Source organism: Condylostylus longicornis, unplaced genomic scaffold (assembly GCF_029603195.1).
Source record: "Condylostylus longicornis isolate FDR11 unplaced genomic scaffold, ASM2960319v2 ptg000101l, whole genome shotgun sequence".
Classification (NCBI taxonomy): domain Eukaryota; kingdom Metazoa; phylum Arthropoda; class Insecta; order Diptera; family Dolichopodidae; genus Condylostylus; species Condylostylus longicornis.
The window spans coordinates 827022-1110736 of NW_026578069.1; the positions used below are offsets into that span (position 1 = coordinate 827022).

Sequence of the window (283715 nt, forward strand, 5' to 3'; positions counted from 1 at the left end):
GAGTATAATGTAATATAAAAAAATATAATATGTAATATATTAGATATGAAAAGTTTTAAATTGTAATATTAAATAAGGATAAATAGAAAAAAAAATCTTAAAATATATATATATATATATACATGCATAAAAAAAAATAAAGAAAAAAACAAAAATAAAATATTCGTTTACAAAAAAAAATTACTTAAATTAATCAAGTACAAATTTACTTTGATAATTTTTTTTTACTTAAACTTTTAAAATAAATTGCAGTTAAATATTTTTTTTAAAGCAATTACATATACATATAATTATATTAAAATATAAACGTTGTACAACTTTCATTTTAATTAGCTTAATCTTAAAAAATAATTTCAATTATTTAAATACATATATTTTACATACTGAAAATTATTCCAAATAATTTATGTGAAATTTATGTACTAATTTTATCGTTTGAAAATGTTTCTCTTTAGTATTCCAATAATTGACAAAACAGTAAAAATTCTGCTAATAAATTCTGCCAAAAATATTTGATTTATCTTAAAATTTTGTTCCAATAATATGCTACAAAAGAAAAGACATGATTAGTTTTATGTAATAATGTATATTGTCAATAGAATTTATTTTGTATATAATTATATTAAGATGAGTTTATTTTCTTTACGATTTAACATTGATTTCTAAATTTTAATTTACATTTACGTATTATAAAATATAACTATTGTTATGTTAATAGTGAAGTATGGACATAAATGGACAGAACATAAGTATTGAAATATACATGATTTATGATTTTTAGTAAACTCAAAGAATATTTTAATATTTATTTTGCACAAATTAGATTATAAAACAAATATCTAAAATCCAAATCTATGAAATAGAATTACGAGTAATAAATATTATATTAAATTAATGTGATCATCAAAAGTAAAAAAAAAATTCTTTTTCATTTTCTCTCTCATTTTCAATCTATACAGTATTTGTAGGCATACTACAAAAAAAAAAAAAACTGATTTGATAAATAAAATACAATAAAATTATTTAATACATTAGTCGAAACTTTAACATAATTTCTTCTTAAAACACGAAAATCTAATATCAATTCTGAAAAATCAAATTTAACTTCACTTCACTTTTATATTCTTTAACAATATATTATAATTTTGTTAAAATAAATAAATTGATTATAAATTTTTAATTATTTTTTTTCTTTTGCACAGCAAATTTTCATATAAAATAAAAAAATTGATTTTAATAAATTATAAATGAAAATAATTTTCTATCATTACAATTTATTAATAATAAAAATGAAAAAAAAAAAAACAACTATACCAATTCATACTTAAGACAATGTATAAATTAATATTTTATAAATTACATAATATAGGTATAAAATTCATCTAAATGTTTATATTTAATTAAAAATAATATGTAACAATAATACATACAAATAAAAAATTAATAAAACATGCAAGAAAAACAAAAAATAATATAAATTATTATAAATTACTTCTTAATTCAAAATTAGGTGCATTTTATTTTAAAATTTGAAACAAGAGCATAAATAATGAAAAAAAAAATAATCTAGATATTATAAATTTTAACAATTAAGTAAAAAAAAATTTGTGTATTTAAAAATTAATAAAATGAAAAAAAAACCAATCAAATATTAATAAACCAAACAATGGAAAAACATTTTTAAATCAAAAAAAATTTATTTTATTAAAAAAAAAAAATAAAGAAGATAATATTAATATAACGAAAATATTAATTAATTTCAAAATTGATATTATCAGTTTTTAATAATTGATTTTATAGTTAATTAATATATTTTAAATAATAATTATTTTAGAAAATTATTTAATTAATTAAAATTCATTTATATTTTGATGAAAATATTTTTATTTTATTTAAATTCAAGAAATTAATTAATTATTTTTTTCTTTTTTATTAATTTGTATATAATATATAGACAGAAATGTATATTATTCAAAAATAGGGACAAATTTATAATTTTTATAAATAAATTATAAATCAATGAACAGATTTAGAACATTATATTTACAATGAAAATTCATATTTAAATTAATTATTTGATAAAGTTATAAAATAAATAAAATTTAGTATATATTTACATATTATATTTATTTTGTTTTTAATTAAATCTGTAGTTATATAAAAATATACTATTCTTATATATAAATAAAATTAAAACATTATTTATAAAAATATTTATAAATTTTATAGAATTGATTTAGCTGATAAATTATCAATGAATTTTTTTTAAATTTGTAGTTTCTTTTTATTTCAAAATTTCATTATTTCAAACAAAAATGTGACAATGAAAACTGAAAATGTGACAAAATTAAAAGATTATTTCAAAAATAAAAAAAAATTTAAACAATTTATCTAATTCCAGTGACAAGAAAATGTTTATATAGAATTTAGCATAATTCAGATCTAATAATGTTTTATGGAAATTTAAGATGGTTTTTAAAAATTATAAAAGTGCAAAATATCTACAATATTATTTGAATAGGATGCATTGTTATAAATTAATATTTATATTATTAAATTTCCATATTGGTTATATGTATATTGAAAGATTGTCGCTTTACATATAGCAATGTAGAGATTTAAATTTATTTTGAATTAATTATTTTTAAAGATATTTTAACATATTTTAAATTAAATACAAAAACTAATTAATAAATGAATATAATTGTTATGTAGTATTACTTTATTTTAAAATTGCGAAAAAAAAAATTATGCATTCAGCTAAATTTAAAAAATTTTATCAGCTAAATTTATATAATATTATTTGATTTTTTTATTAAGTAAATTATGTAAACGTGTTTTTTATTTGAATAAAATAAAAATTATATAAATTATGTATAAAATATTGTATAACAAAAATTTTATAAATTATGTAAATATTTGAAGAACTATTAGTTAAATATTTTTAATTATTATTCAAAATTCTTATTTGTATTAAATACACCTTATTTTTTTTTTAAATAAATCAAGTTCAAAAAAAAAATCAATTCTAAAACCAAAAAAAAAAAAAATGAAGAAAAAAATAAAAAATAAACAACATTTCTAGAATAACACTTTTAATAACAAAAAAAAAAAAAAACAAAATATGTGAAATTTTGGAAATTTAATAGTAAATTTTAAATCAAAAATTTTAATACATGTTATATAATTTATAAATACTAATATTATCAAAAACTCTTGTAAAAAGAATTAAATTGAATGCAAAAGAAAAATGAAAAAAAAAATATTACTAAAATTTAAAATAAAAGAGGAAACAAACAAAATCAACGTGAAAATCTATAGTCTAAAAATATAATAATTAGTACATAATTTATAAATATTAAAATTATTGATTAAATTAATATAAATTTAAATTTAATATAAAGAGAAACAAAACACAAAAACTACAATTTTATGTAAGAATAAAGTAAAAGTAAAATATTTAATAAAAATTATAATTTAAACTGAGAAAAACAAAGGTTTTTAGTAATTATGTGTAAAGTAGATTATAATTATAAAAATATATAATAATAAAAACAATAATAATATTAATAATAACAATTATTTACTTATATTTTAATTATTATTTGTCTTATTTATACTAAATTATATAATATTAACAACAAAACAGAAACAAATTATTAAATATTTATATTATATTATATTTATATATAGATGTAAAATAATTGAAGAAAAAAAAAAGCATTTGTAACTATTATTGTTATAATTTATTTAAATGTTTTAAATGGTTTATATTTTTAATTTATTCTTTTTTAACATTAATTAATTTAATATATATATAATTCATTTTTATTTAAATTTAAACGTTTCTCTTTTTTGCAAAATTAATGTAATTTAATATTTAAAATTAATAATGATGATTAATAATAGAATTTGAAATTAGATTTATAATATAATTGTGTTTCATATTAAATAATAATTTAAAGAAAAAAAAAAAAACAAATTGTATGCATATGTGTAATAAAGTTATAATATGTAATATACATACGTGTAATATACGTATATATAAATTTGTATACATATATATATCTGTGGCAAATAAAAAACCAAATATTTTCCCAAAATTGATTTCGAGCAAAATCAAAATAAATGAATATCTAAGGTCTATATAATCTAGCAAAATTTATTTCAATTTTAATTATTGCAAGGTGGTCAAATTAAAAGAAGAAAAAAACTGCTCAAAAAATTTAACAACTATAAAATAATTTTTTTCGAAAAAGTTTCTATACTAGCTTGTTTTCCAGAAATAACATAAGAATACTTAAACTTCATTTTGCAGTTTTCATTTCTTACCGCAGATATTTATATATAATTAATTTTCTAAATTTATAATTAATTTTCTAAAATTACAATTACAATTAAATTAACAATAAAGTTTTTCGAAAAAAATGTAATTAATTATAATTAAATTTTATAATTAAACTAATGGCTACCAAAAAGAAAACTCAGGTTATTAAAATTATTTATTTGTTAATTTTTTCTTTATTTTTAAGTTTCTATTAATGAGAATCGAAACAATTAAAAACTAAAAGAATTGAAATATAAAAAATAATGAAAAAATAAATAACTGGTACACAAAAAGGGCATTCTTGTGGACACCTAAATTTTTATTGGTCTTTAATTTAATATTATTTTTTATGGAAAACTGCATCCCTTTTGTATATCTTGCTAATTATAAAATTTATTTCCACAAGATATTTAAATCAAATTAATAGCTCTTGTAGTGAAAAAGTGGTTCCAGACAAAAGCTTCATATTTTGTGACATTATCCAATTAAAATTTTATATATTTTTGACATTTTTGAACATTTCGTATAAAAAAAGATTATTTTATAGAATATAATTCAGCTAACATTTTTTTTTTATCCTAGGTGAAAAATCCCCGAAATATTGAAATTCTTGTTCGGATTTTTAGGCAACTAAGTCATACAAGATTTGAATTGTTTAAAAATATGCTCTTAATAAGGGATGCAAAATTCTACGTGCCTACCACCTTCATAATACAAGTAAATAAGTGAATAATATAATGTAGAGAAATTAAAATGTTCATTGCAATATATTTAAGGCTCCACTTATATCGCAGAACTAGAAGTCCAAGAAAGTTTTTATTTTTCTTTTTTTTTTTTATTACATAAATTTAACTTTTAATATTTTCTTTTTGCTAGATTACAATTGAAATATTCAATCTTTCAAAATAGTAAAATAATTTAATTCAAAAAAATTTCAAAAATTTTAAGTAATTATATTTTAGATTTTAGAAGAGCCCGACAAGAATTAAGCAAAATAGTACACTTAAATTATATTTTCATACTCTTAAAATATATATGTATAATATTATAAAAACAAAAACATAATGTATAAAATAATTAGTAATTGCTTTTACATTCTTCTTTTTTCAACAAATTGTATTAGAAAAAAAAAGTGGCAAAAAAATTTTATTTGATTTTGTAGTTTTCTAATTAAATATTTATTTTTTACAAATTATCATTTAACAAAAAAAAAATTATATTTTTATACGTATATATCTTATTTTTGCTATTACATACTAAGGAAATAAAACAAGAAAAAAAATAGATAATTCAAAATCTTTGAAAACTTACTTTCATATTCAATATTAATAAAGAAAAAATAAAATAATTAAATGTATAAATGAAGAACGAAAAAAAAAGAAAACAAATTAAAAAAAAATTAAATTATAATTAAAATTTCTTTAAAAATAAAAATAATAGTAAAATATATGTTGATGTTCGTTTTTAACAGAAAAAATAAAATTAAAAAAAAAAATACAAAATAAAATGAAAATTTTGAAAAAATAAAAAAAATGCAATATATATATTTAATTGTAATACTTATAAATATATATATATATATAAATATGTATATTATACACAAACAAATAAATATATTTACATATGTATAAAAATAATAATAATTATTTAATAGATAAAAAAAAAAACAGAAAACTATACTATAGTAGAATTCAAAAAAAAGTAAGAAAAAGAAAAAACAGTAATACAAAATAAAAAAATAAAATCATGTAATGCTAATTTAAAAAATTAAAGAATAAAAAATTAATTCTTATATAAAAATTAATATAAAATAACAAAAATAAAAAAAAAAAAACAAAAGTATAACTATATTTAAAAATGATGTTGTTTCTATAAAACATAAGAATAAAAATTAAAAAAAAAAAACTATCAAAAATATAAATAAAATGATGCTACCTATATAGAAAAAAAGAAAAAAAAAATGTGAGTTTTAATTTTTTTAAATAAAAATATCTAAAATTTCCCTTCAACGCATTTGATCAATAATGATTTTTTGTAGTGATTTAATTGCAATAGAAACGAAAGTAGATACCTATTTAAAATTAATTTAAGAAAAATTCTTTTTTAATAATTAATTCTGTCCATTTCAGTAATGTATAAAATAAACAGAAGTAAACAATAAGTAGAGTTACTAACTTGCTATATAATTGATTTTATAATTTTAATGATATAAAAAAACTGTTATCTTTCCGGATGTTGTTTAAACTTTTTGTTACTTTGATCTTTCCGGAATTTTGATAAAATCTTAAATATCAAAAAATCAATTACAAAAATTTGTTTTAATTTTATTTTCAATTTTTTTTATCAATTAAACATCTTTAAAATCATATAATTCCTATTTTACAGTACACCATGATATTACATATAGCATAATTAGTTTAGCTTACATTTTAATTAAAAAATATTTATGATATTATTATTAAAATTTGAAATTCGAAATATAAGTATACCCGGTTACCTATTAATAATGAAATTTTACAAAATACTTAAAATGAAGTTAGGTAGGTTCGTTCGTGAAACTAAAAATTCACTTCTACGAGTAGTAAATATATACGTATCTACCTATGCATAAATCTAATTCATATAAAATATAACCCAAACTTACATAAGTATAAATCTATTTGTATTTTACAAGCAATACAAAAGAATCTGCATAAACTGTATTTGATTGTTTTGTTAAACATTATGTTTTGGTAGCCGAAAATATATTACAAAATAATGTAGGTATACATACATGTCCATGCATAGTTCGAAATTTTTTGGTTTTGTTTTTAAAATATGGCAATATAATCTCTTCTTCTGAAAGAATTCTCCTTTTTAACAGAATCAATTTTCCAATTGGAAAGTTCAAATTTAAATATTTACTTACTTAAATCCAATCTTTTTTATTGCCATGATTTTCTTCCCTATTCTCTTATTCCGGTAAGATTATATCACTCTAAAAAAAAAAAACAATTTCAATGAAAAATATTTTCAAAAAAATTTTAAGTTAAATTGTGCATAACTACTGCAAATCTACAATGCGCAAACTATCATATTATGTAGTTAGTCGGGAATTATTTCTTAACAGAATCTGTTAATAAATCATCGCAAGCTCGAAATCAAGTTTTTAGAAAAGTAGTTCAGAATCAGCTACAATATTGCATCTTAACTGGATTGCTGTTCTTCGTTGATTTTTGCAAAATGGTTTGCAGACAAATTTTCATTCAAAAATATACGGCTTTTATTTAAAACTGTTGTTTTATTTTCAGTAATGTTATTATCCATGCCGAAGCAATAAGTTAAATTCTAGTTAACATCATAATTTTTCATTTGACTCACAAGATATTTGACTTTGTATGGAAATGTTTTTTATGGTTTCCACAACTTCAGAAACAGCTTCAGAAATGCACGAAAAATGTAGACTTAAGACTTGCATTTTTTCGCAAAAATTTTTTGCTTGCTGTGATTACTTTGCCATAATCTTCAAAATGAACATCACAACATTTTAACAGAATTTTTTATTGCAAATGAAGTCTGAATAGATAAAATGTTTAATTCACACATTTCTCCTGTATTCAAAGACAATATCAAAAAAATGCAAGTTTACAATTATACGATATCCATTATCGTAATCTTTTTATGAACAAGCTACTTCAAACGTAACAGTAAAGTCAAAATTTCTAAATAACCATTCGAAATTTTTAGTTAATCTTCATATTATATTATGAAAAATAGAAAATCAGTTTCTCTAGGATTAATTAAAATTTCTAAATAAATTTTAAATATTTTAATATGTTTTTTTTTTGATACTTCGTTTGTTATTTATTTTGTTATTGTTTATTTAAATTGTCAGGGTGTTGAATTTCTTTCAACTGATTGTTTCGAATTCCGAATTTAAATTTAAATCCGCAGCTGCCAAATTATAAAAATGTCAGAATTGACAGCTGCAAAAAATTTTGGACTTTATGCGTTCATTATCAAAGAATTTAACAAAGGACATTGAACACGTTAACGAAAAATAACATTTTATAGTCTTCAAAAATTTATGTCTAAGAAGATATTAAGAATGCGGATAATTCTCAATTAAAATGGAGTGTGGATAGAAGCAATTAATTTACTTTTATAGAGGTATAATAAAAATTTCGCATAAAAAAATGTGTTTTTGGCTGTCAAAATTTTCGCATTTCTCGTATGGCATTCCGAAATTGAAATCCGCCAGAGTATTAATTTCTTCAAAAATAAAGAAAATAATCTTTCAGTTCTAATATCCAACGCAAGAAAATGCCTTACCAAATATCTATACTAAATGCTAGCGTCTGCAGGGATATCTTAAAAAACAATTTAATTTGATAACTTGAAGTTTCTCAATAACGCCATTAGGGGGATTATTTAAAAAATATACTCGCTCCCAATAAACAAATAAATATGCTACTAATGTCAACTAAGCATTTTTGCTTATTTATTTATATTGTACTTTGACGGCATGTGCCAGGATGTTATTCAAATTACTATTCAATACTTTTCGTGTTTAGTGTTTGTTGTTTTTTTTTTCAATAACTTAATTTTATGGTTAATTAATGTAGAACAAAAGTTATTCAAATGATGTATTTGAATTAGCTATGCATTTACTTTTATTAAATTTTAAAAATGAAAAGCTTTTAAAGGAAAAAAAGCAATTATGCAAGGCAGTTTATCTTTAAAATCTTTTTTAATATATGGATTAATTTTATGCTTTACGATATCTTTAATCTTTGGAATATTTTCCTTCACTACAGGTAACACGTCTAAAAAACACGCTAAGATTGTAATAGCTAATTTTAAGTTTCTTTTTAGAATGTAACTGTGATAATACTCAAACGTATATTACAAATGATAATAATAATAATGAAAGAATGAAATCTGCGGCACTTCCTCAAGCTTATAATAGTAAATCAAAAAAACTATCAAGTGCCTCAGACTTTTCATTGTCATCCTCAAATATAAAAAAGAATGTAAATAATAAATATAAACTAGCTATATTAGTGCCATTTCGTGACAGATTTGAAGAACTATTGCAATTTGTTCCACATATGACAAAATTTTTAAAGAAGCAATCAATACAACACCATATTTTTATATTAAATCAAATAGATCGTTTACGTTTTAATCGTGCTTCTTTGATAAATATTGGTTTTTTATATACAAAATATGAGTATGATTATATTGCCATGCATGATGTTGATTTATTACCATTAAATGACAATTTACTTTACGAATACCCCGAACACGGACCATTGCATATTGCCTCACCAGATTTTCATCCAAAGTATCACTATCCAAATTTCGTAGGTGGAATTTTATTAATTAAAAAGGAACATTTTGAATTGTTAAATGGAATGTCAAATAAATATTGGGGTTGGGGTTTAGAAGATGATGAATTTTTTGTGAGAATAAAAAATGCTGGTTTAATTGTTACAAGACCTAAAAATATTACAACTGGACCAAATAATACATTCAAGTAAATAAAAAAAATCAAATACTATTATTCATTAATATATGTATAATAAAAAATTTTACCATATATTTTAGCCACATTCATGATCGTAATCATCGTAAACGAGATACTGAAAAATGTTTTAATCAAAGAGAAATTACAAGAAGAAGAGATCGTGAAACTGGATTAAATACAACGAAATATCAAATTGAAAATATTCAGAATTTAACTATTGATGAAGCACCATTAACTGTTTTAAGTATAAAATTAAGTTGTGACCGAAACATTACACCATGGTGTGATTGTAGTGGAAATAAAGAGTAGAACAATTTACTAATTTTTTTTTTATATCTACAATGAAGATTTTTGAATAATTTTTTAATAGAATCAAAATTTTTTTTTAAAGGCTAAAATTTATTTTCAATTCCATACATATTTATTTTGCATCAAAATAGATTTGTGTTTTTAATACAATAGGTAAATATTCAAATATATTTTATGGGTATTTAAGACAAATATACAAAATAATCAAATTTTAATTTGGTATTTGATAGATATGTAATATATTGTTTCCAAGGAATGCCTGGTGATCCATTGTTACTACTAAAGAAACGTTATTTGAAGTTGATTCCACTCCTTCTGTCGAGGTTTGGTTTTCGATATTGATTTCTTGGGGTAAATCAAGAATTGAAATATTTTCATTAATTTGATTTACAGTTATTTCTTTAAGTTTCTCGTCAACAAAAGGAACTGGAATTGAAGTATCTACTAAAGGCACTGAATTTCTCATATTGTCATACATATTTGCAAAATTTTTATTATTATATCCAATATTATTTGTATTCACAGCGATTTTATTTTCAGATTCGTTAAATGTATCATTAAATATAAATTCCTTTAATTCATCTGAAATGGATTTGTTTTCCATCAATATTGTTTCCCGCTGTTCCGAATTTTCCAACTCTTCTTTAATTTCGGTATATACCATATCAACATTTTTTCCTATGTTTATTTTCTTATTTTTTTTTGAATTTTTTCTTTTAGTAGATAAGTCTTTTTTTTTTACTTTTAATTTTCCATTTGCATGGCTTTTCATGTGACTTGTTAAATTATAATTCATAGCAAAACCTTTACCACATATCGTACACAAATGATCTTTTACTCCTGAATGGATTTTCAAATGTGCTTGCAATGTTTTTTGTCTAGCAAATTTAGCGTCACAGTTATTAAATGTGCATTTAAAAGGCTTTTCATCTGAGTGCGATACATAATGACGATTTAATTGTTTTTTATCATAGAAACTTTTGCCGCAGTTTTCATATTCGCATTTATAAGGTCTAATATTCAAATGTCGTTTTTTGTGTTCTTTCAGCAACTGATTTGAATAAAAATGCTGTCCGCATAATTCGCATTGGCAAGGTTTTTCTTTGGTATGAACCATTCGAACATGAATTTTTAATATGGCACCATTTATAAATTTTTTCTCACAATGTTCGCAACTATATCTTTTATCACCAATATGAGAGCGAACATGAGATGTTAGTCCCCACTTTCGGGCAAATGTCATAGGGCATAAATGACATTTATAAGGACGAACTCCAGAATGAACATTCATGTGTTCACGTAAATTTACAGATGATTTTAATCCTTTACCACAAATTTCGCATGTAAAAGTAAATAAATGTGCTTGTTCGTGTTTTTTAAGGCTATTCTTTTTTTCATATCCTTTATCACAAATTCTACAATGCCATAGACCATCTTCCCCAATAATTAAATTTGTTTCAGTTCCTATACTTTCTTCTAAAGTCCTACATGGTTTTGAAACACTTTTTTTCTTAGATCCATTATCCTTTGGGCTGCAAACATGATTTAAAAAATCTGGGACATCTGGAAATGTACATTTACACCCAACACAACTTAATACAAATAAATTATCCTTAATGACGAAATATAGTTTTGCTTTTTTTGATATATTTTTTGTTGAATTTTTTTCCTTATCCTGATCTTCAGTTTTTTGGTCGTCAGTTGCAGTAATAGGAATTGGGTCATTTAAATTTTTTTTATCAGAATTACATTCAACAATCTTTTCAGAGTCAACGATATTTTGTGAATTATCGCTATCGCTTTTCAATTTAGATCTTGTTTTCATAGTTTTTTTTTTATTAGAAATTTTCAATTGTACATCAATACATTTTAAATTTAGTTTTTGTTTAGGTTTATTTGCACCCGGTATCTTGGCATTTTCTTTTAATGACTTATATCATATGATATTTCTGATCTGTCAAACTAAATAAAACCGTTAAGGAGTGAGTAAGTTAATTTGCGATGCATAATGGGAACACGTAAATATTATTTATTGTGCAAATTAATATTTACGATATAAATTTTTAAGAAAGTATGAAAGTTGTCAAATTATCATCTTCATCATTTAGTGATTCCCTCGTAAGAACTTCTGAATTTTAATATTTCTGTATATTTGTTGTTGTTTTTCGAAGTACATCACGTACCATTGAATGCTCAAAATTTGTAAAGATATATATAAACCTCAGAACGTACAATACCATTAATCTTCGTTATAATATGGACTATCAAATCGTGAGTGAAGAAAAAATGTATGTGATAAAATATTACTAAAATTTATGTACGTAGGCCATTACGTAGACCATTAGGTCCGGTTAGATAATTGTATGTATATTGTACAATTTTATTTTTCTAATAAAAAATTCTATCCATAATTTAGTAATAAAATTTTTTAATTTAGTACAATTAGAAATTCATTATTGGCTCTTTTGTTATATCTTGTTGTATACAATGCTTTCTTGCCACTTCAAAATAATATATTCTTACTTAAAAGTAATTGTGAAAATATTTTTAGAACGTAACAAATAACGAATCAAAATGTCAATTATTTAAAGTGTTATGTGTCATTTGTCATAATTCAAATAATCGATTATTTCATAAAATAAAAGCTTTAAAACTTTCTGCAAATAAAGCTTTATATTCAAAAAAAAAAATTCTTTTAATTTTGAAAACTTCAAAAACACAATCGTCAAATGTCGTCTACAACACTACGATACTATAGCGTGTAAGTGTTTCGCAAAGTAATATAAGAAAAAAGGGAATTTTTTTTTTTTACATGTATCTTTTAAGTTTTTCATTTTATTAAAAAAAAAAGAACAACAATTCGAAAATATATTTAAATTATAGATACAAGATATAAATTTAATTTTCAAAAGTTAAAAGAAATTATAGTTTTCAATTTTAAGAAAAATGAGTGCAAACAGTTAGTTTTACTTATAAAAGTTAGAAAAAAAGCCAAAACAAGAAAAAGAGAAAAAAAAAATTGGCGTGCGTCTGCTTTTCTGTATGCTTTGTGTTACCTAGAAAAAAATTGAATATATCGGAATTTCTATTTAATAAAAAAAAAATAAAAATTCTTGCAGAATTAAATTTTTGCAAGTATGCTAAATAATTTAATTAAAACAAAAATTAATTTTTAATATTTTAGTGAAAATATGATTTTGAAACATAAAAGTTCAATTAGACAACACAAACTTTCTATTCAATTTTACATATAATAAAAAAAAATACCTACTATACCTACAGTATTTACATAAGTATATACATACATACATGTGTAATTCGCCAGTTTAGTTCTTCATAGAAAGGTACCGAAACGCCCATATGTACATATGCTAAGAATCTAGGTCTTGAATAGATAAAAGGAAAAAAAGTAAAAAAAAATCTATTTTTTTAATTTAATTTTATATAAAATGTATAAGTACTTTATTTGTAAAAGTGAAAACAAAGCAAGCGTTGGATATATAAAAATCAAATTATATTTTATAAAATATTTGGAAAATTTTCATATAATATTCTAATTTAAAATAGAAAAGAAGAATGCTGTACGAATAAAAGTCTACTAAAAAAAATAAATTAAGAGAACAAATCCAACATTTCAATATTTTAATATTAAACATAAAATTTATTTAGTTTTAAATACTAAGTGCATATAAAATATTCGATCATTCGATTTCATAAGGAAATATACATACATACATACCATATGTATGTAAGCATAAATATTGGATTACAAGAGAAAACTAAAATGGATATAACGAAGATAGAATATAATACTTAAGCAAAAAAGAAATAGAAGAAACAGGAAGCAGAAAAAAAAATAATCATTACAAGGATTAAAATGATGCAACCAATATAATTATACATCACCAAATCACACCAACTAAGTTAATAAATTTTTACTACACATTATTATAAAAATTAAGAAGAAGCAAATTGGAATATATATGTACATACCTGTCTACATTATATACCTATAAATTTTAAACTAATATAACATTATTTATAATATATAGTATAGTAGTAGCTAATTATATAAAAGTTATATTCAACGTACATACATACCTATCTATATAATATAACCAGGACTACATAAAAAAAAATTGCACATACTTAATATATACACTATTCACTTGGATACATATGAAAGTTAAGAAGAAAAAAGATAATTCGGTACATATATACAGCGTATATTTTACATTCATAGGTAATTTTAGTTAACGTGTCTAAAGATTAAAAATATTTTTCAAAAGAAAATTTATATTAAGACTTAATATTATGATATTAAGTAGGTATGTACCTACCTACCTATACTTACATTACTTTACTTATACATATTATATCTATACTTACTTATTTTAAAAACTATTAATTTTAAAAAGGAAACTTATATCTTATGGTACCTACTTAGTTATTAAGAATAATTTTTGGTGCGGCCAACAAATCGATCGATATAATTTACATGCAATTTTTTGTTTTATAAACTGCAAGGAATACAAGGAATCAGGAAATACAATAAAGCAAATTTAAAAGTCAAGGAATAATTAAGAAAAGCAAAACTAAAAAATTTTATGCAAAAATGAATTTTTTTACACTTTTTTATGGATTATCAATTGTTTTTGGATTATGCGGAGCTCTACCAATACCATCATTGGAAATTGGTAAGTTTTCTTTTTTTTAATTTTTATTTTTTAAGAATTTTCATTTTAAATTGGACATAACATTTTTTTTTTTTACTTTTTTTTACAATTAAATCTCTATTCAATTTCACTACTTCATATTTTTTAGGTTGGAATTCTTTTTAATAAAATGTGTTTAAATTGTATAAGGGCTATTTAATACTAATACTAGTAAAGTGAAAATGTACAAAAGCAAAATATTTTGTCTTATAAGAATTAAAAATTATGTAGTTATGCTAGTCTAAATGGAATCTTACGTCGGAATAAAAAAGAAATCAATAACTTTATTTTATAACAAGCATTAACTAAGTAGATATATTGTATATATTTTGGTATACCTAATGTATATTTCTAATGTAGATATCTAAATATAGTTTGCTTTCTCTTTGACATTTAAGGTATCGTAACTACTTTTATAAATTCAATTTATTTATAATATTGCTGGTATATAGTTTGTTGGATGTATAAACATAAACTGTATGTACTAAATATAAAAGTACATATATAACATATAATGTACGTATATAGAGTGATATTTAATCATGCAAAGGTATTATTTAACTACCTATTTTTATTACAATAAAGTATAATAGCTATTATTTTTCTATTTTAGCAAAAATAATTTTTCATAATAACTATTTAGCTTTCGAAAATAGATGCAAGATTTAAATAAATAATTCTTTGTTTATTATTATTATTATTATTCGCAATATATTTATCTTACGTAACTTCAAATAGAAATCTTGATTAAAAAAACCGGCTTTTTTAATTTAAATACTTACCTACAACAGTTTGGGTAGTATGTATGTATTCATATATAATTTTTTATATTATTTTTTATATTAATCAATTTATTGTTGGTTTTAATTTAAAATTTTACTTTTATTTTAGAAATAAAAGACCGGCTGTATAAGGGGTTTAGTGATTTATATCGGAAAATTAACATTTTATAAATCATTCAAATTTTTTAGATTGGTTAGGTACTGATGTACCTAGATATTTTAGTAATAAGTTATAGAAAACTAGCAGTTTAATCAAGATTCAAAACAAATATTAATTGAAAATTTTGAATTTTGTCAGCGCAACCCGATTGTTATTTTTTGTTGTCTGTACATGTGTTAATGCACATAGATAGGTAGATTTATTGTGATATCTAGCATTGATGTTGAAAAATTGTAGAAATATTTAGGAGGTAAACGATTGCTTCATAATGCTCATTTAAATCTCAACTGTATTTAACGAAGATTGAAACTATTTCATAGCTATAATTATATGAATTATGATCCGCTTAAAATTAAATGAAACAAGAAGATTTACATTATTCATCAAAATATTGGAAAAAAGAAACAAACTAATTTTTTTCATAATTTCCCTTCATTTGAGACCAATTAAGTTAAAAAAAAGAAGAAGCAAAGAATAAATGAAAATAAAAATATAAAACTGCCATAAAGAATAACTAATTGGCGTTCTTAATATTTTATTTAGTTGCACTTATTTAACACCTAGAGCTATTATAATAGTTGTCAGAGCTATTAGAGTAGTTGTCAGAGCTATTAGAGTAGTCAGTATAAACTGAAAGTTTACTTTATGATAATAACTTAAAAAAGTAATTAAAATTCTTGTTGATCACATACTGAAAATTTTATATTTACTTTTAATGCATATACTGTAAGTATATATTTTATTTTAATTTCGAAATAATTGTATTACGTACTCAATTCAACAATTTGTTTCGGCATAATGATAGGTAGTGATTTAAATTAGGTAAATTTAATGATAGGTAAATTTAGTCGTTGGCTAATTTTTCAATTGAAAACTTTTCGAATAAAATACATAAATAATTTTTCTAAAGTTCATAGGTACTCTCATGACACGATGCACCCTAATGAATTAGTGATACTTTTATTTACTTGGAAGTTTTTATATGAAGAACTACTAAAATTTTTTATACAATTTTATATAGCATACACATGCCTACTATAATATTATATGTTCTAAGTATTTGATAAGAAACTGAAATAATTACTTAGTTTTATTTTAATTATTAATTTAAAATTCATTTTATTTATGTGTAAGTAGGTGTTATGTGTAGATTTCATTTTTCTTCTATAATGTGCACCTATTGTGTACAAAAATAAGACTAACTGTAGTTTTTTATTAATTATGCTTGCATAACAATATTTTTTATAAATTCTATAACTAATTTCAAATCAGTTAGTATGGCTTTAAAATACTTAGATTCTGGTGGTACACAAGATTTTGAAATCTTATTCAGCTTTGAAATAAAACTTTCCGTTTAATGTAACTTATTCTTTTATTTCTAAGGTACAATTAAAAACGTGTAAACTCTTATATAACGTCAATCAAGTATAAAATTTTAAATGTAGTGCCAAAAAAAAATCATAGGTTCAGATTTAATATTTTTCAATAAAATTTTATTGTTGGTTTTTTTTATTAACCAGACTATTTAAATAAGCTTCTTTTTTTTAACTCTTATGTAGAACTGAGAAATTAAGGGCAACCGAAAATTTCTTAATTTTACTTAAGTTAATGATAATTTCTCTTAATAATTTAAGTTGATAACCAATAAATTTTTATAATTTACCTTTTCCCAAAAATGTAGACTAATAATGGTCTTATATTTGTATAGATTTTCGTTTTCTTTTTTCTTTTTTATATTCTACCAAATTTTCAATAAATTGTGTAATATTCCTGAAATACTAATAAATTCTAATATATAAGTAACTTAAATAATTTCCTTGCTATTTTTATTTTTAGTTCAACATGTGTTATACCTGCTTTATAGTTTATAACTTTATATTATCATTATTAAGTATTGATATTCGTAACTGCTGTCTATGCTTTTATATTTAAACTATCAAAAACCAATAAATTCACTTGTTTGTTTAATTTTTTTTTTTTCATCATATAACAAGAAACCGAATTTTATAGTTATTCCACTCAACTATCTGTACAATATATCACTCGTGTTGTTAGCATAATTAAATTTCAAATTTAAATTTAAATAATTAGATTTTAATGACACAAAACGTTATGTATGTATTTTGTACTTCAAAATTACTTATTTAAACTGAATGGCATGTTACTAGATTTAAGTAGGTCTAAATCCTACCTAATTCATGACAATGATAGTTACTAAAAATTATTTGTAAAACTTTCATGTACCGATAACTATAGGTCTAACCGTCTACTTTATTAAATAATTCCGTTTGCATTTTCCCTCTAACATTTATTTTAAATTTGCTTTACAGACTAAAAAAAAAACTTAACATTCGTAATTCAATTCGTTATTTTGACATTTTGATGTTATGTAAAATGGTATTGCCAGTATGACATTCGATTCTTTTTAATATTGTGAATGAATTGTGAATAGTATTACAGATGGAAAAATTTTTTTGAAACAACAATAAGTACATAATTAATAACAACAATAAGTACTAATACGAATATGCTCAAGGAAAATATAGTATAATCGAATAATGTATGCATACTGTATACATACTGTATTAGTTAGAAAACATAACTTAAGTATTACAGTTATTTATAACTTGTTTTAATATGCTTATAAATTTAATTCTATTATAACCTGTAACCATTATATTTTTACATAAATGATAGGAAAACAAAAAAAATTGATTTCCTGAAGGAGAATTTTTTACTTAAATACTTATTTACTTATTATAAAAACAAAATTTATGATAGCGTTTCTTTTGGTAATAAAATAAGTAAGGGTCTGAAATGCATATTATATATGTACATAAATTTGAACGAATTTACTTCATTTTTATATTCTATAACTTTACGGAATAATCCCTACAAAAACAGATTTTTCCCCCGGATCGACAACATTTGTGCTTTGTTGTTTTTTTATATACTTATTTATTGATATGAGATACCTATTATTGACCTATATTTATCGATATGAGACTACAAAAATATATTCATAATGTCTAAATATTCAATTTAGTTGCTTTTTATACTACTAATTATAATAGTTTAAGGGAAAAATTTATTTTTTACTTTATGTAAATTATTGAATTTTATTCGTAAAAGAAATATTTTTAGCAATTTATATAAATACAGTTGAACCTGGATATTGGGAATTTTTCCGCCTTGGAAAATAATATACACTTAATTAGAGAGTTGAATTTACAGAATTGATTGTACTTAGAAAGAAATTCATAAACAGAATACTGCAAAACAATTATGTGATTCATACGCAATATATTTTGTAAACAGTTGTATAAAAACTTTTGCTATTATGAATTTGCAGTATTGCGTTAATGAACAAACAATGTCATTAACAAAAACAATTTATTTATTTTTGAGAAAACAAAAAAAGAAAACTAAAAGAAAAAAAAATTTTGTTATTTTTAAGTACAACAATTAACAGACGAATTCCTAAAAAAACTGCAAAAACTAGTAATAAAAATACAGCTGTTATAACTGCGCTAGCCATGATAATTTAAATATTTTTTTTATAGGTTAGCAATGTTTATGAACAAACCTAATTAGCGACATTTGTTTATAAACACTAATATAAAACAGTTCTCGTAATATATCGCGATATAGTGCGTTAATGAAAAGGCCTATAATTAGAAGGTACAATTTTATAAATTTCAATGACCGAAAAAATAATTTTATTTACAGAGTCTTGGAGGGAAGGCTCTCAGATACTTCTTATCTAGGTTCAACTGTATATTTTTATTTCTCCATAGAAAAACAGTTTAATTTTTTTTTTTTTTTTATAATTTTTAATAAAAAAGTTAATTTATTTTCATAATGATTTCAATAAAATAAATTTAGTAGTTATTAAACTTTATGTTCTTCATATAAAATATTTATGTAATACAGGATTTCTTTATTAAAATTATATTAAAAGGGGCTGTAAGAAATGTAGATATTTTAATTTTTTTATAATATTAAATTAAATATGGATTTTTGACAGTATGTTAGTGAATGCTTTTAAAAATGAAGTAATATACTTCTAATATAATTTATATTCCAATATGTCTAATATGCATGTACATAATGTGCTTTCAACCCAGAACTAGTTAAGAAATTAGAATTAGTTAAGAATTAGAATATGTATGTATTTGCGTTTGTATAGTAATTGCAAACCAAAATTCCCGCAATACACTTATTCAAAAATTTTCTCAACAATAAAAAATTTGGCTTAAATCAACTCTGCAAATTGTTAACCTCAATAATATTTAAAAATTAGGAAATTAGTTTTATTGCGGACATAAGTTTTAATTGTCATGTATAGAAAGTATGACAGTAGTTTTTCAACATATTGAGCAATAAACTCCAAACAAGTTGGTTAATTTTAGAAATCATTTCTTTTTCATCTAGGTATAAGTATGTCACTTAATGAAATCATGACTCGAGAATAATTTGAACGTTATATTTAGTTGAATTAATTTTTAAAATTAAATTGTATCATAACTTTTAATAATATTTTCAATTAAAATTAAAGTTAAAAAGCAAGTATAAGATAAAATTAAGTACTTATTGTTCAAGAGAAGAAAAAAAAAATTATTTTCTGTTTGAATAAGCTATTAAATTTCTGGAATATTTTTTTTTGTTTTTCAATTTATTACCCTCTTTTGTGAAAACATGAAAAACGTGTAAGATCTGTAAAAAGGAAATCTCTATCGTAAATGTTTTGATAAAAAAAGAATTGAACTTAAAAATGAAAATTTTCTCAATTCTATAATTTGTATATGTATGTGTATAAATAGGTCACCATAAGTGAGTAAAAAAAAATCTCTACAAAAATACTTACACACTTAAATGTAAGTGAAAAATTGAAGTTAGAAAATTCAGTTTAAGTGCTCTATTTGTAGTATGTACCTACTTATTTTCTTTTTCAAACTTCAATAATATATAATATAATATGTATGTATGTATATATACATTTAAATCTTCGGAGGGTTTAGAAAAATTATTATATTTTTCATAATATTATAGTTTTTGTCACTAGGGGGGAAAAAAATCGGTGAAAATCAATTATTCGTATAATGAAATTTTCAAGTAAGATGTTTTCCGTATCATATGTCTAGCTTTTTTTAGATATTTTGTTCTAGAATGAGAATTTATGAGAAACATGAGAAGAAACTCATATGAAAAATGACAAATTTTTGTGGAAGAATGACAATGACAAATCGAATTAAAAAAATGAGAATTCTGATTGAATATTTTCTTCTCAGCTGGTGACTTGAAAATATGAAATACAGTTTTTAATATTTGAAACTGTTGTAATATTATTATTAATAAAATAAATATAAAATAATTATTAATAAATGGATCCTCATAAGGAATCCTCATAAAGAAAGGAAAAATAAGAAAATTATTTATTTCATTTAATTATTTACTTAATTTATGTAAATAATTAAATATATACAATTTGTGTTAAAATTAAATTTTTCCATTAATAATCCTATTAGTTTTGAATATATAGATATATATTTATATACATAATGTAGATATACTTATAAAGTATACGTCACTACGTAAAATTATTATTAATGTTATACTTACATTTGTATACCATAAATGTACATCTATTTTTCTTTTATTCACTCTCATTTCTTTTATTATTTCTCTTATATAAAGTAAAGTACAATTAACTTCGAACTTGAACTGTTTAAATATTTATGAATCAGAATACATACATATATACATATTTGTATAAATACTATTTGTATGGTATTATATTACCGTTTTAATAAATTAAGTAGTTAAGCGTCAAGTTAACATAAAGCGCCATTTATAAAAATTAAAAATTCATTTAAAAAAAAAAAAGGAAAACAAATAAGTAAATGAGTCAAATTAATCGAAATTTTATAAAAGAAAAATTATCTGAAAACGTGTAAAATAAATAAAGAACAAAACACATGAACAGAAGAGAAAAAAAATAATAAAAGAAAAAACAAAAAAAAAATATTAATAAAAAAACACTATTATGAGTCATTTAAGATCGGCTTAAACTAGTTATTATTATATTCTTAGCTTTTTCTTACATCTTATACGAGGTACATGCTGAGTAAGATGAAATACACATACATTGAATTGTAATGTATAATACATGGACTGCGAGTTTAAATACTGATTAACTGTCTAATATGTAAAACAAATGGGCTCAAATCAAATAAGTTCCTTAAATAAAATTAAATTTTTTTACTTCATATTGTATTTTAAAATAGAAATAAGAAGAGAAATTTAATTATTTGGTCGTTAAAGCTTTGTCGTGATTGAAATTTGAGTATACAACAATAATTCTTGAGTCAATTTTTGACAAACGTTTCATTCACGGATGTAACAGGTACTCCTGGTTAATAAAATTTATTAAATTTTTTTATTAAATGTGAACATATAAGTTTTTTTGGCACAATATTAAAAAATAATAAAATAAAATAAAAAAAAAAAAGTGACTTCAAATTGAATAGATTTTTTAGTTGCATGCAATTCTTTATCTAAATACAAATTAAGTAATTTCTCTTTTATTGCATAATTCTCTCTTTTAAATTAATTTCCAAATATTTTGTTTCGAAATTTCTATTATTTTGATCTCATCATAACAGTAAAATTTTACTTTTATAATAATTATATTTTCAAAATAATAAAAACAGAATTGAATCACTTCTGAATACTTACTTTCATAATATTATCGATTTATTGCGTTAAAATTATATCACAAAGGTTACCCAATAAATATTATTTTTTACTTACTTAATTCTTTTAATATACGATATAGCATTAAAACTTTGTTGTTTTCATTAAATTTTCATTTTTAAAAAAAAAGTATTCTTTTAATAATATTTCTTCTTTGTTTTCGTATAAAAGAAATATTATTTCATTTTCATCTTTAGATCAAAGAAAAAAGAAACAATAAATAAGAGTATAGTAGATTAATAGAAGAATACTTAAAAATTGTAGTCGATATGTCTATTACAAAACTATTATATATACGCAAGCAAATTATACACATACATCTAAACATATATTCATATACATATTTAATAAAATGTAAACGTATATAAATTCGTTCAAAAACAGAATTGCAAGATAATAATAATGATTTCTCTTTTATTTTCCTTATTTTTATATTGTAATTTGTACCTATAGAGACTAGAAAGTATTTACTATAGTATATGTGTGTATATAAATTATTTACAAGTCATTTTTACAATATATTAAATTTTATACATCCAATACATACATATGTACTTATATTATATGCAAGCGCATATTCATTACACTGTATATGAATTATGAATATTAAAATATAATCATGTATACGGTGTAAGTGTGTAATCAAATTATAAATTTAAAAAAAAAGATTTCAATTTTATTTGAATAAGAGAACAGAAAGAAAAAAAAAATTATCTAAGTAGGAAATGCATTTTTAATCATTTTATCTCACAGTTTGTATGCTTTTAATTATTGCATAATTTTTTCATAATTTATTAGGAATGAAATTTTAATTTTTTATTCTTAATTAATTAAGTTTCAATGTTATATTTTTTTTAATTTTCTTCATTAATTACATAATACACTCTTAAGTGAATTTTATGTGCATACACATTATACTTTAATATTATGTTCATTTGAATATTTTTAGGTACATCAATATGTTTTACATCAAATTACAGAATAAATTATAATGAGTGCAAATTAAGTAGTCATATTAAATTAAATCATCAATTTAAGAGTTGAAGTTAATTATGTTTAAAATGTACACATATACATATATAAGTACATATACAATTAATATTAAAGAGTAAATAATATTGTTTCAATAAACATCTAGGCAGCATCCATACATAAATAGTTTTCCCATAAGATATAATAAAAGACCTGTAATCAGGCTTTTTCGTTCATTAAACAAACTTAGGGTTTCTCATTTTGAATAATGTTAAAATTGCATTTTAAGTTAAAGTTGAACTTTAATGAGACTGCCCAACAGTTATATGGATTGCTAAGTAATTAAACCAAAAATTTGTTCTGGTTCATGGCCAGCCCTTGCAAATTTGACCAAAATTTTTCGAAAAAAAAAAAAAATGTTCTCATCGTACATGAAAATAAGAAATTCAAAATCAAGAAATGTTTCTGGTTCTTCAAAACATTAGAGTCACGAATAATTTGAAATATTTTATTACTTGTAATCATTATTTCAAATTTTTCCTTCCATGGCGAAAAAAAAAAATTTATAAAACCTTTAAAAGAAGAAAAAAACAAATATTGTGAAAATTCTCCAAAATATATGTATACCAATGTACACATGTACTCCAGTAGTATAACAGAAATATTTGATTTACAAAAATTTAAGTAGATGTTGAAAATGTTCCATAATTTTCGTTTATGCATTTTAATAAACCCAATAAAAATGTAAGCATGTCTATCAATGCAATATTCTACTTTAATTTTCAACTATAAGTAGTTTTTACAACAATAAATTTGAACAATTTGTAAAATCTTTATTGTATTTTTTAGATTTCATTTTTTTATAATCGCAAATAAAGTATAGAATAAAATTGAAAGAGGAAAACAATATTATAAACATTAATTTCTTGCTTACATATTTAGTACACATTTATTTTGTATTTATATAAATGTAGATATAATGTTTGTATGTATTCAATATACTGTTATACAAACATGCTAAAATCCATAATATTTCTATTATTTATTAATTTTTTTTTTTTGCTTTGTTTTTTATTTACATTTTATATTTTTCTATTATTATTTCATGTAAATATGTAAGTATAAAAACATAATAAATAATATTGTGAATCTATGAAAAATATGTTCAATATAATTCCAATTGCAGCAATTTTACTGCAATTTTTAAGTGATAAACACTTGTAAGCATATCCTACTTAATCTAATTGTTATATAACAAGTTATAAAATGAATTCTATATTTATCAGTTTAACATTATTCAAGTCCTAAATTTCTTATTTTAATAAATTAGCCATATATAATTGGTGGAATTCTATAAGATTTAGATTCAGATAATTTATAATTAGTTTCACTATTACTATGATAAAGCATCGGGTTCAAAAAAGTATATTTTAATTTTTGAAATTCTAGATTTATCGCAGAAATTGTGAATGAGAAACAGTAAAACTTAACACATAAATTAAATATGAAAAAATTTTTTACACACAAAAGAAAAAGATTGAGCGTCATATAGTACACGTGATTGTTTGTAACTAACATAAGAGGAAACTATTGGATACTAGTACTTATATTATCATGTGATAAAATGAATTCAATATTTCTACTACTAAAATTTTTCGGATTAAAACGACAGCACTTTTTTTTAATATGACTTTTTTAACCCTTTCATTTATTTTCTTTCTCTTTTTGTTTTTTTTTTTTATGTAAAACAATTTTAATATTGAAAATAATATTCTCAAACTGAATCATCAGCATTTTTTTTTTGTTTGTATAAGCATTAACCGTATCAACTAGAAAAGAAAGTCATTCAAATCAATGAATGGCATTTTAAATTTGCATTTGTCACACATTCCAATATTTTTTTTTCTTGTATTGTGGCGCAATTTTAATTTTCAATTTTTTGCTTTTTTTTGCAATTTCTAATTCTGTGTTTTTATTAAAAAAAATTTTTTTTATTCAATTGGATAACAAAAACCACTTGTACAAACGAAGTAGTAAAGAAATTTTTTTCTCTTGTGTTTAATGTAATAAAAATTAATTTAAGTAAATATTTAGTTAGACTTGTGAAATTAAAAATTAAATTGTTAAAAAATTGTTATTATCTATTTATAAACTTTTGTATATTATGTAAAACAAATCTGTATTTAAAATTTAATTAATTATTAAAAGAAAAAATTGAGTAAAATCAGGAGGGAAACGACAGTATATGGTTAAATAACAGGAAGAGGAATAAAATTAATGTTTGATGAAGAGGTCAATGACAATTCAAAATTAATTAAAAACTACAAATTTTAAATGACGTTTTTTTTTTAAATTTGTTTGTTTCTCAATTTTCTCTGTATGATTGTATGTGTGTATAAGTATATATGCAATTTAATTTGAGAGCGTTTATCTAATGATTTATTTGAATTTTATATGAATGTCTAAATTTTATGTTTTATCATTAATTTTGCTTTAGCTTCTTGTTTTTTTTTTTAACCATAATTAATTAAATCATGTATCGTTTTGTCATATTTTATTATTCTGAATTAATTTTTGTGGAAAAATGTGGTTAAAAATTGTAAAAATTTTTATTAATTGAAATTATATTAAGTAATACATTTTACATCGTATTGAAAATATGTATAGATGTTGTTAAAAATGAATTTATTTTTATTTAATATTTTAATTAAAAATTTAATTTTGAATACATTTTAAACACAAAACAATAAGAGATTTACTCTGTACACTTTATATTTTGTAGTCCATACAGGCAATATAAATTATCTAAGAGTTGAATGATTACTTTTTAGGCTTTACAGAGAGAACTCAATAATTTTTCACTAGAAAAATGTGAGTAGTAAATCATACTCATTTTTTGTAGTACAGATTATTATGTTTTTACAAAAAATCTAGTAAATTACATAACACAAATCCAGTAAAATAAGAATTTTTAAATTTATTTATTAATTCACCAATTACTTATTAAGTAATCAAATGTGTAATTTTCTCAGTTATAAGTATTTTAAAAAATTTTTTAAATTAAAATTTATTTTAAAACTTTTTATATTCCTCAATAACTTGCTTACTTTCCTTGTAAATATAAATTTCGTATTAAACATTTCGTATAGATATTAATTAAATGCAATGCAAATTCAAATTTAAATTTACTTTAACAAAAATTAAGAAAAATAAATAAGTATCAGGTAGTTATATTTATGTATACATACATATATACTTATATCAAGATTATCAAAGTATACAAGAAAAATGAAAATGCTATATAAGCTTTTGTAATCTTAAATTACTTAATATTTACATACATATATCACGTAACATATGCCTATACAATAATATCTTTTTATAATATGATTTGATAAATAATACCCAGAATAGTTATCATTTAGTAAAAACTTGCATTGTAACTGTTATAAATTATTAAGTTATATTATTTAGTATAAGTAGCAGAGTACTTTCTATACAATTGAAAAATGAACTACAATATTACTTATAACAAAAATTTTTGGCAACTAATTTCAATTAGGTAAGTATAATTATTAAATATCGAATTCTTTCCTTTGACGCAAGACACTAAAATGTCAAAAAAACAAAAAAATAATAATGAATAGTAACATTGATCATATTATATTTAAAACTTCTGTTAGGCTATAACTCAAAAAATTTCTACTATATACGTCATGCTAATATTACATAACATGTTTACGTATGTAAAGTTATATGTATCTGTTTATACTTTATACTCACAATTTATTTAACAACATTTTGTAGTGAATGATAGTGAATTGAACATTATCGAAATATGATTCATTTTTATGTATTTACCTAATAATTATGTCTTTACCTTAAGTCAAATAAAACTTATTTGCAGAAATTTGTATAAACTTAATTATAATGTTAAACATAAAAATAATATAACATAATAAAAAAAAAACTATAAAAATTAGACAGATTGTCTGTAATTACATTACATTGTCTTTATGTTCTCTTCACTTCACTGTTACTCTCCCATTCTGTCATGGACAAAGAGGAAAAGTCTGTTATATTGTTTGACTTGATAATTGACGTAAACAATTTTCTCTTTATTTAATTTTTTTTTTTTATTTTTTCTGTATTTATCGAAAATTACTTATACATTATGTAAATTTTCATTTAATATCTAACTTTTTTTTTTGCCATAAGAAAAAAAAGTATAATTAATTATTGTTTTAATTACAAGTGTAACACAAATTGTTTTTTTTTTCTATATACAATCAATTATTTAAATGAATATCATGAAATTCAAAATTAACATGAAAATTATAATAATTAAAAAAATTTTTACTTGAGACTTAAATAAATTAATAACACATGTTGCTTAATATAGACTATGTGTAAGCGTTTTAATAATTTTTACATGATTAATACAAACATTTTCTTGTTTTAAATGTCTTACGCCTACAAACATGTTAGTAAAATCAAACATATTATATACATATAGTATTTAACACATGAATATCAGTCTGAAGGCATGCATATTCTTATCTAGTTATTAAAAATAAATAAATTATTATTAAAACTTAATAAAATGAGCTTTTTAAAGTAGCTGCTTATTAAATTTATTACTTTGACAATAATTAGTGTTATTTAATGTTAAAACTATCATAATAGTACACTCGTAATTTTAATTTGTGAGAGAATTTTACAGAATTAATTAAGAGAATTGAGTAGTATTCAGTTTATATTACAAAAATTTTAATGTATTTAATGAAGAAATTATTGGCATGGCATCAGAATCTTGATATTACCTCGATGGATTCATTAATTAACAATGCTTTGTTAATTTATTATTAGTATTAACAATGATTAACAATTTATACAGTGTTTGATAAACTAATAAAAATAAAAATATTTAAGAAAATAATAAAACGCAAAATTTATTAATAAATCTTAAAAGTTCTAAGTGATAATACCAGTTGTTAAGTGGAAATTACAACGAAAATCCTATAAGCATGTTGAAAATCTTAAAGAATCTATAGTGAAAAATAGAAAAAACAATTTAATTTTAATTCTATTCTGTCATGATTTAAAAGCAGGAGGTCAATCTATTTAAAATTTGAATTGGTTAGTTTTTTTTTATTAATTGTGTAATTAAATTAAATTGTATTTCCATTGAAATATGTGCAATTTTCATAAAATATTCTATAAAATTTTTTTTAAATGATATTTTAATTTTTCTAAAAATTTCCATTTTCGTTCCAATAAATTTGATTAATTTGTAAATTCAAAAAGAAAAAAAAATTTAATCTATAAGTATAGACAAAAATATTACAAATATTTTTATTTATTTTTATGACGTTTCAAAGTTAAATTGCTTTTTTTAAAGATTTCAAAAACATATAAAGACTGAATCATACGACATTTTCATTCAAATATTCATAAATAAATCGTAAATATTGTTAGAAAGTTATGTAACAACAATAATACCGATTTCATGTGTATGTTTTGAAATAAGAAAAGAAAAGCAAGAAAACAAAAACAAAAAATAACAAAATTAAATTGTTATTTAGTCGCAAAAAAATTAATACTTAATATTCATAATGTTTAAATAATATTTTTATAAGTACGACATAACATGTGTTCATATACTTACGTATAATTATATGTATACGGGTATATGCTTGTTTTTTGTGTACTTGAAATTTTTCTAAATGCGTAAAAGCTTCAAATGTTTGTAAATAACTTAAACTAAGAGTTTATAAAGAAAAATAACAACGATTTGTAGAAAGCTCAGTACTTCTAGTTTATATACTCACTTGATTATGTTGCCTAATGATTACGTATTTTATTACGATTAGTAAAATGTTTTCTTTTTTTGAGCTGTTTATTTTCATTACTTGTATATTATAAGCATGTGCAGATTTGCCCTCTTTTCGTCATAATTTTTAAATCTAGGTAAAAATTTTTCTATCTATTGCTTCAACATAATTTGGATAATAAAGGTTTATTATATTTTTATAAGATAATATAATAGACCCTTATCACATTATGATTAAATTGGTTTATAAAATCATTATTAAAATTATTTCTTAATAGATTTATAAGTACTTTAGCAAATAAATATTATAAATTTTAAGCTTATACTCGTATACTTAAGTGCCGTAAATTTTTTTTTAATGTCAATTATAAAATGTAAATATGTACTGAAAAACGAATAATGTAATAATTAAGTATTTGGTTAAGTAAATATTTTTATGATTAGAATTTTATTTACAATTTTGAACAAAAAAAAAAAAACATAGTTGCCGTGAATAACCACTTAGCATAGGTTACAAAACAAAACTAAAAATTTGTTATCAAATTATTATTTTATGAAGGTATTTAAAGTGCAGTAATGAAATACTTGAATACTTATAACTTTAATGTAGTTCAAAATGAGGTCAAATATAGAAGGTTTATATCAGTGATCGGTGAACGCTTTTGCCCATGGGTCAGAAACGATTTGAAATAAGATTATTGAAGAAAGGTTCGGGTCCGAGATATAAAATTTACATACATTTTGTTTTCTTTTTTGTAAAAATTAGGTTTTATATATTTGTTTTGTAGATTGTTGATTTACACATTCATGTTGTTCATGTAATTATAATTGTAATTTAACAACATGTAGAAAAACAGTGTTGTAAATATCATTATATGTGCCAATTATAGGTAGAATTGTTAAAATTTTATTATTTCTGACAATTACTGCATGGATCTTTATTATTCCGTTGAAATTCATATTAGTTGCCTCTTTTTCATAATAATGAATTTGTTTTGGAAAATTAATTAATGTAATCAAATTGATTGTGTACACTGGGCTCCAGAATTGAATAAAGTAGTTGTAATATTAATTTTAAAAAATTATATTTAAAAAAAAATACTGAAGGAATAATCCTAGTTTAATTGCTCAAAATTTAATATTACTTAAGGATTTAGATTAATTTAGATTAATTGTAAGTTTGATCTGTTATTTGTACTGTATTGCGGATTCACCTTCGCCTGTCATAATAAAGTATCATAAGCCCCTATACTTACGCAAATGTACTTAGCAATTTTCGATCGTAATAAAAAACTCCTTCTGAAATTTTAAATTTAATTAAATGATTTCTAATTATTCTCTGTATATACCTTTAATTTTTTATTATATTTATGTGAATGTATATCTGTTTTATATGCTTTTTTAGTAATTACGTTAAAAGCCTTAAATTGTAATTAAAATAATTAAAATGTTTTTATTTTATTATTTCTTTCAGGTAAGTCAAATTAAATGGCAAAGATTATCATTTAAAAAAAAAAGTATTTAATATTAAAACATAAATGCATTATACGTAAATAGGAATAACACGTTTAATCTAACTATATGTATGTAAGTAATTATCATTATTCATCTTTAAAATTAAAAAAAATAAAAATAAAATATATTAACATTTACCATATGTCCATATGCGGTAAACGAACGTACTGAATTTCAAATTTTCTCCTAGTTTTTTATATTTATATTTAAAGTTGAAAACCACGCTACGTAATCGACCACTTTTTTTTTTCTCCATAAAATTTTAAGTTTTATGTTCTTAAAATGAAAATTTTTTTTTTCTCATTAGGATTTTTTTAATGTTAGTTGCAATAAAATGCACATTATGTGTATATATGTTTGAGCCAATCTGCTTGTAAAATAACAGTTTCAATCGAAATCATAGGACATGACTAGATTTCAAAATATAATTTGCTCATATGTTATAAATAAATTTTGTAAATAAAAAGATTAATGAATAGAAGATTCACATGGTTAAATTTTCGCTTATTTGATTTCGTCGAAACTTCAGGAAGTACGTATTTTTCCCGATGTGTAAAGAGAAATGTTACTTAACACATTCAATGTCACTTTATTTTTTGAACCCTTCAAAACATAAAAAAAAATGCAATTAAGCGACAACTCACTCTATACCATAAGATTTTACAATTCAAAAATTTTTGTTATAGAACTGTCAATAATTCGATTATTCTAACAGAATTCAGTTAAAAAAATTTTATTTATTTAATAGAGAAGCTCTCGTCTTTAAAATTATCAAATGTTATTCCGATGATTTTTCAAGATTATGAGAGGAATTTTCATTAATTTTTTTAAATATAATCATAAGCGATGGGAAATCTTCCTCTTGATTGACAAGAAAATAATTTTTGTTTTTTGTGTTATTTACCGTATAATATTTATTAAACGCACTCTAATGTCTGTTTATGTAGTTAATACAAAAGATTAGTATCATATCAAATGTTGTTGATATAAAATGTTCTTAATAAAGTATTTACTGTCTTGATATTAATCAAAACAGAGTTATCGCAAGCGTTTTCAATTATAGAATAAAATCAGAAATAGGGCGAGAAATAACTGTATGAGTAGTGAGAAATTAAAAAATAATATGATAAAGTTAATGAAAATATTCTGAATGAGATATGAATTGGTATTAAATGTTCAATTTTTTATTACTGTACAAAATATTTTATCCTATACTGTAATTCTAATGTACATATTGTGTATATACATACATAGGTATACAGATATTATATTATTAGAATCTAAGCCATATAAACAGAAAATAAAAATTGCTGCAAATCAACAACAAAAAAAAAAAACAAAAACAAAATTAATACGAAAATGAATACGAATTTCAGTTTTTGTGCTTTCTTTTCTAATGACTCTATAATAATTACTTAAACTAACCTACCTTTTTAAATATTTGTACATGCACTGCATATAAAAATGTATTTATGTATGTATGTGCTTTTAAACGTGATCTTTTTACTCAATTATATTTTCTATATTTTTCACAAAAATATAGAAAAAAAAAGGTGTTAATTTTATTTCATCATTTTCTTTAAAAAAAAAATAGAATTCCACCATAAGTTTGAAGTCTTGAAAGATTCCGTTGATATTCCCGTTCTAAAAGAAAATTCTTAAAACTTAAATCACGATTTTCTAGCGTTTTTTTTTTTATTTTTTTAAGTTTCAACTTTTTCCGATTATGTAAGCAGAAAAAAAAAGGCAAATATAAAAATGCAATTTTAGATCACCAACTATATTTTTTTTTTTATTTCTTATAGTTCTATACAATTTTATATTGTACGTGTTTTAATTTTTAACGATTTTAAAATTAAAACATATTCCAATTTATTGTCTTTTTTTTGTTTAAATGTGCGTTATTATATATATGTATATAGTATTCTAAAATCGTGTCACATTAAATTGAATTCAATTCAATTAAAAATTAGTTCACATGTTGTAAATATTACATTAGAATCTTATTTTTTTTTTAAATGTAAATTTCCGTAAAATTTGGCCAGAAAAAATAGTGTCTGAAACGGATTTAATTTAATATATGAAATGTTACAACTCTTATTTGCGAATATTTTAGCTCTTACTAGTTAATCTAATAATTCAACCGTCCGAATATTAAATTTATACAACTATAATGAATATCGTAACATATTTTCATAATATAATGAATATCGTAACGTATTCTCATATAATGAATATCGTAATATAAACGTTACACTAAATTCTCAATTTAATTTTGCCAGTTTCAATAAAATTTTTAGTAAAGTTACGTTTTTTGTTGATTCGATTATGCTCGAATTTAATTTTTTTTCAAGATTTTTCCAGTTGAAGAAAAACTTCTTTTAGAAATTTAAATAAATTAATTTAAATTAAAAAATTTTATTTTGATTCAAAATAAATTAGAATAAATTCATTAACCAAATTTAATTATGCTTTAATAAAATTTTTAAGCATAAATTCTAATTAATCTTGTCAAGATTATATTCAAAGTACTTCATTTTTATAAGATTTTCAACGAATAATTTGAATTAATATAATTGTATTTTTACAATTAAATAAATTAACTTCAATTGTTTTAATTAAAAATTAATTAAGAAAATATTTTTGTTATTCTTTTCAATTGAATTTATTTGATTTATAAAAAGAGTAAATATTTATATACAAACTTATATGTAAAGATGTATTATTTATATATTTGAATATTGCAAACACTTGTAAAATAATTGGATTTTAAATAAGAAGATTTTAATATGAACATTTAATAAGTATTTATAAATATTTGTAGAATGTTGCAATTTTCAATTTATTTTCAATTTATTGAAATATTCTGAAATGGTTATGCCATTGAGTTCGATACATATTGCAAGGTTTACTATATTATTTATTAGAGCTATATGAATATTATACATGCGCTGTTAGCAAAATATTTTGATTAACTAAATTATTATTAATTTAAATAAAATTCATTTATTAAACGTAAAAGAGAATTTTGGAGGAATTAAAAGACTTGCGACAAATTGCACGAACGATTAACGCTCCACAATCAATAACATATCGTTGTATACACTTTCAAATATTTAGAGCTTGAACCTGAAAATATGAACTTTTCAGAAAACAAACAAAAAGTTTATAGAAGAAGGTTTTCAGACAACTACACCAACAACAAATTGCTTTATCGTAAATCAAATATAAAATATCACATTAAAGTTTACAATTCTGAATTTTGAGCTTTACGATTATTTTTTTCAAATTTTGTTTGAAAATTTATTCAATTTTGTTATTCATTATCAAATTTAAAAGTTTACAAAGTATTCGAATACATACTTGTATTTATTTAGTAGAAAAGAGCATGATGAACTTATTTGTCATCAAAAAATATAAGGCAAAACAATATAAAATATTTGCCTTAAAATTATTTTTTGATGTCTATTCGATTATTGAATATAATCGAATTTAAACGTTTAAAAATTTGATTTTATCCTTACAATAAATGACGAAAAAAAAAAAAAAAACAAAAAATTATTTTTTTTTTTAACTTCGAATAATATTTTATTCTTTAGAATTTCCGTTTAATACTTTACGTGCACTAAATAATGTTTTACGGCCAACATGTGTTCGTATACTTATACAAATACTGTATTGATATATGCACACATGTTAAGAATAAAAGCAACACACTGAATTTATTTATTTTTTATTTTTATAAATTTTTTTCTTGTTATTGACTTTTCTTTGCAACATACTGTTGTCGATTAATTTTTTTTTTTTTTTTGCACTTCACGTTTACTTAATGAAAAATAATGCAAAAGAAAAAAAATTTATTGTTTTACTTGAACAGCCACCAACCACGCTTTTTAGAAAATTCTACTTGCATGCCATATAATGAAGCCTTGATAATGATTTGTTCATACTTTTTGGTTTAATCTTTATATAAAAAAAAAGTATTTAATTACTTGCATTTTTTCTTAACTCTGTATACATGTATATAAGTATGTATATACTGACATATTATTTACACGATATCAAGTATATGTAGGTAAGATATAATAATGTAATAAACATGTGACCGATCGATTCTTATAATAAAAAAAAAAACTTTTTTAAGTAGGAAAATTTCTAATAATTGCCGCATATTACTAGAAAGTAGATTGTGTCCGTCCAGATTTGTATTGTGTTTTAAATGCATTATTTTATAGGAGATTTTAATCGTTTCATTTTATAAAATTTTATTCTTAAATAGCGCTGTTGTAACAATGTTGATAAAAAAAGTGTAAACTCTAGAGAAAAATGTCTAGAGAATAACGGTAATAATAATAAATCCAATAAAAAATTTCCATACGAGTATAATTTTGTAACAGTGGCGAGATTTTTTTGATATTAAAAATGTAGATGTTATGTTAGAAAGATGTTTGGAAATTTATTTCTATATTATGTACATACTATAGTTGATCTAGTGCCTGTACTCAATGGATTATTCTCTCCTCAGCTTATGGTTTGGATATGACTTGAGAACTCTGTTAATAGTTGAGTTTTCAAATTTTGTTGCTCATCGGAGTAAAACTTAATTTTTAAGAATAGAAAATGTAATTTACCTTTACGTCATATGCTCTCTCTGAAAATTACTCTTTATGTAAAAATAATTAACACATGTTGAAATATAGGATTTTTTCACCTTTCTCATATTTAAAACTATAATTTATAATTTTATAAATTAGTAATCCTTATATAATATTAGACTACCATTTTTTATCCTCAAAAACAGTGTGTATTTATATTAATTTTTACATACCTACTTTTATTCAGTCTTAATTTAAATATGCTCAGTTTCAGTGTCAAAAATATCTGCTTACATAATTAAAAATTTGAAAATAAATATTTTTGAATAATTTTGACTGATTTGTCATTTTATAATCAAAAAAATTTTTTAAAGTACATAGGAACACATGTATGTACATACGTAGTTTATAAATTCTTGAGGTTATGTATGATAAAATAATTTTTGCATAAGAATTTAGAACTGAAAGTGAGATGACATTGAGGTTATTAGTGACATTAAATTTTTGCATAAAACAAAAACAAAAATCATGACAAAGAAATCCACTACAGGTGACTTGAATTACGGTATCAAAACCTAAGTATTTCAATTTTTTTTTTTTATTTTCATTTTATGCAAGGTAATCGAGATTCCCTTAAAAAGAATGTGTTATACATATATTAAGAAAAAAAGAAAATAAAATTAAAACAAACCTGAGCAAGAACGCCTCTGAGTAGACCAACAAAGAGAGAATAAAAAAAAAAAATTAGTGGTTTTTGTAAATCTGGTCTGGTTCATTTGATTTTTCAATGTAAAAATTATGAACTAAAAATATAATTATTTTTAATTTTGTGTAGGTTACTAACTAGTTTTGAGATTATAGACAAAACAAAATAATAATTTTTTTTTTTGTAAATTTAATCAAGTGAATACTTTATAATAATATCTGGACAGATTGGCTGCATTCATGCTATGCGTCGTTTATTGTTAGTTAAATTTTGTTGCTATTTACATACAATACATTTTATATTCATAACATTCGAAAAACAACAATTTTAATTTTGTGCCATTTTTTTTTTTTATTATTGAATACAATGTCAAAAAACTGCATTGCAATGCAGGTTTAAATATAAAAATAATTATTATAAGTAGATCCATATGTGTAAAATGTTGTTTTTTTTATTCATGATTCATACGTGCATACGATATACATACTTGCATTTTTCATGTATATAAACACAAATGTGGTTTGTCATTTTGTGTTTATATTGAAAACTATACTATGTATAACAATACAATATTGAAATAAAGAAAATAAATATCATCATACATACATACTTGCGTATACATTATTTTTTAAGAAAATTCGAAAACATATGCGAGTTTTACTCTCTTTTTTTCGTATTACGATTTATTTTTATGTAAATATTCGAATCTGTAATAATATTATTGTAACATTGTCATAATTAATGAATTACATATATTTGTTATAATTATATGCTAAAAATATGAATTCATAATGTTAATTATGACCTTGCCTTTAATGCATTTTACATTAACCCATAAATAAAAAAAAAATATTTTAGAAAAAATTTTTTATTTTACAAAATAAATTTTAAGAAAAAACAGTGCTTTTGAATTTAAAGAGGTTTCCAATTGGAATTATTTGATTTTTAAATTTTGTAATTAATATTGAATTGCAATATTGGAAATTACATTTTTTTTTCGTTATAAAGAGTGAACATTAAAATTTATCGTAAAACTGTTCAATTTTCAACTTCAACAGCTTTAATTTTTATATTAACTATGAGTTTAAAAAATGTTAAAATTAGTTTTTGAAACATTTCAGAATGAAATTTAAATAAATATCCTGATTTAAAATTCTGGGAACCGACATACTACTAGTATTATATATATTTACTTTGCAAAGAAATTGCATTATTTAATAGACGAATAATTTTCAAAATATTAAAATTCTGCAGCGTAATTCTATTGCAAGGTATAGAAGAATGCTAAAGAAATTATTCTATCTCATACAAGAATTCCCTTTTCGTCAAAAGATGGAAGAATCCTCTCTTCGTAATTGTATAAAAGAACAGTAAAGTTTCTGGTATAAAACATAATTCCAATGCTTCCATAATTTTTTAAAAAAACGTTTCTGCAGCAAATGCTCGGAAAACTCTTTTCATTCTTGTTTGTTTTTTTTTTTCCAAACAATCTGATTTAAATACAAATAAACAAAATTTTTAACATTAATTTTAATTTTTTGAAAAAAAAAAATAAATTTTATATAAAATTGAAATCCATTTAATAACATTCAAATTTTATTATTTGTCAATATTTCAATCATTATGACATTTACTCGTGAATTATACATGCAAACATAAGTAAACTGATTTCCCGGTGAGAAATTTGTAATCTTCAAATTCATTTGTAAGACATTGATAAAAGTTATTGTAAATATTTATAATAAAATGTTAAAATTGTAAAAAAAAAAAAAAATAGAAAGACTAAAAAAAGAGAAAAAAATATTTATTAAAATTTTGTATTTGAAGGTTTATTTTTTTTCAGACATTAATCAATTTAATTTTTGTATTTTATTTATTAATGGCGAAATAAATTTTATTTTATATTAATGCGTAAAATTTTAAAGTTTAAATTTCATTTTACATAGGTAGAACTTTTCTTTTAAAAATTTTGATTTTTATGATTATTCGAAAAAGAGGAGGAAATTTATTTCATTTGGTATTTAAGACGACCGCCACTGTCATATGACATATTTTCGAATTGGAAATCTAAATTTATTATTAATTAATCGAAAAAATAAACTTATCGTTGTTTATTTATAGTTTAGTAATAAGCTGAAAATTTTAGAGAAAATTTTAATATGAAAGTAGAATTTGAAACTAAAATTTTTTAATTTCTGGAGCTTACAACGTATCTGACCATTGGTGCAGTGGTTATGGCACCGGTCCTTTAACCGAAGGGTCTCGGGTTCAAGCCCCGGTCAGGTCACTATAAAAATTATATTCAATATTATTATAACTTAATATACAATACTAATAAAAATATTATACAAGTAATTTTCAAATATTCCTAATATTCGATATTAAAAAAAAAAAAAACTAAGAAAAATAAAAAGTAAAATATTAATAACCTCAAATAATTAATATATAAATAAAAAAAAAAAACTACGGCAGGCTAGTCACCTACCTAGTTAAACCCTATGACGCTTTGAAACTAGTGCATGAGAAATCATGCACTAGCCCTATGCTCCTTCTAGGAGTGAACAAAGGAAAAAAAAAAACAACGTATTAGATTTTCGAATTTACTTATTTAAGGTCAATTTGCTTATTTAGGCTCACTTATCACAAGATTCTTCGGTATTGAAATCTGATTGATCTCAATTCCAAACCAAATTTGATCCCAATTTTCACCATTTTACGATATGTTACGTAAGACACTGGGTTTAAAAGCATGTTTATAAATTTTCTTTTATAAAAATAAACATTCCTTACGCAATATCTTTTAAAATATTCGTTCTTAATTTTATACAAATCGATAATTTTCGTTTTTGTTTTTTAAAATAAACTTTTTTTTGTTGTTGATTTTTTTGCATTAATCAAAGGATTTTCATACAAAATGTATATTTAGTTGTGTTTATATATATGTACATGTATAACGTAAATATTCATATAAAATATTTTGCTCTACTTTGTTTTTTTTTTCACACTAATTAATTCAATAGCTTTGAAAATGTTCTTTTAAGCAAATTTAAGACACAACAAAAAAAAAGAGAAAAATAAGTGCGGCAATTAATTAAGGTATATAGGCTTAGCAAAATAAATGAGTACATAGTTGAATCCTTGCACATACACATACATACACGTGCATCTACACAAATATATAATTTTAATTATCATTCAATTTCATTTTACCTTTTTTACCTCAATTAAATATTTTTTTTTAAAAGAAAAGTTAAAATGTTTTAATATTTTAAATTTTTTAAATATTTTAATTAAATTAAAAAAAAAAATTTTCTTTGCCTGAAAAATTTCGTTTTTCTAATTTAATTTATTCAATTTTGTTCAAACATTTTAAATTATTCACATATACATACATACGTATGTAGGTGCTGGTAATAAATATACATACATACTTATGTACAGCATGTTATATTTTAAATGTTATCCTTTACAGTTTAAGTAAATACAGTTATTTTTCCTTTTTAAATAATTTTCTAAACGGATTATTTTACGATTATGGTGAAATAAATTAAAACAAAAAGGAAGGTTTATTAAAATTTCAGCAAATTTCTCAATTAATTTACAAAACAATTTTTGTTTTTATAAATTATTCTAAAAATAGGGGACGAAAGAATAAAGAAGAAAACAAAAAAAAAAGAGCAAATATTTTTAAATTTAAGAAAATTTTCTTTGTTTTCTTAACATAAAAGACAAAAAAAAAATTTTTTTGCTTCTTTTTTCCCTATTTAAAGTTTTCTTATGCTTTAATATTAAAAATGTTTTGAGGGGGAAATTAAGAAAAAAAAAATAAGTTGCATAAATAAGGATACTTTTATTTATAAAAAAGTTATATAAAAAGGAACAGTCAAAGTTTTTTAAGTTGAGGGTTTATAGAATTCGAATTAACAATTTAGTTTTTTTTTGTGTATTTGAGGGTGATTAAATAAATGTGTCTGTCGTGCATATACAAATATATTTAATTTTGACATGTTATAGTAAATTTTCAGATTTACGGAAAAATTAAATAAAAGTTCCCCGGTTATTTCTTTAAGGTTCTTAAGATATAAATGGAAATAACGGGTTACAAAAACAAAACATATTTTCACTTATTCGACAAATAATATTTTCACTTATTCGTTCTAAAAGTGCTATACGTAAGAATTTTTTGGAAAACGAAAAAATATTTCGAAAATTTAAAAATTATTATATTTTAATATACTTATATTAATAAAGTATTAATTCAGCTGCAGAATGAAGAGCAATAATTGTAAGAAATTAAACACGAAATCAGCTAAGAACTTAAAAATTTGACATGTAACAAATATTTCGACATTTAGGATTGACACATCTGACAAAATGCGATGACTATTCAGCTTCAATTTTTTTTTTTTAGCTTTGAGAATTTTAAAAGTTAATTTTCAAGACGGATTTTGTCAATTAGCAGGATATTCCTACTTTTCTCCATTTTAAACAATTCGAAAATTTTCCATTTGTAATGTTCCGGGAATCTACAATCTACTTAATAAAATTTTCATAGGTATTTCATAAAAAACTTTGTAAAAAAATATTTATTAATATAAATATATTTAAGTAATGTATACGTACAAAAAAAAATTAGGGCACTTCCAGTTTTACTCAAATTGTTATTCAAATTATTACTAAGTATTTTCAATAGAAACAGTCAAGTTCATAAATTCGGCTTTAAAATTTAATTCAGAAATTCTTGTAACACAATATTTTTTTGTTCTTCCTGCTGTTTTGTTTCAGGTTAATCGAAAATATTGCACAACTGTTTAAAATATTTTTCAAAATATTTTTTCATTTAAGAATAAAAATTTTATTAACACATAATTTCCAACATCCATTTCTACTAATAATATTTTGTTTTAGAGGTGAGAATAAATAAAATTGCAAATATTTAAAAAAAAAAAAAAATGAAATGAAAATAGGAAAAACACGTTTTTTGCCCCCCCTTAAAAATTATTGTTTTATTAAATTTAAAATTGTTTGGCAAATAATCAAAAAAAAAAACAAAGAATGTTGTTTTGCTTGTAGTTAATTTTGTATACTTATATTTAATTTTAATTTGAAATACATACATACAATTTTTTTTACCTTAAATTCCAATTATTTTGTTAATTTTATTTATTTTAATTTTTATTTAATTTAATTTCATATATGTACTGTACATATACATATGTATGTACATAGGCACAATATGTCTATCTTCTTTTCCAACATGCTGTATCGCCATATTTAAAATAATTTACCATATAAAAGCATTAATTTTAGTGTTCAAAGCTCAATTAACAAAAAAAAAATGGAAAAATAATTGGAGAAACATACTTTTATACGTATGTGTATATGTATATATACATAAAATAAAAATTGTGTGTATGAAATAATTACAAGTGATGTACATATATATATAATATGTTTTTAAATAAGATGAACATAAAGTTAAAAATAATTTATCACAAAATTATAATGTTAATTTAGAGAAAAATAGTTAGATTATTATAAAAAATCAGGTATATATATACATATATATTAATGGAGTATTAAATTTTAGGTAAGCAAACGAATAACTTGAACACCACATATAGGTAAAATTCCTATAAATTTTATAAATATGTATTTATTATACATACGTTACTTATTTAATAAGGTTGCCATTAATAAATTTTTTTCTGGGTGTATTTCTACTAAATTACTTCCATCTGTACAAAATTATTGTTGTGCGGCACTTATCGGATTTTATTCTGATTTTTTGCATTTGATACCTATTTGAAAACGATTTTAAAAACAATTCTACTGCTTAAAATAATCATTTACCAATGACACAACAACTTTTCAAGACAGATGTCAAGCAGTTTTTTATATTTTTTTATTTATTTTATAAATTCACATATTTTTGTAATTTTGAATTTATTTTATTTTTGATACAAAAATTTTGTAATAATTTTTGTAAATTTTTAAAATTGCCATTAACTCTTTGTTTTTTCTTATATACATATATAATTGAATTGTTTTCGTGTAAACAGTTAAGGGTTAATTTTACATAATATGTAAAACTATGTTATATTTAATGGAGGTTTTTTTTTTAATGAATTAACCATTTTGTAAGTTAATTTGTTTTCATGTTTTGCGTCCTAAAAATAAAGTAGCAAACACGTTTTTAGCACGTGATATTTTTTTTTTATATAAAACAGCGATAAAATTAGTGTTGTAAAAACGGATGACAACCTTAATTTTGACGTTCATAACTGCTATCCATGTACATGTGCTTGTATTAATATTGTAAATGTCACATCCCATGATATATATTTTAGTAAATATGAAGCCTAAACCATATGTTAATATGACGTATGTTGCTAAGATAAGCATGTACATAGATAGAAAACAAAATACAGAGAAAACGAAAATAAAAACTTAAAGTTCAAGGTTTTTTTTTTCTTACATTTTTAACATTCGCGCAAAAATCTATTATTTTTTTTTTTCTTTTACATTTCGTTTTAATTTTGTTTTTTATTTCATTAAATTTATTACCCAATTTGGTAAATTATTTTGTACTGAATTTTTTTTTTTTAATATTTTTGTTTTCTTTTGTTTCTTAACTACATATTTATTTCTTAATGATTAAAAAATTAATCAAATCTAACTCATAAAAGCAAAGATAAGTCACCTTTAAAAAAAAAAAAAAAGCAGTTTTAAAAATAATTTAAAAATTTTTTTTTTTGGTTATGTTTTTGTTAAATTTTTTAATGCAATTAACATGTCTGCTCACTAATTATGCTCGTTTTTACCCTGCAGTGTTATTTTGTTAATTTTTTTTTTCTGTGATTAAGTAAACTTGAAAAAATATTTTTCTTGTACAATAGGATATACATTCGTCTATTCAAGTATAAATAATTTGCTGTTAATAACAATTCTCGAAATTCAAATTTTTTTTTTTTGTATTTGTGTTAATTTTGTCATATCAAGTTTTAAATACAAATCTTCTGATACTTTTGAAAATGTATGAATTTTGGGAAAATATTAAAAAGTTGGAATCTTTGCTCGTAATTTTAAATATACATACGTTTAATATTAGTGTTCTGTTGCTATAAGCAACCTTTTTAATCGAACTTTTTAATTGAGCTTGGTATTTTTCTAAATTTTATTATTAGTTAAAATTCAATTTTTATTATGTCAAAATTTGATCAGTTTACCTTTATAAATTCTGAATTTGGAAGAAACGTAAAAAGTTATAAAATTGTATTAAATAAAAAATTGATTCCAAACTTTGAATTTTGTAAAACCGACCTTACTAGATTTTGTTAAATGATTTTCGGCAAAAATTGAGTTTTTGCGGAAGTTTTGAACAGATTTTTAATTATAATTTTCATAGCAAAATTCTTAAATTTTAATACAGAGCCTGATATGTAAAAAGTCATGAGATTTTATCGTAGACTAAATCATAGATTTTGTTGTATATACAAACAATACCTTAGAGTTGTTTAGAGTAATTGAAATTAAAAGAAATAAAATAAAAATGAAAATATTTTAATTTTAGTGTACGTACATATACATGTATGTACATGTGTTGTGTTTCTTAATTTTTCTCCTATTGTAATTATGTGTTAATAAAAAAAGGTCTTTAAGTCAGTATTTCAATTTTTACATTGAAATCAGGTAATAATTACGTAATTTACAAAATTCAATCTAATTAATTTATTTTTAATGTACCATAGACTTACTTTTTTTTTTTTTTTAATTTTTAAAATTTAACCACGAATTAGCGGGACAGAAAAATTTTTGATAAGTTTATTATGAATGTATGTATTTATGTATGTGCGTGCACTTAACTTTTGTGTCATGGTTCTGTTAAATGAATTGTCAAAAAAAAATTTTTTTTTGTAATTTAGCCCATTTTTTCTTATTTGATTTATTTATACTTAAATTTTGTTATTAGTTCAGGTTATAAGTGTATCAAATTGTGAAATAAAAGCCTAAATAAGTAAAGTTAAAATTTTCCAAAGGAAATTCAAATAATTTTTTATGTTTATTATTTTAACAATATAAAGCTTTAGCTATTCAATAATTTATTTTTTAAGTTAAAACTTTTCAAATTGGGAATTAAGTATGTGTATCGTATACATATATACATATATATTTATACACATCGATTAAGTACTGAAATTTTTGATATATACAAATTTAAAAGGGTACAAATAATTTATTTTATTTATTAATATAAAATTTGTATTATGATTCGGGAAATTATGACTGATACAATTCCAATACTTTTTCATGTTAAAAACCCTAAAATTTTTCAATCCTAAATTTTTTCACTTTCACAGTTTCTGATTTGCTTAATTTTATAATTGGCACAACAATATTGATATACACATATACATAATTTGCCTCCCCATTTTGGGATTTCTCTAAATTAAATGGTACCATACCAATAGATTAAGAAAACAAAAAAAAATTATTTTAGAAATTTTGTAAGCAATTAAATACCAATAAAATAATAAAGCAGTGCCCATATTTTTTTTGGATAAAAATAAAAAATAAGTAAAAATAAAAAGAAGAAATTTTGTAACCTTCTCTTTTATTGATTATTTTTGGATCATAAATTATCACCAAATTCTTTTTTATTACTTAACTTTTAAGTTTTCAGTAATTCATTTATTACTCTTTAATTAAGCACTAATTTTTTTTTCTCTTATTCTTAGAACGAAATGACCGCCTTATTACGAGTATTTTTATATTTACTTGATGATATTTCTGTGTTTATTAATAATTGTATATAGTTTTTCGTTTACATTCCTACATATTACGTAAAGTGTTACATAGAAAATCATTGAATATATAAAAATTTAATTCCAAATTTACTTAAATTGGCAAAAAAGAAAACATTGAAATGTTTGTTTCTATGCAATATAGAAAAAATTTTTCTTAAATGTGTTCATAAATCAATTAAATAATATACAAATAGAAAAAGAGGAAAAACAATAACAGAGAATATGAGAGAACAATAATGAAATTTCCATTGTCAGAATATTTTTCCGCGTGTTAGTGTTTTTAAATTCGCGCACACACACACAGCCATGGAAACGAGCATTTTCATTAATGTTATTTTTTTTGTATTCACTTGTTTTATTGTTTCAATAAATACTTTTTTCTTAAATAGCAAATGGAAAATATAATAGCAAATTAAAAGGTACAAATTGAAAAAACATTTCAATTATTCGCTAGTTTTGTCACTTAAACAATAATTTTTTTTTCTATTACATAGATAAGTATCTATTAACATCTTATTTTAGGTGTCGTTGTAGATATGTGGCAGTTGTACCTGCCTACTTATATACTTTACGAATATAATTCATATCAAAGTCATGTACAACACAAAATTTTAGTGTTTTATTAAATTTCTAATTAAGATCATTTCAATTTTTATAAATTGTATTTAAATTAATTTTTATTATAATTAAATTAAATTATTTAAACTAAAACATCGATAAAAGCTTAAGTATTATTGCCATATAAAATTATAATTAAATAACATCAAATATACTAAGCTCACTTAGAAAGAAAATTAATAATGCTTTTGAGAATTGAGAGGGAAAGATTTATGACCTCGTTTTATCAAATTTAATATAAACAAGTAAATATAAATCCCCATACCAGTGGATATTTTTCAAGAAATTTCGAAATAAAACAACTATGATATAGATTCGGATACCAAATCAAAAACAGAAATCATCTTTTCCGAATATTTTGTAGGATTTTATTAAAAAAAAAATTGAACTTACTACATTCGGTTTTGTAACTTTGTACGGAATATAAAATGTAATTGTTTATTTTGTATTTTCTATCATTAATAATCTGGTGATAATTTGGAAATGTAAATTAATTTAAAATATGTGTATATAAGTACTTGGTTTATAATTATTACTCGTATCAATAGAATTATAAGTCCAATATAAAAAAAGAATACAAAATTAAAAGTAGTATTGCACTCTCACACATTCCATTTTAGAATGTAATGAACCAAAGTGTCAATAAGTTTAAAATTTTTTAATGATTACGCGATAAATTTATATTCAGAGAGGGGCATGTTAAAAGCATTCCCTACTCTATTTGAACCTGATAATTTTTTTTGTTGAATTGCTAGAATTTTTATTTAAATATTTTGTTTCTAAGTTCAGTATTTCATATAATTTTTTTTTCCAAATATTTATGAATATGTTTTGTTTTATTTTAATTAAAAATCTATGAAAAATAAAAACCTTGAATATTTACTTTTATTATTATTTGTTTTTAATCATTATTAATTTTAAATATCAATATTTGCTATTAGTGTTATTATTAAGTATTTTTTTATAAGTATATTTTATTTTTAATTTTTCAATGTGTATAGGGTGTTCATGTTTATTTTAAATTCGAAAATAATATATGAGAAGTTTTCTACTAACGAGAAGTAACCAATTTTGTTACTTTATAAATTTATAAATTAAATGAAGAAATTTAATATGGTGAAGATACTGGAATTAAATCTTGTATACGTATCTCTAAATTATCTTTAAACTTAAAACGGAATTTATAGAAAATTAAGTGGTAGTGTTACATTTTATAAGAAAAGTTTTAATAACAATAAATATTTAATCCTTAAAATATCAAAAATATTGCCTTCATAATTTTCGAAAATTTAAGAGTAAATCTATGTCTGCTGTACATTATGTAAGTAATTGTATATTTATTTTTTTCTTCATTAAATTTTAATACTTTACAAAAATTAAATTTTATTAAAAAATTTAAAAAGCAGATTTTGTCCAGTTTCAATTTTCTTAAATTTGTGTTGTAAGAGATATTAATTACTTAATTTGAATCCAAATTCTTTTAGAAATTCAATTAAAATTGTTTGATTTCAATATTATAAAAGACTTACACCATATGTTTCCTATGTTCAAAACTGCACCAACATTAAATTGGGTAACAGAAAATATAAAAAGAAAATATTTTTCTTCTTAATTCAGTAATATTTTTTTATAATATGAGCAAATCATCAATCAATTCATATATAAATTCAAATTCAATCAATTCGCCTCTTAAAAAAAAATAACATTATTTTGTATCAATTTGAATCTTATTAAAAATATTGATTTCATAAATAAATTCTAGAAAATAATGAAAATAAATTTATTAATAGATAAAATACAAATATATTAGTATTGAATTGTTCATATTGATTAATTTCAGTTCATGGTTTAATTGAAAATTGAAACTTAAAAATTTCTTAAAGAATAAATGATGAAAGAATTAGAAAAAAATTGACAGATAAAGAGAAAAATTTACAATTACTTAAAAAGTCATTCATTGTTATTGGAAAAAAAAGAATGCATGTAAAAGCGGTCAAAGCGCCGCCGCCTCATAAAAAAAATATGAAATTTTTTAAATCAAAATGTCATTTTTCTTCTTATGCTCAATTTGTCATGTATAGTTAAAATAATTACTAATGGAACATTTTTGAATTTATATGTAGAACTAAATAGCTATTATAAAAATTAAAGTCTTTGTTGGTAAACAAATATTAATTAAAATTTATATTTGCATGCATTCATCAATTATGAAATTAAAAATCTCGTTGTTTTTTAATTTTGAATGAAATTTTCACTTAAATTGTACGTTTTTTTTTTTTTTTTCATTTTTTTAACGTATTAAAAATATTTTGTTAAATGTTAAATAAAGCATTATAATATGTGTTAAATATTGTAAATGTGTTAAATGTTAATTACTGAATTATGGTTGTATTGTGTAAATTTTAAAAAATTAAATTTAATTAAGTTTTTACTCGAAAATCTGTTGTCACCTTCATTCATTTGCATGATCAAGTGATTTATTTTTTAGTTCGAAATTAAGCAGTGTATTATAGGCAGTTTACAAATTAATTAACACTAACAGCGAACAAATATCGTTTATTGAGATCGAATTTTTTAAAAATTTGTATATTTCAATTTATTTCCTCTGTTTGTTTTTTATAACAACTTTGTATTCCAATTTCAACATTGAGATTAGGAAATTTGTATAATTAATGATAGCAATACATCTATACTACATAACACTCTTAAAAAGTTCTTTCAATATCGAATTATTACAAGTACTTACACACACTCAAATCATATGCTTTAATATTACCAAACCTATAAAATATAAAAAAAAATTAATTTTTGTTTAAATTATTTCTTATTTCCCAGTTATATCTACTTCGATATAATTAAATACTTTTGAGTTTAATTCTATACATTGCAAGTTTCTTTCATTAACATTTGTATTGTTATAAACCAGAAAAGAAAATTCGATATTATAACATTAATTGCATATAAAAGCAATTATAAAAGGTCAATAATTTTATATTGGAACAAATTTTATTATTCAAAAATTAAATTTACCATATTTTATTTTGATTTATTTTACTCACTATACATTTTGAAATCTGTAAATCACATTTTAGTTATTTAACAATAACATTGTATTTAATAAATATTAAATTTGTTACTTGTTCAAATTTAATTTAAACTCCTCAATTTATTACAATTGGGGGTTTTAAGATAGTGGAATCGTACAAGCAAGTTTAAAATCATTTCAAAGATTTAATTGTAGAATTTATATTGTAATTTTATATTTAATTAAAAAGAAACATAGATTTATTGAAGTATAATGTTGTTCCAATTGTGGTTATAGTAGGGAGTAATTCTAATTTTTCATTTTATGATTTTAAAAAGAAAATTTCGAAAGAAACAATTAAAGTTCTGTGACTAATTAAATACAATTTTGCATACATATATTTTCTATTTTAAGTTGTGTGGTTATAAGTATAATCTAGGAAAAACTAGTTTTAATTGGGCTTTAAAATTGATTGATTCATAAAATAATTTTTATTTTCGTTCATTTGGTTTTCTTTTAATACCAAGAAAATCAAAATAAAAGAATAGTTACTTAATTTTTTCATGCGGAATAGAAGTAAAAACCATTTATTTTTCCCAGTGATTGTACAATAGATAAAAAATCATTTTTTTATACCTATAATAGTGAATTAGGAGAATAATCAAACAGCTTAAGTAAAATAATGCAGTGAAAAAAATAATATACAAAATTGAAATACGTTTCATATTGAAACACAAATCATTTAACCATTTTAATATTAAATGCTACTGCGACCAATTCAATAGATCCATAGATCATGCATATGCGTAAGTGAACGAATTAATTGAATAGTCAACTATAGCTAGACAATTGAATAAACATTCTAGGTAATATACTTATGTCGAAATTATTCTTGCAACATATTTTACTTTAAAATATCCATGAGTCTGGAAACTATAATAACCTTACAGCTTTTCGTATATTTTTCCTTTCCTTTTTTTTTTGTTCTAATGTATTTGTAAGAGTTATTTATAAACAAGATTTATTTTTATTCAAAATACACTAACATTAAGAATAATGTCTATTACTAATGTTATGTCGGACCTGTGATGGCGATCGCCTAGAATTTTATACCTCTATACTATTGCAATTTGATTTAGTACTGACATTTTTTTTTTTGTAAATACTAACATAATTGTTCGAAATATTTTAAACTGTTCTCACGGTATTGTTCTAAGAATTACAATATTTGTTATTGCGTTAAAATTTAAAATCATCCTATAACAGATTTAATTTGCAAAAGTTCGATTCTCATGGGGTTTCTAACATAATAATGATTATAGTTTTTGCAATATGCAAAAATTATTAAAAATAGAAATTGTGTTAATAACTATTAAATTCACTCTAAATAATTTCCTATGTAAAATGCACGTTTATTTCCTTTTTTTTTCAATTATAATATAAACTTCTATTTTGAATAATAATTATTATTCGAATTCATAATCTATACACATTTATATTATGTACTCGTATTATTATCACAAATTTGAACACCTGAATGTTAATTTTGTGAAATGACAATCGAATAAAGTTGTAAAATATAAGAGAACTAAGCACATGAAAGGAAATGCTTTTCTTTTACATGTGAAAGGTAACTTATAAGTACCTAACTAGCTACCTACCTACCCATATATATATATATATATATATATATATATATATATATATATATATATATATATATATATATATATATATATATATATATATGTATATATATATATATAACATTATTTTTTTCAAACATATATATATATATATATATATATATATATATATACATTAATGCTTAAAAAGATTTTCTTTCGCTTTATTACACATGAAACCTTTCAAGTTTTTTATTTTTAGCACTTTTCCAAAAAATTTTTGAAAAAAAAGTGCTTATTAGTTTCACTCTGTCCGTCCGTCCGTCCGTGTGTCTGTTTACAAAACTTCTACACCCTTGAAGATAGAAAGCTGAAATTTTGTACGTACATAGATTTTTACTAGAAACTTATTTTCGTGGAACAAAATTTTTACCTATCTCCCCCCCTTTAGAAGTTATACCCCCCCAAAACCCTAAAAATGCCATTCTTTAACTATTTAGTGCAATGAAACCATAAGGATTTTTCAAATTTTGCAAACGCAGAAAGGCAGTGGCTTACTTCCCCTAGCGGGGTATACTAAAGGTTAACTTTAGAAAAACAAAATGGCCGCTCAAATTTACCGTTATCTAAAGTCCGTTTTTTTCAAATTTTTGATGTCGTTTATTTTCTAGACCCCAGCCTGTAGAAGCTTGAAATTTTATGGGCTTTTAGACATTAACAAATAGTTCATTTCGTTAGAAGAAAATTTTTTTCCATCTCCTTCCCCTCTCAAGTTATGGCCTCTTGAAATTTGTAAAATTTGAATTTTTGACACCTTATATTTCCGAAACCGCAAGCTTTTTCAAATTTCTATAAACATAAAAAGCTAACGGTAAATTCCATGAAATTAAAAAATATAATTATTTTTCTTAACTCACATAATTAAACCTTAAAATCGAGCATTATGTTAACCCCTTTTTATATTAATTTTTGCTTTATTTCAAACACTGCATATATGCGTCATCCTAAATATATGCAATTCTAGAAATAGTTTTGTATATGAATGAAAATAATTTTAATAGTTTGATAGGTATACATAGACTGTATTTAAAAGCAGAATTTTCACTTGCTGAAGGGAAAAGTGCTACAATACAAACCATTGGTTTGACCCAACTTTATTACTTTTACATTGAAATTTATAAAAAATTGTTGAAAAAAAAAACCAAAAACTCAATTGAAAAAAAAAAATGCATGACATTATAGGGAAGGTAAAATTAGTTTTTACTTAATTAATCATAAATATGATATTATAATTGTGTTTTAAAATGTGTAAAAATAAATTTAAAGAGAAAAAAATTTTTTTTTTAAATTTATGGCAATTTTTTATTGTCTTGAAAGTATGGTAATGTATGATGTATGTACTTATCGCTTCATAAGACTTACAAAAAAAATTTTTTTCAAACATTATACTAGCAAAATACTAGATTTCCGATTACATTATATAGAACACACTTACACAAAATATGGCAAATTATATAGTTCAATGTAATTCAATATACTTAGTAAGGAAAATTAGGCTGTACATAATTAAAACAAAATAAAAAGCCGCGGTAAGCTTAGAACGAAAACCTTTTAAAAAATTTGCGCTATTTTGTACCTCAAAATGCTGAATTGAGTTGAAATTTTTTTAAGTTATTAGATATGAAAACATTATTCTTTTAGTTTCTAAACCTCATATATTTTATTTTTAGTTTACTTTTGAAAATCAATATCAGCTGCTCTTAAAAACTCTAGTTTTAATACTGTACACATGTACAGGAGGGTGGCTTAATATTAACATTATGGTTTGTGTTTTTGATAAAGTTTTGATTCACAAGTTTTCATTTACATATTAAAATCTGAATATAGTAACTGTAAGATAATTTTTTTATTGTTATTAAATTGATCATAAAGTATAGGAAAATTTGTAATGAATGTTCATGTCGAATCTTTTAGAATATCGACCATAACCGGAATCGGATTGAATTTGAAATTTATTAAATTCATAAATAATTATTAAAGAATGTTTTTCAAAATCTGGAAAGTAGCATGAAACTAATATTTTAACTTAGTTTTTTTTTAATTGCTTACTTCAATATTTTAAAATTGGAACCCACTTTCCAATAAACTTTGCAGATTAAAGAATTGTAAATTTTTTTTGGAAAATGTTCTTCTCTTTAAAATTAAACAATTAAATTATTAAAAAAACTTTTTGATTTTTAAAAAATTTTTAAGTATTTAATTTTGTTATTGTTTAAAACAAATTAAATTTAAAATACAATCTAGATTCCTGGAGTCTCTGCAAGTTGTTTTTTTTTTTGTTAAAATTTTCCATTATTTCCCGTTCGTTGTTTTTAATATTTGTTCTTCTTTCATTTTGTTTATTTTTCCTCATTTTCTTTTCCTAATTATTGTGTTTACTAAATTGTTTGCAAAAAAAAAAATTAAATAAAAATCTAGTAGTTTTGCGTGTTTTTCTCCTTTATTCACTCATAATAAATATAAAATACAGTTGTTTTGTATTCTCTTTTACAAGAAAAATCATTTAAACTTCTGAAAATCTAAAAATAATAATATTTTCTCATAAAAATATTAAATACATAGTTAAAGTATTGTCAAGGTATTCATGAAAATTATTAACAAAACAAAGACAAATTAAGATTCAAGTACGATTTGCAAAAATAATAATAATATTGAAAAAATCATAATAAAAAAAAAATTTCTATTTTTGTTTTTTTTTATTAATTTTGTTAAGAATATTTCCTAAATAATATAAAAGAACTTTAATATTGTATTGTCTTGCACAAAAATAACATAGTAACAATTCAAGGCTAAAGTGTCATGATTAATCAAAACACTTCGATCAAAAATAAATTTCTATGTGCGCAACATAATATACATGGATATATACATACTTATGTATAAATGTCATATTCAACAATAGAAAAAAAAATTATTAAAGCAATGATTTGCAAAGTAGCACATTTCCAAATAAAAACACTGAACATGATAAACCGATGTTCCATAATTTATTTGTTTGTCATAATGAATTACCAATTATAATTACATACCATTAGAATTTTTATACTTTTAGAATAGTCCGCAAATTTTGAAGTAATTTAGGAGAAAGTTAAGATGGGACAAATATTTTATTGTGTCGATAAGAAAATACCACACATGCGACAAATATGAAGAAAGAAAAAAACGATATAACGGTTGATTTTAACGTCAAATTTGACAATACGTTTGTGGAATCTTTCAAATGTCCGTCTGTGGGATATAGCTTTTAGAAGGGAGGAGTAAGATCAAATCTTTCTCCCGTGAAAGTTTCTATACAAAATTAATAAATATAAAAAAAGTTGTAAAATTCTATAAACTGATTCTTGAGCAGACAGACCAAAGTTTATATTTTAGGTCTAATTTTATAAAAGAACAATAAGTTAACCGGAAAATTAAATATATGTATGTGTATAAATTAAAACTAACAATTTGTGAATATGTGCAATAAGTAAACTACAATAGTTGAATACAATTCACATGCTTATTCAAATATAATAAAATGAATAATAATAACAATAATGTTATGTACTTAGATAAGAATATTGTATTCTAAAAATGGAAGAAAATGCAAAACAAAATGTTATTAAAAGATGAATGAAAAAAGATTTTTAGATCTAGATAGATATTAATCTTTATGATGAAATTACATTCTTATATTATACAGTATAACACTTGCTTATATAAACACACAGATTTTATATTATTCGAATAACAACTAAGTCGACGCTTACACATCAAACATTGTTTATGAATTTTGTTTGACAAGAATTAGATGGCCTTCCATTTTTTTCATGAATTTTAGCAGTTATAATTGTTGTGAAATCTCAAACCTTATCACATTTCTACTAAACCGAAGAGTGTTATTAATATATTGTTATTGACAGAAATTCTAACAATAGTCATAAAATTCTAATCACTATGTTAATGTTACTTTTAATTTTTGTTTCCCTAAAAGTATGCAATAAAGGTATAGGGTAATGTTATGAGAATAGTGTAAGGAATATGTAGTATTCGTAACAGTTTTGTAAATAATGTAAAGCAAAATTTTCTACTTTATAAATTATTATAGTTTTATTAATTAACATTTAACTTTAATGGTTTTATGAAAATTTGAAATTATAAACAATTGAGAGCTAGTTCACAAACTAAGCTGTTATGCAGTTATGTGAATATTCTAACAATATTTAAAATAATTTTATGAAATAATACTGTGTAAAATTATTTAATAAAAGTAATTTTTTTTCTTAATTCAACTGTATTCAATATAGTTGAATGTTTTTAACTGAATAAGAAACGTCAATGCTATTGTTTTGTTTTCGAATAAATATAACGTGTAGTGGTATTCATACATATGTAATTCACCAACTCTGTCTCCGTTCGTATACATACATAATTATTAAACATTGTAAATTTGATTGTAAATATAACCTATAAAAAGTAATTTAACCTTTTAATAACTTTTATGTTTTCTTTTAAAATTTTTTTTTTTTTGATTTCTCTAAAATTACAAATTTTATACAATAAGCAATTTAAAATGTTATAATTATATAGATAGTAGGTACTTATGTATATTTAATAAAATTATGTCATTATACTGTAACTAAAGAACAGACAAATTATGAACTTAATAAATCTTAATAAATTTTCTATTTTCCTATACAACAAAAAAAGTTCAAATATTTGAAGAACTGATTGAAATAGCTGGCTCTTAACAAGTAAACTTAAATAGATCTTAGAACATAATGGTAAGACTCAATATACATGAATGATTGAATTTAAATTAATTCAATTTTCATTAAACAACAAAAGTACAGACACAGTACAGAAGTATTTACAATGAAATACAAAAATTAACATTCTCATTGTTTAAACTCGATTCGAATATTCTGGAATTCGGTAATTTTCAGTCTCGAATTGAAGTTTCACACATAATAATTATAAAACGAATTCCGTACTTTTAATATTAATGTATAAATTTTTATTACAAATTTACACTTACATATGTCAAAAGATGTCGCAATGAGAAAAAAATATTGTTATTTATGTTGTCAATGCTCATTTTACATTTAAATTTTACTCATTAGAACAACAAAATTTGTATGTACGAATAAATATGTACATATGTATTTTTTATAAACACCATTATTTAATAATTACTATAAGTTATTACCAAAACGAAAAGATTTATTAATTTTATTATAATAAAACCGCAAATATATTCGTGATCTGACCGCTCTTTCGTTAAAAAGAAAAATCAAAATAAAATTAATTACACGCTACTATAAGAGATAAATTACGTAATCAAGTATGAACGTGTGTAAATAATTAAAAAATAAAACAAAAATATTTATTTAATCATAATAAAAAAAATTCTCATAAACGAAAATATTAATATTTTCACATATTCTGACATTTTCTTATACACGAATATTCCACAAAAAGAGACACGAAATGATGAAGATTATTAAGAGTCAAAGTTGAATTGGTGCGGTGCTTTAAAAAAATTGTTATTTTATTTTGCCTCTCATTTCATGTTTTTATTGTGCCTACTTGATGTATAAAAATTACGGTAATGAAAAAAAAAAAGATAAAAAAATTACAATAAGCACGATGACTTTAGACAATTTGCAGTAGCAGTAAATAAATATTTATTTTTCTGTATACATGCATATGTATGCATGCACAGTTATATGTACATATACATAAGTATGTACTTCACAAGAAAGATGGAAGTGAACTGATAATTAAATTAAAAATAATTTTATAAAAATCACAATAAACTATTCTTTTGAAGGATGTTAAAAATTTTCTAACCCAGTTTTTGAACTAATATGTACATATGTATGTACTTACATATGTATGTATGTAACTATTTTTAAAAATGTACATATACATACATATTTAATTTACTTTATGTACATATGTATACTACAAGGTTTGTCATGTTCGGCGAACCGAATGACCCATTTTGTTCTGTGATTTACAAATTCGCCAAAATTTCAAACGAATGAGTTGTCGAAACTAGTATGAGACAAGTGTAACAGGCAAGTAAGGTGCTCAAATTTGAAATATTAGTGAATTCACCAAGTTCATTCGATTCAGTTGAATTGAGTTAATGTTTGCAATTTTTATTTTAAGAATATTGACATTGTTTCTTTTGTAATTTTTTAAGTTTAGATATATGTACATACTTAAGTAAGTGCATAAGTAGCCGGTTTATTGTTTGTTTTAGTTTTTATCACAGTGTAGTTCTAAGTATAAATTAAACACAAATTATTAACTTAATTATCTCCATCAAGTTATAATACAAAATTAAGATTGTGTTAAATCATCTATTAATCAGATCAGCTGAAAAAGGAATTATGTACCTTTATTTTATCGCCTAGCGCCCAGACAATCCTTTTATTTTAACGTTGTATGCAACTAATATTTATTTAAAGAGTATTAATTGAAATCGGGTAGTCATGCATACCATCCGAGTATGCATGACCATTCAAGTGTGACGTATGTAGGTACTTGTTAGATAAGTTTTCTTACATAAATATTTTGATTTCATTTATTTTCAATTCAATATCGTTAAAATCAAAATTCTTTTATCATTATTAGTCGTGATTATATGCAATTTTTCTTGTTTTCTTCTACTCTTAAAATTTTGTCTTCTTCCATTTTAAACCAAAAAAAAAAAAAACAAGTAAAAACGTTTCAGTCGGTATAAACCGATTGAATAATACCCTGCACCTTTCGTTATTGTATAGCAATTACTCGAACCTGTGAAGTCATTCTGTAGAAACTTCACGGATATGTCTGACCTATAATTGGACATCCGACTGCCAAGTTTCATGAATCTGACTTTATAATTTTTCCAAATATTTAAAATTAGCTTTTGGAGTTGTATGGCAAGTACCTGAACCTGTCAAACAATTCCATCAAAACTTCACAAATATATCTGATCTACAATCGGACACACAACTGCCAAGTATCATGAATCTGACTTTATTATTTTTCCAAATATTTAAAATATGCTTTTGGAGTTGTTTGGCAAGTCCCCGAATCTGTCAAGCAATTCCACTAAAACTTCACAAATATATATGATCTATAATCGGACACACAACTGCCAAGTTTCATGGATCTGACTTTATTATTTTTCCAAATATTAAGAATAAGCTTTAAGACTTGTATGTGAGCTACTCGAACCTGTCAAGCAATCCCATTAAAACTTTAGAAATATGTCTGACCTATAATTGGACACACAACTGCCAAGTTTCATCAATCTGACTTTATTATTTTTCCAAATATTTAAAATTAGCTTCTGGAGTTGTATGGCAAGTACCCGAACCTGTCAAGCAATTCCTCTAAAACTTCACAAATATATCTGATCTATAATCGGACATCCAACTGCCAAGTTTCATGAATCTGACTTTATTATTTTTCCAAATATTTAAAATTAGCTTCTGGAGTTGTATGGCAGGTACCCGAACCTGTAAAGCAATTCCTCTAAAACTTCAGAAGTATATTTGACCTATAATTGGACACATGACTGCCAAGTTTCATGAATCTGACTTTATTATTTTGCCGAATATAAAAAATTTGCTGTTGGAGTTGTATGGCAGCCACCCGAACCGGTGCAGCTATCCCATTATAATTTTTAGAGCATGTGTAGAATATAATTGGACACATGTATACAAAGTTTTATATTTATAGCTTTATTAGTTTTTGAAATATTTAAAATAAACTCTTTGAGTTGTATGGCAGCTACCCGAACCCGTTGTCCGAATTAGTCCAATAACAATAGGGCTCGTCCTTGGCACAAAAGAAAAAACTTGTGAAAGTTTGGTGTCGATTGCATTATTCGTTTTTGAGTTATCGTGCGAACGGACGGACGGACGGACGGACGGACGGACGGACGGACGGACGGACGGACGGACATGTCTAAATCGACGCAGAATTTTACGCTGAGCAAGAATATATATATATGTCCATACCGCAGATGACTCCTTCAAGTAGTTACAAACTCCATACCAAAGTTAATATACCCTTCACGAAGTGCAGGGTATAAAAATAAAGGCAGAATAGACGTCAAGCAATCGATAGTGGTGGTTAATTGACCTTGAAAAAAATTATTCATTTTGTTACCTTAAAAAGTAAGAAGCTCTTCAATTTATTTTTACTAGATATGGGAGTTTCATGTCAAATAATACTTAAAATGTCAAACAAGAAAAAAAAAATTAAAATAAAAAAAAGACAAAATATTTTTACTAACTTGGCTTTTGTATTTGGTTTTCTTCAAATTGCGCCGTATTCGGTTTTTTTTTTTTTATACATGCATATACATAAATATATGTATGTGTGTATGCCTGAATTTAACTATTTTTTATCTCTTCTTACTTTTTAAAACATTCTCTTAGTCTCTTTCTGACACAAAATTTCTGACCTAATTTCAGTTTTATTTCTGCCTTGTTTTTAGTGATTTTTTCTCAGTCCTCTTTAAATTTTTTAGTTTTTACTTTGGTTTTCAAATTCTTTTTTTTATAATCTTGTGAAAACGGTGGACAAATGAAAATTTATTTTTATTTGTTGACTTTTTTTTACTGGTTTAAGTGTTCTTTTCTTGCCATTTTTTTTTTTTTTTTTTTGGCATAAAAGAATTAATTTTAGTTAAGCGACAAATGAACGGTTCATGTCATTTGATATTTTGTTTTTTTTTCCTATTTAATATGAATATATACACATTCATACATACTTATTGTATGTATTAGGAATATTTATAATAATATGTATATATACAAATTTTATTTCGGATGATTTTTAATCAAATTTATGACTTTCGTGTTCATGGTGCCGTTTTTTTTTTTGTTATTTTGTATTACCATCTTATGTTATAGCCTCTTTCCTTATTTGTATATGCGGTTCTTCTATATGAGCACCATATCATATTATACCAGATATAAGCAAATATCATATTATAAAGCTATAAGCATTTATAATGGCATGCATACATATGTACATACAAACTCATGTATAAATCTACATGCGAATGTGTGTACGTATATGTATGTATATTGAAACTGTGGCATATATAATACGTATAAGTACCTATAAGTAATCGAGATGATTTTATTTCCTTAATCAGAGTTTTTCCCATATATTAAAGAGAGTTAAATTTCATTTCGTTTTTGTTTTTTTTTTTTTTTTATATTTAATAATAATTTATGTAGGTTAAAAATGATTATGATAATATTGATTGCGGTTAGTTCTGATGATAATATTGATTGTTATAATGATTATTTTATAAGATTATTAAGCTCATACATATGCTTGTACATTATTATGTATGAATATGTATGCATTGAATAGTTTTGGGTTTGAATCTACATATACATATAGTAAGTGTAGAAATTGGCAATATCTTTAAAATTGCCTTAGAAAAGAATCTTAAAAAGAAACAAGTTATTAAGATTTTGAAGAACTTATTTTGTGTCAGCATATGGGTTCAAATAAGTTATGAGAAGAAATATAAATGTACAGTTTTAGTTTACATACATATGTACATGTGTACATACTCACATACTTCCATTCATGTTTTTTTTTTTTTTTGGGTAAAAGAAAGGAATTATTTTAATTTACATTTGTTTGTTTTATGTGTGTATCTAAATTTGAGGAATTATATTGTGTTATTAAGTTATTATATGAGCATATATTACATAAGTAAATACATACATACATATGTACATATTATGTATTTTCATAAGAAAAAGAATATTGTAGAGCAGATTTATTTTAAACATAGACAGGGTGTCTGAAAAATTACCTTCATATGCTGTTTAAATGGATATATGTATGTTGCTTCTAAACAATTTGCTGAAAGTCAAAGACGGCATCATATCACCAAAATGACTCTTATTCAGGGTTAATTTTATATTTTAATGACAATTGTAAAAAAGTCAATATTCTTCTTTTTCTTGTAAAATTATTTTACAATTATTTTTACAATAAACCTATACTTAGAATCTTGTCTCTGAATATTATGTAACGCATTTAACCATACGCTACCTTAAAAAGTTATTAATTGGAAAATGAATTCTTTTTAAAATTTAAAGAAAATATATTAAGAGATATGTATGTTCCCCTTAATATGCATAGTTGGACATAATTTTGAAGTCTACATTTATGTTAAAAAAAAATGTCATAGCAATTATTTTAATAAATATTATTTACTCGTTACACCATGTACAATTACTGGCTATGCCTATAATATTTTCCACATTTAAAAATGTTTCATTCTTCTACTTTAACTTCCGGTCTTTTACTATTTCATTTTTCATCAAAATGGTGGATCATTAAGTATAGAGAAAAAGAAAGAAAAAACTTGGGAAAATGACAAAATTAAAGTTAATGAATGGATGAATGCAAAATCTTTTTGATATTTTCTATGAACAATTATTATTGTGTAACCAAGAAAGTAACCAGGAAAATATAGAGAGAATATAGATGAACTGATTTCAAATAGATAACTCTTTGTTTTCTCGTTTTTCCTTTTTGGTTTTTTTTTATTTTGTAGAATTTCTCTTATTAACAACGGCAATAACCTAGATTCCGAATTTTTTTTTAGATTTTTTAACAATATAAAAATGAATCATAATAATGATAAGGGACGAAAGAGATTTTATATTAAATAATTATGAAAAAATATTTTTAAATAAAAATGAAATATTTAAAATTTTTATACAATTTTCATGCAATTTCATACAATTTTAAAATTTATTTGTTCTATAAATAAAAAAATAATTAATATTTAAATTTTATAATCATTAATAAATTTTTAAAACAAAAAATATTAACTTTCATAATAGCATAGGTTTTTAAATTCAAAATTCGTTTGTTAAGTTTTCAGGACTAGACGTTTAGATATTTTTGTAGTTACGAATTTAAAATACTGCGTTAAGTAAAGAAATTGGAAAACAATATTTTTCCTTTCGTTAAAAATCCCATCCCATTTCAGATTTCATTAATTTCGTTTTCATTCTATTTTATTTATTCAATTTTTTAATAAAAATTTACGAGGTTTTTCCATTTAAAATCGAATTCATTATTTTCGAATTGGTATTTTTTCATACGAAATAATTTTATTTCGTCCAATTTTATCTTCTAATATGAATTAAGAATTTGCCGTAAAACTATTCAAAATATGCCAATTACACGTGCTGAAAAATTTAATTTTACGGCATTTTCTATGATCTTATAACCTTTTCAACGTTTAAAAGCAAGAATTTTCTTGTTTTTTAAATTTTTTTTTGACAAAAAAGTTCTCATATACTAAAATTGTTTGAAATTTTTATCCTCTTTAACTTTTTCAATTCTAAAAATTCACATAAAAAATATTAAATTTAAATTTTTTCAAATGTATACACTTCAGTACACATAAATAAATAACAACTTAAAAAAAAATTTCAGTTTGATACAAAAATATGAAGATTGTGAACTTGTGATATTTTCAATATCACAAGTACCACCACCCCCACCACACCAACAAATTGTTAATTAATTAAAGAAAAAGGAAAAAAATCTTTAAGAATAAATGAAAATTGTTTATTAAAATCAAACTAAATAAAATTAATTAAAATTCAAGATTAAAGCGGTAATATTGCTTATAATACAATATTACAGAAAAAAAAATATTCAGAGAGAGAGAGAGAGAGAGAGAGAGAGAGAAGAAAAAAAGAGGAAAAATTAATTTAAACCTAAAATAACTTTTCTATTTTCTTTAAGTTTCTAAGTACATAAGACATAAAAAATCGAATTCCATATGAATTTTAATTTTTTCTCTTTTTTCAACAAAAGAAAATATTTTTTTTTAAATTAAAAAGTTTTTACTCAGAATTTTTGTTTTGTTTTTATTTCTAGTTTTTCTTTCTTTTTTTTGTTTTCGCAAAATGTCCTTCAGAAAATTTTCTTTACCTAGGAATTCAATGCATATAATATATGTACATAATATATAAGTAAGTGTGAATATATTTTAATTATTCGTATATGCTATACCTAAATGTATTCACATGTGCGTACATGTATATGTATGCGTATGTATATATGTATATCTTGTACTTCATACAAAATTTTCTTTTCAATTATTTTGTATGTTTCTACTTACTTATATTTTAAGGTAAACACGATTTTCTTCTTCTTATATTTTTCTAAAAGATTTTTATCAGATTTTCTCAATTTTTAAAAAGAAAAATGTTTCAGTTAATTTGCGAATTTCTAAATAAAATTAAAACAAAAGTTGTAATGTAGGTTGGTTGTTCTTTACTAACATATCTTGATAAATAATTATAAAGAAAATTATAGACTTCTTCTATACAATTGAATTTTTGTAGTGTTAAATACCAATTTAAATTCTAATTTTAATTTTGATTTACCGAAAATAAGTTGATGAATGAATTCCAATTTGTAGCACGTATTCCAATTTTTTTACACTTTAAGCATTTTGGTATTGTATAGGAACTAAGAATTTTAGGTTTTTTTGGTCAATTTAATAATATAAGTCGTTTTTGTCATTTTTGGGACAGAAAATTTACGACTTACTTAATTGACGATAAGAGAAAAATAATTTGAAACTCTTTGAAAATAGGCCATATACATATAGAAATATGAAGCACAATTTTGTAGCTTTAATTTGATTATTGTACATTATATAGATCTTCACCCATATCAAAATTGGAAATTTTTTTGCAGACATATTTTTGATGTTGATATTGTTTAAATTTTAAATTGGATATGCTACTAGTTTGTGGTGTCCTCCATTCTTTACAGTTCTGATTTCTTCGTATAAAATGGTCAGACTAATACATTACTTTTTGAATGTAACTGAGAGTCAAAGATTTCATTGAATATTCGTATAATAAAATTGTACTTGTAATATTGCCTCACTTAATTAGAGTAAAACATTTTAGAATTGAAAAAATTTTAATATTTCGGGCATATTAATTTAAGTATCGCCCGCTATTTTTTTTTTTTTTTTTTTTTTTGATATTTAATTCAGTCTTTAAATAAATACTCGTAATTTCGAATTAAAAAATTGAAAATCAAAGAAAAAACTCGTGTGCATTTAATTTTTTTTTTTTATTTTCAACCTCATTTGTAACATTATAATTTTTTATTTCAACCAAATAACATTTTTCTAAAAATATATTTTGCAAAATAATTTTTATACTTACGTACAGCAACATTGTTTACATCCTAAAAATTTTGTATTTTAATTTTCTTTCTATTTGCGAACAAAAGGATAATAACACTTCACTTCTTATTCACTTCGTGTACATACTTATATTCTTTATTACACGAGATTAAAAATTCTTTCTTAAAGAATACAAGTAACAAGGGGGAAAAAAATAATAAGAAAACAAATTTATTTATAGAAAATAATGCGAAAGAAATGCTGCTTTTTCTATATTATGACCTCAAGAGACAATTAATGTACAAAAATATGAAAAAAAAAATCATGTCAGCTCATTTGTTCATTTTTCTCCCTTTCCTGGCTTTGAACTGCTTTTGATATTTCGGTGATAAAAATTAGAATAAGTGAGGAGAATATTTTTATTGGAAAATATTGTTGTGCTATAGAAAATTTGCACCTACATACGTGTGTGCATATACATATATACATTTATGTATGTAGAATAGATTTTGTGATTTTAATAGTTTGCTCTATAAGACTTTTAAATTAAAAAAAAATATATTTAATTTCTTTCCCATTATATCGATGTGTTCTAATGAAATAAAATTAATTAGGCAACTATAGGTTTCTATAGCTGTTTCTATTCTATATACATAATAAATATGATCTGTTTATTTTCTGGGAAATGTGCTTATCAAAAAAAAAATAAAAAATGTGGCCATTTCTGCGCTCATTGGAGTAAGGTTTGTGTGATTTGAATGTTTACAGTGCTATAAACTCTTTGGCTTTGAAAACTTAATGTTGCGACGCAATTTAGAATATCATTTGCCTTGAACAGAATTACTTGCGCATATAGTTATAGATAATTCGTTTAATTGCGCATATAGATGGCAGGCAATGCTGAATATTTTTTCATCTCCTAATAACGTCAGTTGTACTCATTCATATAAGTATGAACGAATTTCAAAGAAGCAAAAAGTCAAAATAAAATTTGTTATCGTTACAACAAAAAATCAAATAAAATTTAAAATTATTTTTAGTTTTTTTTTTCTCTTTTTTAATTATTTTCCGTTTAGAGACACAGGTTTATTATTTTTCTCTTTCGCAATATGCTCTGGCTGGCGCTTATTTTACTTTTCTAATTTAAATTTATTTAGAAAGAATTTTTAGAATCGTTTTTATTTTTAACAACTAGTCACACTTAGAACACCTTCAGTGGTCGTGATTTTTTCTTTTCTTTCGTCATTTTGTTTTATTTATTTAATTTTTTTTTTTTTTACAATTTTTTACATGCCTACATGGTTTTTATTTTTTTTTCTTTTTTGTATATTTTTATTTTAAAATGACCTTACCTTAAGTAATAATTGTTAACATTAACAATAATTTTGTCACTCTTCATTATAATACTTTTCACATTTACAAAAAAAAAACTTTTTGAACTCATGACATAAACATAACAAGAAAAGTTTTGAGTCACATTACTCATTAGCAAGACTCTTGTTGTAGTCTTGTACTGAACAAAAAAGTAAACACAAGTTATTTTCGACATTTTGAAAAAAATTATTAAAGAGAAAAAAACAGCTTTCAATACAAAAAACATTGAACCCCTTGACATTGTAAATTGTAATTAGAGCGTACACAAAGAAAAAAATAACAAAACTAAAAATCGCTTTACTTATGCTTAAAAAAAATTCTTTAATATTTTTAAATATGTATGTAGGAAAATTTCAATTTTAAATTTATTGATGCAAAATGAAAATACAATAAAATATAAATAAAAAAATTGTCATAATATTCTATTTTAAATGATTTTTTAAATAAATTATGATGTTTAAAGTAGCGTTTTATTTATTGAATTTATTGTTTTGGCATTTATTCAATATTTAAAATGTAGCGTAGTGTAAAATAAATTGGATATACATATGTATGTATGTATGTATTGAATATAAAATAAAAATTGGGACATAGCCAATTTTAACAGTGACGATATAACCTAATGTAATTTACAATAATATAACAATAAATTTTATTTTCTATTATGTAAACTAGATAATTACATAATAAAGTACGAACAGGTGATATGTTTTTATATAAGTTTCTGCATTATATACCATAGGTGAATACTTCAGAGGTTAATAATAATATTAAATTTTTAATGTCGCATTGATGTATTTTTTTTTTTTATTTAGAGAGAAGTTTCTATTTGTTACCTCATTTTTAAGCCAATTAAATGATACCACGTCAAATGTATGTTAATATTTCTTAATTTTTTTCTTTCATTTTGTTCAATTTCAAATATTAAATTTTAAAATTCCAAACTGCTCCGACTTTTGGGCAAGTTTAATTGGAGGAGGATTTGTTTTTAACTGTTATATTTCAAAGTTTTACTGTTATATTTCAAAATTTCAAAGTTTGGAAACGGGAGATTTTCCAAAGGGGGGAAGCTTATTTTTCTAACAAATTTTTCATTTAATTTGTGTTGTGTATACAAAAATTGCTTTTGTAAAAATAATTTTATTTTTATGGAAAATTTATTTTAATTAAGTTGAATAGTCAACAATGTCAATTTATTATATTTAGTATCGCAATAAATTTACATTTATTTAATCCTAACTCAATACTCAATATTCTTATTATTCATCATTCATGGTATTCTACTAAAATTTTAAAATTCCAATGTTGCTGTTATTTATTAATAATATAAATATTGTTTAAAATACACAAAAAAAAAATTGTGTGTAGGTTTATAATACGAAAAATTATGAAAGTAAACAAGAATTTGTTTGTACGTACATACATACATAAATAAGTATGTACATATATGCAAATTATTTATAAAATTTTTATTGTGAAATGTCTATATCAAGAGTCTAGACATTCTCATTTATTATTTTTTAGTAATAAAATTCAAATATACTTACTGTTTTATATATGCATGTTTTAATATTTAAATAAGTTTACTAGATATCAAATGTATGGATTGTAAATAAGTATGTACATGTTATATATATATATATATATATATATATATATATAAATATGTAAATATATTGATATATATACATATATATATGTATATATATATAATATATAAATAATAATTACATATAAATATATAATAAAATATATAGTAAATATATATATATATATATATATAAACATATATTAGTATATACATATATATTATTAGTATATAAATTTTATATATTATATAAAATAATTATATAAAACTAATTATATATATATATAATTAGTTTTATATAAATATGTATATATATATATATATATATATTTTTTTTTTTAAATAATTATACCTATATATAATTATTTTCGTTATTGTCCTTCCAATAATAGGACTTTTATTTTTAAAAGTTTTAGTAATTTAAATTTATTTAAAGAAAATTATATTTAAATATATTTATTTTTAAAAATCAATTTTTAACAAATATTAAATATTTTTTCGCTTGATTTTTCAAAATAATCTCAAAATAGAAAACAAAAAAAACGCTTTCAATAACTATTTATTTCTTTTTTTTAAATTAATTTTTAGTTTATTTTGAAAAATTGATTTCATGTAAAAAATTTCAAATAATTTTTTGATTAGCAGATTTTCATGTGCAAAAATAACATAAGTACTCATGAACTTATAATTTTGTAATTAATTTTAGAATTTTAAAAAAATCTTCCAATTTTTTGTATTATTTAATGTCCATTCAACCTTTTACATATCATTGTACTCATGTATATCCGACAGATGTATAAAATATATAAGTGATGTAATAAAATTATTCCGACTGATTGTCTATCACGGATACCATCCGTATACATGTACGACAAGATTAGGAATTTATTACGTTAATTTTCATTTCTTTTTTGTTTTATTTTGATTTTTTATTGATTTTTTTTTTTATACTGAAAGATTATTTAATCAAGAGAAATGTTGCCAAGTATTCTAGTTACAATCTATATGTATTATGTAGTTATATCTTTGTATAGTTATTGATTTTAAATAAAATTTTTTTACCATTATTCATTATTTCTTACAACACAATTTAAATATTTGTATTTTGTAATATTTAATTAAAAAATATTTAAAATATGAAATTATATTTATAGATTTCTATTCACGATTTATTTCTTACATGTGAAGCAATCAGTGCATTAGCGGCTTACTTGCAAAAATCAAATTTCGAGTAAATTCGATTAAAATGATAAATATTTAGTTTTTAAAAAAAAATTTTAAAAGGTAAAAACAAACTATGTACTGTCAAAATAGATTGAAAAGAGTAGTAAACTAATTGAGTTTTTCATAAATTTTGATTTCTCTTGTTGACAACACTGTATTAGTCATTTATTAATTTTTTTTTAGCAATAATACCCCAGTAAAATCTTATCAAAAATTATTATCTGTCAGTAGCGGTTAAACTTTAATAAATTTTTATTTATTTTTTTCATTAAACGTACGTTATTGTATAAATTTAAGTGTTTAGGTTATGTATAAATTTCACTGGACGAAATGTTTGAGGGGTATATGATGTGGAAACACTGTGTGCCTACAGTACGTTATTTTTGGTAGTAACTAAGAGTGAACAAAATGTAGATTCTCTTTTTTGAATCAAAAAGGTATTAAGAGAATATGACCGAAATTTCATACTCTTCATATTTTCATTTAATTTTGATAAAAACTCTTATGCAATGTTGTTAATTGAGAATTTAGAGATATTTAATTTTATTTTTTGCTCTCTCTTATTTACAAAACGGTTCTTCTTTTCTTTTCTACTGAAAACATACGTAGTTAAATTGAGGGGTTTGCAAAAAGCACATTTCAATTTTAAAGCATTTTGTTGAAAACGTCGTTTATATTGTTGAAATTAATTTATTAAATGAAATTGGTTCTGTATTATCCACAATATTAATTTCAAAATTTTTTGAATTAAATAATTTGCTGAAAATGAAATAGAAAAACACAAGTGTTGAAATTTTCAATTTTACGTAAATATCATATATTATTTTAGCATTTTTGGTAAACTGTCAATAAATATTAATATTTTTATTGAAACTTGGGTCATAAGATTAAAATTAGGTTTTAATAAAGTATTTATACTTTTAGAATTGCAATCTTAAATATGGATTTTTCCTGTTTTGTTATATTGTAATATGTGTAAATCAGTGTAGAAAATTTTAAGGTAAAACCCATTGGAATAGATGTACGGGCTTCCTGAAACTAATCAGCAAATTATTTTTTTCATAATTTCCTAAATCTGATTATAATAGATAATTTGTATTTTAAACTTATAAAGTCCCATTGTTGATACATACTTACTTAACAAATATTTATAACAAAATAAAATATTTTTTATGATGTGAAAATGAAATAATCTATTTACATATATATTAATAAACAAAATATTTTTCCTGCACATTATGCGTAGAAATTTATAAATACATTAGCATATTATGCTCAATATGAAAATATACCCTGCATATCTACATAGTTACAATATTATATTTGTAGATATATATTTACTCCATATACGTATAATTTAATTTAGTTTGCTTTCATCTATTATGAAAATTCATAATAAATAAATACGCTAAAAAATTTTCACCAATTTAATTTGCTGTTTTTTTCTGTGTTCAGTTTTTATTAAATTATAAAGGATTTAATGTTTTTATTTATTAATAATATTAAAAAGCATATTTACGGTATATTGCAGTAGAGCGTATCATCGTTCGTTCACTTTAGTTTTTTAGTTAATAAGTTTTATTTGTATGCTAATAAAATAAGAAAGGAAATAAGAAGCAAAATTTTTATAATATAAAAATTTTATTTGTATGTCTGACTTTTTGTCATTTTTTTTTCTTTTCATTTATTTTTATATATGTATGTATAAGTTAAGTAGATATAGCTCATACATATGGTAATTTACATATTTATTTTTGTTGTCTTTTATAAGCAATCATTGAAGTATATACATATATTCAAATAATTCTATTGTTTTTTATAATTTTCATGTTTTGGTTGCGGTTATATGATTTTACAATTATAATTGAAAAAATATACCAGAAATATAAATCAAAATTTAGATTTGTTATTGTATACATATAATGTGCATATGTAATGTTTATAGGCTTGTTGGTTAATTATGAATTATGATATAATGTTCAGGAAAAAAATATAATTTAAATAAGGAAAAGTTTAAATAGAAAATGTTATTTATTTAGTCCTATTGCAAAATAGATTTAAAATTTAAAACTTTATTTTAATTAAATGAAAATTTATGTTTGTATTTTACTGAGAATTTCGTTTTATAATTTTTTTTAAACTAGAGTTATGCATCCCTATATAGGGCCCTTATATAAGAATTTTTAAATATATTATATATAAAGCTTATTATATAAAGTGCACTTATAAAATCAAAAATCAATAGTAAATTTTTCTCAGTGCGAATTCAGCTAAATTTACCAAGTTTCTTTTCCACAAGTTCGTTATTGAATTACATTATTTTAATCTGTAAATAAAATTATTCATAACATATATATGTACTAATATTGTACATACATAATACATATAATATATGAATCACTCCCTTACGTATAGATAATACGCTTAAAACGCAATTAAAATATTAACAAAAGAGTGCGATGCCAAACACAATGTCCAATATCGGAATTTTTTTCCGTATATTCTTAACTATATTCTAAATAAGCTATAATATGTAATTAATTCAAAAAAAAAAAAAAAATGCTGATAAGAAATTCATTGAGACAATAAAAAACCGTTTTGGCCAAGAGTCTCTCAATTTTTCTCTCAATTTCTTTTAACATTTCCTCTATTTTGTTTTTTAACGTTGGCGTAAACTTTAGAATTTGTTCTATAAATACTCACATAATTACGTCGTGTTATGTATATGTAGGTGATTCTACATTGTTTGATAATCACTATTTTTTGTATAAAAAATGAGAAAAAAGTAAATAAACAAGATTTCGACGGTTAACTCAAATTTCGATTTAATTTTATTACTCTCGCCTTTTTGTCCATCTATATGTTTTTTACTTTTTTTCTTTTTTTGTTGTCAATTAAATTTAGTATGTCTCTGGAGTAGAAAATGCTTATTAACGAAAATTTTGCATTTTATTTTTTCCTCAGTACATTTTTCAATTTTAATGTGAACTCTTTGAAATATTTCCGTATATCGCACGAATTTATTATAACGTTTGAATTATTATGAAACACAAGAAATAATAAAAAATGTGGAATTTTTTTTTTTTTGGGTTTTTTAATATTTTAAAATTTACTTAAAATTTTAAATTTTAAATTTTTTTTTTTTACTCAATATTTTGAGTTTTTTATATATTAGCCATGTAGAATAATTTTTGATTTATAAAATTTATAAATTTGAAAATTTCATTTTATTATATACATATGTACATATGTACATACAAGGAAAAAATTAACCATTTCGTTAAAATTATAATATTTTATTGCCTTATTCGACAAATATTTAATTTCTGAAAATATTTTATTAAAAAAGAAAACAGAGAGAGTTGTTTTAAAAAAAATGTATTCGAATTTAATTTTGAAAATTTTAATTAAATAACTATTTTTGGTATCTATAAGTGGATATGGCAAAATTAGTTTATAAATTTGAAAATTTTATAATTAAATGAAGGAAAGAAAAAAAAATGATTTATATCTTATCTTAATTGATTCAATCATTAAAATTTGATAATTATAACGAAATAAAAAAAGAGTTGTTTTTGCTAACTGACAGTACCTGATAAAATCTGGTAACACCTCATATAGTGTTCTTATAGAAATATTTGATACTTATTTTTCAGTTCTTACTAAATTATTGTGAAATAAATAAAATTGAGCAAATATGATTGTCATTCGAACTGCAAGTGGTAAGTTGTTCTTAAATACTTACAAATTCAATTGTATTCTTTATGCGTTTGATTATTAGAATTCTTATTTTTTATGATTGAGTTAAATTGATATATTAATTCACATAAAATAATGCTAATACATATGTAAAATATGTAAAACAAGAAACTTATAAGTGATTTCTGGTTGAGAAGAATTCACGGCCAATATAATTTATTTTTATTTAATTGAATTTTTTCGGCCAACATAATTAACTTTTACATATCAAAGAACCGAATTTTAAAAAATTAGGCCTATCAAAATTCAAGTCTAGATTTTGCATAAAAGACATTTACATCTGTATATAAGTAAATGAAAGTATTTCACATAAAACATACAATTTTTGGAAGCAAAGTAAAAAGTATTTCCTATACTAGTCATAAGTTTTGCTTGTACTTTAATAAAATTATAAATTCTAATTTCAAGCTTTATTATAATAATTTAATAAAAAAAAAATCCAATATCTTATTATTTATGATCGAGATTATATAATATTAACCACGTTGCCGTTAAGCAAAATAATTATTTTAACAATGCTTTTAGTTATCGTGAAATTTCAATTATTAAAATATTTTATGCAATTTTGTAGTCAAGTCAATTCATTTCTAACAAAAAAAAAAATACTTTTTGTATTGTTATAAAATCACGAATTTTTTATGAATTTCTGTGAAAATTGGATAACATATCATGTTATCAGGGAAACCCGGAATAAAAAAGCTCTTTCTTCAGTAGACAAGCATATATGCAATCAACTTATTATGCGAATATTAAATTTTATTAATAAAAACGATAGGGAAAAAAATTCAAAATTCATAAAAAAAATTTTATATTAATATTAGGAATATTACGAGTATATTGTTTTCAAAACAAAAAAAATTGAAAAATTTAATTTTTCTTTTTATGAAAAAAATTTCCTCAAAAATGAACAAATGAAAATGACTGAATTTTAAAATATGTCAATGAGTTAAAATTTTACACCATCGAATTATTTAATAAGAATTTTAAGGAAATAATCATAGTTACGGTAACAATTATTGTATAAAATATGTTAATTTACTTATTCATTTGTAATTTGTTTTGCAAAGAGTCCAAAACTCAACTTTGACAGAATAATAATATATGCAAAATTAGTTTGTTTTCTAAACCAAGCAATCTTAATTTATGAGAAGAGAATTGTGTTAAATTCCTAAATTTATCACAATTTTATATGAATGTGGAAGCTGAACTTCATTTGATTTTATAATATGTTGGGAATCTTTTCAATAAACACAAATAAAAATATCATAAGTATTGCCATATGTCAATACATATTTACTTTTTTAAATTTTATGTTTGCATATTGTTTCGAATTTAAATTAAAATTAAATAAACTGAATCGCGCAAAAAAAAAAAAACTTTCAACTATAAATATACACACACATTAGAGGTGAAAAGAAAATTTCCTTGACATCATTGTGACGTTTCAATTGAATTGACATTTTACATCTGTTTCAATTAGCATAATATAAATTTATCACCTGTGATATTAATTAAATGCAATAGATCATTAAACATTAAAAATTCTAAAATTATAGTGCTAAAATTAGAATTTTACTTTTGCGCTTTTTTTTTCATAAATAAAATGTTTTGATCATTTCAAAATTTTTCTGAGTGTAAATCAAATTTTCCTTCTGTTATATGGTCATATTTAATTATTAGAATTTAATTAAACAACTAATTTGACTGATTTTAAATCATTCTAATTTTGTAATTATCACTAAAATTATTATTTAAAACTTCTATTGTTTTTATTATAACATGATTAAATTAGGCGTTTGTTTTTGTTTTTAATTAATTTAATTTATTATTTTAAATTCCATATTGTACTTAAGGTAATAAGGTCCCTATTACTGACATATTTCGCAATAAATTCAACTTTGGCGTGAGATATTTTATATGTGGGACACAATAAATGATCGTCTTTCCAATTTTTTGAATAATTTAGAAAATTGGGAATAATGTTTTTTATAAAATTATTTATTACATATATGTCAGTATTACCGCCACTGTCAGTATTAGCTACACTTACCTTAATTAGTAATAGGTAATTAAAAAACATTAATCTTAAATTAATGTTTTTGTATTCCAAATATGAAGTTTTTGATTATAAAATTAAAAAAATACTAAAAATTCAATAAGAAATTTTTAAAAAATTTTTTTACTACATACATACATATGTAAGTTTATAAATTTAGTTAATGGTTGTAGGTAAATTTTAAACTACTAATTTTAACTTTACTAAACAAATTTGACCCCTACGGTATGGAAATTTGTTTTTTGTTTTTTTATTTTAAAGGAAATTTTAAACTTTATATCTTATGTATTCCGAGAATATTTTTTTTGTTGGATATTTTCTTCATTTAAACTGTCTATTGTTTTACTTTTTTGTTAATAATTATTACTGAAACTAAAGATTCTAGTGATTAGCGTATATATGAATGAAAAGTTTATAATTGTGTTCATTGTAATTTTAATTTTGGTCATATATGGAATTTTCTCTAAAATAATATCCGGTAGTGAAATAAAATTTTGTTAAATTGTAAGATCTCTTTGAATATCTTTATATAAATATCTTTACTTGTATATACTCGTAAAATGTTTATGAATATTTTGAGAAAGCATTAGTCGTTATTTATTGTAATGGTATAAGCGTTTATGTTATGCATATTTGTATACAAAATTAGGAAAACAAAAAATTGGATACGATTTGATCATTTTATCGTTTAAAAACTCGTACATACATTGTTGTTTTTTTTTAATTCAATTAAAAACCATTGAAAATTTGGAAGATTATAATACATACATATGTATATAATTTGATTTTTTGAATTTTAAAAATTTTTGTTAAGGAAATGAAATAATTTGTAATCGCAGCTAGAATAACAATCATTTCGCAACGGGAAATATCCGAATACAGTTAATTAGGGAAGCATTTCATTTTAAAAATTTTGTATTGGAAGTTCAATTTAAAATTTTCGTTCTTATTCCTGATTGTAATTTACATCAAAATTATAAGTGTCGTTTTTAAGGTTAGTGGAACATTTTTTTTCTTTTCTTGCCCAAGTATTTGAAGTTATACAAATATAATTGATGAGTTAAAATAGCGCTAGAATCATTTTGCCGAAACAAATTAATTAATTCAAACCTTCTGAAAAAATATTATTATAAAATCAATTTATAGACAGTTTAGATAAATATGTTTTAAATTCAAATCATATGTAATGTTTTTGATTTGGTATGCATTAGTGGGCCATCAATTCTGTATGCATATATTATGATGCATTACATTTGATAGTCGAAATTTGAATAAAATTTTAGACTATATTGGAATATTTTTTGATTCGTTCCGATTTACACAACGACAATATAAAAGTTTCCTTGATTAAATATATTTTAAGAATACGTTCCTCTAAATAACAAATTACCTAAAATATAAAAAATATTTATTTTATTTACAAACCATAAATTTATTTTACTAATTTTTAATTTTTTTTTTCTTTTCAGGTAAGTTTGACAATTTATATTATTAAAAATTATTTACGTGTTTAACAATGGCATTCATATATTGACGTTAATCGGGCAGGACTTTTTATATTTAATTAATATTAGTGTAAGTATGTATGTAAATTTTTTTTTTGACTTTTATTAGCATTATTTCGATAATAAGCGCTTATTTTGCAGTAAGCATGTAGGTAAAATTCTTTTAATACATTTGATTTACAATGTAATACTTACGAATTTTTTCGTTCTTTTGTCCAAAATTCTTGTATGAAAATATGAAAATAATGTGCCTTTATGATAACTTAGTTTTGATTCTAAATTTTTATTTCAGTCTCATATATCAGTTTGAACAATTTTTTAATCAGACATTGATGTTACTAACCTCTTAAAATAATATGTATATCTTACACAAATTTCCTTATAGAGAACATAAAAAATAATTTTTCCATATAGAAATTTATACGAAAGAATAACTGTACATAAAATTGACAACATCAATAATATTTAAATATATTTCTTACCTATTTAACTCACATTTTATTAGATTAAATAGAAAGGTTGAAAAAACTTTTTTTTTTTATATTTTTTTAAAGAATAGCTTAATTAATCTTTTACCTGATTTAGTTTTATTAAATTTTATGATTATAGCCTCAATTCATATCCATGCATTATTAATGTGTACGACAAAAAAATAAAAATGTAAATAAAAAACCGATTAATCTCGTCTTAAATTTCGTATTCGATTATTCGTATTCAAACTATTAGAGGAAGAAGAATTATCGGATAAAAATGTCATATCTCATTTATAAATTCACAGTAATTTCTCAATTTTGGCAACACTTTTTGTTCTTTGTTGATTTTTTATTATACATACATACATGTACATGTTTTGGGTCTTATGAAAATAATTTTTATTACTATTTTTTTTATAATACATAAAAAAAAATTGTATAAAGTGGTTTTGATTTCAAATTCCAAAATATTTTTAATAAACACTTAAGAAAAATAAAAAAAATTGCAATAAAATTTTCACTTAATTATAAAATATTTATAAAGTAGCCGAAATGGCTACATTTTTTTCAATAAAAAACAAAAAAATACGGACAAAATTTTGAAATAAAATAAACTGGCAAACAAACAGATGGCGATATTCATTCAACCTACAAAAATTTTTTTTTGTTTTATAATTTAACAAAAAACAAAAATGTACAATATTTCGAATAGAAATTAAATATTTATAAATAAAAAGAAATTTAATATAAGTATGAATAGTAGGTATATGCAAAAAAAAATTTATAAAAATGTTTTTGCCGAATTTTATAGAGTAAAATAAATTTATAAAAATTATAATAAAAGAAGTGTTAGAGAAATCAATTTGCATATTTACATTATAAATTTTTTATGATTAATTTGAAAGTGGTAAATTATGTTAAATTAATTTATTGGAAAATATTATATGATTGCATTGTAAAAACATTCATAATTTGAAATACATACATACATACATATATATGACTGAGTAACTAATTTGAAATTTACATATATAGGAAAAATTCCATATGTCGTTCAGTTTGTAAAGTTTACTGTCAATCAGCATGTGAATTGATCTAATTGATTTGTAACTTGTAAATTTTAGAATCAGGTTTTCTGCAATTTTATGAACTATATTTGGAATTATGCCGCGGATTTTCCAACACGATAACACCCAATCCACAGATTAATTTTTCGATATGTTTTATTATCATAGACTTTTTATTTTTCATGATCATTATTTTTATATTTTGCAAAAATTTAGTGAACTAAACAAGCTGTAATCCTACATGAAAAAAAAAATATTGTTACCGTTACAATAATGGAATAATAACAACTTTTCTTCATAAAAATTGGAAGATGATGATTGGAAGTGTATACGTACATCTACCAAATTTTATATTCATTCATATACGATACACACATATGCACATATGTAAATATAATTTTGTGTGGGGTAATTCTTATATAATATTATCTAAAATTGATGACATTTTTTTTTTATTGCGCAGTATTTTCATCCGCTACCGCTATATGATAAAAATATTTTAATTAGAAAATTTATTTCTTGCGTGATCTATTATTACTTCATTTTTATTATGATTTATTTATTTTAATATTCATTTGTATTTATGCATAATATTTTTATAAGATTTTGTACGTATTTTTGTGAAAATATGAATGAGTCATCACTAAAATTAAAATCATATGAAAGAGAAGGAAAACATTGTTTTCTTATTTTTTTTTCTGTCACTGAATTTTTAAGAAGTAATTAATTAATAAAAAATAAGAGATTTTTTTTTTTTTGAAAATATTCTTTTGATTCTTCAATTTTAATATTTTTTTCCAGTAAAAATGTTTTTTTTTTTTCAAAGATTGAATATCAGAGTTAAAAAATAAAAAATATTTATTTTTAATTTTAGCCTACAATTTTTTAAATTTATATTTTTAAAATATTTTCAATAAAAAAAAACTAAACAATTAAAATCACATTTTTAAAAATAACAATGACCGTAATACTGTGGTAACGCGGCAAAGTCACTTAAATTGAAATAGAAATGTTACAATATTTAAATTTTTCGTACTTCAAATCTATTGATTCAATTCAAATAATTCTAACTTAATCAAATTAAAGTAAGAAAAACTAAGCCCATTAAAAATTATATTAAATATTTTCTTTGAGTTCTCAAACTATGAAAATAAAAAAAATGGAATTGTTAAATGAAAAGACCTTTCTTAAACGCAGTGATTATAATATTGAGCATAGTATAAACAGTGCTTTATATCATTGAGTATAGTATAAACTATGCTCAATGTTACTTACATAGTTTGTTCATAAACATTGATAAATTTTCGTAATATGGCTTAATTAGTAGGAGTAGCACAGTTAAATCATAATACGAATTGTTTTGATTTTATAGAATAATTAAAAATGAATTGCATAGTCGTCACCTTATGTTTTTGCAGTATGGTCGTTTCGCAGTTATTGTTTTGCAGTATTGTGTTTATGAACATCTATAAAATGTTAATCTATAATATTATATATCCCAGAAACTCATTGACAGTATTGCAGTATACTTGAAAATTCCAATTTTTCTTAATTTTCAAAAATTACTTTGATTTTTTTTAAATATATTTCACGAAATTATTAATTCTGATGTAGACAGCTTTTTTTTACTTGCTACAGTGCATATATTTTCGTTTTTTTATTTGTACATACATATATGTACATATGTATATCTTTATATTTACACATAGCAGAAGTTATCAACTAAAAATCAGTAACCATAATACAAATCGGTTAAAATTTTGTGCATGCATGAAACTATTCCAATATAATTGAAAACATGTTCGATTTAATAGATTTTACTCATGTTATATAACCGGTAGTTTTTTGTTTTTATTAATAGTTTATTATTTTTTATATAAAATTATTAACTTTTTAATAAATTTTCACGATTCACTTAGTAAATTTTTGATAGATTAAACATACATAATATGTATGTACATACGTACACATACATATGCGTTATATGTACACACATGTATTAAAGAAGCTCAAATATTTTTTTTTTAAATTAAACTCTTTAAACGATTATTTTTAAAAATCAAAATGAAAAATAAAAAAAAAAAAATTGTTTTTTATGCAATTTTTTTAGTTAGATTTTGCATATTATTATGTACATATACATACATATAAGAGAAACAAAAAATAAAATGGGTGAATTTCCAAATGAATAAATCTGTAAAATGGCATGCACACTCGAGTACATTTATAATATTTTTTTTTATATTATATTTTATATACTAGCCTATTTTGAAAATAAATCGCCTACTTATGTATGAATAAGTATGTAAAAATTTAATTTTAATAAAAGTAATCAAAGAAATTGTAAGGATGTGGTACATATAGTATGTGTGAATTTACTAAAAAATTTTTCACTTTGATATTATAAATTCTACACGAGTACGAGTACTCAGAAAATAGTAAAGCTTATTTAACTACTTGAATATTAAAAAAAAAATGTGTTAAGAAACTAATTGATTGCCTCAAATTACTTACAATTCATTAATTCTTTTAAATGTGAAGTACATACGATATAAATACATATGTCATATATCTATGTATGAATATGTTTAAAACAACCTTAGTGAGAAACCTTAGAAATTCCCATGCAATTTATAAAAATTATCATTATGCTATTGAATATAAAGAAATTTTTTTTTATTTTTAGTGTACGAGTTCGAAAATCGATTCTATAATGTTGCATATATTAAGCAGCTGTTATAACTTCTTAAATCTGTTAATTAATTATTTTGTAAATTAATTTGTAGTACCTATAAGGCTCCTCCCAATAATTAGAAATAATTTTATTTTGTAATGTAGGTTGTACACAAGCATAATTTAATATAATTTAGGTAGGTTCCAATGCTATGCGCGTACCTTATATACTTACATATGTACATATGTATAATTTACTTTACTTTTTATGCTATTTATTATTATTTGTTTAGGTCTGAGACAGAAGAGTATAACTAGTATATGTCTAAACCATAAGGCTATACCCCTAACATTCTTAATTTTTTTTTTTAGCACTTTTCCAAAAAATTTTTTGAAAAAAGTGCTTATTAGTTTCACTCTGTCCGTCCGTCCGTCCGTCCGTCCGTGGACACTTTTTTTGTTTACAAAACTTCTACACCCTTGAAGATAGAAAGCTGAAATTTTATATGTACATAGATCTTTACTAGAAACTTACTTCCGTAGAACAAAATTTTTACCTATCTCCCCCCCTCTAGAAGTTATACCCCCCCAAAACCTTAAAAATGGCCTTTTTTAACTTTTTGTTGCAATGAAACCATAAGCATTTTTGAAATTTTGCAAACGCAGAAAGGCAGTGGCTTGCTTCCCCTAGCGCGGTATGCTATAGTCAAAATTTAGAAAAACAAAATGGCCGTTCAAATTTACCGTTATCTAAAGTCCTTTTTTTCCAAATTTTTGATGTCATTTTTCTTCTAGACCCCAGACTGCAGAAGCTTGAAATTTTAGGAGCTTTTAGACATTAACAAATAGTTCATTTCGTTAGAAGAAAATTTTTTTCCATCTCCACCCCCTCTCAAGTTATCATCTCTTGAAATTCGTAAAATTTGAATTTTTGACACCTTATATTTCCGAAATCGTACGTTTTTTCAAATTTCTATAAACGCAAAAAGCTAACGGTAAATTCCATGACATTAAAAAATATAATTATTTTCCTTAACTCACACAATTAACCCTTAAAATCGAGCAATATGTTAACCCCTTTTTATATTAATTTTTGCTTTATTTCAAAGACTGCATATATGCGTCATCCTGAATATATGCAATCCTAGAAATAGTTTTGTATATGAATGAAAATAATTTTAATAGTGTGATAGCTATACATAGACTGTATTTAAAAGCAGAATTTTCACTTGTTGAAGGGAAAAGTGCTACAATACAAACCATTGGTTTGACCCAACTTTATTTATTTTTGTGATAAAGTTTTTGGGATCTGCATCATAATTTAAAATTTATATTTAGTCCCCAATTGATTTAAGACATCGTTAGTACGGTTAGAGGGTAATATAAAATTTGCGTATATATTTTAATGGAATATTGTTCGCAAAATTTAAATTTATTGTTGAGTTTGATCAAAATTCGAGTATTAGTATTCAATATGTATGTATGTATGTGCTTAAATAAGATTAATCAGCTTTTACACTAAAGTCAAAGCTAATTAATAAATTTAACGTTTAAAAATTTTTTCAACCGTATATAAAAGGTTTCTGATCCTTTCAATAACAAACGGGGCTTGTTCATTTTAATTTAAACGATTTGCAATAAAAAAATAATAAAGTGCACTCACAGAAGAGCACAATAATTGAAAAAAAATTGCTGAACAAGAACCAAAAAAAACAAAAACAAAAAACAGAAACCCGTTAAAAAATTTATAGAAACAAACCGTTTAGTTTTTTTTGTCGTTTTTTTTTTTTGTAATTCTCCTTTGGTTGTCTTCCTCCATTACATAACCGGTCCGATTTTAACTGATAATCTAAAAAATAAAAAAAAAAAACAAAAAAAAAACTTGAAAAACCAAAACGCATGTAAAAAGTTGAAATAAAAATAAAATTACGGTAGGTCGTCGATTCAGTGTTACCGCAATGAAGTTTTGTTATTTTTTCTTTCTTTTTTTTTGTTAAATTAAAACGTGCGCAAATTTTAGGGGCCAAATATGATTACAGTTATAAGTTATAGCTTAATTTTTGGTCATTATTTTCAACCTTTTTTTTTTGTTGTTATTTTTTTTCTCTTTTTTTTTAATTCAATTGATTTGTGCATTAAACGGTAGGTTTAAAGTAAATTTTTTTCTTCTGTAAAGTCGTAGAAATGCTTTTAAAATTATAAAGGTGTTTTGAAATTTTATTTCTTTACATTTACGTGTTCTCATTGTTTTGGCTTTTTTTATTTTTGTTTTGGTTTTTGAGCAGGTGTAATGATGAACATCAATTTAATGGATTAAGTTTTTACCTTTTTTTTTTCTTTTATTTTTTTTATCGAATTTTATTACTGAAATTAGAAGCTATGAGATTTTTGAATTTTCGCCTTTTTGTTTCCCTTGTGTACCGGTTAATACATTTTATATAGTGGGTTGAAAAGTGCACCTTAATTTTATTTTACAAAAACAGAAAATGGCAAAAGCAATAAATTTTTTTTTTTTGTAAATTGTTAGTTTGTATATTTTTGTATATAAATGTGTGTATATTTGCTTATTTTATGTAGTACTTACAAGTGCTTATTTCATTCTACGCTTTGTATATTTTTATGTAACACAATTTTAATTAAACGTCATTTTCAAGGATAATTTAATGGGCGTTAATTTTAGCATCAAAGCCATTTGTTTTGTGTTTTATTTTTTCACTAAAAAAAATTACTCACAATAAAACTTTAAAAAGCGAAAAATTTCTTAATATTAACTTATGTTCAGAAAAAACAAGAAAAAACTTTGAAAAGTTTTGTTTTTGAGTTTTCAAAGGAAACTAAACACAAAAAAAAAATGTCACGGAAACATAAGTCAATCAGTTAGCAAAAATATCAAAAACAATTTTTCTTTTTAAAGAAAATTTTTAAAATAAAAGTTAATTTAAGTTTTTTATTTAAAAGGTTAACAGAAATTGTTTTGAATTAAATTAGTTTATGTAACAATTATTAAGGTAATATTACAAATATTACGGGGTGCATTCGGGAAGGTGCGATTATTCTCAAAATTATTGATAAATTGTAAAGTAATTTTAGTTGTAAAGTAAACGAAAAAAATATAGCATTACTATTAGAAAAGTATTATTTATGAACAATGAAATATTAATAGAATGTTTTAACATACTCAGAAAACTCTTTTAACATACTCAGTAATTTCATGAGCTTAATTTTATTTTTAAAATAAGTGCTTGCGTAGAAGAAAAACGGATTATTTCATTGAAAAACTGTTGTTCATTCTGTTTTTTACACGCCATTTTATTTTATAGAAAGCTTCTTTTAAACAGAATTAGTTAAATATTTAAAAACAAAATTTTAAATATCTAATTTTGTGTGTGATTGGCCTATATTGTCGGCCTCACAGAGAGTACAAGCAATAAATTGCCACTCTGACAGCTATACCACGAGAGAACAAATTAACAACTTCATATTCATTGTTCTGTATGTTTGGGAAATACATTTGATCAAAGGTAATCCAGTTGGTAAGAGAAAACGTGGATGCCCTAGAAAAAGATGGCTTGACTCCGTGGAAGAGAATCCTGCTCACAGCAGGTCCGATTGGCATTGTATTTCGGAGAATTGCATTGGCCCATTCCCGCCTTTTTTTTGCTGTAAAAGAAGGCTTCGTTTTAGAAAGTATAATAATATGAGGAAATATGTGTCTCAAGAATGCCCATTCTAAAAAATTGAATTTATGGATGGAATTATATTTCACCTATTTCTCTATATCTATACCAACATGTTGTTATATAATACCTATTGATTCAATATCTATTTATAATTAAAAATTAAATTAATATGTCAATATCCGACAATTTGCGAATAAATATTTTCATTAAATTTATACGTAATTTATACATTTTATCGCTTTATTAATATTTATTTCATATTATATTGTATAATAAGAAAAAGAAATAAAACGAATAACGAAAAAGAAATAAAATTATTGGGTTGACATTAATATGGATGAAATAAATAAGTATGTCACAAAAAATATAAAAACGCAATAAATCAAAATTTCTAATTAATAATTTTTTTTTTTCGTAATAAAACTCTTAAATCAAAATATATTTTCAATTATATTTATGGAAATGTAATTTCATTTAGAAAATTATTTACATAACTTTTTTTTTTAAAAATTATTGTATAACAAAACTCTTGTTTTTTTCTAATATCTATTACTATGAACTACTTGTAATTGAAAAATATAAATTTATTCAATACATACTTATTGCTTATAATAATTTTTTAAACCATAAACGACGATATTATAAAATAATGTGTGTATATGTATTCATTAAATTAAAATTTCTATTTTGTTTTCATATAGCATTAATTATTATTAATTTTTATATGATTTATTTAAATAATATAAAAATAAAGAAGGAATAAATGTACACACACATACAATCACATAACATGTTTTTTCTATTTGACATCACTACCTATTAATTTTATATTTTAATTTTTTCATGTCTTCAAGTTCATGCCACTTTAAATTATTATGAATGTCATTTAAAATCTTAAAACAAAAAAAAAATAAACAAAATATTCTTAGAAAGTTGAGAATTTATTTACTTTCATTTAGTAGTTTTCGAACTGAAAATTGGAAAAAAGCTCTTACTAGTTTCAACATATCTCACTATTCCGTGCCTCTATTTACAAAACTTCAACATTTTTTGAGATAGAAAGCCCAACATTTCTTTCCTGGAACCTTTCTTTCCTAGAAGAAAATTTTTCATCTGGCTCCCTTCTTTTAAAGTTATGTCATCTTTAACTCCTAAAAATACAATTACAAATACAATTTTTTTCACAATTTATCACATAAAGATAAAAACCATAATATTTTATAAAATTCCGCAAACGCAGAAAAATATTGCAAAACAAAATGGCCGAAAATTGGAAAACGGCTTTTAAATCAACCAAATCTCAAGTCTAAATTTTTTATCTCAAACTCAAGCCGTTATCTCAAGTCCGCATTTTTCTCAAATTTTAAGATAATAACAGTTTGTAGAAATTATTAATCATTATTAAATTTTAATGAAATTATTGATAAAATTAAATAATTTTATTATAATTTAAATTTTTCAAAAGTGCTACTTTATACACCTGAGTTTGATCCAAATTTTTTTTTTTTTTATTTTGAATTGAAAATTATTCAACTGCATTGCATGATTATAGGTGCATGTCATACAATATGATTTTAACTTGATATAAAATGTATATATATAAATATATTACGAGTAATAAGTTTGTTTGGCATTATATAAAAATAAAAATTTTACTATTTAATGGAAATTTGCATTAAATTATTACATGGGAAATTTTAATTTCCTTCCTTCTTTCAATATTTTTTTAAGATACGTTATAGTTTTTTTTTAATTAAAATATAATTTTTTTTTTTTATACCCACATTTTCTACATGTTATATTTTAAAACCACAGTCATAAAATTGTAAAATTTTTAATTTAAATATTTGTTATAAAATATAAATATAAAAAAAAAATAACATTATGTTATGTGATTGACGTTTTAAATATCCGGGAAATTTATTAGATCGTTTTTCAATTTAAAGAAAATGAAGAATATTAGAATATAACATATAATTTTATGTCATATAGGTTAAATGTCAAATGCAAATTATATTTCATATTAATTTAATATGTACTATACATACATATAACTAATAACTGTAAGGAAAGAATATTTGAAAATTTTCTTGAAAACTATTGAATGTTAGAGGATAAAGTTATACTGTGAAATTTATGGTAAAAATTGTAAAATCAAATAATAATATTGTCAATAGTGTAAAAATATAATATTCGTAACAGCAATAAAAAACTCTAGTTTGTAAAATTTAATTGTATTTAATTATTAATTCATTTTGAGCACATATATATGTAGGTAGTATCTTTATTAACCCGAGAATGATATTTAGATTTTTACACCATTCGAGTAATAGTATCCTTTAAATGTAATTTCAAAAAATTTTCAACTTAAATATGTGTATTTCCGCTAATGGTTTGATGATGAAGTTCAACCTCTGTTAGAAATGTTAGCAAAAATACCAGTGTTTTTTTTACCCCAGTTTGTGTGGGGAAAAATTATTATTTTTTTTTGTTTAAAAACCTTTCTTCCCTTATCAATTTTGGTTTACTATATTTTTTTTTTAGCTTATTTTTGTATTAAGTACTCGTATAACACTTTATTATGTGAGAGAATTTTTTTTTCTATTCGCAAATGACAGAAAACAATCATATAAGAATTGAGTAATGATTGTTTTAAAATTTTCTAAACACTAATGTACTAATTTATTCTCAGAGTGTAAAAATATTCGACTCTTTATTAAATAACTCTTTACATTAAAATTCTAATACAATATTATCAAAATGTACTACCTTCATGCCAATTAATTCAAATATTACACAATTACAATAATTATGAGAGCTAAAATTAAAAATATTTTTACGATTTCAAAAATCACTAAATTAATTTTATAATGAAGAAGACGAATACGAATAACTTTTTATATAAATTATTATCATCTTACGAAATATTGGCATAATTCAAATTTATTAATAAATTTGAGGTTAAATTTAATTAATGTCAAAGCAAAGAAAAAATATAAAAACTATTATTACAAATAAATTCATTTCCTTTCTTTTTATTTTTAAAATATAAGAAAAAAAAACCAAAAAAAAAAAATTTTTTTTTTTTGTTGGCTTATAAAAGAAAATTTTATTTTCTCACAGAATAATTAAGATATTTGAAATAATTAAATTTTTACTTCTTTTATAAAAATCTATTGTTTTTCAATGAACATTAAAGTTAATTTAAGAAGAAGGCATAAGAAAAACAGAATATTTTATATGCATGCATAAAGTAAGAAGAAATAGAAGAAAAAAAAATCCCATTTACCCAGTTATAAATTTATTTCATGTCAATTTAAATTAATTGAATTTTATGAAATCGCGTATAACAAAAGTAAAATAAATGTTGCCTTTTAATTCTTCCCTTAACACCCCTTGTCTATACTATACCATTTTATAGTCAACTCCTTTTATTTTATCTATTCCCTCTCTCTTATGTTTTTTTCTCTATTTCGATTTTTTTTTACAAAATCAATGGCTTTATGCTTTTCTACATTCAAAGAAAATAAATTTATTACATTTTATTATTTTATGTTGAAGAGATATTATAAAGAAACAACAATAATAATTCTCTTTGCATTTGCATAATGTGTACATGTATGTGTATTACAACAATTATAACCCACTCAAAATATGATGACAATGACAACAGCAATCAACCTAACAAACTAACCAACAACAATAATAATTATTATTGTTATTATTATTATTATTATTATTATTATCTTATACATAAAAATAATAGAAGATATTGAAGAGAAATAAAGAAAAAAAAAAACGGAAACGGTGGTTATAATATGGTGTTGTGTGCCACTTTATTATTATAACAGTAATGCAATGCAATAAACAATCATATAAAATTTTTTCTAATGATGCAATTTTCATGCAACCAACCAAATCTACAATGCCTACTTACTTAATAAAAAAAATAATAATTTTTTTTTTTGTTTTTTTTTTTAAGATTTTCAATTTTTCTTTAATTTATAATTTTTACAACATCATAAAACAGAGTGTTTGAAAAATATCAGAAACTAATTTGAAAGCTTGTTTTAGCTCAATATTTTGAATCTAAAATTTTCTTGATATAATATCAGTGTTTTCTTTTAGAAAAGATGAAATTTATTCAACCTCTTAATAATATGAACCTATTCGTAATAGCTTATACTTACTCTCTTGATAATATTAACCTACATGTATAACTACCTCCACCCAAACATTTTTTTTTGTCGATGCTATTCATAATTGTCACATTAAAAGTTGGTAAGCCGCACAAATTGGTAGATAATGGAAAATTTGTGATCTTCCATGAATTATATTGAAAATTTAGTTAATTATACAATAGATTGGCTATTCTGTTTTTTTTCCCAGTTATGATATCAAAAAATGATTTTATAGTCATTCAAATGTACCTAGCTTATTTCAAAAGTTTTCTTGAGTAAAATTGTTAATTACTGTTCTTTATTCAATTCACAATCATTTATAAAGTATAATCGCTTATTTTTAGTTCATTCACAATGATTTATACAGTGTTTTATTCAATTTTTTTTTTACAGAATTTTTCATTAATATTAAAAATTTTAATTATAGTATAATTCTCAACATTCTTCTAAAAATTTTCTAAAGAAGATCTTTTTTGGATCATAATGAGTCACGAACGGCTTACTAGTATTTAAATGTTATGAAAATGAAAGTATCAAATTCAATTGAATTGTATTTTTTTTATAAGATTAACGACACTCTGTATGAACAAGTTTTAGATTATTCGGCATATTATTCACATGTACAAAATAAAAATAAAATAAAAATAAGAAAATGCATAAAATACAAAAAAAAACTATCGTCACACCGGTGTGGTACATATCACGCGCTGAGTTACCGTTATTATCATAAATTATATTGCCAATAATTTTTTTTTTCTTTCTATTGTTTTTATTTCTTTTTATTTATTTGTTCACCTACCTTTTTTATTTTTGCTTTTTTTTTAAATGTGAGTATTTTTCACAGTTTAGGTTAATTAGAATCGGTATTGCACACATGTAAATATGTATGTATATGTACATGTGTGTATATATAACTAATAATAAATTTTCTTAATGAATTTAATTTGATTTTAAATTATAAATATTTTTCTTATACTTATACATTTATTTTTTAATTCTAATATTTCTAATACTAAAATATGTTTTAGAATCAAACCAATGTGATTTATACGTTCATTTTATCCTTTGATCAATGTTGAATATTGTGTTTTAGTGTAGAAATTTTTCATATAAGTATGTACATAAATGATGTAGAAATGATCGATTTTCTATAAGTGATATAATTTCTTATATAAATGTAAATTGTCACTTAAAAAATATCATTGAGAAATATGAAAATTTATAATGCAACAAAGAGAATTTAATTATTTTGTAAATCAAGGTGAATGAGTATTACTTAATATTTGAGTACATACGAGTGTACTAAAGAGAATACCATATTTAGTGTACTCGGATGGAAAGAAAAAATTATGTAGTCTTATGCATATAAAAAAATTGGAAGAGGTTTTAACAGTCAAACCAATTAGAGAATTCGGTACAAACTGTACTATTGAAATTAGTTTGCGTTTTAATAGGAGTTTAACAAGGGCTTTAATTAGAGCTTTTTTGTTTACTTTTCATACTGAATATTAAAATAGAATTATTCTTTTATAGTTTGGTGCGGCAGTGTCTTTCAAATTTAGAAAATAACATTCAAAATTTTTAAAATTACACTTAAAAAACTTAAGTTGATCTATACAACTTCGCTTTTTGTAAATTACGAGTATCATTCGAAATTCAAGTTTTAAAATTTACATGATATCAAAAGTTGTAAATAAAAAAATATCTACTGTAAATATTTTTTTAATGAACAAACTTGGTACAGGATGTTTATGAGTCACATTTTTTTTATTAAAGCTACGAGTATTAAAATACGTGTTCATCAAAATTCTGCTTTAAACATTCACATTTTTTTTTTTTTCAAATTTATTAACCTTTACTGTGATTTAAAGCCAAACTGTTAATAAATATCTCTAAGGGATTTTTGTTTTTTCGTTTTTAATTTTTATTTTTTACTTACCTTGTTATTTATTTACCTTGAATCATAATAATAATAACAATAATTGTATTTTGTATAAAAAATATATGTATATGAAATGTTTATAGATATTGTTTACAAATGTATTATTAAATTGTATAACCGTAGGAATATAACACATATAGATGTACATATGTATGTATGTATGAGTATGTAAGGCCTTTCAATGTATGTCCCTTTTAGAATTTTTTCAATAAATCAAGAAAATGAAGATGTGATTTGTAGATTTTTTTAGTTTATTCAACGATTTGAAAATTTTTTATATTTTAGCAAAATACTTTAAGGTTTAATAATAAGACTTAATATCCTCCAAAAATTGCAATTTGTCAAGTTTGAACATATTAAAATATTCCAAAGGAATAAATTTTCTTTTTTCATCTTTATAGTAGCCAATATTTTCAATGTTTTTTGAAAGCTTCATGAAAATGAGCCTTTGATTTTGATTCAAATAATCTAAATTAATTATGATTTTATTCAAATATATTGTTACTTGTACACTATGCTCGAAGTTGCCTAAATTTTTTTAAATTCGTTCGAAAATTTAATTTGCAATTACTGGTAACGCAATATTCACTTTTGAAACAACGCAAAATTTTCTTTGCATATTTTACACTTTACAAATTAACATCGTATAACATGCAAAAGTAGCAAGTTTTCATAAAATTCATAAGTACCACTGATTTATTGACATTTCAAATTTTAAGTACTTAATTTTTTTTTTCAAATTTTGAATGCAAAACTTTTAAATACTCTTGCTTTACATCAAAGAGAAAAGTGCTTTTTTAAAAAATAATTATTTTATTTCAAACTTGTTTTATGTAATATTGTTCTTAATTTCTGAGAACGTTCACTCACTCAGAAAAAATTTTAGTTGCTTTTATTCTCATGTTATTATTATTATTATTTTTTTTTTTTGCAGATTATTTACAGCATCTGAGTATTTACAATCAGATACTAAGTCACTCAATTTTCCCTTGAGCCTTATTTTTTTTTTTGTTTTATAAACTTTTCATTCATCATAAAAATGTGAAAAAAACATTTATAAAGAAGAATTTCAACTTTTTAAATGCCTTAATAATAATATAAAGGTGTATGAAAACATAAATTCTTTGTCTCTTCTGTTAATAATGGTGATTTAATAAAATATTTTTATATGTTTATGAAGAATATTTAATGTACGTATATATGCACAAGGATATGTACGTGAAACAGAAGGGGAGTGGGGGCATACAAACAGTTAATATTTTTTTTTAATATAAAAAAAAATGTTAAAAATAGAAAAGTTTAAAGATTAAAAGTAAATATTATAAAAGTGTGTTCACATATTTACACATTTTTACAATTTTAAAAGTCTATATATTATTGCGAACACATACATATATGTACATAGACATATATGTGTGTAAAAACTTACTTTTTATGATATTTTAGATCTTTGTCATCATTGTTTACAGATGCTTTCTTCAATATAATAATATAAAAGACGAATTATTTTCACTTAAAAGCCTTCAATGTTATTTTTTTTTTTTTATTGTTATATGTATAAAAAAAAAACAGGAAAAAATAAACAGGAAAAATAAAACAGGAAAAAATTTGAAAATTACAAAAAAAAAATTGGTTTTTTAGCTTGAAAATGAGATATTAATTTTTATTTTCTATAATATTAAAAAAAAAATGTGCAAAATATTTATTAAAATATTTTTAAACATTTTGGCCCATTATAAGATTATTAGTTGAACATGCGAATTGGCGAAACTCATACTCCAATAAAAAAAAATTAAATTTAGCCCCAATATTCAAAAATCGAATTATTTCCAGAAGAAAGCCGCATACTCTTGCATGTGAGTTGTTTCAATCGTTCAGATTGTTGTTACATTTTCACCAGAATTTTTATTTATTTAAATATTTTACTCCCACACTATTTCTGAGATTTTCAAGTCTGAATTTCAGATTATTAGATTGTTGGCAATAGGCTAGATTGTTGTATGGATATCTTAAAACAAATGCATACTTATATAATGTGATTTTAATATGAAATGCATACTTATTTAATCGAATTTGATTTTACTATCTTCATTTAATTAATATTTTGTTCTAAATTTGAACAAGATGATTTTGTAATAGCTGTTTAAAATCTCAACCAACGCTATACTTAATCTGATTAAAAAATATTAAATTTTTCTTTATTTTTAAAATAGCGTAGCAAAACTTTACTGTTTTTTTTTTTTTCGTTATCATCCTCATTTTGAAAATGTTACTGACCGTATTACATACAATAAGGCAGGTATTGTAATAGAACCAAATTTCATATGTCGAATTTTTAAAAAAAAATTACATATCTCCGTGTTAGAGAAATTTATATATATCTATACTTTACTTAATTAATTTTACTGAAAGCAGATTTTTCTATCTACATACGTACTCGTGTTATACATAAATTTCGACAAGACCAATTTTACTGAAAATTCATAATCGAGGTTTATTTATTTGAAAATGTGATCAATTAATCAATTTTATTTCTATGCGGTTTAATATTTTTAATATTTTTTGAAGAGAATAATTATTTTCATAAACCGTTATTGTCATAAATTTTAAATTAGATCTTTCTCATAGTTCAAATTCAGATTTTTGTTTATTTATAGAGAAATAATGAGGGTAGCAGAGGGAGAGTTTCAATGGCATCGCAATGTGCCTAATTTGCTATAATAATTAACACAACTTTTAACATTCTAATATATAAGTTTTCTTTTGGGTAACAAAACCAACCAAAAAGCTTTTTCAACAAGAAAATGGTTCCAGAAAGTGATCCCTTACTGATACTAGATTCACATTTTTGTTGGTAAATTACTTGTAAATATAATATTTCTCCTTAGATTTGAAACTTTTCGTAATCTTGTATCTTGTTAATTTTCGTAGCATAGTTTTTTTTGGAATTTTTAAATATTATTCCAATGTAATACTGCGTTGCGGCCGTTGTGTATGTGCTGATCGGGCCAAGTTAAATTTTTTGTTTCACATTTGGAAACCCCAGAAGCTTTTAAAAAAAAATCTCATACTGATTTAAAAAATCTATTTAAAAAAATAGCAAGGATCCAACAGTTTTATTATTTCAATTTTTTTTTTATTTATTTTTAAAGACATGAAAATTTTTTTGTTGCGACATTTGTGCTCAAATTAAATTTTTTTTTTGTGTTATTTCGTTTTGTGATAATTTACACGTTATATTTATAATGAAATCCTAAATATCAAAAAGTGATTTTTTTTTTTGGCTGTTGTTATTGCCCTCCTAGAGCCTATCCACACGCCACACTATACAAAGTTAAGCACATTATTATGAATTTGATTGTATTTTAGGCAATTTTTGCTTTTTGATTTTTATTTTTTTTTTTTATTTTAGGAGCGAAACGATTTAATTGCTTTCTCTCTTTTTCATTTCGATGACAAAAAATAACACGAGAAAAATAAAAATATTTCATTGTTTTGTTAGCTTTGAAGGCTTCAAAAGCATAAAAAAAAAAAATATTAGCAATAAAATTAAAGAAAAAAAAACCTGAAAAAAGAAGAAAAAAGTTTTGATTTTTATTTTTAAATTTTACAAGAACTTTTCTTTTTAGGAAAATTTAATAGAAAATTTAAAAATTTTCATATGTAAATGTCATGTGTAATATAATTTTTTCAATAAAGATTTAAAGAAAGCTCTTCTCAAAAGTTAATTTTATGATGGCTCAGTGATTTCAACAAGTGAATGATTTTAAAATATTTTTACACATATTTAAACTCTATAGTACCCTCTGCAAATACTATACATTTTAAAAAGTTCTATATAAAGTCATATGCCTAAATTATAGTATTTTATTTGCTGAATATATTTTGTGTACATATGAGTACTTGACATACTCACTCTAAGAATCTTGATATACTCACTTTTAAGCTTTGTTTTTTAATAAAATAAAGTGCTATTAGATCGTTTAATTGTATAATAATATGTTTAAAACTGATAGAAAAGACAATAGCTGGGATTCTAGCGATTTGATTAAGCTGAACTTACGTTTTGACGCTTTTGGAGAAATTCAAACATATTCCAGTTATGGAAGGGGAAGAGACGAAAATGTTTGTCAAAATGTGAAAAATTTTTATATGATGGTGCAAAAACTTGTGAATATAATTTCTAAAGCCGAAGAGGACGAAATTTTTCAATTCGCAATTCTACCTAAAGTGTTGTGAGTAGTTGCTAATAACTTTATTGCTGCGGTTTGTTTTATGTATTTCTCACATTTGTCATTTTTCTTTTGTTTTTTCTTTTTTATTGTATAAACCTTCCCGTATGGTTTTTTCATCAATTAATCATATTAATTTCCATATAGATAATTTAATATTGAATTCTACGCAAATATTTCAATTAAAAATATTTACAATGTAAATAAAAATTTAAATTGTAACTTTTACAACATTAATATTCAGTCAAATAATTGTTTTATATTCGAATTCAATATTTACAAATATGTACAATAATTGTAAAAATATACATGTACATATATGTGTATGTCTGTAAATCTGTTTGGTTCCGATATTTTTAAATTAACAACGTAATCAATAAATAATCAAAGATCATAATATATTCAATTTTCCGTAGGTTCTACATTAATATTATTGTTATTGTGTAAATCTGAGAAAAAACTTCATACATTGTTAATAATAGACACTTATAATAAAATCAGTGTTTTAAAACCTTGAAAAGTTCAATGAACACACCTAATTGTTTACTAATAAAAATGTATTTAGTACAATAAGAAGAGAAAAAAAAAATGATATTATTGCAATTTGTTAAATGGGGATAAATAAATTTGCAGTTGAGATACAAAATTTTAAATCCATCCACAAGGTATTTTCGTTGCTATTGTTGTCAGTTTTTTTTTTTTATTTTTAACTCATTTTCAGTTTCCTCTACAACAAAAATGTTTTTTTTTTTTCTGTTCATTTTATTCTTAATTATTTTAAAAGCTAAGGGTGCGCCATACATTTTTTTTTTTTACATTTTCTATATTGTTAGAAGCCACGCAATTTTCACTATATGTTTTTAAGGTTTTCAATTCATTTTTTTTTTTTTCTGAAATTTTTGTATTTTTCTATTCATACATTTTTCATTTTGTCTTTATTTCTACCTTTGTTAGTTAATATAATTATTATTATTATTATAATTTTTTTTCTTTTTGATGAATGAAAATTTATTAAACGAGTTATGATGATAGAGGCGACAACACAATATATAGAAATTAAATTCATCACGCATGTTACATTTTTTTTAAAGTATAAAGGCGAAGAGATGATAATGATGGGTAAATATGACGGAATAAAAATGCTCTAAAGTTTTAAATTTAAAATAATTGGGGAGCACTTTTATTATACGAATTTATATTTTTATTTGTGTATGAAAATTACTATACATACATATATATATACAAAGTAACTTTAATGAGCTCATTCCCACTACCATTGCTACTTATTACCGGTATATTAAAATTAGAAAAGTGTTGAAATCTAAAAATGTTTTTTTTTTGCCTTTACTCTTTTTATTTTCTTCATTTGCTTTAAATAAAATAGGTGAAAGATGGCAAAAAATTAGTATAATTTTTTTTAAGAAAATGGCTGTTATACATATTTGATGTATAGTTAATTTGAATTTAATTAAATTATTTTTATAAGTACAATGTAGTCACATGGAGGTATCAAGTGTCTGACGCAGAAAAAAAATTAGGTTTATATTTAAATAAATAAAAAAACAATAGTACACTAGTCTTCAAATTATTTTAAACTAAAATCGAGGAATATGACGTATGGTTTATTATCAATAAAATATTTAATTGAAACGTATACGAGTATTCGCAAATTGTTCTGGTTTTGTTCTCTGATCAATTTCCAACAAAAAATTGTATGGGTAACGGTGCAGATATAGTCGTTTCCGAACTAAAGTCTGTTGAGAAAAAAAGTTACCAGATTTTTCCTACATATAAATGCCGATAACCTCAGAACCATTAGACATAGAGTAACCATCGGAAGTTTGTTTTACATGTAATTGATTGCTCTTTATTTTTCTTACATTCAGTTAGATTTGAAACATAGTTTTCGAGATAAAGCTCGTCATGTTATAAGCAAAATTTTTAAAAACTCAAAATTTTAGTTAGTACAATTTTAGAAAGAAAATTTATTGTATACCCATTTTATACGAGAATTAAATAAATTACAATTAATTAATTTCATATAAGTAAATGGAAAATATCATAATTGAAATTTAATAATTGATTTGTAAATAAATAATTAAATAAAATATTGTACTGTACAGTATTTAAAATACAATTATCTTAAAAATAAAATATAACAAATATACATAAATTTGTTCTAAAATGCTTAAATTCAGTGAGGCTATTACATAAATATTTAATTATATTTGCGAAAACAGACGCAACACAAATTTGTGATTCTTAATCAATTATTAAAATTCTAATTTTATTCATAAAAATTCATAAAACTAATAAAAATGTTTGTATTTAATTAAAATGTTAATCAAATTTTAATAAAATGATCTAGAATATTAAATATGAGGGATTTAAGATAATCATATTTATTTGATTTTAAATATAAGTATTAAGTATCAATTAATTTAGTAAATTTTTAATTAAATTTAATAAAATTAATTTGTACATGTTATTTATTCTTTATAATAATTTTTAAGACATACACAAGTATACATGTATTTTTATATTATACGCTACTGAAATAAATAAAAAAGCTATTATACTGACGGGTTAACATGAAATTAAATACTTAATTCCAATATATGTACATACGTACATTTAAACTATTGGTAATTCTGTACGTGTTATTAAGAGTGCTAATTAATTTAAATGCACATGTCTAAAGTGTCAAATACATGTGTGTTCAGTATTTACGTGTCAGTATATCTAGATTGGAATTAATAAATAATTTTAATTTTTTTTTTATAAAATGAATATAAAACTGTTTATTGTTTTTAAAATCACTTGTATCTTTACATTCAATTTAATCTTCATTTATATTAATTAAATAGAATTTAAGACTATATAATAAGAATTTTATCTTTACTGGGAGCGATTTATTCTGAAAACATTTATTCAGGATCTAGATATATATACAATAATTTGCTATTCAAATGCATCACCTTATTTATTATTTGCATATAAAAATGCTTTTTTTTATGTATGAACGCATTATGCAGATATTAAACGTTGTTATATTCAAAATAAATGCAAAAAAATACCGTGAAATTGTGTTCTAGTAAATTTTATATAATAGTAAATTTTTTATAATGGAGTGTTAAGTGATATGTTATTTATTTATTTTTGTATTATGTATAAGTATTTATATTGAAGATGCAGTAAAATAGATTTTTTATTATCATGTAATTTTTAAATTTTAAATTCTTGTTTTTGTAATTTTAGTGTTTATACACCTATCTTATATATTATAAACGCTCTGATTACTAATACTTTCAAAATGCATTAGCAAAATTATTATTACTTAAAACATGTTCGTATTGAAATTGTTAGTTTCAAACTTTCATATCAAACATGTTCAATCAGATTATTATGTTGTAGCATTTTGTATTGTTGCGTTCGATTACTTTTAAAATAAGTGACTCAATGAATGAAATAATGTTTAAGAAAATAATTTTATTAAATACATTCATACCTTATGTTATATGACACTCTTGAATTAATTCCAATACGTACATCTACATACATACTTAGTTTGATTCCATTTTCCTATCATACATTTATTATTTCTTAATTCTACAAAAGAGCATGTATTTTTCCACAAAAATTATTTTACTCAAATTCAAATTCGTCTACATACTTATTATTTTTCCTACATACATTATTAGTATGTACGTTATATAAAAGAAGCTGATACCTTCTACACTTGTATGTTCAATATTCATAATTAGTAGGTGTTTAATTTTACTTTTTTTATTATATAACGGAGGAAGAAATAAATTGCGAAAAACAAAAATATAAAATAAAATTACGCAATTTTAAATATTATGTGTGTGTATTAGTTACACATGGCGAATATTATAATTTATAATTAGAAATTAACAAAATAAAAAAAAAAATCGATAAATTTTTACAGTTAAAAATTATTTAATTACTCAAACAAAATAACTCTCATTATTATTTTTTTCAATAAGGTTTTCGTTTTCTTACATGACACTTTCTAAAATAATATTTCGGATAAATTTTGTTTTGGATAAAAATTTTTTTTTACATTTAATTTAAACAATGTAATTAAAAGTTGTAATACAAAAATTTACTGGATAATAATTATTTAATATTCTTAAAATAATTTAAAATATTTATGATATAATAAAATCGTATATTGATTATTAATAAAATGTTGTGTTTAATTAAAAATAATTTAATAAAGAAAGTTATAAAATTATTAAATAAATAGGAACTTATTGGGAAATAGTTAATTATGATTTTAATAGAATTTATTAAGATTTATTATTTTTATTATCACATAATAAATTTTGCAGTAAATTAAATAAGTGTATATTAAAATAAATGATTAAAGACCATAATTAAAACCTAATAAAAATAATAAAGTTTTAAGTAAATCAAAAAAAAATATATTTATGCAAATTTCTCGAACTGAAATGAAGAATGAAAATTTTTTGCTAAAAATATAACAAGACCAAAAAAAATAAGTTGAATAATATTCTTTTAACCCTATAGTGGGGATATAAATGAAACTAGTCTAGACATAAAATGATTTTCCTGATTAATTAAGAAATTAAAATTTAATCTTTGCCTGATTTTAATAATGGTATAATTTTGTATGCACACGTACATTATGTACCTACCTATTTTCTAAATTATTTTGACCACACACACGGATGCTAAAAATACTTTTAAACTAAAGTCAAATTAAATAAATAGGTATGTAGATTTTATTTTTGTTTTTCACAATATTCAGGGTATTAAAAAAGTAATCAAAAATTTTCATGTGTTATAAAAAATATAAAAAAATTTGAATGAAAAATTTGCGAATGAATTCTCTATTCAATCACTTAAATTTAAAAAACACTAATTAAATTTTTAAATAATGTAAATTGTAATGCAAAGAAAAGATTTCTATTATATTAAAATTTTTGAAAATTTTCAAGGAAATCTTTTTGCCAATTAACAAAAAATAAAATTTAATATTATTTGTTAATATATTTTAATATAAATAAATTTAATATATTAAACTTAATTAACTCATTTTCTCATATACAGATACAAATATAAATTCGAAAGTAATTACTTTTCAAAAACGAAACGATATAAAAAATTGAGAAATAAAATTCGATTATTGTAGTTTTCACACATTGCAAATTTACGATTCGCTTGCCAAATTGATTACTTTTTTGACAACTGGCAAAAATACGGAACATAGATGAAGTTAATTATGGACTCCCTACTGGAGACCCACATATTATTTTTATACCCGTACGAACGTATGTTCGAAGGGTATACTAAATTTGCCTTACCGTTTGTAACGCTAAGAAATAACGGTGTTAGATATAGACTCAAGTGTATGTTTTTGATCAGCGTCAAATTCTGAGTTGATTTAGCTTTGTCTATCCGTCCGTCCGTCCGTCCGTCCGTCCCAACGATAACTCAAAAACTAATAGAGCTAAGTTCACCAAATTTTCACAAATGATTTATTGTAGTAAGTGCCAGAACCCTATTTAAATTGGACATGATCGGGGTACCGGTTCGGGTAGCTGCCATACAACTTCAAAATTTATTTGGCTATATCTCAGAAACTATAAAAGTTGTGGTATTGAAATTTTACACAAACGAATATATTAGTAGGGCCAATGTGTCTCATAAAAGTCGTTGAAATTACTTGGCTCCTTCTGGTACCTGCCATATAACTTCAAAAGTTATTTGACTATATTTCAGAAACTATTAAAACTATGGTATTGAAATTTCACACAAACGAATATATTAGTAGGGCCAACGTGTTTCATAAAAGTTGTTGAAATTACTTGGCTCCTTCTGGTACCTGCCATACAACTTCAAAAGTTATTTGGCTATATCTTAGAAACTATAAAAGCTGTGATATTGAGATTTCACACAAGTGAATATATTAGTAGGGCCGATGTGCTTGATAAAATTCGCTAAAATTCCTTGGCTCTTTCTGGCAGCTGCCATACAACTTCAATAGTAGTTTGGCACAACCAATATTTTGAAAAACACATAGTACTGAAATTTTGCATAAATTAATATAGTAATACGGCAACTTAAAGTCATAGTCTGCCCTATAGTTAGTTAAGGCACATTAATTATTCGCACATAGGATAACAAATTCGTACGGGTATCACAGAGTTGACAAGGTCAACTCTATTTTTTTTCTCGTTTAATAATAAATTCTTTTAAGAAACTTTTATAAATAGCACCAAATTTAATTATTTGTTTTTCCCAAGCGAAATATGAAAGAGAATAGAATGAAAAAGAATTTTTCGTTAATAACGTAAACCGTGTTCAAAAAATCTAATCTAATTTAAGTTTTTTAACCTAAAAGTGTAAAATTTTTTTAGAATTTTAAGAATTTTTATGCGTCTCTTATCATTTGCATGTCTACCTATCTACGTTCTTTGTTTGAGTATATGTATATAAGTATATGTTTTTACTTTTGATCATATAGTTAATTATTAACGGTCCCATGAGGGCGTATAATAATAATGTAAATTTTATGTTTTAATATAAGCAAAATATTTAAGGATGTTCGCAATTTTTTTTTTTTAATATAACGTATCTACATTAAAACTACGCATTGGAAAATTTTTATAAAAAAAAAAAAAATATTTTAGTTTTCAATATGCAAATTCACTCCTTAGTTTATTTTTTTTTTTTCTTATTTTCCTTTTAATTTTTAATTTGCGGTAAAATTAATTTTTGTATGAAGGACACATACATATACTTACTTAAAATTCTTAATTTTTGTTTTTTAATATAAAAGGACTAAAGTTAAGGTTTTATGGAAAAAAATTATAATTTCATTAAAAGAATGTGAAGTAATTAATTTACTTCACACAATAAAAAAAAATTAATTGTGAAAAAGTGCAAAATTTTTTGTATTTAAGAGAAATGATGAGGTGTGAGTTCCTTAAGTACGAATCAGTAACGTGTTTGATCAAAATTCTACTATTGTGTGACTCGAAATTATAAAATGATCATGATGCAATATTTCTGCATTTTCCTGGAACGAATAGTTAGCTTTTCTTTATGGAAAAAAACTAATTATAATTTAAGAGTTAAATTATTAGAAATATTTCATTAAGATTCTTTTCTGCCTTTAACTCGTTCCTTTGATTACATCATCCATCTGTTTTGCAGTTGTATGAAGAAAATTTCCATTAAGTTAAGATTAAGATAAACTATTTTCACTACACAAATTCTATATATTATTACGAAATTGGAACTAACCAAAAATCTTTTTGCCCAATACGGTATTCCAAAACTTAATTATCAAAATTCATTTTTCATTTTGAAATTATTAAATATTTTATTTCAGTGACCAATTTGAAAAAGGGGTCAAAATGGTATACATTAAAAGTATTTCAATCTTATGCCGTTTCATATTCGGAATAGTAAATTAGTTCCCGAAATCTTTATAATAAAATTTATAATATAAACATAATTTATGCTATTTTTTTTTTTATTAACTTTTTATGTTCGAATTCAATAAAAAATGATTATTTTGTAAAATTTTCCAATTAATTAATTTGAAATCTTAAAATAATAAATTTTTTCTATATTTAAATATGAGTTTAACATTGAGGAAGAGAAGAAAACAGAAAAAAAATTTTTTTTTGTATGTACTTCTTTTCATAATGCTTCAATCGTAATGAAAATCTAATGCCGGAAATTGAATTTTTTAAGTTAATAAAATTGAAATAATAAATTTTAAGTTTTTTATTTTCATATTATAAGTTTTTTTTTTGTGTTTTTTCCATCTTAAAATGAAATTAATTACAAAAAAAAATTTTTTTTTTTTTGAGTATCTAATAAAATAGTAATTTTTTTTTGCCTAATTGTTTACACTTTAGTGTACATATTATGTACAATATACCCCCATCCCATTTTCATTCTAATGAAGTACATTTATTGGAATATAGTGTAAGAAATTTTTTTATTTCGTTAATATTAAAAGTGTATTAAAAATATTCGATTGGATTTAGAATATAAAAAACGATTATTTGTTCGAGAAATTTAAAGAATTTTTTGTAGTTGTAAAATGAGAACTTATTTCGTCAATTTTTAGACCATAACAGTTTTTTAACCAATGTTTTATATTACGCAGATTAAATGTTACTGCCTCTGTTTATATAAAAATTTACATATAGACTCCAGCAAGAAGAGTTTTTAATACTTTCTACAGATTTCTATAATTCTGTTGTATGGGAAAACTAAAATTGAAACCTAAAAAATGGTAGGGAGCTATGGTTTGAATCCATTTTTCGAAAATATTTTTTTTTAGTTTTTTTGATTTGAGGTTTATTTCACTTTCTGCACCAAAAATCGTTTTTCTACAGATGTAAAATAGGTAATTATAAATTTTTATAAATAATTTGGTAATTATAGCATTAGTCTGAAATTTTTTTCTAGTATTATTGTAAGTTGTAAACAAGATAATCCACATTTCATAATGAAGACTATTTTCACACATCTCCTTAAAATTACTTAAGACATGGAGCCAATATATATTATGTAATAATCCACTAAAATTGAACTAAGAATTGTACTCTTAAAAAAAAATAGAATTTCTTAATGAAACTTTATAAATAAGTTAAAATCTACGTGATTATCTAATAAAATTGTTTTATGAATTTTTTATTCTCTGTAGGCTGAATTTCATCAATACCATTTTTGCACTTTAATTGTGTACGCATACTGCTCTATTTTAAAGACAAACAAATTTTTTCATTTTTATTTTGTTCACGTATCTTAAAGTTTATTTTAATCCAACTTTTCTCTTGTATTATTTTGTAATATTTAAAAGAAAAAAATTGTTTTTATTTCTATTTTTTTTTTAATATGTTTTTTTGCCATTTTAAATTTCAAGGATTCCTTTAAAAACTCAAACTATGAACTTTAAAAATAAAATCTTCTTTGAACTTTTTCTACAAATTTTTATTGTGACGCTAATTTTTTTTTTTTACTACAGCATGTTTTCTGTCAGAAATCATCATAAATTGTATAAATTGTATGGTGTGCGGTACTTAATAATTTTGATTTTTTATTTTAAAAATTATTTTTGTTGATATTTGAGTTCAATGACATTTCATACAGATATGCTTAAGTATTGTGAATTTTCATTACTGCGCGAAAAATAATAAATTAAAATGTTAAAATTTTATAGAAGGTTTAACAAGTTATTGAGTTTAAAAAGTTAGGGACAATTTATAAGTACATAATTATAATGTAAAAAAAAATATGTAAAATTGTTTATTTTTGGGTTTTTGTGAAAAATCAAGAAAGAAGACTTAAAATAATTATTGTGTTTATTAAAATTTTGAATAAGTAGGCAAGTTATAAAATGGTTTTTTCTTTAAGTCTTCTAACATTTTACCCTTGTAAATGAAAGAGGTTAAAGAAAATTATGATTTGAAAAAATATTAAAACCAAATTATAAAATGAAAAATTACTAGTTATGGTTAAACACAAATTTAAATTATAGTTTTTATACACAGTTACCTAATGTCGACAAGAAAATTGAGTTTTTTATATTTTAAACATGATGAAAATTGAAATGGCAATTTCAATAGTTAAAATCACTTTTTCTTGACATTAAAGAAAACAAAGTTAATCTAATTGCTTAGTGTGTAAGATTTAAAAATTTTTTATGTGCCGTTCTGTGTATATTTATGTGCCGAACGAACAACACAGAAGGAATGAAAAATTTTTGTCTGCACTTACTTTTAGAAAAACTTACAAACTTAGAGCTTTTGTTCCAAAAAATCAAAGAAAACAGATAGCTGGAAACAGATAGATCCGATATAATTTTAAAAACATTTTCATCAATGAACTTCCTTTTAAACACAAGGACATGCAGAACATGAAAACTTTTTTTTCAATGCCAAAAATCGTAATTAAAATTGTTAATTAAATTTTAATGTTAAAAGCAAAATCCACTGAAATTTTACGTAATATAGTGAAGCTGAAACTAATACACCTAAACATAGCGATTCCATATAGTATAAAGGGTTAACTTTAATTTTTGGAATAACATTCATGTGGTAGTTAGTGGTGATAATGTTTTAATCTTATTATATTTTTTATTGCCGATCGCATAGCATACAGCAAGGGAGGCTATGTGATAGCATTAAATTTCACATGTCGAGTTTTTGCCGGAAATGCGTTTCTCCGTGATAGGCAAGCGTAAGTAATTTAATTTTAGACAGACAGGAATATCCGATTTTAAATTTATGACCATATCTTAACAATTAACTGACGTAATTTCTTGAAATTTAATATTTGAGTCTCGGGTTGTTAAAATTGAAAAAAATTAAAATGAAATTTAAATTCTGATTAAAAACAACCCCTAAGAAATTTACACTTTTCTGTCTTTCATATAGAATTTAAAAAGAAATGTTAAAATGAAATTTTCAAAATCTGATGAAAACATTTTAACATTACGGTCGGTTTTGTGTTGCTCACATCAGGGTTTTTCCTTATTATTTTTACGCAAATAGCGAAAATTATGAATTTTTCTTTTTTCTGTAAAATATTTTTCTAGTCCAATTCTAGTTGTACAAATGGGAAAACTGTTTCTTTTTTTTTTAATATAGTTTTATCAAAGCACACACATATCTTTGTACATTTTACGTACTTTACATTTATGACAATATCATTTAATATACATAAATAATAATGACCTAATTAAACCCATGTTACTTAAATTAACCTTGAATATTACGGCATAGTACAAAATTAATTGCTTTTTCCAATACATTTAACATTTATACACTCTATTTTATATTTAAATTAAAGTGTCAAGAGTTTTTATTTGATTCCGCAAGGATTTAATAAACAAAAAATAGAATGAAAACTTTTTAAAATTTGGAAAAAAATTGGAATGAATATGAAGTGTAAAGGAATTAAATTAAGTATTCTAAAGAGGATTTTTTTTAAAATTTCTAAAAATCGTATGTATTTGCTCTTTAAAATGCCTGAGTTCCTTTTAAATAAACTTTAGTTAGAACAATTTATGCCATTTAAATTTAAAAGAATATGTGAATGGCATTTATTAGGTACGAATTAAATTTTTTTCTGTTTTTGCTTTCTTTTCTCTTTTCAAATAAATTCTATATTTTTTCTCATTTTTTTCATTTCAAAGCGGAAATATCAAAGAATTACTCAAAGAACCTTTGATGTTTCTCTTAAGTATTAGTAATTTTTTTTTTTAAGTATAAAATGACTTTGAATGAAACTGACATATTGTTTTCTTTACAAAAACAAATTATACACTTATTCTACTTTATCAACAACTAAATTAGAAGATTGTAAAGTGTTTTTTATTTAATCAATATTATTATATGCAGTTGTATAATTTTATAATGAGAATTTTAGGATAAGTATCTGTTTTGTAATATAGAATCTAAAACGTTTAATAAAATAACTTGTGTTCAAAAAGAAAAAAATTTGAGAGATTTTGTATTTCAAATCGATATTGAATCGGTTTGCTAATAAAATATAATAATCGGTTTGCTAATTTATTTTGGAATAGCAAATTATTTTAATTATTACAATTTCTTATTTTGGTTTGAAAATCTTCTATACAATCGAAGTATAAGAGATCTAATAAATAATTCGCAATAAATTTTCACTTTGAAATGATTCTGAAACAACTCTTAATAAAAAAAAAAGTATACATTCCGAATAAACGCAAAATTTGCTTTTCTATTTCCATTATAATATAATTACAATTTCGATCATTCACAATAATAAGTTTGATAAGAATACAAAAGTAAATTTAGAAACAATCAAACACAAATTATTTCAATTTTAAGACAATTTAATATAATATAATCTAAATCGAATAGAATTGAAGGGCAATGCAGTGAGAATATAGTTATGCATGTAAGTATGAATTTTGATCTTACGATTTCTCATATAATCTCATTTATTATCTATAATTTCTCATTTATAAAATTTTCTGAGCTTAATAACAACTCCTTAAATTAATAGAAATATATATGCGTGTATATGTATATGTAAGTAAGAAATTTTAAACTACATAGATATTTTTTGTGAAGACAAAACGTAATTAACAAAATTGAATGAGATAAACAAATATTAAGCACTTTCTTAAATCCGAAGCACATCATAATGCCCAACACCTTTGGTGAAATATGAATTAGCTTTCTAAATTTAGAATAAAATATTTCTTTAATAGGTACATATATATAACAACATTACTATTTTCAAGTTTCATATTATGATATCTATATTATCGGAAATACATTTTAATATGAAACCAATTACATAATATTTTCAATTTAAAAATCTAAAAATTTTATTGAATTTAAATAGTATTGTTAGCATTTTCTAATAATATTACATGTATATATATCTAATGCCTGCATATAATGCATACATATATATATATTATATGAATATAAATATGTATGTTTATTTATATAATAATATTGTATACAAGATATTCTTAGATTACAATTGATTTATTTAAGATTTAAGAAACACTTAAAATCAAAATTATTCTTCAGAATAATAATAATGTAATACTATAGTGAAATTTTTATTTTTTTTAATTGACAATTTTCACCATGATATCATAAAAAATTAAATTCGATACACTCCAGAAATCACCTATATACATACATTCATACAGACATATGTACATATTAATTTTTTGCTTTAAAAACGCACTTGAAAATCTCCCAAAAAAAATTTTGATAATTTAAATATATTTTATGTACGCATGTATATATGTATGTATTATGTATAATATATAGAAAAGATAGATCATTTCCCTACAAAACGAAAACAATAAAAATCACAAAACAAAAATGAATTCAATTAAAATGAAAATTTTGAAATTGTTTTTTTTTTTTGTTGTTTATATTGCTGTTTCTCTCTAACTACATACACAATATTTTTCATAAGGTTTTCAAGTGAAAGTACGAATATAAACAAGTTTTTTTTTCGGTATAGCTTTGCGGATTTCATGAAGCGTTAAAAATAGAATTTTAATATTAAAAAACAAAATTGTTGTTTTTTTTTAAATATAATTTCTTTATTATGGTCGATTTAATTCTATTCCCATTTGAAATTATAGAAAGAGAAAAAAAATACCATATATGAAAATTGAGATTAAAATTGTATAATGATATTAGAAGCCTTGAATAATTTTTTTTTTTTATATTTTTTAAATTTTTTAATAAAATTTAATTTGATAATCTGTACATTTTTCTTTTTTATTTCAAGTTCCTTAAATAGACTTGTAAAAATTATTATTATTTTTTTCTTTTTATAATTTTATGTAATTTGAGACCACTATCATTAATATCATTTAAAAATTAAGTATATTTTTTGTTTTTAATATAAAAATATTCTATATTTATTGTGTAAATCAATATTTGACTTAATTAATTTTTATATTTTTAAAAGCAAGTTTGGAGGAAAAAAAATGGTTTGTGTAGAAGCACATTTCATTATACCAATTTTCTTTTTGTATTTTTTTTACAATATAATATCGGGTTAGTGGTAAATAATTTTTAATTCTATCTTATTTTGACACATAAGTTATATAAAGAGTTGAACAAATGAAATGTCATATAATTAAATCACTATTATATAAAAAGAAAAAGTTCTATTAAAATTGGAAATATGTCTAGTATTGAATGAATCTGTTTCAATTGTGAGAAAATCAACGTTTTCTTAAATGTTTTGAAGTAATTTGAATAACGTTTCTGTTTTCATTCTTAATATTAAAATATGTTTAAAATTGTATAACACGATCTGGTTTTTAGGTATATTTTGGTAATCATAGTTGCGAATATTAATATAATTTAAGTCTTTCGTTTTTTTTATTTTTAATGAACAAATTATGAGTCTGATCGTGTATCTCGCTATTTTACTCATCAATGAGAAGAATATGAGTAACTATCATATATTTGTATAAACTAATTTCTGAGTAAGAAGAAATTACTCCTTATTGCGAATTTCATTTTATCTAAAATGTATATACAAAATGTATTCACTTGTTTCTTGATAATAAAACGTTTAGATTATTTGAGAAAAAATGCAAAAATTCAATTGAAAAAATACATAATTTTATTGGAAAATTTAAGTGTTTATTAGAAATGTGGAGAATCTTGATTTAAAAATGAATAAAAAGTGAGATGGAAAAGTGAAATACACGATTAGGCTGTAAAAATCACATAAAAGATGAGGAAAAAAAAGAAAATCTAATTGGAAAAGTGACAAATTTAGTTGAGATAATGAGAATTCCAATTTGAAAAAGAACTCTGAAAATATTTGTTATTTTTAACGCAAACAAACTAAATCAAATATTTCAGTACATTAGAATAGGTAAAATTTTCGATTAATCTGTGTATATTTATTGTAAACTTAACACATACTTGTTACAAAAAACAAAAAGAAAAAAGCTAAAAGAAAAATAGCACTATGTAATTTGAGACACTTTATTTATGTACAAGTTTATTTATTAATTATTACATTTTTTGTAAATAAAACACAAAATACATAAGCAATATAAAAGATAAGCAATGTGCAAATTAAATAATACAAAGATCTTCATTTATAAAGAATTATAAGAAAAATATATAAGCAATCGAACATTCCATATGCACTTATAAAATTCTATAAGCATTGTGCATTTCAATAAAATCAAATAATGATATCATCAAGAAAAAAAAAAATTACATCACATAAAATTGTTCTACTGAATTGTTACTATAATAAAAAAATTCAGAGGTCAACGAGAAACAGATATTTCCAATTTTTAATTTCAATTAATTACTTCAAAAATTGGAGAACATATTTAAAAACAAATTGTTTATCCAAATTTTACTAGAAATTTTTTATAAACGTTTCTTACATAATATTTATAAATATTAATTTTTACTTAATTGGAATTCATTTGAATGAATGGATTATTTATCCCCATAATATTTAGCATCTTCTAAATAATAAACTTTAGTGATTTTAATATTAAGTATGCATTTATAATAATTGAACTTATATGCAAACAATCAACAATTTATTATACAATCTTATTTCGTATAAAATTGAATATTTTTCTTTTTTGAAGCATTTTTGATTCAAATAAATTTTTAATTAAACACAAAACAAAAAAGCAAAATTAATATTCCTAGAATCTATCAGTAATATTTTTGCAGTCGACATTAATATAATTAACATTAAATTTAATTGAATAAAGTTTTCGATTATTTTGATTAAAATGTCGCCGCCATACCTTGTAATAAAAAAAAAAAAAAAGTTATTTTAAATTTATATGTCAACATCATAATAAATACAATAAAAAATTTAATGTTTTAGTAAAAGAAAAAAAAAATTTTTTTTATAATAAAATTGTAAACAGTAAAGTTTCTATAAATTGACCAAATACTGAATATTATATTTTGTGTGTAATGACCACAGAGTAAAAATATTAATTGGAGATCATAGTTTTACGATATTTATGCCGTATATACTAAAAATTATAATGTTTGCAAAAATTATGGCTGTTTTTGATTTATGAAAATTTCGACCCTGAAAAACGATCTTATTCTCTTATGTCAAATCAAGTAATTTCAGGTATTCTTAAATATCAAATTATAGTTATTAGTTTACATATAGAGAAAATAAAAGTTTTTATTCTTTTTTTGAATTTTGATTTCTTTAAAAGATTTACTCTAGAGCGTAATTTTCTGTATAATCTGTACACTCCTCTCTTAATAGCAGTAGCCGTCATTTACACTTTTTCGTCCAAGTTTAATAGGAGTACTAACAGTTTATTTTAAAAATTTTCACTGTAATAAATTCTTCAAAATCTTCATCAAATTGTATTACAGAAGCACAATAAATGAAATATACAAAAAACAAAGTGAAAAAACAATTTTTCATGTCACACCTCTAAAAAGAACAAAGAATAAAACACAAATTTGTTTTTCGAGACACAAATGAAATTTAAAAAGGAAAAAAAAAAGAAAATTCAAGGAAAATTTAAAAATCAATAATATTTTTTTTTTTTCGGGAAAAAAATAAAAAGAGAAAAATATACCTATGTAAGAATAACAATGTTTTTTAATCTTTTCTCTTTCGCACAATCAATGTCAAGATTTATCTGTTAAAAAAAAGAAGCACAGGTCTTAAGTACATTTTATAAGATTTTTATTTTGAAAAATTTTTTTTTATTGCCTTCACAAGTCATAGCCTTAAAACATAAAGTCTTATAATTTTTTATCCTCAAGTTGGCTATGAATGAGTTCAAGGACATTTTTTTTTTTATTTCTTTCTTTGATTTTGTGTACTTATAATTTTTTTTCTTAATGATAAAAATTATTTTTCTTAAATTGTATTTACACTGAAAAAACGTTTTATTTAGGTACAATCGATAATCTTTACTTGTTTTTTTTTATTTATTCAATGTTATATTTATTTCATTTCAATTGTGATGCAAAGTAACAAGGATTTTTTGAAAAAAATTAAGGAGGTTCAATTCAATGTTAATATTTTAACTGAAAGTAGTCATAATTTTGGAATTTAGCCAAAATTTAATATTTAAATGGTAGAAAAAAAAATTATGTTATGGAACAATTTCATAACACACAATGCAATAGTAGCATTATAATAAAAGAAGTCCAATTGGTATTTAAAAAATTAGGTTACAAAATTTACATTTGTGGATTTTTTAATTTTTTTTTTTTAATTTTTTACTTCCATATTGTGATAGTTTCCAAGTATAGTAAATATTTCACATAAATTGATAAATTTTTTGGGAAATACTTTTACATTATGTAATTTTTCTCCATTTTTTTTCAAAAAGAAAAATTTTTTTAAGTTTCAACTTCCTGTCCCACTATGTTCTTCGCGCAACGAAATGTAGATTTTAACTTTTGAATTCACATTGGTTTCTGTAATAAAATGTTTGTTATTCATCTAGGCACCATATATTACTATTACTTCGGTAGGCTCGTCACCTACATAGTAAACTCAATGACGTAAGAAATTGGTGTTCATGGTTACTTACAATATCGTTTAATAGCCCCATGCTATTTGTCAACTTTTGTGTTAAAAATCATCAAAAGATGACATTAGTATTTAAGATAATAATGTTTATAAGCCATTGGATTAAGCATCCAATTCAAAAATGATATTCAATCCAAATTCTCTTCTGAAGCACTTTTACAATATGAAATTAAATAAATATTGAAAACAGAATTGAGGAAATTTTAAAAATTGTTCAATGACTATAATTGTCCTATATACTTTGTAGTTTCCAAATTGTTCCATTTATTTTTTCATGCAATTTTCTATTATCAATTTAATATTTATAATACAAAAATATTATATTTTATCTTTTTCAGGTATAGCGGAACGCAATATGTTTTTAATTGGTGCAGTAGCATTTTTAAGTTTTGGAGCAGTTCTAGCCGGATGTGTATGCTGTCGTAGAAGAAAAAAGGGGTTCGAGGTATAATAATAATTTCTCAAATATTTTATTAAACTTTTAATTTTCTTATTATTATTTTTTTTTTATTTTTGTGAAATATTTAAATATTAATACAATATTTTACTATATTATAATTATCTAATTGTTGCAAATATTTAATTTATATTGCTAACAAACAAAATTAATAATTATTTGTTACAAAAATTTAAAAAAAAAAAGAAAAAAAAAAAAATAAATTTTTTATGCTTACAGTAAAACACACGTTTTTTTCTTTTGTTTTTTTTTTTTTTTTGTTTCTTACATAATTGTGTAAAGATTAAACAAATAATTTTATTAATTCAATGTAAATAATGTGTCTTTTTTTTTTATTTTTTTTTTTAATCCCAATATCCATACGCATACCTATGTCGAATGTAAAAAAAAATTAATATGCAAATAAATAAAAAATATATTTGAAATTAAAACTAATACAGCTTAACCATGAAAAGGATAAAAAGGTATTTGGCTAAAATTTAGAAAAACAAAAAAAAAAACATTCATGTTTTTTCGAATTTTTTTTTTTTTGCTTTAATATTTAACGCTTGTTATTTGCACGCTCATATAGTTTTTAGCTTATTTAAGTAATGTAATAAATATTTCAACTAACACTCTTAATACAGTTGAAACCAGATAAGTGAATACAGTCTCGCTATATGTTATATATTTCTGAAATTCCTTTGATTTTCATTGTAGAAATCAATATTTTTCAGTATATAATTTGGTTAACTAATAAGTAAATCAGTAATTAATTGTATGTTCACTTGATTAATTATTTGAAATTTATTAAAATATGTTCTTTGCAATTTCAACTATCCCGAACATATAATTTGCAGGAGATAAAAACAAAAATATGCTCGTACATTTAAAAAGAAGAAATGAAATATAATGAAATATACGTTAATTACTCTCTCATTACAATTGGACAATAAGATGTTTAACCGAGTTTTTAAGTAAAGTTCAACTAAATACTTAATATATCGCACTTAATATATACATTTTGTGTTTAAGTTAATCTTTTTCGAAAATTTTTACAAAAGAGAAGAAAGAAATCATGTAAGAATACTTCATCAAGAAATATTTTATATGTACATATTTTCTTTGAAATTTGAAAGTTCTTTGTAAGAATTTCTTCTTCCAGCAATATTACTACTTAAATTTTTTTTTGGCATTTTTTTTTTTTTTTTGGCAAATCTTGAATGAACTGAGTACTTATTTGTGTATCACTTATTTGGATTTTACTGTACTATTTTCTATATTTTTTTTTGTTTGTTCTTCTTTTATTTAAAAATCATTTTGAATGAATGTTTGAATATGAATGCTATTAATTTAAGGAAAATTTAAAATTAATTTATAATATAATATTTCTGTTCTTGTTGATTTCAATAATTAAATATGGCAATTTTATTCGAATAAAATTTAAAAAGAATTGACTAGCAATTGAAAGTCACAACTAGCAAGAAACTTAAGCAGTAACTGAAAATAAACGGTAGCATAAATAATTAGATGGTCACATACGCCATCTATACAATATATTAAAAGTAAAGTTCATACTTACATCCATGCAACCTTTTAAAATTTCTATTTTACATGTTTCATTATTAAACTTAATTATTTGATTCTTTTACTTTTTTTCATTTTATCCCAATATTTTGAACATCCCAATATACTCTTTATGAGTATCCCATTATTTTTTATGAGTAAAACGCACAATATAATACCAATTTATTTCTATTAATCACATAATTTATTTTTTTGTAAAATTGGAAAAATTAAATTTCATTATATTTTAAAATAAGTAAATAAATTTTTCCTCTATTTTATAATAAAATTTGAATTGCTTTAATAATATTTAAAGTAAATACCTAATTTACTTATGAATACCATAACAGATTATTTATGGAATATAAAATCAAGAAATTAATTTCATATTAAAAATTATGTGATACCATTTTTAAAGAAAAATATTTTCCATTTCAACCCGTTAAGGTGCTTTTAAATAAAATAAGTAAAATTTATTTAGTAATAATATTTTCAAATAATAATTTTGCTGTAATTTCGAAAAAATTATAATATTACAATTATTATTTTAAAAGATAATTATTAATATTAGAATATTTTTTCGAAATTTTATAAATCAATTCCAATTCGTTGCAATTCTAGTTTTTTAACTAACCTTTCCGAATTTTAAATTTTGTATGTATTTTATTTTAATTGATCTTATTTTAAGTTTTAAAAATATTGCATGTAGATATTACTTTATTTGTATATAGTTAAATTTATACTTATAGATTTGTAAATAGTAAATATAATGAAAAAAGAATCAATTTCATTATTTTCAAAAACATTTCACTTATAAAATGGTTCAACTTAATTTAAATACAGTTTGTATACTCTTATCTTGATTTGATTTAAATAATATTGCATTTGTGCTTCAAATGTTTAATATAAATATCGTTAATAAAATAAATTAAGAATTCAAAATTTACAAAAATAATATTTCTTCCATAATCAAAGTTACTTGATCATCTGTTATGATCTGTGTCATAAAGATTTAACTGAGCTGTGCTCAAAATTCTATAGTGACAATTAATTTTTGTTCAATTACAATTCAAATACATTTCTTTTCCTGTTAAATAAAAAAATAAGTCTGAAATGGAAATATATGCATATGTATTTCATGATTTACTATGCAAATTAATGAATTTGATGTAAGTTTCTTCAAATTGTAAATTTTCAAATGTAAAATATTTTTTGTGATTTAATTTTTTTCTTTTTCCTTCAAAAAATTTTCTTTTACATTATGTTCGTATTTTTAAAATAGAAATTGTTGTAGAAAAATTTATTTAATCACTTGTTAAGATTTTTATAAAATATCATTTTTTTTTTTTAAATATCATTAAAATTAATTAATGCTAATTTAATTCATCATATAATAAAAATGAAAAAAAAAATGAACATTTATAGGAATTCACCAATGAATCAGGTACGTTAGAATCAAATAAAACAGAATATCCAATATTTCGTGCTTTGTCACCAGAAACGCAATCGAAGGCTAATGAAGTTCAATCATCAGAACCAGTTGTTATTGATACTGTTTCAGTACAAGCAGCATCTATACAAGCTAGAGGAAGAAGAGAAGGAAGTGATCAACCGCCATCTGCTGTAGTTATAAGCATACCAGTAGTTAATAGCAGTAATGTTAGTAATTTTGCTAATTTATCTTAATATTGAAATAATTTTTAACATTTGTATTATCATGTATATATATGCTAAGTTTTTGGTTAATTAACAACATTAAATAACTTTTTCTTATATCTATTTTCTTATATCATAAGTAAATATTTTATATTAAAAATTTCTTTTTGCTTATTTTTTATTTTTAGGAGCGCTTAATTACTGATGATGATAATGATAATAACAATGGCCCAATTTCACCAGCAGATTTAGAAAATATTGAAAATAATAATGCTGTTGATTATATAAGAAATCAAAATGAAATTGGAATTGTAATAGAACCAATAGTAACAACTACATATTCAAGAAATAGAAATCTTGATGTTACTTCATCTTCTGAAAATGTTCCAGAACAAATAAGAATACAAAATTCACAAATTAATAATAATAGTAACAATATAAATAATAATTATAATAATAGTATAAACGAAGATCAACATCAATCGCAACAGATTAAAAACATCTCATCAAATGATATTCAAATTGATATTGAAGAACCTGTTATTGTAAAAAATCAGGTGCCATTAGAATATTCTTCACATATAAATACATTACAAAATATTAAAAAGCACAGTAATAATAAATATTATGATGAAAACCAAACGAGTGCCGAAAATAATGCCCTCCAAGATTTTGCCATTTCTTCTATAGATCTTATTAATGATAGTTTTTCTACAACTACTACTATTTCTAAAAGAAATTCAATGCCACTCAATCAAACAATTAATGAGACAGTTGTTGTTGAAAGCCAAACTTTATACCAAAATGAAATATTAAATTCATCATCAAGTGAAAAAATTAATTCAAATCAAAATATAAATTCCGAAAAAATTAATACATCACTCGTATTATCATCACCATTGAATTCAATAAAAAATACAGAAACAAATTCTTCTTCTTCTTGTTATTCTTCAGTAATTAGCATTAATAATAACAATAGTCATAATAATAATGATAATAATTATAACACTGATAATAATAACAGTAACAACAGCAACAACGGTAATAGCAATAATAATAATAATAACAATAATAATAAAGTTTTAAATAATATACAACAAATTGTACAAGAAACTGTGCCAATTTCTACATTTATTGATAAACCTAGTAAATTAGTAAATCATCAAAATCAACATAATCAATATCATCAAAATCAGTATAATAATTCAGATAGTGGGAACAATTTAGATTATAAAATAATAGAATCGACGACTGAAAATTTTAACGAAAATAAATCAAAAGTATATAGTAAAAAAAAACAAGATGCAACAGAAGTCGAATTGTTAAATGATGAATTAACTGATAAAAATCTTTTGAAAAAAGTATCAAATGAAACTTTAACAGATCTTAAAGGTAAGAATTTTTTTTTATAATCATGCTTTCGACATTGAGCTCCTTTTTTTATTCCCTGCTTCATGTAAAAGTAATTTTTTAGACAATGGAGTTTCTTGAAAGTCTTATTTTTAGAAAGTACTTTTATGAAAGTATTTGCTTAGAAAAAATTTGTTCCTTTCTAGTATGTCAGTTCCCTTAATTTTTATCACTTTATTATAACGTAATGTACCTATTTTGATAAATTGAAATCAATTGCTGGCAATTGGAGCTACTTGTAGAGAATTATTGAATTTGTGCTAGAAATTTTATTAATGCATTTTTTTTTAATTTTATTTTTGCTTTATAGAAGAAACATATTCAATTCAAAGTGATTGTTCAGAAAAAAGTAATGAAACTGGAAGTGTGGAAGAAGCATTACGTGCTTTAGATATAGCAATTGGTGATGATCCTATATCAGAAAATTGTAGTGGGGAAGAAGATGATAATTTGGATGATAAAATAGCATACAATAAAAATAAGCAAAGTGATATGAATGATGACGATTCAATACCATACGAAAATGTTATACGAGACTTACTGGTTACCAAAAATATGGGTTTAAATGGTTTAATTATACCAAAACACTTTAATACATCGAAGGAAATTGAAAATGATATTTCTACAACAATAACAAATAATTCAGAAAACCCCGTAACCCAGTATGATATGCAAGAAAAAATTAAATGCGAAGCCCTAGAATTAGTTGAAAGCATAATTGATCAAAGTCGAAAAATTGTTGAAGGACAAGAAAGAGAAAAAATAATTAATACCACACAAATAATTGAGACTCCTATTTCTAAAACTGAATATATAGTAAATTATGCTTTAATAAAACATCAAAATCCGATAATACAAATGAATGGTGAAGTTTTTGTGCCAGATGACGAACATGAAGAAACATACTACGAAAATAAAAAAGAGGGCTTAAATAAAAAGACTGAAATTTTAAATTCATATTCTCCTATCAGTAATTTAAAGAAATTAAAAAGTGTGGAATCATTAGAATGCCTTTTTGAAAGTGAATTTTTGCCATCAACATCGACACCATGTATCACAAATAAATTTCAAAAGAAATTTGGTTTCGAACAAACAGTTGAACATAACAATGGAATTAAATTATTTGACTGCGATGCTCGAGATTTGCAGACTGATAATCAAAATAGTATGGAATTGCTTCTTAATAATTCATTGGATATACTTAATGAAACTAATAAAATTTCCCCTATAACGAATGCAACATTTAATGCTAATGCTACTTATAATGCCAATGATAAAACTTATAATGCTAATGCAACATATGTCGCCAATGATACATATAATGTGATTGAAAAAAATAATGAAACATTTGAATTGAATAATAAAACTTATGATGCCATTCCAAATCATTTAATAAAAGAAAACGATTTTACATATCCAGGTGATCCTTGCAGCTCAAAACAAGCTATTGAGAGAGATCAATATTTAAAACCATTAATTAAATATCAGAGAGATGAAGTAACATCAGAAGAATTAAATACAATAACACCAGTTAATACTCCAATCGAATTGAATTATAATCAAGAAACATGGGATAAAATGACAAAATCAACAGAAGATGCAGATTATCCCCGTAGTGGATGGTTCCTACATCCTCAGGAAATGATAAGCGGGCATATAGGTGATGAAAATGAAATTATTACAAGAAAAGAATCTACTTTTGATGTAGCTCCAGAAGATCAAGAAGAAGAAGAAGAGGAGGAAGATGCTGAAAAATTGGAATTAACTTTCGATATGTTGCGCAAACAATTAGCTGAAGTTTTACCTCAACCTCAAGGTGTTGTCGGTCCACCTGATTTTTCAGACGAAGATGATGATCAACAAGGAAGTAACAGGTAGTCATAAGTAATAATTTTAGTAAAAAAAATTTTAATTTATGTTATAATATTTTTAAAAAAAATCAAGAACGTTTGATGAGTACAGATCCCCACTAGATGGTCTCATAGGCTTACTTGAAAATGAAATTGAACCCCCCTCTTCTGTAGCACCCAATGAAGTTTTCATTAATTACAAGCGCACTTTATCACCTATTTTAGAAGAGAGTGAAACAGAAGAAACATGTAAGACGTTTGTCATGAATGAAACGAAATGTATGGACAGTACAAGGTAACATTAAATCAAATTTTTTCAAATTAAGATTATTGTATCTCGAATTATCTATAACTATTAATGCATGTATTTTTAAAAAGTACTTAAACTCAGTCTCTGTAATTTATTAAAATTATAAAAAATGTAATTTGTTTTCAAAAAATCAAGGATGTGATCAATTCGATGATTCTTTGCTAAATAAATCCTTATTTATAATTAAAGAAAATAATTATTTTTTCTTAGCACTGGATGTATTGAAACTGGGGAAGCAATTATGGGCGTTTCAAAAGCTCTGATGGCCTCGAATGATACATTATTTAATTTTGAAGATACCCTTGGTGACAAAGAAGATTGCGCAGCTTCACCACGATTATCTTCACAAAGTGATAGTCAAGCTACAACTCCTGTTAAAAGTCACGATAATAGATCTGCAGCAAGTTCATTGGCCACAACAATTACAACAAGTAGTGACACAGAAAAATGTGGTTCAGATAATAGACATTTGAATTCACATGGCTGTAATGGTATAAATGAGTACACTATTGTGATACCTGACCGCAGGACACCACCAAAAACCCTTGCTTTTGCAACAGACTCACAATATGATGCAAATAAACCTGATGCAGGTGGTGATTTCTGTTCACCAGTTGAGCAAAAAACGTTTTCTGATGGTACAACATCTACATCAACAGATAGAGTTTCTTCAGATATTTCTCCAACTTTGGATAATGAAACTACATTTACAATGAATACAATTGATGATAAAACTTGCGTAACTGTAATTATTAAAGACGATGAAAGAATATCAGAAATTTCAGAGCCAGAATGGGGTTCAACTGCGTCTTTTAATATCTGTGAAACGAATAATATTCAACCGGGTGATGGCGCAGATACAATTGCTTGCGATCTGAACAGCTTAACAGATGTGCCAAGTTTAGATTTTAATGTTAATTCGTTTGATAAGGAATTTGAAGGTATTGCCATTTTTTTTTGTGCACAGCTTAAAAAAGTATTTTTGAACTTGTTCTATTTTGTAGCTATTAATAATATTACAACAGAAAATAGCCCTAGTGACGAAACTAGTAGTGATGCGTTAGACCAAAATAAGCCAATTGTAATTGAAGCTCTACAGGGACCGCTCATAATTATAAACGCACCAAATGATAAAACTAGTCTGGATGATGAAACAACCACAGAATCTTCTAATTGTTTAGATGACTTGAATAATCAAGAAGAGGTTACAAATAGAATAGATAGTGGTCACGATGATTCTGGACATAGCACACAGTTATCATTAGATGACAAATCTAATAACACAAGTCATAATATTTCAGCACAAGAGACTGATTCAATTGGAGATTCACCTCATAGTCCACAACAGCAACAACACAATTTGCAACATAAACAACATCAATTACAACAGGAACCTTTGTATGAGGAACAGTATCCTGTCATTAACACTGACCTAACAAGTAAAAATAATTGTAAAGAATTTCTTCAAAAAGAAATAGAATTTTCATTGTCTAGTCAAAATTTAGAATATAAACAAAATTGCTCGATCGAAACACAAATTTTAGAAAACGGATTTGTCGACGCAATAACTTTAAGTTCTTCACACTCAGATGATGATATCTTTCACCTAGAATATTCAAAAGAAAATTCTGATCCAAATATAAAAAAGTATGTTTATAATGATCCAAATAGTGGAACAAATTCAACTGATCATCTTAATCATCAAAATAACCATCATATTCATACGGATAGAACAAAAGATAAATTTATTGCCAATGGTGTAGCTAGTAGTGGTATTGGAGTATATGCAAATAAAGTACAAATTTCAAATGGTCATCAGGATACTGTGATAAAAATGGACAAACATATTGATATTTCTGAACATGAAACAACAAATAATGTATATGTAAGTAAATTTTAATTAAAAAATTTTAAAAAATACATATTACTATATATGCATTTTTTTAAACACTATGCCTTGAATATTCTTCATATTTGTAAATATATTATTTGCTTTTTGCTACTAACAACACTTACATCACTGACTTACTTTGGTTTGAACTGCATTAAGCTTACAAAAAATATGTTTAAGTATTTTTATTCTAAAATTTTTATTCAAAATCATTTGAGAATGAATTTCAAAATACTACATAATCTAGTAAATATCGTTTAATTTCAAAAGTAGTTAAATGAAAAATTATTTCAATTGTTTAAAAGGACTAATATGTATTAAAATTAAATTATGTGCTAATAATGTTAGCCTTAGAAACATATATATTTAACATTTAATATATTTTGTAAATTACATTAAAACGTTCGTAATACTCAATTTTTTGAGCTTATTAAAAGTACAAATTTTATTTCTGTTGAGAAATTCAATCGGGTTGACACAAAAATTTATAATTTAACTATTTTTGAAATGCGATTTGAAATTTTTTAAAAACTTAAATAATTTGAAATTTTTGTTGCAAATACATCTTCAACAATCTAAATTTCATTATTATTTGATATCAACTATCATTTATATTAATTGATTAAAATTGCAATCATCAATTTCTTAATTTATAAAAATAAGATACGTGCGTTTAAAAACAAGAACGGCATTTTTATGTTAAAATATTATTAGCTTGAAAGTTATTATTTTTAATATAATATGATATGAGTAATATTTAAGAAAAATGTATGACTCCTTTAGATGTAGTTTAATTTTGAATTTACAATAATTTAGTTTTTGAATGTAAAAGGTGGGGTTGAATTTAAATTTTATGCAAGATACAACTTCGATGAAAAATTTTTGCACTGGTTGATGGAATTATGTATATATTTGAAGAAATAATAAGCATTTTTTATATTAGATGACTGAGGCTACAATCAAAAACTAAAACGTATCTTTTACGTCAAGCAATCCTCCTTTGACTTCACGGCTCTTAAAATCTTAGAGCCATCAGCAAAACTATTACGTTCGAGGCAAAGAAAAAACTTAAAAACGTCTCTTGTCACCCCAATAAAAAGTATAGGACGCAAATGATACCTTAGACATTAGATCCCTCTCCAAATCAGAAAAATTTAAGTTATCCATCAATATAAAATTATCCGAAGGATTCATACTATCAAAATCGGAGTGTATATTAGATGATCCGCACAAATCTTTAAACAGAAACGTTAACACTTTGCTAATTGGGGAAGCCAAAATCACATACATAAATGTGAGTTCATATTCACTGCTAAGAGAACCTCATCTTTCTTGATTCTAGATTTTTGAGTTTATTACGTCAAAAGACTTAAATATCGAAACAAAAATATAACTAAACCAAGTCTCAGAAAGCGAACAAGACGACATCATCCGGGAAAGATTGCGAGAGCAGAAATATATTTTTCATTTGAGATGAAGTCCCTTCAAATTTAATTTAATAAATAAAATTGTAACTCCACGCAATTCTGAACAAAGTGCACTAGTAATATGGCGCGACATATATCTCATAAATAAATGAAAAAAAAAAAAATTGCTACATAGGGGCTAAAAATGTTACGTACAATATAACATATTGTAGCTATTTCATTTTTCATTTTTGAAAGTTATTAGAATTTGTCTTCGAAAATGTGGAATAATTTTAATTTCCAAGTTTAATTTTTATTTTATTTGTAGTTTTGTGTTGTGTTTGTTGTTGTCGCAATTTTTTAAGTTATTTAATTTTTATTTTAGTTTTTTTTTATTTGTTTTTTTTTTAATTAAAGTTGAAAATTTTGTTTTAAAATATCAAAATTTTAAAAACCAAAAAATTTCGAAGTTAGTGCATTATAATATTTGTGCAAGTAAATATTGCCAATCAAAGCAAATTGTCGATCGAAACTCTATAATCTTTATGTCAAGATATCTCATATGTAACATAAAAGTATTAAGTTCTATAACTCAAATCAGTTGCAATTAATTTTAAACCCTTTTACTCAACATTGTCCAGAATTTAAATTTTAAAAAATTTTTCATTCAAACAAAGTAATTTCAAATTTGTATTAATTTTAATTAAATTAAAAATATATGTTCATACATATATTTTATCAATATAAATTATAAATATAAACATAATTTTTCAAAGTATAAAAATGTAAACACAAAAAGTATGAAAATATAGATATAATTTTGGCAGTTCTTTATATTTAATATTTTTTGATTAGTCCCTCATCATATTATACATATTTCTGTAATTTTTCTAATATTTTTGCATTTATTTTCTTTGAAGTTACATTGATTTTTTAAAATGAAAACAAATGTAAACTACTTGTCAAATATTTAAAATTCATAGATTATTTTTGCCTCAAAAAATTAAAACTTTTTCTTATAAAACCGATAAAAGTACATTTTATTTTTTTTTTGTAAAATTTTTATTATTTTTTTTGTTTTAATTTAAAAACTCGTTGTTTTGTTTTTAATTTTTATTTGATAATTTCGGATAATTTTTTATTTGATTTTACAGAATTTATGAAAAACCTTTACGTTTACGACATATAAAACGCACACGTGCACAATTCAACAAAAATAATAACCAATATTATTTCGCCTTTGAATTTTATTTAAATTAAATTTTTTAAAAATTTTATTTTTTCATTTAAATGTAAAAATAAAATGGTATAACTACCAAAATATGTCATGGGGACTAATTTCAATTATTAATTAATTTCGCTTTGATTGTGCTGTCCTCTTTTAATTTATTTTTTTTTTTAAATCTTTATTTTTGCGTTTTTAAATGTTATTTAAAAAGTAAAATAAATTAATAAATTTTTAATATTATATTAAAATAATTTATTAAATTTATTGAAGAAATTTTTACAAAAGTAAATTTTCTTTTCTTGTAAAATTTTGCAAAACTAAATCAGATTTAAATTCTTAACATTATTTATTGTTGTTGTTGTTTTCTTTTTTTCTTTTTAAGAAAATCATATTTGTTAATTTCTTTTAATTTTTTTTTTCGTTATTTTTTGTTCTTTTTTTTCTCTTGTTTTTCTTTTTTATTCTCCATTTTAGTGAATCAAAAAATCTGCGCGTGAGGCATGAATGGATGATTAAATTAATTAAAATGAAAAGAAAAATTGTTCATAACTGTTATACAAACATAATATATATATATATATATATAAAATGAAACAAACATAGAAATATATTGATATATAAATGTTATGTAGAAATTATTAAACATATTTAGGAAAATTTCTATAAAGTTTGAAAGAAAATTAAAAAAAAAAAAATATTTTTTATTTTTTTTTAAATAAAATTTTTGTAATTATTTTTAATTTAACCAATTCAATATTATTATTACTATTATTGTTAATATTAGGAAAAAAAAATAATAAAATTATTATTGATTTTAATTTATATTTAGAGCTTAAATAATTTTGATTATCAAAATTAAATTTTTTAAAATAATTGGATAGTTATGAAAACAAAAAAAACAAATCAAGAAATTTTATCTTATGTGCATAATAGGTTAAATATTAATAAAATAAAATAATACAGAATACGTACATATGCATAATTATCTATATCTAAAAATTAATTAAATATCTTTAATTAATGGGTAAAATTTTGAAGCAAAAATTCTATACGAACTTAAATATATTTAATATTAAATTTTACACAATAAGAGGAATTATAATTTAATAATTTATATTTAAAATTTTGAGTAATTTATTACATAATATTATTATTTTCATAAATTTGAATATTTTCAACAATGAAATTTTTTTTTAATACAACAATACTTCAATAAACCCCTTCCTAAAAAAAAATATCGTAAAAATTTTAAATATTTTAAAAATATCAATCAATATAATTTTATTTGAATTCATAATGGTTATTTATAATAGCCATTTTATCATTATTATTTTTTGCTTTACTTTGAATTTACCTTTTGCAATTAATTTCTAATAGTATTGTACACAATATTATCAGAGTCCGAAGATGCGTTATGATTCCATTTCATATTCATAAATAGTTAATTAAATTTATTGCAAATATTTATTGCATTCGAAATAATTCAAGTTATATAATTCAATTTACTTGCATGCAAATATTTAAATGCATGCGCATTATTGAATAAATTTTTAATATTAGCATAATATTTAAAAATTGAACATATTACTTCTATTTTATGTTATGAACAAATTATTCCTATTTAGAAATTTACTTTCATTTTATATAAATAAATTACATATTAAATATTAAAAAATTTTAGTGAAATCAAGTACTATGTAATTTGAATATTATTAATTTTTCAAAAAAAAAAGAATTTTTATTTTACCTTTTTTGCTTTAAATATTTGACCAATAAGTATCACTTCAAATATTATAAAATACATTTATTTCGAATAAATTTTAGAATTATATATTAATTAATTATTAAAAATATAGTAATATACATTTTTTTTTATTTAAATTTACATTACTTATCATATTAAAAACTCTTTTTTATAATTATTAAATTTCTACTATAAATTATTATAAATTAGTTCATGTAAAAAAAATATATATATATATTCTCATTACATATATTTCGTTTATAAAACACATTTCAATAAAGTCATATTATAAATACATAATTTGCATTTTATAAAATATATTTAAAAATAAAATTAGGAGCATAAAAAAATATTATTTTATATATTTGTTTCAGTTTCTTGAATATGTTTTAATTATTTAGAAATAAAAATAAATAAAAAAATATAATAATTGAAAAAATGTGTTATACTAAATAACAAAGGTATATATGAAAAATTAAATAAAAAAACCAAAAATTCAAAATACCACAAAAGTATTTTATTTCTGAAAACTTGATTCTTCCTTCAGTTATTTATAAATTAAATTATTTTATAGAAATAATTCTTTGCCACGCATTTGGAAATTTTATTATGGAAAAAATTTGTATAAATTTTTTTTAGTTATTTTTTAAGTTCAAATTATTTAAGGGCTTAAATTTAGGTTAAGTTTTAAGTTTTTAAAGGCATTCGATACTCTTCCTTACAGTGCATTTTTTTAAAAGATTTTTTTTTCGAAAAATTTTCATCAAAAGTGTAAATTATTATAAAAATAATAAACTTTTTGTTATTTTAAGAGGTTTTTTACATGCAAAATTAAATTAAAAGATGAAAGTACTCAAATAAAATTTTTTATTTGAACAATTAATCAATATAACTAGAGTCTTTAAATTTTGTCCATATATAATTTTCTACAATTAATCCAAATTAGTTAAGTTTATCAATTTGAGTCTGTTTTACCTATTCACTTTTACAAATATTCAATTCTCTTTTATAATATCCTTTAATTGATCATATTTTCTTAAAATAAATAATGTGTGTGCTTACAGAAATTCAAGCGGTTTATTCAATTTACATTTGATATTTCACTTGTATATTATGTTCTAATTAAAAAACAAAAATACAAAAAGTTTGGGTGTTTAGTAAACAGATTTATTATAAATTTAGTGAAATTTTCATTATAAATTTTTTGTACAAATTTTTTATTTAAGGAAATGAAGAGAAGTTTTTCTGTTTTGTTTTAAGCAATTAATAAGAATTACGGTACTTATATATTTTTTAAATATTGCACATAATTTAAATCTAATATTTCTTAGAACAATTTATTTTGTGCTATCACCTTTAAATATTAAAAATAAGTGTGGTGGAAGATTTCTATTAAATAAAGATATAGACTCATAAGTTAATTTATAAAGAAAATTGTTTTTTTTTTTTTTTTTTGTAAAGCACATAATTATAATATACTTACTAACGTTTTTAAAAATATGAATAGATTTTTTTTTTAAGATTTTGGAATTCACTGTTTTTTTAAACATAAAATTGGTAAATGTAAAATGTGTTATTAAATATAATATAACAAGAGAATTCCAAAATATTTTATTATGTATACTATGTAAATTATATATATTGCAGCAAATGCAACAGTGACATAACTCAAAAGATACAGTTTCTGAGTTATTTATACAGAAATAAGCCTTTAAATAAATTATAAAACAATACAAGAATCACAAGGGCACATTAACTTAAATTTTGAGTTGTTGCCGCTGTTGCAGTGAACAGAATTTTAATTTAACATTAATTTTTTTTTTTTACGATTTATAATTTAATTAAAAAAAAAAATCATAATGATAAGTAAATTATTTAAAGTAAAGGTAAAGAGAAGAAAATTAAATTTTTTAATTAGAAAAAAATTAGTTAACACTTGAGATATTTTTTTAATTTATATTATTATCTTGAATTAAATAAAAAATAGTATACTATAATAGTAAAAAACCAAAAAAAAAAAACAAAAATACGAGATATAAACAAAAATCCATATTTAAATTAACAGCATAATTGTAATGAATTAACATCCAGTATAATATTGCCTTCAAAACAAAAAGATGATGAATTATTGGTAGCAGAAGATGTTATTAATCATTTATCTGGTGAAGAAGATCCATGGGTAAATATTATTAAAAAATATTTTTCTTCTTAATATTGATGAGTGTATTATGTGTTTCTTCTTTTTTTTTTTAACTTGAAAGTTAGTTTATGATTTTTTTTTATTTCAAACTTTAAGTTAATATTTAATAATATTTTAATAATATTTAATAATATCTTAATTTGAAATGTTCTCATTAGAAATAAAAAAGTTATTTGATAATAGTAAAAAATAGAAGAGTGAACAAATCTATTAATAAAATATGCAATTTTTTCGAAAATATTTTTTATTAAAAAAAATATATTTTATTATCTTATGGAACTACGTTTTTTTTTTTAATACATGAGTGATTATATTGTTTATAATATTGTTTTTTTTTTTATTTTTTCGGATTTATTTTTACCCATTACAAGGAAAAATAGCTTAAACTTTAAATTACGTGAATTGAAAAAAAAGCGAATTACAATAAATGGATTTAATATTTGAACATTGCTAATCTGAATAGTTAAGATTTTGATTTCGAAGAAAGATTCAAAATTATAGCTTTTATAATAATGTCTAATTTATATTATTATTTTTTTTGTTATACACTCTTAATTTATTTAAAAAAATGTGAAAATCTATCTTAGATTATTGTTACAATAAAATATTTTAATTAAACAATTTAAATAATAATTTTGAAAAATTCCCTTTTTAGTCAAGAAATTAAACAATATTTAATTCTTATTTCAAAATAAACCAAAATTTAATTAAAAATTCGAATTAAAATTATTCACTTTATTTATAATAATACTCATCAAGATACATATAAAATAAAATCAACAAAGTCGCGTAAATATGTTGAAATTTTCGGTAGATTTTATTAATAAATCTATATTTGCAAATTATAATAGCGTTTTAATTTTTAAAGATTTTTTTTTTTTTCATATTTTTCTTTCATATTAATTTTTCACTGCAAGAGCTTCATTTTATTAAAAAACAAGCATGAATAGCTTTTAGAAAATATTAAAACACTAAAAATTAAATAAATTTACTTACATAATAATGCTTTTTACTAAAAACATAAAAATTTTCAATTGCTAATATGATTGTTAACAAAATATTCGAGTACATTTTATAAAATAAAATACGACTAAATTTTATTAAAATGGAATAATAATGATTTTATAATTATAATTGAATTTTAATCTTGTTTCGATTTTATTGTTACTATCATACTGCTGTGATATCAAATATATTTTTAAAATATTTTTGATAATATTCGAATTTGATTTTTTCTTAACTAATCCTTCAAAATTGTTTACTTGTTCATTTTTAAATTTAAGCGAAAGGATTTTTTTTCTCACTTAAATAAAGATTTTAATTCTTTAGCCGATTTCAGTAATGGCAAAGTTCATTTCTTTTTCATCAAAATGTTTTTCTAAAGACCGTAAATGCAGAATGAAAAGTTTCGAATCTTTAACATTCACTTTAAAAAATTATTTCAAAAAATTAGAAATGCAAACAGCATTTTCTTTTATTTTTACTATTTCTCAACTTATAATTGTTACTTTTAAATTTTAAAAATAAATATTTTCTATACATGAATAAAAACTAAGTCCTATTTATTCTATAGTATCAGCTACATTTAAAAATTTTCGTTTTTTTCTGCATTATAAAACAATTGAATTTGTAGTAGTAAAACAAACAAAATTTTCATTAATAATAAAGATTTTTAAAATTTATATTTTTCATGTTTGATCTAAAATCAGGTTGAAACTTTACATGATATACGTTTTACGGGACCCGGAAGTGCTGATATGCTAAGTACATCATTTACAACTGCTAGTAATTCAACAAGCGAATGGGATAGTGATGTTGATGATAGTCATAGTAGCGAAGAGTTTATGTATGTTAGAGGTCCATCTGCAAATGCAGAAATTTTACGTTATATCAAACAAGAAGGCTATTCAAATGATGATGAGAAGGATTCAGATTTATGGATATCAAATAATAAACAATCGAAAGAAAAATTTAAAGGTAAAATAAAGAATATTCATATTATTATAAACTATATATTATTTTTCATTTAATTAACTTTTAGTTGGATCAGCTGATGATGATCTTGTTTCGGAAGCAAGTTCATCCGAATACGAAGGAGAATTTGTACCATCTTCTTGGGATTCAATGGCGCAACCATCTAGATCTGCATTAAAAAGTCCTGACAAAAACAATAGCAATGTAAGTATAAGTAATATCTTAATTTGAAAATTTCTTAAAAACTATTTCTGTTATATTTTCTTTTTGCCCTTATACTCACTGAAGATATAATTACTTAGTCTAAATTAATTGGTTTAACGTATATTGGTTATCCTGTATAATAAAACAAAATTATCGGTTTATTTTGTAACAAATTATATTAATTATTTATTAAACAAGCATATAAGTCAAATGTTTTTCCTTCTTGTACAAGTAAAAATAAAAAAAAAAAAATATTATCTTCGCAAATACGTCTTAGTGAAAAAGCGCTAAGAATAATCACATATTACTTTTAATTTCATGCAATCTATAAACATATATAATTATAAATTATATTTATATTAATCATAAAAAAGTTGGAAAAACCACAGCAAAATGTAAGTACCGAAACTGTTAGTATCAAGTATCAAAACTGTTATGTCTCCTATTTTCATTCGTGTCTAAAATTAAAATACTCCTTGATTTCCCGACATTTCTATTAAACTTTAATAAAAAAATAATTTTTTTTAATTATTAATATTACAAATTTCACTGTTGAATATTTTAGGCAAACGAAAAGAAACGCCGTAACGTTGTGTTTAAAAAACAACGTTATCACTCAGTTTATGAATATCCCCGAGAAAATTTATCTTTATCACCAGCCTATAGTGAACCTATTTTGAGTACGCATAAAGAATTTTATAACTTCCCCGAAAAAAATTCTTTAGTGGAGTTCGATGGTACGTACTTTAAAAAAAGCATTATAAATAAATTAAAAATATGTTTTGGATATATTGTAGATGGATTTATTGTTTCGAGTTCGATGAGACCTTTTCATGGAGGTAGCCAATTTAATGCTTGTTATACTTGGCCGACCGATTCAGATTTTTCTTGGTCTCAAGTAGACGTAAGTTTTAATATAAAAAACAATATACGGTTTAAGGAACATATATAATAAATTTTAGGACATTGATAATTATAATACTGAGCAAGGTTTAGCGACATATAATGAGATTAAATGGACTCATCCAATGAGTAACATTAATAATCAAAGCAGGGATATTATAGATTCACCAGATAAAAATGAAGAAAATCAAAGACCAGATAGTGGTGTAGGAGAATCGGTATATTAAAAAACATAAATATTTCATTTTAAAAATATGATTTTTATATTATTTTTAAAATGATTACTGTCAACTAAACATCTTTGTTTTAAATTTATTTATTTACTAATATTTTTATTATAATTATTTTTGTTTGTTTTTTTTTTTTTTATTAATTATAGGCCGAAATGTTATCAGATCGTCAATCATTAGGTGAATTATGTCACGCAAAAACGAAATTAAGATTACCAATTGAAGTTTTAACAACAACTCCAATTTTTAATCAATTTTCAACGACTGATGATTATATTAATGAAAGAAATAATCAACAGAAAATTCTAATAACATCATCAACAGTAAAACCATCATATAATTGTAAGAATGATGATGAACCACTAACAAAATTTATACCAGAAAATATAATCACAACACAAAAAGATGTTGCCGAAATAATGGAAAATAAAAATAAAATGAATTTCAGTACATTCGGTAAACGAAATTCAAATTCAATTAATAATGATGAATCTCTAATGGGAAATACTATTATAAATAATGATAAACAGAAACGTATAGCGCCTAAAACAATTTTAAAATACAGACAAATAAAACCAGCAATTAATATAATATTAATTGATGATATTAGTGGGCAACAACAACAACAACAGGAACAACAATTTAATTATCACCAACAACAACAAGAATATACTGATAATTATTGTCAAGAAAATAATAGCAACAGTAGTAGTAGTAATGAAAGTAATACGAATTATTTTAGAAATAAAATTTTAAATGTTAATAATTCAGAGCGTAATAATAGTAATATTGTTGAAATAAATAATGATATGGTTTTAAAATCAGAAAAAATTAGACAAAGTGATAGTACTGATGAAGATTCTGGTATCGAAAGTATTATGAAATTAAATAATAAAATAGAAAGCGATTAAAAGTTTTGATTAATTAATAATAAAATTGAAATAAAAAAAAAAAAACAAACAAAGAAACATATTGAATTAGCATTAAAAATGAATTTTATTTTTTACTTTAACTTTACCTTTTTTAATTTTAAAGAATAATATTTGTTATTATGAAAATTTGTATGAAAGTATTAATTTATAAATTTTACAACATACTTAATAGCATATCAATTTTATTTTTTTTCATTGTCTTTATTTCTATTTCTTAATAATTTTTAAATACTTGTTTAACTTTATTTACATTATATAAATTCGTCCTATAAATGCCTTAATTATTCCATTATGATTAGTTTTGGTATTCAAAAAAAAAAACATGAATTTTAAACAACATTATATTACTTCATATAAGTTTGTATAAATATTTGATTCGTATTTTGAATGCATTAGGCATTATATAAGAAAAATTACATATTTAAAATATAAATTTTAATCTAAACTTACAAAAAATTTTTATTATTTTAAAAAAATCATTTTGTATTATACATAATCAAATATATAAATCATAAAATTCAATAAAATTATAAAATCGCAGTTGTATAGCGATATACTAAATTATTAACAAAATTATTTGAACACTTAAAATTTATTTGAATATTGTTCAATTTAGTTTTTCTTTTCTTTTCTTTTCAAATATAATTAAAATACTTTTCTTAAAAAATTATTTATGTATTTCAAAAAATTTCAATATTTTCTTCCAAAAAGTTGTAGTATATAAAATTGGAATTGCAAAAAAAGGCAGGGAAAAAAGTAAAAAAGTAAAAAATAATGCATTTCACAAACGCTAATAAAATAAAATTTGTAGGAACTAAAATAATAACAGTTTTCAATATTAATTTTTTTTTATTTTATATTTAAAATTACCTATACTCGAATTAAATAATTTTAGTGTTCAAATGCCAAATAAAAAAAAAAAAAGAAATAAAAAAACAAAAAAATTATGTTTTAAACAATTAATTTAACAATTATTATTAACGATTATATTTCAATTTTCATTCTATATTTCATATTATTATTAATAAATTTATCTTATGTATTGTAATTATGTAAATTAAAAATTAGGTTTTTGTTTTAAAGTGAATTCTTGAAATGTTTTTCTGTTATTATAATCTTGATATTTACAATAAAGAAGCACTGGTTACATTTTATATAGAATAATAATAATATTTTAGAATATAAGTCTTAAGACTTTTTCTTTTGTTGTATTAATTTTAGATTGTTAAATACTTAAATAGATATGTATTATTATTTTGTTTTATGGTTATTATTTTATATTTTATTTCAATTTCATTAAAAAAAAAAATAATATTTACTTTTATTGTAATCATTAAGTATAATAATAAATATAATTGTAAACTGCATTTTCAAATAACAAATAATTAATTAAATTAAGAAAAAAAATATTTTGTTAAAAATAATTTTTGTGATAGTTTCTACTTCCAATATTGTAGGTATATTATATTCATTTATACATACATACATAAATATATTTCCATGAGTCCAATAATAAGGATTTTTTAATTTTTATTCTGTTGTTTAATTGTATTTTATTAAAGAGAAAATAATAATATTCTTCTGTAAATATTTTGTATACTTTGAGTTATTATTTATTATTCCAGTTTTTTTTTTGAATTAAAAATTGTAAACTGAATTGAATTGAAAAGGCGAATTGTAAACTCAACATAGAATGCGTACCACATGTGTACATTATGTTGATTCGTACATTTGAATATAAGCATTAAAATAAAGATATACGATATAAAGTGTTTTCTGAAATACTTATGAATTAAAAAAATTAAAAAAAAAAACATTTTTCGAAAACAACTAAAATATATAAAATTAAAAAATTATGGAATTTCACAGCTTTGAATATTTTTTTTACCGCAAAATCATGCAACCATTTATTATTCTCAATAGATTTTCCATGCTTTGATGCTGCTCCCAAAACCAAGATTTTATTTACAAACAAAATTTTATTTAAGCTTGAAGATTAATTTCCAACATAAAAAAATTTTGTATGGTACAATTGCAAATAATTTTTAATTTCTCTTGAAAATTCGTCTTTATAAAATTATTAAAATTTATCAAATAATTGATTCAAGAAAAATCTAATTCAATTTCTAATAGTTCTAAAGGATTTATTCTAGATGCTAATACCATACTTAAATATAAAATTATCCTTTAAATAAAACTAATCGAAAATAAGTATGTATACATGCATATATTTCTTTTGAAAGGACATTAAATAAATTTGAAATTTTTCTTTTTTATTTCAATCAGCTTTTTTATTATTGTACTCGTTTATACAATTAGAAAATCTTATTAATTATATTGTTTTTATTTATTTTAAGTTTAAATGCAGATATTAAATCTTTGTACAAACAATTTTTTATTAGTATAATATTAACATAATTAAAAAAAGAGAAGATGTGAAAAATTAAAAAAAAATAAAAATAATATAAGTATATATCGACAAATCTGTATCTCGAATAAAATTGAAATATGTATTAATACAAGTTATTAAAAAATAAAAGTATTTAGAAATTTATAAGTTTATTTTATTTTTTGAATTACAAATTTTTATTAAAACGTATTAAGTTTTGATGATGAATTGACTAAATTAAAATTACTTAAATTGAAAAAGAGTACGGAACCGCCGACGGACACTTCGCACAAAATTATCATTCAGTTTATTATCATAACATATCTAATAGCTTAAATAAACTTTATCCAATAATTTACTACATTTTCATATAAATGTGATATAAATTCATACCCATTTTTATCTTTTCATTTAAATGGGATTAATTTGAATGTGCCTCCAAAAATACTATAGCATATATTTGTCGGTGTAGTACGATAGTATAAAATTATTGTGAATTGAAAAATGATAACATTTTTATTGACATATAGATGGCGCAGTAAACTGATATCGTAAAAATAAGATTACACATTACCGACTGTTTGCATTTGCAGACTTTTGCAGACTTAAGCTTGAAATAAATTGCATTTTTCTTTTTAATTTCTGTTTTTTGTAATTTCCACTAAATTACATACATATTTTCCTTTTTTGTATCAAAACAAAATAATTTTATACTTATAGTTTACAATATGTATACTGCAAAAAAAATTATATTTAACTAACAAATTCAGTCTGTATAGTTGGCGCTTAATTGGAATTCAATTACAATTTCGATCATTGTAGTATGCAACAATTTATAAATATGTTGGCTGCCCAGAATTAGATTATGCAGCTCCACAATCAATCTGTAACTTCGACCACAAGGTTTATAAGTATAAACAAAGTATTTTTTAGATAAAATTGTATTTTTTTTAGTATTTTTTAGTTCATTTTCGTTGTAGAAATTATTTTTTAGAATTTTTTTTTTCTCATTCTCATTTTCCAAAGTGTTTTGTAAAGGCAAAATTTCGTTTTTTCACGTAGAACTATTTACCAACTAAGTTTCCCTTTTTTTCCTTTCATAACGAAGCATAAAAATTCTAGTTAAGTTTTTACAGTAATCGAAAGGAAAGGGATATGAAGATTTTTTTGCCAATTTGTTATTTTATAAAACCTTACGTGTTGATATTTTAAATTGTTGCGCTGTAAAATAAAATAGAGTTTCTTTAAAGAGAAAGAAAAAGGAATTGGAGGGAAATTCCAAATCTGTTAATTTCGATATATGTAATATACAATTTACTGTAAGATTCTATATGTTGTATATTTAATATTCCTATTGCCTATTTCTAAAGCAATTCAAAGCTTTTTTTCCTTCGTTTTTAGCGCAGACAGAGATTCTAAACAGTTGGAGAGTCGGCATGTCAAACCAAATTGAAAACTTCAAATTACTATGTGTATACAATTATCTTACTTTTTGTCTGTTAGGTGGCGTTTACCTAATTTCATTGAATATTGTTAGATGACATCAGCTGACATATGTAAGATTTTTATAAATTGTCATAAAAATTTTGTCGTCGTTGGCTCTAGCAAAATATGAGTAGTGGAATTTATTTGAATTTTTATATAGCTTGATATGGTTTTTATCTAAAAAAAAAATAAAATTAGTTTCGAGTTTAATATATTATAATTATAAAAAAAAGTAATGGCTTTACCAGGTAACGGCATATTTGTTGTTCGTGGGGAAATGTCCACTTTGATGACTGCGATGAAACGTTCTCGTTACTCCACATCGTATCAAGTAATTTATGTATATATTTCTAATATAACAGTTAATTATGAAATTTCATATTTTCGGTTTTAAGGAAGAAGAGCAAGATGGATTGTTGAAGTTATTCATTGATTTGAAGCTTGTTTTAAGTAAAATTGAAGATTTGAGACTAATCGATCCAATCATATTTTTGGGTCCATTTCTTGAAGTTATTAGAACTGAAGAAACCACAGGTGCAGTCACTAGTTTAGCATTAGCGGCAGTAAATAAGTTTCTTTCATACGGTTTAATAGGTAAGAAGAATATTTTTAAAATTCAAAATTTCATAGCTACCTTTCACCTATAAAATTTTCTAATTAATTTAATTAAACGTTAATTACAGATCCAACACATCCCAGTTTGGCTTCAACGGTGGAGAATATTGCAGATGCTGTAACTCACGCCAGGTTCATGGGAACAGATCAAGCATCGGACGGAGTTACGCTTATGCGTGTGGTTGAAGTGTTACACACTTTAATGCGAAGCCCAGAGGGCAGTGCTTTGACAAATGAAAATGTTTGTGAAGTTATGTTAAGTTGTTTTAAAATATGTTTTGAACCACGTTTGAATGAACTATTACGTAGAACAGCGGAACAAGCTTTAAAGGATATGGTTCTGCTATTGTTCATGCGTTTGCCTCAATTTTCAGATGATATTCAAGGTGCAAGTATTTTGAAAAAATTAATGGTGGCTGGACCTATGGATCAAAATTCTTCTGGTAAACGGAAAAAGTCTAAATCAGCCAGCTCGAAATTGAGTGCTACTGTAACACATCAAAATACACAACCTTTAGATACATCCAAAAATAATATTAATAAATCCTCGGAAGAAAAATTAAATGATCCACAAAGTCCACCCTTACAACTTGCAAACAATAACACCACATTAAAGGTACCTCCTTTAGCTACAACGCCTGCAACACCAGCAGGTAATATTTTAGATATGCAAGGGAAAATTACCCAAACCCCGATTTCTGGAATGGATACAGTAACCGAAAGCGAAGAGTTATTGGAAAATGATGTTGCTGAAGTTCATGTTGAACAAAAAGAAGGTTTAGATCGTGAAAGTAACAATGAAAGCATCACCAGTAACGATGACCAACAAGAACCTTTAGTTGATGAGGAATCCAAGGAAGAAACAGGATCGAAGGATGAAGGCGAATATATTAATTCTGTAGGTGTTAGGTTTACGCATCATGGTTCAACTGATGTAGATGGCAACGGCGTTCTGTTACCATACGGGTTGCCTTGTATACAAGAACTTTTCAGATTTTTGATATTACTATGCAATCCTTTAGATAAGCAAAATACTGATACCATGATGCATATGGGATTAAGTTTGTTAACTGTTGCTTTTGAAGTGGCTGCTGATAATATTGGAAAATACGACACACTTTTATCTCTTGTTAAGGACGATTTATGTCGAAATCTTTTTTCTGTAAATTTTTCTAATTTTTGTACTTTTCGCTAATAAATGATTTTTTTTTAATTTTTAGTTGCTGCAATCAGAGCGATTAACAATATTTGCAGCGGATATACAGCTTTGTTTCTTGATTTTCGAATCCCTTCGCACACATTTAAAATTTCAATTAGAAGCCTATTTAACAAAACTTTCAGAAATTATTGTTAGTGAGAATCCAAGAACACCATATGAAATGCGGGAACTATCGCTTGACAACATATTACAACTTTGGCGAATTCCTGGATTTGTGGCAGAACTTTATATAAATTATGATTGTGACTTATATTGTTCAGATTTATTTGAAAATTTAACAAAACTTTTGTCAAAAAGTACATTATCGGCCACTTCATCAGTGTACAGTATACATATTTTATCAATGGAAGCTTTAATTACCGTAGTAGAAAATATTGAAAGAAATTGTGTTGCCACAAAATCTGGTTGTTCAATTGTACCGGCATCTTCTTCTAATCGACATTCGCGCCAAAGTTCAACACTTGAAGGCATAACTATTGATAATGGTGATAATAATGAAGCTTTGAACGAGAACGATGAAACCAATTCAATTGTAGAAAATATATCGAGTTTTATTAAGCGGCCGGAGAGACATTTTCTCCATATAGATGCATCAAAAGCTAAAACGAAAGAAGAACTTTTGGAAATAAAAAATAAAAAAAGAATTTTAACTCAAGGTACTGAATTATTTAACCAAAGGCCTGACAAAGGAATACAGTTTTTGCAAGAGAATGGTTTGTTAAATCCACAATTGGATCCAATGGAAGTTGCATTATTTTTGCGTGAAAATTCGGGTTTAGATAAGAAGATGATTGGTGAATATATTAGTAAGAAGAAAAATGTAGAAAGTAAAATATTAGAAAATTTTGTTGAAAGCTTTGATTTTAAAAATACACGAATTGATCAAGCTTTGAGAATGTATTTGGAAACATTTAGGTTACCTGGTGAAGCACCGTTAATATTTTTAGTTATGGAGCATTTTGCAGATCATTGGAGTGTAAGATTTTTTTAGATTATTTAAAAAAAAAAAAAACAATGAATTATATGAACATTGTTATATATTTTAGAAACAAAATGATGAACCGTTTGCAAATACAGATGCTGCCTTCAGGTTGGCGTACGCAATTATCATGTTGAACATGGATCAACACAACTATAATGCAAAAAGGTTAAATGTCCCTATGACGTCGGAAGATTTTTGTAAGAATTTAAGAGGTTTGAATGGTAATAAGGATTTTGATCAAGATATGCTTCTTAACATTTTTAATGCAATCAAGTAATTTTAAATTATTTTTGTTACATTGAATGAACTTTCTAAGATTATATTAAAATTTTTGAAGGAATGAAGAAATTGTAATGCCTGCTGAACAAACTGGCATTGTGAAAGAGAATTATATGTGGAAGGTTTTATTACGTCGTGGAAATACAAAGGACGGTTTTTACCATCATGTTCAAGATGCAGTATATGATAGCGATTTATTTAATATTGTATGGGGTTCAGCATTAGCAGCTTTAAGTTTTATGTTTGATAAGAGTAGTGAAAGTGGATATCATAGGACATTGAATGGTATTCTTGTATAAATTTCTTTGATTCCGATGTAATTTTTTTTTAATTTTCCTGTTTCTAGGTTTTTCTAAGTGTGCTGCGATATCAGCTTACTATAGCCTTCATCAAGATTTTGATGCTTTAATTTTGACTTTGTGTAAATTTTCTACACTCCTTAATATCCAATTAGAAGGAAATGATATACAAATTGCAGTTCAGTTTGGTTTAAATACAAAAGCAAAAGCCTCAATACGAACAGTATTTTCTTTAGTTCATGAATATGGAGATTGTTTACGTGAGGGTTGGAAAAATATTTTAGAAATTATTATTCAATTATTTCGTTTAAAACTTTTACCAAAATCTTTGATTGAAGTTGAAGATTTTTGTTTACAAAGTGGAAAGGCTACACTTATACTGGAAAAGCGTATACAAAAGCAGGAACCTGGATTATTTAGCAGCTTATATTCATATCTAAGTTCAGAAGGCCAACGTGAACCATCCTATGAAGAACAGGAAATCATTAAAATATCAAAAAAATGTATTAAAGATTGTCAAATTGATCAAATTATACAGGAGTCAAAATTTATACAGTATGAATCACTTCAAGAATTATTAAAATGTTTGCTTGAGCTAATAAAGGCACCAAGTGCACATAAATCAGTGGGTTTACCATATTCAGAAGATATTGTTGTATTTTGGATGGAATTTTTAGTGAAAATTGTTATACAAAATCGTGATCGCATGTTACCTTTATGGAATTCTGTTAGAGATCAGTTCAATTTACTTTTAGTTGGGAGCTCATCTTGTGGTTATGATTACTTATTAAATAGAACAACAGTGGCTTTACTTAAATTGGCTATATATTTAATGAGAAATGAGGAATTGTGTCCCATCATACTTCAAAGTCTAAATATTTTATTAAGATTAAAACCAAATGTTATATATAGAATATCTAAACAAATTTCTTCAGGTAAATTTAACTTACATGTATTGCTTTATAAATATGTTTTTTCTAAACCATTTTAGGCATTTATGAGCTGTTAAAAACTAGTGCACAAAATATACATACAGAAGCTGACTGGCAAATAATATTTACGACATTAGAATGTGTCGGTGCTGGTACATTGCCACCAGAATTTGATGACATTCCGCATATACCTGCAACAAAATCAGATGGTGCATTAAGTAGTGAAGAGGACTCGGGTTTGCCAGATCGGGGTTATATATCTGACTCTGAAATAATATCAAAAAGTACAAATAATTCAAATTCAGGTACACCTCATCAACAACATGGCAGTCCAACTACAGAAAATTGGATACTAGTAAATAAAGATTCTGGAGAGTTCTCTTTATCATCCCGTCCACAGTCACCTTTAATTGGTGTTAATAGTTTAGTATATCCATGTAAATTGGTTGAACAAATGCCTTTTGCTTTATTTAAATGTTGGGATAGTTTGGCTTTTATTGTTAGAAATGTTGCCCACATAACTCCTTATAATTTTGAATCCTGTGTTCGGTGTATTCGAACATTTGTAGAAGCTTGTTTAGATGGTGGTTTGAAAGCGCGAAGAAGAAACTCGTCCGGGAAACATTTACGAAAAAAATCCTTTAATCGAAAGGACTTACAACGTAACCGAAAACAACGGAATCAAAATAACAGCGGAAATGGTATAGATGACCAAACTAGCGACAGTGAAGATGAAGATTTAAATCAAAGATTTGAACAGCTTTCAATTCAATTATTAGATTTAATGTATACATTGTATACAAGAACAGCACAAATATTCAGGTGGTGGGCTGAAGAAGGCTGCGCTGTACCACAATGTTCCGCGTTATGGGCACAAGGATGGTGTCCATTACTCCAAGGGATTGCTAGGTTTGCAATGGATTGCAGACGAGAAGTCAGAACTTATGCTATATCATGTTTGCAACAAAGAGCTCTATTAGTACACGATTTACAAACTTTAACGGGAACAGAATGGGCTAGTTGCTTTAGACAGGTATTATTTCCTCTCTTAAATGAACTATTACCAGAAAGTAGTTCAATTGGAAGAATCGATCAATCTCTATTAGAAGAATCTCGCATTCGCACAGCAACTATAATGTCGAAAGTATTTTTACATCATTTAACTCCTCTTATTGAATTGCCAACATTTAATGAGGTTTGGATAGAAATTCTGGATTATATTGAGAAATTTATGAAAGTGGGTTCCGACATGCTTTATGAACAAATGTTAGAGATTTTGAAAAATATGTTATTGGTTATGCATTCTGTTAAAATATTTCACTCCAACGATAATAGTGGTGAACATTCAATTTTATGGGATTCAACATGGAAAAGAATTGGTGAATTTTTACCTGAACTAAAGGCAGAGCTTTTTAAAGAAAATGGTAAATATTTTAAAATTATTTATCATATGCACTTTCATAAATTTTTACAGTTTAATATTATTGTCTATGTATAAATAATTTAAATATGCTACTGAGTGTTAAAAACTAAAAAATTGCTAAAAACAAAACTATATATAATGTATTAAATTATACATATACATTATAATGTATAATGTATAATGTATATTAAAAATATATTAAAAATGTATATTAAATGTATATTAAAAATATTAAATTCAAGTTTCAGATGATCGAGTAATCAGAAAACCTGTTCCCCATCCAGGTAATTTCATGATAGAGCCGTCTGTGGAGATAATGCCAAATAATAATGCTAACAAATCATTAGAACTTGTGGTTGATCAAAATCTAACGAACGAAGAGAACAATACGCAAAATCTAAAAAGCTGTAATACAAATGTGCCAACAATCAGAAGTAGCATTATATTGCAACCTCCTGCTGATACTAACAAAACTGAGCAACCCGTCATTTTTGGACAAGTAAGGAAACACAATATCTTTTAAAAGCATAAAATAATTTATATTTATTTTAAGGATGTAGCTTCAAAACAAATTGTGAACGTACCTTTATTTATACCACAAGCAGCAAATGTTCTGCAATCATTGAATGCTCATTCAATTACGGTACAACAAAATGAATTTTTAAATAATTTCAAAAATAATCAAATTAATACCACGTTGAGCGATTCCCCTGCCAGAATGTATACTTCGAGTAGAGAATTAGCTGGACTCAATTCAATGTTGCCAGACTTGGTATCTGATACATCAAAAACAGTTCAAAACAGTACAATTGTTGAAAATTCATCTGAAACCATATCTATTTCAAAAACTGAGTCATCACCAATTCCAATAAAATCAGCTACAGTATACGATACACATTTGAGGCTTTCAAATTTCGATATTCAAAATGATTTGCAGCAACATATCGATGTAGAAGAAGGCAACTCGCCAGTACAATTTACTTTAGATTCTCAAAATAAATTTTGGTCAAAATCAACAACAGGTACTCAACAGCCTGTGTTTCAATCATATCATCAACAAGAACATTCGCATAAAAATAATTTGAATGATGGTTCATATTATCAGAGACGTGATTCTCTTATTCAACAGCAACAACAAGAACAGTTATCACAGCAAAATCAGACACAACAAAAACATCATAATTATGAGCATGATACCATGAAATTAGATAAACTAAGTTCTAATCAAGATGTTGAATCATCATTATCACCTAGAGTGCCAATAAGTCATCTTATAACTGGTAATCAGTATCCTAGCTTAAATAGAATTCCTCCAGCTTCAATTGTGCAAAGTTTTACTCCAATCTATGTACCGCATGATCAAAATATCCAAACTGGCAATGATATTTATTATGATTATGTACAAAATCCATATAACTTAACCCTTCAGTCACAACAACCACAAGCTACTAATTTGCAGAAAAACGATTTGAATTTAGATTTGAATAATAAACAACATCAGCAACAAAATTGCACAACGACTGATCAACCGAAGCACGGACAATCAATAGCAAATGCAAAAATTCAAGAGCAACAATCACAAAATCAGCAGCAACAACAATCACCTTCAACTGTTAGCATTTCTACAAACGTTTTTCAAACAGCAAATTATTTTAGTGAACAGGTAGACCCTAGTACAATACCACCAGGCTCTGAAGTTTTGTTTGGGCAACCCTAAAGTTAACAACTAGCTTTGGAAAAATTGAAAAATAGTTAACCAATACAATTGCTAATAATTTATTTTATGTATTAAAAAAGGGTATTTTTCTTTTAAAATCAAATTTCTACATTCCATAATTTATTGTGGAAGAAAACTATTAAAAAAAAAAGTAAAAGAAAATTTATTTCCACGTTTTTCAATAATTTACGCTAAAACTCCGCTTGTATTTATGTTTTTCATATTTATGTTTTGTTGTAAAGAAGCAAAAGAAATAGTAATATTAAAATTATTTTTACATAATTTTATATATTAAGATTAATAATCAAAATAATATTTCTTTGAGAAAAGCATTATTTGTCTTTAAAATGGAGACAAAATTTTGTAATTTTCAAAAAATTAAAAAGATTTTGTTTTAAAAAAATTGTTTTATATTTTTTTTGTTTTTTTTTTTTTTTTTTTTAAATGTTAACTAGTTAATTTTAAACGATTTTACCTTTTAAACTAAATAAATAAATAAATAAATTAATATACGAAATTAAATAAAACTTATATCTGTTTGAAAATATAAATACATATGTAATAATAATAAATAAAGGATATATTGAAATTAAAAAGAAGAATAATTTTTTTAGTTTGTCATTGACAATGTGGGCCTTCATATTTTCCAATAAATTTATTGAGTACTTATGACTAAGACAATTTTCTTATTGCATTAATTCATGCTCACTAATTTAAAGGAGTCGAAACCAATGTTTTGAGCATAAAATTTGACCAATATTAAATACCTAATAATCTTCAAAAATAAGTAAATCGAAAAAATTTTGGTTCATAAAACTTGTATTGGATTTTAATCATTATAATAGTAAAATTTTAAAATTACAAAAAGATTTTTTAATTTATTTGTTAAGAAAGCGTTAAATCTAAGAAAATATATTGCCAAAAATAAAAAAAATTAAAATAGTCTTGGTGTAAATTAATATATTTTTGCATCATAAAATTACATTTATAATATTGTTTCTTACATTTATAAATTCTTGTACATAATTTTTTAAAATTCTTTTTTTTTTTTTTTGTTTTTTGTTAGTTTGTTTTAGTACTTGAAATATTCTTAGGGCTAGTAACTGTGTACCAATAAGCTTAAAAATATATGTAATAAAATAAAATTTAAAATTACATTTTTAACTTATTTAAAAAACGCTGTTCGATATTTGATTTAGTTTTTGATATTGTTTAATTTTAAATTAGATTTACAAAACTGTAATATTTTTTCACATAACATTTTTTCATTTATTTAAAGTTAAATTTTCTAATTTAAAATAGTTAATTTTCTTTTTTCTTATATACAAGAAAAAAATATTTTCACATATGAAAGAAATAAATGATAGAAGACAACCAAAAAGTAGAACAGACCAGACTAATACAAAATATGTAAAATTCATTGAATGTGTTGTAGAATCAAATGAGGAGGCATCTGTACCATTATAAAATCGATTAATTAGTTTTAATGAAACAGCTTCTTCAAATATTTTCTCATCAATTCTATCTATTAAACCATTATCATATGTTAATAATATATGAAAATTTAATAAATCATAAAAAACTGAATTTAATTGTATTGGAAAACCAATTAAATAAACACCAAAATATATATCGGATTCACGAAATTTTTTCATTTTTAAAAATTCTTGTTGTTTTAAAAAAAATTTCCATCTTTCATTGGTCATCAAAAAAAAATATGATGTATTTAATTTTGCTCTCTGTTCAAATAATATATCTGGATTAGTGATTTCCATTAAATGTATATATTCTTTTGGGAAACCATTATTATTAATAACTTGATTAGCTTCATATTCAACAATTAACATTTTTAAATTTGCATTTGCTAAATCATTTAATGTATTATATTGTGGTCCCATTACAATTGTACTTAAAAAACTTGTTAATTTAGCACAATATAAATTTGTTAATATAAAACCAAGTAAAAATATTGGTGTATATGTTATTAAAAAATTTATATTATAATTAATAATTCTTTTAACTGGTAAACCAATATTTAATATTAATGAAAAACAATCTAAAAATGAACGTGAATATGATGGATGTATATTATAAAATTTACGATATGCTAATATACTTAATGATATTAATAAAACAGATATAATTAAAATATTCCATGTATCATTATTAAATGGTAATATTAAATATAAAAATTTTGGTATTTCATTAACAACTGGTACAATAAGTGACCATTTTGTTATTATAACTGGATATGTACATGTAAATGAACGATTTAATACAATTCCATATGGATGTACTGATATATCCATTGTTTTATTATTCATTAAATTTGTAATTAAATTCATATCTAAATTTTCACTAACATTTGATATATTAATTTCATTAAATGTTGCATTATATTTTTTATAAAATGATTTTAATATATAACCACCAATACCACTATATTTTATAATATTTTTATTATTTTTATATTTAAAAAAACGTGGTAAATCTTGCATTGCTATTGAACGAAATTCATAACCATTTAAATTTTTTAATTTATTTAAAAATAATATTTCAATATTTTCTTTTAATTTATATAATGGCATTGTTAAATTAATTATTTTTAATATTGGAAATGGATTATATGTAAATATTTCTAATTTATTATATTTATTAAAATACCATAAATTAATATTTATTATATTAAATTTCCAAGACCATTCAAATAATGTTTGTATTAAATTTAAATTTAAAGAATAATATATTTCATTAGAATTTTGATTTTTATCAAAAATCATAATAATTTTTGTTTGTCTTATTAAATTTAATGATTCTATTATAATATTAAAATTATTATAATTAATTTGATTAAAAAATATTACTACTAATATTTCTCTTTTATATAAATTAACAATTGGTATTGTTTTATTTTCTAAAAATAAAATTGGTATATAATTTTTTTGTTGATAATTATTTGCAATACGATTAATAAATTGTGGATCTGATTTTAAATATGATTTTGATTTAAATAAAACTAATGAATTAAAATCATATTTATTGTAAATAATTTCAAGGAGATTTGAAATTATTGTTGAATTTATATATCCTTCTATGGAATTTATTCGTAATATATGAATAATAATTGGAAAAATATAAATTTTAATATAATATATTAAATTCATTATTTTAAATAAAATATTTATGGATGTTGTGCTCTTAAATTCAAAATTTTATTTTTAAAAATATCCTTTTTATTTTGACTCCAATATTAAACTAATTTGTTTTAATTTTTCAAAATCTATTTTATATAAAAGTTTTAAATATATAATTAGAATGCAATGTCTTAATATTTATATATATGCATGTCAAAAGATTAAAATGAAAAGTTTAAAATATACAAATAATTTTATTGAAAGGTCTATTATTATGCATGTCTTTCAATTTCTTAAGCATTATGTTTTGTAAGTAAATATTATGAAAACATTGACATTTTAATATTATACTATGTATATTAAAAATAATAAATTCTCTTAGACTCTGTATACAATGATTTTTAATTATACATTTTTTAATATCAAAAATAATTATTGTTTTATATATAACAATTAAGTTTATTTGAAATCACGATTTAAAAGGCACATTTCAAAACTTATGTTTAATTATACATAAATTTAAGTTTTCATAGTACTAAGGAGTAATTATAGGGTTAACATACTAATAGAATTTATATTTAACACATTAAATATAAACAGACACTTATTGGTTGAAAAAATTTTATGTATAGAAGCATGATATATGTATGTATGTATGTATTTATTATATATCATAATATATTATAATATTTTATAGCAGTATGTAACAATGATTCAAATTTCTATCATTAACTTATGTTATTAACGCGACCTACTTCATTATACATTGTATAAATGTGTTCGTGTTAAAATAATTAAAAAAAATTAAAATATCATAGTAATTCTATTAAATATTTATTCCTTAGCGTATAAAATATAAATTTTAAATCTGTCATGGTCTCAAGAGTTTTAAAAATGAATATTACAATATTTTCACTATATTTTGAAAATAATTTACTTAAAAAAGTAATAAGAGCCATCATATTAAAAATTCTAATATTAAAGTTAATTTACATTATAGCTATGGTAAAATAATAACAAATTAATTTTACTTTTTTAGTCATAATTGAAAAATTTTAATTAAAATGGTTTTTTAATTTTAGTATTTTAAAAAAAAAATTAAATGTTTAAATAATACAAAAGATATTTAAGTGGGTTGGAGTTTGACAATCAGTGAATGTTAATTAATGTTTGTTATTAATGTATTCTGGGTTGAACCGCTTACTATAGGAAATTTTAATAACTTCTCAATAGTTATTATTATTTGCATTTTAAATATGGTATAAGTGAAAAATTGTAGATTACAATACTGGAAGCAAATAGAAGTGTTATAATATTAACATTATTGGCTACAGCTAACATGACAATAAATCAATTATAATTTTGTATAATTTGTAAATTGAAAAGTTTACTATATGAAATATGTGCTAAAATTCTGAAAGAATATAATATCCTAGTTTCTCAAATCTTATATAATATGAATACGTGATAAAAGTGAAATAATCAATTTGTAATGAAAATTTTCGTATTCGCAATTTTTTTTCTTAACGTTCAGCTTTCTCAATATATTGAACAAATACATACGAAGAATTCAAATATTTTTTTTTTTGCCGTGCGGAGGATGAACATCTGGAAAGATACTGTTAGACGAAAGAGTAGTAGTGTAAGATTCTGACCAACTAAAAACACCTACCAAATCTAATCAATAAAACTACAGTCAAAAACGATTAACCGTTAATTTTGGTCTGACTTTTTTAAAAATTTAATTTGTTTTTTATCTGCCACAATGTCGTACTATAGGTATTTGTTGTTCCAGATAAGAAACATTATGTTAACTCGATGGGGGTCATACCTTTAAGTCTCCTAACAAAGTTTTGTTTATCTTTGACACTAGGGATCCTGTGATCTCTGTGTATACATATATCATCATTACGGACATATTAGGAAGCGTTGACGATGTCTCGTAATAACTTATTTTGAAATTTTTGAATAAATTGAATGTGCGCACCGCAGCCCCATAGAATTTAAATATGTATTATGATATATTTATTTTGTGCTAAATCATCTAAAGTAGTATATTGTCTCATTATAACGAAATAAATTTAAATAATTAATAAGATATAAATTCTATTATATTCTAAGTAAAATGAAAAAAGGGATTTGCATGTATCTATTTACTTTTTAGTAACTTGACGATAAAAATACCAACGTTCTATAATTAATATAAAACCAGATGTAATTAAACCAAAAAACCAAAAAATAAAAATTAATATAAAATGTTCAAAATTCATAATTAAATATTCATTTGAATTATTTTTATAATGTTTAACTAAACCATTAGTTAATGCATGATCAAATGCTGTATTCTCATAATGATAATAAAGACCAGCTTGATGAGCTTTTATTATAAAAAATTGTAATAAACGAAATAGATGTGAATTTCTTGATATTGGAAAAACAACTTGATAAGTACCAAAACAAATTTCGGAGAAACGAAATTTTGGTTTTATTAAGAATTTTTGTTGTTTTGATATAAAACGCCATCTATCACCAGCTATTGGATATGCATATTTATCATTTAATGTTAATTGTTTTAAATGAAATTCATTAATATTAATATTTTTAAAACGTTTATAAAATTCATCTGGAAAATCTGTTATATTTTTTATTATATTTGTTATATAATCAAATGATAAAATTTTTAAATCAGTTTTTAATAATTCATCAATTGTTTGAATTTGTTTACCATATATTGGATGTGTTAAAAAACTAGCTAAATATGCTAAATATAAATTTGATATTATAAAACCACTTATATATATTATAAAAAATAATAATATTAAACATAATTCTGGTTTTTGTTTTATATATTTTATTGGCATTTGTATATTAATAAAACCGCATAAACTTTGTAAAATAGCTTTAAATAAATCAATTTTTTGTTTAATTAATAATAAACTAATATAATATAAAATACCAGTATATATTATTAATAATATTAATATTAACCAAATATATATATCAAATGGTAATAAAATATATAAAAAATTTGGTATATGATTTTTAATTGGTATCATTAAACACCAATCAGTTATTGTTATCGGATAACTATAACTAATATATTCTTGTAATACATTTAAATATGGATGTATACTTATTTCAATTTTTTTCTCTTTAAATAATTTAATAATATTATTAATATTTAATATATTTGATTTATTTAATTTGAAATTTTCTGATTTATTTGTTTTATAATCAATAAGTGTTGCATTAATATTTTTTATAAAATTTACAAATATTCTACCACCACTACCACTTAATTTTGATATATTTTTATTAAATTTATTTGATTTTTTTGTATTAATTGTAAAAACTCTTGGTATATCTTCATATATTGGTGTTATAATTTTATAACCATATAAATTATTTGATTTACGTTCTTTAAATATATTATATGATATATTTGTTAAATTTTGAATTTGAATATTTGGATACGGATAATAATTCCATATTTCTAATTTATTAAATTTATTTTCATATAATAAAATCACACTTGTCATACGTTTATTCCAAAAATAATTAAATAATTGAAAAATTTTTATTTCATTTTCAATATTAAATAATATTAAACATATTATATTTTTTGTTAAAAGTGTATTTAATAAAAATTCAATATTATTAAGAATTTGATCATTTTCATATTTTAATATTAAAAATGGTAATATTTGACGATTAGAATAAAATCGTATTTGAAAAAGTTTTGTATTTGTAATTATATGTCGTGTAAAATTTATTGAAGATTTTTCTAAAATTTTAATAATATTATTAATTAAAAAATTTTCAATTTTATTATTATGTATTAATATTAAATCTTCAAATTTTTCTAATTCATTAATATTTAAAATAATTTGTTGAATTTTATTAATTGAATTAAAACTGAAATTGATTTTATAATTTTCAAAGAATTTTCCAGATATATTTTTTATTTCAATTGAATTCTTTAAAGAATTAGAAAATTTTGGAAAAATCCAAAATGAAAATATTATTATTATTGTGAATTTTAAATCCATTATTTAAAAGATTTTAACAAAAAATTTGAAGAATTTCTATAATCAAGACGGAATCAATTGCAAATACGTAAGGATCCCAGTTTGATATGATAACGAATGAATGAATTTATTTAAAGGACTTAAAGAATATAAAAATTTAAAATATTTTTAATAAAAAACTAATTTAAAAAAAATTAAATTCTTTTTAGATAAAGATCACAGTAAATGGTTAAATAAATATTAAATTATAGAGGATTTCAATAAGAATATGATTGTGCGAAATTTTTAATTGTAATTCAAATACAGATGGTATAACAAAGATATACGAGTATTTTTCTTATACATATTGTTTTATGATGTTTACATTTAAAAATCATGAACAAATATGAAAAAATTATTCCTTTCAACTTTAAAATTATTATTCATATATAATTTTATTTAAAATTAATGCAGTTATAGATTTAAAAATTATAAGAAATTCTTAGGCACTAATGAAATAAATAGTAGTGTGCATGCCTATTAATAATTAATGCATGCTTATGCGATTTAAAGGCTAATGGTAGATTATTACAATTAGTCATCCAAAAGTACTAAATTGGAAAATTTTGAATTTTTCCTAGAATTAATTTTTGTCTGATTCTATGGGCTTAATCGTTTATCTAGTTATTTTACTCGTAAAGTGAGAAGAAAATGAGTAACTATCATATAATTATATAATGTGATTTTCGAGCCAGAAGAATTATTTAGTATTGTGTATCTCGTTTTTTTTCTAAAATGCGCATACAGAATTTATTCACTTTGAAATTAAGACGTTCATTTCTGAAAGTGAGACGTTCTTTTGATAATATGAGAAAAAAAGCAAGAATCAAATTGTAGAATTGAGCAATCTTATTGGAAGCGTGAAATATCTATTAGAAAATACTGAGAATTCTGATTTGAAAGTGAATATAAAGTGAGCAAAAAGGCGAGATACACGATCAGGCTGTATTTATCTAAATCCATTTAATTTTTGATGATTATTGCTAAATTATGATAACATTTTCTTAACAGATTTTATATTAGAATGGGGGGTATTCTTTTTAGTGGAAATGAGCATAATATTTACATACCCATAAGTTGGTAGAGAAAACTATGAATATAATTTTTAATAAAATAGAAAAAAAATTGCATATATTTAGGGGAAGGAAATATTTTTTGATTTAGCTATTTCTCATTTTTTTTTCTTACATTATGTAAGATTGTTAATTGTACTAGTATTTTTGAAAGATTTAGGGATGAATAAAATATCTTTGAAATTAGCAAGTATATAAAATTTAAAATTTAAGATTTAGAAGATTAAAAATTTCTTAAGATTTATAAGATTTAATAATATTTCATAAGAATTTTGTAATTGATCAATTTAATTGAATTGCAATGAACGAGAAAATTCGATTTAAAAAAAATTTTATAAATCGATTATCGTTTTATCAAACCAAATTTCTATGGAAAATGTACAATAGGTTAAATTAACGATTAGCATAAGAATAAAGTAAACAAACATTTGCACTGGCACTTGGAATATATTTTGTATATTAGCGTGAACATGGTGTGTGTATCATATTATTATAGGAAAATAGTTGAGTCAGTCAAGGTCAAGTATTTATGCTTTTATTGTCAAAATTAATGATTTATTTTTATAAGTTCAAATATTATCGTATATTATTTATTTATAAACTAATTTTATTCGCTTTTCCAAAAATATTAATGATAAAAAAGTTGAGGAAAGACAAAAGAAAAAAAAAAATGATTTAGACAAAAAAAAAATGTGAAGAAAAAGGGGTGATTTTTTCTTGTTATTTTCAATTCTTCGAAAAATCAAAAATTATTAATAAAACTATGATAGGTGGACATTTTCACTTTGTTTATCATACATATATATATATATATATGTAGATAATATGAATACCTTTATAATACCACAATCATTATTACCTTAACTAAAAGAGTTAAAAAATATTATCTATGTATAAATACTAATATCATTTCGGTTTACTATAAGGTGTCAGATAAAAAAAAATATTTGTATATGCGTGACTATGAAAATACTTAGTGAAAATTTTGGCTTTTCTTTCCTACTCACTACAGTTCTAAATTTACATTTAGACTCAATTCATATTATTTTATAAAATGAATTATGAAATACTAAAGCTATAGTATCACATTTTTATGACACATTGCCCATTTTTTTAAATGTATTAGACCAGCGATTGCTACTGTTAGAAATTTAAATCTATCAAAGGGGGTCTATTAAAAATTGAAATGAAAAGGTTTGGAAACCTTTGTATTAGACGTATAACTAACCGATCTAACAAATTCTGTGAAAATTTAAAATAAAATGGTCACTAAAATATCAAATCGAATTTAATAATATCAATACGTCTATAAAGGTTTTGAATGAATTTCTGAGTAATTATGTGTGTTACATGATTTTAATAGCAAAAAATTAGCATATTTTAAAAAATAACTTACCTAGAAATACATATATTAAATTTCTTGGAAAATTGTAAAATAATGGGTCATATTCCAAGTGTGTCACTTAATGAATATGATAGTTACATCACTGTCGTTTTATTTTAACACTCACAAATAATATCACTATTCTTTTTTTTACCTTGCTAAAAATCTTTGAGAATAACACAATTTTTACTACATAAAAATTAGTACTAAATCTTATCGCACGACAGTCAAGTCATTTTATTTTAGAAATGAATTGACAAAATGAATTGAATGCCATATGATATGACATTCGATTGAGTTTTCGTCATATTACAAAGTTTAAGTGAGGTTATGTTTTTGTTATGTTTTGAGCAGTTGTTAAAATAAACTTGAATTTATAAAATTTTATCTCATGTTATACGTGACCAAAAAACAAAATTTGCCATTTGAATGATTTTATAAATTGAAAAAGAAATTTGTAAGTATTTATACCATTCTGTATAGATTTTTTGTAATGTGTACCGTATTATAGTATATTTAATAATTAATTATTTGTTATAAATAATTTTTATTGCTTTATCATTAATCAATTATATTACGTACCCCTATATCCTTCTTAATTCTTATATTGCTCACTTAAAATTCTTTCAAGTCACTGATTTTTTTTTTTTTTATTATATAGAGTAAAATATTACCAAAAAATAAATTTATAGAAAATATTTGGTAATTTTTTTACGGACGCATTTTTCTTTCATAACATAGCCGCAACAAACGCATAACATAGTGTTTTTTTTTTAATATTTTTATTAAATTTTCAATTAAATAAAATAAATAATAATAATGTTACAAAATTTAATAATATTTAAAATAATATTTTATTTAAATTCTTTAATATGTTACAGTTTTAATTTTAATTATTTAACTAATTTAACAATAAATTTATATAATATTTATAATTTTACAACATTTATAATAATTAAAAATCAAAATTTTGATTTTGATAATCCATTATTAAATATTTATGAGGAATTTTTACAAAAAAAATTTCAAATACCAATAATAACAATAAGAAAATATAAAAATAATTCAAATTTACAATTATATGATTTTATAAATGGTGAAAATTCATTATGTATATCATTTTTTCAATTATTATATGAGGATGGACGTGAACAAGGATTTCTTACAAATTATACATTAACTGGAATGCATAATATAAAATCAATTTTTATATTTATTGAAGAAATTATAAATATTGAGTCATTAGAATGGTTTTTTAATGAATTTGCATGGCGTAATGGTTTTATAAATATGATAACAATGATAAAATTATACAAAATGGAAATGTTATTAAGTTATACTGAATTTCCAGAATTAAAAATATTAAATTTTACTAATGAATTAATATGGGAAAATCAAACAATGGAATTATTTAAAGATAAATTAAAAAATTTAAATGGTTTTGTATTTAAAACAACAGCTAGATCAGATCCACCAAGAGTAATTGTTTATACAAAAAATGATAATCCACAATGGTTAGGTAAGTTTTATTATAATTATTTAATAATTTATTGTCTATATGATGCGTTTGATATTCCATGGACGAAATTTTCTATAATAAGATTATTTTATTTACTGTGTGCAACTGTGGGATTAAAATTTAAGAAATTAAAAATCTTTATTATTGCAACGTAATTATTTTTGAAATAATTTTAAATTTTTAATTATATAACAATAAATTGATTATTCTTGAATATAAATGAAAGCCATTTAACACCATTTTAATAATTAACTTTATGACTTATATACTTATAATTATTTAACTCCTAAGCTCATTCATAATTTATTTGCAATAATGAAGTTGTTCTAAAAAACTATGAGATTTCATTACTTATACGAGTATATATATGTAAAAATAAATTTTTTATTTTATATTATCCTTGAATTCCATAACGCATATATGAAGTTCTTAAATAGAATTCAGAAATTCACATCTAACTTCGGTTCGGATTTAATTAACCGTATTTAACCGCAAAATTTATTTTAAATTTTTAAAATAAAAAAATTTATAAAATAATTTTAATTTTAATTCTAATTTTTTTAATTTTCATTTTGTATACATAGGTGGTGTTGGCGGTAATTTAGCATATAATTATGCAAAATCAAAAAAAGCAAAAATTAATTTGACACAAGTTAAATATATAAGAAGTGCTTTCGATATTTCTAGTATATTAGCAAAATTATTATTAGATAAAATTACATTTTCAACACATCCATATAGTTCAACAACAATATTAAGAAATAATACAAAATCATTTTCTGTTTCACATCCAATAATTTTAACAAAATTTTGTATAATGGCACCATACAAAAATGATGATAGATCATTTTTATTTGTTTTATTACCATTTAAAAAGGAAATATGGTATATAACATGCATTCTTATGATATATTTTACAATTATTACATATATATTCTTAAATTTTCTTGGTAAAAAAATTGATTTAAGTTATCAATTATGTATGTGCCTAAATGCATTATTATTTTTACCATTACCAGTACGTTCATTCAATTGTACTTGGCGTAATATATCAGTTTATGGTCCAGCAATATTTACTGGTTTTATATTAACAAGCTATTATATATCAACTTTAACAAGTTTTTTATCAACAGAATTATATGCAGATGAAATAAATACAATAGATGATTTTATTGCAGCAAAATTACCAATTTTAATGCATAGATCAATGAGTAATGCATTATTAAATGATACCAAAAATTATCCAAAAGAATTTACATCATTAATTAAAACAGTTCGTGGTGATGAAATATCAAAATTAAGAAATTCATTAAATACATCATTTACATATGCAACAGCACAAGATCAAGCTGAATATATATTAAAACAACAAGATAAATTAATTAAAAAAATATTTCGTATTACTGATACATGTTTTAGTTCACAATTTTTAGGATTTCCATTTAAATATGATTCACCGTTTTTGGAATCAATGGGTTTATTTATAATGAATTGTCAAGAAGTTGGTTTAATACAAAAATGGTATAGAGAGAGTTATGTTGAAGGTATTGAAGCTGGTGTTTTTACAATGTTAAAAGATAATACAACAATAAATGATTATATTCCATTAACAATAACACATTTTAAAATAGCATGGAAAAATTTATATTTTGGTTATATTATAAGTATTTTATCCTTTATAGGTGAGTTATTTAGAAATTTTTTAGAAAGATATTTTAAAAGGAAATATAATTTGAATTTATTGTAAATATTGAAAATAAAGACAAGAAAAAAGATAAATTAAAACACATTGTTAATTATTTTGTTCTATGTTCTATAGACTCCGATAATAAAGAAAAGCTAGCTTTTAAAAAAATTAGAGGGCTAGAAACTAAAAATGTTGTTCTCTGGTATCCAATTATAAAAAATTCAACTCTAAATAAAAAAAAATATTAGTAGTTTAGATATTTGAAAATAGATGGTGAACGAGAAGTCGTTTTTTGTTTTCAATCACATGTCACATTTGATTGAAAACAAAAAACATCAGTTCAGTTTTTATTTTTGAATACTTTTTTTCAATAATTTGTTTTGTATGCATTTTGTATGTTCTGAAGCTACTTATTGTGTTAAATTGAGTATAACTTCAATTTATTTGGATATATTTTAAAAATATTTGAAAGGAATTGTACAAAATATTAAAAAGATGCAGAGAATTATTCAACTTATAAAAAGTAGAAGAAAACCTTAGAAAAGGACTAACTGCAAGTATAGCGGTAAAAAACCCCTGGAAGATTTTAATTTCAAAATTTAAAAATTAACATGGAGCTCAATCAAGTTACTTTGAAGATTAAAAAATTATTTCAGTATACTTATGTAAGTTTAAAATTGCTATTTGCAGAATTTTAAAGTTTTATGGATTATATAATATTATAAGTATGAATGTATGTAAGTATGCCTTACATACATTCATAGAATAAGATAAAAACTGTAATACTATCATGTCGATTAAGTTAATATGAATACAAAATGTGACGAATCAATTAATCTATGAAAAATTAAATGTTTGCTTATTTCAGACATGTACATATGTACATAATCTACATATTTGTTATACACTTTATATAGAGTGGTAGATAGTACTATAGGGAAAAAAAACAATAGAATTTTTGTTAAGTAAGTTATTTAAGTAGGTACTACCTACATACATATGTACATATGTATAAATATTAAATGATATTTGTTTAAATATTTCATAGTATATTGGCATGTCCATAATATTTCAATATTTAATAAATAATAAGAGATAAAAAAGGAAATATAAGTTATTTAAAAAAATTATTAATTATTTATACTATTTGTGATAATTGTACTATTTGTAATAATTATTTTACCTTTTGTTTCTTCTAATATTTATTATTAGTGACTGTAGATTTTAGTTCGTAACTTACAATTTAATAAAAATAACCTAAGAATTTATATTGACACTCAAAAATTAAATTTTATTGTTGGATTTATTAACTTTATTTTATATAATAGAAAAAAAACTCATGATTAATTCATTTACCATCACAAAACGATAAATAAGAGAAACTATTCCACAATGAACAATAAAATGTCATACAAAATTAATTTTTTAATAATTTTACTAATAATCTTTAATTTAATTCATCAAACAAATAGTAAAAGCATTTTGAATATTAGAAAAATTATGAATTTAATTGTTGAATTACAAGATTTTTATAATTTTACAACAATAATTATATTAAAAGATGAACACTTTCGAAGTAAATTTTATTCTTTCGATATATTTGAAACAATATTGTTAGAAATGTTCAATATACCATTAATATCGATATCAAATATCGATTCAATTAATATGAAGGATCAAGAGAAAAAACAAATAAAACGTTTTGTCAATCACAATTCTAGTTTAAGTTTCACATTTTTAGAGAAAGTAGATACAATTTTAGATCGTGGTTTAACTGATTTTGCTCTAAGAGGAATGCATAGTTCTAAAGCATTTTTTATAATATTAGAACCAGTCACAAAAATTTCTGAGTTAGAACTTTTCTTCAATGATTTTGCTTGGTTTCATGGATTTTTAAATATAATTGTCGTATTTTCATATAATAATATAACAGAATTTTTTACTTATAACCCATTTCCAAAAATGTTGTTAATAAATCAAAGTAATTATAACAATATCAATGAAATATATTTTAATAAAATAAAAAATTTAAACTTATACACAATTAAAACGCCACTATACAATGATCCGCCCAGAGTATTTTCATATAAATCAAGGGAAAATGGAAAACCGCAAATAGCTGGTGTTGGCGGTCGTTTAATAATGAATTTTATAAGAGTTATAAATGCAACTTTTGAGCAATTAGAGTTTTGTGAGAATTCAACACAAAGAAATGTTGAAATTGTTGCAATCTTAGGTTATATATTTACAAGAGAAATTGATTTTTCGGCACATCCATATGGTATGGCTGATCGTTCTGAAATATCTGTTAGTTATCCATGTGTTTTGGCAAAATTTTGTATAATGGTACCAGGTGAGTTAGTTTTTTTCTAAAATGAAAGCAAATTTCAGAACAGTTGGCTCTTGTTAAAGAGCCTTGTTAAAAAAAAAATCATACATATTTCAATAATTTTTAATGATAATATTTTTCTTTGTAGTTAGACGAAAAATTGAAGCTTATATGTATTTTTTACATCCTTTTGATTTGGAAACTTGGTATATTATGATGATAACCATTTCATATACAACGATTATAACAAAATTTACGTTTCAATACATGAATGAACAAAGCACGTACAGTCAACAATTTTGTAGAAGCTTATGTGCATTATTGTATATGCCGACACCAGTGATACCATTTAAAAATAGCTGGAAAAATTTCTCAATTTATTTGCAGTTACTTGTTACTGGATTTCTTTTATCAAATATATATATATCTACACTAACAAGTTTTCTAACAAATAATCCATGGGGTAAACAGATAAATACTATTGATGATTTTATAGAAGCTAAAATTCCAATTATGACTTCATTATTTGAGGCATTATCATTCCTTGAAAACTATGAATATCCAGAGGATTTTGTTAATTTATTTTATAAAGTTAGCGCTGATGAATTTACTAAACATATATATTCTTTGAACACTTCATATGCATATCCAATAGTTGAGGATCAATGGGAATTTGTTTTGTATCAACAGAGAGAATTACGTAGACCATTATTTCGAATATCAGACACATGTTTTGCATATCAATATTTAGGGTTTCCATTATATTACGATTCACCTTTTTTAGAACCTTTGAGTTATTTTACAATGTTATGTCATCAATATGGTTTAATTGTAAAGTGGCAGAAAGATAGTTATAGAGAAGGTATATATGCAAAAATTTTAAAACTTCATTTTGAGAACAAAAAATTGCTAGATTTTCAACCATTAAGCTACTTGCACTTTCGTTTAGCATGGATAGTTTTAAGTTTAGGAAATTTATTAAGTTTTTTATGTTTTTTAATTGAACATTGCTGTGAATTTTTAAAATCTGAAAAGAAAAATTAAGTTAGTAAGTGCAGTTGTAAATAAAATTTTATTTTTCAAAAGCATTAATAAAAATTTTCGCCTTTTAAAAGCGTTTCAAGAAAAAGCATTTCATGCTCAGCCCGAGAGAACAAATTTAATTTTCTTAAATATTGTAGGAAATCTATTGTATTACAATTCATTTCTAAATGGCTGATATACAATATTGTAGCATAAAAATTGAGCTACAATTGAATATCAACAGTATGTGTTTAAAATCAGTTTTTATTAAACAACTTTATTTTAACAAACCTATATAAAGGTTACGATGTTACTTAAATTAAAAAGACGGCACATAAATTTTTAGAATTTCTGCCAATTTTTGATATTATAGAAAGCGATTATTTTTTATTTTATATAGATTTATTTAAAACTTTGTAAATTTTATTAATATTTTCACTTTTTAATTGAGTTCTTATAGAAACATTGATTTACTAAAATTGAAACTGCTTATTATAGTACATCACGGACAAGTTTACCAAAAGTGCACTTGTAAGATATGTGCTACAAAGTGAAAATATGTACTAATATGCGAAATTGTAAGATTGAAGAGCAATTTTGCTTGGAAGAGAATATTTTTAATTTAAGAATATTATATAAAATAAATTATACGTTAATATATTGTGCTCTAGGGATTATCGCACAACACGACATTCCTCTTACACGACATTTTAATTCTTAATAGCTAGATTGAAAATATTTAAATTAATTAATGTGGTGCAATAGAAAATATTTAATTTATATAAAAAAAAAAATTTGCATATTTTCTTCATATTTGGTTTAGTATACTTTCATTGCTGACAGTGATTGTGTTATAAGTTGAATAAGACTTTGTATAAAAATTTTTATACGCTGATTTAATTGAGAATTGCTATGATTTTAGTAAGTACATAATGTCTGAGACTACTATATTAAATTAATTGCTACATATGCTATTTATTGCTCATTTACTATTTATTTCAAGGTTTTATAAAACCCATCATCTAAAATACCAATCGTTATCGCTGAAAAATGAAATTTTATAGCACAAAACAAATAATAACATTATTTACTTTAAATAAAATAAGAATTTTCATTTAACAATGTCATACAAAATTATTTTTTTAATAATTCAAATAATAATTTTCAATTTATTTCATCAAATAAACACTAAAAGCATTTTGAATATTAGAAAAATTATGAATTTAGTTGTTGAATTACAAGATTTTTATAATTTTACAACAATAATTATATTAAAAGATGAACAGTTTCTTATGAAATTTCATGCTTTCGATAAATTTGAAAAATTGTTGATGGAAATGCTTAATATACCATTGATATCTATTTCAAAAATTGATTCATTTAATATTAAGGATCAAGAGAAGAAACAAATAAAACGTTTTGTCAATCACAATTTTAGTTTAAGTTTCACATTCTTAGAGAAAGTAAATACAATTTTAGATCGTGGTTTAGCTGATTTTGCTCTAAGAGGAATGCATAGTTCTAAAGCTTTTTTTATAATATTAGAACCAGTCACAAAAATTTCTGACTTAGAACTTTTTTTCAATGATTTTGCTTGGTTTCATGGATTTTTAAATATAATTGTCGTATTTTCATATAATAATATAACAGAATTTTTTACTTATAACCCATTTCCAAAAATGTTGTTAATAAATCAAAGTAATTATAACAATATGAATGAAATATATTTTAATAAAATAAGGAACTTAAACTTGTACCCAATTAAAACGCCATTATATAATGATCCACCCAGAGTATTTTTATATAAAGCAAGACAAGATGGAAAATCGCAAATAGCTGGTGTAGGTGGTCGTTTAATAAAGAATTTCATACGAATTTTAAATGGAACGTTTAAACAATTAGAATTTGATGAAAATTCACCACAAAGAAATGTAGAAATTGTAGAAATTTTAGGTTTAATATTTATGAGAGAAATTCATATTTCCGTTCATCCATATGGTATGGCTGATAGGTCTGAATTCTTTGTCAGTTATCCATGTGTTTTGGCAAAATTTTGTATAATGGTACCAGGTAAGTTGAAATTAAAATAATGAGTTGGAATTTAAATTAAGAATAATTATCAATTTTTTCTTTTATTATGTAGTAAGGCGAAAAATTCAAGCTTGCATGCATTTAATACATCCATTTGATTTAAAAATTTGGTACATTATTATTATTATAATATCATATACAACTATTATTACAAAATTTACATTGCAATATATGAATGAACGAAGCACTTATAGTCAACAATTTTGCTGTATCGTATGTGCTTTATTGTACATGCCAATGCCAGTAATACCATTTAAATCTAGTTGGCAAAATTGTTTTATTTATGTACAATTACTGGCTGCCGGATTTATACTATCAAATATGTATGTATCAACATTGACAAGTTTTCTAACAAATAACCCTTGGGGTAAGCAGATTAATACTATTGACGATTTTATAGAAGCTAAAATTCCAATTATGTCTTCATTATTTGAGGCATTATCATTCCTTGAAAACTATGAATATCCAGAGGATTTTGTTAATTTATTTTATAAAGTTAGCGCTGATGAATTTACTAAACATATATATTCTTTGAACACTTCATATGCATATCCAATAGTTGAGGATCAATGGGAATTTGTTTTATATCAACAGAGAGAATTACGTAGACCATTATTTCGAATATCAGACACATGTTTTGCATATCAATATTTAGGGTTTCCATTAAATTACGATTCACCATTTTTAGAACCTTTGAATTATTTTATATTATTGTGTCATGAACATGGTTTAATTTTAAAGTGGCAAAAAGACAGCTATAGAGAAGGTATATATTCCAAAATTCTAAATCTTCAGATCGAAAATAAGAGGTTTTTTGATTTTCAAGCTTTAAACTTTGAACATTTTCATATAGGCTGGTTAGTTTTAAGTTTTGGAAGTATATTAAGTTTCTTATGTTTTTCTATAGAATTTGCTTACAAGTTACTAAAACAATAGAAGAAAAAGAAATTCAATTTATTTAATTTAGATGTATTTCACTTTTATATGCAAAAGCAGATATTGTGTCGTTCTACTTATTTTAATTTTATAAAAGAATTTTGTCTATTGACGAAGATGACGTTTTGTTAATAAGAAAATATGCACTACTCTTAATTTTTTTTAGATTTTTCAATAATTTTTCCTAACAAATGCAATTGGGGTTAAGTTATGCTTATAATGCGTGACAAGAATAAAATAAGACGTGTATAATAAGTAAATAGATGTATAAGTAAAAAAGGCTTGATTGATAACTTCAATATTTAATGCAACAGTTAATATTAAAAAAAGTTGAAACGAGCACATTAAAATTTATTGTTGTGTACTTAGTTATGTGCATTTAGAATGAGATTACTTCTTATTTCAACTAATATGTAAAATTTATCACAAAGACTGATATATCCTTAAAAGTTACTTTTTTGTAATTCGTTCGTACAGAGAAATGTATTTCAGTTAAAATTTTTTTGAGGTAGTTAGGAGCTCAATATAAAAACAATGCTATCCATATTGCAGTGTTATATCCCTTGTACACATGTTTATTTATTTGGAACATATTGAAAATTTATATGATATTGTAGAAATTGTAGAATTGACGATGAATTCTGTTTACTTAAAATGTTGACAATCATTAGATATGCATTTAATTTTTTAAAATTAAATATTACATTATTCGTGTATCGCATTATTATGTGCGGCCGGCAAAAAAAAAACAAAAGAAAACTGTTTTCACAATAATATTTATAGTAAGGTGCAGAGAAGGTTCATATAATTAAATAATAAAATTAATTACTAAGTAATTACAGTTTAATATAGTGTAAACAATAAATTGTAGTGAGAAAATATTTAGAATTGTTGTTTATTCTCACATTGTATCTTTAAAATAAATAATGATTGAAATTATAAATTTATATTTTCATTTATAATGTTGTGAGAAAAAAAATTTTGGAAACATTGAAATATTTTGTTACACTATTAAGAATAAATGAGAAAATAAATTTATGTCGCTCTATGCCCTACTATTTGTTAACTGTGGCTGATCGAATTTTGATGCACTGTTAATTATTTCTTTGCAGTACTTGCATACTAATCTGTGGCCACATTCTATATAGCTAATTATTAATTTAAATACCGAATTTTCTTCCAAAAAATATTGTTACTTTATGACAATCAACCTGTACTTGTATAAGCTTCTTATTCTAGGGCTATCCTTAACTCATCAGCAACATGAATTTCAATTAATAGTTGTGTAGAAATTTTTAATCCTAAAACTATGCGGAGATGTTTGTTTGCCCTTATTATATTATGTGATACTATAATTTCCATGAAATTATTTATTTATAAATTATTAATAATTTATTTAACTTCACTTTTTGTTGAACAAAACACATTATTACTTGACATTTATTTAATTACAAATTCTACACATCTATGTATGAATATTCAAAAGAAAATATTTTTGGAATTATTTTTAGAGTTTGAATTATATTATTTTAATACTATAAAAATTATCAGAACAAAATTAAATTTCCTTATGGTATAAAATTGTACGGATTATATTAAAAATTTTTTTTTAAATGAAAAGGAAATTAATATATAAAAAAAAACTAACAAATATGAAATATTTTCTTATCATTAATTTTTTCATATTAGGTTTAAGTAATTCTCAAAAAATTATTCAAAATGATATAAAAAATAATAATTACAATTATAATAATAATAATGATATAAAATATTTAGATTTTTTAATAAAAATTATTATTGATCAACAAAAAATTCATAAATTTGATAGTATTGTAATATTTTATAATAGAAATTTAAAAATAAATTCAATAATAACAAAAACAGTTATTGTAAATAAATTACATGAAAAATTATTTAAAAATACTGATAATATAATTATACCACAATTAATTTTTAATAATTTAACATATTTAAATAAGAGTAAATTATTGAAAAACAATTTTAATAATAATATTTTAACAATAACCATTATTGATAATCAATTTGAATTAAATGAATCATTAAATCTTAATAATAATGATATTAAATTTATAATGAATATATTTGATATAATTATACGTGAATTTCATATGTCAAAATCAATATTTTCAATATTTTTAAATAATACATTAAATTTTAATTTAATTAAAAATACAATATTTAAAATAGCTGAAAATAAAAATTTTACTAATTTAGTTATAATTAATCCAATATTAGAGATTGTAATTTCTTTTAAACCATTTCAAATTAATAAAAATAATTATAATGAAATGACTAAGAATAATATTATATTGGATAAAACAATATTTTTAGGTGATTTAATATTAAAAAATTTAAATGGTTTTCCAATAAGAACACATATTAAAACAAAAGATATACCAAGAGTATTTAAATTTAAAAATCAATATGGACAAATTGAAATAAGTGGTATTAGTTCGAAAATATTTTTAAATTTTATAAAATTCTTAAATGGTACAATTAAGATAATAAAAATAAATAATTTTACTGAATTTTTAAATTTAAATGAAATTATGTATTTATTTAAAAATAATATGATTGATATATTATTAAATAGTTATCCAGCATCAATGGATTATAATAATATAACAGAATTTTCATATCCATTTCATTTTATATCATGGTGTTTAATATTACCACATAGCAAAGAAATACAATCATATTATTATATTATAAAACCATTTAAAATTATAACATGGTTTTTTATATTAATTTATATTATATATTTTACAATAATTGATATAATTTTTAATAATTTATTAAAATTAAATATTATAATATATAAAAATGATAAAACAATTATACAATTAATTACTTCATCATTTTTAAAAAGTTTTACAATAACATTATATAGTAATATGAATTTAAATTTTATGAAAAAATTTATTTCAATTAATTTAATTAATTTTATACAAATAATATTTGGTTTTATTATATCAAATTTATATTTTTGTATATTATCAAGTTTATTATCAACAGTATTATATACAGAACAAATGAAAACATTTGATGATGTTATTAAAAATCGTCAAAAAATAATGATGGTTAAACGTGAAGTACGTTTTGTTAAAGATGTTATAAATTTAAATTTATTTGATAAATTTAAACAATTAATATATGAAGTTGATAGTGAAATATTTGCTGAAAATCGTAATAATTTTAATACAGAATATGCTTATCCAATACATAGTGATAGAGCTGATTTTTTATTAAGTCAACAAAAATTATCAGAGAAACCATTTGTTGTACTATCAGATATTTGTTTATCATCAAATTTATTAAGTTTTTTATTAAAAAAAAATTCACCATTTAATAATAAATTAAGTATTTTTTTACAAAGATGTTTAGAAACTGGTTTAATTAATAAATGGAAATATGATTCAAGTGTTGATGGTTTTTCAGCAAAAATATTAAAATATTTTTATTTAAGTCCAAGTCATAAAAATATTTTACAAATTGAACATTTATTAATTGCATTTATTGCTCTAGGTATTGGTTTAATATTAGCTTTAATATGTTTTATAATTGAATTGTGTTATTTTAATAAGAATTTTATTAAAAATGTATGTTATAAATTTTAAAATTGGAAAAAAAATTTATAAATATTTTTAATTATGTACATATTATGTAAAAATTTTAAATAAAGTATATATGGTCTTACATTTACCATTTTATATCAATAAATATTTTTAGTTTTAATACTGTTCTAGACTATTCAATTGTTTCTTACCTTTTAACATTCCTGTTCAATTATTTCAATCTTTGCTTTTAATCGGGTCAGTTTTTTGCTATATTATTAAAATGACAGCTGTTGTACTCGTAAATACTCGTATTTAAAACTTTCTAAATAAAAGTTAAAATCTGTGTTAAAATCTCTTAGGCTTACTTCTCTTATATTTTAATTTAAATATTTACATATAGGTTAAAATTTACTTATAAGCATAGCAGAATTTTGATGCAGAAAAGAAAATTTACAAACTATACTTTGAATATTACTCTATATTAATTCCTGTTGGTCTGAAATTCAATAGGGTAATTAATTTTTTAGTTTTTCAACTAATTTTTTGGTCTATTTCAAGTCAGATGGAGATGTTCTAAAAGTGTTCGCAAAACCTAGAAAAGGAAAATGTGGCTAATTATAAGATAGTGCCTGTCCTTATTTCTTAAAGTTGTTGGGATATATACTCGTATATTTTAATGAAAAAAGTAAAATAATAACACAAAAATTTTTTCAAATATTTGTTTGTTTTCTTTTTATTATTTATTTAATTTATATATATATATATATATACATGTATATATATATACATATACGCATATGGTATATTTCAATTACAATTTTACAATTGTTCCATTTCATATTTCATAGATTTTGTGGGTTTTCGTTCATTATATTATGTAATTTTTTGTTTTTTTTTTCTTTTCTTTATTTTTTTTAAATATTTATATTATTTGAAATAAATTTTATTTTATATTTTTTTTTGTTTTTTTTTCCTTTTAAATTATTTTATTTTAGTTTTAATTTTATTTATTTTATTTTTTGGTAATAATTTTTTTTTTCTTTTTTTTTTTTTCTTGTTTTGTGTTTAGATAAAGTGTTAATGTTTGTATATATATAATATTTATATAGGTATATATGTATATGTATATAATAATAATATTGTATTAGAATAGGTATATAGAATCGCTGGTATAATTTTCAGTTGGTTTCATTCATTTTAATTTTATATAGTATATGTATTTATTTTATATTTATATATATATTTGTATATATAGAAAAGAATATTTCTATATTTACATGTATATTTATTATTTTATTGTTTTAAATTGTTTTTTTATTTTTGGTTAGTTTAAAAAAAGCACTCTCATCAAAAAAATAATAAATTTAAAAATTATAAATTATATAATATGAAAATTCATTTTTTTTTTTTGGTTTTTTGATTTTTTTCATTTTATATTTTGAAATGGATATTTTTTTTTTTTGTAATATAATAGGTAGGTATATAAGTAATTTGTTATGTATTTATTTTTGTTTTTTTTTTTTCTATTCTCGCATTTTTAATTTTATTATACATATAATATAGTGGCTTTACTTTTATATATAAGAATGATCCCAATATATATGTATTTAAAAAAAAAAAAAAATTAAAAAAGTAATGAAAAAGGTGATAAAAAATTTTCCTTAAATAGAAAAATGTATAAAAAATAAAAAAAAATTACAAAAATAATAAATAATATTAATAAGAAAAATTTTTCTTAAAAATAATTAAGTTTTAATTATTTTATATATAGTAAATAAAATATTTTTTAAATTTTAAAATAGTTTTTGTAATTATGAATATATTATAGGCATTTTAATCATAATGAATTTATTTTATTATAAATATATATATAGAATATATATTTATATATATATATATACATATATATATATATATATATATATATGTATAATAATATATATAATAATATATATATACATATAATACATATAATATATGTATATTATATATATCAAATATATCTTATATATACATATAGATATAGTAATACATATATATATATATATAAAAATATATATATATAAATATATATGTAATATGTAGAAATAATAATAAAATTTTTCTTTTTGTTTTGTTTTTGATTTCTAATACTATTTTATAATTATTATGTATAAATTACACATATATTTAATATAAATATATAATATAATTAATGAATTTTAATAAATGTATATAATAATTATAATAATGATAATAAACTACATTAAACTAATTAACCAATGAATAAATGTATTTAAATATATATATTATATATATATAAATATATGTATGCATATATATTCATTTATTTATTTCGTTCTATTAAAATATTATTTTTGTTTTATTTCATTTTCAAATATAATTTTAATGTAATTTAATTTTATTTTTAATATTTTGTTTGTTTGTTTGTTTTTTTTTTTTTAATTTTTTTTTATAATTTATTCTATAATATAATAATAATGTATTTAATTTAATTTTCAATTTAATATTAATAATAAAATGGTATTCAACTAATAATAAATTAGTAACTTGTCAAAGAATAATTAAAATTTTATTCTTATTTAAAAATTATTTTTAATATATATATGGTATATATTTTTAATTTTTTGTTTTTTTTTTTTTTTTTTTGCTATATTTTTTAATTTTGTTTTTTGTTTTTTATACAATAGAATATTAAATTTATAATTTATTTATTTTTGTATTTTAATTTTGTTGTTGCTTTATTAATTTATTTTTTGTAGTTTTTTTTTTATTTAGTAATTTCTAATGTAAAAGCAAACGATTTTATTTTATTTATTTTTTTTTTTTTTTGATTTTTTCTTTAATTTAATTTATTTATATAATTATATTTTTAATTTATTTAATATCAATTAATAAGATTTATTTTCTTTATCATTGTTTTTTTTTTGTTTTGTAAATATTCTATTTTAATTATTTAATTTAATATTATATGTATATAGTATAGATTCCCTCAGTTTTGTTGTTTTTTTTTTTATAGCTTTAATTTTATTTTTAATAATGAAGTTAAGAATTAGGTGTCTTTATGTTTCATTATGCTTTTAAAAATTAAATTAATGTTTTTTTTTGTTTTTATTATTATTAAATTTTAATTTGAAAAATCAAAAATTTTTTATTAACTTGAAAATAATTATTTTTTTATAATTTATCTGATCATTATAATTAATATTAATTTTATAATACATATATATATATATATATATAAATATTTTTAATGCATTTAATTATTTATTTATTTACATATAAAATAATGATATTGTTTGGATTTTGGCGATTTAACTGTTATATTTGTGTATTTTAATAAGGTTTTTGATTTTTAATAACTTTTACATTGTTTTGTTTTATTTTCTTTTCTGTACCATGAATTGTAATGTTTAATTTTTTTATGTAATCTATTTATACACATGTGGAATATTTTAACATATTTAATAATTTTCAATTCAAAAATAATTAATTTGTTAATACTGTATAAAGAAGAATTTATTTTATTGATTTCATAAAACCAAAATATTACATATATGTATATATATATATATATATATATAAAGGTGCCTACATGATTTATAACAAATATATTGAAAAATTAAATTGAAATTTCAAAATTAAATTAAAATTTTTTATTCTCAGTTTTTATTAAGCTTTAAGAACAAAAAAATTTTTATTAAAATTTTGATTGTATAATATAAAACAATGGTATATAATAAAGTCATTTGTTTCAAATGACGATAGTAAAGTATAACAAGCAGTACAGTATGCATTACAATGCATACTAAAATAAAAATTTAAAGTGTTATATCATAATAAATATGTGATATAAAGTGCATTAGTCGCAATACCCTGGTTATAATTTTAAATAATATTTTTAACAATTTTAAAATGAAAATAATTGAAAACAATTAAAGCTAATTTCATTTTTGAATAAATAAATAAATTTTAAATTAATGGGTGATTTAAATTAATTTTCTTAAAAAACAGATATATAGGTATACATTAATATTAAAATATAAATATCAGAATTTATTTATTTATTTATGTTATAATTAATTTTGTATTTGTTATGTACAATATTTTTAATAAATTAATAATTTTGCTTTTTTTTGTTTTTTATTTTTCGTATAATAAGCAATTATCAAGTTTATTTTTGTTTTTTTTTTAATAATTTATTTTTTAATATTGATTTTGAAAATTCGGCATGTTTGGACTCATTTTTGTTTTCTTTTTTTCTGGTTTTTCTTTTTACGTAATTTTATTTAATTTTTTGTATATATAGTGCAATTTTGTATATACATATATGTGGGTTTGTGTGTGTATATCTCTTAAATAGAAGTGTTATATTTTTTTTGAATTTATTAGTAAATATTAAGTATATTTTATATATGTATATATTCATTAATAAAAATTTTTGCATATAAAAGTATTTTTAAAATTCCATTATTAAATGTAATTTAACAAATTATATTTTTTATTCTTTTAATTTTGTATCGTTTTTATATTTTTTTTTTTAAATATTATTAATTGATTTTTAGTTTTAAAAGATATATTATTAAATTATTTTTATATAATGTGTGTACAAATTTAAGAAAAAAAAGGAAAAAAAATGTATTAAATGCCATTAAATTATTTAATAAAGAAAATGTGTAAAATGGTTTCTTATAAATGTTTACTTTTTCTACTATTTCGGAATGGATGGTATATTATACTAAAATTATATTATTATTATATTAAAAATTATATATATATAATTTTATATATTTAAAATAATCTAATTTAAAATTATAACGCAATAAAAATATGCAATTAATAAGAATGATGAATATAAAAATTTTCACAATTTGTTCATAATTTTCTGTACTTAAAATATTTTCTAGTTAAAAATTAAATTTTGTAAGATGAAAATTTTTGAATCTATATTACTTTGTATTACTTTACAAAAAGCCTTCATAAAACAATTTGACAACGGTATAATAAAAAACTTAATTAAACATGTATTTTTTGATATTTCCGAATATCATCGGCGGAAAATCAACAACAAATAATTCCTGAACATGACACATTATTAATTCTTTTCTTTTATTGCCATGTATAAGAAAAGTAATCTTAAAATATTAATATTTGCTTAGGAGTAAAAATATCAAGTACAGTTTGTTGGATATCATATAACAATTTTAAATGTCAAAAAATAGAAATATCAAATTTCATAAACGTAGGTAGTTCATTATTATATTAAAATTATGCTGAACTTTTTTTTCAAATTGTTTATACATTTTAGATGTCAGAATAGAACTGTATTTATTTATAGCTATTAATATATGAGTATGTATATGTTTATAATTGTTTATGTTTATAATGTGTATCGATAATTTTACTTTCTTATTTCAATAAAAAAAATTAAAAGAAAGCAATTTAAATAAAAATTATTTTGTAATTTTTTTGTATATCATTTACCTATTATATCATCACGTTTTTCGCATTTTCTCTTAATTATATAATATAAACTTTTAGTTCAAATAAATAACCATTTCTCTATTTCTTTTGTTTTCTCTCTACAATAATAATTTATTTAATATATAATTTATTATTTAATATTTGTTTAAAATGAAATTGCAATTTTTATTTTTAAATTTTATTTTTATTTTTAAATTTTGAGCATTTATTTATTAATTTTTTCTTTTTTACATATGTAGTATAATTAATGTGTTGGCTTTCAAAGATTTCAATTTTTTTACTTTATCGTTTTTTTAATCGTTCTTCGCTATATCGTTTTTGTTTTTGTTACTAAAAATTAAAATTAATATTTTAATTAATTTAATCTTTTATTTTTTTTTTCAATTTCTTCCTGAATAACAAATTTATAAAGTTTAATATTAAATATATAATTAAATATTAATAATTAAATTTTTATTACTTAAAAACGTTTTTCTATTTTTCTAATATAAGTTTCATTTTTCTTTTAAATTTAAATTAATTGAAACGCATTCTTATTTTTGTACATTTTAAATAAAATTTGTATAAATTTTATTTTATACAATAATATTAATATGTTAATTTAATTAATAATTTAGAATATTTATGTATTTAAATTAATAAAATTTTTTAAATAAAATAAAATTTTAAATTCAATTTAAATTTTGATAATGTGCACTATTATTATAATTTTGTTTTTTTTTTGAGAAACTATTAATTGTCTATTTACATATTTTTAAAATTTATGATATATAAGATAAAATTAAATATTTCTATATTTCAATATAATTGAAACAATAACTTAATTTTATGTTTCCGGAAATTTACCCTATACGGGTAGTTTAAGGATTTTAGAAGGTAAACAGACTTGGGATTATTTTCGAAGGAGTTGGGATAATAGAATTATGTTATTTTTTAACGGTTATCAGATATTGGTGGTTCTAGTGATATTTATGACTGCTGAACAGCAGTCATAATTGACAGCAGCTATAACGGTGAAATAGGAAGATTTAACCTTTTTTTTTCTTAGCAGAAAATTTCACTATCACTTTTAAATAAATAAAATTTTAATTTGTCATTTGAGGAAAAATATAAATTTGTTTTTTCTGTAGTAAATTTTTTTAATGTATAATACATATTTTCTTTCGTTTTGTTGTATTAATTTTATTTAAAATATTTCCAATTTCTTATATGCATTGTAATCTCGATATAATGAACATAACAAATACCATAAATTTTCTTTATATAATACTCTGTTTCTGAATAAAAAAAATCAAATTACCTACTGGGAACGAACAGTTCGATAATGACCCAATGAAGACTTCACTTACAACACTGTCTTTGAAAGTTTTGACAACTGAAATAAATTAAATTATTTCTGATGAAACATAGGCAAGGTAAGTACATATTAAATAAAGCTTTTAAAAACAAGAAAGGTTACAAAATATCAATTTTTTTTTTAAACAAAAGAAATTATGTCCTTATTATGAAATTCTATTATGAAATTCTAAAATTAATTTATAATACAAATATTTCGTAGCTCGTAGAAAGCGAAAATTTTCATTCGAAGATTCTGTCGTAGTTCTGAATATGGGTATATATTTTTTTAAGAAGAAACAAATTGGTTGATGAAAAAAAATTAATTAATTTTAAACAAGTTAATTATTTCTGACAAAAATATATGATGAAAATATATGAACAGAACGCTTGGGCTAAAATTTCAAAAATAATTTTGTATTTTATTGCAAATTTTTTTTTGAGTTTAATAATAAAAAATGCTATTTTTTTTTTTTTAAATTCGAATTCTTGTATTAATATTTTGCAAATAAAAGAGGTTAACAATTAGTGACAGTTGTCAGATTGGTGGCTTCGAATTGTCAATTGCTTTCTATAAATACTTTGTTTACTTCGTTTTACATATTCTGTTTCAAAAAATTTTTCAAAGTAGAACCAGCGCAGTTATCATTGAGCCTTTATATTAAATATGTATGTTCGTTATATAAAGATTTCACTGTATATAATTAGTATATAATATATAATTTCCCATTTATTATGTATATATGTTACATAAAATACAATTATTTTTCATATTGAATAAAATTATTTTTTATTTTTTCATTTAATTTTATGTTTTTCGTTTAAATATCACTTGACATTTGAATTAATTCTTAAATTTATTTTATAATTTCTTAATTTAATTTTATTTTTTTTTTTTTGTGTTTTATAATTGTTATAATTAATATAAATTTTCTTTATGATTTTTTTTTTTGTGTTTCATATAAATTAGAAATAAATTAAATGTTTTTGTTTTTTTTTTTTGTTCAATAATAAATAAGCATTCTATATTTTTATTAAAAATTTTCTTATTTATAATTTGACGATAATTTTTTTATCTTATATATTTTTTTGGTTTTTAAGTATATTTATAATTAATATTTACTAAATTTCTAATTCTATTATTATCAATAATAATTGTATTTTGTTGCATCTAATTTTTTAAATTGACATTAGGAATTTTTCTTTCATTTTTTCATTTAATTGTTCATTTCGTAATTTTTTTTTATTTTTCTATAATTATTATGTATTTTATTTATAAATTATTTAATTTACATGTGTATAATATTATTTATTTATACTTAAATTAATTTTCTATATTTTATTTAATTTTTTTTTTGGTTTTTTTGTCTATATAAATATTTTTCTAATAAAAGTTTTCTTTTTGTCTATTATTTTAGAAAGTTTTTGCGTGTAACTGTAATGTATTTTATGTATTCTTGGCATTTTATAATTTATTTTTTTTTGTATTTGATTAATAATATTTTCTTTCTAATTAAAAATAAACATAAAATTGTTAATTAATTATTTATAAAAATAAATAAAATTAAAATTTTTGATTGGCTTATTTTCTTTTTTTTTTTTTTTGGATTTTAATTACAACAGCTGTAATGAAAATTTATTGATTGTGGTTATGGTTATATAATTAATTTTATTTAAATTATTTTATTTTATTGTTATTGTATACAAGATGCGATTTATTTAAAAATAATTTTTTTTTGTTACTATTCATACTCGTATTAGTTATTCCTGGTTTAAAATGATTGGTTTTTGGCATTTTATATAAATATTTGAAAATTAAAAATTAAATAAAATTATGAACTGAAATTACAAGAATAAAATAAATTTAAAAAATAATGTGTACATATAATTAAAATAAAATATGAAGATTTAAAATTAAATAAAATATTTTAAATGAAGCAATTAAAAATCTTATTTATTTTTCAATAATATTAAAAATAATAATATAAAAAATTACGCAGAGAGCAGAATAAAATATTAAAAATAATTCTTATATTAAAATAAAATTTAATATAAATTTTTTTAAATTTTAAATATTTTAATTTATAAATAAATATTAATAATTTCATATTGTTTAAAATTACGTTTATCAATACCGTATACTATTTTTTAATTACAATAAAATAATTTGCGATGACATGAGGTGTTGGAGTAATTACTTTAAATCAAAAAAAAAAAAATCATACCTCGTTGTTGTCATATTTTGACAATTCATAATATTATGTATATAAATTGACAAAATATAGTAACTGTAAACATGGTGTGATACAGTTTTTAAATAAAGTTTTTGAATTTTGAAGTACCTATTATTAAAACCTTTTTGTTTTGAATTTTAAGTCGAGTATATTAAAATATTTTTGTAATTTTTTTTTTAATATCCCAAGCAGCACAATTTTTATTTTGTGTTTAATTAGTTATAATAAAGAAAAGATTATCTCTAAGTTTTTTGTAAATAAATATTCGTACTTATGTGTTTCAAAATGCGTAGAAGGAAATTGAATAAAAAATTGGAGAAAATATTAAAAATAAATAAATTTTCATACTATTTGAATGACGAAATTTTGGATAATTTAGATATGCAGCAAAAGTACTACTTTGAATCTTAAAAGATTTTTATAAATTATTACAGATCCACACAGGAACTAGCTAGTTTACTTTTGCAGATTTTTAATATCTTTAAATCCTATGTTTTAGAAGTTCAAGCATGCTACGATTTTCGAACGTGCTTCTTTTTAATAGTAAAGATTATAGAAGATGCTACATTTAAAGATTTTGTTGTTTTAATTTATCATTTTTATTCATAATAAGTTAGACTTGATTTTTTGTAAGTTCTCTAAATATATGCAATGCTAAATTTAAATATTACAATTTATATTGAAAATTAATGTGAATTGAACAAAAACATTAATAATATGAAAAAAAATAATTGTTTAGCACTAATTCTCAAAAAAAAATAAATAATACTCGTATCGTGTATTATAAAGCTAAGATTTGCAGTTGTGTTATTTTAAATAATATTTTTCAAATTACAAGTATAGTTTATGCAAATTATCATAAAAACTATTTATTTACGAGAGATTTTTTTGAATAATTTAGCTTTTCTGATTTGATTTTATAATGTTGAGTTACTTTAATTGCAAATTATTATAAGTTTCACGTAAATTCGTTTTGGAAACATATTCCTGTCTCTTCTATAACAGTCATATTTTATAGAAATCCAATTTTAAGATGTTATTTGCAATCAACCGTGATATATTGAAAACATTTCAAAAATAATTTATAATGGTTATAAAAAATTACGATTTTACAATATAAAACAAAATCATTCCTTTTAATGTCATAAAAACCCCTATAATTCTTAAGTATATATGTATATATGTATAAATAAGGCATACATACAAATATTTTATTATTATACTTATGTATACGTTAAAATATGACGTCAAAATATTTTTTTTTTATTCAACGTAAAGACAAAGGCTATTATTGCTCATTTTTAATAAAATAATTGTGGGTGCTCATTTTATTGTTTAGTAATTTCATGTATATAAATTCTAAATAAAAACATAAAAAATTTCATACTAATAAAATGGAAAAAGAGAAAAAAAAATTATGGTTAAAAAAATAAAAAGCAGGTTACCTAATTTTTAATTTCATTCCTTTTAAAAATTTTACATTTTGAAATATACAATCAAAATACATTAAAATAAAATTCATAAAAAAGTATGAAATGTCAATAAAATAAAAATTCAGCAAACACCTATTAAAAGAGGAAAAGAAATTTATAAATATTTAGGACAGAACGTTAGACATACTGTTATATTTACACAAATACTTACATAATATAAAAAAAAATGTTGTTATATGAAATCTTTTGTTTATACTACACCTTCGCCTTATTGTTCAAATGCTCAATTATAGAACCTTTTATTTGAAAAGAAACAAAATTACAAATTCATGTTGTTATATACTAAATATATTGTGTTGTATGTATATGTATGAATATTTGAAACGTGTTCTATCATCACAATTATATTTACGTACATGATATAAAACAAAAAGGAATTAAATTTTATTGTCAATTAAATTATTTTATTCTTTGTTTTGCTATGTTGTCACCTATCATTTTTCTTTTAAGTGAAAAGGGACAAAGAAAAATTTATTTTGTGTGTTAGTGAAAAATTGTAAAACGCAGTATCGATATAAAACATTTCTATATATATGACAATACCAAGTGGGTATATACAAAATTTGATAATCCATACATAGTGAAAGTAAGAAGTTTCGAAGTTTTGTTCTATATTGAAAAGGATTAATTGTAGACTATAAAGTAAATCAATAAATATATTAATTTATTGATTCAATTTTCCGTCATTTCCAAAATGAGTTTATCGGAAATTATAGGAGAAACAAATGCTTCATGAAGAGTGAGTGAAAACAGAATAACATGAATTGAATTAATTAAATAACTTTAATCGGTATGTAAGAATTATTTTAATATTAAAATATTATTTAATAAAATTTTATAATATGCTCGTAAAGTTATGGTAATTTGATGGTTAGGAACTGTTGTTGCCAGTTGATTTGCTTTTATCTATACTAAATCTATAGAATACAAATCTAAATAATATAATATTATAAAATAATATTCTTGAAAAAGTATATAAAATTACATTTCTAGCATATGAAAATGAAAATACAAAATTATGTATATAAGATAATAGATAATTATTGGCCGGATTTGATTTTATATTGAAGAAACTGTTATACATTGATTATAAAACATTAATAATTGTAAGTAAAAATTAGAATTTAAATAATGTACGATTGTAATACAATGTATTTTTACTTTATTATATTATATATTTTTAGATATTCGCCTTATTTCCTCTATTACAAGTAGAATATGACTAGCGTAGTTTACATAATATCAAATTAATCAAGTCATTTATAATATCAAATATTTGACATTTCTGTTACAACATTTCAATAACTATTCAATATCAGAATGATGTAGTTGTAAGTGAATTGGAGTGCCATTTGTAATTTGTATTGTTAACAAATTCTTGTTGAAATAGTATAATTAAATGTAGTCATATTGCTTTAGCTAAGGAAAAAATATGTAAGGAAGCTTCTAAACACTATACTCTTATTTACTCTTTTATAATGTTTATTTATTAATTATAAATATTTTCATTGATTGTTATTTTGTCAAAACTCTATTCCTTAAAAATTTCAATGAGTAAAAATAAAAATCGGTGATTGAACACAATCACTTCTCTAATTTTATTTTTTGGCCATTTTAATCACTACTTGTTCTTTATTAAGTTTTATAACTTACCTATTTAAGAAAGTATAATTTCCATTGGACGACACATTGTTTCTTTTTTAAATATATTGACTAGAAAAATTATTTCTTGCAGATATCTTAGAAGAATAAGGGTAGAAGCCCTAAAGGAATGAGTTATTTTAAACCGATTCTCTCATATACATATTTTGGATTATTTATTATGTCGTTAGTATGTAAAATATAAAATGTATATATATATGCACGGCTATGATATAATAGAGAGGGTCATAATCTTTATTATATTTCATTTTGATGAAATTGAAATTTAGTAAAATATGAACTAAGTTTAGGTCAGAATTTCACAATGTTTGAAATTTTTCTAAAATTAGCTTTTCTGTTAAGTATATAATAGATATATAGTTTAACATAATGAGAGATAAACAAGTTTTTTTTTTTTTTTTTGGTTGTTGGGTTATAGGATACAAAAACTTATGGGCATTTGTTAAAATTTTTTAATAATTATTTTTAATAAACCAATTATGATTTTTTTTTAATTAACATTCTTATTGTGTTCCTTGGTTTCGTTGAATTATAGAAAATTTCTTTAACAACAAAAAATAAAGTATAGTATTTCATGCAAAATATAAGAGTACATTTGACAAATTTTATAAAATGTGGTGAATTATTTAAATTTTTATAAAATGTGGTGAATTATTATTAAAATTGATCAAAAATGTTTAATAAATGTAATTATAATTCAAAATTGTTATAATTAAATATTTTCAAAATGTAATTACCTATATAGGCATATTTGGACATAATGTATGAATACATGATGTTAAATATATAAAATTATTGAAGAATTTATTTTAAAATATTCAAATTTGGAATTTTTTCAAAAATTTTCTTTACATATTATAACTGTTATTTCTTCTTTTTGACCATGTTACAAAAGTAAATTTACAATTTTGAGTAAAATTTCTTTTACTGTATACATATATATCATGTACTAAAGTATTTTTACTCAAAATGTGGTGAATTTATAATATGTGTATTTGTATTAATTATTATAATATTATAATATAATTTTAGTTTTATATAATTTTAGAGAAAATTTGAAATTTTTTATCAAAAGCAAAATCATATATAATGGAAAAAAAACTACTAAAAGAATATGAAAAAAAAAAAACTTGTTTTAAATTTTTATAATGGAAAAAAATTGAGTCTTTTGTAATATATAGAGTGATAATGGTGGTGGGTTTTATATATATATTTTTTTTTTTAATTTCTGATTTTGATGATGTTTTTAAGTTGTTTTAGACAATTAATATATATATATATATTGTTTGAAGTTGTTTTTGAAATAAAGTTGTTGGTTGGGTTTTGGTGGGTAATGCATATATATATATATAATACGAGTATAATATATATAGATATAATTAGTTTTAATTTGGTGGGTTAAAGTAATTTGCCATAATTGTATAATATATAAAAAATAGTTTTGCCATGTATTTTAAAATTGAAATAAAAAACCAAGTATTTTTATGTTTTTATATATATATATGTATATACGTTTACTATATATACATATACATATTAATTGAATAAATTTTTATTTATGTGTAATTATGTTTTACATGTATAAGTAGTATTTATAGTTAGAGTATATATATATATTTTTTTTTTTTTATAATTTCATTTTTGCATTTTAAATTTAATTTGTTTTTTTTTTTTTTTTTGAAATTTTGCAAGTTTTAAAATGTATTATGTTTTTTTTTTTCTTGTTTTTACTTAATTATTTTAAATTAGAATTAAATTTATTTTTTCTTGAATATATTTTTATGATATATACTGATAATTTAATTTTATTTAGTTGTTTGTTTGTTGTTTGTATATTTAATGACATTTTGTAAATATATATCTATATATATGATATATATGTATATATATATGTATATATATATAATTATATATGTATAAATGTAGAGATTTATTTTATATATATATATAATATTTTTGGCTTGAACAAGAAATTTTTCTTTCTGTTTATAATTTTAATATTTTTGTTGTTGTTCTGATATTGTTTTTAATGTTTTCTGTTTATTTTTGAATTTTGTTTTTGAATGATAAAAATATTATATTTGATTTTGTATATATATATTAGTATGTATGTAATGTATATATATATATTTTTTTTCTCGAAATATTTCAAATTTTATTGATTTAATTGTTTTTCCAATTATTTTATTTATTTTTTTTTAATTTTTCTAATATATTATTAATTATTATAATTTTAATGAATTACAGATATATATATATATATATGTATATATATAGTGTGAATCTTAGTGTTTTTAATAAATATATTTTGTTTTTTAAAGTTTTATACTTATTTATAATAAAGTATTTTAATGTTTTTAAAAATGTATATTATAATGTATATATTTATATGTATAGGTAAGTATGTTGGTAGGTAAGTATATAATGTTAAATGTAAATGTATATGAATGTATATGTAAGTATGTATGTATGGAATAAAATAGGATTATGTATGTATGTATTTGTATTAATGTAGATATTTAAAAGTTTTAAAAATGATGATTATGTGTATAGTTTTTTCTTGTTTTTATATTATTATTATTATATTTGATAAGTGAGTGTAATATGTATTAATATTATGTTTTGTTTTTTTTTTTTAATTCAATCAATTTATTAATATGTATGGTATATATATATATGTATTTAGGTGTATCAAGTTTTAAAATAATAATAAAATTAACAGAAATTCAAAAATTAATATTGAAATTAACAGAATATTATTGTTGATTTTTTTTTCTTAAATGTTCTCTTGTGTTTTTAAAATTACTAAATTAATAATAGTTTTGTGTGATTTTTTTTCTGTTTTTTTTTTTTTGTTTTAAATAATTTTATCAATTTATAATATATGTTTAAGAGAATAATAATAATAATATAAAAAAAAAAAAACTTAAAATAATTTTTATAAATTTTTTTAAAACTTATTTGATTTAATGCAAAAATTAAAAAATAAAATATTAATTTATCTAAAATTATTTAACTAAAATTTTTATAACATTTTTATATAACATTTTCTTTTTTTTTTTTAATTAAATTTTTTTTTTCTTTAAATTACATTAATAATAATAATAACTAATTAATTTAATAAAATTTTACTAATTAGGATGGTTTTTTTCTTTAATTTTTTTTTTGTCTTTTTTTTTTGTTTTTTGTGTTAAGTACATGGAACCATATTGAATTGTGTAAAAAAAAAAACAAACTGAGATATTCGAAAAATATAAAAGAAAAATATGAGAAATTTTATGATATATAGATGTTTGCTTTTGAGAAATCTTCAAAATAAAAGCATTTTTAATTCAAAACTAAATTTATGAATTGTAAAATTCTACGATATATATAACATAATGTATTTATATTCTATATAATACATTATGTTGTTATACATGATGCATGATTATAAATTGATTCTCATAACTTTTGTAATTCATAATAATCATTTATTTTAAATATTAATTCTTCTTTATTATTTATAATGAATTTTTTAATTACAAGGGCTATCGATACAGATAGATTTTATGAGCCAAATTTACAATATTTGGATACATTAAGAATTTTATATTAATATAAAGTTTCAAATAGATTATTTAAAAAAATAATGTTTATGAAAATCAAGATACGAGATATAATATTTATTTTTTTCTTTTTTCTTGTAAAATATTTTCTAATTTTGAATTGATAATCTCTGTATGCGATTATTTTGAAGAATTCCATTGATTTTCCAAAAAAAAAATAAAAAAAATCTCTAATATATAAATAATTTCTAGAAGCATAAAATTATAAACAAACTTAGAACAAAAATTACTTAATAAAAACGAATTTAATTAACAATTCTATTGAAAAACAAAAAAAAATGCTTTTTTCTTTAAAGATGAAAATTGAAATTTTCAAGACAAGAAAAATGAAATTAACTACTATTTACACATATTTATTTTGTTTTTTTGTCTAACTTTTAAAAATATTTCTACAAATTTTTACTATATATATATATATATATATATAAATTGTATGATTTTAAGATATCATAATATTTTTACTCACAAAAAATTTGATTTCTTTTAAATTTTTTCTTTTTCTTTATTATATTTTAAATATTATTTATTATTATTGTTATTATTGTTATTAATATTAATACTAATTGACGTCTAAGTCTAAAAAATTTTTTTTTTTTTTATTTTATTGTAATTTCTGTTTTTTTATGGTTTTAATTTTTTTTTTCTTTTTCAATATAATTAAATTTTATCTAAACATTAAGCAATTTTTTTTTCTTTTCTTTTTCTTGAAATTTTTTTTTTCTAAGTTTTTTTTTTTTTAACTATATTCAAAAAAAAAAATTTATAGGTTTAAATAATTTTTAATTTTTTTTTTCTTGTATTCAATTACAACACTCATTTAAACATTGAAATATTTTTGAACAGAAAAAGAAAAACAGAGTTTTTTTTTATTAAATAAATACTTTCTTATAATGTATATATAACATTATAAATAGCATCATTTTATATGTATATATATGTATATATTAAATTGAATGCTTTTAATGTACTTTTAATTAATAGTCCTTTTTTTTAAGAGAAAAAAAAATTTTAATTGTAAATTTCTCAACAATTTAAATTTTATTTTATAATATTATTGTATTTAATATTTATGTAGTGTAGACACATCATAAATTACTGTTATAATCTTAATAATTATTATATATATATATATAATTAATTTAATTTTCAAATAAGAGATTTTTTTTAATTGCAATTAAACTCGCTTCTTTTCTTTTTATAATATATATATATACTTAAAGTAAAACCATTCAATTATAAATATTTATTTTATTTAATGATTTTAATATAAATAATTTTATAGTTATAAAATTATAATATTTAAATTAATGCAATATTATAAATTTATTTGTAAGAAAAGTTCGTATTTTATTATTTGTGTTGAAATCTATATTTAATAAGAAATATGAAAGTTTTAGTAAAAATTATCAATATTAGTTTACTAGAGTATTGGAGCCTGATTGCGTGTCAAGCTATTTTACTCGTCAAGTGAAAAGAAAATGAGTAACTATCATATATTTGTATAATGTAATTTTTTGAGTGAAGAAGAAATATTAAGTATTGCGTTTCTTGTGTTTTTCTAAAATGTATAAAAAAATTTATTCATTTTTATTTTTGAAAGTGGAAAAGTTCAGTCGATAATTTGAGGAATAAATCCATTGTTAAAATGGGCAATGTTATTTGAAAATTGAAATACCCATTAGGAAAACAGAGAATTCGGATTTGAAAGTCAGTAAAAAGTGAAATGAAAAGGCGAGTACACGATTATTTAATTTTTGTTTTGGTGTTAACAAAATGTATGTATATTATTTTTTTTAAAGAAATTATCTCTTGTACACTTTGAATATTAAGAGATTAAATTTGAGTATTAAGAGATTAAATAGAATAACTGTGAAACTTAAACGGGAATATTAGTGCAATAATGTATTTATAACATAATATGTTTGTTTTTTGATAGTTTGTAGGAGAAAATTAATAATAGATAAGACGTTGCAAGTTTAATATTTTAATTTCAAAATTTTAAATTAATTTTTTTTTAGTATGCTCGAAAGATTTCATTATAGCCTTTTTAGTAATTTTTGAGTAAAAAATTTTATATATTTCATAGGTATATTAATTTTTTACTTTTCTTTTAATTAACAATTTGATTGTATCATAACAAATAAGTACATATATAATAAAAAATACATTATATGTACATAATATTATATTTACTCCGAAAAATTAAAAAGAGAGAATTTATATTTTTTTTTTAAATAAATATTCAATCTGATTTACTTTGTTAAATGCACATTATTTGTCATTTCAAAAGAATATTATGAAGAGGATATGACTCAATTCTTATTAATGTTAACGTATAATATTTTGCATACTTTTAGGGCGAGTGCGAATAAAATTTTCTTTTATTAAAAAAAAAAAAAGAAAATAAATTTCGCTTAATGCGAACGTATTATTTTATTTGGGTATTGTTTACCTTTGTGAGTCGTACTAAATTATACTTCAGAAAATTTGGCACATCTGTTATACATATTTTCAAATTTTTTGTAGGTTCTTATGAACTTTATATTTCATCTTTAAAATTATTGAAATTTTTAGGAATTATTTAAAAGAGATTAAAACTCTTAAGATTTAAAGAATTTAATAAGCATTTAAAGAAATTATGAGGAACTATTGTGAAATTTTTATTAACTGAATGAAATAAATTAAAAAAAAAATCTTAAACATATATAGACTTCAACACTCATATAAAAAATTGCAATATAATCTTGTTAAATATGGTAAAACAAATCAGCTTTTTTTTTTTAAAAGTTTTAGGCCAAATTTGAACAATAATTATTAAGTAATCGTTGTTATTAAAAATTATTAATTTAGTATTATTAATATACAATAGTTTATTTTTTAGAAGAAGGAGATTGATATTAATTAAAGCATCAGAAAAACTATTTTCATTTACTAACACAGACTACTAATAAAGCTGTTATATTTTTCTTCATATTATATAATTTGTTTGTCTTACTTTTTGTTTTCTTTGGTGGGAGAGAGATAGCTCTATTTTAATTCATTTAATTTTATTATTTTTTTTTTTTGTTATATCGTAAATCTATTGTTATGTGTATTAATTTTATTTTATTTTGGAATATAATTATTATAATGATGCGAGCAAATAATAAATACTATTGGTTCATTTTTTTTTTTAATTCTATCATATGATTTTAATATAAAATTTTTTAAATTAAATTTATATAATCATAATTACTTGTGTGTGTATGTTTGTTTTATTTTTAATTCGATCTTTTAATTAGCGCTTCAATTTGGTATAACGGATCTTTCAAGAAATTAAAATTCCTTTAACGAAATTTTAGGCCGATTTCCCACTTTTCATTTCTTTTATTTTGAATAGTTTCTATTTTTTTTTTAGATTTAATTTTGTTGTTATAAATATTTAAATATTTATGTATAGGTATCTATATCCATAAATATATATATATGCATGCACATAAATAAATTATGCTTTTATGAAGTATATGAAAATATATATATATTTTACGAGTATATTTTAACAGAATGATTTTTGGAAGTATATTCGAAAAATATGATATTACGAGTATCTATTGAAGTCAAAAAAATATTTTAACATGGAGCTGATAAATTAAATAAAATTACTGTAATTGTGTCTTTAAGAAAATTAAATGGAGAGTTTCATAATTATTTCATGATCATAATAAATCTAAATGTGTTATACTCTTGGAATAAGATGTGGATATATTGAGATTATGAAATTTTTGATTCATTCATTAAGATTTTCTAATATTATGCTAAATTTAGCAACTGTAAATATGTTAATTATTATAGAAATTTAATTTTCATACTCTAAATGTGTGTAATTGCTATCTAAAATATATGAATAGTATTTAGTACTTTAGCTATAAATTTCGTCGGTATCCTTCTTTTTTAAAAAATTTTACAAAATATTTAATGTAAGTTTTTGAATGTGCATGTGCATAAAATTTTTTTTGTTTTTCACTTTTCAATAATGAGTACTTGAAAATTTGTGATTTTCTATCATTTTTTACTATAAGTCATTTAGGATTCGTTTTTTTTTTTGGCCAAAAATAGAGTTTTAATAATTTTTTATTATATATGTAGCTGGAAAAAATTAATTCACATATCTAGCAATAAATTTATTAATATTATTGAATTATCAAGATTGATTGTATTTAAAATAGAAATGAAAAATGAATTTTTAAATTTCATAATTACAATATATAGAAAGTTATTTGATAGTTTATTAAAAAATATATTCTTGAATTTTAAGACGTAAAATTACACGTTATATACATAAATATTTATATTTTTATATGATTTCTGTTTAAAAAGATGGGATTTTTTCTTATTTAAATATCCTATAAGATTAAAGAATATTGTATAAAATAATAATTTTAATATTATAGTTTTCATAATACTTGCATTAATTTTAATAATGGACAAAAATAGTTTTCATTTATTTTACATAAATACGCGCAGTACAGTAAACATTTTATATAATAAAAATTATTTAATATATTATATATAATTTATATTTATTTAATTTATATTACTTATTTTCATAATATACTTTTCGTATATATTATGTAGATATTTGTAAAAAAAAGAAAAAATGAAATGAAATTGAAATTGTCTTGTTATATGCATAGTAAAAAGCTATCCAAAAAGATTAATTTATTATTTTTCAATTATATTTTTATTATATTATTATAATAACGGCGGCGGATTATTTCTGTATTATATCGTAAAAATAAAAATTATTAATTTTTTTTTTTATAATAATATTATTGAAATTTATATAAAATGATTGTAATAATTGATAGATATTTTTGTATATATAATTGAGCTAAAATATTAATATTTATTAATTAATTTAATTTTTTTTTTTTTGGAATATTATAAAGGAAAAAAAATTTTCTTTTCATATTGTTAGGGAAAGTATTTTTAAATCAAAATAATGCATAATGTTAAATAACAAATTTAATCTTATAATTGAGAGAGTCTACTTATGTTTGCATTAAATATGAGTGTCTATTTATTATAAAATTGAGTTGCAATTAAAATGAGAATAAGAATGTTAAAAAATTTATATTCATATATTTTGTAAATATTTTAAACTCTCCACGACATTCTACTCATATTTAATTTAACTTGTCTTATTATAAAAATAATTAAAATAATATTGAATAATTTTTTTTTTTAAAATATAGAGTAAATTCAGATATGCATTGATACTGCATATTTTATGTAAACAGTATGTAAGTTTTAATTTTGAATTTACCTATATATAAAATAATTTATTTTAAATGGTAAAAATATTATGATTTTTTTATATAGTTACTATATATATAAAGTTTAATTAAGAAATTAAGATGTATTTCAATAATTTTGTTAAATTTTTTTTTGTTTGTTTTGTTTTTAATTTTTCATTTGTAATTATAAAATGATATGGTACATTTAATAATATGTTTTAAAATTAATGATATGATGTTTCTAATTAAAAGTCATTGTTAGATATTTTTTGTATTAATTTTGGATATGTTCAAAAATTTTACTAATTAATTAATTGTTTTTTGATTTTTGAAAATTTTTATTTTTAAAAAGTGTTTTTACTTTTTTATAAATTATGTTTTTGTAATATTCTAACTTAGTTAAGTATTTTTTGTAATTCTATAACTTAATTTAAATAATTATTTATGTTTATACTATGTTATTTAGTATATGTATATATAAATATGTATATAATGTACTTTTAAATTAATATTGCACTTACGTACATAATAAAATTAGTTTAAAAGATTTTAATAATGTAAAAGCAAAAAAAAAAAATAAAAAATAGAAAGTGTGCGTATATATTTTCTTAAATAAATAACAATGTCATAACATAATTTCATAATTAATTTTATATATGTATATGTATTATATTTTTTTATAATTATACAAATAAATACTAAGAAAACAGAAATAAATAATAAATAAAATATAAGTGAAAAACCAAAAACACATTAATTGTAATAATTAATTGAGTATATGTAAAATTTATTGTAAATAAAATCGTTCTTTTGGTAGTGTCATACTTGAGTCGTTCAGTACACTAGTGGTCTTTATGTACACTAGTTCAGTACATTAGTGGCCAACATTTTTCCAATAATGACTCATTATGTTCAATAAAACTGTAATGATTTACAGAATTGTTTTATATTTTCAAAATATTTTAGTTTACTCCTCTTTTCACTCTATTTTAACGTAAGTCTGTTTTTGTCTTTTAAAAATTTTCTTAAAAATTAAATATTTAAATATTTTAATTGCAATTTATTCGAAATGTAATTTTTACAAGTAGGCCACTAATATGCTGAACGCCTCATTTTTACTTCGTATAGGTAATTAAAGCACAAATGTAATTAATATTAATTTTAAAAGGAAATTATCAATAATGGTTTGAATTATGTTGTATGTAAATTATAAAATTAGTATTATTTCATATTAACCTTTCTGTTTCCTTCAAAAAAAAAAATCATATACGGGATCTTTGTCTTTACACATAATATATTTTTAATACCTGTTAATGAAGTAACTATAATATTATTCTGCAAACTTGCTATTATACGTTTCTCTTTCAAGAAAGACACTGATATAGGTACTCCGCAATAAATATAAAAAATAATACGAAAACTAAAAAGAAAAATGAAGAAATAAAATAAAACAAATAAATGAAACAATTAAAAAAAAAATATTTTTTTTTTTTTTATTTATAATTATTCATATTTATAAATATTCTAAAAAAAAAAAGCTATTACATACAAATAAATGAAACATATATAATAATGAAAAAAGAAAAAAAACAATAATATTAAAACAATATTTTATACATAGCTAATCTGTTTTTTTTTTGTTTTTAAATATTAATGGTATACTGAAATAAATTCTAAATAACTAAATTTTTACACTAATAAATTTTTATTTTTTTTGTTGTTTTTTTTTTATATATATTCATAGTTAAAATAAATTTAACGAATTATATTTATTTATTATATAAGAATAATGAACTTAATTTAAGTATGTAGTATATGAATTGAAAAAAAAAAAAAAGATATTTCAAAATATCAAATAACATGTCTTAAATATAAATATAAACTAATGCCTTGATATATGCAATTTTAATTATTAACTAACAAATAAATTAAAATATAATATTAAAAAAAAAAAAACAAAAATAAAAAGAAAAAACTCAAAATATTTTAATAGTTTTAGTAAAGCAGAAACAAAGAGAAATAGTGAGAGACATATAGAAGGACTGAGAACGGGAAAAAAAAGAGAATTAATGTTATTAATAAAAGATTGCATTTAATTTTAACTCTTAAAATGAGTTCAATTACATTTTGTTTTATACGAGATGGTAAGTTTAAGATATCTGTTGAAGAACGTTGATAAAATTTCAATTAAGAAAATATACTCATTCAAAATTAATATTTTACTCTTTTATAATGTATAACTCGAAAATTTTATATTTGTAGATAATTAACATAGGCGTCATAAAGTCGAATGATCTTTCATATGCAACCAATATTTAAGGCTTAAATATTGTTCTTAAATATTTGAAAATGATAATGTCAAAATTAGATATCTTCATGATAAATTATTTGCTAAATTTTGTATCTTTAACAGTCAATATCTCTAAACAATAATTGCGAGTTTGATATTATGTTGAATTACATATGTAAAAATGAGAATAAAATTAGATGCTTTCAGAATATGAGAGTGATCTTATTGTTAATTTCTCATTTATTAAAATTTTTGTATTTAATAAATTAAAGATTCAAGTTAAATTAAAATTTTATAAATATAGAATTGAAACAAAAAAAAAAAACAATAATAATAATATTAAAATTTTGAGTTTCTCTTTTTCTTTGCACATATTCAAATTATTTTAATTACATTTAAACAAAAAAATTTAAAATATGTCAACAAAATTCTTATAAAATATTTAAAAATAATAAATCACTGATATTTTTTTTTTTTTAAATGAAATTAATTCATCATTAACTTTATAATAAAAACGAAAACAAAAAAAGAAAAAAAAAATTTGGTTGAGCACCATTCAATTATATTAATAAGCAACCAAAATTTATTTATTTATTTTATATTTTATTTGGAAACAAGGAAGCAGGAAATTTGTTTCTTAACATAAATTAATCATAAACTAAAAAAATTTACAAAAAAAAAATTGTTATTAAATTTTTATATAATATTTCATTATAATAATATTAATATATTATGCCTTGAATGCTTCTTTTAATTTTTTTTATCAATTTATAGTTCTTATATTATAATATTTAAAAAATTAATTTAATTTTAATTAAATTTTTTCACCAAAAAAAAAAAAAAATAATTATTTAATGTTATTTCATTCCCAAGCGGTATTGAATTTTTTTTTGGTTATTTATTTTAAATAGGTAACATTTGACGAAATTTTATTTTAATGGTAATAAAATGTAAATAATGTATGAATTGTAAAAATTGCAGTTTGTTTGAAAAATATTATGTATTATTATTTAATATTGATTTTAATATTTTATAAAATCATATGTTATTCATATGTTATTTTATTCCATGAAATTGTAGTAATTCGAATAAAACGATCTGTTGTTGTAGTTAACGTTATTAAATAGAATGAAATAAAAAATATTTTTTTTTAGATTTTTAATATTTAATTAGTTCATTTAATATTTTAGTTCTTCGTTACTTTTTTTAATAATTAAATTTAATATACAAATTAAATTTCTATAATTTTCATAAAAATTTAACATTTATTTGCGAATATGTAATTGATTAATGAAAATCTATATGAATTTAAATTTTTAGAATGAAATTTTGAAGAAAATTATCAAAAAATATGATATCAATGATGACATCTTAATTAATTAAAGAATAATTTTGGGTATTTACAATTATTTGGAAATATTTAAAAAGTATAAAAACTTTTCAATTATAAATTATTTTTTTTTTTTGGAAAATAATTTTATTTTCGTTATTCATATATGAAATTCGTATAAATTGAAATATTTGATATAATTTTATTTATGAAAATCAAATTTAATTAATTATGGAAAATTATAATAATTTTGATTTTCATTATAAATTTTTCCTTTAAAATCATTTCTAATTGAATTTTCATTTTTCTAATATATTAGTATTTATTCTATAATTTGAATATAATTATAAATATTTATTTTTATTTATATTAAATATAAATATTGAAAATAAATTGATGTTCTTTGAATAAATTGTTTTAATATTTTTTTTTATTTTACAGAATAACATAATTTTTAACCATACCATTGAAAATTTTTAAGTAATTTCATATTTCAATAATTTGTGCTACCTGGGATTATTCGTATTCATTTGATATTTCTTCATTTTAGATTTTTATCGAAATTAAATTCCTTGAATTTTTATGAAAGATTTTTGAAATAACATAGGTATTTATAATTTAGGATTTTTTAATTTGAAGTCCAAAAAAAAAAAAACACTTTGAAATTTGAAATTAAAAATTATTTTTAAAATAAACAAAAAAATCTTACAAAATAATTAACAATAATAATAATGATCGTTATTTAACAAAAAAAATTAAATAAAAAAGAAGCAAACAAAAAATCAAAAAAAAAAAAAAAATAATTTTTTTTTTTAAATATAATTAAATTTTTTTATACACATTTTTTTTTTCTTTAACTAAAATTAAATTAATATTTTCTTCTCTTTATTAATTACTTAAGAAATTTTAATGTTTTTTAACCATTTTGTTTTTCTAATTTACTAACAAAAATTACTAAAAATACGACTAAAACCAAAAACTTAAAATTATATTTGAATTAATAATATTTAATTATAATTTTTTTTTTTTTGCTTTATTTTCAATTTTAAATTTAAAATTATTTTTTTTTTTAATTTTACAATTTTTGTGTTTTTGTTTTTTTTTTTTAAATTTATTTTTTATATTTAAATCAATTTTCAAATATTAAGTACAATGTCTTTTTTGTTTGATTTGTTTGTGTTTTGTTATTTTTTATTTAAATTTTATTTTTTTTTTTTAAATTAATTTTAAATTTTAATTTTATATAATCGCTTGCTACAAATTTTAACTAATTTTTTTTTTTTCCATTTATTTTTCTTTCTAAAAAATTCCTAAATAAAATTCTTAATAATTAAAAAATAATTATTTATTTATATAATATTATAATTATGAAATCTTATGTGGGGCGTACGTATGTTTATAATGTGTGTGTGTGTGTGTATTGATTGGTTTATATTTTTAAAAAAGTGTTTGTTTTAATTTCCTTTGAAATAATTAAAGAGGCACAATTAAAAATTTTTTTTTGCAAAATATGAAGGATTCAATATAAAAATTAGGATTGTAATTTTAATTAAAATATTTTTGAAATTATGAAAAATATAAAAAAAAATTAATTTTACATAAGTTTTTATGATGAAAGTTAAAAAAAGAAAATTATTTTCAGGAATTTTATTAAAAATTTTTTATTGAAAGTATATTAAAAAAAAAGTTTTACTCATTTTGGAGAATTTTCATGAAAACTATTGAAATAAGAATGAAATAACTGATAAGTGAGATTTGTTTTTGTTTTTTTACTAAGTGATGTAATTAATTAGCAAAAAGAGAAAAATTGTTAGAAATTCTCTTTGAGAGAATTGAATATTATTCCAATTTATATAATGGAATACAAAAGTATTAAGATGTATTTTATACAAAATATGTACGATTCAATTTAGAATTCTATATTGAAACAAAAAAAAATTAAATAATTTGGCATAGTATTTTTGAAAAAAAAAAAATACTTTAGAAATCCTTTATTAATTTTAATGAAAATATTTTTTTTTTGTAATGAGCATACAACTTAATTATTATAAAGCAATAAATATTTAATATGAAATTATATTAAATTATTATACACTGTACGAGCAATTAGACTCATTTTAAGATGAATTATTGAATAAATAAAATATTATATTACATAAGCATACTATTAACAAAGAGAATAATAAATAAATAAACGAATTTATTATTAAACAATTTTAATTGTAAATATTTCTCTTTTTGCTGAAATAAGAGACTCTATGTTGAAATATGGTAATTTTTTCTCTTTTCATTCTTTTTGATTTTGCTTTTTTTTTTTTGTGTTTGTTTGGGAAGTATAATAATTACTATTATGAAAGTTTGTGTCTTTAATATTATTTAAAAAATTTTTTTTTTATTTTATTCATTTATAATATTTTATTTACATTTCAGATTTTATATTTTATATTTTGTGATATAAATATATATATATATATATATATAATATAATATTCTTCAATTGGTATATATATATATATATTTTTTTGAAAATAATACTTTACGCGCGATTTAATTCTAATTAAACAATTTTTTTTCTTTTTTTTTAAATAATAAAATTAATATAAATGAAAAATTCAATCGAAATTAAATTATTAAAAATGAAAAATAAATAATAAATTAAAATGGAGAATATTTTTTTTTTTGTTAATTTTATATTTAAAAAAAAAAAAATTCTTTAATTTTGGTTTTTAATAAAATTTCCCTCGTTTTTGATTATTTTGTTTGTTTGTTTTTTTTTTCGTTTCGTTTTTTTTTTTTTATTTTTATAAAGGAATTTTGGTCTTTTCTTCATTCTATATAAATATTTATTTTAAGTACCTTTTTGTGTTTTAACTATTATTTATTTTATATAAATATTATTATTAATATTATATACATAAACATATATTATTATAAAGTAATATTATAATTATTTATATATATATTTTTTATAATATTAAATATAATTTAATTTAGCGCCTCATTTTCTTTTAATTTTTGTTTTTTTTTTTTTATTTATTGTTATATAATTAAATTTTAATTTTTATATTATACGATAAATCTAATTTTATTAAATTTTATTTTTGTTTTTTTCAATATTTTATTTTTTACAATAAATTTTTTTTTTTTTGTATGTATTGGTTTTTTTTATTCTTTCTTTTATTATTAATGATTTTAATAATTTTTATTTTCAATTTCTTTTGCTTTTATTATTATTTTTTTTTGTTTTTTCAATTTTTTAAATTTTTTGGTATAGTTTTGAATCGTATATGTATTTTGAATTATTGTGTTGTTATTTTTCTAATTTTTTTTATATATATATATATATATGTATTTTTTTTAAGGATTCAAGGATCGTGATAATATTGGGATGTAAAATGCACTCGTGCTTTTTAATATTTTATATTATGTTTTTTGTTTTTTTTTTTTTTAAATTTTGTTTAATTGTGTTGATTGAGTTATTTTTATTGTTTTATTTTTTAAGACAATAATCAATTTTTACTAATAAGAATAATTAATAAAATAATCATATGTCAAGATATTCGGTGTGCAAATTACAACCTGAATCGTAGTTAATTTTTATATATTTTTTTTTTGTGTTTCTCTTTTTTATTCTTTGTTTCTTTTTTTTTTTTTTGATATTTTTAATTATTAATTTTTATAATATATTATATTATATTAATATAATATAACTATATAAGCCTTTTTAATGAATGTTGTACTACAGATTACGGAGAAATTTTCAATATTCATATTATATGTATATAACATAATGAATATAAATATCAGGAAAATTATATGAATCAAAAGTGTTCTCATAATTTATGTGTGTCAGGAGGTGAATGTCACTTTAAAACAGTAAATATGTCAATTTAATTAAAACTATGTTATTATTTGTGCAATTAATTTTTAATATTCTCGAAGAAGCTATTGTAATTTACTTTATTTAGTTATAGTAAGTTGAATGTATTATTTTTTTTTTAAATTAATGTATAGGTATTTAATTATTTAATAAAGAACAGTTTTAATTTTTTAATAAAATCAATTATTAACTGTTTTGAAATTTTATGAAAGGCGAGAGTAAAAAAATGACAAGAATGGAATAATTTTTTTTTAAAATTGACGAATTGAAGAAAATTCCATTAATCTGTAGTACTTATAATAAAGTGTAATATTCGAATGTTTATATAGGATTTTATAATTTTTATTTTTAAAATTAATTTACTATAATTTTCTAAATAATTTTAAAGATATTGGATTATTAAAAATTTAAATTATAGGAAGAGAAGAAGGAAAATAATTTTAAAAAATATTTTAAAGTAAAATTTAATTATAAAAAACAAAAAAAAAGAATTTCATTTTTTTTTCTTATTTATTTTTAAAATATAACAACAGTATTTTTCACAACATTTAAAGTTTTTTTTTTTTTTATTTAGTATTTCCTTTTAATTTTCTCAATATATTTTTAATTTGTTTTCTCCTTTTCATTTTAATTAAATTATATTTTGTATTTTGTTCTATTATATTTTGTAAATTTACAATATAATTTCTTTTTTGTTTTTTTGTTTTTCCTTATTTCAAAATTTTTCATGCTCTATTTTAATTTAACAAAAAAAAAAAATTATATATTTATATTTTAAATATACTTATATATTTTATATAAATATGTAAATTTTATATAGAGTGTGTTGTTTTAGTTTTAATTTTAAATATTTTGTTTTTTATTTTTTAATTATATTTTTTATTATTATTATTATTTTAAATTTTTAAATTAAAAGGTGGAATATTCGGGATCATTTTGTTTGTTTCTTTTTGTTTTCTTTTTCTTTTTTGAATTTATTTTGAAATTGTATTTTGTGTGTATAATATATGTGTGTATTTTTATTTTTTATATTTTCTTAACATATTATTTTTTTAATTATATTTTTATTTAATTGATTTATTTCTTTTTTTTTTTTTTGTTTTTTATTCATTTTGTTTCTCTAAATTACAATATTTTTTTTTAAATTTTATTTCTGTTTCTTTTTTTTTTGTTTTTGCTTTATTTAATTTTTATTGATTTTTTTGAAATTTATTTAAAATTAAGTCACTTAAAATATAACATTTAATTTTTTAATTATTTGTTTTTTTTTTTTTATTAAAAATGAAATAATAATTATAATATAAGCTTTTGCATTAAAAAAGAAAAAAACAAAAACATATTTCTTTTCTATAGTTTTAAAAAATTCATATTTGTTTTCTGTAATTTTATAAGATATTGTAAATTGTAATTTAAAAAAAAAAAAACAAAAATTTAATTCATTTAATTAATTAATTGTATAATTACAATAGAAAAAAAAAAACAATTTAAGAAGATAGCAGTAATAAAGTGAAAAATTATAAATTTATTGAATATATTTTTTTTTTAAAAAAATTGTTATTTTAATATTAATTTTAATTTTTGTTTTCTTTTTTTAATTTAAAATGTTCATTTTAACGTCTACATCATTTTCTTTTTCAACAATTCCTTCACTTGCTGCGTTATTCCATGCACCATTCATACTTTTCGATGATGAGAAACATAATTTCATTATAAAAGGGAATTTAGTTCCTGGAATGAAAAAAAAATTCAAAAAAAGAATATTAAAATTAATTTGTAATTACTTATATAATATATATAAATATTTATTTTTTTTTTTTGTAATTTTTACATTTCGTTACATTTGCTGACAATACAACAAATGTTTTTAATGCGACCTAATAAATTGAAGAATTTACGAGAAAATTGCAGGAAGCAGATGAACAAATAAATGAAAAATAAAATTGAATGAACGTAAATTTGTACATATTAATTTCGCAAACAAAAATTTGAAGACCCATTACAAATAAATTTAAATAGTACTCTAGAGCACAATCCAAAACATTTAAAAATATTTAGAAATAATTCTGAATGTCTAGCTCGAAAAAATTCTGAATGTCTAGCTCTTACTCTGAATAAAAATATAGAATTATAAAATAAAAATATTAAGAATACTTATGGCTCCAGATTTAATTGATTGATTGCAAGTTAATTTACAATTTATTGAAAAACTTAAGGGAGTACAAATAAGTTTTATAACGCTGAGATTACTCGTACATGCAATATATTAACCTATAGCATACATTATAAAAAAAAAATTTTAAATTTTATAAAATAATAGGAATTATTTAATTATTATTTTCATATGATGAATTATTATCTGATTGCACCAAGTTATCCGATAACGAGTAGATAAGATAAAGAGATTCGATTTCGAGCATGGAATTGCATAAAAATGTAATTCCATAGAAGAAGTACAGCTATCACTCTTGTATACGTTTTTATTAATATTTTTTCAAATATTTAATTGTATTCAATAAAATATTATGTGTCAAGGTAAGCAAGCAGTCAAATATAAAGGATAGGTAAGCAATCAAAGATAAAGTGAAAATGACCGTGTTTTTCGGTTTTCGTTTTTAAATCTTATTAAGAGATTTCTACCGAAAGTGGCTGGAATGTTGAATTATTAATAATTTTTTTTTATTTTATATAAATTGAAAGTATTTAATTGTTTTTCGTTTAAATGAAGAACTTTCTACAATCATTTACAAAAAATTTACAATAACCCACATTGTTTTAGTTGTGCACAACATTCTAAATGACGCAATTTTTAACATAATTTTATAAGATTTCTTGCCATAATAAATAAAATATGAAAGAACTTTTTAATTTTAATTTTAATGAAATTTCTTTAATATTTCATTTTATCTGTTAGCATATCTTATGTATACAATAAGCAAGTATAAGAAGAACACAAATTTTTTAGCGTTAATGTTGGCTGTAAATCATTTTGGCCTGTCTCCTTTCAAATAACTCACTTTTCATTAACGTTTGTTTATATAGGTGTACTGGTATATGACATTTTATTTTATTTTGTGTTTTATTTTTCTTATATGTGCTCAGTTTTTCTTTATTTATTTTTTTTACTTCGTCTAACAAAACTTGTTAAGTGGTAATTTTCAGAAATGAAAAATAAGTAAGACATAGAAAATGATATTTTCTTTTTATATTCTCACAAATTTTCCCTTCCTTCATACATAAATATTTACAAATACTAACTTAAGGCTAAACAGAAGTAATGTAGACAAAAGTGGAATCAAATTAAGAGTTTCTTGGTTTATAAAATTAATAATTTGATTAATAAAAATGACATTCCCATAATGGGTAAATTAAGATGATAGTCGCTCGAATGCCATCTCCAAAAGGTATTTAATCTACAAGGACGCAAGGACTAAAATCATACACAAACACGGTTTTATTACGAATAAGGACACTATTTTGATTATATGAATTCATAAATGAGTTTTATGGTTTACCGATAATTTTAAACATTTATCTACTTATAAATACAGGATATTTTATATCCTTAAGAAGAGGGATTTGAACAAAATATAATAAAACAAGAATCTCGACAATGTTGACATACATGACCATTTCTTATAACATTAAATTATTAATTTATTTTTTAATTTTCCAAAAATTTTATATAAAACTTTAAACATTTTGAAACAAAAAAAAAAATGTTAAAAAAAGATTAAAAAAAAAAAGAATTTTTTTTTTTTATTTTTAGAATTTTTCCAAAACTAATTTGCTTTCATTTCATTCTGTCCAACCGCCCGTTCGTGTGTCTTTTTACAAAATTTTCACACCTTTTACTATAAAAAGATGAAATTTTATATGCAAATAGATCTTTATTAGAAACTTGTTATTTCTGTTGAAGAACATTTTTATCTATCACTGCCCCTTTAAAACTTATTACCTCCCAATATCATAAACATATATATGTCATTTTTTGATTATTAATTGCTACGAAACATAAACATGTTTTAAATTTCTACTATGCGGTACATGATAATGGAACATTAAAAAGTCAAAATGGGCGTTAAAATTAACGGTTATCTAAAGCCCTAAAACCAGTTTTAGAAAATTTTTTATATAATTTTTCTTCTAGACAGCTTTTAGGTACTAATGAATAGTTTACTTCGTTGACAGTAAATGTTTCTGCGAGTCTATCCCTTTCCAAGTGATAATAACACTTAAAATTTTTTAAATTTCAATTTTTCCGTACCTTATACTTATGAAGTTACAAATACTTTTCCAATATTTATATTTAAGCAAGAATTTAACGGTAAATCCCATGGAATCAGAAAATATAATTATTTATTTTAACTCAAGTAATTGCTTCAATTTTTTCCTCACCCCAAATGTATGCAATAATTTAGTAATTTAAATGCGTAACAGATTATTTTACAAAAGATTTTCATTTGTTAAAAGGAAAAAGTGCTTCTTTAAAAACCATTAGTCTTATACGAATTTATTATAAATTTTTTTTTATAAAATAAAATTTTATAAAAATATTTTCTTTTTAAAGAATTCTTCACGTCTTAAAATCATTATTTATTTTCTTTTTAGAGAAGTTTTCTCATCAACAGAAGAATTTTCACAAAATATCTTTGCAATTTTATCTTACAAATATATTATTTTATTGAAATTATTATGTCCTTGTTCATTCATTCATTTGTACATGTGTATATGTAATTGTACACACAAACCATATATTATTATGTATACATAAATATTCGAATGTATACTTTATATAAAATATGAGTTATTTTCTACAGTAAGGATATTATATTCGTAACTTATTAAGTGGTATTATGAGATAATTTTTATTTCACCTGATCCAGATTTATTAAAATGTTGGTATATGTTTTTATATGTTGAAATTTCAGTTTACTTTAATGTTACTTTGTTGAATTAAGAAAATCATTACTTAGCTACTAACCCGGCTGAGTTCGTGATAGCTTTATTCGTTAAAAATTTGTAAACTACAATTAGATCATAAGCTAGCATATTAGAACATAAAGACGTTAATGTAACTTTCTTGCGTTATCTTAAAAATTATGCACTGCTTGGAAATTAAGATAATTGTCTTAAATAACTTTTAGCAAAAATGTTCAAAAAAATTTTGGCTTAGAAATTGAAATTTTGAACAAATATTTTTTAATTAATAAAATTGTTAGTTGCAATATAATGTAAATTGCAGTTAATTGCAGTTTCTTTTTTGATAAAATGTTAGAATCATTTTCTCAGTTGCTATTTGTAGCTTCAAAAAATAAAAACTTACTGATTTCCAACTTTATTTTTAATCAAATAACTTTCAATATCAACGAGTTGAGAGGAAAACAAGCAATGTCATGTTAAAATTTTATTTATATACTGTAACTATATTATATGCGACTTATTATCTGTAGTACAAATTTATACTCTAACATGCTATACACGAGTTTGCCTTAATATAATTTAAAAACTTTTATGCATTAGAAATATATACATATACATTTATACCTTTTATGTTAATATTGTATGCTTGTAAGCAAGCATCATATATGAAAAAATATTGTATTCAAATAATATTATCTAAATCTATAATAAAGTACCTTGATGATGATTTCTTTTTTTTTTTTTTTCCTTGGTTTAAATTGAATTTATCTAGGTTAGAATATTTATTATACATAATACAAGTATATATGTATGTAAAGGTGAAAAATTAGTTGTAATATGAGGTGATTTTAATGCATAAAAATTTGCTGTTAATTTATCAAAATATGTTGAAATTTTTGTGATTGCTTCTTACTAACATATTGTAGAGCAAAGCAATAATAAAATAGTTAGAGTAATTTTGTTTTTGTTATACTAAGACTAATAGTTTAAGACTAAGACAAATGTTTGTCTGTGAATGTGATTTGAATTTATATGAATAAACTTATAATGAGTATTGCAATTTGTTAAATATTTATATAAATATAGATATGCATATTTTTTGCAATATATGATGCACTAATGTTAATCATTGAATGTTCTGGAAACATTAACATGTTGCTTGAAACTTAGTAATTTTCGTCAAGAAATAAATTTTTTCAGTAGACATTTCTAATATCATAAACAAATACATTATATATATTTTAGATTTTTTTTAAATTACTTTGAAAAGAGTTTTAATCCGAAATATAATATCGATATCCAAATTCAAAATTTTGTATTTTGCTCTAAATATGAAAATTAATGCAAAAATTTTATTTTCATTTTAAATGCTTATTCTATTTTGTGAAAGAAATTAGACGAGAAGAATAATTTATTAACTTATTACAAGGTTTTCCACATCTACTCGGCTTTCACACCTCATTCACCTTTACGCCTTATGCCTTGGTAGACATAAATGTTGAATATTTTGATATTGTTAATTTTTGGATGCATTTTCTTTTAAAATCGTATTTAAGAGGAATTTGAATTCTATTATATTGCATTTTAAATTTTATTAGGATAACTGACGAATTTTAATTTATAGTTGCTTTACAAGAATTGAACGATCACTTCTGATTTTTGTGCTTTAAGCTAATAAAGCAGTATTCATTGCAATGTTTTAATTATTAAAATTTTCAAAATTTACCTTATTAACAATATTATTTACAATATTTAAATTGCCTGATATTTCAATTTTAATTTGTAAATATATTTATTATTTATATTAAAGTGAATATTAAGAAATATTTTGCTTGATTTAATTATATTTTTTTTTTATCCATTTTATTATAAATAAATATATGTAATTGTATTTGAATATAAAGAAATTAATATTGTTTTTTCAATATTTTTTGTGTACACTTACAATATTTACCCTTAAGAAATTTTTAGCACCAAAAATTAATTAATTTGTCAATTAAATTATATCATATACATATATGTATTGCAAATGTATATATTTTCTAAATATATGTAGATAATATCAATATATAGAATTGTAATATGCAAAATTTAATAAATTCAATACATATAGGAACATTTTAATTCCCTAATAATTTTTAATCTATTTATGGTTTAAATATTTTAATACTCGTATAAAAAATATATTTATTTTTTTTTTAAATCATATTTATTGTATTTATTTAATAATCTTGTATATTTTTAATTTTAAAATCAATTTATTTGTTTATTTATTTATTAAAATAATATGACATTTTTTATAAAGTATATTTTTTTTGTTTTTCTTGAAAAATTTCCTTTTCTTTATTGATTTAATTTTGTAAATATTATAAGCACATATTATTAATATAAATACATAATATGAATAATTTTTTATCAATTTGAAATATGTACATATATATATGTATATATATATATATATATAAATATATATATTATTTTGCATGTACGTGTATGCATATAAATAACCTAATTTCAATATTATTTGATTTTAAAATTTTAGAATTTCTTTATTAGAAATATTATCAAATGTATTTACAGTAAATTATTATTAAAAGCTAATTTTGAAAATAAAATAAAATTAATTTCAATAAAGAAAGGAATTTAACTTAATTATTTTATATTGTATAACTATATTTATATATTATATACATATACACATACAGTAATACCCCGCACTTACGTACCCTTTGGGACCGGAGCGTGTACGTAAAACAAAAATGTACGTAGAATGAATCTACTACTTTATTGATGAATAATATGTTTGAAACAAACTAAAACAATAAATATATAAATAAAAAGAAAAAGAGGGATATTATGTATGCAGTTTTATACTTTTATTTCATACGTTTTTATACTATATTTAACAATTAACGTGTATTAAAAAAACAAAACAAAAAACAAATGCATATACATATATAAATATCAAACAAAACTGAAATATAAAACATAAACTTCAAAATTCATCAATACATAATTTAAATATAAATAAAAACACGTTGTTACAAGTGTACATTCTCAATTTGGTATACATAATTTTTTTTTCCATAAATTTCAAAGCCAGAAAGAATGTACTTGTACGTAAGTGTGAATCATTGTACGTATAATGGGCAATTGGGGACAAAAATGAGATGTACGTAAGTGCGAGGGTACGTAAAACGAGCGTACGTAACACGGGGTATTACTGTATATATAAATTTATTTTGTATAACTATATATATGTAATCATTATTTTATTTGTATTAATAATAAATTGAATTTTACCATAATTAACTTTCATTTAAACTTAAAATGGTTGCGTTTCAATTACCTCAAGGGAGAAAATATTTTATATTTTCTTAAATGAAATCAATATTTAAAGTTTATATACATAATATGTACATATACATATATTATATAATATCATTTTATGTAAACACAAATGTATATACAGATTATGTAAAAATTATATGTAAAAGTAGAAAGTGATTCAGTTTTGGAAATTCACATAGTATAAGTGTAGTAGCAAAATTTTAGTTATAAGTGACGTTATTGTATAATTTTTAAGTATTTCTGAGCTCCTTAAATTTTTCGCAAAAATTAAATATTTTGCATTTTTTCATAAAGTGGTATATAAGGAGTTTGGACCAAAAGTTCATTAATATTTTGATGTAATCTTAAGTATTACAAAGAAGGATTTCTCTATTTTCAAATATTTGTGGTAAAAGTAAACTACTTCAAGATTGATGCATTAAACTCTAATATAAGGTGTAGGTTGGGAGAATTTGGGTTCTAGTTTCGGATAATTTAAACAAAAAAACTTTAATCGAATCCTCTTTGAAATTTGTGTTTGTTGAGTAATTTTTTTTTAAGTTTTAATAAATTAAAGTAATATTCAATAAAATTTGTTTGAATATCTGTAAATTATTTTTGTTAATTGAAATTTATGAAAAATTTAATATTTTATTGATTTTGATTAAATTCTGGAGGTATGAATTTCATATTGAATCATTTCTCAAGAAATAAGTAACGAACTGCTAACTATTAAATTTCGAACAATATTCTAATTTATAGTACAGCTTAGAAAATCTTATTAAATCTATTGTCTGTTTTTGTCAAGTTACAACAATAATCAGCATAGTGTTTATTGTACTTATTGAATCACTTGTTACTACACATTGTGTGTTTATATAACTAAATATACTTAGTATAAGTTGGATAAACCTTTGAAAATTTATTTGATAATCGAATTTATTTTATATTTTAAGTTTCTTTTTACAAAATTTATTTAAATATACATTTGTATATTCATGTATAATATGTATATATATATATAAAAATTGAATATATTTTGCAAATTGTAACTTTTAAAATATAGTTATCTATATATGAATAGATTGCTATACAAGCGTGAATTGTTGGATATTTCAAGAGTTATCAATACCATGATAAGAAATAAGTTTAATTAAAATATATTTGGAAAATTTTCTAATTAAAAAATTTGAAATCGGATAATTAGTTAGTAAAATAATGTGCTTTTTGACTTATTTAGAAAAAGTATATGTATACAAAAAAAAAAATAACGTTGTCTTAAGTCAGATTAGCGTAAAATTCTGCTTCATTTTATAACGAAAAGGTTAACAGATTTACAATATAAAAGAAAAATGTGCAAAATAAAATTTATATAAAATAATTTTTGAATGTATTAAGTGTATTGATAAAATTAAATTATTTATATTGAAAATGTTATGTTAAAATTTTAATAAGTAAAATTAAAAATTAATAAAAACAATGTTTTAAGTTATTTGTGATTCTGAAATATGAAAACAATAACAACTAGTCACTTAGAAAAGCGTAAATCTGTTAAAGTTATACTTAATCATAAATATCTTACAAGGGATATAGGATATAGTCGAAGTTGGAATAAATAGAAAACAATTGTCGAACAATATTTTGAGCTGTTATCACCCAGTTCTTATAAAAATTTTAGAAAGCAATGCATTTGGAATGTAAATACCATGGATTAAATCGATTTTTATGCAATTCATCGGAATTTTTAATTACTGTGATTTTTGATTGCTAACATTAATTTCTCATGTAAAATATTGCAAGTTCAATGACTTAGAAAAAAAATATATATGTATTTAACTCAGTCAATCATTTACTTGAAATTTATAATTTGATATTGTGTTTAAGTGGTTGTTGTTGCATATAAAGAACAATAATCTTTTGTTAAAAGTTTTTAAAATTTTCATTAATTTAATGATCAAATATAACAATTGAATAATTTTATGATTTATTAGATGTTTTTCTCTTTTATTCGCTTCAATAAACCTAATATACAAATGGTTTTAGAATATAAAAAAATTTTTAAATAATTTTCAAATTAATTTTCTTTTTATTGAGATTAACTTTTAATTAAAGATTTTAATTTATTGTATGTATATATACAATTTTAATATTGTAAAATTTAATTTAATAAACTATTGTTAGGGATCATCTGAATTTGAATAATTTTATAGGGTGATTCAAATTTTTTTTTTGAAGAGTACATTTTAAGAGAAATATTGCTGAACAAGTATAAGGATTTAAATCTTCGAATAGGTTGATTCTGTAGTTGGAAAGTACAAGTTCTATTTAAAAAGTTTTCAAAAAGGTGCTTGTAGGTTTACGGGAAATTAGAAATTCCAGCTTGTATTTGATTAAGATTACATTTTGAGTTTGATTATTTGTTCTTTTACTGATCATATGATCTCATTTGATTGAAGAATTTTTCAACATTATTATGAAAATTAATCGTAAATCAATTTCGTTACATACAATTATGAAAGGAATACTTAAAGGAAACTCAATACTATTTTAGTAAATTTAATTATTATTAAATGATTGAATTTCTAAAACTTCCTTAATTTAATTAAACTTCAAACCTTAATTGAATTGTGTTAAATACAATGTTTTAAATTCATGTCTATTTAAAGATAATTAACTAGTAATTTTCAATAAATAAAAAAAAAGACAAAAAATTCTATTAAATATAAAAATAATTTAAAATAAACAAAAGGTATGCAAAGTGAAAAAATGGAAAATTTTTTAAAAGAATGTTAAAATAAGAAAATTATTTTTGTGTTTTTCTTTTCATTTCTAATTTTACTCTTTCTCATTTAAATTGAATCACGTTTATTTATTTTTGATTTGTTGTTATGCTTACCTTTAAAAGCTTTAACAGTAAAATATGCAAATTAGCATTTTATATCCTTATTATGCAATAAAAGAAATTTATGTTGACATTTTACCTAATATTATATAACCTGTACGTATATATATATATATATATTTAAATAAAATAACATTATATACAAAAACAATAATATATGTAGAGAAGGATTTGCAAGGATAAAATGAATTTAAAATATTTTTAACTTCGCTTAAAATTAAATCTTCTTACTTTTTCTTTTTTAAAATTGAATTTCAATAAAGATGATAAATTAAAGTATAAATCCAATGATTTACTGGATTATTATCTACATATTAATTACAAGCTTACAAATGAAGAATATTATTATAAGAGATACAGGTTTGATATTCTTTATTTTTTGTTTCAAGATGAAAAATTGAAAATTTTAAATTTGATATTATTAAACCGTCTATCTTCCTTTTTTTTTTTTTGAAAAGGGAGGTTCAAGGATTTTATGTTTCTTAACCAAAATATTTATGTTGATAAAGCAAACTAAATTTATTACAGAAAGACTAAATTAAATTTACTACATAAATAGTAAAGAGACTATTTTACATATACTAGGGAAATTAAATTAGACTCTTTAAATTTATAATTTCAAATTTACATTTGCGAGAAACTTGAACTGATTTGTAAAATCTTATATGGTGGTTAATGTGAAACTGTGAGAGTATAATGAATCGCATTAACCTAGCCTAATTTTAGTGATCAAACTCTAGTGATCAAGCTTCAATCACTTACAAATCAAAGTGTACACAATTAAAAATTGAAATTTTAAATTTTATAGTTTTTCTTTGAGTTGAATAATTTTTTTTGACCAATTGGAAACAGAATATATGACGACATTTTTATATTGTATATTGGATGACGTACGTATCTAGTTAGAAAAAGGTGTATGAAACTACTTTGTTTTCAATTCTAAAATCAACTTAAATATGATCCTAAGGATTTTACGCGTTCAAGAATGTTAAATCAGAAAGGTGATACACTATAATTTTTATTATTACACGAACATCCTTACAATTCCTTTTATAAAAGTCCTTTAAAAGGAAAAAACAAAAATGCATGTTTTTAAATTAAAAAATATTTTTAAATTGAGTGTTTAAAATGTTGCGTAAAATTATATAAAAAGTTTTTGACAGAAAAAGAAAAAAAGGAGTAAAATAAAAATTTAAGATATTTTAAAAGTAAAAGGTGAATTGCTTTGAGCAATAAACACGTTAAAAATATTTTTTAAAGAAAAGTACGTGTACAATTAGTAAACTTTCTTAAAGGATGTTAAGTGTTGCTCCTGAAACTTTTTGAATACTTTCAATTTTTTCTTTTCTTATTTTTTCATACCAAAATTATACTACATGATGGATGAAAAATTAATTTGAATTTCTTAAAAGTTAAATGCCTTAAACTTAATTAAATGTGTTTCATATTTCATGAAGAATATATTTTTTATTTTGAAGAAATTAGTTAGGACTAAGGGCTTTTTACTTCTTATATTAAAAATTGTTCATAAATTTTCTTTAATTTTATTAAAAATTTTATTAAAGTTTGGTGTTTCATAAGTCTATGAAATTTGATTGATTGAAAAAGTAGAGTTTTATTTAACTTTCAACCATAAGAAAACTGATAAAACATTTTTGATCCTTGCTTTTCAAATGGACAAAAATGTTGAGATAATTGAGATTTGGAAAATCAAAATTCTAAAATTTTTGAAAATTACTTTAATTTGTGCTTCAAAAAAATTTAATTATTGAATACTCGTATCATTAAAAATTTACAAAATTCAAAACGATATATTTGAATGTTCTAGGAAGATGGATGCCATAATTTAAGGTAAAAACGATGTCTTAACTTTATTTATTTCAACTCATATACATTTAATTCAACATTAATTAAATGCAACAAGTATTTATCTACCTTTCAATTTGTGTAAATTTGTTATACAAATAGTAAATTACATAGATTTAATATTATTCTGTTGACTAACTCTGTAAATCTTTACATATCGAATTTATAGTTTGCTTGTATCTGTATTATGTAATTAAGAATCTGTATTCCATTATTCAATATTCTATTTCAACATTTTGTTATTTAGTCAACAGGTGAATTTTTAGTTTATATTTTTTATGAAAAATGCAAATTAATGAAGAATAAATAATTAAAATAAACTAAAATAAACTAAGATTTAGATTGTTTGTTAGATGTCAACGAACTAAGTGAACTATTTAATGTTATTGTTGTAGTTAAAAAGCATATTGTTACAAGGATTTAATAAAATATGTTTTTATCAATGGAATGAACAATAGATACTAATCAATTGAAACGTAAAAAATGAAATTCGCATCTTGGGGACGATTATATTCCTGAATAGCTGCCGTGGAGTGCAGTCACGATCATGTGTAAGAATGTTTCTTTTTTATTTCATAATTTTATTTCATAATTGTTCATTTAATTGATGATTTGTTATAGTGAACTATGTCGGATAATATGTGCATATTAAGTTTGATTTCCTCTTTAGTAGACTTTGGAAGGACAATGGTAGAAATACTATATAGATAATATTCAAATTTTTTGAGACTACTCGATACTCTCTATTTTGCGGCACAATTATAATGAACAGAATTTAATTGTATTTTTTCATAGTATTGAAAAAAAAATGGTTCTCAATTTTTAAGATTAATTTAAGATTTTTCTTTGGAACGTTATTAATAGAAACAGAAGATGCAGGAAGAATTATATGAAGTAACGAATGATTGCATTTTCTAAAGAGGAAGAAATATTAATAATTACAATGTTTAAAATTAAAGATACCTCTTGATATTTTAAATAAAATAGCCCATCATTAGGGGAATATTTTTTAATTCTGTTTAAAAATTTATACGAAAGCATGATCTTAAACAAATTCAAAACGTTTCTCTCTATATAATATTCATCAATTTGCAGTTAATAACGTGGAATATTTACTTTATGGTAAATATTTTTTACTTTTAAAGTAACATTAAAGTATCAATCTTTTTTTTTTATAGAAATTTGCTTCTTGTTCCAAAAATTTCCTCGTTAATGTAGCATAAAATGAATTTTTCTCTTTAAAAAGTATATAGCGAAAGATGAAAAGTAGGATATGAAAGATGAAATAAAAGTAAACAAAAAGGACATCGTTTAGTTAATTTTAGTTTTTATTTTTTTTTAGTTTTAAACATCCCTTTTCTTTTAGATTCTCAAAAATGGAAGAAACAAAATATAAAATGAAAATTTTAGTTAACCAGACGAAGATTTATAGGGTGTCTTGTAGTTTAAGAAAATTATTTAAAATTTATAATTTAATAATGACCGTAAGGAGTACAAGTTGTAAAGTGTCCCTTTTCAATGTTGTATCGTTTTAAATTATATGTGAAATCTTTAATAAAACTTTATGAAATTGCTAACAATATGAAGAGTACTACTTCTAGGGGCAATTAATTATTCATCCAGCAAATTCTGCAGAGTTTGTTACGAAGATAAATTCGACTGTTCTGTTTATCTACTCGTATATGATTTGAGTTAGGAGTTTGAGTTTTTTTAGTAATCTGTAAATATAAAATCATATTGTAATCTAACGTAATTATCATACATATTAAATTCATCAAAATGTGACAGAATGACACTTACATAACGTATGTTTTGATAAAATCCTTGAATCCAATATAAATATTATATGCATTGATCATTTAAAACAAAATTTATTCAAGTTCAATAAGATTGAATTTTGAAAACATAAACATTAAAATGTATTTATAGAAGAAAATTAGATCGATGGAAGAGTAAAAGAAATACAATATACGAGCTATCAAACATGCCTACTTGATTACATATTCTATATTATATTAGATTTTCTAAATAGAAATTTTTCCGAATTTTAAATTTTAAAAGATAATAATTTTCCACTAAGTGTAAAATCATATTTGTGTCTCAATTTTTTTTCCATTTTTATAATTCTTTGTATATAATGTACGTGAATGTAAATGTACTTATATTATAATGTATATAGGCATTTTCTTTTCATTTTTGTAAATTTTCACCCTGTTTTTTTTTTTTTTCACAGAACACAAAATTAGAAGTGGAGGCATTTAGTTTTGAACAACAAGAGGAAAATCAAAAGACTTGCAAAAAAGAGAATAACACTCATACAAAAAAAATAATAAGAAAATAAAAACAATGACAAAAGAACAAATTTTATTGCACCCAAAGGATAATTTTTCAAAAAGTAAGCAAAGTAACAAAAAAAAAAAAAAAATTAAAGAAAAGAAAAAAATTTATAAAAATAAACATAACATGCTTGTATCCTTGTAACGAAATATAACTGTTATTTGCTATTTACTTGTTTTTTTTTTTTAACTTGATTTCTTTCACTTTTTTTTTTTTTTTTTAACTTTTTATGGCTTTTTTTTTTTTTTTTTTGTTATCCTGTTTCAATTGTATCAAAATGTAAAAAGTAGGTTTATAAAATTACATGAGTACAAGACTTAAAAAAATAAAAAACAGAAACTCCTCTTATATTCATATATGTTTATATGTGTGTGAATTGTCAGTAAGTATGAACAAATATGTAGAAGAAATCCCTTTTATATTATAAAAATATAATAATAAATCCTATATGTATTAACAGCATGTATTTTTCTACATAAAATATACTCGTGTATTTAATAACAAATGGATAATAACAAAATACCATATTGCAAAAAAAAAAAAAAAATAAAATTAAAACAGCATGAACAACAAAAATACAAAATATATTTACAGAATAAGGATAATGTAAGGACTTCAGAATACACTTGGTAAATCTTTTCTTGATTTGTGAAACTTAACTTATGATTTATTGCTGCTAAAAAAAACAAAAAAACGAAAAATAAAAATGAAAAAAAACCAAAAGCAAAAAGGAAGATATAGGATAAATTTTTGCAAAAGAGGAAAACAAAAACACATAAAGAAACGGCGAATGAGAGAGAGTGAGAAAAACAAGTAGTGGAGTTCAAGAAGAAAAGAGTAAAATGGAAAGAATTTACTGTAAAAAGACAAGAATCAAAGCTAATATTGTAATAAAATGACATACGAATGATTTTTTTTTTATATATAAAAAGAGCCTATACCATATTATTCATGGTGGTGGTTAACGATTGCCATATGGTCATATTTTATTTATTTTTATAGTATTCCCAATTATACCTATAAACAAAATCTTTATATCAAAAATTTTAGCTTTTCATAATTGAAAAATAATTCTATAAAAAAAATTTTTCAGTCTAATAAAATATTATGACATCATTATTTTAATATAACTTAAAGGATTTTAAGTGGAAATTTTGTATAAAGAAAGAAAATCTAGTATTGAAATTGTTTTCAATTTAAAGCCATCAAAAAGGAATGGAAAGCAAATATATTAAGGCTTTTAAATAGAAATCCCGAAATGAAATTCGTTTTAGAATTTCTTATACTGAAAAATATTGTGAAAATTACAGTATTCTGGCATCACTTTAGCAAGTTATTACAAATTTTAGGTAAGATAATATTAAATGAAATAATGTTTGTCATAGTTAGTATATAAAATGTTATTTTCTGGATGAGATTAACTTAACTTTTATCACATTTTATGTGATAATTTTATTTTGGATGATTTGTTTCTCTTTTTCATTTGTTGATTCATTCTTCTTTAAGGATCATATTTTAGATTAATTTTATTTCCTGACGTCTACTTATAATAAAATAAAAAGTTTTATAATTTGAATTTTTTTTTTTGTTTTTTGACATATAATATAAAGAATAATGAAATTATATAGTTTTGTATGTATCTACTTCTAAAAAGATATAATCTAGAATAATTTCTAAATTTTCGAATGATTTTTGTTATATTGAAATATTATAATTATTAAGATCGGCAGTGGCTAATTTTCGAAAAAAAAACTTTATAAAAATTCCTTTTTTTTTGAAGTAGTTTAATTAAATACTTACTATACATTATTAATTAAAAATTTTGTTGTATAAAATTTAAGAATTTGTTTTTGAAGTTTTTGAAATCATAAAACACTAAAATATTCGATTATAAATCATGTGAACTACGGAAACTTTTATGAATATGAATAATGCTTTGGAAAAATACTTCCACAAAGAACTCAAATTAAATAATAAAATAATTGGATATAAGAAGTTAAGAAAAAAAAATTTAAGAATTATTTAAAATCACAAATTTAAATTTTTATTATTTTAAAAAAAATTGCATATTTATAGGGATCGCACGTAAATCTATTTTACATAGGCTGCGTGTTAAAATTAATTATTAACAAAACCTCAATTATAATATAAAATTTTAAAGATTATTATCAATATAACAATTTAAAATAAAATTTCCTTAAAAATACATAATAGTGTGATATATTTATAATAATAATTTTGAAAACCACATTCCCTTAGTTAATTTTATACAAACAAAAGAAAAAAAAATAATGTCATTTTAATTAAATAAGATGGTGGTTTCTGGACAAAAATGCCATAATAGAGGTGGTTTTTTTTTTTATATTTTTTTTGTAATAGCTTTGATTTCGTGCTGTGAATATTAAATTTAAATAATAAAGTCAGATTGATTTAATTAATACAATAATATTAAGGGGATAAAGAAAGGCAATGGAATAAAAGGAAGAAGATAACAAAATAAAATTAACAATAGGTAATTGAAATTAATTGCTGATTCATGTAAATTTAAATTTTGTAAATTAAATAAGAGTTAAATTTTTTATTTTGTTTTTCAGTATACGTTTGAATTTTTCAATTTATTTTAAAATTCATTTTTAAAATAAAGTGAAAAATTTTATTATATTAAATTCCTGTATTTTTTATTATTACATTAAAAATTGTCTTCTTTTTTTGCATTTTTACGATAATATTGACAATATAATGATTAATTTTAGTTATTAATTGATTATTGAGTTAATATTTTAGTAAATGCAGTAAACGAACCTAAGGATATAATGCAATATAACAGAAATAAATTAAATTTTTATAGTCTATATTGAAACAAAGAAAAATAAATTGAAAATTTGAAAATTTTTCATTCTAACTATGTTAATTTGGTATAAAATCACTTAAATTTATGTAAATGTTGCTTTCTATTTTGGATGTATGTTCCTTAGTATTAACTCTTAATTCTGATTTGAATTTCATGGCTAGCAAATATACAAATTTAAATTGTATTAGGTATCCAGCATAAACAAAATATTCTATAAAAGTTTATAACGATTCCTGGAAGATAAAATCAAATAATATTCTGATTTACGCGATTATATGGACTAGTCTAATTTTAATTTTGTCTGAATTTTCTAGAAATAATCTGGGAAATCTACAAAACGTACTAAAGAATCAAATACATTTATTTATAATTCATCAAATTATTTTTTTACTTAAAATATTGCTGCAGGGAACGTAAGGCAAAAAAATTGCTAATTATAATGCATAATTTGCAAATAAAATTGATTAATAATTAAAATATTATTGTTAATTAACTATTAACAAAAAAAAAAAAAAAAACAAAATATTAAAAACATTGAAAAAAGTAAAATAAAAAATTTTGCATAACAGCTAGGCGCAAGTAAAATTACTGTACATAAATTTCATTTACTTTATCATTTTTATAAACTTCATCAAAGATGAGTGCTCGTAAGACAAAATTCTTATATAATTGAAGTAGAATATAAGTCAATGTTGTAGTTTAGAATTCTAAATTGTTGGTATTGTGAGTAATTATCAGTAAATAAAATGTTATGAGTGCATATTTTAAGAAACCTATATAAGTGAGAAAAAAAGTTATTTCTGTAAATGAAGAGTTTACTGTACAATTAAATATAAATTAACTGAATTGATATTATATTTTTTGAATATTTACACAATATTTTCATTATAATATTTATTTATTTATTTTTTTTTTTTTTAATGAAGATAATTATGCATTATGCGATTAATTAGAATTTATATGTAAATAAGGGTCATTAATAAAAATAATAGCTCAACTAATTAATTGATTATTTTATAATTGGAAATTTTTTTTTCCAATTAGTTTATAAATATGTACACATGTTTATATACATATACGAGTATATATGTATATGTTGTAAATTAAAATAATATTGACGAAAAATGAGTAATTCAAAGTAAAATTTTTTTATTTCATCAGAGAAATTGAATTTTTTGATTAAAAAATTTCAATTGAAAAATTTTTGGTAATAAGTTTAGTAATTAGTTTTTGGTAATAAGATAGTAATTAATTTTTAATATAATCGGTTAAGATAAAATTGAAAAATATTATTGAAAAAGGTTTTAAGTTATAATTTGCATACTTATAATCGTATAAACTTCCTCACGGGGCCGTTAATTAAAAATTTCAAAGTATGATGAATAGATTAGAGATTATATACAAACGTAGATTATTTTGCTTTTTCAACAATTTTCAAATATATATTATTATTTTGAATAGAATTCCGAAGTTGTCAGCAATAAATAGTAAAAATAACAAAGTGAAAACAAATTAAACATACCTTTTCCTTCAATTGGTAAATGATTACATTTCATTATAGCTAAAACTGCTTGAGCAATATTTGAAAATTCAATTAATCCAGATGATGAACGTTCTGTTTTTAATGGGAACATTCTAACCGACGTTGGTGGTACTTCTTTGATATTAAAAATTCCTATCAGTTGCTCATCAGTCAATCCAGGTGGTGTGTTGAAAAAGTGTAAAATCTAGAAAAAAAAAATAATACAATAAAACAATAAAATTTGTAATCATTTTATTATTATTGACTAAGTTCTTGTGTAAAAAAAAATATTTGTAATTATCAGCAATAAATAATCATACAAAATTAATCATAATCATTTTCATACCTTACTCGGTGGTTGGATACGATTTTTACTAGCTTGTGCCGGTGATAAAAATCTGTTATTTTTTGAACCAGTATATTCTTTAAAACTTGGCGTATGATCTGGAAGACTAAATGGATTAATGACTTCCGATAGGAAATTTTGTTTTGAAAAAGCTATTTGTATTTTTCCATTATTTCCAACAGGAATGTTGTTTAAATGTTGGACACAACGTTCAACTGCAACTGAATCACCCATTTGTACCATTGCTGTACCTTCTTTGGTTTTTAAGAATTTTATCTGCAAAAAAAAAAATAATGGGATATTTGAATAATTCATGTTAATACATATGTGAAAAATTCATGTTAATGGAAAAATTTCTTTAAAATTTGAAATTCAATTAAAAATTCACCTTGGCTGGATAATAAAATGTTTTCGTGTTTTGAAACGGAATTTGTAAATTAATAAAATTTTATAATTTTTCGTAATTAATTTTTTAATAAAATCCTGAAATGGTTATGCTAGATGAGCACTCTTGTTGGCGAGTCTATGTTTTCTAGCTTATTTATAAGTAATTTCTAGCTTATTTTATTCAATAAACAAAAAATGTTTAATATATGAAAAATAATCGACAAAATCCCTTAATGCCCTTATTGTAAAATAATTTCTTTTACTAAATACAAAATTAATCTCTAATATTTATGAATATAAAAAATTTATTTTCATATTGAGCATATCCTTTTATATTGACCAAGGATTTCTATTAAGTAATAAATCCTATTGAGTTGAATTGAGATTCTTTAAGAACACAAAATATATTGTTCATTAAAATTATTATTCATTCAGAAATATTTTGTAAATTTAACAAAAAAAATTAAATTTTCTCTTCTATATAAAAAATTTTTAATTTTGAATATTGTTTCTTCCTTAATCATTTTTATCATTATATAGACATAAAATTTTGTATGTTGAATATGAAAATAAAAAGATTGGACCCAGGTGAATTTTAAACTTAAAATATTGGACAGGAAGAAAGAAATATTTTAAACTATGTTTTGAGATTCCTTTTTTTTTTTTAAATAATTTACTTTTGTATTCACATATTGGTAAGAAATATTAATTATATTTAAAATGTATTTATATATACCATATATATATATGTATATATATATATACATACATATATATGTTTCTAATAAATGTTGTAAATTTTATAAAACCATTCCGTAAAAGAAAAAAAAATATTATAGTTTTTCTTTTCACCTGGTATTTTTTTTTATACCTTTCTATATCTATTATTTTCTTTGTTCAGGATTTCAATAAATAACTAAACAAAATATCTATGTTTATTTGAGAGTCTTACATTTTTAATATTAAATGAATGTTATTCTGTATTATTTGTAAATTTTAAAAATATTATGTACAAAATATAAAAGAAGTGCAATTTCAAAAAAAAGAATTGGTATTTGTTCACTTCAATTACCAATAAATTTATTTCACATAATATATACAGTTGAACACAATATAAAGGGTAAGCTGTAACAAATTTTAGTAATATAAATCAATTTAATTGCCAATTTCTTGTTTTGAATTAATTTTCTTATATTATTTATTTTTAAGATTGCTGTTTATGGGGATAATGTTGCAGTCACGGAGGAACGCTTTGGGGGTTTGCAGAAGCTTATTGTGAGTTAAATTTTGTACACAAGTTTTCTTGACTTATTATATGGTCGCAATTCTTATTTTGTAGAGAGGTTGTGAATAGACGATAGGTCATTTCTCCTCGGTTGGTATGGACTAGAAAACTTAATTAAATGTAGGAAGAACGGGTTGCATTAGAGTAATAGGGACTCTAAAAATGACGCCGACCCACGGAATGGAGGTTTTGTTCGATTTAGAAACAGTCAAAAAGATAGAGATCGGGCTTATTTAAAAAAGTGAAGTATATACATACTAAAACTTTGGCGGAACATATTTTGAATGTTGGCGACCTACGGACGGACTATTTGGCTCCAACATCAGATTCTCTGATTCTCAGTAGAGGGGAATGGGAGATTGAATTTCCAGTTATAAAGACGACCCTAGAATCATTGTTGGAATCGGATGCAAACGAGATTTTTGAAAGGTTGCGTCTTCAGATATTTAATTTGGTTGCTTGATTACAATAATGCGTTTGAAGCACAGCACTGGAATCGGAAATGTGCTTATGGGTTGCAAAATACCACAATTAAGTAATTTTCATCGCTTAATTGTTGCATTTTAAGTAAGACACTGCTATCGATTGAAGTAAGAAATATTTGAATAAAATAAAAAAAAATCCACAGTAGCTACACTGAAATATTGCGTTTCAAGTTATTCGGTTTCCGCCTTTAGATAATTGCTGTTATAGTTGCGTTGAGAAGTTGTTCAGTTGCTAATCTTGTTTCCATGATACGATCAACTGATTGTGTTTAAAATAAATAAAAATTGAAATTAAGTTTAGATACATTTATTTATGTACTATTGTCATTCTTACACGAAGCAGCCGCCTTAATTATATATAATAAAATTCACAAAGAAAATATATTAATCGCGTTTTTTCTTTGCCAAAAGAATATTTTATTCTACTTATAGCTTTGTCTTCTACTGTTTTCATTCTTCATCATTTATAAAAATAAAATATAGCAGAGAATCTTGAACTGAAAAATATATAATCCATCCATTTTGTGTTTTTTTTGCGGTATGCTGTTTTTTTCCCCCTTTAAATTGCAATATCAATATTCCCATATTAAATTCGTTTCTTTTCTTTAACCACATTTTTTATATCTGCATATAATATGGTTTATAGTCGACGTACCTTTACGTTTCAGCACACGTACAATCATACTATAATAATATATTACTGTAATACTATGTGTTCGTACATACATCCATATAAATTTATATTATAGAATAACGTAAAATAAACACATTTATAAACGTAGCTTGCATATTCTCTGACAACAGAAAATTACAAAAAAAAAAAAAAAAAAGCCAAGAATTATATTTTTTTTTTATTTTGTGTATTCCCAATGGTAAATTGCTCTACTTATTTGCACATTACTTCCAGGATTTATAACCTGGAATATTATTGTCGTATGTTACAATAAAATGTGCAAGTGATATACAGAAAAATAAAGAAAATAATATATTTTTTTTTATATTACATGTACAATACACCATATAGGTGTATATATAATCATATAATTCATAATATATGTATAGGGTGTGTACCTTTAATTTCTACGTGATGATTAGCCATCTTATGATCATTAAAAGTTTAAGCAAAATAAAAATTTCTACTCGTTAAAAAATAAATACGTGATCCTTTTAAAACTGGGATCTATCTAGATTAATAGAGAATTAAAAAAAAATCGTCATCTGAATTATTATAAAATGTTGTTTTCGAAAATATTATTTAAATATTATTAAAATTTATTTTTTAAAAATATCAAAATATTATTCGATATGATTAATTGCTTTAGCGAAGTTACCTACAGTTTTTAGAACATAATAGGGTTTGGTTTACAGAATTTTTTATTATGAAGATTTTTCGAATGATGTGAGTAATTTTTGATATTATTTTCTTACAATTTAATATGAGCTTAATTATTTTATTTTAAATCAAATTGATTATAGAAAATCTGAACAATTTCTAAGTTTTCAGAAATTACACTTGAAATTTTAAATATTTTTATCCCTCCTATTGATAATACGTCGTATGTACATCATTATTCTTATAATAAATTTGTTAGATTAATTTCCAATTTTAAAATATAAAATTTTTTTAAAAAAAGTTTTGTTTTTTCGCAGTATTCTTATTGTTTTTTTTTGTGCTGGTACGTTGTCGAAGTATGAGTTCTGAAACTTTATCAAAAGTTTTTATCATAACATATCACAACCGATGCAACTTATTTAACATAAAATGCAACGTATGTGAAATAAGAAACTAAATGCTTTTTTTCTTTTGCTTTGTTATATTGTAGAGGAGAAATAACAACAAAGACGTAGCAAAAGAAAAATGAAAAGGATCTTCTTTAGAAGCCATTATCATGTTGTTCTTTCTACAAACAAAATTATTTTTTTTTTCATATATTTTCTTCAACATCATCTCTCTATCAATATAATCTGTCTTTTTTACTTCAAAGTTTTTGGTATCGGGTTCCAACTATATAGTTGGAAATGAAATGTATATATATATATTTATATATATATGTATATATATATATATATATATATATATATATATATATATATGTATATTACCATCTATATATGTAAAAGAAACGAGAATATGTACGGAACGCTTTAGTGTTTTCTTAACGTTATTTTCTTTTTAAAATTTAGCTTTTATACATGAAAATATCCTTAAGTTTATTCTATATGCATACATGTATGTACCATATAGGAAAGCAAAAAAAAAGAAATTTCAAATTTTTATTATTTTTTTTTTTTAAGAATTTATTTAAATTATATTTATATCTTTAAATCGGTATAAAGTAACTGTCGATTGAAATGATATTGATGTTATTTTAGAGAGGATATGCGAATTATTGAAGAATTATGTTTCGTTTCAAAATCTACGAGGCACCATATTGTATTTAAATATTTTAAGGTAAAATTATATTTTCCGTATATCTTAAATGAATATTCTATCCTTTATATTTTGCATAGCACTATTTGGTATTATATTTCCAATATTAATCGTATGTGTTAGTTGTAAACTCCTTTTAGTATTTTAAATCGAATTGCATAAATAGATCCCCGTTTTTAATAAAAATTTTTTAGTTTAGCTACAATTTTATTTCATATTTATTATGCTTATCTGTGCCAATCACCTCAATTTGAATGTTTGAATAAATATTCAATTAAATATGATTTGAAATATTTGAATAATTTTTCAATTTTATAAAATGAAATAATGAAATCAATACAAGTTCATATTTTTAATTAATGAAAGTTTTAATAAATTTACAAATCTGCTCAAATATGTATATTTGAGTGAAGAGTTTATGGTTTTATAAAATAATATTCATTTTTCCGTTAGGAATATGAAATGAGAAATATTTTGTATACATTTATGCTGATATTTATAAAAAATTCCCCTAAAAGTATGCAATTTTTTATAAAATTTTTTGTGAAAAAAAATCAATACCAGTGTCAAGATCATAAAACTAAATTTCTAGCTATTGAAAAACTCTTCATTCTTATTTTTTATTATTTCAGAATTATTTTTTACAGTACTATGATTGGCACAATCAAATGAAATATTTTTCATACGCATATGTTCAATATTTCTTTCTTTGAAATTTCCAGCTCTTTCAATAGTCAAAAATAATTTCAAATTAAATTATGTGTCATTTTTATAATTGTCATTTTTTTATTTTATATTAAAAATAAAAAAATTGTTTCTTTATCTTGTTTCCTTCCTTTTATTGGTTTATGGTTTTCAATACAATTTTTAAATTCAATCAATTGTCAAGTTGATCTATAAAAATAATGACATCTGATTTTAGTTCAATTGAACTATAGAAATAAATTAAAAATGGTGTATGTGTACATTTCCATATATTTGTGGTAAAATTTAATTGATATTTTATTGTATAATGTTACGTAAAAAAAAATATCCTGTCGAAAATGTCAAAAAGCAAAATAATATTAAATTGTCATCAATATTTTCTCTTTTGTATATAACTGAGTTGAATACGTAGAATATTGAAATTTTAAGATTTATTTCTTATTTTCGGAAGGTTATTATTAAAATTTTAAAATATATAAATGATATTTGGATGCCACCTGGATATGATTATTTATTTTACTTTTTATTATAATGTCAAATTATAATATAGTGTTGTTAATATGTACAGTATTATAATATCCATACTTTTAAGATGTTAATGGAATTTCAACCACTTACTGTTTCTGAATATAATATTAAGATTATGCTTAAATTATAATACTCATATATAATTAATAAAAATTCATGATGTTTAATGCAATTATCTGAAAGAGTAATTTAAATAAATTATTATATTTGTATAACAATTTCTATAAGAGACTTACAAAGTTGCTCTACATACATGTATTGATATTATATTTGGTGTTTTCAGCATTGAAAATAAAGCACTAATATAGGGATAATATAGGGATTTTTTTAAATAAAATTAATTATGATTATCATTCAATATTTTTCCAGTCCTTGTAAATACGAAAATATTTTAAATTTTTAAATTTTACTTAAAGTTGTTGCATATATGAATATTGTTAACGTTAGGCATATTATAGCAGAACCTACTTTTAATATGGGCCATATTACGAAGGTTTTTTATAATTCGTCCATTTAAAGAAAGCCATTAAACGTTGGAAATTAATTTGCTGTATGAAGAAAATTTTTAAATATAAATTTTTATATATTTATTATAATACCACATTGTTATATATTTATTTATTAAAATTATTGTATACTATATAATATTTTTGAGGGGAAAATAAATTTATTATTTTCTAAATTATATGTATATAGGCGTACATTATAGCATATGAGTGCGAACATACATATATATATATATATATATAGATTTTTAATAAAAAGAATTTTTTTTTTTGTTTATGATTTTGTGAAAAATATTTAAAGAAACTAATATTAATTATGTCCCCATGCTTTTGTTAACGTTTAAATAATTTCGTAGGCTTTTCTAATGAAAAAATATATGGTTTTTGCTTTATATGTGAAAATAATTTTAATAAACCTTCATTCATACTTCGTATATATATACTTATACATAATACGTAATATTTAAATCTATTTTCTAATTTTAAAATAAAAATTTTTCTTATTTCTTGTTAATAAACTTTTGTTTTTTTTGTATATTTTCCTTATATGCGTTTCCATAATGAAAATGAGCAATGTTATCTTAACTATTATATAGAGAATATGTTAATAGATATAACATTATTTAAACATAAGTTATTAAAATATATTTTTGTATGTAATTGAAATTCTGTATAAGAAATTAACTGACTTTAGGGTATGACGATTTAATTTAAAATTGTTTTCAAATAAATAAAACATATACATATAACATATGTACATTTTATATTTCTTGGTATGGTATATAAGGTACATGAATCGCTAAAACTTTCCATTTTGGGAAAATATGGTTTCAAGCGATTCTCATTTTAGATATTTTAATCATAATATATATTTATTTCTAAAATATTTATGTATGTAGGTAACTAAAATATTTATTATGCCTACGTAGAAAGAGCAAAGAAGCTCAAAAAATTAATTTTCAGAATTGGTTGTTTTCTTATCGTTCTTTAATTGAAATTTTAACTATAATTGCAAAATATTTGTTTTAGAAATGTTATCGTTTTATAATTAAAAAACAAAAACTATGTTTTATTTTAATAAATTTATTTTTTTTTTTTATTAATAAAAAAGTGGAGGAAATTTTCTTTTATTAAGAGTTCATATATTAAAAAAAATATGTAAAATTAATATTTTACGTGAAATTGTTCATTAAAACTCAAATATTTAGATGTGGCATAAAGTAAGAAATTGTGTTTTTTTCGCTTGTAGTATAAAAGTAAAAGCTGAATTTGTGTTTATTTTCTTAACAGAAAACAAAAAATAATTAAAAAAGAAAAAACTAAGTGGAATTTGAATAGGTTTAGGATAGCCTTTAAAAATGGTGTGATGTGATGTCTGCATCAAGTATAAAAAGCCCTTGTTTTACTTGTATAAATTTAATTTTAATCAATAAGTACTAATATTGAATTTCAGAATCCTGTAAGGGAAGGCGTATAGTTATAACGTGTAGACATAATCTATTAGATGATTGTATTATCTATTAGACGATGATCCATGGTACTCTTTTCTAGTCCTAAATGCGTCTGAAAATAAAAAATCAAATTTTTTTAGATGAAACTGGATTTATTCGAAATTTATGAAACTTTCTATTGAATAAGCTAATGCCAGCCTTCTAATTCGAGTTATTTTTCATATTTCGGTCCAGGACCTAAAGTTTTTGAAAACTGAGAGAAAATTGCTTGGAATATTCTATTTTATTATATTTTAAATGTGATGTACAATGTTTGATATACATACAAAAGAACAAGATATAGATGTAGGTGAATCGAGTTTTGGTCTAGCAAAACTCAAAAACTTTTAGCTCAAAAACTTAAAATTTAAATTGTTAAGTAAAGCTGGTAAGATCTCTGAAAAATTGTGAATTATTGTTTTTTTTTAAAATTCATCTCTTAGACACAATGCACCATTTCATTTTAATTTGAATAAAATTAAAAGTGCACGCATTTTATAATTCTATTCTAAATTTGCACTAAAAAATACAATTATGAAATAGAAAAAAATGTATGTACAAGTAGTATTATAATGTTTTATTATCTTGAAAATAGGATTATATTATGTACGAGTATGTGTACTTAACGTACACGTACAGAACCTGTTTGTAAATTAAATAAAAAAGGAAAAACATTGAGAATGATTAAAAATTTAGTACACAAAACTCTCAGTAACAAATTAAAAATAAAGTGAAAACTGTGTGATTATTCATTTTAATTATAAATTGTGTATTCCTCCATTTTACTAAAATTAAAGTGTTTTGAGCAAACTATAAATTATGAAAATTCTCTTTACACTATATATATATATATATATATACATAGAACAATTTAAAAACATCATAAACACACTTTAGCCTCATTTTCTACCCATTTGTATAATCTTAGCCTAGTTGTAATTTTTTCTACACCTTTTTTATTTGTCAGTGTATATTTTAATTGTTACTCCTCTTGTTTACTTTACAAATGGTTTCTACAGAATTCTCATGTATACAACGTTTATATACAGTATATGTATTATGTATACAGTAACAAAAAAAGTAATGAAGAAACATTGTTGTTTTATAAGAGAAAAAAATGAGAGCTGTTGTTGGAAGTTCTAACAAATAACTTTTGTTCGAATTTAAACTTTTATTTAGCGAATTTTAAAAGAAAACTATTTGAACTTTTCGGAGACAAATGAAATAATTTCATAATTCTGAGACAAATGAATAATTTTAAGTGAAAATTTCATATTATAATAGTATAAAAAGCTATTAAAAAATGAGGTTCGTAAATGAAACGTGAGGCTTTTTATGAAAAATAAGCTGCAATCTTCAATAAGAAATATTTTGAATAAGTGAACAATTTTTAGCAAGTGAAATTATTTTCGAGATTCGATTCAATTGAAAAGCCACTTGCGTGAGAATTGCGTGCGAATGAGTGCCTTCCTCGAATAGGGATATTATTCTTATTCAATATAGGGCTATTCAAGTGCAATTATATTATGGTACAAAGAGTTTGAAAACTGCTCAGAAAGACTTAATGGGATAGAGTTTATAACGTGTGTTTTTAACAAGATTAAGTGTAAATTTTTATGATATTAATAATGTAAAGGTCAATTCAAACGTGATTTTAAGTTGCTTAATAAATTATTTGCATTCATATTTATTAACTTTATTTCTTTTTGTAGTAAAAAGTAAAAATTTCAAAGGTATAAATTTTTTCATCCAAATATTAATTTTTACCCTTATAATGGAGTAAAGCAGTTCTATTTGAAATTCTTTTAGAAATTCTTTACGTTACTGACAGCACCAAAATATTTTTTAATAAACAAAAAAATTGGGCCATGAGAGAAAATAGAAAGTTTTGGAATATAAATTAATAATTTTGCAAAGAACATTTTTTTTTTGTTGAATATTGCATTAAAATAACATTTATGTGAATGTAAAGCTTCACTTTATCTTTATATGTATTGCTTAAGGGAAGGTTAAATTAAAGTGCCTTAATGAAAGGAAATGAAAGAAAAATATGTTGCAAATGTAAATGTTTTCGTGTAAAGTAATTTTTTTATTATGTAGGGGTTAGAAATTTGTAAGGATTTTAATTTTTACAGTATGTTGTTATTATTTTTTTTTTCACTTCAGAAGTAATAATTCTGTAGTAAGAATTGAACTGGTTTTTTTGAAAGTGGTATAAGTCCACTTTTTAAAAAGTCTAAGTTAATAGTGATTTTGATGAGCTACGAGTGACCCTCGTATAGACACCTTATCTCCACAGTTACAATCACAATTTTAATAGAGTTCTGCTTAAACATAAAACAAACAAAATATGTTATTATGGCTAATATTTTTTAATTGATTCAAATGCAAAACCTTAAATATGTCAATATATGAAAAAATGGACTTATACCACTTTCAAAAAAACCAGCTCAATTATAAGTTTAAAACTGCCTAAATCAAAACTGAAAGTTTTTAATTTAACATTAAATTTTGATTTTATTTTGCTGAAAAATATTTCTAAAGTTTGGGCAAAAATGAGAAATGTAGAATTTCTTCCACAAATTAATAAAATTAAGGGATGAAAATTATTTGAAATGATCTTTTTTTTTTAATTACCAAGCTTTAAACCACAGAACCATTTCTTTGTAGCATAAAATCAACTGCTTTATAATTATTAAGAAAATTGACGTATCAGATTTTAAAATACCAATATTATAAGCGGTTTCTTTTGATTTATATGCAATTTAAAGAAATTATTTTAATATGTTTGCATCTGTTGTAATTCGAATTTGAAGTTTTCCACGCAAAATTGATTTAAATGTATTTTAGTGAATAATTATCAATTTAATAAAATTAAATTGATGATTATAAAAATCAAAAATTTTAAGTTGATGTGTGGTTTTAAAATAAATTTCAATTATTTTCAAACCACACTTGGCTAACATCAAAACTTCTTCAATTTGATAACATTAAATTATACAACGTAATTCTTAAATTTAATATACGCAACTGGTGATTTATACATATGCAAAAATAGTAATGAGATTAAAAATAACACTTGTATTTTACTTTAATAACTCTCGAATAACACTTCCAGACGAACTGCTCTATGTTCTGACTCATATTGGAGAATGAAAATGCAGACGAGCTGCTTAAATTGAGATCGGCTATGAACAGCTAAGCGGCTTATCATGGTTTAGTTCCTATTAATACCTTCAAAATGGATATATTTAATTATTGTTCACGGAGAGCTAATGGTGTGGCCTAAATATGGCGGGTATAAAACGGAACCGTTCCTTCTGATATTTCGGATTGATATAGTTAAAAACATGGTTTATACAGTACATTAGCTAGTAGCAGAGTCTTCACCCAGGTTGGGTCTGATGAGTGGTCTGCAATGAAACGTACAGTCAAAGCCAAATTTTTTAATACCGTAGAAATTGTACAAGGAATAGAAAAATAGATAAATAATAGCAATTGTATGCCTCTGTATCATGTGGTGGGTTTTTTTACATTTTACTTGCAATTATATTCTAAAAAGCTTTGTCACCCAATCCAATGCAATTCAATGCCAAATTCAATATTGTGGGACGGCATCTTTACTTATACTAATTTCTTTAATTAATGTAAGGGAAAGATAAATTTGCAATGCGATGTTCTTATACGAGAATTAATTACATATTTAAGAAACCACAAAAGTATAATTGGTATTAAATTTTAATATTTACCGAAAACTTAAAACAATAAAAAAAGGACATTTACAAGAATAATAAATTGTTTTCAATACAATCAATTTAAATATTTCCTTCAATTTATTTCAATTCAAATTCAAAAACAAAAAAAAAAATATTCAATACAATTTTACAGTACACAATTGAATATTGAATTAAAAAAGGAGGTACCCAGAAATAGAGGTTAAAACTTTGCAAAATCATCAAATTTAAATTGAAACTTTTGAAAGCTTTTAAATTGTTTTACCGTTTTCTTTTTTCTCCCTGTAAATCCAAAAAAAAAAATGGTGAATTTGTTCAACCACAAAAAACCACGACAAAAAAAAAAAAACAAAAATTTCCAAAAAAAAAAAAAAAACTTTTCTTTTTTTCCACTTTATATCTTAATTCTAAAAGTGCATTAAAAGTTATGTTGCAAATCCTTGCAAAATACACAAGGAAAAAAAACACAACAAAATAAACAAAAAAACTATAAATATTTTCGACAAAATTTCTCTCGTTCTTATGAATTATATGAAATTTCTTTAGATTTAATCAAATTTTAAGAGAAAACAAAAAGAGCACAGAAATTGAAATATTCAACAATAATTAAATTTCCATTTGTAATACCAAAATATATAGAAAGTTTAGAATAATTGTTCGATTTTTACAAAACATAATGCTTATGAAAAAAATTGTGAATACATTCTTAATTAAACTTGAAGCAAAAAATAACAGAATAAAGAATTTGTCATGCAAAAATTTGAATGTTAATTGCAATTAAAAGAATGTCATTCAATTCCAATCAATTACTACAATACTTGACTATTGGTGATTTACTTAAATCAATTGCATTTCGAATTGTTTTACAACTTCTATATGTACTTCATTTATTCTCATGTTTAGTACGAGTATATTGTGAAAGAATTGATACTAAGATGATTCAATTAAATTTCGATTTTTTATAGAGCATTTGAATGTTCTTTAAAATTTTCAAAGTGTTTTTGTGAAAAACGATTTCACTTACAGTATAAATCGGATATATGTATACATTCGAATAAAAATGTTAAAAGGACATTTATTTCAGTTGCTTTTGTATTGCTCCACTTTGATATTTTCATGAATATGATCCTTCTTAGGCTCGAAAATTAAAATCATTTTAATTTTTTTTGTAAACAGACTGAAATAATTTTTAACTTAAAATTTCAAAGAATTTGATATTGTTTGATAAGAATTAGATAGAATGCCAATTTGGCAAGTATCTAAATTCATCTGATATCAGTTTCCAAATTATATTGAACCTAAGTTGTAAATACTAACACTTTTCATTCGACAGATCGTTATTTTGGTTTTTATTAGCAAATTGCTTAAAATTTAGATTTTCTTGTAAACCATAATTTTAATTCAAGATTAAAAAAATCTTAAATTATTTATTAATCTATTTTCAATGATTCAATTTCGGTTCTACATCATATACTTATTGTACGTCCCTTATATAACGAATTTATAACTTTTCAATTTGATTTTTGTTTTAATTTACTCTCTTGTATTCTTTAAATTTTTTTCGTTTCAATAATTATTCTCGATTTTATTTTCATTTTTATAAGACCACTAAGACTTCGGAAAAAAGAGAAACGATAAAATAGGATTAATGTGTGTGGTATATAAAGTTTAACCATGTTCGTTATAGTATTGTTTAAAAGGGAAAAATTACAAAAGATAATTTTAAAAAGTTAAAATTTGGTTACGAACGTTTCTTTTATTTTTTTTTCCTTTATTATAATGATTGCCCAGTTTTTTTAAGTATTATCTTGTGCAAAAAAAAAGAAAACAAAATGAATTTTAATGATTGAATAAAATTGAAAATAAAAAAAAATTTATTGGCAAAGAAAGTTGTGAAACAAGTAAAAATTAAAAGTGGTGGATCTAAATTAATGTGGTCTAATTTAGCTTGATATCTAAATTAAAGGAGTATTTTGAAAAAGGAAACAAAAAAATTACAAAATGAAGATTAAATTGTTTTGAAAAAATCTGTCACTTATTTTAGTTCAAGATAAAAGGTTCTTGAATGTACAGTACTGGATCTACTAAACATGCAAGGTAAGTATTTGCAGCTAACTACGGAAAGCAGGGGCGCCAATAACACTTTAAAAAAATTACATTTTAATGAAAATTAAATTTTTTTTCAATTTCATTATGTGCTTTTCAAAAACTGTATATTGCTCATTGTTTTGGAGGTCACTGACGGGTGCATCTTTTCGAAATGCGTAGGACAAGTCAGAATCTGACCTATGCATGTATATATATTGTAATAAAATTTATTAATACTGAACATTTGATTTCATTTGAAAAATAATATAGGTGATTCGTTTTTGATTTCAATAAATTTATTTGGAGGCAAAATGCAGAATTTTTAAGAATTTTGACCAGATTTTCTTAGAAATTTCTTTAAAATAACAAAAAGAACAACGAACAATTAACTTTAAATTCACCTGACCGATAGTGCAGTGGTTTAACTGAACGATATTCAATATTATACAGCTTTATATACAATCACATATAAAATAAAAAATTAATATAAAATAATGGCCATTATTTCTATGATATCCAATATCAAAAAAATATCAGCAAAGTGGAAAGAATAAATATCAATAACCTTAAATATTTAATATGAACAAAAAAATACGGTAGGCTCCTCACCTACCTAGTTAAATTCAATGACGCAAAAAACTGATTCATGATTATCTGCTCTACGATATTATATGTCAGCTTCCTCCCAGGAACGAAGTATAATAACAAAAAAAATTTAAATTCAATTAATTATGTTAAAGATTTTACTAATATTTTCTATTTTTCTCGTAGCTTTAATTATAATAAATAATAATACTAATATTTTTGATAATACAGAACCATTTGAACTCGAAATTAATGGTTTTTTAATTTTGTTCAGTCCAGGATTTTATTTTGTTATCAGAAAGTAAAATTCAGTGTTCCAAATATAAATTTTATATGTAAGTAAAATAAAATTTGAAATATGACTAATTGCAGCTTATTAATTTCATATTGTTTTAATATTCAAAAAATTAAAAATATTTTCAAATAAAATTTATTCTAAGATCATTTAATAATTAACTATTATGACATTATTTATGATTTAAATCCCTTTCTTGTTCCAAAAATTACTTTCATTAATTAAAAAAAAAAAATGTTTTTTTTTTTTTTTAATTGAATTTCAAATTAAATATTAAATTTGATATTCTTTGTTATATTGATAAAAACATAATTTTAATAATAATATTTATTTATTAATTAATTATTATTATTACTTACCCTGGCAACATTTCCATATAAGCATACCAAATTGAAAAGTTTATCTGTATTTGAAGTTTCATGATCAAGTCCATATACCATCATAACAGCTCCCTTAATAAGATTAATTTGAAATAATAAGAGAAACAAAAATTATATTAATAATTAACTGTATTCTTATATATATATATATATATATAAAATATTATTTAATTAAATATGAATTAAATCAGTGAAAAAATATAATATTAATTAAAAAAATATTTTAAATATAAATTATTCATTAGGAAAGAAAAAAAAAATTATAAATAAATTAATTAAAATTTTCTTGTCTTTTATTTTTATTATTATTATTATAATTATTATTATATTTTTTTAATAAACAGACTTTACAATTAAATTAAATTTTGATATCAGTCATTTTATATATTCTCGGTATTTTTATCAAAGAGAGTAAAGAATTAAGGTTGTACATAAAATAAAATATTGTTATGAAAAAGGGAAATTATATTTTGACAGTTTTGATTTTTTTTTTCTGTTTTGCTTTTGAATTAATAATTTCATTTAATTATATAGAGTTATAAAAATATTATAATGAATTTATAATGCTACGTTTAGAATGTTAAAACTTGTATTCAAATTATTGAAAGTAGTTGAAATAGGAAATAAATTATTATTAAGAAATTATTATAGACACAAACCAATTTATTTTTAAGAAAAACAGTACTTCTAATTTGGTAACATTAGAATTCTGATTCTAGAAAAAAAATGACTGAAAAAAAAATTAGACTAGGATTTAGAATTAGACTAAAATTTTGAGGTAATTGCCAATTCTCACATATTCTCACAAAAATTTATTAAAAATATTTTAAATGTGTAATAAAAATGGCCAAATAACAGTACTCGTATTAATATGGGTTTTCAATTTGAACGAAATGAATTTTGTAAGATTATTTTAAAAATTTGGACAGTTTTAAATTCAATTTCTAAAAATCTTCCTATTCTAGCTGGAGTGTGTTAAATGAAAATATTTTCAAATTTTAATTAAAAATTTAAAAATTTTCAATTTTAAATAAATAATTACGAAATTTTTTCTTATTGGGACTACAAAATATAATTTAAATTTAACTTTAAAAATTACGAAAATTTTTTTAGGGTTAATTTAGGTTAATTAAATTTTTTTGGGTATCCCATATAAAAATGAATAATATTTAAATTTTTCTTTTCAGTTTTAGTCGAATATCATTTTCATTATAAGACATTAAGCTTTTTGAACCTTTTGTTTATGAAAATTCCAAAAAAAAATAAATTTATATTTTATTATTATAGTTGAGAAAGTTTGTAGGTATAGCTGCTATATTGAAAAATTTTATTTTTCTGTCAAAAGAAAAAAATGAAGACAAAAACATTTTAAGTGAAATAATTTTCTTTTTTACTTGACCATAAAATATGATTTTCTATAATTTTTGTTCACACCAGGATATTTTCTTTTTAAATGTTTCAATAAAAAAAAAAAATTTGCTGACTATCATTTTCTTAAGTCGTCTATGTATATACGAAGACAACACAATAATCTTAGTTAAATGGGTTAAAGAAATTTAAAAAACAAAAAAGGAAAAACAGAATTGCTTCTTTTAAAGAACATTTGTTTTTGCATTCAACATTGTCTTGAAGAAAAAAAAAAGAAATTGAAATTTATTTTAATTGAAAATATATTATATATATATACAATATATTATACATATATTATATATATATATATATATATATATATATATATACATATATGGAGAGATATTTAAGAGAAAAGAAAAAGGATTAAAATGACAAAAATTCTGTCTACCATAATAATTTTCATAAAATACAAAGTATAGATTGAGAGAAGAATTGGCGGATGAAGAATGAAGAAAAAAGGATCTGTATATAACGTTTTCGCATATAACAGTAAAATTTTTGTGGCCATATTTTTTTTATTATAACTACTGTACATTTTTGTATACTTATTGGTTAATATATATATATAAGTGTGTTTTAATATTGTATAAAGGATAGAGAAACAATATAAGCAACAAGTGAAGGTGATATTAAAGCTTTTACTTTTATAAGAAATTAAAAAATCCTTGAAAAGCTCTAAAGATTGTTAAATTTTTTGTTCTTATATTTTAATTTAGTTCTTTTTTTTTTTTTTTTCTGTGTATTGGTTTGTCTTAGGAAAATTTTTATATATGAAAGTGTGTTGTTGTTTCTTTTAATTAAATTTGTAATTTTATCTTTAATAAATTAGGAATACAAAAAAAAAAAAAACAAAAGATAATGAAAAAAAAAAAACAAAAAGGGTGAAAAGGTAATAAGATTAGAGTTTAGTTTTTCAATAAAAAAGGAAGAACAAAAAGAAAAGCAAAAGAAAAAATTAAAATATCCTTTTTTGTTTTCTTTCGTTTTTTGTAAATGTTCCTTTTATAAATTTGAAATTGGTTTTGAAAATGAAATGGGGATATTAAATGAAAAATTTTTTTTCATTTGGATAATTTTCAAACAAAAACTTTTCAATTGAATAAGAAGATGTATAACACTTAATATCAGGAAAAAAGGGATAAGTATTTTAATTTCCAAAACACTTAAACCACTTTTTCACATTCCGGGAAATTAAAATTTATATCTTCTGTTCATAGGAAAAATCTTAAATTTTAATAGAAAATAATAATTATAATAATAATAATAATTTTTTGGGCGTTAATTCGGTTTCTAAATATAATTTGGGCCACTATTATTTTTGTTTTCTTTTCTTTATTTTTATATTGAATTTTTGGAGTATTTTTTCGTTACTTTACGAAAATTAATATAAAATTAACAAATTATCATAGGCATTAAAAGAGTAATTTTTTATTTAATTAATAAAATTATAGGTGTAGTATTTATTATTTTAAGAAAATTTTTTAAAATTATCATAAATTTAACAATTAAACCGCAATATTACAATTCGAAATATATTGATTATTTCTTGAAATTTTAATATAAAAAAGAAATGCTGAATAAATTTTTTGAGTGTGTGTGTGTGGTTTTTATTTAGTTCTGTGATTAAACGCATTGTCATTTGGGGAAACATACAAAAAATGTATGTGTTTCGTAAAAATAGGTTCTTCATTAAGCTTTTGTTATAAAACGAACGAAAGTTAACATTTTTTGAACTAAAAAATTATGTAAAAAGAAGAAAATATCGGAAATTTATTTTTAATTTTTAAAATAAATTACCTGTTGTTGTCCAGCTGCAACTGCAAAATTAACTGGTCCATTACGTCCTGGTACTACTGGTGGTTCTTTCATTAAACCTGTTGCTGCAACTGGATGTATTGGTGCACCTTTCCAACTATCGGTGGGCTGATGAAATTCTGGCGGTCCATATGGTGATGGGAATGCTGCTCCTGGTCCCAGCAGGGGTGGTTCTTCAAATTTATAGAAATTTCGAATGAGTCGTACTAATTTGTTATTATGTGTATTTTGTTTTTATTTTTTGTTTTTTTTGTTTATATTATTTTTCATTTTGTATAACAGTGCATTATTAAAGAATATTTTGTTTTTTAATAATAAAAAAATTTTCAAATTCATTTGTTTTTAATTAATTTTTTTTTTTTTTTATTATTTTTTATTTATGGTATGTAGTAAATATTGTATTGTAATTTCAATTAATTTAAAAATTTATGGTTTTTGTTTTTTTATTGTTTGTATATTTTTTGTTTTGTATGTATTATAATATTTTTATACACATAAATTTGATAAGGAAAATTTTTTTAAACATGCGACACATAACAACATTTTGTGTGGGTTGAAATTAAAAAAAAAAAAAACAATAATAATTTTGTTTGTAATTTGGTGATATTTTTGTGTATATTTGGTGATGATTTGTTCAAAATCAAGAAGATTGGTGCAATGTGAAAAAAATAAAATATATGTAAGAAAAAAAAGAGAAAAAAAATAAGGGTTAACAAAAAAAACAAATTCAAGAATTCACAGTAACAAAACAAGCAAAAAAAGATAATAAACATTAATAATGGAATTAAATTTAAAAATTATACAGAAAGAAAAAAATCAATTTAATATTATTATTTACAATACAAGATAAATACGAGTGTATCTAGAGAAATATTTAAATCAAATTAATAAAGATTAAAAAGAAAGAGTGAAAAGTAAATAAAAAACAAAAAAATTTGAAAGAAAAAAAATATATTCAATGTTAATTTAAAAGTTATTATTGTGAATGTAAAACCATTGTGAATAGGCAATAAAATTAATAAATCATCTTAAAATACTTTAATTTATGAGTAAATATGTAAATTGCAATCATAATTCATATTCAATAGTAAATGTTTGCTTTTCCCTTCGATTTTTCGATTTTAAAAATATTGAGAAAATAAATACAAGAACCTTATTACATATATACATACATATATAAAAACAAATAAAAATATTAATAAATTATTAGAATTTTCCGATATATCAGTGAATTATGTTCTGTTTTGTATTTTACAGTTAATATTTTAAAGGAAAAAGGATTTATGATTTATGCATTATTATTACTGAATAAAATATTTAAATTCAATTTCAATATTACTTTGTAAATGCTTATATATACGAGTATAATAATATTCTATGAAATAATTCCTCGAATCCCATATGATTTATTATGGTATAGAGTAAATTTCCAATTTATATTTGAGTATAATATAATTGTAGTTTATTATTAGAGTATAAGCTTATGTAGTATAAATAATTTTATATAGAAAAAGTAAATGAATCTGTAATTGTTTAAAGAAAACGTAAATTTTTTAACAACATTTGAATAATATGGAGTAAATGTGGCAAACAACCATATACACTAATCAAATACAATGAAAAAAACCGGGAAGGTTAAGTTGACTGTGGCTTACTTACGAATGAATGATTTTAAGTGCTATGTGTTAATTGCTACACTTTGCCAAGTGTACTCCTTGGGTTTTTCGTTTATGCAAAATTTTAGCATTATAATTTCAATAGCTTCCATAATTTACGACCAAATGACTTTCGAGTTTGTATGGCATTTACTACCACAAATCTAGAAATTTCAATTAGTTTTATCAAATATAAGAGCAATAATAAAATATTTGTTTGTGCGAAATTTCCATACTGTACAATAATTTTTGTGATCTATTTAAAGAACTTCTCAAATTGTATAGCACCTATTGTAATCGCCATGTTATCAAAATTATTTTTGCAAAATTTCAGTATTGTACCTTTAACAATTTCTAAGTTATGACTAAGTAATTTTTCAATTTCCATGACAGCAATCACAAGGAAATAAGAAATTTCAATGACTATTATTTTATCATGCTTAGCAGCTTCAATAATATATTTGTTTTTGCGAATTTCGATATTCTAACTTGAATAACTTCTGAGATATATCGATCACAATCCAATTTAAATAGTGTTCTGGTATTTGTGAAAATTTGGTGAACTTAGCTTAATTAGCTTTTGAGTTATCAATGGGACGGATAAGCGGACAAGCTAACAAACGAACAGATATGGCTAGATCGACTCAGAATTTGACGCTGTTATTCTATTTCTTAGCGTTACAAACGATAAAGCAAATTTAATATACCCTTCGAACGTGTGTGACGAATATTATATAAAAATTTTGTATAAAGTTTATGGAGTTCGGCGTAGTGTTAAGAATTTAACAGTTACTAATTAAGAAGAAGTATTTAATATTTCAACTTTTAGTCACAAAGCCATTAAAAACTGATATCTTAAATTGTTAAAAAATTAAAAATGGTGTACTATAGAGAATTTTGAGTAAATATTCTTTAATTTCATTTTAAATTTAATAACTTTGAATTTAAATCTTTGAAAAAAATTTAAATTTTATTAAATTTTATATAAAAAATTTATTGTTTAATTCATAAAAAAAAAATAATTATTCTGTATGCAACAATATTGCAAAAAATTTTATATTTATTTAAAATTTTATTAAACTAATAATTTTGAATAAAAATAGAGTTAACCTCATATTATAGAAACCACAATTCAATATTATTTATTTTATATTAAAATATAATTGAATTACATTTGAAATTGAATTAATGTAATGTACATGGTATTTATTTAACATTATTAAAAATGAAAAAATTTTATATAATTGTAAAATTAATTATAAAATATGGTTTATTCAATTTCTTTTTTTTTTTTCAAATATAATGTAGTATAAATGTATAATGAATTTACATGTAATATTTTTGAACTGAGATTTTTAATTTACATTGCTTCTATTTTAACATGAGGATTTTGGAATATTTTAAAAAGCGGCTTAGGTCTGAATATTGTTCTACATTTTTGAATCATATAAGAATTTTATATATTGCTATTGAAATTATTATCAAAGAAGTTAAACTCATTTGTTTTAAATCCAAATAATATAAAGAAAGTGTTATTCAACTCTATTTAAATATTAATTAAATTACTACAGTATTGTCGATAATTAGATCACCTAAATAAATTTTCGAAATATTTCAATAAATTTATAAATATTATGAATAATAATTTAAGAATATTACCTACCAATAATTCAGCATTTTGAAAAGAATTAAAAATATGACATAAAAACGTAAAAATTCTAATTATCGTAGCACACTTATAAATAATAGTCTTAGTACTTTATTAAATTTTAAAATTTAATTAAACAAAAAAATATTTATTAACAAACAGGACCCGACTCAGTTCGCCTGACCATTGACCTTAACATTTTGATTGAAAAAATTTATAAGAGAGCAATTATTAAAATACTGTACAGTACTCCTAATATATATATGTGGTTAATTGCATATAATCAATTGAATAGAAATATTTTAAAATCTTTTTTTCTTTTAAAATAAAATATTAACAAAAAAAAAATACAAAATATAAATAAATAATTTGTCTAGTATATTATAAAGACTCTTATAAAGAGTTTATATTGTGGTTGATTGAAGAACATTTTCCAATTCTTTTCAAATATATTTTAATAATTTTCTTGTTATCTTGATTATTCTGTGTCCTTAAGGTTTCTTATTGTTCTATTAAAGCCAAAAAAAAGGATATTTTGGTTTTTTAATTTTATGTTAAGTTTTTCATATATGCCATAAAGGTTAATAATTCAAAAATTTTTTATGCTTCTTATTTTATTTTTTCGAATTTATTTGAATATTAACATTTGTCTATGGTTTTTTCAATTTTTATTTGCAATTATAAATAAAATTGTATATGAAAAATTCAATAAAACTTCAATAAATCAATATTGTTTTTGCTTTAAAAGAAAATTTTTCCATCTTAGGACTAAAATATAAAAATAAATAAAATATATAAGTTGTTATTTTAGTATATGTGTTTGTTTATTTTGTAAGAAAGCAAAAAAAAATATTAAATGAATAAAAAAAAAAATAAATGATTTGAATTGATTTTGTAAGAAAATTATTCAAGGAAATTTTTATAAAAGATAAGAGATAATTTTGTAAAAATAAAAATTTTTTTTTTGGAAACTTTATTGAACACATAATTTTTAGGATATTATTTAATGGTTTAATTTTTATCGTTTGAAATATCGAAGAATTTTTCAATTGAATAATTTTTCTTTAATTACATATAAATATTACAGGAAAAATCATCATATATAGTACCGTAATGAAAATGACATGAAATATTATTCTAATTAATGTATGTTAGCCTCGTAGTATTTAGGTAAATTTGGAATATCCAGTTAATATATGGTAGCCTCATAGTACAGAATATACAGCATTCTTTGTAATATTTGGGCATATCTACTTAAATAAATGGGGATTTTTAAAGTACCCTATTTTAATGTGCATAATTATTAATTTTTTGAATTGTTTAATTAAAAATCAATGAATAAATTATGAATAGTAAAACTGTATTAGTACTTTATATGAAAATTCATTGTATCAGAAAATAAACGGTGTTGCTATAGAAAAAAAGAAGAATTTAATTTTCTCTATCAGTTCAAAAAAGCAATACATAGCAATCGATGAACAACCATTTTTGGAGAGTAGAAATGTTTGGGTGGTTTTTGGATCTGATTACTTTTTCAAATATATACAATTTGCAGTGATTTCCAAGATCTTTTTTTGAACCACCGAAACCACTACTTCATATTTATGGTAACTACCACAATAATTTTTCTTTATCCACTATCATGTTTTTTATTTCGAAAGTATATAGTTAAGACGTTAATAAACAAGTGTCCTATGTCACTGAATATTATATAATAATATCAGTATACCTAATATTTTAGTAATTTTTTCAAATTGGAATTGAATACAATAAATAAGGATCAATTTCGTATGTAAAAAGAACAAATCCAAAAATGTAATTTTTTATTTTAATTTTTTAATACAACACTTTTTTCATTATTAAATTTGCAGATGACATGTTCACATTTGCAGACTTTACTATGTATTCGTTTTATTAAAAACTTTTCATATTATTTTTGAATTTACAATATCTAATAAACTATTTTTTAAAGATCACAGCAGGCAATATAACTTGAATTGCATGTTAAAATAAAATTGAATTTTTTTTTTTACATTATTATATAAGATGCAGTTTTATTTTTTTTTTCAGTAATTGTCGTAGGGTATTATAAATTTATCATTTCGTTTTTAGCATCTAGATTTTATAATTTGAGATGTACACTTGTAAGTTATATAATGTATTTTTGTTGAGCGTATTTTTGTTTTTTGAATTACTCTAAAAATAACTCGAAAATTAAATCTTAGCTCATAACATATTATCGCAAAATATAGTTGAATTATTTCATAAATGATAGTTCAAACCTACATATATAAAAAACTTAATCATATTTAATAAGCGATCAATATAGTAGCTGCCTGAAAAACACGTCTATTATTTAAAATATGATATGGATTTTCGGGAAATAGTTGCACACAACTCCTAACACCATTTGTTCGTAAAAATTTCATAGAGTTGACAAGGTCAAACCTACCTATTCCCTATTGTAAATTTACAATCCTTAATGGCGCTCTACATATAATAGAAGTGAATATAATTTTTGTTTTTTTCGGATAATGTAGAAAGAGAACGTTTTATAATTTTTTTTTTCCCTGTTATTTTATATTCATTGTATGTACAACATTAGATCCATGCCGTTATTGTTAATAAATTTTAAATTAAAAATTATTCATGTGTATGGTGTTTAATAAAATTTTGATTACGTGTTGAATGTAAAATTTTTTTATATACAAAAATATTTTATAAAAAGGTAAGAGAAAAAATCTCCTATTTATTTTTTGTAAGAATTTAATAATATGATTTTGGTTGTAAATCAGTGTAAAAGAACAAATTACGTGTTTCAATAAAAAATTTTCTTAAAATTTTCAAAAAAATTTAAAATTCATAAAGTTGAAAAAAATTTCAAAGAGGTTATTTTTAAAATTTTTAGATTAGGCAAAATACTTTCAAGGATAATAATGAAATTATAAGAATGCTTAATAATATAAGAGCACCATGAAATGGAAATGCGTATTTTTTTTTTGGAATCAAATATTTTTTAATTCTAATATTTAGAGAGTATGATTCGGAGATGTGCAAGCAAAAATTTTTGATTAATTTTTGTTCAATTGCAAAAGCGTGTTGTATATTTTTCATACATTCAGTATCAAATTTAGAAAAATTTCGTTTTAAATTTTAGAATTTTTATTTAATGGCCGATACGAGTATTAGGCCTAGCTTTTATTTTCAACTAATTGTGGTTATAATAATACAATATGCGAATGTTAAATATATCAAAGCTTTGGAATGGTTTTGAAAAATTAATAAAGAATTGTGGATGAAAGATTGTTTAAAGTGCTTCTTAATTTTATATAGGGAATTTTTATATTAAAAAAAAACATATACGAAATAAAAAATACTAAAAATAAAAAATAAAATAACAAAATATGATAACAATCATGTGTGACATGAAGGAAAAAATTAACATGCATATGCAATTTAAAATTTTACATGTAAAACAAAAATTGGTTGCCATTTTTTATGCTGTTGGTTTTCATTTTCTGTTGTTCGTTTTTTTTTTTTTGTCTAAAGTGAAAACACTGTAATGTTAAGTGTGTAGTATACCTTAAGGCAATTCTTTCGAAACTTTTAAAAAATACAAAAAAAATTAAAAAATATAACAAAATTTTTTGTTATACTTTTAGAATTTTTTTTTTTTTGTTATACTAAAGGTGGGGGATTTGTTGTTTAAAACTTTTGCACTTTTTTTTTCTGTTTGTATAGAAAAGATATGAAAAGTTGTTAAAAAATGTTTTATGTTCACTTTTTCGGTCCCATTTACTCAGAATGATGGAAACTTTTTGGAATGATGGAAGTTTAATTCAACAAAAAGAATAAAAGGATCAAATAGAAGAAATCAAAGATGTTTTCCTGTTCTTCCTCAATTTTTTGTTTTTGTCTGGACAAGATTCAAAGGGTATTTAAAAATTATGTTAGAAACAATTGTTTAAGATGAAAAATTAAATAAAATTTTACTTTAATAAAGTAAAAAACTGATCAAAAATGTTAACATAATTTTTGCGTAATACAATTATAATTTTCTTATGTTTTTGGTATAAAAAAGCAATATAGAAGGTGTTGGCTGTCATAATACAAGAATACTATTAGAATTACACGATTGATTGAAAAACAAAAGAAATAGAAAGAATTTAAAGGTTATGTTATTTTCAAGGATACTGTGCTGTTGTGCATTTACTTATTACTGCAATTCATTTACATAAAAGTTGGCGGAAGGTAAGTGACAGTCAAAATGGGGCAAAACGAATTTTATAACGTATGAATTGTAAGTAAGATATTCAAATGTTTAAATATATTAGAATTGAAATTAATAAATAACAATAACAATTGAAATTTTAATATTGCGTGTTACATGAAAAAATTGCATATTTTTAGGGATTAATTTTATATGCACGTTATGTATTTTATGACTGTAAAATGATGCAGTTTGCGGTACATAAACTGGTGTTAATTAAAATCAATTTTATGAAAATAATTTTTCAACTTCAATTGCAATAAAATTGTTAAGAAAATATTGTAAAAAATAATTTTTTCTACTAGCAATATAAATTTTAATGTTTTTTAATCAAAAAAATTCTAATATTGTCATTTTCAGTTTAATAATTTAAAATAAGCCGCTTTTATCTATTATACGTGATCTCTTATCACATAAGTTACTAAAATGTATTATACGCCATAATATTTGAAAACAAATCTAAGTTAATAGTTATAGTGAAACTTGCAATAATATATAGAGAGAAAATGCAATATAGCAACAGATGTGCAATAAAAATAACAGTATAAAATAATAAAACAAAAAATTAAAATGAATTCATTTTAAAGAGAGAGATATTTATTGTTATTGAGAATAGAAAACACCGTATATTAGATGCATATCCGCATGTACGTTTATACGTACATATACTTACATATGTATACATACATAAGTATAAAATTTTATTTATTTTGCATTTCATATACATATATTTGTACTCCATATAACGCACTATATATTATTACCGAAAATATATACTATGTGAGAGCTTATTTCCTATATATCACATTAGAATATATCAAGATTTATATATATTCGCTTACATATCGAAATGATGATATTATTGCAGAAGTGGCAAGAATAAGTTTAAATTTAACAGCAAGCAATTTAATGTTAATTGTATGTAGAGCAGCAATCATAAATAAAAGTAACAACGTGGATAATCTTACATATATATATATATTAAAAACGAGAAATGTTTACATACATATGTTGAATATACATTGTATATAATAATATATGTAAGTATATACATTTGTGAGAAATCAAACAAATTGAATTGCGTGTCGAAAAGTATATTCATTTCGGCTTCAATTATACCTAACGTTAACCGTTTTTTTTGTTATTTTTTAATTTTCCTATAATGTTTGCAGTTTACAAATACATATATACATATGTAGAAAATCAAACTGAAGTATGTATACTTTTTTGAGTTATATTATCGTGAATATTACCCCTACGACTAAGCATATAATATATGTATATGCACTCTATTAAGTAAAAAAAAATATATTTTTAGTGTATTTTTTTTTGCATATATCAGCGGGTGTTCATATAACAGTTAAACTTCCCAATATAGTTGAGATTTCAAAGAGAAATAATAAAAGAATATAGTGTGTTAGAAGTTTAATGTGTTCTTGAGTTCTTCTCTCATTAATTATAAAATTTATTTCTAATTAATACCATTTTAATTATTATTTGATTCTCTAATTGAATTATTTAAATAATCTCTTATAATTTTGTTTTATTGAATTCAATTATAATTAAATTTTAGTGGTAGTGTTTGTGGAAGATTATATGATGTGATTTAAATAATTTTTTAGATTTAATAGACATAAAATTTTGTAAGTTTATCAATATTATTAGTATAACAAACTGATGACTTAACATTGAGCTCTTTTGGTCAAACCGTTACTTTACAGATATCTTTCTTGCAGACAAGCTTCAATGGGACTGTCGAAATGAGACCTTTTGTTTCGTATTCTATTTTTTTTTTGTTTATAAGAAAAATTGCATAAATAATTTTTATTTATATTTTTTTTTAGTTTTAATTTACCATCGTATATTTACAATTTTCCAGAAATTTGATAGTATATAGATTTCAGTATAATCTGATATATTTATAATGTATGTAATTAAAATTTGTATGAAAAACCCGTATATTTTCAAAAAAATATCATACATATTCCAGTTTAATAAAAATGCATTTTGCGTACAAAATGCTTTTCATTGCAAAATGCATATTCCATTTAAAATATATTCCTAGGAAATAGGTTAACAACGGATTAGAATATTCAAGATATCTCTATTAATAAATGCATATGAGTTAATTTGTTTAAATATATTAATATATGTACAATATTCCACCAAAATTTTATAATTCATTTATTGCAGTTACAGACTATAGCATCATGTGGAGCAAAAATATTTATCAAAATTTGTACAAAAAAATTAACTTTTTCATATATTTTTAACTATGTGTGCATAATGTTCCTATGCAAAAATATTCCAAAATGGTTTTAATATTTTGTATATTTCTTTTACTTTTCTGGCTTTTGTTATAATGTTTACTTGCTCGATCATAGATATACATATTTTGTGGAAATGTAGAATTCAAATAGAATAAACTTTATGCGATTATTTTATTAAAATGTGAAAATAATCTTTTATAATATTTTTGATTATAAAAAAATAACATTAATAGTACCCAAATCTGTATATTAGATTTATATAGTGTATAGGTGAATAATATTAGAATCATTTGATAACTGATTTTCAATTTTTTCTTTATCCTAAAGGACTTTTTAAACTCTTTCTAAAAAATTTTCCTTTTTTCCTTTTAACTGAAATGGTAAAGATTAACATTTAAATTTTCGTAATTCTTTAGTTCAGAGTTATGCTAATGATAGTGATTAAAATTCCATTTATAAATGTAAATTGTAAGAGAAAGAATTGCATAGCAGTAGAAAGAGAGGAAAATAGAAAAAAAAAGAAAAATAATTGGTTTATAACAATTTTTTTATGGGTTTCTTTTTGTTTTTTTTTTTTGTTGAAAAATTCTGGGTTAGAAGTGTTACTCTTACTTATTTTTTTAACCTTTCACTTATTTTTTTAGCAGAATAATTTTTAAAATTGAAATGATAAGGAAATATACTAGCCATAGAGTATAAAGAAAAACATTTTATAAATGAGGTTATTTTTAGAATTTTTGTTTTTTTTTCTGTGCTTTATAAATGTGGTAACTAATGCCAAGTAGGACAATTTTTTATTTTAATTTTTTTTTTGTTTTAGTTTTATTGATGCTCTTAAGGCAAAAGGAATTTAGAACGTTCTTACCATATATTAAATTGTGGTTTATCTTTAGAAAAGAAGCAAAGTAATGCAAAAGGAATGCAAAAAAAAAAAGTAAGAGTATTTTTTTTATTCTTGGTTTTTTGTTTGAATTTAAATAAAAAATTATTGAAAATTTTTTATTTTAATTTAATTGTAAATTTGATATTTTCCTCAAAATATTTTAAAAGTGAAATTTTTTTGAGATTTCTCTTTTAACTTTAAATAAGAGTATAAAATTTAAATGGAATTTTTTTTCGAAAATTTTATTGTTATCAAAAATTATTTTAGGTTAAAAAATGCGAATATACATTTTATAGTTATGGCCACTGATCGTCTCTGATTGTTTAAAATCCGTATAAGTTATTGAATTGCATGATATCTACTAAATAGTTAATGTGAATGGTGACCATATGTAATTTTGTAAATGTTTTACGGAAATTGCGACTCTGTCCAGGAAAAGTAATTAATATTTAAGTTGATTCTAATGATGGATCTGATGCTGAGTAAAAAATATTTATGCGTATATGTCTTGTCTATATATATTTGAGAGCGAATCTAGTACAAATCAATAATAAAACGTACTGGATATAAAAACAAAAATATTTCAGAATTGTTTTCACCAATTTTGTTTGTTCACGAATATCAATATCACTAATAATAGTATGTATTGAATTTTTTCAGAAGAATCTCGAAGATTTATGCAAAAACTCTATTCTATTCATTATTAATTATAGCTTATATCTATTGTTTTCAGACTAAACTGCAAAACTTAGTTAAAATTAATGAAGAACAATTTCACACTTTTAACGTTTTATTTACATTCATAATTAAAATAAAGTGAATTCACTTACGTCAAACATATTTCTAGTTCAATTTTTTTTATAAAATAAAAAATAAATCCAGAATAAATTATTTTTTTTAGCGATATGAAGAAAATACAGGGTTAAAAAATTATTATAGGTCTTTATTCAATTCCAATTGAATAAAATAATGTAGTGAAAAATTTAAATTCTGAAAGGAGGTGTTTTTCGTTCTTTTAAATTTATTTTGTGTGAAAAGGTGTATTTCAATTATTGAATTACACCTTAAAACTCTACATCGCAAGAATGATGAATTAAAATAATTTGTAATTAACTTTTAAAATTTTTCTTTAAATTAGTTTTTCTATTGAATGCTTTTTAAAGAATAATGGAATTGTTCTAAAATTGAAAAATTAACAATTGTTTAAAGTTTATTAATTTCTTTGTTAACATTTTTCTTTTTCAAATGCTCTTTGAATTAGAGTTAAAAAACTATTATGAAAGCAAGAATTTATTTTGCATTTTTTATAATTTCTTAATCTTAAAAATATCTTTTTTTCTTTTAATTAAAACTTTTCGATTATAAAAAAAAATTCAATTCAGTACATTAATCAGTTTTCAATACAAAACTGTGTGTTTTCCTGATAAACAAAATACAACTATATCGAAAAGCAATAAAAACAATGAAAATGAAAAAAATTGCATATCTTTAGGCTTACGGGCTCGTAATAATATGTATTCTAATTCTTTACTCTTTGAATTTATATTAAAAATTTAAATATATTTTTGTAATTAAAATAAAAAAAAAATATATTAGACCCAAGTTAATTCTTTTGTTTTATTTCTTTATGAAGTTTTATACCAATGGGAAATAAAAGTAATGTAAGAGATTTATATGTGCACTGATTCAGATTCATTGGACCTGAGATTAGAAATTATAATTTAAAAGATTTGAAATCATATGTATAAGAAAAATGGAGGAAAAAGGAATATATACACTCGAGAGTTTTTATATCAGAACTTAAAAAGCTAAAAAAAAAATAATATTTAATAGCCCTTGAGTAGGTTTTTTTTTTTGAAAATAAATAAATTTTTGAAAATAAATAAATAAATGCAAGGAAATTGTTCGTACACTAACATCAACCCACAAAAAAAGAAAAACAAAAACAGCATAAACAAAAATTTCGATTTGAAATTCTAATTTAAAAAAAAAATCTTCCTTTATTTGCTCAAAATCCTAGAAAGTTGGATATTTTAGAAAATAATTCGTTTGGAAAATTTTTCTCTAAAAAAGTTGAATAAACAGATTTTATTAGGAATTCCTGGAATTTTCAGTGAAGCTAGTTTTAAATTTTTTTTTTTTTTTGAATTTTACTAGAGCCTAATTCAATATTTTTTTAAAGAAATCCTTAAAAACAGAGGCACATACATATTATATACAATATAAAATGGTTAATAAAAAAAATTGGGAAATTTCAATTTAATTTTCAATAGATGGGAGAATATTTTTAATATTTCTTTACTAATTGAATTGTTAAGGGAAATTTGTAGAATCATAAATTTCAAGATGGCAGATTAAAATATTTTAATTATTATTTCATATTGAGTCGGCCTTGATAATTTTTCTTTATGGCCACATATTTCAATAGGTGCAGTTTGAGAAAATGTATACGTTAGAAAGTACCGAATAAAATATCACGACTGTATAGTTGAGCTTGTGATTTTGAACATATATTTTGAATACAATAAATATGTAATCTGTAATTAATAGGTGATAATAAATTCAAATAATTTTATTAGGAATTACATGATGTTTTGTAATAACATTAACTTTTTGTTACATATGAAACTGTACAAATATTTACATTAATAAATAATTTTATGAGAGCATACCTTGATTGTAATTTATATAAAGAAATTCTCATAAAAATATGGAAATTAATTTGTTTCATATGGTATAGTTTTTTATAAATTAAAATTCTCAAATTAATGTTGTCCATTTTCTTAATTATCAATATTAATAATTATATTTTTATATTAATCAAATGTATATGAATTAATCTATGATAATGATTGTCTCCCGCTCATAATTTTATTTTTAATAAAATATTATTTATGAGTTCATATTTAAGGATTTATTCATAATAATTTATAAATAAAATATTCAATATTATACACATAGTTATGAATAATAGATTGAATAAGATTATTTATATTCTTTTTAAACATACTGTATATATAAAAATATTTCAATATAATGTAGTAATCTACATGATTAAGTTGAAATGGGAATTAGTAAAGAAATGAATTTTAAAATCCATAAGTCAAATTGTTTTGAATGAGATATACATATTTTTTTCAATACAAGAGGGTGTAATTATTAAAATATCTCAAAACTTTTATATGTTAAAATTGCATTCAATAAATTAGAATATTAAGTAACGTAATGAATATTATGAGTAAAATATGTTACTATTGCATGATTATATTCTTAGTTTTATAATAGACCTCAAATTCTCTTATATAACCTGTATAATAAATGGAATAGCATAGAAAATTAGATTAAAAATTTCTATGTTTTAACAATATTATCCTTCGTAATTTAATTTTTTAATAAGGGCAAATCACTTTTCAAATTTTCCAGTTTGATTTAGTTTTAAAATTACTTTTTTAAATTAATCTTTAATTTTCTATTAAAAATTAATGAGTAGTAAATGGTTTTATATTTGTACTGCCCCAGGTTTATGTTTCAGAAGCCAATACTGTTTCAGGTTTACGTTCGACAGCAAAATTAGTGTGACAAATATTTCAAATTTTCTTTCAAATTTTTCTTTTATCCAGTTTCAACTTTAACTCAATTGTAATTTTAATGATATAAGTGATTACTCTTTTTTGACTCATAACATCCCTTATACCAAAATTGACCAATATCTTGTACATATATTATGATTTTTTTTTTTCGAATAAAAAAGAATATGAATTTATATTTTTCTTTTTGTCTAGAAAATATCCTTATTCACATTGGATATAAAAAAAGCAATATTAAATTGCTATAATATATATATATAGCTATTCACATTTTGTCAGGGTTGATGATCTTTTGAGGTTTGAAAAATAAAAAGAAAGGATGAGAAGCAAAAAAAATTCTAGATTAACTTTTTCTATATGTATATGAAAAATCATATTTGAATATAAGTATTTCTTATTCAAAATTATTAAATGTGTATGATTCCTTTTTTTTTTATGAAAAAATTCTTAATCCTTATTATGAATTTTTTTCTCTGACATTATTGGAAAATATGTGAATAACAAGGTTGTTTGGGAAAAAAAATGATAATATGTTTAGTTAAATAATTTATGTTTTTAGTGCATTTTTAAGAATTTGGAGGAAAATACACTTATGAACTTTATTCTGTCTGTAAGTCTCAATTTTTCTCATTTCTTATATTTCTTGTTTAATCGTTTATTTTAATAACTTTAAATGATTGCCTTCATTTTATAAGGTATTTGAGCTAATATTTGTTTTAGAATTTTAAAATATTTGAACTATTTCAATTTTTATTTAAGAATTTTTATCAAATTTTCACATTTTGGTAAGTTAAGATTTGTCCTGTAAGAGTAAGAATATATGCGAAATGTCCTTATTTATAAATCATATACTTTGCATCAAATTGATTTTTTCTTTGAATTTATTATATTAATAAGAAACAAGTATTAAAGCAGGGAAAAAAAAATCAGAAATTGAAATTATTTTATAAGTATGGTTAGGTTTCAAAATTGCTTTAAAATAGTTATAAGATATTATATTGTGCAAGTAATGATGTAAAAATTCATGTCATATATAAAATTTTCGTTATGATTAACCCTAAAAAAATTAGTACTTTTATTGAAAGCGGGAACGGGGAAGATACAGCAATTTCAAATATTTACAGAATTAATTAAAATTATAAAAAGTTGCAAAAATAATAAGCATCCCATAAAAATAATATTTTATATTTGAATTGCATGTTTCGTTTAACATAATCAAATTATGAGTCTAGTATAAATGCATTTAGCCCACTGACTGGTTTTCCATGTTTTAAATTTCTATTTTTAACAAGGTATAAATGGATTTTTCTTTATACAACTATAGAATAGATGGCTGACGCATTCGAAGGAACGAGTTAAGACAGACAAATTTAAAAAATTTTCTTTTCGAAATGGACATGAGCCAGTGAGTTACCGCTTTCTATTTTCCTTTCCGTGACTAAAAAATCTTTTATATTTTATTTGAACATCTCATTTTGCTGTGAAAAACCATTTAAGAAAAAAAGTATAATCACATACAGAGTCATTGGATTCTTAATGTAAGCGAAGATTCTTAAATTCAATCAATAGACAATATGAGTTTGTTTGAATGTAGAAAGTATAATTTAGGCATTTATATTCTATAAGATCTCTAAAAAAAAGGAGGAACTTATGAATTTATTATGCATAAAAAAATTATTTCATATCACTTTTTTTTTAATAATCTTTTTACGTAAGTGTGTGTGATTTCTTCTCATTATCCTTGTACCATTTTGAATTTTGTTTTTTTTTCTTTTGGGTGTTAGTCTGTGTGAATTCTTTCTCATTATTCTTTCTAAGTCTATTTAATTTTATTGCTATATTTTTATAAAATATATGTAAAGAGCTAAGAAAAAATTTTTTTTGAATGTTTTTTTTAACAATGTCATTGGGACGGTATGGAATGATAATATTTTTCTAAATGATGGAAAAAAAGAGATATAGCAAATGATAACAGGGTAATAAGAGCGTAAATTATTTACCTACAATTTATTTATTATTTTTATTTTCTGTTTTTGTTTTTGTTTCTTTCCTTTCATTATTATTAAAATAGAAATTTATTTCTATAGAGATTTATGAACTTAATTTATAATGTATAAATTGCTTTAACAACACAAAGATATTTTTCAAAAAAAAAAAAGGAGAAAAATTTGATATGTTTTAACTCTCTAAGAACGATAAAATAAAGGAAGAAATTGGGATGAGTGCAAAGGATTTTATAAACTGCTTTTTTTTTTTGTGTTTCGTATGTGTTAAAGTAAAAATGGCGTATCATATGACGTAGAACAAAACAAAGAAAAAAACGAAAACAAAATAAAAATTGTAATGAAATATGTTTCAACATCTTATTGTTGATTTATGAGCTTAAATTTCAAATCCATGTATATAGTATATATAGTGTTATATAATTAGAAAGTAAGTTTAAATTGAGTTACTCTGATATGTAATTCATTTAAAAATGGTTTGAAATATTTTTCTATCAAGAACATTTATGATGGAATATTTAAGATGTTGAAGTCCAGTGTACTATATAATAATATTTATATGAATGTTTGTTACCATTATTAGATTAAGCTGCTCCAGTTGGATGAAAATTTCTTTAAATGTGAAAATATTATATAAGATGGATGGTATTAGATTAAAATCTTAATGAAATTTTTTCGTTATAAGTATTAGAATTTCAGAAATTTTAAAATATAAGAATACAATCATATAACATGTGTAATTAAAATCGCAATAATCATTTAGCAAATATAATATTTTGGCATTTCAAGATGAAATAGATTGATTTAGAAGATGATAATTATCGGAAAAAAGCGATGGTTTGTGAAGTATCAGAATAATTTCCTTAAATAAATAAGTGCAGGTTTGTTTTACATTATTCACTTACAAGAACAAAAATTGGGGCTATGAGATTTATTAGAACAGATATTATGTAGCATAGCTTGTTTACTTTTACAGAAATTCGATAAAAATTACTTTTGTTATAGTTTTAAAATAATGGTTTGTGAAAACCTGAACGATATATTTGAAAATTAATGTACGAGTTTTCGGTAATGAATACATTTTTTACGTTTTGCTGTTATAAAAATAACTTTAATGAAATCCTGTACATATTTTTTGTTTACTAAAAATTCATCAGTTACAACAAACTTAAACATAAATAACAGACAAAACTTCGGTGTACAATGAAATTGTAGCAATTTGACTTTTACTAGATAGAATGTTATTCAAATATTCACCTAAAATTTCCTTTAAAGTATATTCAAATTTCTTTGTAACTAAAATTTTAAAATTTATTTTGTAATGAAATCTATATTCATATATACCAAAAAATATTATAAATGTATAGATATATCAATTATAATTGCTTTAAAAATAAATTTTGTATATTTTTTTTCAATTTCGATATTCTTCTGAATTGCAGTACAATGATGAGAAATTCACTTTTTTTCTTTTTAAGATGTTTCATATTTTATCTCAAACGAAACTAATTATTGCAATTCTAATGAAACAATTCCCTTGAAATTTTTCATTATTTTGTATTTTTCATTTTTTTTTTCCCCTCTTCTTGTCAGAATATGATTGTAATGCCATCTCTTGAGAAAGAATTTGAGAAGAAGAAGAAAAAATGAAATTATTTTTATTCATTTTTTAGTTCAAATAAAAAAAAAAAAAAAATTATTGATTTATTAAATAAAGTTGAAATTTGTCTGTTTTACTGCCACTTCGAATTTCGAAAAATTGATAATTATTTTGTTTTCGAAAAGAAAAAATTGTAATTAATTGTAAAATATTTTATAGAAGAATTTTTGAGAGAATAAAAATTTTTCTTTTAAAAATTGAAAATATTGCATACTTTTAGGGAAATTTTTTAACAATTTGATTTAATTGTAAAAGTTTTTTTAACGTAAAATAATCATTAAATATTAAATTAAATTAAAAATATAAATTTTAATTAATATTAAATATTAATAAAATATTTTAAATTTTATTCAAAGAATCTCACATCCTGAATGTTTACAAAGACACTCAATGACAATTGGCAGATTTTGCATTTAACATTTATGTTGGCTAGATTTTATACATGGTGATGTATGAATGGAAAATGATCTGTACAAATATTTTATAAAAATTGTATTTAAAATACGTATTTGTTCAGAACAAAATTTGTTATTATTATCTTAAGCTTCTAATGAGGTCACAAAAACGTCTCGTAATGCAGTAAATCTTTTGACAAAAATTTCAAATCTAATTTACTTTCAGTAATTGAAAATAATTTTTATTACTTTACGGATACTTGATACAAATGAAAATAAATTATAATATCATTTCGGAATTCCATTTTGTTATTTGTACCTATTTTTATTTTTGTTTTTTGGCAACCCAAAGTTAGGTTAAATATTTGAGTTTTTGCCAAAAAGTTTTATTTCCTTATTTTCTTAAACTTTGAATCTAATTCCATTTATTTTTTTTTTTTTGCAAGATAAAAGAAAAAATTAAAGTTAAAAAAAAGAAGAAGTAATTTTTTTTTTTGATTTTATTTTTTATTTTAAAAAGAAAGAATGAAATGAATTGGAGCATATCCTACCTATATATACTAAAGATAATACAAAGACTTTAATAGATACTAGAATTTCGATTCTTAAGAAAGTTAAAACAATAGGAAAATATTAACTTTGAAATTTAAAATTTTTTGTGTTTTTTTTTTGTTGAATATTTTCTATTATGCTTGTTATTCATTTTCCTATCATTATCAATTATCTTTTGATTTGGATGAAACTACTGAAATATGAATAATATATTATACATATATATATATATATAAATATGTAGTAGAGCAAAGTAATAAAATATACTTTTGTAAATAAAAAACTGGTAGAAGAAGGGTATACAAAATGAAAAAGAAATTTTAGAAGTTCATCAAGTAACCAATTTTTTGTTTTTTTTTTTGAGTTTTTGTTTTTCCTATATACTCTTGAAATACAAACAATAATAAATGGAAATACTAAAATATTATTGAGGATATTAAAGTTGAAGACAATATTTTTTCATTTATTTTAAAAATTTTTAAGTAAAAACTTTACTATTAAAGATTTCTTAACAAAATATATTTTACGTAATGAATTGTTAAGTGAAATTATTAGAAATATTTTATGAAGAATACAAAAATTGTTATAACTAAAACAAGTTGAGTTTTTGACTATTATTTAATTAAACTTCAGTTCAGTTCATTCTATCTTCTATTTTCAGTTCATTCTATTATCCAAGTCCACTCCATGCAATTATTAATTCTTGATATTAATTAATGTGTTACCTATTTTGTTATCTCTTAATAAAATTACAAACATTGCAGCAACAATGAATTTCTCTTAGAAAGTGTTCTCTTTTTTTGTTTTGGTAAAAATTTCATTTCTCTTCTTAAAATCATTCTAATAATTTAAAGTTTTATTCACCATATAAAGTAAATTTTTTCTCAATATGTAAGATTAATACTAAGTCAAATTTTGAAATTAAAGGTTTTTAATAATCAAAAATAATTTTCTAATAAAATTTTATAATAATTATGAACTTTTGTTTTATTCTTAATTAATATATTTATAGTAAACCATATTTAATTAATTGGAAAATAGCAGCGAATTTCAATTCAAAATGATCTTTTATCATTAATTGTATTTCTTTAATGTTAAAGAAATTTTGGAACAGGCTACAATTTATAATCCTTTTTCATATATTTAATTTTTTAAATTACAGAATTACGCAGAATTATCAAACTGAAAATAATCAGTTCAAATTTATGATGAGAATCAGAAAGGTCATTTTTGGTATATAATTTTTGTAATTTCATTTTGGCTGCACTTAAAAAATGAAATCAAATAAATTCTTTATATTTTAATTTTTATTAACTTAAATTGCAATAATATTCCAGATTTACTTATAATATTATATATGATATAAAATTATGTAATTTTTTAATGAAGCATAATATTTTTTAATTTATTTGAATATTGGTATACCGTGTAAAAATTATACATTAAATTTACAAAATATCATTAATTAGTTCAATGTTTTTCAAAATAGAACAAATGATAATAATAATGAAAATAGCTATCAATTACACACAAAATCCTTATATTATGTAAATTTCAAATTGATATACAATTTATTTAAACTGTATTTTTTTGTTATATTTTATACAATACCATAGTCTATACAATATCATTGTAATCTTTCTAATTTGCATTTTATTTAAATATTTATTATCATATATACTATTACAACATTATAACTATTTTCATATATGGAACTATTTTAAATGATTAGTACCTAAAATTTTTTTCTTTGTTTGTAAATATTTATAGAATTTAAGGGTTAGTTAGCATATTTGAAAATGAATTTGTAATGTACAAATACAGTATACCTATAATATGTAATCTACAAATTATACATTACATGTATATGTATGTGTAGGACTAATCATCGTCTATTTAAAGTTAATGAATTGAAAAATCATTTAACTATACTTTATACAAAAAAAAAAAAAAACAAGGATATTTTTCAAATATTATCAGTTATATAATTTTGTATATGCATCATGCATGTACATTGGTAAGGTATTTTTCACTATACAGAAATTGAATTAAGAATTTAAAATACAAATATTTGCTCATATCACTATTATATTGCTACATAATCCTTAATTAAGATAGTGATAATATACATAACATTTCAGTGTATATGTAGTATTATATTTAATAGTGTTCGTTTGTAAAATATATACGAATATAACAGTATAACATTTCCGGGGCAAAAATGAAATTTAATAAAAAAAAATATCCAATTAAGAACTTGTTTAAAAAATAAAAAATCATTTTGAATGTTTTTTTGCACGTTAAAATTATTCAAATTAAAAATTACTTTAATTTTAATTTATTATGGAAGCATATACTCGTATTAATTTTCCAATTTAAAGATTATAAATTATTAATTTATTATATTATAACAAAATAATCCAGACTTTTTGTGTTCGGAACGTTATAATTAAGCATTTGATACTGATATTTTATTAATTTTATAGGGGACAGTAGACATTATTGTCCGAAGAGGACCTTCCATTATATTGTGTGGTAAATAAAATGTATTTTAATTTGATAATTTTTGATAAAGAAACTTTTAATTTAATATTTAGAATTAATATTGATTAAAAATATTATAGAATTTTATGATTATTGTCGAATTTTAATTTATTATTCAACAAACTGATATTTGTTAATTCAATAATTCAAAATGATTTATCAAAATCAAATCATTTTTAAAATTAATAATAATATTAAACATTTTTAGTTATTTTGTTGGACACGCCATGAAATTGCAAAATCATTTTGAAATTTAATGGAATTTTAAAAATTTGATAAATTTTTTTAAAAAAATTAAATATTTTAATTGTATTAATGCAATGTCCTGTACTTTAATTTCATTACCATAATAGCATTATTTTTAATATTCTGAACAATAATAGTTAGTGAAATATCGTAAATAATAATTTAAAAAAAAAAAACAATTAATTTATAAAATATAAAATAAAATTTAGAGCAGTTTTCATATGAAATTTTTTTATGTACCATTGTACAAACAAATTTTTTAACAAATATTCTAAAAATATTTGTTAAATTTTATATCATAAGTAAAATAAATTATTGGTTGATTAAATATTACATGTAAAATAAAATTCTAATTGACTATTTATTTTTTGGTGTATAATTGTGAATATTTGCAAGAATAGCAGAGCCATAATATGATAAATTTTATTTATAAAATCAAAAAATTATTACTGTTTGGTAATCAACATTTTTCTAGTATTTACTATTTGTAGTAAATATATGACGTAAATGAACCAAAGTTCTAATATAATTTTTCATAAAAAAATAAGCTCGATGGTTTTAAAATTTCATAATGTATGCAATATGATAAAATTTATTTTTATGATTATTGAAATTTTGCAAATTACAATGTTTACTTGTAATTATTTAGCTGGTCTTTTTAATAGATAAAATAAAAATAAAATAAATAATATATGAAATATATATTTATTTAAATTTGAAATTTTTCGAATGTTAGTATTTGAACTCTAATAAATTGATGAAAAGCTCATAAAATTATACAGAAAAATTCAGTAAATTAAATATAAGATGAAAAATTCAAATGGAGAAAGTATATGGTATCAATGCCACAAGTAAGGGAAAAATTGGGAGTAAGTAAGATTAATAGCACTTATTATAATTTTAAATTGTGAAATTTCATGTATTTTTCTCGGATTCCGCTTTTTAGAGTTCAAAATAATTGCCTTTTCAATAATATTTTTATTTTTATTCCAAATTAATTTTAGAATTCATGAAATTTTTCTATAAATAATGAGGTATGTAAAAAATTAGTTGTAGTCAATATGTAAGAAAATCAGAAACTATTGAATTATTTTTTCCATTATAACAGTTAGTATAAAAAAAAATTGTTTAACTTGTGACTGGAATTAAATGCAATTTGCTAATTTAGATGTAAATTTTATATATTTATAATCGCAATTAATTGATTTGATAAAAAATTTAATATTCTATTAAAATTTGTAACAATTTAAAAAAATCCTTATTCTTTTTATAATATACATTAAAAAATTTTTGTTCATGACACAGAAAAAAAAAATAATTAAAACGTGTGCCATTTTAATTTTTGATTTTTTTTTTCTAAACTATGTCACGACTTTATGCATTTTAGTGTGTAGCTTTATATAGATTGACACAATAAATATTTGATTCATGTGTGCATTAAATATTTTATTTGATTTAAAATAAATTACACTTTATAACAGGAGATTTTAGTAAAAAATTTTTTTTTTCAAACTAAAATAAATATTTAAACAATTTTGTGCGAAATTTAATAAATGTAATAAAATACAATTGCAAATATCGTGTTGGTTGTTTGATAAAAAAAAAAAAATTCTATGTTTTCTATGAAAAATTTTTCTGAGATATAAACTCAAGTATATGTTTTTGATCAGTGTCAGTTTTTCGGAGGTAATTTAACCATGTTTGTTCGTCTGTCCGTTCCGATGATAACTCAGAACCTAATTGAGTTACATAAGTTCACTAAATTTGCGCAAATGATTTATTATAGTAAAATTTTCAGAACCCTACTTAGATTGAATATGATGGAGATACTGGTTATGGTAGCTGCCATATAATTTCAAAATTTATTTGTTTATATATCAGAAATTATTCATCGCATAGATTTGAAAATTTGCCCAAAAGCAAATATGTTGTTAGAACTTTTATGTTTAATAAAATTCATTGAAATTTTTCAACTACTTGTTGTAGCTGCAAAAAGTTGAACTATAAAGAAAGAAACTATTAAAACTACAAAGCTGAAATTTTGAACAAAAATATTTAGTGTTGTGGCCATCATTTTTAGTAAAACTTTTTTAAGATTGTTTCGTTAGGGAATTTTTTATATTAAGCTGTAAATTGAATTGTTAGTTTTGATTTCAAATTTTCTGTTAGGTAAGTGATAGCATCATCTATTGTCCAATCCAATCCAATATTGTAAAATCATTTATAGCATTTTCAATATTGTAAAAAGCTCATTTAAAACTTTCTGGTTTCATGTAGTTTATGGTTCAAAGAATAATAATTTTCTTAAAACGAATTATTTGGTGTCAAAATTATGCGAATTCGTTAAAAAAAATTTTAGCTTAAGATTTCATCTTATTTTCAGAAGAGCTAACAGATTTTTTTTAATTTAAAACTATCATATACTCTTTTAAATTTGACAAGAAACAGCATTAAACAGTGGTCGAAATATATTTTAATTTATTTCTAATACAAATATATAAAAATAAATAATAATAAAATATATTAAACGAATTATCCTTTTCTCTTTTCGATTTATTCGTATATGAATGAAGTTGAGTAAATATTTGATTGAAAACCACAAAACAAAGGGTTAAAAAAGAAAAAAAAAAGTAAACATCCACACGTGTAATGAAAATTGGTGTTATAATGTGTTTTTTATGGATTTTTAGTTTTATCTGTTTATTTTTGTCTCTTTTTTGATGGGAGAATTGGAACAACACAGGGGTTCCTACTTTTAATTAAGAGCGTTAAAAATAAAATAAACTAAAATAAACAGAAATTAAAACGAAATATATAACAATATAAGTGTATAAAGGTAAATATTATGTGTTTGTTTTTGTTTTATATAAATATGTGAGTTTTAATTATGCCTTTGTTTACATAATTACATTGGAAATTCCAAATGAAATGAAAGAAACGTGTTTGTTATAATTTATAACACTACATTCTGTAGAGTCCGAAAATTGTTGATATAAAATTTGAATGAATATATACGATCTCTAAAAAAAAATTATTTGGAACTTTGAAAACTCAATTAAATAGAATAATTTCAAATAAAATAAATCAGCTGTCGGTAAAATTAAAACATTCGTCTAAATTTCGTTGCCTAAATTTCAATTTCTTTACAAAACTGGCGACAGATTATTGAAAATATTCGCATTTGATATAAAATATAAAAGAAAATTAAAATAAATTTTTATAATATTAAAAAAATTGCAAAGCTAAAAATTTTAAAGATAAAAATATTTCTGTAATTTTATTTGGAAATTCCCCACATATTTATGTGCCGCTATAATTCATTTTAAATGTATCGCAACCGTATAACACAAACAAATTCCAAAAAAAAAAAAGAAAAGGTTGCCTGTCAATTATAAAAATATTTTTTGGAGGTTAATAATATTTTTCCTTTATTAAAAATTAAATTCTATGAATATTAAATTCAACTTATTATTTCAAAAAAAAAAAAAAATGGAATTATAAAAAAGGAATTTGATAATTTTATTTAGTATGTACAAAATAATTATAATGCACACATGTGAATATAAACAGAATTACGATAATAAACGTGAAAAATTCTAAGAAAATTATTATCCTTTGACATTTGATATGATGAAAATCAAAAATATGTGTATGTGTATAAATGTACGCACATTATTCGTATGTATTACACGCACATTCCTCTTATATACATAATAGTATATAAACCCTTTGTGATTGTAATAATAAATTCAAATTGTTTGATGAGGAAATTATTTTATATATGAAAATGGTAAAATTTTTTGAAAGAAATCAAAATATTTTTGATAAAATTTTAGAGTACAATTGTAATTATATGCAATACAAACGGTACAATTGTAATTTGTTGCTATTAAAATAATAAAATCAAAACCATATTAAGAGAATCAATTAATTGGTAGGATTTTTATTTTAAAATTCATTGTCATTTTTAAAATTCTTTCTTACTAAAATTTAAAAAGAAAATCCTTAATAGTATACTTAACAATTATTATTTTAATTAACAAATCAAAGTGAAAAATTTTTAAATTTTTGAATACTATAGTGAGAATAAAATCAAATTTATATTTTAAATTTAAGTTATCTTAACCATAGCAATATTCTCGTTTCTATAGCCTCCTAATTTGATTTGTAGTAGCAAAAGAAAATGACGTAATTTAAAAATTGAAACTATAAAGTTGTTTTGTATTTTTTATATTAATTGCAGTTTGAAACCAGTCCCTAGTTCCTATGTTATTATATTACTTTAAAACTCAATATTCGTAAACACCCTATTGCAACTGTATTATATATACTATACTTATATCGAATTTTAATACTATTAGCTCTAGAATTTATTATTTTAACTCGATTTAACCACTTCTGATAATATTCGACGTAGCAAACCAGTATTTTTTTTTTACTAATTTTATGATTGCAATTACAATATATTTTCTCTCTACATTTAATATTATTTCTTTGAATTTAATAAATAACTTTATTATTTTACGATGATATAAGTATTTCTAATTAAAATAAATAATAGTATAAATACAATATTAGTAAAATTAAATTTTAAAAAGAATAATGAGTTTAAAGAAATTAATTTTTGTCCAAAAAAATGCCTGTTATTTTATGTAATTACTACATATTGGATTCCAGAACAAGCGCATGCAAATTATAATTAGCTTCATTTTATAGTTGAAAAGTTTACTCACCTGAAAAGAAAAGAAAATAATAAAAATTTTAATTTTTTTCTCAATTATTTGATGTATTTTTTTATTAAAATTATGGAAAACTAGATAACAATATAATTTGAACTATTAAGGGTGATATCATGAGGTCAATATTTCCTCACCAGTTTATATTTTAATTAAAAATTTATAATATAAATTTTTGGGAATCAAACGTAGTCAATGTATAGTATTTTATTAAAAAAATATCAAAGATGGGGTCAAAACAATGCCATGAAATGTAGCACTTTTCCCTTCAATAAATTAAAATACTGCTTTTGAAAAGAATCTAACAATCTAGCACATCATTAAAATTACTTTCATTCAGATACGGAAAAATCACAAAAATTGCATACATTTAGGATGAGGCAAAAAAAAAAACAATGAAAGAGGTTTTAATATAATGCTCGAACTTAAGGGTTAGTTACATGAATTGAGAAAAATAATTATATTTTTTAGTGGCATGGCATTTACCGTTATCTTTCTGGTTTTATTATAAATTTGGAAAAACTTGCATTTTCGGAAATACAAGGTGTCAAAAATTTAAATTTTACAAATTTTGAGAGGCGATAACATGAGAAAAGTTGGAGATAAAAAAAAAATGTTGTTTTAATAAGATGAACTATTTATAAACATTTAAAAGCTGCTAAAACTTCAGACTTCTACAACATAAAGTCTGGAAGAATTAACGATAAATTTTAACAGGCACTACTATTCTGAAAAAGTCAATCACTACGTTTGCACAATTTGGAAAAATGCTTATAGTTACGCTACAATGAATTGTTAAAAAATGGAATTTTCATGGTTTTGGGGGAGGGGGGGGGGGGGGGGGGGGGGGGGGGGAAGGCCTATAACTTTTAGAAACTTCTAGTAAAGATCTATGTAGATATATATGGAAATTTCAGTTTGTTATCTTCAAGGGTTTAGAAATTTTGCAAACATATCCACCGACGAACGAATAACCGGATGGATTGACGGACAGAATGAAACTAATAAGCACTTATTTTTAAATTTTTTTTTTGGAAAAATTCTAATGTTGACTTTCACAGAGCAGAATTGCTTAAAAAATTATTTATTGAAATTTAATTTCATTTAAATTTATATTTTAGGAAAAAAAAAATTGAGCATCTTAAAATTAAGATTTTAAGATGCTCAGCATTTGTTTTTTTTTTCGGGTTTTTTGCAATAAAAAAAAAATTTTGCTGCCATTTTAATAATTTTACTGCTTTTCCTATTGTAATGAGGTAAAAGTCATAACATTAAAAACATAATATTATTATTTTCTTGTTTTTTTTTTTTTTTTGGTGTTGTTCAAGGATTTTAAAGTGAAAATATATCGGCAAATATAAAAAGAAAAATTAAAATTCTTAAATAAATATTATTAAAAAATATTTTTTTTTTTTGTTCATATCAAAAAGTGTCACGAAGTATCATCAATACCACAACGTGATATTTTCATTATTTGGGTGCTTAAAATGAAAATTCATGAATAAATTACAGGAAAAAAAAAACAACAAGAAAATATGAAAGAGAAAACAACAACAATCATAACAAGAAAAAACAAAAAGAAACGTTTCCAGAATCTTTTATTAAAACTGCAAAATAAAGATTTTTTTTGTTTTTCTTGATTTTTTATATATCTACATATTTTTTTTTTGGAAAAAAGTTGAAATTACAAAATACTTTCAAGAAAGAATCTAATTATTACATTCTGTAGAGCCCTAACAATATTATATTCTCATAACTTCATTGAAAATTCCTTAAAGTATTTAGTAAAAATGACAAAATAATAAAAAAAAGCAATAAAATGAAAAAAAAAGAAACGAAAAACTTTTATGTCCTTTTAAGGAGAAGATTTTTAATTATAAAAATGCCAAAATGTATTCCTATTTGAATTAGAGAGAAAAAAAAACAATGATTAAATGAAAAGGACTCAATTTTTAGTTCCCTAGGGTTAATATAGAAAAAAATTCGCTTTTTTCATGTTTTTTTTCCTCATACTCGTCCTTGTATTTAATTGTAATGCGTTTTAATATGATATGTTTCAATAAATTTAATTCTTAAGAGCAAGTGAAACATATGATTGAAGAAATGATATATAAAATATATTGCAATTGTGATATATTATACAACAATATCCTCAAAGGATATTTTTTCTTATGAGAAAAAATTGAGATATAACAATAATTTGTTTTATTATCATACAATTTGAGAAAATAGTGTTTAAATTTACTCCCAGAATTTGTTGAAATCATATTTTAGGTGCTCAAAATTGCTATAAAAACATAAATTTTAACAAGAACGAAATTATAATTGTATAAGTGTTCAAATAGAGGAAAATCCAGTAATATTAATGCCCATGTTTCTTTTGATTTTTGTATTTTAATTTTCTATGTTTTATTTTGTCCGGTTTGAAAAACTGTGCACTAAAAAATTCTGTTTTTATGACAATTGAAAAAAAATATATTCAAAAAAATATACTGGGTATGAAATATGAATTAAAATGGAAAACAGAAATTATATTGCAACACGTAGAAGCACACCACATGTACGTATACATATCCAGATCCATACACACTAAAACACTCTTCATAGACTATTATTATATTCAGACATTGTGAGTTTGTATTACAATAGGGAATTTACACATTTTTGTTATTTAATAAAAAAAAAAAAATTATATTAGAATACGAATATTTGATGGTGACATTCTTAAATAATAATATTTATCTATACATTCTCTTTATTTAATTAAAAAAAAGAAGAGAAATAAAAATAAAAAGAGAAAATTATATATTATTGAGATTATAATTACCAGAAAGCAAAATAAAAACAAGAAGTATGAAATAAAAAAAACGAAAGGATACTTTCAAAGTTTTTTCTATTTTTATTTTTTTCTTTCTAATATTTTGCATTTTCATCAGTTTTAAAAGCAAAGACGTTCATAAAAAGGTCCTTATTACTGTGTGTTTTTTTTTTATTACTAAAACTTATTGTGCTTTCACGTCTTTCTTCGTTTTTCTTCTTATATATAGATTTTTAATATAAAATTGTTATGAGTTTTTGAAAAAACTTATTAACTTTTAGTCCTTATTATGGGTACATCAGAATAAAATTGTATTAAGGATATTTTTTGTATTAATATTATAATTACATGGTCTTTTAAAAGTTTTTCTTTCTTTTTTATATGTTTTTATGTCCGTCAAGTGCTCGTAATACAAATATTTAATTTTACTTTAATTTTCATTCATTTAAATATTTAATTAAATTTAATGAATATTCTATTAGACTAATTTTATTTTGATATTCTAATAAATTTTAAAATACATATTAAAATTTCGAAAATGTTAATTGTTTTTCGTAATCATTTACTTTGCCATTAAACTATATTGCATTTAAAGAAAATATTAAGAGAAATTAACTAATAAAAATTGTACTCATTTACAAAGATATCCAGATCATTTATATTTTTCTCTTTAAATACAATTTTCTCACAGAACTCAAAGCACGTATTGAATGCTTCAAAATTTAGAGAGTAAGTAAAAATTTTTAATAAATTTTACAATAATAAAATTCTTTCCAGAAAAAAAAAATTAATAAAACAGTTTTTTTTTTATTTATTTATGTAAAAAGGACAAAAAACATAGATATTTAATATTTATGTACCAAGCAGCTATAAATTAAAAGTTACTTGTGACAAAGATAAAGAAAAAGTAAGTAGAAGAAAAAAAAATTAAATACATATATAAAACGGAAAAACCTTATAGCGGTTTTTCAGTAGGGAAAAATTAAAAAATTTCGTCATACTTTTTCTTTTACATTTTAAGTTACTTTAGGGGAAAGAATTTTCTTAAATTTTCTCAAGAAAATCTTTTCTTTTAACATAAGCGCATTAAGTTAGCATAAAAAATATGTAGGAAATTAGCATTAAGATTTGTAAATTTGTACAACTAGAATAACAATGTACCACGATCATAACGCTTTGTTGGGCTCTCTCCCTAAGTGCAGGGCGAGAAGCGTAACTTCGCCGCCGTAATAAAAAAAATCCTCCAGTATTTATCTTCTAATAATTTCTAAGAAATAGTGAAAAGTTATGAACTAATGGGCAAAATTAAAAGTTGATATTTATCTCAACTACTTACATATATGATAACAATAAGAAAAGACATGCTTTTCAAAATTTTATGTGCCTTATTTAGCTGCTTAATTTTTGAAGAATTTATTTAATTTGACCATACTTTTGGATAAAAATGAAATGTATGCTTCTTGATTTGAATAACAGCTGACACTAAATAAAAAAGAATTCTTAAAATGGCACAATGAAATAAATTTACTCAAAATTATTTTTCATTTATGTATAGGTAGGTTTCTTTTGGTTGAATATTTGTGGAACTAATAGCGCGTGTACTTGACAGTTTAGGAAAAGAACTTATAAACTATAATTATCTACAATTGGCATGAATAAAAAAGCAATTAAATTGAATTTTAGGAACAAAATATTTTTAAAAAATTTTTTTTTATAAGATGAAATTCATTTGGTTTATTTTGGGTATAACTTCATCTGTAAAATAATTAACTTGATTTTTAGATTTTGCAAATTATTGTTCAAGTTTAAATTCAATTTCTGTATGTTGCATATGAAAAATGGAGCTCAAAAATATTTACTTTAAGTCAACTTAAAAATCTTTATCATGATCTATGAACTTCTTATTTAATATTTCAGTTCAAGTTTAAATTTAAACTTTTTAACTTATAATATTAAATTCTGAAAGGTGAATTTAAGATTAAGGAGACTTTACTTCATATATAAATGGGTTAAAGGAATCAAATAGAAAAAAAAAGATTTAATCAAAACTAAAAACGAATGTAAGATTGAAAATGAAAAAGTTCAAATCAGAAAATTTCAACCGTTTTTGTATACATACAAAATATAATAATGAGAGCAAAATAAGGATATTTGACGTAAAAAAAAGGTACTTTATTTATACATAAACAGGTACTTTTGTAAATTTTCGGGTGGGGTTGGAATTTTTCTTTTCCTTTTAAATATTAAAGATCTTAAAATTAAAAAAGCACAAAAGTTTTTATTTATAAGATTTTCTTCTCGTATATTTCTCTCATAAATCATTATCCTTTTTCACCAAAAATATGCTACTTACATAAAAAACTGAAGGAGTTTAGAAAAAATGGAAAAAAATCAAAGAGAACAAAAAAAAAAATTAAAAATTTTCTTGAGTTTAATGGTGTTACTTATTTCCTCCCAAAAAAAAAAAAAAAATCGCATCCTGTGATAAAAATTTCTGGGTTTTTTTACTCTATTACTTTTTCATTTCTTTTTAAGAAATGGGAAATTATACAACTGAGAGAGCAAAAATTCTGTGAATCGCTTAAAAAAAAACTGATGTTATTTTTTGTTTCTTGTTTTTCATTTTACATTTTCCTTATTTTCGCTGAAACTTTTAAAAATATTACAAGTACGTATATTAAAAATTTTTGTAGATAACGTTGATTACTATAAAGTTTATGATAGGCACATTTCCTATTTTCACTAATTTCATTATATATAAAAATTATTCTGCAAATTCGGGAGATTTTTTTGTAATAGAGAATAAAAATTTAAAAATTTTGAGATTGGTATTGAGATTTTATTGCTCCATTAGCAATTTTTACTAGTTTCACAGTAATTTTTACTCAAATACTAATTTTTATTAGTTTTGAACTACTATATAAGCTGAGGTTCGTAAAAATTAATTTCGTAAAAAGTAATTAAATACATCTATTTCAAATGATGACAAATACTTTTCAATAAATCTGATATATCAATAACTAATATGGTGTTAAATAAGTATTTGGCATTTATGAATATTAAAAATATTAATTTGTGATTGATAATTTACACCCATTCTATAAAGTTAAAAAAATAAAATTCTATAAAGTAAATAAAATATTTGGAATTTGTAATATTATTTTTAAGAAAATTAAAAGAAAATTTATTTATTTTTTTGACAAATGCACAGCTTTTTTAATTCATTTCTCATTAGTCCGATCCCTAATATTTATAACTATAATTTTATAATAACAACATTAGAAATTAATAAAATGCATTTAATAAAATTGGCCTGGCTTAAATCAAATAATGAAATTTTTCCAAAAATATATTAAAATAATCGCGGTTATTTGTACAATTGATTGTGATTACACTTAGTTCTTCCTGATAACCGGGCAAATAAAGGATGTTTAACTTTAAAAAAAAAAACCATACTTTCATTGCTTAGAGTAAATTCTTTAACACACTACAATATATATATAATAAATTATACAAATATGAGATATGCCAAATTTAAAAGTAAAATATAAGAAGCAAAGAAAAAAATAAAATAAAATTTATTTATCCTTTTCTTCTTCTTTTTCTACTTAAAAACCTTAAAACAGAAGCTTTTATTTCAAATAATATATAGATACAAAAATAAGTTGAGAGGCAAACAAAAATAATAATAAAAATGGAAAAAGAAAGCATCTTCCAATGTCAGAGAGCTTTAAGGTGTTAAATATATTTAATTTTCTTTTCAATGTAATTAAACTGAACGTAAGATTTAGATTAAAACAGAGAGTAAAATGTGTGCTATGTATATAAAATATATAAGAAAAAATTTCTTATATATTTACATATTTATTTATATATACATTTATTTATATATATATCTTACAATATATACACCTAATTTCATGTATAAGCATGGATCGATATAAAATATACTTATATAATATTATACCATAATTGTGTATAGCATTATACCATTATATTGGTCGGCATAAATTACCATTTTATTATTATACAAAAAAAAAAAAAAATTATATTAAGGATTAGGTGGAGTAAGTATAAAGTAGACAGTAAAAGGATTCAAGAATGAACAAAAACAAAACAAAAAGAAAAAGAAAAAAAACCTATTTTTAGAAATTTCGATGAACATGATATCAATTATTAAATTGAAAGGATTAAAAAAAAAAAAATTTTTCTTTTTATGTTTTTTGTATTTTTGTTTTTTTTTTTCCGTAATTTTTCTTTGAATTTTCATTTTATCTTTGTGTATTAAGTTGAAAAAGTTTTTGTTTCCTTGGTTTTTATATCCATGGCTTTGCTTAAAGAGGGTTGTAATTATTATATTTTTTTTTTTTTTGTTGAACTATCATAAGGATAATTAAGTTTTTAAATAATCACTTTCTGTTTTCTTATATTTTGTTTTTTTTTGTTTTTGTTAACAACATTAACTTTTGTTGTTAAAAATATCATATTGTTTGTGGTTTCGAAAACTATCAAATGAAAGCTGTTGAACTGTAAAGGATTTTAATGTTTCATGTTTGTTTTTTAAATTGTATTATGTATATTTCAACAATCAGGACATTAAAATAAGGAGCAAAAAAAAAATTAAAACAAAATATCAAGAAAAAAATTTTTTTAATTAAAAATCAATTTTTTTAATTTCTACAAACAAAAAAAAAAATATTAAATTAAAAAAAATTCTTTTCGGTTTTTTTTTTTTTTTTTTAAATTTATTTTTCTTCGAAATGAGGAAATTGAAGGTTAATAACTAAACAGATGCTATGCGGTCTCTTAATTCCTATGGTTTATCTCTTAATTCCAATACTAAGAGAAATTGCAAAAAAATAAATCATTGAATGCTCTTTAAAATTTTGGTTAATATTTTCACTTGTTAACAATTTGTAGGAATTAAGAAAAGAGGGAAAGAGAAAAAATATGGTGGAATTTTAAAATTCATCATTGAGAGTTAAAAATTTTTTTTTTATTGTAATTTAATTAAAGATTTAATTTCATTTTGATTAATAGTTTTGAGAAAAAATTATAATATTTTTGATATTTTGTGTGGGTAGACTGAAATATTTTGTAATAATTCTAAATTTATTTCATTGAATATTGTTTATAATTCAAAATTGTTAGATTTTAAGAATATAAAAATGGAAAATTTAATAAAAATGTAAATGGCACGAAATGTACAAGTTAACACATGCACCTATAGTATTCAATAATATTTTATTTTCCAAATTTGTTTATTAATTTATTGCAATATTTTTGTTAATCAATTTAGCATACGATAAATTTGTTATTAAAATTGATTTTTTATGTTAAACGCACACGATATTTGAAATTGCTTAATATGCAATATTTTTATTATAAAAAGGTTGTAATTATTAAAGAAAAACCAGAATAAAGATAACATTAAACCTTAAACGTTCTTTCTTATTTAAACACTGTGAACCAAGCCATTATTATTTCTAAGGTGAGGCTGCCTTAGAGACAGTGCAATTTTAAATAAGAACAAGGAACTATTAACTTACATTACGTATATATTTTTGATGGAATTTTTTTAAGAAATTTTAAATTTAATTAATTTTTTCCATGTAAACTGTTTGGTACTTATTTTAAAATTTTACAATATTTTTAAATTTCTTATTGTTAATATTTGTAATATTTTTAATTTTATATAAAAAATTGGGTGTAAAATTAATTATAACAATTCATAATGAGATTTCCCAACAAAATTTCCGGGGATCATTAGTAATTTATTGAAAGTTTTAAAATTTTAAATTTAAGTGTTAAATCTTTAAATAATTTGATGCTAATTTTAAATAATCAATTTAATTTGTTAAAATTTTTAATCTTTGATAATATTCAAGTTATAATTTTTTCCTTGCCATCGAATTTAGTAGGAAAATTAATTGATGTTAGGACATAGCATCTTAAAATAGGGTAGCAAAAACTTTTTCATGTTATTTTATGTTAATTTTAGAATAGAAATAGTAATTATAATAAAGTTATCAATTTACTAATACAGCATCATAGTTGTGAAATTAATAAGTAATGTGCTTATTACACTAATAATTTAACTTAATGGAAATTAAACAAATTCTTAGTAATCATGTGAATTACAGTATAAAGCAATGTAGAGAACATTTCGCCGGCAATTTCTTCATGCCTTCCATTAAGTTAAATCATAATAATATTTAATTAAATTTAATAATAAAAATTTGAGCTAACAATATGCTTATTATTTTTAAATGAGTAAAATGGGAAAATAAAATTCAGAAGACTATTGCTAAGCGAGTTTATATGTTTTTTAATGTTTAAATAACTTTGTTTACTAAGTATACATGAACTAGGTATATTATATATATACGGATTTTTTAAAATCGTGTTAAACGTGACCTGTTCTTTCTAGGCACAAATAAAATTATGTTTATTTTATAAAAATCTTAAATCAACTTGTTAAATTTTATAAAATTTAAGAAAACTTAAAATTTCTTTGAAAGCAATTAAAATTTCATTTCATGCCTATTAAATTATAAATAAAAATAAATTTAAAATATGAGTATATACCTATATATTCCAATGTATACATATAAATGTGTCTTTAATTTCCCCCAGGATTTTACTACAATCCTACGTATACATTATAACTATGTGAAACATTTTTAGTTTTTACCTTTTCACTCATCTAATCAAATTCATATTTTTTAATCAACTTAAAGTTAACTGTATATGACTCGTACGTATATATATATATATATGTAAATCTTATAGAACTTTAATTTCATTAAATTTCCCATCTAATAATAAATTTAAATTAATTTTTAAATGTTGACATGTGAATGTAATAATGTAATTATAAAAAAAAAAAGTCAAAATTAACATATTATAAATTTATAGTTGATCAAGTCAACTTTCATAATAATATGTATATGTATATACATATATATATATTTGTGAAATTTTTGGAATATTTTTCAAACTAAAATTAAATTAAATTCAAAAGTTTTTGATTTACGGCAAATGAATTAATTTGCAAAAATTTTTTTAACAACTCATATCAGAATTATATGTCTCATTTAAATTAAGAAATAGCTCAGTTCAAAGAGCAAAAACTGTTTTCATAATTTGATATAATCTTTCATTATAATTAGAACACAATTTAAATCGCTACAAGTGTATTTTTCGTCTATTAAAAATTTAAAACAATGCTGTAAAGAAACAATAATGAAAAAATTTAAAGATAACGTAATTTTTATAAAATTAATGGAGCTCAATTTAGAAAGGACTAAATTAACATAGTAAATATTGCAGATTATAGATTGCAAAGTATTAGTAACAGTGCACGGCATCTAGCTTAAAAGATCTATTGTGCTCCCCAATTAGGTGTATGACTAAGCCCTACAACATTCATCGAGACATACCCTCCAGAGTAACGGATTCGGTACACCGGAGCTCCCTCGGCTTCAGCTAGCAGTTTCCCAGTATTTCAATTTTTCTGCGGGTGGGGTTTCCACATTTTCCCAGAAGGTGAGGAAAATCTGCAAATACCTTCTTCACTTTTTAGACCCAACCTCCTAAAGTGACCTCTGAGTCCACAATACTTCGTCATAATTTCAGTGAGAATTCTCACATTACTCTTGCCGAACCCTATAATTTTGCTAAAGCGCCCCTGGTCGTAATCTCCCAGAAGTTCCCTACTCGGTTGAAGTCCTAGAAGGCTTCTCTAACATAATCATATAAAAATATTAATATTATGAATGAATGTAATATTTGCTAAGCATTATATTACAGATATTTTTACAGATTAAAAAAAAAATACAAAGAAATGTGAACATAATTTTATAATTATACTCACAAAAATAATTTTCACTTAAAATTATATACACACATATTCATAATGGCGCCAAAACTTGCATAATTATAAACATCGTCACCATCATCATATAATCATCAAGTATCAGAGTACAATGATTTTTTGGAAACCCCATTTTCAACACAAAAGTACAAAAAATTTCTATATATCAAACGATTGATGAAAGTTCTTGTACCTAGATTATGGAGTGGAAAGTGCGAACCGTTCTTTTATTTTTTTTTGCCTGTGGATTATAATGAATTCTGTCATTTACATATGTATAAGTATTTAATGTTGACATACATATAAAATTTTCATGTGGTTTGGTTACACTCTTTTTTTTTATGTTTTGATTTTTGAAAATAATCCACCAAAAAATTTCGTACTTAATGTGATACCTAAATGTGTTAACCATTTTTTGATATGGTGTAAATGGTTGTTGTTAGAAGAAGAAAAAAAAAATATATGTATATGTATATATAAAATTCCATGAATTTTTAAAATTTTTAAATAAACAAATGTTGGCATGTGCTTAATTCTGTTTAAATTTTATTTTAAATAAAATTTAAATTAATATTATGGTTACATAACGTGTGTATATAGCCCCAAGTTGTGTAATATATACATTTCACTGAAAATTGTATTTGTAATTAATTTGAAACAATATTGTTAACATAATTACAGATTAATTATGGTAGAAATTATTTTTAGATGTAAAAATAAAGTTTTAAGTAAAATTTTATTAAATGTACGTTTTAAATTCGATATAAAAAAATTATTAATTGTTGGAAATGTTAAGGCAAATATAGTAAATTTACAAATTTTTAAAACCGTTCAAATAAAATATTAAAAGAAAATCTAAAGAATTCTAAACTATATTGGATTCTAGACATTATTAAATATAAGCCAAAAAGTAAAAAAAAATTATTTTAAAACGATATAATCGAATTAAGCTAAAATATTCTGTAATAATTATATGTTTATGTTATCCCCTAAATATATGCAATTTTTCAAAGAGTTATGTAAAATTGATTTTGTTTAAGAAAAGTAAGTTTTCAATTACGTAAGGGAATTGCATTTATTTGTTTTTGCTTGAATTTAAAAATCTTGTTTTAGATTTACAAATAATAACAAAATATTATCAGGAAGAACATCAAGCCCCATTATAAATAAATGAAAAATTTCCGTCATGTAATTTTTGACCTAAATTTTCAGTATCGTACAATTAGACCTGAAATATTTACCATATTTTTTATTTATTATATAGATTTCGAATACAAAAATGTCGCATAAATCTTTTGCAATTTTTTAGTAAATTACAGAACACGCGTAAATTAATTAGTTTCTTTAGTATCAGTGTAAAAACTGTCATGTATGTATGTAAATAATTTTAATTTTTTAAATGTAATGTGATTAAATATAAAGTATTTCTATAAAAAATCGAAATAGTAAAAAAAGAATAGGAAATTGGAAATATAAATTGAAATAACAGGAAAATAAGGAAGACAGAAAATGTTAGAGGCATTTGAATACAAATTATAGAAATTCTTTTAGAATCATTCTACACTCATGTCCTTTTTATTGTTTTCGTATTATTTTATATAATGTACACTTATATATTTTTTAGGCTATATATTTAGGTTGTCAACATAATTAAGTAAATGTATATTGTTTAGCTGTATTTAACACAACTAGACAATAATTATACACGAGAAGGTAATAAATAAAAAAAAAAACAAAGAAGATTTTTCAAGGGGGCAATTGAAATTGACAATTTAAAAAATAAAAAGAAAATATAAAAGAAAATTGAATTTATTATACGGTTATAACAATTTTTATACTTTTATTTATTTGTTGATCTAAACTTACTTAGATGATAATTTATGTTTTAAGATAAGAATCCTAAAGTTGGTTGAAAATCTTTCAAAATTTTAAATCACTTCTGTTTCAAGGAAACGAAAAATTTATAAACGATCAAATTTATTTTTAATGGCCGAATAATATATTGCAGCAATTAACTAGATTCAGGCTAGAATAATCAAATTTTCAAGTATTTTAAGAAAACTCCTAATTGCCTTTATTAAGGATGAGGTTTATTAAATCTTAAAGTCATTCATTATTACATCCAAATTTTAAAATAAACTTGAGAAAATTTGGTTTACTATTACATTTGCAGCTGATATGGAAGATTTACGAAAATTTTACATTCGCTACTTTCAAATTTATTTAATATGGCATCTCTATATGAGAGAATTTATTTTCATGTTACAATACAATTATACAGCTACTCTCATTTACGCATCAATATTCCTGTATACACAAATATTACAAATACATTGACAGAATTAAATAATAAAAAGAAAATATGTCAAACCTAATTAGAAATTTGTTTCAAAAAGAAAAGTCTTTTTTCATTTTAATTTTTCTATGTTTATTTTATTACAAATTTTCCGTTTTTCTTCTATTCTAAAAATTCACACACTTGTGTATTTGTTATTGTTCTCCTTTGAGGCTTTCTAGTTCATTTAATTTTTAACTTAATATTATTTCCGTTTTAACATTTTGTCTTTTCTTTTTGTTTTTGCATTTGTAATTTTCCCTTGGCAATTACAAAAAAGAAAAATAAAATAAAATGAAATAAAATGGAAAAGAGAAAGAAATGAATGAATGGAAGTTAAAATTTAGGCTTTGTCACTTATTGGTTTGCTTGTCTGTTAAGATTATCATTTAAAATTTATAATAAAAAGCTACATTGGGAGTTTAAATGTAAAACAGGAATTGTCAGAATATTTTTTAAAATATTATTTGTACTCGTTGAAGGATCGTAATTCGGTTATGCAACACAACCGAGATTTTCTAAATTATTTATTTTTTTATAAATTAATTTTATATTGAATAGGAAATTTTCAATCACATTCATTGAGAAAGGAATCTGCTTATCTCCACGGGAATCATATTTATTTATCATATGTAGCAGGTATTTGGAGCGTAGCAAGTTTTGGGGAATTATCGTTCTATTGATATTTCTAGCATTGAGTCCGTTCAGACAAGATTTCTTCATTTATGATTTATCTTGGTCCAATCCTTTTAAGTTGCCGTCGTATGAAGATAGCTTAGTATTGTTAGAGTTCTAAAAGTCGTGCTCCCGTAAGTCAATCACTGACGTGGGATTTATTCATCAACCTGTTCTGGTAAAGTTGTTTCACCATTTTTGTTAGAGCATGTGTCTTATATAAAAAAGTGGGAAGAGCTATTCAACGTTCGTCATCACAGCATTAATAATAATAGGAATAAGTCGTTGACTATGATATTGCGTACCGTCAATTCTAACTCTAGTTCTTTCTAGTAAATCTGTTCTTTCTAGTAGGTCTGTTCTTTCTATTATTAAATTTATATTTAACTATGCGTTATATAACAGTGGTATTATGGCTCAACTCCTTTTTTTTTGGATATTTCTACTATCGTTCTTCCCCCTCAGCAAATTATGATAATTTTGATATAAATCTGATAGCCGCATTTGTTGGTCTTAATAATGATTATTTATTTCAAAAATAACTTAAAGATCGTCTCATAAAATTTTATTTTTATTTTTAGGTAATCTGTTATTAAAAATTGTAGCGAAAAATATTTTAATGTCCATTTTAATTTAACTTCTGGATCTTATAAGTTTATAAATTATTAATATCTAAGTTATCAAATTTGAATGAATAAATTAAAAGTATTTTAGTATTTTGACGAACTTCTTAAATCTTCTATATATGTCCAATTCAATAAAAATAATATGTTAATTGAATCAAACTCCATTTTAAGTATTCACTCTACATACAAGTCTGTTAATACAGTAACCATAATGTTATACATTCAGAATAAGTATGACATTGTATACAGCAAGAGATTTCGATATCATGTTATCTACTGTTATATTTAATTTTTCATCTCATATACACTCATTTACTTGTAAGTAAAAGTAATTTTGTTTATTTCTCGTTTTCACTAACATTTCTCTAAAATAATATTGTGTACAATTCGTTGTCTCTATATATCCTTCCTAAACCAAAATTGAATAACGACAAGAATAAAATATAAAAAAAAGAAAAGCAAAAAAGGATAAAAGAAGTTTTTCTATCTAAAAGATATAAATAATAAGATAACCTTATCTTAATTACCCTGAATTATCGTGATTTTTCTTTCCATTTTTAGTTTACTATTGCTTTTCATTTATTAATTTTTTTTGTTTTGTTTTCTATCTTGGTAAAATTTCAGTTTAATTTTTATTTTATGTTTTTAACCTAGATCTTTTTACTCTATTCAAGGATATTATTTTATTAAAGCCTAAATTTAGGCAATTTATTTACTTATATAAAAATAAATATTTTACATATTTACATTACATATTATTATTATTATTATTATACAACCAATCGTCATATAGTGTTCATTAGTTATTAATTATGTAAGTATATTGTATACGAAAAGAGGAAAAAAAAATAAACAAAAGAGGAAATAATAAAAAATTGTTAAAAAAAAAGAGTGGAATAGAATACGAGTGCAAATAAAGAATTCAAGTGTGTGTTGATAGGCAGAGTTTAATAAAAAGAGAAAAAGAGAGTGGTGAAGGAAAGGAGAAATGTGGTAAATATTTTTGTTCCGTTTTGTTGGATTATAATAAATTGTTATTTTGAGTAATTTGAGAATAAAAATATTTTAAGTTTTTAGCGCACTTTGATTTAAAATGAAATTTTGTAATGCAAGTACTTTCAGGAGTTTCGCTGTGCTCTAATATTCTTTTAAATGAAAACTCAATTGTGAAATCATGTATAACAATATTACAAAACTATGATGATATTTTAGAATTATCGTGACACAAAAAAAAACGTGTTTAATAACGTAAAAATCACTTTCACAACGTAAATTTTTAAGTTAGATTCACGATGTAAAATTATTTGATATGAATTTTATGAGATACAAAAACCCTAAAATTTAACACTATTGAATGTAAAGAACAAGTTTGAAAGTAAATATTTAAAGAATATATTTTCTTATTTTGATCAAGCAATTGTGCAGTATTTAAAGCAGGGTCAAATCACTATAAAAAAATTATATTCAATTTTAATAAGGGTAAATTTACGGTAAATATAAAATAAATAATTAATATTAACTAAATTACTATATTTCAATAATATGTAGTATAACAAAAATACTAGCAAAATAAATAAATTTTAATTAATTAATACTCGTAATTCAGTTTAATTAATAATTCAAAAATACTGCGGTGGCTCGTCACCTATCTAGTAAACCTATTGGCGCATGAAACTGGTTTGTGGTTATTTATGATGCACCAGCTCTATGCTCCTCCTAAAAGCGAAGTATGAATAAAAAATATATTTTGTTATTTTAAATATCTAAGACGATTTTTATGTTTTTAAAATTTGCTTTACGCTATGAATTCGTCCACGTTTTTTATATAAGGTCGTAAAATAATAAAATTAAAAATAATTTTACACAAAAACAAAAAAATTCTAAAGGAATTTATTTTTATACGAAATGTGCTTTTTTCAAAAAAAAACCAAAAATTTTGATTTTTACTATTATCTTTTTCAGTTTTTAACAAATTAAGGTTAGTCAAGTTGAAAGGTTTTTAGTATACAAATAACAAATAAATTAAAAAGGATTTTTTGTTTTTTTTTTTTCCATTCCTTTTTCTTTTTGTTTTTTCTTCGTAAATATTAAAATAGATAATAACACGTATTAATAATTATTATTGTGAGTAAAAATGAATATTTAAATAATATTATGTAAGTATGTATAAACAAAATATAATGTACATATAATTAGAATTAGTTGCTTGTTTGAATTTTTAATGAATCCTTAACACATATTTGTTAAGGGAAAACTAAATACGTTTTTTTTTTATATAAATGCTTACGTACATTCTATATTATATTTAATCAGAAAGGATTTATTTTAACAACTGATTTTAATGATACATAAATACTTTAGTTTAACATAACATTTAAGAAAATAGATTTTGATAATTTTATTCGAATAATCTATATAGAATAGTAAAATATGGTTTTTATTTATTTTTTCTTTTTCTTGATTTTACGTGATTTATATGGGTATTAATGTTGAAAAAGAAAAATAATAATTAAAATCAAAGATATGTGAGTAGTTTTCTTGTTTTCAAGTGTTTTTGTAAGTATAAATGAGTGGGTTATAGTGTCAGGATAAAAGAGATATAATATGAGTTTAGAAATAAAAATTATTTTCGAACAGTTAGTAATTTAAATTGTCTTACTTTTCGACATCATATAGAAAAAAAAAAATTTTAAATGTGCTTTAAGAAATTTATTTGAACTACTAATACAACGTGTAGTTGTTTAATTAATAATTAATGCACCTATTACACTAATAATATTAACTTAATGGAAATTTCTTCATACAACCTGCAGAACAGATGGATGACGTAATCAAAGGAACGAGTTAAAGGCAGAAAAATTAAAAAAATTTTTCTCTTTGAACTGGACTCGAGCCAGTAACCTACCGCTTTCGGTAGGCAGACGCCATCTGTTCTGCAGTTGTTTTCCATTAAATTTTCCATTAAATGTTTTAAGAGCTGCTTCTCAAAATTTTCTATTTATTTTGTTTGAATTTTTATTAAATATATTTTTTTGTATAGAAAATTGCAATTCATGAAATTTTTTTTAATATTATAATTTTAATATGCCCATATTTTTAAACTTGGAATATAAAAAAAATGAATAAATATACTTTACTGTTGCCGCTTGAAATTTCGATGACATTAGTATTTTAAAGGTGAACAAAATTTTATTGAAAAAGTTTAAAAATCATGAAATCCCCCAGCGCTATGCAAATGGATGAAAGAAAAAGAAAATTGAAAATTTCAAATAAAATTTTGTAATAGGGTTGAGAAAACACCAAAAAAAAAACAAAAATATAATTTAGGGTATACGAAAAACATGATGGAAAAAATCAAAGACGTAAGTAACAGGAAAAATTACAAAAAAAAAAAAACTGCGATATTTTTTTTATTTTTTTTTTGGTTCGAATGAATTGAACAAACCTTAACAGTAGAAAAAGAAATAAAATTTTTTCTCTGTACGATTGAGAGAAAAAAATCAAAATTTGTTTTGTTCTCATTACTCATTTCTACTCTTTTATTGCAGTTTTTATATTAAAAAACTTTGTAAAATTTTTGTTTGGCATTGTATGCTTTCGCTTTGACTACAAAATATTTCTATTAATATTGTTCAATCATTTGAGAAATCCAAAATACAGTATTTTTGAGTAAATATGTACATAAAATCAAATTCCGGAAGTAAAGTAAGTAGAAAAAGTAAGTTAAGTAAATTTGTATATGCTAAAAAGACCTGGTATGAATTGAATTTTCAGAATTCTTTGTAAAACATTAAGCCATGGCTTTTCATTTGGAAATAGTTATTCATAAAAAATTCAAAAAGGAAAGCGAAAATTTTCTTCTAATTTTTTTTTTGTACAATCTTTTATACATTTAGTATTGCAAATTTAATATAGAATTTTAAAATTAAAAAAAAAAAATGATTTTTGTTTATTAAATTTAAATTTATTAAATTTTTCCTGTCTTATTTTAATTGCATTTTAAGTTACCATATAAAAGTTTTTGAAATTATATTGAGTTTAATAGCTACACTGAATTAAGAATGTTCATATGGGGCAGAAAAGCAAGGCAAATATAAGATTTCTTGGTCATTATGCAAAAAAATCCAAATTTCCTTAAGTATTTTCAAGGAAACTATCGGGATATTGAATTCTTTATGTTAAGTTGTGAGGAGAATATGTGTCGCTGTTCTAATTTCAAGTTGTAGAATATGTAATACGCTGCTGCTTGTTGAAATACGCTGCTCCTTGTAAATTACTTTTATTTTTTGCCATTAAAAAAAAAATAAATGAATAGAAAATTCTATTTCGTTTGCAAAAGTAGGTACTTGAGTAGTGTATGCATGAATTTTTTTTTTTGGTGTTATAAAACAAATATTGAATTAAACTTTTTCATAGAAAAGTTCCATTTTCATAAGTACTTGAATACTATTTGTTTTACTAGACACACATACACACCATGCTTTATTTTTTAAAAATTAAACAAAAGTAATAATGTCATGCTGTTTTACTGAATACACTTTAAAAAAAAAAAAAAAGTAAATTGTTTAAAGAAAAACAAAAATTGGAACCTGCCTTTATCTTTATTTTTCTATGTGTGATCTATATTTGTTTTTTAAAACTTTAATATTACTTACACAAAGTTTTATATATCATGTGTGTTTGTAGTATTGTGTATTTAGTTACCTATTGTTTTACTTGTTCTTGTTCATACAGCATTCCCATATTACTAGATTTATTTGATTTTTCATATTTTCGAAGGTCTGGCTAGATTTCTTACCAAAAATAGCAGATTTGTTTAACTTTACCAAATTTTACCATCACTTGAGAAAAATCTGACAAATCACTTTATATTTCTTATTTTGTGAATTATTATTACTCAAACGACTAACTGTCTTTCAAAAATTAATAAATAAATTTATTGTAAATAAATTGAGACCCAGGTGACGCTGAAGCTGGATGATAATTATTTTGCGGATTCAGATAGACAGCGATTGTCTTTTTGACTAGCTGAGTACTGATTTTAATATTTTCATATTTTTGCAAAATAAGGTTGATTTTATTATTTTCATACAAGTGACGCTTTAAATGCAATTTGAAGATGATAGCCAACAGTGACATGGTGTAAAAATTCGGTTAAAAATCGAGAAAGCTCTATTTTAAAAATTATAACCCAACAAAATAATTCTTTTGTATTAAATATAAAAGTTTTTTTTTGTGTTGCCAGATTTTTCAGATTTTTTGACGAAATTTTCCAAATTTTTTGCGAAAGCAATATGGTAACACTGCTTGTGTATTAAATTTTTTTAATGGATTTTTAATTTAATATCGTAACAATGTTATTCACCAGTTTCTCTTAAATTCTGTAGTTCCTTCAACAATAGTAACACAATTTTCTTGTTTCTTTGAAAAAATTATTCAAATATACAGAACACAAAGAGAAGAGAGCAAGAAGAGGAAATAGAAAAAATAGCTTACACTTTTTAAACTACAATGTAATGCAAGTATAGTTTAGTTTGCTATAGTATGTATGTAATTATTTTACTCTACATTTCCATTTCTTAAACACAGAATAATTAGTTAAAAATATTTTATTTATGTTCTCAGAGTAAGTGTGTTCAAATGAACAAAAGAAGGGGAGTCAGAAGGGGAGGGGAGAATATTAAAGAGAAAACATTCATAATTCATTTACTTTTTATGTAATTTTTCCGTTTTTTTTTTTTTCTTTAATTCTACTCTTTTATTTTTCACTTAAAATCACCTTATTGTTTCAATAGAAAATGAGCAGAATATAAGTAAAATATGTACATACATATTTTTTTGTTGAGAGGTTTTGAGAAACTCATTTCGCCCTTGAAACACTTATAATTTGTACCTATGTTTCTAAATTATGCTCTTATTTTTCCTCTTTCTTTCAATTTTATCTATATATCAAATTTAATATATAATATAAAAGCGTCTTTCAATTATTAAGAGATAACGAAAAGCACAAGCAAAATAATAATAAAACTTCATTCAATTGAAAATTTTGTCTTGTCTAGCGCTATACTGCCATCTACACAAAGTAAGAGTACAAGTAGCAAAACCATCAACTACATTACACTCCTATATTACTGAAAAACACCAAATATCAGTAGTATCATAAGCCATTATCTTATCAGTTGTTATTCTTTTATATAATATATATATATATATATATAATAGCATCCTGTTGCAACCATATATATTATGGTATAACAGAAATAATAAAAAAGATAATAAATAAAAGAGAAAAAGGAATAAGAATAAAATGAAATTTTTACTTTTTTCTTTGTATGTAGAACAAAAGTAGAATAACAATACTAACAAAAATAAAAATAAAACTATGTTATAAACGAAAAACAGTAGATGTAGTCAGATGAGGATGAGGAAACACAATAAAAATATTAAAAAAATAAAAAAATAATAAGAAAAGGAAAACATAAATGTTGCGAAACAAAAGCCAAAACACTTAAGGTTATGAAAAACATGAAAAAATAAAGAAAAAGTGAAAGGAAAAAATCAAAAAAAAAGAAAACAAAAAAAAGTATGAAAAATAAAGGTAAAAGTGGTATTAGAAAATAAGAACAAAAAAAAAAGGAAATTAAAAATGAGAAAAATTTTTCCCCTCAAAAATAAAACACACACAAAAAGTCAACAAGTTTTCTGAATCAAACAATTTATTTCTTTACAAGCACACACACACAACACCGTATATATGGGTAATATAAAAGAAAGAAAAAAAAACAAAAATAACAATTTAAGAACAAATAAAAAAATTTAATGCTAAAAATAATTGTGAACGTTTTCGTATGCGTGATTTTCTGTTTTTTTTTTTTACAGTACTATTCAAAATTAATGAACATTTTTAAATTTTAATTGGCACTGCCGTTGAAAACCTTCTTTAATCCTATGATTGGATATTACAAATCGTTATGAAAATGAATAAAATTTTGAATATAAACATTTTTGATTATTTTTGCACAAAATAATTAAATTCAAAATATTGCGGATTGAAGAGTTACAAAAATGTTTGCTCATTAAGAGCAAGAGAAATAAATACATTGCCATTGAGTGTATAGCCGGGAGAGTGACATTTTTAATAAAATTTTTTTAATGGAAACTATGTATTTAGATTTATTACGATATTAATATTTGGTTTTCAACTTTGCTATTTTTTTTTGAATTGAAAAACTTTGGGATTACTGTTTTAATAATGTTAACATGGAAAAATATTTGTATACACGTACATATAACATAATTTATTGTAAATATTTTGCAATATTGTACTCTATGTTATAACAATATTTTGTAAGGCTATTTTATATATATATATACCTTCTAGCTATTTTTATTATGAAAAAGGTAGACAAGAATGTAAGTGTTTTTTTTTTTTTTTGTTTCTTCTCATTCTATTTTGTTGAATTCTTGTTGACGTTATAATAGGCTTTTGAAAAGTATATGTATATAAAACTTTGAACTGGTTTCATCATGATTACCTGATTACATAATTATATGTGATTACATCATGTAAGCTCATTGAGCTTTAAGACATTTATATACACTTGTATATATATTTTATTTAAGTATTTTTGTTTTTTTATATTTATGCGATTTTTTTTTTGTTATTGTTTGTTTTCTATTAAAAATTTCTTGACATTATTTTGAAAATCTCAAGTTTTTTAACCTATCTTAATTGTTTATAGTTTTCGTCTTTTTTATTTATAAATAACAAAAAATACGATTAAAATTTTTAATTATGAAATTTATGTTAGTAAATTGGGGTTAAAATTTCATTAATATTGTAATTGAATATTTAAATATGAATATTAAACGAAATATTTGCCTATATTTAGGCGAAGTATTTTAATAGGCGAATATTATTAAATTTTTAAATGAAAATTTTGCTTTATGGATTTAATATTAAAAATTGTGCAAGTTAGTAATTAAAAACAAAAATTTCTGGAAATTGCTGTATAAAGTTTCTAGATAATTAAGAAAATAAAACCTTACTTTAATTTAGAGAAACATTTTCGCATTTTCACATAACAAAATTTCATTTTGTTACGTCCAAACAGTGAAATTTGTTCTTTTCTGTTTTCGTTAGTAATGTTAATGAGTTTCTGTTTAGTAAACTGAAAGCTTTAGTATACTAGGTCTAGCTGTTTATTATTTAATAATGATTATTCTTGTTGTAATAGTTGTGTGAATTATTAAGTTATTTCCGACTAAATATAATTAAAATCTAAATCAATTTAGGGATTTTTGAATTTTTCATAATTTTATGACAATTAAATATTTTTTATAAATATTAATTTATTAATTTTTATTTAAATTAAAAATTATATTTGCTATTTCCATAAAATTTCCATAAATTTAGTTTGATTTCATCATTTCTAAAATAATTGTATAAAATGATTGAATAACCATTAAATTCAATCTAAATGCCATGATTTTTAATTGAGCATAATTTTTATTTTTTATTTTAATTTTGTATAACTTAATTTTATTTTGTAGAAAAAATTTACGTGTGTTAAATGGTTGCGAGTGTCTAGATGCTGATTAAATTTTTTTTTGTATTTTTAATAAATAATTTTAAAATTAAATTATAAAATTTTTTAACTAAAAATTTATTTTAAATAATTTTGTTTATTTTTTAATTGAAAAAAAAATCAAGAATATTAAATTTTAGGCACTTGATAATTAAATTGAATAATTGATTTTATTAACACGAAATTTTAATCAAAATATTTGGGTACAGGTATTCTAATTGTGTTAGATTTTATATTTAATTGTATTATAATGTTATTAACATTATAAATTTGTGTTATAAATTTGGGATTACAATTGAGAGATCTAATTTAAATCTATATTATATAAAAAAATTAAATTAAAAATTTTGATATCGAAAATTTAACAGCTTTAAAAAGGTGCTCTAGTTTAAAAACAATGAATTCCAGATTGTTTTGGAAAATATCATACTCGATAATAAATTTTTTTCACATGAATTCCGAATTATATAAAATATTGATCCAATTTAATAGGGCTTTGCACCAATCACATGAAATGACTGTGATCTTTTTGCTATATACACCTATGCTATATTAGATCACTGCATATACTTAACGGTACTTACGAAATAATTCTCGATATCACAAAAATTATTAGTTAATTCAAAAATAAATTTCAAATTTTTTAAATAATTTTATTTATATTTGGAAAAAAGCTTGTTTTAGCAAAGAAAAGATACTCTGTTAGGTTTGTGTATTTACTAAGATTTTTCTAAGAAATCTACGATAAGAAAAATTAAGATAGCTTAATATTATAACGTAACTAGGATTTGATTAGAATATTATCAGGCAGTTAAAAAAGAGAAAAGCCATAGGTTAAAACTTAGCCTAAAATATGTTGAGACAAGGTAAACTTATTTCAAACAATCTACATTAAGTAAGCAATGTGTTAAGAATTTTTTTTTTTTCATTTACAAAAATAAATTATTTTTTAGCTTTTAAAATTCAGTAAAAGTAACAAAATATAATAAAAATTAAAAATTTATTTGAATTCTTAACTTTTCCACTCTAGATAGGCACAAAATAAACACACACACTAAACGCATTTGCATATGTGTATAACAGTATAACATATACAAAGTACTCGTATATGTATAATAAATAGATGTTGAGAATTTTTGTAATATAAAATTTTCTAAAGTCATTCTTATTGTAATATCCTCATGCCTTTCCTCATTCCTTAGATAATTTTTCAACTTTAACACTTTAATGGCCAACTCAAATCACATTTTTGTTTTATTTTTATTTTTTGTTTTTTTTTGTAATTTTTTCTTCTGTTTTTTTGGTCTTGTTCCTTTGTTTTTGCATATATAGTTCCGCCTCTCTCATAAATTTTTAATTTGAAAAGTTTTTTTTTTCTTCTTTATATAAAATTAAACAGTATAAAAACATAAACTAAAAAAAAAAATAAGGAAAAATTAAGAAAAAAAAAAACAAAAACTTTGTCCTTTTTCCTTTTATGTTTACATTCATATATGAAGGGGGCAAAAACTTATGTTTTCCTGTGTTTGTGAATAATATTCTAAGTACGTATATCCTGTTTAAAAGAACAAAAACAAAAAAAAAATACAAAAGAAAAATTAAAATTATTATTTTTTCAACTGAGATGATAAAAACAAAAAGAAAAAACGAATGATAAAAAGAAAAGAATGAGAAATGAAAAAATTCTAAAAATAGTTGGTGGAATTAAAAATATGGAAAAAGGATTGCCATTAAATTGGTGATAGAAGGAAGGGAAAGTGTTGAAGATATTTTTATACTACTGTAAACATGGTATAAAAAGATAGTGAACATAAAATATGCTTCTAATAATATTTTAATTTTTTGTTTTTTTTTTTTTTTTTTTTATATAATGGTTAAGGGTTGGCCTTACCAACTCTTGTGATGATGATTTTCTATGTTAAAATTTTAATAGTATAAAAATAACACTGTTGTTAAGTAAAATTACTAAATTTACAATTATTATGAAAAAGCAAGATTTTGAGTAGGAAACCATTCGTTTTCTGTCATATTTAGTTTCAAATTTTCAATTGATGTCCGAAGTGATAGTCTGCCATTGTAATTATTAAGATAAGTGCTCTAAATACGGGTATAGTGCGATAATTTTGAATCTGAATTGAATTTTTTATAATTTTATGAATTGTAAAGCATTATTTTTAAAATAATTTAATTTAAATTCCAATTAAATAATTTAACAAATGTTTAATATGAAATTTTTGTTAGAATGATTCCAGTAACATACTCAACTTAGCGATTGGAAATTGGAATGATGAGTAAATGAGTTTTCGAAAATAATAATAATAATAGTATATCGCAGGGCTACTTATTCAATAATCGAAAATATGAACATTAATTTTGAAATTCTTTAGAAATTAATAAGTAATAAATTGAGGACATTTTTTTAAGAAAATCTTAACTTTTTTTTTCTTATAAAATATTTTTGGAAATAACTTAGGAACTAATTATGTGCTTAAAATTAGAGTAACAATTTGTATAGCACATTTTTATAAATAAAATTTTTCGAATTTAGAAAATAAAAATTTATTATAATTAATAAAGTATTTGCATTGAGATTTTATAAAAAAAAAGTTCTCATATATCGTTTTTATATGCATAATTTTAATCGTATTTTCTCATCATAAATGGAATAAGAAATTTAATATTCAAAACATATTATGAAAAATAAATTAACAGAAGAAAAACTAAAAAAAGAAAATGCGAACGGGTTAAAAAAGGCAAAAACTAAAGTGTATGACTAAAGTACTCATATACAAAAAAATGGAACGGATTTTTTTTTAAGAGTAACAAAAAATATAAGGATATTTTCCTTTTTTCTTGTTTTTCTTTTCTTTTTTAATTTTTTGCTTATTTTTCTCTTATAATTTTAGATTACATTCGTTTTTAGTTTTTGATTTATTTTTATTACTTGTAAGATAACGCAACAAAAAAAAAAACAGCAAAAATATCAACATTTTGAGATAAAAAGGATAATATTTTTGTACCGTTATAAATATTACTGATTTTCTTTATAATATACGGTGCGAAAAGATCATCTCTTTCTTTTAATGTG

The 283715-nt window shown here is 21.6% G+C and overlaps 5 protein-coding genes across 14 annotated transcripts; 3 read left to right on the forward strand and 2 right to left on the reverse strand.

The window, feature by feature from the left end:
- The first annotated feature begins 8834 nt into the window (after positions 1-8834).
- LOC129614128 (beta-1,4-galactosyltransferase 7) lies at positions 8835-10162 on the forward strand. The gene is made up of 3 exons (XM_055528530.1): positions 8835-9123; positions 9182-9845; positions 9917-10162. Exons 1-3 carry the CDS (start codon positions 9027-9029, stop codon positions 10143-10145), a joined length of 990 nt encoding a protein of 329 aa, XP_055384505.1. The 5' UTR covers positions 8835-9026; the 3' UTR covers positions 10146-10162.
- Positions 10163-10279: 117 nt separating this feature from the next.
- Positions 10280-12054, reverse strand: LOC129614129 (zinc finger protein 260-like). The gene has a single exon (XM_055528531.1). It carries the CDS (start codon positions 11968-11970, stop codon positions 10357-10359), a length of 1614 nt encoding a protein of 537 aa, XP_055384506.1. The 5' UTR covers positions 11971-12054; the 3' UTR covers positions 10280-10356.
- An 823-nt stretch (positions 12055-12877) lies between these two features.
- On the forward strand, positions 12878-130657 carry LOC129614139 (putative uncharacterized protein DDB_G0282133). Of its 9 annotated transcripts, XM_055528542.1 has the most exons (18): positions 12878-14842; positions 110705-110811; positions 111264-111287; positions 113794-113812; positions 113867-114027; positions 114213-115416; positions 115745-117308; positions 117379-117579; positions 117805-118535; positions 118599-119479; positions 125929-126042; positions 127773-128040; positions 128105-128241; positions 128616-128636; positions 128807-128978; positions 129039-129145; positions 129204-129362; positions 129524-130656. In XM_055528542.1, exons 1-18 carry the CDS (start codon positions 14761-14763, stop codon positions 130283-130285), a joined length of 6714 nt encoding a protein of 2237 aa, XP_055384517.1. In that variant the 5' UTR covers positions 12878-14760; the 3' UTR covers positions 130286-130656. The 9 variants fall into 9 exon arrangements, with proteins under 9 accessions (XP_055384517.1, XP_055384514.1, XP_055384519.1 ...); XM_055528539.1 differs by having other exon boundaries at positions 113794-114027; XM_055528544.1 differs by lacking the exon at positions 111264-111287.
- A 3640-nt stretch (positions 130658-134297) lies between these two features.
- LOC129614115 (Golgi-specific brefeldin A-resistance guanine nucleotide exchange factor 1) lies at positions 134298-141909 on the forward strand. Of its 2 annotated transcripts, none has more exons than XM_055528510.1 (10): positions 134298-134511; positions 134576-134774; positions 134864-135957; positions 136016-136990; positions 137061-137269; positions 137334-137560; positions 137622-138509; positions 138566-139930; positions 140172-140428; positions 140483-141909. In XM_055528510.1, the coding sequence occupies exons 1-10, from the start codon at positions 134416-134418 to the stop codon at positions 141644-141646; spliced, it is 6474 nt and encodes a 2157-aa protein (XP_055384485.1). In that variant the 5' UTR covers positions 134298-134415; the 3' UTR covers positions 141647-141909. The 2 variants fall into 2 exon arrangements, with proteins under 2 accessions (XP_055384485.1, XP_055384486.1); XM_055528511.1 differs by having other exon boundaries at positions 140178-140428.
- A 52440-nt stretch (positions 141910-194349) lies between these two features.
- LOC129614114 (heterogeneous nuclear ribonucleoprotein L-like) lies at positions 194350-231519 on the reverse strand. Its single transcript, XM_055528509.1, has 5 exons — positions 231243-231519; positions 228012-228104; positions 213134-213409; positions 212788-212992; positions 194350-194787 (listed from the first exon to the last, which is right to left on the reverse strand). The coding sequence occupies exons 1-5, from the start codon at positions 231312-231314 to the stop codon at positions 194651-194653; spliced, it is 783 nt and encodes a 260-aa protein (XP_055384484.1). The 5' UTR covers positions 231315-231519; the 3' UTR covers positions 194350-194650.
- Positions 231520-283715: the final 52196 nt, after the last annotated feature.

Bases quoted from the DNA above. Each gene is read 5' to 3' on its own strand.
- LOC129614128 (XM_055528530.1), top strand. From the start codon at position 9,027: ATGCAAGGCAGTTTATCTTTAAAATCTTTTTTAATATATGGATTAATT. The intron at 9,124-9,181 runs GTAACACGTCTA...GTTTCTTTTTAG, and splicing joins AATATTTTCCTTCACTACAG to AATGTAACTGTGATAATACT. The intron at 9,846-9,916 runs GTAAATAAAAAA...CATATATTTTAG, and splicing joins GGACCAAATAATACATTCAA to CCACATTCATGATCGTAATC.
- LOC129614129 (XM_055528531.1), bottom strand. From the start codon at position 11,970: ATGAAAACAAGATCTAAATTGAAAAGCGATAGCGATAATTCACAAAAT.
- LOC129614139 (XM_055528539.1), top strand. From the start codon at position 14,761: ATGAATTTTTTTACACTTTTTTATGGATTATCAATTGTTTTTGGATTA. The intron at 128,041-128,104 runs GTAAAATAAAGA...ATTAACTTTTAG, and splicing joins ATCGAAAGAAAAATTTAAAG to TTGGATCAGCTGATGATGAT. The intron at 128,979-129,038 runs GTACGTACTTTA...GATATATTGTAG, and splicing joins TTCTTTAGTGGAGTTCGATG to ATGGATTTATTGTTTCGAGT.
- LOC129614115 (XM_055528510.1), top strand. From the start codon at position 134,416: ATGGCTTTACCAGGTAACGGCATATTTGTTGTTCGTGGGGAAATGTCC. The intron at 134,512-134,575 runs GTAATTTATGTA...TTCGGTTTTAAG, and splicing joins GTTACTCCACATCGTATCAA to GAAGAAGAGCAAGATGGATT. The intron at 134,775-134,863 runs GTAAGAAGAATA...CGTTAATTACAG, and splicing joins TCTTTCATACGGTTTAATAG to ATCCAACACATCCCAGTTTG.
- LOC129614114 (XM_055528509.1), bottom strand. From the start codon at position 231,314: ATGAAAGAACCACCAGTAGTACCAGGACGTAATGGACCAGTTAATTTT. The intron at 212,993-213,133 runs GTATGAAAATGA...TTTTTTTTCTAG, and splicing joins GTATCCAACCACCGAGTAAG to ATTTTACACTTTTTCAACAC. The intron at 194,788-212,787 runs GTATGTTTAATT...TTTTCATTCCAG, and splicing joins TTTACCAATTGAAGGAAAAG to GAACTAAATTCCCTTTTATA.